Genomic DNA, 229,808 nt, shown 5'->3' with positions numbered 1-229,808 from the left:
GGAGCTCGAAGGACTGCTCGCTCAGAAGTGGCACTGTGACCATATCACATAATTCCAAAAATATTGGAGGAAGGGAGCATGCAAGGCAAGTGAAAAACCCAGAAGTGAAGAAAATGCAAGTGCAGGGACAGGTGCCACTGCAGAGTCCTGCACTTCTGGGACCCTAGTAGGTACATGGGTTCTGCAATTGAGCTTAGATGTTCAATGAAAAACCAACACTGTGAGGGGAAGACATAAGCACCAAGGACTCTGTTGAGTGTCCACGTCACACCTTTGCTGGACTAAGAAACAGAAACAGAACATCAAATTGCTATGGGAAGAAAGGTTTGGGGTCATTTCGGGACCAAACAAAGACATTACAGCAGTAGTTGACTCATTCGGCTGTTTTCTGAACACCTGCTTCATGCTGCAGACCATTCTGGAGGTGAGGACCCAAAGTCTGCCCTGAGGAGTTTACAACCTAGCCGGAAGGGAGATATAAATGGTATATATGCTATCTGGTGTTGTGTGATTTCAAGACAAAATGGTGAGGGTTAAAGCCACAACAATGTGGAGGTACCACTTCTCTCAGAAGTGTAGGAGGTGTAGGAGTCCCCTTCTCCTGCAGGAACCTGTGGGCCCTGCAGGGACTTTGGCTTTGCTCTGGGAGTTCTGATGACCTGTGGCTGCTAAGGGAGGAGGCCAGGCATGAGGCACAGCAGTGGAGGCAGAAGATAAGAGAAAGATTCAGATAGGCTGCAAGAAAAGCTCCCTAGAGCCAGGGACAGTGGCACACCCCTATAACACTAGGTAGCTAGGAGCCAGAGACAAAGAGTACCAGGGATTTGAGGTTAGCCTGAGCAACTCCACAAGATTCTGTCTCAGAAAAAAAGAAGAGAAAAAGAAGGAGCACAAAGAAGAGGAAGACAATGATGAAGAGGAAGAGCCTTCCTGGAACAACAGAGCCTGCCAGGTGTAGTTGTGCCCACCTGTAATCCCAGCACTCAGGAGGGTAAGGCAGGAGGATCACCATGAGTTCGAGGCCAGTCTGGGGTACACAGTGAGTTCAAGGCCAGCCTGAACTACATAGTGAGACCCTGTCTCAAAAAAGCAAAAAACAAAAAAAGCCAACACTGAGAAGGTTCACAGCACATTCTAGAAAATCAGTGCAGCATGATTCATATTAAGTCCTGTATTGCCTATTACTAAACTTTAAAGATTAATGGAGCCATTTTCCAGAAAAAACATTTCCCCAAAATGCAAAGTGGTGTACACCTGTAATCTAAGCACTGGAAAGCTAAGGCCAGAGGATTGCAAGTTTGAGCCCACTCTAGGCAACCTAGAAAAATCCTTTTTCAAAATTAAAAAAAATAAAAGGGCCGGGCCAGGGATTTAGCTCAGTGGTTTCACCACCTGCTGTGCAAACACATGGACCCAAGTTCAATCCCCGGTACCAAAAATAAATAAATAAATAAAATGAAAAATAAAAGGGCCTGGGATGTTGCTCAGTGTGAAGGCCTTGGATGTGATTCCCAGTACTGAAAGAAAAAAAAAATTAGCCTCCAATTTCTCAAGCAGCATTGAAAGCTTGAAGACACAGTCCACTTAGGGACAGAAAGTGTAACCCAAGAATCGTTTACTCAGCCAGGTTCTCATGCATATATATGCATGCAGGGAAATATTTTCAAACATAACATGAGGAATAGAGTTCTTTAAATATTTAAAACCTAGCCTTAAGTCTACCCAATAAAGATAAAAATCAAAACAAAGAATTTGAGTGACCCAGGTCCTGACAGCAAGCTCACAGCAAGAGAAGCTGAAAGGCTCAACATGGGATGAAAATGTCATGGACTCTTACTGGGCCTGGTGGCACAGTCTGCAAACCCAGTACACAGGAGGCTGAGGCAGGAGGATCCAGGTTCTAGGCCAGCCTGAAACACTTGGTGAGGCCTTGCTTCAAAATAAAGGTCTGGGGATGTAGCTCAGTACAGGAGTCTAGGTTCAATCAGTAGTATCACACACAAACACACACACACACACACCCATGACTGTTGCAGACATGAAACAGCAGGGCTGGCACAGGTAATGGGGGTCTCGACCTGGGCCCCACCACTCAAGGCCAGCAGTCAATCCATGCTGCCTAAATGGCATGAAGAGCAACTGACACCATCTAGTGTTTCTGTAATTTCTTTCTTTTTTTTTTGGTACTGGGGATCAAACTTGGGTCCTTGCGCTTGCGCAGGAGGCGGTAAAACCGCCGAGCTAAATGCCCAGCCCTGTTTCTGTAATTTCTACAAGGAAGCTTAGGAGAATTTTTTTTTTTGTATGACCATACTGGGGATTGAACCCAGGACCTTTACACTGGGCTACACCCCCTAGCCCTTTGTTATTTTTTGAGACAGGGTCTCACTAAGTCACTAAATTGCTCAGAATAGGTTTCAGCTTGTGGTCTTCCTACCTCAGTCATAAGCTGCTTCTTAGGAGAATCTTTTTTTTTTTTTGAGACAGTGTCTCACTATATAGTTCAGGCTGGCCTCAAACCTACAATGATCCTCCTTCCTCAGCCTCCCAAGTGCTGGGATTATAGGCATGTGCCTCCATGCCTGGCCTTAGGAGAATCTTTTAAACTTAGAGAGAACCAGGTAGGGTGGCACATGCCTGAAATCCCAGTCCTCTGGGAGGCTGAGGCAGGAGGATCAAAAGTTCAATCCCAGACTAGGCAACTGAGACCCTGGCTCAATGGAGGATGTAGTTCAGCAAAGGCCCTGGGTTTAATCCCTACTACACACAAACACACACGCACTCACACACGCACGCACGAGGGGGAAGCAGTCATCTGATTTCAGCAAGTTTTTCTAAAAACTTGTGTTTTGGGGACAAAAGCTCACTGTAATTCAGGCTAGGCTTGAACTACTCGCTATTTAGCCCAGGCTGGCAAATTCACGGTTATCCTCCTGCCTTAGCCTCCAAGTGCTGGGATTACAGGTGTGCACCACCAAGCTTGAGTGACAAAACTTGTTTCTGAAAGTGTAGGTGGTAGCTCTGACAGCCTCTGTATTTTCATGTACTCCACCTTCCCTCACACGCCTGACAAACAGCTACAATGGCCTCCACCTGCCTCAACAGCAGTCATTTCAGGGATCAGACGTGGACGAGGTTTGAAGCTGTACTCCTTGTTGTATTGTTTAGTCATAAGCAAGTATTTCTGCAAAGCCAACGGAGTCATTTCTTCTAACGGGAATAATGTGAGCATTGTGTGGCAGCACTCAGCGAGGCTGTGAACTACATCTCCCAGGTGCCCCTGCTGGTCCTGCGCACAGCAAGACCAGCGCCTACTCGCTGCCGCAGCATACGCCCCTTCTGCTTCAGGTGCCAGTGGCCTCGCCCTCAGTATGCGCTGCAGTCACCAGAGGACAGTGTTGGGACTCACAAAGCCCCACAGCTAGCACTGAGTGGGCCTGCAACAGTGCACCGCCGGGCCTCGTGCTCTCCTTGGCCGCCCCCCTGCACCCGGAGCAGGGAGTGGCAGGTGCTCCACGGGGAAGGGGCCACCTGACTGGGGATAGTCCCCTGTGATCCTGAGGAGGGACCTGGATTGACCTGGTGGCCAAGCAGGAGTGAAGGCTGTCTAGAATCCTGTGGCAGTGTCCCCTTGCAGTGGCTGGGGGCCTGTCCTAGCCACTGTCCTAGCTGGGGACTTTGGCAGGGCCGGGACCGGCCCCCAGGTTCCTTCCTACGAACAAGGGAGCTCTTCCAGCCTCCCTTTGACTTCAGTGCCCCAAGATCCTTGAAAGACCCTCCCAAGACTCTGCTGTGGACCCCTACTACCCCAAGGCAGGTCTCCCTGGGTGGGCTCCTGGCCTTCCAAGACCCTCTTCTGGTGTGGGGATTCCCTGTCGGGCTATGGACAGGAGGGCTGATCACTTGTGGTTGTGGGGAGCTATCCCATGCACTGGTGGACTTGGGCAGCCTCTAACCACTAGATGTCAGCAGCTTCCTGTGGGAGGCACGTTGCCCCCCACCCCAGAAAGCCTGTGATGTGCTAGGTGACAGGACAGAGGAGACTTAAGGTAACTACTTGACCTTAAAGCAGTCCAGGTTATTTTGGTGGGAAGTTTTGTCACAGGGTCCTTAAGCATGGGAGACAGAGGCAGAAGAGCAGGGTAGGAAGGGCAGGTACAGAGCAAGTAAGGAAGCTGGAAGATGGAGAAACCAAGGGCTGTTCCTCCCCAGAGCCCTGCCCACACCTTCGTCCTAGCCTAGTGAGACCCAGACCAGCCAGGGAATTCTATAGAATTTAGGTAATGAATCTGCATTGATGTAAAACACCAAGCATGGTGTTTGTTAGAGCAGCAACAGGAAACTAACACACATCCTCTGGATTGTGACAACCAAACTGTCTCCAGGCACTGCCACCTCTCCCAGCACGCTGTGCTACTGGAGAGGGTCATGTGTTCTGTTGGTCCCCATTGAGAGGTGGCGCTTCTCCCCTCCTATCCCAAGCCACCTGCGGCCACAGTAACTACCAGGAAGAAGCAGACTGACATGGATGGCTCTGGGCCTCAGCCTTAAGACCCCAGTGTAGCTGTCATGGGGACCATTACCTGCAGGGAGCCCTCTGGAAAGGACAGGGCTAGCAGTCCCAGCGTCCCACCTTCTGGCTGCAGCCTCAGGCGACACCCACGCCAGGCCAGGAGAACTGTAGAGGTCAGTTAGTCCCTAGTCAGGAGCAAAAATAACAATGGACATGGGCATGGTGACACATGCCTGTAATTCCAGCACCTGGGAGGCTGAAGCAGCAGGGTCACGATCACAGGGAGCTCTCCATCAGCCTGGGCTACTTAGTGAGTTCAAAGCTAGCCTGAATTACATAATGAGACCCTTTCTCAAAAAACACAACAAAAAAGGGGGGTTCCTTCAGTCACTCAGAACAGAGAACTACACAGCATGTGTCACCACAATGTGACCGTTGACACTAGTTCCTATCCGGCATTGAGATAGGACTACATGCACCTTCCTGCCTAGCAAGGGCCTGGCCTAGAGCACAGCACCCCCTTATCCTTGTCAGAGACCTCAGGAGGAGGAGGGGTCATAATGTTCCCCAGGACCCCATGGCTCCATGGCCTGCCCGCCCCCACCCTGGGGGTCTTAAAAACGCAGTTTGTCCCCTATGGTGGACAAAATTACATTCAGAACTGGGGGAGGATGCCCACCTAGGTGATGCACACAGGCTTCCTGAAGGAGGGAAACTTTCAGTCGCACAGTAAGAAGGGGAGAAAGACAGGAGCAGAAGATTTGAGTTGGCCTAGGGGCCCGGAGTCCATGGGCAGCAAGGGCCAGCACTGCCAGGTCTTCGTCTCAGCAGCAGGCTCAGGGATGGTGCTGCCAGCTGGCTGGACGTGCAAGGTAAGGTGGCTGCACAGGCTGGGCTCCTGCCGGGGGCTGGGAATGATCACCTCCTCTCACCTCAGAGCCTGCCACCCCCCCCGCCACCACCCAGGAACCCCAGGGGGCCCCAAGTCAGTCCCTTTGTCCAGAGCACTTCTCCCCTCCCTCCTTTCCTGCCTCCCACCCCAGTGCCCTCTACCTTGGTCTCCCCAAATGCAGCCAGCACTCACCCCAGCTCTGAACCCTCTGCAGGCTCCAGAATCTTGAGACGAAGGCAGTGGCAGCACAGGCCCAGGGCCTGGTGGCCACATCTACAGCCAGTGTCTCTTAGCTGCTTCAGACCCTCTGTGCCCCAAAGGCCTTCTTAGCCCTTGTGCCCTCCAACTCCAGAGGGACTTCCTGCCCCAGGTAGTCTCCTCTGTCCTCACTTGGCCTCTACCCACTGCCCCACACTCTGGGCCTTCAGGGCAGCGTCTAATCCAATGGTCAGGACAGGTGGTGGCACAGACTGATCCCAGGTCCTCATAAGTGCTTGTCACCAAGATTCTCACACGGAGAAGGTAGGCAGCCCAGGGCAGGTGGGTCACATGGCCCCCAGCTTTCCTGGGCAGGCTGAACTCTCCCTTTCCCTTCCTGTTTCCCCCAACATCCCTCAACTAGGCCCCAGGGGGTCTGTTTTCCCCTCTATGGGTGGGCCAGGGGCCCTTGTGGGACAAGAGAGCGCAGGAGATCAAGGAAAGGCGCTGGAGGACAGACTGGGCTGAGCTAGCTCTGAGGAGCAGGGTGGCCTGGTGGCCAGCGCCTGAAAAGTTGCTTTCTGCCAGAGGGCTGCACTCTGGGCCAGGAAGTCACGGAAGGCGTCTTTGGACTCGAGGATCTCGGCGGTTGGGGGCGAAGCACGTCCTTCTCCACACCATCGGACACCAATTCGGCCACGACCTGTGAGATGTCCTATGGGTGGCTGTGGCATCAGGGTCGGGTGCGGGTCACAGGGGAGGAAGGGTCCCCCGCTCTCCCCAGGGCCCCGCCAGCCCTTGCACCTTGCAGTGCGGGTCCTGCGCCCACCCCCGCCCCGCCCCGGCACAGCCAGCCACAGGCGCTCCTCCATGCTGAGGCTCCAGTGGCGGCCCAGGCACCGGTGCTCCGGGGGCTCGTACACCTGTGAGGACAGGGCAGGGTCGGGCACAGGCTGTGCCTGGGGCACAACCAGCCTAGGTGTGACCACACGTCCCGCCCCACCAAGCCCCCTGGAAAATGATCATAAACAGACTAAGGCTAAACAAGGTACACTTGTGGATTTTGGATTCGAAACAACAAAAGGGCAGGTGCACATGCCAGAGGGCCAGGGGCCAGCACTGGAGCCCTGAACTGGAACCCTGAATTGGGGCGGGAGGGAGCCAGGGCGCTTCCCAGGTGGGCTGTCTTGAGAGTCCTCCAGGCTGCCCAGCTGTGTCTGTCGGGGGTGTCCGGCTCCCTTTGGAAGGAAGGAGGGGTGCCACGCTAAAAACAGCGGACGGCACACACTGTACCTTACGTCTTCCCTTACTTAAGAAGTTCAAAACCTGAATCCCCGTGTGACCAGCAATCCCACTTCCTGAGATGTACCCAAAAGCCCTGGAAGCGAAGAAGTGGACAGATGTGTGGACACTTGGTTTCCAGCAGCACAGTTCACAGCGGCTGTGGACACAACCAAGTGTCCACTGCAGGACAAATGGGTAAGGGAGGTGCAGTCCATACACAGTGGACCGTGGATGACCAGAGGACACTGCTCAGTGAGATCAGCATTCACTAGGAGCACGAGTTACAGGTTCCCAACTGCATGAGGTCCCCTGAAATCAGACATTCACTGAGACAGAGAAGTGGTTCCCAGGGGCTGCTGAGCTAAGTGCTAATGGGGGCAGAATTTCAGACTCACAAGCTTAGAAGTTCTGGAAGTTTGTTTCACAACAATGTGGAGATATAAACACTTTACATATACACATATATACATGTGTATGTCTGTATTCCCCCCTCCCCGGCACTGATTTCTGAACCCAGGGCCTTTGTACTGAGTTAAGACTGTCTTGCTAAGTCTCTGTGTTGCCCAGGCTGTGTGCAAACTTAGAATCTTCCTGCCTCAGCCTCCCAGTGTGCTGGGGTTACAGGCATACACCACCACATCAGGCTGAGTAATGTGACTATACTGAGCACCACTGAAGATCGGGCTAGAGATGTACCTTGGTGATGAGCCATGCACTTAGCATGCACAAGACCCTGGGTCCAACCCCAAGCACCATCTGAGTGTGGAGGGAGACATGGGTGTTGTCACGTCTGTAGGGTCTTCTTTTTTATTCTTTTGTGATTCCGGTTTTTGTTTTTTATAATGAGTTCTTTCTAAACCATGTCATACATTTCCCATACTGATACTGCATGACCCATTGTGATATAGGCAGGGGATTTACTATTGGTGGGGTATGCCATGCCCTCCACCTCTTCAGCCAGATGGTTCAACCTGGAGTTTCTTGTTCCTGCGCAGCTCCACAGCATGCCTCTCCTGTTTCTGCAGATGTTCCAATAATAGCACCTAAGTTAGCTTCACAGTTATCCCTGATTTGTTCCATTTTCAGGATCAGCTTTTCCTCTGCTATCTTGCTGAAGTTGTTGTTCTCCTCTAAAGCCTTGTAAAGGACTTCTCCCTCGTGCTCCTTCTTCTCTGCCAACTGTTTCAGCACTTGGGCCTACCGAGACTTTCTTCTTTTTTTGTTTGTTTGGTTTTTTTTGGTACCAGGGATCGAAGTCAGGACCTTGCGCTTGCAAAGCAGGTGCCGGAACCACTGAGCTACATCCCCAGCCCTGAGACTTTCTTCTTTCCTCTGCAGCCTCCAGTTTTTTCTGGATTTCCTCCAGGAACAGGTCTTTCCTCTTTGGAGAAGCTAAAGTTCGAGGGGCTTCTGAGATAGGAGATGGTGGCTTTAAGATCAGCTCAAAAGCCTGGCCAGAAGCACGTTTGTTGATTTGCTTCACTTCCACGTCATCACAAGTGTAGATGTTGATGTTGCAGGGTTCCAGGCAGAAGCAACAGCAGATCAGTGACAGCATAGACAGCTCCTTCATTTTTTCCTTGTAGCCCATTGCTGTTTTAGCCATTGTAGGGGATGTGCAGATGCTGAGCGGTGGCAAAGGCAAAGGCTTTTTAGGTTTTTTTTAAACAAGGTCTCACTCTAATTCAGGCTGGCCTTGAACTTGCAGTGATCCTCCTGCCTCAGCCTCTCATATGCTGGAATTACAGGCATGTGCTACCACGCCCACCTATAAAGTCTTTAGTCTCAAAAACATTAACATCCTGTGAACTCTTTTGAATGAAGCTGCTAGATGGTATGCTCTGGGAGTAGATAGAGAAATAGAAAAACTGAAGTGCCAGGAAACAGGTGGTCCAGAGACAGGGAGGGAGAGAGGGAGTGAGAGAGTTGGCAGGAAGGCCAAGGCCTCTAGAGGGCTGCTGCCAAGGAAAGAGCAGAGTCCCAGGTAACCTAGTATGCACGGCTATCTGCGAGAGCAGAGTCCCAGATACATGGGCAAGTTTGGGAAAGATAATAGAAAACAGAAAAGGAAGTGGGGGGACGAAGAGGACCAGAACTACTGCCTCCAAGGAAAACAAAAGGCCAGACAAGAAAGGCAACATTATCCCTCTGTGGGCCTTTCTTAGCTGTGGACAACACTATAGTCATGACACAGCAAGTGCTGGGACTGGCCTCCACTGAGACCTACAATCCCAGCACCTCGGGAAGATGGGGAAACGAAGGTGTGTGGGGGAGGTGGGGTGCTGAGTCCTCAGTCTGGTGGTAGGCAGTGAGCAGAATCTAAAGTTGGGTGAGAGAGAGCAGGCTGGGCACTCGTGCGCATTCCTTCCTTTTCTTTCACAGTACTGGGGATTGAACCCAGGGGCATTCTACAACTGAGTTACACCCCACCCCTATTTTCATTATTGCTTTGAGACAGGGTCTCCGTTGCCCTGGTTGGCCTTGAACTTGTGATCCTCCTGCTTCTGCCTCCCAATAGCTGGGATCACAGGGGTAGTCACCATACCTGGCTGGCACATTAAGTGGGAACACCTATGAGAGCTGACAGTGGGAGTTTCAAGACTGCTGGTCTAGAGGCCGGAGATTTAGCTCAGTGGTTTTGCCACCTGCTGCGCAGGCACAAGGACCCGAGTTCAATCCCTGGTACCAAAAAAAAAAGATTGCCGGTCTACTTATGTACATGAGTATTTTAATAAAAGTAACAAAATGAAACATTTAATTAATAAGTGATCTAATAAACATGGGAGAACATGCTCAGTCTATAACTCAAGAGAGTCCATGCTCTTAACAGACAAATCAGAAATTCACCTAAGGAGACCATGCTGTAAGCCACAAACAAAATGGATTCTTTCATGCACAACAGATCCCCAGAGCCCATAATTAATTTTGTGACCAAAAAGTAATGTAATTAGAAATTACTACAGAGCCAGGGAATTAGCTCAGTGGTGCCACCGCCTGCCTCGAAAGTGCAAGGTCCCCAGTTTGATCCCCCGTACCAAAAAGAAAAAGAAATCACTACAAAAGTATGAAACACTCCTATTGATAAACATTCTCAAACACCTTTCTAATTCTCTCCTGAGTGAAAAATAAAATCAAGACTGAAATGCAAATTTATCTAAAAATGAACAACAGAGAGAGAAGGACACATCAAAACCCACGAGGGGTAGTCAAGGCCATCCTCCAAAGATAATAGATAGCTTTAAATGTATCATTTAGAGAAAAAAAAACCCAAAACAGCGACAAAGCAACTCATTTGAGAAGCTAGAAAAAGAACAAAAGAAATTCATGAAAGTTTAAAAATGGAATCAGGAAAGGTTAATAAATTAAAGGGAAAAAAGCAGTGGACAATGATCACAAATGAGTTCTTTGAAAAAACAAATAAAACAGAATTACTCTTTCCTGACATTTACCAATTCCATATATATTCTCTTTATCATTTTTGCCAACTGTCATGTTTGGTGACCCTTTAGTATCTTCTTTGGGACACAGACTTTATCCATTTTTCTATCCTCCCCCCATTACAATGAGATCAAAGTTGGCCTGGTGCATGGCAGGCAGACACTACCACTGAGCTGCATTGCATCCACAGCCCCTCTGCTCAGTTTTTATTTTTATTTATTTTATTCCGCCATCTGCCTTGAAAGCGCAAGGACCCGAGTTCGATCCCCGGTACCAAAAAAAAAATCTGCCAGGCTTTTCCTTCAAGGATTTTATGTTTGACCTAAAATAAGCATTTCTCACTCTGGGATTTTACACAGCTCATACACATTTTCTCAAGGCTTCTGTGGTTTGGGCTTAATGCTGTGTATTGTATAGGTAGTGTAAGGCAGGGCTCTACCCTACCATCTTGTAAATGGATAGCTAATCACCTCCAATACCATCTATTGAAAAGTCTGTTTCCTACTGTTCTGAAATCCCATGCTAAGCATAAAATCTCCAGAATAATTCACAGCTGATTTCTGGATCATTTGTCCTAGATTGTGGCTGTATCTCCACCTTCTGTCCTAATACCACATAATTTGATTTTTTTTTTTGTACCAGGGATCAAACTCGGGTCCTTGAGCTTGCGGGGCAGGCAGCGGAACCCCTGAGCGAAATCCCCGGCCCATTACCACATAATTTGAATTGCTAGAGCTTAGAGCAAACAAGGCTTTGCTCTACTTTCAAAATCATTGCACGATCTCTTTTCAAAGTAAGACTTAAAAGCATCTTTATTTTTTCCAAATTATATCTCTTTTTTTTGGTACTGGGGATCGAACTTGGGATCTTGCGCTTGCAAGGCAGGCGCTGGAACCACTGAGCTAAATCCCCAGCCCTCCAAATTATATCTTAATGAATACCTTAAAAATACATTTACTTTTGCATGTCTTTGAACTCTGAGTAAACAAAGTCACACAGCATAGGTAATTCTACAACTTGCTTTCTTCACTCAAGAATGTCTGACAGACCCTCTCTTCCTATTGAGTATAGTGAGGGTCCACACATTCCAATTCCAAAATTTCAAAGTAAATTTGCTGAGTCTGACACCAAAATACAATGTGAACAGATGTGAGGCTGTTCACAGTCCATCTTCATGGCCCTGGGTTGGGTCTGCTTCACTCCACCCACATTCACATACACATTGCTGAATTGGGCTTTTTAGTTTTTTTTTTTTTTTGGTACTGGGGATCAAACTTGGGACCTTGTGCTTTCGAGGCAGGTGGTGGCACCACAGAGCTAAATGCCCGGCCCTGAATTGGGTTTTCAATCCATTCTGATGGTGCCTATCTTTTAACTGGAACATTTAGTCCATCTTCATTTACTGAAGTAAATTATATGGGTAATTATATCTGCTGTGTATCTGGTGTTGTTTGTTTTGCTATTTTATGTTTCTCTTTCCTCTCTTGGGTTCTTCTGGCTCTACTCCTTGTTATTTTTGTTCCATCCTCCCTTCTCCTTGTTGGGACATGGCTCTTCAGTTCTCAGGTGCAAGCACACTGTGCAGGCAAACCCATCATAGCCTAACACTGACAGAGATCTCCATCCTGTTCTCATGGGATACAAGGGACTCAGACTCCTTCAGCTCCCTCACAGACCCACCTGATGTCTATCCTAATCCCATCTTGGATTTCTATGAAGGATGCCCAATGACTGCTGTGCCCATCAGTGCTAATTCCAATTTGTCCACTTTTTTTTTTCCACTGAGATACCTCCCAATCTTTTTTTCTTTTCCTTTTTGAGACAGGGTCACTAAGTTGCTCAGGATGGGCTCACACTTGTGATCCTCCTGCTTCAGCTTCCCAGAGTACTGGGATTATAAATGTGTGCCACTGGGCTCAGCTTTTTTCTTTTTGGTACTGGGATCAAACTCAGGACCTTGTACTTGCAAGGCAGGCACGGTGCCCCTGAGCTAAATTCCCAGCCCTGTCTTTTAAAAAAATATCCTAATTCTTTGTCTATTTCAGGCTAGGATCACTTTCCTGCTCTTTGATGTCTATCCTCAGAATGGAGGTGACAGTCTCCAGGGGGGAAATTCTTTTTTGCTTTTAATTTTTTTTGCCCTCTTTGTAAGAGATAATTTGGCTGGACATAACTCAAAAGCTGATTATGATTTTTCTCTTAGCAGAAGCATGCCATCCTTCTCTATAACAAGTTCCCTGACTGTCAAAAGGCAGCTTCAGTCTCTCTGTTGCCCCTCTGAAGGGTCTCTGCCTTTCTCCACTGCTTGTGAGGCCTTGTCTCTGGAGTTCTAAATTGTTGGGTTTTTTTGGTACCAGGGATTGAACTTGGGTCCTTGCATTTTCGAGTCAGGCAGCGGAACCACTGAGCTACATCCCAGGCCCTGTCTCTGGGGTTCTGCAGCTTCACTGTGACCACACTTCATCTACCCAGCTTGGGCTCTCTGCTGGCCCTCAGGACTACAGTATGATCTTCTGCCTAGGACAGCCAGCCTCCTCCCGGAAGCCTCCCTTCCTGGGAGTCATACCCTGTACCACTCCCTTCCACAGGAAGTGCCATGACCACTGTAACCAAAGGGTATGGTGGGAATGATGAAGCATAAAAGGCACTGTGGCTTCCACTTTGCTCTCTCCACTGGGGGTGGAAGGGGCTGCCAGGCTGTGACCCACATGGGGAGGGATCAGGGCCTCCCACCAGCCTTGGAGGGAGCCACACAAAAGCAGCCTCCAGCCACACTCAGGCTTTCAAATGACTGTGCCTTGGGCTGATCGTAGTGTTCTGACAGACCAAAGCAAAGGCATTTAGCTAAGCAGCTCTCAAATTCCTGGTCTACAGAAACCGAGGCAAAAATACCTTTTGTCTTAAGTGCTAAGTTTTGGGGACAATTTGGTATGTAGCAAAGACAAATAGAAACACTACATGCATTTTGAGTAAAATTTTCCATTTATGAAAAATTTTAAATATATATCGCACTGAATTATTTTTGGGAAACTTGGTAGGTTTAAAACATTAAATATAGCCAAGTGTGACCCTATAATCCCAGCACTCTGAGAGACTAGGCAGGAGGATCACAAGTTCAAGCCTAGCTTGGGCAATTTATCAACTTAGTGAGATCTTGTCTCAAAATAAAAACAAATGAAAACCTAGGAATGTAGCATAGTGCACGGTCCTGGGTGCCATCTCCAGTACCCCTCCAAAAATTAAATGCCCATCCAATAACACGGTACATATTTCTTTATTTTTAAGGGTGCTTTAAACAATTTAACTGAAATGCCATATACTGACTTCCATTTATTTTGATACATCTTGTCCCCAAGGTGATTTAGAGGATCTTCAAGCCAATATAAATATTTCATAAATATTTGGCCATTTGGGTATACATCTGCACAATACCTCACATCTTTCAGCAAGAAAAACACTGAAGAGTAAAGACCTGACACAATTAACTGGGTATAATGAGAATCTGCTCCAAATATTTGTTTCTCTGAGGTAAAGTCACCATATACCTGTTCAATTAAGAAATCCATCCTTACAACACAGGATGATTTTTTGTTTGTTTGTTTTCTGGTACCGGGGATCAAACTTGGGACCTTGCACTTGCAAGGTAGGCACCAGAACCACTGAGCTAAATCCCCACGCCAACAGGATGATATTTTATTTTTAAGTAGGGCTTAGGGGATTCAGCCACTCATTAGGTGCTGCACGGCAGAGCTCCAGCTCCAGCTTATCCCATGAATTCATAGGGAATAGGTTCCAACAACTCAGGCTCCTTCCCACTGGTTCTCACAAAGTATGCTTCTCTGGGTGGGGCAGGCTGGCACTTCAGTTGGACCCAGGTACCTTTTTTCTTTGGCTTCCTTCTTTTTCTGATCATTTTCCTTGACCTGTTTCAGGAAGCTATCTCGACTTTGAGTGTTTAATATGCTCAATACACACATTAATCCTCTTGGCAAGTATCTTGCCCTTAACTTGCTTGTTTACAACAATGCCAACAGCATGCTAGGTAACACTGTAGACTCTTCCAGTTTTGCCATGGTGACATTTGTGTGCCATTCCTTTTCGAACAGTACCCATTCCCTTGATGTCTACAATATCACTCTTTTTGTAGATTTGCATGTATGTGGCCAAAGGAACCCTGTTTTCTAAAAGGTCTAGAGAACATATACATACCGGGTTCCCCTCCTCTTTCCCTGTTTGTCATTTTGGCAAATTACTGGAAGATGGTGGTTCTGGCCAAAAGGCAACATGGTACATATTTCCATAAAGTGTCCCATATGTTATTCAGTAATACTTAGTGTTCCTTGGATAGGTACTGAAGAAGCCAGGAGTGGTGGCACACACCTATAATCCTGGCACTTGGGAGTCTGGGGCAGGAGGATTACAAGTTTAAGGCCAGCCTGGGATACACAGTGAGTTCAAAACCAGCCTGAATCACAGTGAGACCCTGTCTTAACATGCTCCCCCCACCCCCACAAACAGATTTTCCCTCCCTCTCTCCCTTCCTTCTTTTGTGGTGCTTGGGTTGAACCTAGAGCCTTATACATGCTAGACAAGTGCTCTACCACTAAGTGACATCTGGAACACTTTTTTTTATTTTGAAACAGGGTCTAAGTAGCTCAGACAGGCCTTAAACTTGCAGTCTTGCTGCTTCAGCCATCTAAGTAGCTGAGATTATAGGAGAGCACCACTTCACTGGCCCAAGAACAGATTTAATTTTAAGGATTTCATATTTCATGTTGCTACAGTAAATGGGATCCTTTTCCATTGCATTTTCTGGTTGCTTATTTTTAGTGTATTGAAACTAGTAAGCTTCAAATGGTAACCATATAATCAATCTTGTTCTTTTGTGTGCAAAAATGTTTTAACTGACTTGAGATTTTTCTAGGTAGATTATATAGTGCTGCAAACAGTGACTATTTAATCTTCCCTATCCAGATATTTATATTACCTTAGTTTCATGAATGTGGCAATCAAAGCTTTGTAACAGAAATTCTTGTCTGCTAGGTTGAAGCTATCCTAAGTATTCTTATTTTTCCATAGGTTGTTTTGTTTTGGGTTTTTTTGGTACCGGAGATCAAACTTGGGACTTTGAGCTTTCGAGGCAGGCAGCAAAACCACTGAGCTAAATTCCCGGCCTGTTATTTTTCCATAGGAACTTTGGCTGGTTTGTGGGATCAAAAGAGGAAATAAGTGTTTATAGCATTTTTATTGTGATATATAGAACTGTGTAATGTCTCCACAGAATCCTCCTATGCTGGCAAGAATTCTTCTTCATGAACGTATCTTCATTCTTCGGTCAGATCTTCTTCTGGAGGGTTTTAAAGTTTCTCTCAAACAGGCTTTGCTTATTTCCTAATGTCACTCCTACTGTCCAATGTAAGCAGGCCTTCTTCGCTAGTTAATCTCAATGGACTACTGTTCCCCTCCTTCCGAACCCTTGTATTGTGCATGGATCCCAGTCCATTCTTCCAGACTGTCCAGGACAGTCACACAGTCTTCAAGTGCTTCTTGGCTGCTTATTTACCACTTGGGAAGATGAGGCCAGCATTAGGCACTTGGGCAGACAGAGCGGTCCTGCTTCTGCTGCCTTCCTCCCCAAACTTTCCTTCCCAGTTCTCCGTGCTGTGGCTCCCATCTCCCTTCAAACCCTCTGCAGTCACATCACTGGACTGTAAGGAAGCACAAGTGCTGTGTCTGGAGCTCTGCCCCCTGCTCTGGGCTGGATACCTGGGGACTCTGCTGGGGGAAGCCTCCTTGGCCTGTGGCCTCAGTCCAAGGTCGCTGCCTTCTGTGAACACACGTCCAGCCCTGGGTGTGGAACTGGGACCCATGTCAAGCACAGAAGAGGAGGTGGCTCTGAGGGCTCAGACTTGGAAGGCAGAGGGACACAGAACTTATGTTAGGTGGGCTAGCGTGCCCTCAGGAGGTGACGCCTGAGAGGAGGCCAGCTGTGGGAAGACCCAGAAAAAGAGTATTCTGTACCTGGGGGACAGAGACGAGACACCTCGCAGGACAGAGTCAGAGATTACAGCCTGGGCATCCCTCAGGGCCACAACAAGCAGCAGGGCCAGAGAGCAGAAGAGGCCCAAGAACACTGCACAGGAGCCAACCCCAAAGGTGGGCCAGGGTGTCACAGATGCTGCAGCAACCCCTTGTCCTCAGGCAGAACCCTGGTGTCAATCCAGTGTCTCTCCACATCCCTGCCTCTTCAGCTACAGGGCCCTGTGGTTCTTCCCTTATCACCTCATCACTTGTCCAGGATGGAAGCCACACATCCCTCTTCCTCCTGGGCAGTCTTCAGCAGGTGGTTACACTGGCGCCTGGGGTCTAGGCTGCCTGTCATACAACGTTGGCCTCACAAAAGCTGAGGCATCTGCTGCCTGGTTGCTACACCGACTGTGCACCTGGCAACCTCTCTGGAACCTTGAAGGCACTGGGTCCTGGAGGACATGCCTGGGAGGGCACAACGTGGCCACATAGCTTGGAGCTAGCTTTGTCCCCCTCCACTTCTGGCCCAGTGAGCACATGTGCAGACACATCCACTGCGGAGCATGGCCTGGCAGGCTCCCCTCAGTGGCCTGGCTGCATGGTCTGGAGCCCCTTGAGCACTTGTCTGGTCACAGCCTAGACCATCTAGCTGGGCTGAGACCCTTCCCTAGATATAACCACACAGGGGGCCTGGCTTCTTCTGCTTGTGGAGTGTCCTCAGGTCTGTGCAGCTGTGTCTGACCCTCTGGCCACTACTACTGTGTACAAACCACACTCACTGCTTGCTGTTCAAGGGTGGGAGACAGGGGATTTGCTTCCAGTCTGGGGTTGTCACAAGCAGAGATGCCATGGGTGTTTTAGTGGCAGCTGACCCTGGTAGGGAGGGTACTATCCATGCCGTGGGGACCTCGGTCTCTCTGCCACTTCAGGATATCTCTCCTAGAAATGGGAGGCACTGGGTACTGACAGGCACAGTAAGGGCTGAAGCAGATGTGCCCTGCAACCTCTGCCTGGCCTCAGGTGGCTGCTCCACTGTCCCCAACAGGGGTAGACAAAAGGGGTGCAAACTATCTTGGTCCCCATATGGGCAACAGGGAGAGACAAACCCCTTGCCCCTCACACAGTACCTCTCTCTCCTGGGGCCTAAAGGCCTCTTCTCCACACCCTGAAACCACCCCAACCCCCATCCCCGCCTGGATTTCCAGAGAAGCCTCCTGCTTACCCAGTCCTGCGTCTGCAGTCCTTGCGCAGCGCTGCTCTGGGTGCTTGGCTGGCCCCAGGCCGCCGCTGGGCTGCGAGGGGAAGGGGGCTGCCTGTACTCCTCAGGGCACTGCGACTGCCACGTCCTCCCTGGGGGACACAGCTGCCTGCTGTCCATCTCTACTCCCTGCGGGTGAGTCTGCACCTTGGAGCTCTCTGGGAGGCGGAGCAGGATAGAGTGGGGCAGGGTCCCCAGCTCTCAAGGCCCCTTGGCAGCAAAGTGAGGCTCTGCTAGGGGCATCTTCCAGGCCCTGACTGGACCCTTGCCCCTCAGTGGGCCCTCTGGGTGACCTCCCACGGCTCCTGCCTCCCAGGTGTCAGCTAATGCTGCCATTCTCTGCCTCTGTCCTGCTCACTGCACGACCCGACCAGCTTTTCACAGCCTGACACCCTGTCTAGGATCCCTGGTTCCCGCTTCCGGGCGCCTGCCCTCAGCCGCCTCCCTACTGCGACCTCGCCTCCATGCCCACACCACACCTAGGACCCGGGCTCCAGCCCTCCTTCTGACCGACTCACCCGGTTTGCTCTGTGGAGGGTACAACTAGAGAACCGGGGAGTGCCCCCGGGAACGGGAACGCGTGGTGGGGTGGTGGGGCGGGGTCTGTGAGGTCCAGCGGAGAGGGGCGGAGTCGTCGGGATCGAGGACAAAGAGGGGAGGAGCCTGAGGGGGTCCGGAACAGAGAGGCGGGGCCTGTGGGGTGGGGAATAGAGGAGGGCGAAGTCTGTGGGGTCCCGTACGGCTCACCGAGAAAGCCCGGGAGACACCACAATGCCGAAAGGCCCAAGGGGCAGGGAGCCTTCCCTCTGGAACTTCCGCTCAATGCCTCGCCCCGAAGCTCCTGCTTCCGGTCCCGCAACCCCCACCCCACCCCGTGGTAGAGAGGAATCCGAGCAGCGAACGCCAGAGTGCCCTCAGTTTATTAATGTCGCGTCAGCACCTTAGAGTCGTCCACATGGGACAGATTAGCGTCTATTTACATTAATCCTGCTTCCCATTTTAAAAATCAGCAACACGTACACTGTAGACACCAAACAGTCACTTCGAGCTGCGAGCAGGCCTGGGCCCACCTTGGGACCTCGGGCCCTCTTCAGGGCAAGGCAGCCAAGGCGCCGGGAGGGACAAGGCCAGGGTCAGTGGCGGCCTGCCCAGGGGAGCCTGGGGCTGTCTGGGCGAGACTAGTGAGGCCAAGAAGCCAACTTCGAACAGGAAACCCACCCCCACGGCCACCGCCACCGCCCTGGTCACATCTGCTGTGGGACAGACGGCTTTGGCTTCTCACCCCTCCAGAGGTCAAAGTGCTTTTCCATGAATCCTTAGAACAGCTCCACGAGGTAGGGAGGGGAAATGTGACCATCCCTCCAACTGATGGGGAAACAGGCAGTGAAGGGAGCCTGGCCCAGGCCTCCACTTGCACACTTCACTGACACAGAGCCTGCTGTAGTAGGGACCGCATGGCACTTAGTGCAGGACAGATGGGGACTTGCTCTGCAGGTCCAGCCATGGGCCAGTTGCTGGATGGAGGTTCTGCCCAGGGGCTCTCCTTACCTGAGCAAGGGTGTAGCTGTGGGGCCAATCGTAGGGCAGATGGTCTCCAAGAAAGGGCTGCCCACACTGGGGAAGCTGGGCAGCTCTTGTGCCCTAGAGGCTAGATAGCCAAGCCATATCCCTTTCCTACCAAAGGTGACTTTTACACTTGATCTTAGCCAAAAGGCCGAGAAGCGATCCAAAGGTGACTTTTAGGAAGAAACTGGATGGGATGATAAAACAGGCCCTGAAGCCAGAAGGCCAGTGCCCCCAGCACTTGACACTGAGCTAGCCTGATCCTTTCCCAGCTCTTCAAAGGGCCCTGCAGAGGGGCTGTCTGCTAGGCAGTGCCTCAGGCTCCAGTCATAGGTGAAGGGGGAAACATATCACCAGGGGTTCATGGGAAGGACATTCTCAGACTATTCAAGGCCTGCACCCAGGGCACTGGGGCAGACCCCAGGCCTAGTCGCTAGCCCCATGGCTAGCACTGACAAATTCAACTTTGTTCAGCCACCTGGGAAGGGAGCAGGTAAGCAGGTTTGTCATGGCTAAGGAAATGGGCCATCCTCTCCTCAATAAGATGGGGGCCCTCTATGACTTCACCAGTCCTGAATTTGGCACTGTTTTCTGAGCAGAGTTTTATGCAGCCCTCAAGATACCAGGCCCAGAGCTTCTGGAATGGCCACTAGTGTTTGTGGCAGGGCTACCATTTCCAAGGAGGAGGGAGCCAGGTGGCTTTTCCTAGGTGATCCCAGGTGTGGATTTGGCGGGAGAAGCAGCACTGAGCTGCTCCCCCAACCCTGTCGGCCTGCTTGGGCAGGTAGTCGGGTAGACAACCTTCTCCTGATGCATGGGCAGCTGGGGGCAGGGCTTCCCTCCACAATAGGATCCTAATGTAACATGCTACTCTCAGAAGCATGGCCAGGAGGGTCCTCAGCACTGCAGGGATACCTGGGCCCTGTGACAGGCCAGCCTGCCTGACCCTTCGCTGGCTACACAGTTGCTTAAGGTCCTGCATATGCACCTGCTCACCAGTTTACCAATCCTGAATCTCACCTCAGACACCGATATGACCAGTCCTAGACACTCCCAGACAGCAGGCAGGTGAGGGTCGGTGGACAGTGTGGCAGAGCAGCCTGGACACTGGAACATTTGTGGGGAACCCCTGGGCCTGAGAGACTAAGTCTGGGCCAACTCACTCTCAGACCAATGAGGGGATGGGGGTGAGTAGGGCCTGGTGGGGACTTCAGGAGAGCAACAGCTGTTTGGGAGCTGCACAGTAACATGTATGTGAAAGCATTAGAAAGATCTGCTACTATAAAACCTCTGCCAGGAGGCTGGAGTTTATTTGGAGCCCCGTGTGGGTGGTGTTGGGATGGGGGGGATCCCTGCCAGGAAGCTGAGCGTCCCTGCAACCTTTGGCCTCTCACCACCAAGCTCTGAGCTCCCTGAGGAAGCAGTGTCCTGGCTTCTAGAAAGGGGAGGACACAGGCAGAACCCTCCTTGCTGTGGGCTCTGGGGGGCTCCTGTGGCTGGAACACATCTTCCTGGGCCCTCAGCCTTGAGTTGGCTGGGCCAGATGTCTGGTTAATAAGCAGAGCAATTACTCAGCACCCAGCAGGGAGCTGACCTTAGTTTCCGGCTGCGAGCACATTTCTACTTAAGACTGTTTGTGTTTTTAAGGATCTGTCTTTGTAGTAAACTGAAATGTTAACAGAAACCTCAGCCTCTCCACGGTTCCATGCCGGCCCCTCCGTGACAGGGGCTAGAAGGTGGCCTTGGAGTGTCCGAAGATGCAGATGGGGAAGTGCTTCACATGCGAGGACCACTGGGCGGCCAGCTGGAAGAACTTGACATCACTGCACTCCACGCCGTCGATGAGGACTGTGGGAGAGGGCTGCCTGACCACCTGCCCGCCCAGCCCGCCCAGCCCACCACCTTCCTGTGGGCCAGAAGGACAAGGGCCCAAAGCTGGAGGCATAGACCACCTGGGAGCCCTGCTCACCAGGCCTTTTCTGCTGCCTGCCCTCCAAAGCCAAAAGCCCGGCCAGCACCTCAGCCAGAAGCTACTTGTCCAACGCTCTCCTCCCCACAGGGGTCAGGTGTGAGACCTGCAAGCCCTGCTGAAAACACTTGCATCTGGAAGTTGCTGTGGCTAGACCAGGATGACTCCCACCTGGAGGCCACCAGACACAGCTCACAGAAAGGAGAACCCAGAGAGCTCCATGCTCTAGATCAGTTCTTTGGGAAGACCCTCTGTCAAACACTTTGAAATGCACAAATCAATTTTTGAAAAATACAGAAAGGATTGAAAAATTACTTGAATTCCAAAAGCTTTTGATGCACTCAAGTGCATGCTTCATCGGAATGTGTTCTGAGGGTGAACTGTGTAATGTGTTTCACCACAAAATAAGCAGTTTTTGTGCTGGATTTAAAAAGTCACCCCAAGAGCCACCCCTCCGCTCTGCTTTTATGTTTTATAGATGGAACCAAATGAGACCACGGGTCACAAACCAGACCCCTAGCTGCCCAGCTGCCATGCTCACCCCGCAGCATGTTCTGCTGGTGCTTGGCTGTGCAGATCAGGCGGCTGATGCCCTCGATGCACTGGCTCTTGGATTCCACATCTTTGTCTTTTGTTTTCTTGGGCAAAAACATCACTGGGAAGAAAAGGGCCCTGCTGTGTCCACTGCTCCCTCAGGCCTGGCTGGCCAGAGCTCCTCAAGGCAAGTAGGACAGGAGGGCTGCTCAGACCCTCCGTGTGCCCGGGCCCAAGGGGCCTACGTTGTCCAGCATGTTTTGCCAGTCCCCACTTGAGGTCAGCCCTGGGCCCCTCGAGTTTACTGAGAACTACACATGGGTGTGCTGGTGGGTGACGTCTCCCTGTCCCCAACAGTCACCAAGGGCCACCCTCTCCCACTGTCCAGCCCTGCTCAGCCCACCCCCCACCTCACCCTTCTTGTTCTTCTCCTTGGTGACCACGGTCATGGACATGGTAGGCGTGGCTGTGGCCTCGCCACTGCTGGGCAGCCTGCTGACCTGGAGGGACCGGAAAGTGCACTTGAGCGTGTTTTTGGTGGTGAGCAGGTCTTTCTTCTCGGCATCCCTCTTCCTGTCTGCAGGAGGTGCTGCTGTCCAGTAGTCCACCTGTAGCCCCATGAGTTCGGCGCCGACACCCTGGCTGTGAAAAGCAGAGGGAGGTGCTCACACTCACAGATGCCATTCTGGAGATAGCAGCACTGCTGTCACAGGCAAAAGTGTGGCTGGCACCTGTTCCAACTTGCTGGCCATGGACTACAGAACGCTCCGTAGGGCCATCTGCATGCAGGCTGGGTGGGATGCCTGTCTGTGCCTCAAGGCCTGTGTACAATGGGGGGGCCCAAACCCCCAGTGAAGCCTGGCTCTGTCTGGGTGAGCAGTGATCGAGATCCAGGTGGTCTGGCAGCTGCCCCCAGGAGGATGTCTGAGCTTATAGCTGCCCACATCCTTCAGGCCCTTTCGAAAGAACTCTCATGAGCAGAGCTGTGGGCAGGCTCTGAATAGCCCACACGCATTCGCAATGTAGTGACTTCTGTCCCATGGCACACAGTGAAAAAGCTGGGCCGACCCCATGTTCTGGTTGCAAGTGGCAAGCCAGGACCTTGGCCACAGGGCTCTGATGGGCTGGATACATGGGGGTGGGTGTCACCTCAGAACAAACAGAGTGATGATGTGCCATTTACCTGGGGGAGGATAGGCCTCCGCTCACCGATGGGGAGGACGGTGGGGTGGGTGAGGCCTCCTTGGCTGCGGGCGACGTGGATGGTGGGGTGGAGGAGAGCACACTGGGGCCCGAGGGGGTTGCATCATCTGAGTCACCTTTGGGAGGAGTCATAGGCCATCAGTGAGGCTGTGGCCAGGCCTGGGGACCAGGATCTGAGATGGCCGTCAGCTGCTCTGCTAGTAGGGCAGGGAAGAGGGACAGGCAGAGAAAGGTAGGCCAGAGATGGCAGAAGGTTCTCTTCCTTGTTCAGGAGTTCTGCATGGCCCAACTCTGAGCACAAGTGGCAAGACTGGACCTGGCCCCCTTAAGCTCAAGATACCACTAAGCTTCAGGACTACCTGTCCCAAGGACCACTTACGTGGGCCTCAGGAAGGAAGTTACCTGATGTGGCAGATGAAGGTTCCACGATCCCAACCTTCACAACCTGGAAAGCAACAGACACTGCTGGAGGCCATAGTATGTCAGCCACCCCCCGCCTCTGCCCTGCCCAGTCCCTGTCTTTGAGCTCAGCCATGCAGGTTCACATCCCTACTGCTGCCATACAACGTGCTCAGGACACAGGAGAAGCCCGTGTGACTGGCTGCCAAGACCAGGAGGCTGGTGTGAGGATCCCTACCGCCCAGCTACAGAAGTTGCCCCAGAAGCCTGTGTGACAGGGCTGAGTGAAATTGCGCTAAATCTGTACTATCCAGAGTGGTGGCCACCCACTTTGAGGCTGTGTCACTTCTGAGTGAAATGTGACAATTCAGGATCTTAGCCACATGGTGATGGGTCAAGTGCCCAAGAGCACAGGGCACACCTGTCACCACACAAAGGCCTCAGGGAAAGGCTGCTCTATGTGAATTTTGTCATTCCCATGGGTCACCTGCCACTCATATCCCTCACCTGCCTAGAGGCCATTGGCCTCACTACTGTAAGGTCTCCCAGTGGACCTGCAGCTGTAGGATGTATGATGGTAGGGCGCAGGCTATGCAGATGGGGCAGGAGGAAACAGGGTGCCCTTAGTCACCTGCAGAGGGAGGATCCATAGCCTCAGCCCAGTTAGAGAAAACTGGCTGTGCCCTCCATCTCTCTAGTTCTTCTCCTGAGCTGCAATGCTGCACCAGCACCATCTGGCCCTATGCCAGTGCTCACGACAGCGTGGAAAAATGGACGTAGGCCCTTCCTAGATGGGTCTCACCCCCTCAAATATGGGAAGAAAGCAGTGGGCCTAGCAGGGAGAATCTGAGGCAGTCCTGGGCTCACATGGAGAAGGGGCTGTGGAATATGTGGGCCAATGCAAAAGCGCTCTTAGGAAAGGGATCCTGGCCCCAGCATCTGGCAGGGACAGTAGTGGTACTTACCCCAACAAAAGGAATGAACCTCTGGGAGGACTCTTCATCAGGGCTAAGAGTAAGGAAAACCCAGTCATGCTCCCCTGGCACTGATGCCATCTTTCTCCTGGCCCTGTACTTTGGCAGCAGCCCCAGGACAGGGACCCATCCCTTAGCCCCAGCCCTGGCTCACCCTGGCCTCATCCCAGCTTGACACCTGGATACCCTGACAAGCCACATGCAGAAAGGGAGAGGGGTCTCTACAGCTGGGCAACCAGGGTGAGCCCACAGTTGGGGAGCAAGGGACACAGCACAGGGCTGACAGAGCTCCACTCTTCCATCCAGGCACCTACCACACAGGTACCAGCCAGCTCAGCCCAGGCCTGTCTGCTCATGCCACCCACCAAGCTGGTTCCCTGCTGGACCTGGAGCCACACATGCCCCACAGACCTCAGACCTTCTGGAGAGTAGTCTGAGCCTTCTCCACCAACGGTGGGGGGGGCGGGGGCGCTGCCCCAAAGTCAGGGTGTGGAAGTTTCCTCTTTGTTTTTTTTTTTTTTTGGCACCGGGGATCGAACTCAGGTCCTTGTGCTTGCGAGGCAGGCGGCGGAACCACTGAGCTAAATCCCCAGCCCTGGAAGTTTCCTCTTGATGGTCTGGGAATTTCCAACTGCTCAGGCCAGGGGTACCTGTGGTGGGTACCATCCAGCATATGGCCTTCTAAGAGAGCAGCCTCTGCAGGGAGCAGGCCTGGCAAGGCCCATGGACAGCTAGCCACCTGCCCCAAGCACCAACTCCATCTCCATCTCCTCAGAGGCTGCTGCGGGCAGAGGATTCAGACGCATGGGGTGCCCACAAGTTGGGCCAGCAGCACTGGTGTGGGCCTGGCCAGAATGCAGGCCCAGCTGCTACCAGCTGTGGCAGGTCTTTGCAGGGGGGGCTCTGTCTGTCTTCCATCTCTGCTCCCAAGACCTGGCAGAATCCTGAGACTCTACATCTACAGATTCTGTCCGTACCACTGAAGGTGACAACCAAATTCTCAGTGTTCATGCCCTCTCTAGGGAAAGCAAAATCAAGAGAACCACCTGGTCTGTACATCTCAAACAACAAATGATCTGAAAGCTGGGCCCAGCCTGCTACAACCATGGCCCTAGGCACAAAGGGTGTCTCATGGGGTGGCCATCCACATGGGTTATCTCCTGTCCCCTTGGGTAGGAGATTGGAAATCTCAGTGACACTTGAGTCATTTTGGGTCCACAAGATCAAAGTGGCAGGCAGGTGGTACTGGTCCCCAGCATGTGGGGAACTCCAACTCCCAGAGCCATCTGCCCTCTGCAGGGACCCCACAATGGTGGCAGGACAGCCTCTTGTCCATGCTCTGCTCTGAGTTACGAGGGGCACAGCATGGCTGACCAGGGCCACATGTGGCCGAGACACGGGAGACGGCACGACATGAGGAAGCGGCTGGAACTCAAAGCCAAGCTGCGTCCTGGAGCATGCAGACACCAGCATAGGCATGACAGGGGTGACACCGGATCGCCACAAGGACCCAACCCCAGATGTGGAGGGGCTCCCAAACTGTAGCACATGGGCTTCTGGTTGGGCTCCTAAGACTGGCTACAGTACAGAGGGTGATGGCCGAGGGCCCAAGAGGCCCTCTCACCCCACACCAAAGGCAGGTGGCCCTTGGCTACCTAGTCTGACCTCAACCCAGCCACCCTCACAGGATGAGCCCTGCTCTTGCCCAGCGGGCACGGTGTGTGCAGGGATAGCACAGGCAAGAGGACCTCAACAGGGCTGGGCAACATCAGGCAGGGTTCTGCTCCCTCCCCAGAATGCTGGGCCTCTCGGGCACCCATCCCCACCGCGTGCCGGTGTCACCTCTGTGAGGCAGTGGGGTGGGAAGGGTAGGGTGGGAATGCAAGGTCTCCTCAAGCCTCATTCTGCTGTCTGCAAGCCAACCCTGACAGAAGCTGCAGCCACTGGGAGGCAGGACATGCTGCAGATTCCAGGGACCACTGGCTGCACAGCCAGGGGGCCAGGACATGGGGTGGGGGCATGTGATGGCTGGTCTTTTTCTGACTTGTGAGGCTTGTTTAGCAGGACAGTTTGGGTGCTCAGAGTCCGCCCATGGCTGGAAGATGGCATGTTTGGACCCTCACACTCCCTGTGCCAGGGTGAGGGCAGCTTCCCCAGGAGAACAGATGACCTGAAGCAGGGGCAGAAGACACAGTGTGGGACCCACCTGGCCCAGGAAAGCACTAGGGGTACCTGGGATTATGCAGCCTGAAACATCCAAGTTTCCAGAGGGTGCAGCCAACCTTGGGGGTAAAAGTGCTTTACCTCATGTGGGGATTTCTGGGATGTGGCTGCCTCCCCAGGCAAACTACAGAAGATACCAAAACTTCCCTCTGACTTCTGCCGACTCTGGAGCCAGACTCAGCTGAAAAGACAGTGGCTTGAGGCGGGCCGCCTTGTACCAGCTCTGTGACCTCCCCCAATGATGTCCCTGAACAGTGGAGACCAGCACTGATGCCTCCCTCTTGGAGCTGTGTGCAGGTGGCCAAATCCACCAATGTGAAGTGCTTGGGACAAGCCTAACATGAAGTGGCTCTGATCTCAGCAGCAATGGCCAGAGGTTAGCATGGTCCTGGTGCCTGCCTCTGGTTTAGCTGGAGCAATGCTATCCTGGCCTCAGAATCACAAAGGTCTGGACCTCCCCCAGCAGGCCTTGCCCAGGCCACACAGGCCCCAGGGACAGCAGGGCCACTTGTACCTCTTGTCTCACACAAGGCTGGCAGAGGAGAGCATCTCACCCACTTCTCAGTTCACAGGGACCCTGCCTGAGGGTTCTTCCCACCACCCTGGGTATCAGAGGAGAGGGATCTGGGCAGTGACTGCTAAACAAGCCTTAAAGACCAGCCTGGGGCAGACAGAGGGGTACAGGCCAGATAGCTGTACCTTAGGGTAAAGTCAAAGTGAAAGTGCCTTTTCCTTTGCAGAAAGCCACCAAAGAGAAAACAGATATGTTAAGGGACCTCACAGTGGTGGGAGCTCCGCAGCCCAGGCAATTCTCTGGGCAACTCTCCACCTGCCTCACAGCTGAGTGAGCCAAAGGCCAGCCTCAAAGGCAGTCCCATGCAAGGACATCACTGTCCCCTCCACCAGCAGTTGGGGAGCACAGGCTCTGGCCAGGACAGGATTGGCCATCCCCATGGACCACACTGTGCCTCATAAGACCATTAACTCTTTTAGTCTAGGGCAAGCATTGAATGTTGCTTAGAAATCAGCAGCATTCTGCTGTCTGACCTTATGGACTGTAGGGTCTGCACCTCCCTGGATGAGACCCACCAAAGACTAGTCCTCTGCTTTCCTTGTCTGCAAGAGGGGCAGCTTGTCCAGAGGCCTGGCCAACAAGGGGCCTAAAACTATAAAATGCCCAGCACCTCAGGTGGGGTGGGGGGAAGCCCAGCAGGACCTCTACCCACCCCAGGCTTCTGCTCTGGGCAAGAGTACACCAAGCAGTAAGGCCAGGATCCATGAAGCCCAGGCTTGGAGCACTGTATTGGAGAAACTCCAGCATACACAAAGACAGAGGTGCTTAAAAACCAGCCCACAATCCCGGTCTGATTTGGGGTTAGCAGAGGCTCCGGCTGTCCAGCCTGGCCCACTGGGCCAGTGTGGGCAGGAGACCACAAGGAGAGACAGTGGCTGGCGGCAGCCTGTGATGTGGGGTGGGGCATCTCCTCCGTCAGGCTCCCCCCAGGCCTGGGCCCACCACATTACCTCTTCTGCTTGTAGGTCAGCATGGCCTCAGCAATGGGAAGCTGGTGGGCACAGTTGGCCCCTGCGATGTACTGGGTGATGCGTGAAACGATGTCCGGTGTGTCCTGCACTGCAAGAGGAGGTGATGCTGAGTTGGCATGGGGCGGCCAGGTGGAATTCAGATGCAGGGAGGGCAGAGTGTCACCCATGGTCCCAAGATGAGGGTTGCAAAGCCTCCTCCCCAAAGCAGCAGACCTTTTCCCTGGGGCCTGGGGCCTTCCCAGCAAGCCTGGGGCTCAGCCATGCCTGCTGTCTAAGCCTGAGAAGGGCCAGGCACTTGGGGAGCTCTCTTGGGAAGGGTCTCAGCAACAAGGGGCCTTTTTTGCAGTGCAGGGGGCTGTAGATACCAGGGGTATTCCCTCTCCAACCTGGCATGGCACCTGGCCTCACCTATACTCTGGGCCTCCAGCTTGTTGAACAGGTCTCTCCAGGCCAGGTCCTGGAAGAAGTTGTGGTAGCGGTAGTCCACGGAGCCCAGGTACCTGGCCACGGGGTGGGAACCTGCATGCCAGGGGAGCCATCACTGCACAGCTGGGCTGCCACCCCGTAACCGCATGTTCCTGGACCCTCTGTGCTGCATTGTCATGTCTGTTGGAGGAGCTGTGATGAATCCCACCTCCTGCAGCTCCACCAAGAGGCCCCAGGATGCTGGTATCTCACACTTGTCGACAGACTGGCCATGTCTGCTTTGCAGCAAGGGGCACTGCACAGACCAGAGGAACCTCAACTACCACAGGCCCAGTAACTCAAAGGGTTAACTGCTGAACTGTCCTTTGCATTTCTGATGATGGAGACCAAATCTGGCATCCCAAATCTCAGAGACTGATCAAGGGGTCAGAAGCTCAGCACAGGTACTGCAGGGGCAATGGCTTTGTCCTCTTACCCAAACAACTTTTAGGACAATCATGTCACTTTTCATTTAAATAAAATGCATAAAGAATATACTGTATCACACAAAAGTATTTAAAACAGGGGCAGGAATGTAGCTCTGGCACCACATCTGCCTGGAAAACGTAAGGTCCTGAGTTAAATCCCCGGTACCAGGAAAAAAAAAAAATAACAGAGACACATCACATTGGTGCCTCGACCCCAACCACAGCAGCTGAGCCATTTGAGCCATGTGCTCAGTGGTCAGGTGATGGCCCTCACCCAGCGGGATGATGAGAAAGCGCATATAGCCGAGCCAGTCAGGCGTCTTGTGGGACAGCTGCTCCACGAAGAGCCTCAGGATGGCGCTGAGGTAATGCTGTGCTCCGGCCACTGCAATCTTCACTGGGGTCGGGGGCTGGGAATTGCAGTTGCAGCTGCAACCCCGGGGGGCGGGTGGGGCAGAGAGGGGACAGATGCCTCAGGGAAGCTGTCTCCTGCCCAAGGACCACCCTGCTAAGCCCCAGGGAAGCCTGGATCCCCAGCCACAGCTGCTCTTGCAGTGACAACCCCTGGAAGCCACCAAACCCTGGACCCTCTACCCCTGGACCCCTAAGCTGAGATGGCGTCTGCCTGAATGTGCCCGAGGCCAGGGGACAGTGAACACTAGAAGCTGCCTCTCCAGGACACCCACCTGGAACTGAAGCAAGGGCAGGGTGTGGGGAGCCATTGCAGCCCCCAGGAGGGAACATTCCCTGTCTAGGAAGTAGGTAGGCCTGGGGTGCCCAGCACTTCGGTACCCAAGTGCTGGGCACGCTAGCCCCAGGGGGACCCCAGGGAAGTAGCCACAGACTCACTATCTCTGTATCCGTGAGACGATGGTGCTGAAGGCTGCCTGGACATCAGCAGCAGAGCATGTGCACACCACAGGGAGTGTGTGCCTTTGTAGGACATCAGAAAGGAACTAGGCGGGATGGGGAGACATAGCTTCAGCACAGCGCCTGGCGGCCCTGTCCACTCCACCTTGGGCCCCACAGGGTCCAGGGAAACCTGGCTGCCACCATCCCTGCTCCAGCACTGCAGCCAGGCAGGGATGGTGGTGGTGCTTGGCAGGGCCCTTGCTCGGCTGTGCCACGTGACCCCAACTCCAGAGGATGCTCCTACCTGCCCCTGCCAGTCAGAGGTATTGACAAGAATGATATTCTCAGGGAGCTGGTCATCGGAGATGAGGATATGGTTCAGCTGGTCATACACGGTCTTCCTGGGGATCTGTAAACACCAAGGCCATCCACACCAGGAGACTGCAAATGCCTGATCCTTTTCCCCTAGCCTGGTACCTCTGTGCCTGCTGCAGCCGCCAGCCATGGAGGCCAGGGAGCAGGCAGACAGCTGCCCACCATGCACTCAGACTGCCCTGCATGATGACCCCATCCCACCTACAGTGGGCACTTTCCACAGATGTGCTCTAGGGCCCTTGCACTACTGCACCTGCAGCTGGCTCCTTGTGTCTGGGCACCGCTCATTGTCCAGGCTGTTGGCCCGCTCATTCTGTGGCCGTGCTGGCTGCCGCTCCTTCAGGGATGTGCTCCGGCCCCGGCGGCCAGCTGGCTTTGCCTCAGACCTGTGGGAACCAGGGCAGGCTGGGGAGTGGTGGGGCAGCTGGGGCAGCGGAGCCTGGCGGGGCGATGCAGGTCAGGGCAGACCATAAGCTCTTGTGAACTTCATATTGTGCTGCACCATAAAAGAGGTTGAAGGCCTTGAGCCACACAGAGCCCCAACCCTGTGAAGGTCATGGGCAGTGGCATAGGACCAAGACTGGGCATCTGAGTGGGACCGGGTACTCAGCTCCATTTCCTCATCTGTGACCTGACAGGGGACCTTGAAGTAAGAATGCAGCTGGGTGCCACCCAGACTCATGTGGCCCCCTGATGGGTAAATGCCAGTGCTCAGACTCTACTCTTCGAAAGCCCAGACATCACTGGACCGTATACATGAGCTTGAGTGGTGGGGGTAGTACCTCTGACCCAGGGCCTTTTACAATGTCAGTGGGAACAGCTCCTATAGGGAGGTCTAGGGCCCTGGGTCTGATGCCAGGAGATGGGCTTCTGTGAATGGATCTGCACAGGGTGAGGAGGAGGCTGGTGAGCAGCAAGAAGGCTGATGTGGGGACCATGGTAAAAGAGGTAGCCTGGACCTTGGTCAGGGTAAATGGCTGCCCCAAGACCCCTCACGCATGTGCTGTAAGATCAGGTGGGCATCCCTATGCAGGACAAGGGCAGGGGCACTGAGGATACGTCTAGAGAAGCCGGAGCCTGAAGCCAGACATGGTGGTGCACTCCTGTAATCCTAGCACTAAGGAAGCTGAGGCAGGAGGATTGCCACAAGTTTGAGGCCAGCCTGGGCTACATAGGAAGACACTGTCTAAAAAAAAAAAAAAAAGCTGGAACCTGGGAGAGCGGTGGGGTACCCATGGTAGCTCTGATGACCCTCCGGGGTGGGGCACATCCCAGACAGTGGTGCCGCCGAGGGAGGCCAGGAGCTGAGGTGGAGAGCTGGACTGGGGGGACCCATGCCAAGGAGGGTCAGCAGAGGCAGGGGATGCCACCCCTCCAGAGAACAAGACCAGGGAGAGGGTCTCAGGCTCCTGGCATGTCCTAGTCTGGGCACTTGGAGATTGTGACCTTGGTCTGACCAAGGGGTACAGACAGGGCCCTGTCAGCACAGGACACTCCACCCATGGGACCCAGACTCACTCCCAACCTCCTGGACCTCCAGGCCCACAGCAGACACAGATGTGGCCTTGGGACTATCCTGCCCACAGGCTGATCAGGGCTCAGCCCCTCTCCTCCTGCCTGCTGCTGCCTCTAGCCCCACCCAGCAGATCCTTGCGAGGAACTGTCACTGCAGTCAGCCTCCTTGTGAGGCCTACACCCTTGCCTGTCCACTCCAGCACCCTGGGGACAGCAGCATGGGACTAGGTGGCTCCCCTTGGGCATACTGGACTGCAGGGGAGCAGGCTGACAGAGAAACCAGATGGAGGTAGCTGGCCAGACCAGCTGGGCGTCCAGCGTGGGCATCCTAACATGGCCCCTGCCCCAGCGGACGCACCTTGTGGATGAGATGACGAGCGACTCCGTCTTGGTGATCCTCCCACTGGGTGGCAGCTTCTCGGTAAACACATCCAGAGCGGAGGTCTCAGCCTCCGGACTGTTCTCGGGGGGCTCTGCCAGCTCCTGAGGGACCGGTATGCTCTGATGGGCAGAGAAGGGAGCTGTGTGCACATGCCTGGCCAGGAAATGCTCACTCACTGAGCCCTCTTGCGTCCCTACATGTGGCCATGCACTGCCCCAGGTGCCTCATCCTCCAGTTACAGTGGTCCAGCACTGCAGGGAGACTTGTTTGTCCTGTGCCTGGGCACTATCCCTGGGAAGACCCCTCCCAAGGGCAACAGGAGCAAACCCACTGCTCCCAAGCCATGCGTGACAGCAACACTGGGTCATCATCATCCCCCAGAGCCCTGATCAACCCTGTGGATGAGTCCAGGGGTGCCTGACTGCCTGGCCATGTGAAGGGTGACCTGCCTTGGCATAACATGTGCTCTAGGTGGTGTCATTACCAAGACCTCTTTGTGGTACCCACTGCACATCAGTCGCCTGGCATGTGTGACAGGGCAGTTGCCACCAGCAGCTGCTTACCAGGGCTACCGTGTCCGAGATGCTGTCACTTGGCTGCTTGGCTCCCAGGCACCGCGTCTTCTCAGGCATGTCTGCCTGGGGTGGAGATGGGAGTCAGGCTGTGCTGGAGCAAGCTCTGAGGCTGTTTCACTTTAGGCAGGAGGAGCCCAGGGGAGACTGAGAAGACTGAGAAACTCCTGAACTATGGGATCAGGGTTGCCCCAGGATGGTCCCCTACCCTCCAGCCTGAGCCCAGGACACACCAGAACCCAGCCAGGGGCACACCCACTGATGTTTGTCCACCACATCCCTGAGAGTCACAGACAGGAGAGTCCCCTCCACCATTCTCCTGGGACAAGGGTGGTGAACCCAAGGCACACGTGCTGAAGCTGGCTATTATTACTGAAACCTCTGAAAGGTTCTCCATCACTACCCGAGGACACTTGTCACTGCACTCACCGGGCTTGGAGGCTCCTTGTGGCTTCGGGCACTATGGATGCTCCCGATCTCTGTCTGTGAGCTGGAGTGTGACAGGCCCTCAAAGTACGGCCTGGCTTGGGGGAAAGGGTGGGCATTACTCTCTATGACACCACACAACGGAAGTGAGCCCCCACCACACATATGGTGGGGGAAGTGGCAGGGAGCCCAGTGGCAGAGCAGAGCTGTGTCCAGAGGAACTGGAGTCTTGAAGAACTGTGTGGGTGCAAGTGTACCCTGGAGGAGCTGGGCATGAGAGCACGGAATTCAGATGCAACTGGGCACCATATCAGCTCGGCTCATCAGTTTGCCATGAGATCAGTCACAGAAAATGTGTCCTAAAACGCTGTCGCTTGCAGCCTTGACCCAGGGCAGGGCTGTCAGCAACACAGGGAGCTCGAGTGACAGCTCCATCCCAACAGTCCTGCAGGAGGACGCCCACCCAAGACCTCAGGATTGGAACCAACTAGTAGGAAACAGAACATTCTCAATAGCACAAGGAAGGCACCACCAGCAGATCCAGGAGAATTCAGGCCAACCAGGCAGACCAAGCTGACCTAGACCAACCTAGATTCAAATAGACCCTTCTGGATCAATCCAGACCTACCAGACCTTTCTAGACTAATCCACACCCACCAGAACCCCCTAGACCAATCCAGATCATTCTAGACCAGTCCAGACTGACCATGCCAATCCAGACCAAAAAGGCCAAACATGTTTATCCTCAGCAGATAAAAGTATGCTGCAAATGAAAAAAGAGGAAGGAAAAGACAGACCCAAGAGATGTAAAATACACTTTAAGCTAATACTTCAAGCAGCTGGTATGCCCCGTGGATCATGAGGCTATTAAGAATCCTGGGGGTGTGGGGTGTTCCTGTGTGTGTGACCACCCAGGATCACCATGCTGAGTTGCCCACATTTTATCCCAGAATCACAGGCAGGGACTGCTGATGTAGTCAGCATCACAGAGATTGCAACCGGGGAGGACCTGCTAATGTGATCCCACAACCACTGCAAGCACAGAACTCACTCAGGATGAGGGCAGGGAGTTGAAGTGGGAGGAGCCAGACCCTACATGTGAGGACTGACCAGAGAAGGGGCAGAAGCCAAGATGTAGGAGTGGCTTCCAGCTGGCAAAGATGACAGGTAACTGCCAAGTAGCGGGGAAACTGGGCTTTTATCCTGAAGCGTCCTGGAAATGAATTCTACCATGACCTCACTGGACCTAGAGGGTACCCCTGAGACCTGTGAGGGATAGTGGCCAGCAGTTCAACCAAGACCAGTGAGATACCAGGCAGAGAAGGCTCAGAGCAGGATGCCATTCCCCAGGACAGGCAGCAATGGCCATTTCAAGTTGCCACAGTTATTACGGTGGCAGCCAGGGGAACTAACAGGCCATCATGTGGAGTGGGATCACAGAGTGAGAGGGAGCTGCAATGGTGCCAGAACCAACTGTGGCCTTGCCTCTGGTGATGCAGGAAGCCTACTTTTCTTTTTTGTTCTTTTTTTAGTTTTGCTGTGCTGGGGATGAAACCTGGGACCTCACACATGCAAGGCAAGTGCTCTATCACTGAGCTGCAGCTCCAGCCTGAAGCCCACCATTTTTGTGTGTGCTACTAGGTATTGTTCAAGTTAAAAAGTTTAAAAACAAAAAGTCCATAACCCTTCCTGACTCCTACTGAGGTCTCTCCATCCTCAGCAGAGCATCCTCACACAGAGGCCCTATGCTCTGTCCCGGGGCTTGTGCCTCCCCCACCACATAGACCAGGGCTTCCAAAGGTCCATAGTAAACCCGTGGACCTTCCACATCCACTCCTCCAGCCCAGGGTAGGCTCAGCCAGCTGCATTCCTAGCCAGAGGAAGGCACCCAGCCAGACACAGCAGAAGTCCCTTTGTAGCTCCAAGGCTCCCTGATACCCTCCTGTAATGGCGTGCCATGCTGGGGAACCCCACAGTGCTCCATGCTTGCCCATACGCCACCTGCTCCCATGCCCAAGCTCTTGCCTCCTAGACAATGTTCCAGTCCACCCCATCCACACCTGCCTCCCAACGCTCCACCTGTGTCTTGCCTAACAGACTCAAGGTCAGGTCCACGTGGTCTTGTCACGTGGCTACTTCTGTCCTGAGAACCACACTGCCTTCTGGAAATCCCCCTCCCTCGACTGGCTACCTCCCACCTGTTCTCCCATGAAGGGAAAGCTGCTTGCCTCAGTCTACCACAGCAGCCTGGGACTGACCAACAGATCCCCTTCTCCCAAGCTGCAGTCAGCAAACCTCGGAGCCCTAGGTCAGGCAGGGTCTGCTGCGGTGAGGACAGCATGGGCATTCCTGGGCAGCACAGAGGGCCCTCTGCTAAGATACAGCAGTGGTGCCTCGTCTGGGCCTGATGTGCTCACCTGAGCTTGGGCTTGGGGGTGCTAAGGACGCTGTCATCATCCTCCATGTCAGGACCGCTGTCACTGGGGTTCTCCATGTCCAGTGTGTCATACAGAAGGTCCAGGTCCTCCTCTGCCTCAGGGACGTGCTCTGCAGGGTCCTGTTCCGAGTCCAGGACCTGTAGCAATGCCAGACGTGCAAGGGGGCCCTCTGGAGGCTCATGGTACCTGCACAGGAGGCTGCTCAAGGATCACAAAGAAGGGTGCACAAGAAGAAGACAGGGCTACCCAGCACCACTAAGCACCCTGAGCTGCCAGCACATTTTGCTTTATTTACTTCCTATCCTAATTTAGGAACTGGGCACTGGGCACAGTGTGTGGGCTCTTCACGTGGTGAGCTCCTCCCCGTAACCCCTGCTGTGGGCTGTGCTGACTCTGAATAGACTTGAAAGTGCCTGGCAGCTGTAACCTTCCAGCACCAGGATGCAAAATGCTGCTCTCCCCAGAGATCCCTTGCCTGTAGTCCCTGCCTCCCCCTCCCCAGGTGGGCACTGATCTGGATCTTCCCTAGTCGTAAAAGAATGGAGGGATGCAAGCTGCAGCCTCCTGGGTCTAATTTCTCTAGCTCAGCCAGTTCCTTTCTGAACAAGACCCCACTCTGGTTTGGAAGCCACCAGCTGATGGCTCCTCCCTGGGTGAGAGAAGGTGGTACCAGCACCAGTATGTGAGCTGCTGGGGGGATCCAGCCTTGTACCATCAGGAGACAGTGGGCATGGAGCTACTGGTGTCCCTCTGAGGCACGCTCCCACCCTATACGCACTGTGAACTCTGCCTGCCACACATCTACACACAGGTTTCCTTTGGATCACAGCCATCCCACTGAAGATCATGCTGCATTGGCTTTCTCTAGTCTTGGCCCATTCTTTAAGTGGACTATTTTTTTTTTCATTACTGGAGACTGAACTCAGGGCACTCTGCCACTGAACTGCATCCCCAGCACCTTTTGTTTTTTGAGAAAGGGTCTTGCTATGTAACCCAGGCTGGCCTCAAATTCACAATCCTCCTACCTCAGCCTCCTGAGTGCTGAGATTACAGGCATGTGCTACCACCACACCTGGCTAGTTCATTGTTTTAAACAAATGATAACATATTAAAACAGTTGATTTAGGTATCTGCAGTAGTGTCTTTGACCTCCCCTCCCAGCTCAGTGTTGAGAAAGGAATATGCTGGGAAGCTGTGGGATGCCATGATTCTGAGAGGTTCACCGACACCTAACCTAGGCTTCCTTGGGGATGCTCTGTGCCTGTGGTCACGTCTGCATGCACCTCTTCTGGGGTTTGCCTTGTGGCTACTGAGGGAAACTCTAATGTGGTCAACATCCACCACTGGTTCCAAGGATGTTTCTCTACGATCCTAAAAGCCATGGCTGTGGCACAGCTTCCTGACTTGCTCCTCAGTAAGCATGTGTTGTGGTGAGCCAGGAGCAGTAGACCCAAGTTCTATAGAACTCATGACCATGTGGTCTTCAGAGATGGGCAATCCATTTTTAACTGAGTTGTCTCTTTGAGTTACATCATTCCTTATATATTCCGGACACCCCCTTTTATGAGTATATAACTGGTAAAAAATATCTTATGGGCTGTCGTTTCATTTTCTTGATATACTGTTTGAAGCACAAAAGTTTTAAATGTTGCCAATTGCAATTTATGCATTTTTATCTTGTCACCTGTGCTTTTGGTGTCGAATGTAAGAAACTGCTGCCTAGTCCAGGCTCATTAAAGTTTACCTGCTGTTTTCTAGGCATTCTATAGTTGTAGCTCAGCCATGTGGGACTTTGACCCATGGCAGCAATTTTTGAATATGGTGTGAAAAAGGAGTCAACTTCATTCTTGTGCCTATGGAAGTCCAGTTCTCCCAGCAGCATTTGTTGAAAAAACTGCTCTTTCCTCATGGAATGGTCTTGACATCCTTGCTAAAAGTCAGTTGATGTGAACAGAGATTCACTTCTAGGTGGTGAGTGTCATTCCATTATCTCCACATCTATCCTTGTTCCAGCACCGCAGTTTTGATCACTGTGGCTTTCTACTAAGTTTTGCAACTGGAAAGTGTGAATCTTCCAATTTTTTCTTTTTCAAGACTACTTTGTCTATGAGTCCCTTGCATTCACATACGTGTTTCCCAAAATATAAAAACTAATAAAAAAAATGCCAGGGCCGGGGATTTAGCTCAGTGGTTCTGCCGCCTGCTTTGCAAGCGCAAGCTCCAGAGTTCAATCCCCAGTACAAAAAAAAACAAAACAAAACCAAAAACATGCCAGCCCCAATCAGCCCATTCTTCTCTTCCCTACCATTATGGTGTAGCCACCAAGCAAGAGAATAGTGAGGTACAATCTTCTGCATGACACTGTTCATCACCATGGTAATGGCCAGCTAGAGCTGGTTCCAGTTAGGTCGCTCCAGTTAGGTCCTACTTTGGGGTAAACATAATATTAATTTTAGGACCACGTAGTGGGTTTTTGTAAAAAGGCAGCTGGAGATTGGATAGGGACTGTGTGGATCTGTAGATCAACTTGGAGGTGTACATGTACACACATGCATGTATTTATGTACAAACACATTTCCAGGCGAGTGTTCCACCACTGAGTTACATCCAAGGCCTGTTCGTATCTTCTTTAATTTCTCTCCACAATGTCTTCCAGTTTCTTTTTTTTGATACCGGGATCTAACTTAGGAGGGGCACATGGGGGCTCTGTTTTTCCTGTATGATTCTTCTGTAGACCTAAAACTCTCCCCAAAGTAAACTCTAGCTATAAAGCTGACACACAAACCCTGTGCCCATCTTCCTCTAGGTGCAGGGCAATTTGAAATTTAGCTGAGCCCCGCGAGGTCCCCTGGGAGGTGGCTCCACTGCCAGACTGGTGGGTTTGACGGGCAACGCCCAGAGAGCAAGGACAGAGCAAGAGGTGGCCAGCGCTCGAACTCAACACACTCCACTCACCTCGTCTGACACTTTGAACCTCCGCAGCAGGGCCACCACCTTCTGCTTGAAGTTCTGTTGCTGCACGACAAGGGGTCAGCGTCAGAAGTGACATGGGAGCCACAAGGTGAGTGTGGCTCAAACATGCTGTGAGATAGCTAGTGAGACGTGGTTCTCACGGGCTTAACAACACACATGTTCACGGCATCTGAGCTGGGGCCAGCTTGGGGATGCCTGGGAGGGGCTGGCAGCTCAGGCCCAGCGGAGAGGAACAGAGCACGGCTGCACTGGCTCCTCAGTCCCACCAGCAGAAAAGCTGCCATGTGCCTGTGTGGCACCTGGGTGGCCCTGCTGTTCCCTGGCTGTGGCTTCTGATCCTGCCACTGGCCACCAAGTGGGGTGGCAGCCCAGAGCCATATACACAGTGCCAACCTACGGGGACCTTCCATGCCCTGCAGGGCTGGAACCTAGCTTCCAGAGACAGGGGTGGCTTACTTGCCCATGACCTCCTGCTCACTCACTGCCAAAGGGGAGCAGCACCATAACCTTGGTCAGCATCGGGCCAGGGCTTCCCTGGCCACTCATGCAGCCATCTTTTGGGCACAGCCCAGTGTGACTCTCTGGGGGCCCAGGGGGATGGGGCTGCCCTGGCTCTCTTTCAGAGCCTCACTCTTGTGCCTGCAGGTGGTCAGCAGGCCCTAAGAGTGGAACTGCCATCCACAGGTTGTCTGGGTGTTGACCAAGGAGAGAACTATATCCCCAGGACCTCACCAGGAGGACCATGGGATGCAAGGTGGCCAACCCAGCCTTATACCAGCTCCTCAGCCCCTCGTGACCACATGGCATGGAGCCAGGACAGGTAGTGTCAGGAGAGAATAGCAGCCAGGGGGCTAGAGGCCAGGAGCTGCCACAAGGACACCCCCTGCCTAACTCATGTCCACATTCTAACAGTGGCCAGGGGCTAACTCTGGCAGCCCCATGGGGTCTGCACCCCCAGGAGGCTTCTCGCCCACAGCCTCCCCCAAGGGCTTGCAGGCCATGTGCCCATGGCACCCATCCCAGCCGAACACCCGCACCCGTCCCCAGTGCTAGTAAAACTAGCTTCCACCGACCCTGGTCATGGACGTCGTTCTTACTATCGATCTCCGCTGCTTCTCAGGTTTCCCCACATCAAAGTCGTCCTCGTCTAGATCCTGTGGAGACACAATGGCCCCTGAGTCTGTGGTCCTACCTGCCCTGGTGGCCTGCCCAGTGCTGGGGCCAAGGACATCCAGGCTCCCCTACCTCCCACCCCCTGGGGGCCCCCAGCCCCACAGCACTTGGCCGCACATACCCCACTCCTATTACCTGCCCTTGCACAGCATCATCGCTGGCCTCCTGCTCAGAGGAGAAGCTCTCATACTCCTCCTCAGAGTAGTTATCTGTGGATAGAGGACAGCAGGTGCCCGGATGTATCACTTCTGCTGCAGCTACATGGCCACCAAACACAGAGGGGGCTGTGCGGACCCAGCCCCATGTCCAGAGGGGTTGAAGGCGGAGGCCATGGGGATTGGCCTGGACACAGCCTCCCTCACTTTGGCAGGTGGGGGAGGGACACCCACACCAACAGAGATGGTAGCAGCAGCTGATGGCCACAAAGTAGTACCCTGTGCCAGGTCCAGTGCCCATGGCCTCAGAGGCAGTGAAGGATTGGCCTCATGACCCTTCTCCATAGAGGGTGTGCAGGCATTAGGCTTGGACCAAGGAGTCAGGGACCAGCCCCACAACCACACACACGACCTCATGACCTTGCTCCAGGGTTTCCAGATGAGGGAACAACTGCCAATGCTTCACACTCACCCTACTTCTCCAAGCACTTGGGTGGCTGTGCCACCTGACATGCCAGGGCAGGAGGCAGCACCCTTAGGTAGAGGCAGGAAAGGCCTTACGCACCTGTGGACTTGGCCTTGGGACCGGCCTGCATGGCACTGTCCTCATGGTCGATGGGCTGGCTGGACAGGGAGATGATCCAGATCTCTGCCACCTTGACAGAGGCCTCCTTGATGCTGCTGCAGAGGCTCAGCACCTGGCCACCCTCTGAGGGGTGCTGCATCACCTGTGGGTGCACACAGCTCTAGAAGCACCCCAGGAAGAAGGGACCCCATCCCAGAGCCTGGTCCAAGAGCGGGACACCCAGTGTGCAGGAGCCTGGCTGCAGAGGAGGCCAAGGGGAACCAGGAAGAGGCCACCAGCTGAGCAAGATCTAAAGGTTGACAGACAGTGGTTGTGGGCCACACCTGCTATCCCTACATCGAAGTGACATCAGGGATGAGGGCCAGCCAGTGCCACAACATGGCCACCAACTCTTGAGACCTGACTTCCAACAACCCTTGTCAGTGGGGACCAAAGAAGAGCAGCCACCACTGCAGTTTGAGAGATGCATCAGGCCTGGATCACAGGACCATCAAGCCCAGGGTCCTCTCTGTCTCAAGTATCTACAAACCAGAGGGCAAAGCAAGCCCAGCCAACACCTAGCAGCTACTGTGCCCAGGCACCACTCTGGCCCATGCCAGCCTCAGAAACACAGACAGGTACCTACAGACCTCTCAGATAGACCTTTGAGCTGTGTGGGTGCATACAACTGGGTCCAGAGAGCACTGAGCCACATCCTCAGCCCTTTTCAGTTTTTATTTTGAGATAGGGTCTTGCTAAGTTACCCAGGCTGGGCTTGATCTTTCAATCCTCTTGCCTCAGCCCTACCCCTCAAGTGTGCTGGGATTACAGGAGTGTGCCACCAGGCCCAACTGGCCTCTGTACTTTTCAAATTATTTCTGGAGCCATCTGATCAGATCCAGATGTTAGAATTTTATGGGCTAGAGTTTTTTTGGGGGAGGGGGCTTAATTTGGAGTGCTAACTCTAATCAGCGAGGAAAATAAAATTTTAAGAAAGTTCAAATTTGATTCATCATTATTTTAGAAACCAAATCAGAAGGTCTGTGGGCAGCTCTATGCCAACACTCCTCCCACTCCTGGTGCCTTCGTGCAGGGACCATGTGCCCGTGTGCACCCAGCCCTGCACTGTGGATGCCACCTCCCATGCCTACCTCTGTGGTAGAGCTCCAAGCAGCCATCACCTCCCTAGGGTGACCTCAGATTGGCTCAGAAATCACTGCCAGCATTAGAGCCCGACACCCTGCTGCACCCAGGGATAGACAGATGGGCGGGTGGCAGTCAGGGAATGCAGGTGGCAGGGTGTGGGCATACACCTACTCCCAAGTGGCAGGTTGGAGAGAACGTGGCCTCTACCAAATGTGTGTGGCTCTGTTCCCCTCCAGCTGGCCAGCGAGCCAAGCCCCCATCTGCGTCCCAGAGCCCCTGACCACTCTGCTCCAGCCCTTTGTTGCCCATTTCCTTTGACCTCCCAGCCCTGACTTCCCAGCTGACCAACTCATTCCAGGCTCCTGGCCTGGGTTCCTCAGGGCTGGCCTGCCCTCCCAAATAAGGACCTGAAGCCCCAAGGCTGGGAGTCCTTCTGGAGTAGTGCTGGTAGACAGGCTCTACTCCCACTCCAAGCCTGGCAGTAGCTACCTGGCACAGCACCAAGGGACCCTGGGCTCACACCCAGGCTAGCCCACCAGTCGCTGATGACACTGAGTGACCACTGCAAAGGGCTGAGCTGACTCAGCTACAGGTGCCCTTCCTTCTCTTTACTCCCATAGGCCCCTCTCTTATTTTCAAAGAATTTATAGTTCCTTAGTTCTTAGAACTGCTAGGGGACCAGGCTTGTGTGCGTAAATAACATACAAATTCTGGGGAAACAGGGGCCCTAGGTTCTGCACCAAGCAATGAAAAATAGGAAAAACAATGACAGAAGTCAACACATACACTCACAGGGACACAGGAACCTGCTGGCAGCAAGGTGCCCAGCAGCCTCACTCTGGATCTCCTGAGGTTTCCTCCACAAGCCACTCTGCCAGGTGCCTGGCTCCTGGTCTCCATGGACAGGGTGGGCAGCACAGCCCGAGTCCCATTCAGGAAGGAGAGTGAACCCTGCAACTAGCCCTGGCCCTAGCAACCCAGGATGGGCCAAAGTGCCTATGGCTTTTCCAAAGTGAAGTGTAGAGCCCACAAGCCCCCGCCTTGAACAGCACGAGACCAGCCACTCATGCCCACCTCTTCCCTTCTGCAGGTGCAGATGAGCCCCCTAGGGCCCCCCCAGGACAGATCCTCCATGTCAGCCTGCTGTACTCCTGCTGCCTGAGGACCTGGGGGGTGTCTGAGACAGTACATCTGTTGGCCAGAGGCCTGGGCTTCCTGCACTCTCAGCCAGGAGTACTCCCATCCAGGGATCTCTGAGTCGACTCACAATTCAGAACCATCTTGTAGGGCTGGGGATTTAGCTCTGCGGTGCTGCTGCCTGCCTCACAAGTGCAAGGTCCTGAGTTCGATCCCCAGTACCGGAAAAAAGCCCAAAAAACCAGAACCATCTGGTACTCCAGACCAAGGATTCCTCATTCTGCTGCCCCAGATCCCTGAATGTGGAGTATAAGCCCCATGGGCAGAGGTGCAGACTGCTATGGACCAGCCTACCTGGTGCAGGTAGCCCCCCCACAGACCCCCAGCTCAGTATCCTGGTCAGAGCACACGGTGGGTCAGGGCTGGAGGAGTACAGAGTAGGGTTCCTACTGCTCAAGCCCTGGACTCATGGGGAGGTTAGCCCTGTCCACTATTTCCCCTCCTGGCCATGGACTGGCTCAGACTTCACCCTATCCTCAGGGACCTTGCTCTTCAGCCAAGCACCACCCTGGAGAACAACTGGGTCTCCACTGACACCTGGCCCGCTACCCACCTGGCAGACCTGTTGCTGTGCCTAGGCCAGCACAGGGGCTCTCAGGCACAGCCCCCTGCTGCCCCCTACCCCCTGCCTGAAAGGTCAGGGCCCAGCCCCCACCCACCCAAATTCACCATCACTCATGGCCACCACCCAGCAAGCCCACAGTGGTCATGGGGGAACAGCCAGCCCAACCTGGATGGTTCCTGGGGGTATGTGGGGGGCTAAGCTGGGTTTGGGGGATTTAGGGGGCACAGCTAGATCTGGGGTACATGGGGGACAGGGCTGGGCCTGGGGAATATGGGGGAGCAAGCTGGGTCTGAGGAACATGGTGAGTGAGCTGGACCCACAGCAACATGGAGGGCTGAGCCACACTGGAGAACAAAGGCCATGCCTGGAGGGGCAGGAGGCAGGTGGTTGGAGACAGCAAAGGATCAGTCATGGGAACCCAGCTCTGGGGGGGGCCCTAGGTGCAGGGTGAGGGAGCCTGGAGGAGATGGCCATGGGGGGCAGGGATCCAGGGACATGTCTAGGGGCCACAGCCTTGGGGAGGCTCCATCCAGTGTGGCCCAGGGACTGAGGAAGACATGGGGCCAGGGCCAGACCCAACAGACCGAACAGGCCAGATCCAGGTGCTCAGCAGAGGGGAGGTAAGGGAAGACAGTACAGGACCCTGGGCAGCTGATATGGGGACAGTGGCACAGCCTATCTGTGGATGCTCACCAACCTTCAACATAGCCCCACAGCACAACAAGTCTGAAGCCTAAGGGACAAAAAGGCCAGGCCCTAGTCACCCCTATTCGTAGAACTGCTCCTGTGGCCTCATGATGTAGGAGGAAAGTTTGGGCTCCTCAGTGCCCAGAAGCCCTCCTTCCTCTCCACAGTTCCTGCAACCTCTGGGAGGACCTACTCCAGGACAGTGTGCTAGGCTGAGGTCCTCCTGTGATGTCCCTGCTGCCTGGCGGGGGCTAAGTGGGGCACCCAGGAGGACCCTGTTGGGGAGCCTGGAAGGAGGGTGCTTATGGGTCTGCAGCAGGGATGGAAAGCAACCCAGAGGGGCGGCGCACGGTCATCATTGTGCAGTCCTGCTAGAGGTGCCTGCTGCACTGGGATGCACATCTTGACACGTGAGGGAAATCTGTATGAGCAGGATTGCCGAGACCTAGCACTCACCTCGGCCATGTTGATGGAGCCCACGGCCAGCGTCTTATAGCCCAGGATCGTCCGGTTTTTGTACCGCTTTCTGCGCTGCAGCATGATCTGAAGCTTGTTGCCTTCTCTCTTCAAGAAGTGAGGGTACTATGGGCACAAGGAGGTGCCTGAGGCACACCTGGCACAGTGAGGAGCAACCCTGGTGCTGCTCAAGCCCTTGCAGATGCATGGGACAGGCCCACATGTGTCTGTGGCACTGTGCAACCCAACTGAGCAGCCAGACACAACTGCGCCCAGCACCTGCACCTACAGAGGCACATTCGTGGGAGTAATGATCATGGGCCTTTCTCGGGTGTGCAAACAAAGAGATTCAAGCCTGCAGGTCCAGCAGGCCTTGAGCAGCAGGGCCCATCCCTGGCTGCCCGGCTGCCTGCCACACACCTGCACATGAGTCTCAGAAGCCCAGGACCAAGCACTGAAAGAAAGCAGGTGAGCTACCTGATGGAAAACTGCACTTCAGGGAGCTGGGCTCCCAGGGCTGCAGATGCAGTGACAGGGCCGGTGTGGGGCTGGTGGGGACTCAGGAGTTCTCTGAACCACAGTGCAGTTCCACATGTTTAAAGGAGAAAAGAGGATCTTAAGGGGCTTAGGACAAATTGATCTGGAATCAATCAACTGGGTTTGGAATGAGCTGCCTGATTTGCTGTCTCAAAAGGGCAAGGCTCTGGAGAAGGTGGGGGAAGGGTCTCTACTTCGTCCGGGGTGGGGAAGTCAGGGGCCATGCAGAGCCACGAGTCCACTAAGCTCACCCTGAAATATGCATAACACACTCAATGTCAACATGTTTCTGCCCATCTTTTCTAAGTATGAGGATGAAACGGCCTCACCTTGATGTTTTTGCTTCATCATTTCATTTCCTTTATCACAGGAAAGGGATGAAGCACAACATAATAAACCAAGAAAACTTCCTAGTCATTTAAGAATAAACAGTAAGGGCTGAGGATTTAGCTCAGTGGTTCTGCCGCCTACCTCGCAAGTGCAAGGACCCGAGTTTGATCCCCAGTACCAAAAAAAAAAAGAATAAACAGTAAGAGGAGATTAAAAGTAAGAAGGATGAAGGGGCACTGAGGAGGCCATGTGCTCACCAAGGGCACTGACCACTCACCTGCAGCGAGAAGGTCAGGGCCAGGTCAGTCTCCACTTGTCCACTGGGGGGCAGCACAATCTCATGAGACCGCAGGACTCGTTTGGAGCCCTGTGAAGAGACAGCCGCCTTCCATTAAAGAAGGGCATCTTACAGTGAGACAGACCCAGGACAGGGGTCACCAGAGCTCTTCACACTGCCGGGGACATAAGCAAGCGCAATTGCAGGGGAACTGTGGGACAGTTAGCAGCCCAAGAATGTTCTTGTCCTGTGTCCACCAATCTGTGAGATCTGTGCTGGAGTGAGGGGAGCTCATGATCAGCCTGCCAGACAGACAGGAAGGAAGACACAGTGCCAACCTGCAACTGAAAGGCTGTGGAGTAGGCACCATGTAGGCCAAGGACCCTCACAGTGACTGTCCTACAAGTATGGTCACAGTACTTGAGACCTGGATGCAGATGCAGACTAGCAGGAAGTAGGTAACTCATCATTCAGAACGAACAGCAGGACCCAAACTCCATCTTTACAACAACTGGGCTCCCAGTGCTTTACAGATCTCTGTCACAGTGCTGTTTAAGGATCTTTTACAACAGGGGAGCCCTGAAGACCTGTTAGGACAGGCAGCCATGCCAGGAGCCTGACACCACGCTCCTCAGGCATCCAGAGCAACTGGGCAGAGGTGGGGTTACTAGATGGGTGTGTGGGCAGGCCGCTCCAGAGAGGGCAAGAGAGGCAGGAGGGGAAGAAAGGAGGAAGCCACCTGGGTGTGGGGTGCCCATCGTGCAGGGCTGAGCCTGCTTCATTGTCCAGCTGCTCAGCTCCAGTGCAGCCCTCCTGTGCAGCCCTCTCCCCTCCCTCCTCTCTGGGCTCCTGTGTTTCCAATACAGGGGTGGTCTTAGCTTCTGGCCTCACAGGACTAACCTGGGGGCTACGATGGGAAGCAAAGACAGGCCCCAGCAGGAGCCCAGCATTCTCCCAGGCTAGGGAGTAAGGGCGCAGGCTTGGGGCTGGCACAGCAGCCAGAGAAGTCTTGGAAAAGAGGAAGGCTATGGCTTTCCTCCAGCCCTGCCAGCCCGCTGGACACAAATAAACTGAGCTGGAGAGAGTGCTGAGGAGAAACAGGTGAGGAACAGGGTGCTGTGGGGTGGGGAGACTGGCCAGGCCACAAGGGCATGCAGGAGGGCTGGGAGCTCAGCAGTGATGAGGACTGAGGAGGACCGAGGAAAGGGCTGGCTGGGGCACAGAGGCCAAGGACAGGGTCAGCCCGGCAGAGGTCATGGTCCACAGTGCCAGACTCAGATGCCTACAGTGGGCCAACTCTCACTTTGGCAACTTTGCCATTGTTCTACAGACCTGGCAAGACCATGGCCCCTCCCCAGCCAGGGGCTCAGAGAACAACTTACATGGCTTCCTGACTCAGCCTCCTGAGTGGCTGGGATGACAGGTGTGTGCCACAACATCCGGCACTCTCCAGATCTTTATTAGAAGCACAACCTTAGCCAGGCATGGTAGCACACGCCTAAAATCCCAGCTACTCAGGAGGCTGAGGCAGGAGGACTGAGAGTTTGAGCCCACCCTGGGCAAATTAAGAGACTTAGGGAGAACCTGACTCAAAATTTAAAAATTAAAGGGCCGGGGATTTAGCTCAGTAGCACCGTGCCTGCCTCACAAGCACAAGGTTCTGAGTTCAATCCCCGGTACCAAAAAAAAAAAAAAGATTAAAAAAGACCCTGGATTCAATCCCTGGTACTGGGGAGGCAGGAGCAGCAGCACAGTATTTTCCAGGTGCGGACAACTGAGCAGAAGAATCAAGACAGGCTCCAGTCCCAAAGCCCACAAGGTGGTCCATGGCCATGCTGTGCCCCTAAATACTGCATGTCACTCCTGTAGGTCCAGGGAACATTAGGTGGCATGGGTGGTGTCAACATGGAGCCCCCAGCAGGACCCTGGGCTCCCAAGGCCAAGGTCTAGGGTCAGCAACAGTCAGCTGTCGCCACCTTGCCAGGGGCACTCACAGGGCCATGGCCCTATGCAACATCACAAGAGATGCCATCCAGGTGGCCAGGGGTTGAAAGACATGCCCTGTCCCTTGGAAGCAGACCAGAACCTTGCGGCCCCACAGGGCTGCCAGGACACCATTTAGGCCAGCCACTGGTTGCCATCCCCTGGAGGGAGGGCCAGGGCAGGAGATGGTTCTTCCCTTCATTCAAAACCTCAAGTGAAACCAAACTGAAGCTCAACACAAGGACCCACCAGGAATGGGGCTCCTATTCCTCCCACCCAGCCCCTCATCCTGTGGTACGTTTTGCAGTGACAGGTGTCAGAAGTGATTCGAGCGCAGGGTCCACCTAGCCTTGTGCTGTCACATCTGCTGGGGTGGGGGGGCGCTCACCTGCATCTTGACTGCAATCACCACAGACATCAGCTCCTTCTCCAGCTCCCTGAGAACTGCCAGCTTCTTCACGGTCAAGCTGCACAACCTGAAAAGAATGAAGAGCTCAGGCCTTGGGGGCTCCCAGGAGTACTACCCCAGTGTCACACTTGCTGGACACTGGCCATCTCACTCCCAGGAGCCCCTCTACAGGCCTGGTTTCTGCAGCATCGCCAAGGGTCCCTCCACATGGTGGCCAGGGCTTCCTCTCCTGGCTATGGAGGTGGCTCAGAGGACAGGCAGAAAAGAGGACAGACAGGAAGCCTGAGAATCCCTTAGGTAAGATCACAAAATGGAGGCCCCTGAAGTCCAGGGAGCCAATCCCCACCCAAGCCTGCCTCCAGCTTTGGGAGCATGGTCCCCCATCCCACAGTCCACTCATCCCTAGGCCCCGCCTCTCCTCACAACAGTATGAGTGCTCCCTCCCCACTACCTCCCCTCCCCTGCTGAGTTCACCTCCACATTCTGCTCTGACACCCTAAGGTAGCACAGGACACAGTGCCTACCACGGAGGCAACCTGAGGGACATGCCCAGTGTCCAGTGGCTCTGTCCCTGGGAAGAGGACACAGAGTCACCCTGTCTGCCTCTGGAGAACGTGGCACATGCAGCTGGCTCCTTAGATGGGTGCACATCTTCCTGAAGGCACCTTGCTATACATGCATATGCAGACACACACAACACATATGTGCAGATACATACACACACAGTACACAAATACACACATTTACAGCACACATGTGCACACCTGTATGTCCACACATGTATGCACAGCCCCCAGAATGTCCTGCGAGGCACCAACTGGCTCCTGAAGGTGCGGGCAAGCAGTGCCACACCACAGCTCTCCACAGACCTCCCAGCTCTCTCTGCAACTTGCTCACTTTTCTACTCAAACGCTGCAGAGTATCCTGCCCATGGGCCAGCATGGAGCAAGTGTGCAATGCTCTGAAATAAGCCACACCACCTGCCCTACAGTTCCAAGTTCCAGGAGAAATACATCCCTAGCTGAGTGTGCTGGATCTCACTGGGGAGATCTCCTGAGCTGCCAGCCCCAAAGTGTACCCAAACTGGCAGATGCCAGGCACAACCCTGCCCAGGACACAGCCCTCTACCATCGGAGCAAACACCAGCACTTCTGTTAGGGGCCCAAGGACTGTGTGCAAGGACACAGGGCCAGCAACTCATCCTTCCCATTCACCTGCAGGCTGTGGGGAGTCAGGTGAGCTCTGGCTGTGTGGTGTGGACTCCTGGGCACCTGTCAGCCCACCAGCCCCATTGCACTGAGCCCAGTGGTTCCACTGAGCTCAAGAGGCAAGGGCAGGGATGGCACTTCCTGCAGGATGTGCCCCGCCCCTTCACCAGGGACAGGTCAGTCTATGGCACCAACAAGGACCATTCTCCAGTGAGGAAGGCAGAGGAAGGCCACAGCAAGGGGGCAGAGTGTGCCTTACATCCTCGGGTAAGACAACTCGGGCACAAGCAGGTCCCAATGGACCCCCTCAAAGCCACCAGCTGGGCTGTGTGACTCCATGGGGTCCCTGGCACGCCCCAGGTGGCATCTTTCCAGCAGGACCTGGTCAGTCTAGTCCACCAAGAAAAAGCACAGACTCACTGGAAGCTGGGGGTGCCTCACACCTTGGGCAGCGCCAACCTCATACATGTGTTTGTGCTGGACAAGGGTGACCTCAGGCAGGTACAGTCTAACAGGAGCCATTTTTTCTGGAATTTTCCATTTAATATTTTTGGACTGTGATAGAACTTGGGACCCTAAAACCACGGAACGTGAAACTGAAGGTAAGGAGTGACCACAGTGATAGGAAGACAGCTAGGAAGTCCCAATGGCTTGGGAAACTGAACAACACACTCCTAAATAACCTACGGTCAGAAAGGATGTCTCAAAGGAAAGCAGAGGACACTGACTAGAATAAAAATGAAAAAGAAACATGCCAATATTTGTGGGTCACAGCGAAAGCAGTGCCAAGAGGGGAAATCATAGCACTAAATACTTGTATAAAAAAGGCTTCAGATGACAACCCAAACTTCACCTTAGAAAAATAGGAACAAAAAGCACACATTAAATTCAAAGGAATAGAAGGAAGGAGACAATGATACAAGTAGAAATAATTGACTTGAAAATAAAAAAAAAATAAAATAAAAGAAGGGTTGGGTATTTAGCTCAGTGCCCCCTCACCTGCCTCGCAAATAAGTGTTCAATCCCCAGTACCGGAAAAAAAAAAAAATCACCCAAAAATAGAGAAAATAAAACCAAATGCCAGTTTCTTGGGAGGACCAACAAAATTCACACAACCTCTAGGCAAAGAAAAAAGACAGAAGACAAAAATTTTAGTTATTAACAATAAATAAAAGAACTACAGACCTTACAAATATTTAAAAGATTAGAAAGCACTGTAAACAACTCCAGGGACATGAATTTGACAACTTAAAATGAAATGCAAAGATTCCTTGAAAGCCACCAAGGACCAAAAGTCACCGAGATAAAACAGAGATCAGGAATAGTCCTATATTAAATTGAATTAATAGTTCAAAACATTCTGAAAAAGAAAACTTCAGGGAAATTCAACCATACATTAGAAGAGGAGATGGGGGCTCAGCAGCAGAGTACGTGCCTGCTGTGCACAAAGCCCTGGGTTCCATCCTCAGCAGCATGAGATGAAGAAAAGAAGAGTGCCAACACTACACAATATCCTGCAGAAAACAGAAGAGGAAGCAACACTTCCCAAGTCATCATACCGAATCAGCATTACTCTGCTATCAACACTAGACAAAAATAGAGAACATAGCTGCAAGTTCTCCAACAAAATACTAGCAAACCAAAGCTAGCAATATTCAAAAATAATAACTAGTAATATTCCACGACTAAGTAGAAAAGGTTTATCCCAGGAAAGCAAGGCTGGTTCAACATTTGAAAATTAATGTAACTCACTGTATCAACAAGCTAAGAAACAAATATGTAACACTAGGATTTGCATGAGTGACCCTCAGGGACCATGTGCTGAGGGCTTGGTCCTCAACTGTGGTGTGGTTGGAAGGAGGTAGGACCTAGTGGGGCCATGCTCTTGAATGGGGTGGTGAGACCCCAGCTCCTTTCTTAGCCCTTTGTTTCCTGGCCATGAGGTGAGCTGGATGCTCATTTTACATGTGCTGCCTCACTCCAGGCCCAGGGCAATAGGACAACTGATCAGGTCCTAAAACCTCACTAGGAGCCAAAATCAACCTCTCATCACTGTGAGCTGGTCATCTCAGGGACTTTATCATGACACAGTGATTAGCATCCAAGATGGTACCAACAGTGAGACCATTGCTGTGACTATGACAATGTCTAGGGGCCCCTGGAACAGACTTGGGGGGGAATTTGGAAAAGCTTGAGGAGCAGGTGAGGGAAAATCTAGAATGTTATAAATAGAGGTGAACAGGAGATTCTGCTACTCATGATGAAAACTCTCAGCAAATGAGGAAGGGAAAGAAGTTCCTCCATTTGACAAGATCTACAAACTATGTGGAGCCCAAACTTGACCAGGCAGTGAGGGCCTGACCACTGCCCAGAGGACAGGCAGAGGCCACCACACCTCCTCCCTAGCTGTCAGCACTCAGGTGAGGAAAGAAACATAGGCCCAAGGACAGGAAGGGGAGGTCAACCACTCCCTGGCAGATTCCATGACCACGAGGGCAGGAAATCCAAGTACTGACGGAAATGTGAGTGTAAATGCCACTCCAAAATGGAACTTTAAAGTTAGACTTTTTCTTTAGAGACAAGTGACTTCTTTATACGTCCTTAGGCCTAGGGCATAAACCACCACCTCTCCTCCTCTCACCCAGATGAATGGGCAGACGCTGATCCAGGAGGTCAAGTCCAGTTCCATTCCCTTGGGTCCGAGGGAGGAGGGGTCCAGGTTCAGAAGGGACGGACTGAGCCTCAATAAGTCTGCTGTTTCCCTGTACCCACTCTCCCACTGTGCCTTGCTATATGTAAAACACCCCCATGCCCGAACACCAGGAGATGGCAACTCGAGGCAAATGGGCCCTTCCATCTCTCAGAGCCAGCTCCAAATAAATCCCACTTTCTTTTTACCAAAGTAAATGGCCTCCTCTGATTTGGTTAGTAGGGAGCAAGGAAACCTGAGCGTGTGAACCTAAGCAGCTGGGAACATGAGGACGCATGCACCCCTGGAACCAGGAAGCTCAGAGAGGCTGTGTGGCACCAGGCCATCTTGGGAAGCAACGACAGGCCACATGCTGGAGGTGAAACACCTGGAGGTCAGTTTGGAAAACACACACTTCCAACGACTCTGAGCAAAGGAAACGCTTAGGTCTAAAGCAAACGCAGATCTGTATGTATGCTGGAAACTCCCAAATACAAATAACAAAACCAATATTTAAACAATCGGAGAGACGGCCAAGCTCATGGCTATTATCCATGCCCCTCAAACTGACCTGCAGACTCAGTACTACTCCTATGAAATCCAGGAAGCTGACTTTAAATTTTACATAAAAAGGCAAAGGAGCAGAATGGTCCCAACTACCTGGGAGTGGAGAGCAAGGTGGACTGAGCTCTAGCTCCCAGACACCCACACTCAGCATGCCCTGCAAGGCGCTGAGACAGTGTGGTGTCCACAGGAGACAAGCAACAGGACAGGAAGCAGATGAACTGGACTCCACCCCAATTTAGGAAATCTTACTCAAAATGAACAACACTAACACCTGGTACTGGCAAGGAGGTGGACTTCCGGAGCTCATCTATCACTGGTCAGTCTCCAGGAAGGCTGGGCAGTTGCTTAGAAAGCTAACTGCACTGTTCCCCTGCAACCGAGGATCCACACAGGGAGGGCAAATGGACTTCCACACGAAGGCTCCACAGGAACACCTACTGCAGCTCTCTGCACAGCTGCAAAGGTCCCTCCCATACTGACCAAGGGTGCACACTGCTTTGCTCACTGGGACCAGCTGTGGACACGTGAGGTGTCACGCTGGGGAAAAAGCCAGTGTGGGGAGGCCTGTGTCGTGTCCTTCAGGTGAGGCGGACGGGAGCCAGGTGGAACTGTCTGGTGTTCTGGCCTGAATGGTGGGGGCCACGGATATCTGTATCTGTTAAAACTCAGAGCTGTATAAAAAAGGAGACAGAGTGAAATTTTCCTATATAACTTTAGAGTTTTTTTTTTTAAAGGCAGATCTAAGAGACATCACCAACCTCATACCAGAAACCCAATTTAGACCTTGCTTTGGATAAATTAACTGCAAATACATAAATATATACACTAATTACATATATTTACAAATTTATACACAGTTATGTAAACACACATCCATTATACTTATTTGGGGATGGAGTTTCAAGGGCTCAATTTTTTATACTCGGTGCTCAAACAAATCCTGTCTGTAGGCCCAGGGATTTAGCTCAGTGGTTCCATCGCCTGCCTCGCAAGCGCAAGGACCTGAGTTCGATCCCTGGTACCAAAAAAAAAATCCTGTCTGTAGTTTACCTTCCCTGGAATTTCTGTGCCAGTCTCGGGAGTGGAGATACCAAGCTGTGCAACACCTTGCTGCTCTGAGGACCCCAAGCTGCAGGAACAGGAGGCCCTGTGGAGACTGTCTTCGACCCCAGGGAGGCAACTCCTCCACACCAGACAGGGGCACCTGGCCCAGGCTCTGCAGGATACGAGCTCAAGCTCCAACATGCACACCCACTCCTGCTCAGAGCTTTTATTTATATATATTTGGGTATTCTAAGGTCTGTTCTATTGGCACTGTTCATGCAAACAATATTCAAGGGACAAGAAAAATCATTTGCACAGAAACTGAGCCAGGTTGGCAGAACATGTTCCTTGTCTTTAATCCAAGGTTGGTTCTGAGAAAGAAGACCTCAGAGTTGACTGGATAGCGAGGACAAGAGCTACTGTATAACATGTGACCTTGGAGGAGCCCAGGAATCCATGCACTGGACAAATGCTGCTGCCAGAGACTTTGATGCGAATCACAACTGTCACTCAGTATTCTTGCAACAGTGGGAAGCAAAATGCACTTTAAAGACAATATAAAAAGATACAATCCTACAGTCCAGTGTGCTCCGTGACCACACCCAGAGGTAGCCTGAAGAATCCCCAGGGTACTCACATCTCCTCTCACTGTCTGCTCACAATGGGGAGCAGAAGACCCAGCTCAGCACTGATCTGCATAGAACCCACTGCTGCCTGGAGCTGAGGATGCCAAGTGGCAGCTGCAATCTCAGAACAGCACCGACTCATCCACCAACTTGGGTAGGCAGAGGTTCTCTGCATGATGAGGTTTTCTCAAACCAAGGGACAGCCACAGAAGCCCATAGGCTGCCTGCAGACCCTTTCCCTTTGTGCCAGGAGGTGGCCAAGACTGCCAGCTGTCCCTAATCTCTGCCTTCCAGCTTCCTTTGGTAGCAAGCCTTATGTACTAACTGGTATCGGCTTCCTGCCTGGCCCATGGTACCTGTGTGACACAACACAGTACCAGGCGGGCTTGGTTAGTGCATTTCTGGCTCACTATGCAGACACTCTGTGCACTCAAGACAATCAGGGATAACGCGGAGCTTACTACGGCACAGCACACACACAGTGCACTATCTGCCAGGTAGCCCGGACCAATGTGGTGGAGGTCCCAGAGTGGCGCTCTGACCACCAAGGGAGGCTGTGCAGCCTGCCAGCACTCCTTAGCTGCCAGCACTTCCTTCAGACTGCCTTGTGGTCCTTTGCCTGTTGTCCACCTGGCTGCCTTTCCCTCTAGATATCTAGGAACTCTTCATTCTAGATGTTGATCACTGGCCAGTGCACACGGCAGTCATCATCACCTCCTAGCTGTGGCTGACACACAGATAGGTTCTTAATCCCTTTTTGGACAATCAAACATGCCCTTTGTGATGTATGCTTCCCAGAAATTCTATTCTTTAATCCACCCCTCCCCATTGCTCTACTTCCTCTGTTCCACAATGAGGTCAACTTGGCATTGTCTTGTGTACAGCATGAGTCAGTAACCCGATTTTATTACTTCCTACACGGACACCCAGTGTGCCCAAGCCGTGTCAACTGCAAACTGTCTCTTGTTGGGGATGAATGCCATTTCTGAAGCACACTGTGGCTGCTATTATGTCCCACCGATCAATCTATCACACTTTTGCCAATTTCATATCCTTTTTTTTTTCTTTTTTGGTACCGGGGATCAAACTCGGGACCTTGCGCTTGCGCAGCAGGCGGCAAAAAATCCCCAGTCCCCTCCATATCCTTTTAATTTGTACAGCTCCTTTAAATAAATTTGCATCTGCTAGGGAAATTACTTCCTGCTGAAGACTGAATGTCTTTGTTTTCCCCATCTTCAACCTGAAATCTGAACCCTCAAGCGATGGGATTAAGAGACAAGCCTTTGGGAGCCAATCAGGACATGAAGGTGGGGCTTTGTGATGGGAGTACTGACTTTAAGGAAGGGACCTGGAACCGACACACACCTGGTATTCTCAGCATCCTGGGAGACTAAGGCCCTAGGGTTGCAAACTCAAGCCCAGCCTGGGCAATTAGCGAAATAGGGGTGGGGTGGGGGTGTAGCTCAGGGCAAAGGCCCTGAGTTCAATCCTCAGTACTACAAAGAGGGAGGAGGAGAAGAGCAGAGGAAGGTCAGAGAAGGGAGGAGAAAAGGGACCCAGAGTTCCTGCTGCTCCTTCCACCACATGGGGACACAGTGGGAAGATGGCTATGAACAAGGAGGTAGCCTTTTCAGCACCGGCCGTGGGGCCCTGACCTTGCCTGTGGGGCCCCAGAACCCAAGGGATAAATGTCTGCTGTTTAAGCCCCAGGCTGTGGCACTCTGCTATAACCCTGAACACACTGAAACTCTTTAACCCACAGACGACTCATTTTGCTTAAAACTGTTGTCCATTTCGTAGGCCCTTTAAATTAGCTTGCCAAGACCACAAACAAACTCCACATGGAATTTATGAAGTGAAACTGCAGCCCATAGCCTGTGCTCTCATGCTCGGCTTCTATTTACTCAGCATTCAGTGTTCTTAGAGCACCGTTTCCTCAGTCAGGAATCCCTCCTATAGAAGTCTTTGGTATAACACCCTGTATCCGATATATTTCTAGCCAGCCACTAGTTAGTACGTGGTAGCATTTTATTTTCAAGGTGATGGTGCAGGTCTCTCCATGCTATCGAGCCCGGGCATGGATCTTGTAGCAGTTGCCTTCTAGAGTTGGAACTAATGGCACAGATACTCTCACTTAGAGGTCAGTGTGGACAACACAGCCATTTGCAAATGGCAATTTCTTCCTTCCTAGAAGGAAGCCGTTGCACTCTCTGTCACCTCAAGAGTAACACTGGACAGTACCTTCTTTTTCCTGATGCTAAAGGGAACGTTTCTGACCACCAAAGATAGTATGTCCAGGCAGCACTGTCCAAAACCTGCAGAGATAGGAAGGCCCTCCAGCCAGCCAGCGGGGAGCTGGTAGCTGGTACTCACAGAACTGACTGTGAATGCCAACAAAGGCCCCTTCGTGTGTTACCACACTGGACGCTCTGTAGACTTTAGTAGGACCCCTACAACAGGTTAAAGAAGTTCCGACTTATTTCTATATTCCTAAAAATACATGCACATTTCATCAAATGCCTTTTCTCAGTCTATCACATCATTTTCCTTTTGGTCTATGGCTGTGCTCTGGGAACAAATACCCTAATGTGAAATCAGTCACCTACATGTCCTTGAGGTGACCCTGGTATACTGTACTATGTGCCGCCCTCTGGGCCTTGCCAGGTTCAGTCCATCAGCACTTAGGATTTGCGTCCACACAGGTCCCTAAGATCTGCTTGCACCTCCCCTACAGGGCCCTGTGGGTTTTCATGATGCCTCGGCTGTGGAAAGCAGACAGTGTGGCCCCATTTCACACACACCATGGGACAGGGTTCATTTCTTACGAACTTGTAAAATCACTAGTAAAACTCCTGGTGCCTTTGAGGATAGAAAGGGTTTGATCCCGGCCCTGTTTTCTGAAGACAAGAGGTCTCTCTAGGTAGTGCCTGGGGACAGAAGTGACCCAATTCTCAGATCTTGAAATATTTACATACATACAGTATCTTGGGGATGGGACCCAAATTTAGGCACAAAACTCACTCAGGTCTCACACACACTTACAGGCAGAGCGCGAGGTGACTGGACACAGGATTTTTAGGGCACTCCCACTCTGACTCCGACCTGTCACCTGAGGTCGGGTATGGCATTTTCCACCTTTGGGGTCACGGCACTCAAGAAGTTTTGGATTTGGGAGAATTTTGGATTCCAGTCTAAGAATGCTCACCTGATAATTCATACTTGTTCTAGGAAATTGTTTATTCAAGTTTTCGTATTTATTGACAATGCTGTGTTTAATGTTTTTTTTTGTTTTTCAGCTTCATTTGTTTCACTTCATCCCTAAAATTATGGGAATGTTTTTCTTTTCTTCTTGGTAACTTTTGCTAAAGGTTTGCTACTTTATCAAGCTTCTCCAAATGATTGACTTCTGGGTTTTGTTAATGTTCCCTATTGTTTCCTGTTGTCACTAAGATTTTCTCTTTGTTCTCTCCAATCCTTAACTTGAAAACAACTCCCTCTGTGCTTCATATAACTTGAGCTGGACACTCCATGGTCGAGTGGTAAAATCTTATCTTTAAAGTGGTAAGTTCTGCCCTGGCCATGGTGATGGACACCTGTGGTCCCAGCTACCTGAGGGAGTCTCAGGCCAGCCTGGGCAGCACTGCAGGACCCCTCTCACAAAAACCCCAAACCAAAAATAAAACAAGAAGTTTTGGGGCCGGGGATTTAGCTCAGTGGTTTTGCCGCCTGCTGTGCAAGCGCAAGGACCCGAGTTCAATCGCCGGTACCAAAAAAAGCCCAAAAACGAGCAGTTTCAATATCCAGAATCTACATTCATGTGTGACAACATGCAGCTCTGTCTTGCAGGAGTGTATCTTCTTCCTGTTGGCGCAACCTGCTCCCCGCCAGGCGGTAGAGTTCTTGGCCTCCTGGGTCTTCTGACCCTGAACTAGAGAGGGCTGCTGTAGCCTCGGCCTGGCACTCATCCCACAAGACCCCGCGGCCTCCTTGCATCACAGCCACGCTGGGCGCCTTCCAGCTCTAGCACGGGGAGTCCACCCTTTCATCATCCAAAGGAGCCCCTCCTCCTGCTGCAGCACAGGCCGAGGACACCGCTGTCTTCACTGGAGCCTCTGGGGGTCTTTCCAGAGCAGCTGGTGGGTGTGAGGGCACGGTGGTACGACTGCCCTTCCCAGCTGCAGCAGAATTAACTCGGCTGCAGGAACACCTGTATACATCAGGGAGCAAAGCTGACAGCCACATGTGCCCAAGAAGCTGTGGTGAGCTGAGGTCAGTGTGATCAGCAGCACCCACTGCCCCTGACAGCTGGGCTGTGGCAGGCTGAGGCAGGACAGTCTGGGGAAGAAGAGGTGCCAGGCTCAGGGTTCACAGAGGGAGGCAGAAAGAGGGGAGCTCTGAGGGTCTTCAGGCTTCAGAGCTGACCTGGCTGGTGGATGCCGGGTTGGCAGTGAGGGCAGAGGGTAGCCACAGTGCTGCCTGGGGCGGGGGGCATGGCTGCTGTGGGGTGGGCACTGAGCCTGGGCCAGCACAGAGGATGGGATTGGGGCTTCCCCTCCAGGGTCCCTCTGGGGACAGGCAGCAGTTGTGGGGACCAGAGGTGACCAAGGGAGGAGGGGCTCTGTGTTACACTGGCCCCTGGCTTCTGTGCATTGTGGAACAAGTGACATTCCAGAAGGATCTCAGAAACTTCTTAAGTGCAGGCTCTGAGAGGCCTTCCACTTCCAGAGGCACCTGCAGACAACACTCTGGGCTGCGGGATGGGGAGGTGGGGACTCCTCCCCACCTTCCTCAGGGAAACCAAGCCAGTGCCCCCAGAACACAGCCCTCAATGCCCACGACAATAAGGGAGCAGGACCTGGGGCAAGGAGGCCAGAGACACAGGCTGAGTCCAGACACTCCAGGCCACGCTGTCCATGTGTCCCCATACCATCCATGTATCCCCCCGCTGTCCACACATCCCCCGTGCCATCTGCTCATATCCTAAGAGCCCAGGGCAGCAGGGTTCACTGGGTTGTCCTTGCCCAAGGCTGGCTCTCAAGGTAAGGTTCCCAGGGAGAGGGCAAATGGAGTGGACCTCGCAGGCGGCTGACCTGGGTCACACCAGAACCCAGCCAGAACCAGCCAAAGGGGTCCTTTTCTATAGAGGTAAAATACACATCACACAGGACTGACCATTCCAGCTATCAGGGCACAGGATGGGTCAGCACATTCACTCGCTGTGTAGTCACCTCTCCCAACTCACCTCACTGTGCAGCAGACCTGAAATCTTGCACCCATGGAACAGGAACTCCCCATCTACCCCACAGCCCCCACCCAACTTCCTGACCCTACGAATCTATCCAAGGACCTTATGGAAGTGGAGCCACCCAGCATCTGTCTCCTGTGGCTGGCTGTGTCCATTTGACGTGCATCCTCAGGTGGTCCACGACACAGAATGGTCCGAATGTCCACCCTCCAAGGCTGAATAATGCTCCACTGTGTGCATCCCCATCTGGCCGAGGACATGTGGCTGCCCGCCTCCTGGCCACTGTGAACCAGCTACCACACAAGTGTGCAAATCTCCTTTCTGTCCTATTCTTCAATTCTCTGGAGTGCACACCAACAGGAGACAAAACAGTATGATGAGCAGGGCTGGGGAGGGGTCCAGATTCTCAGGACAGCCACCAGTGGGAAGAACCGAGGGGATCCCTCCCCAGTTCGGGACACTGCTGGTAGAGGGACTGAGACAAGCCCAAGAGTGCTGGGCCTAAGAGCCTGTGGGCTTGAGAGCTGTGACAGTGGCCACCACCAGCCTGCTGCTGAGCTCCTGCTGTCCCTACACGTGTCTGAGCCCTCTCCTATCTTCTCCTCCCCTGCTGGACAGGAGCTGCTGCTGCTCCTGCCCAAAGTGGACAAAAAAAGAGACTGACAGATGCCCTCTGCATGGCAGTGCTTAGACACAGGGTCTCTCCATGCAGCCCAGCCCTGTGGACCTTGGAGTACTGTCCTTGTACCTCTTGGGCTGCCACTCCTGCCCAGCCCCTGCGGAGGAGCCTGTGTGTGTGCAAACTGCCATCTCTGCACTCTTTGCTCCAGGCATTTTCACTCTAAACTGAAAAATTCCAGGCCTCTCTAAAGCCTGGCCAATGTCCCCTTGGGCTGATCCCAGGCCCTCTGCTCTCCACCTAGCCTGCCCTAGGACTGGGGTCCAGGCCTTAGGTTTCTCATCATCCTTTCCAGTCAGATTCCACCTGTGGCCCTGCAGGGCACCAGCGATAGATAACAACAGACTTGGACAGGACCTGGCTCAGGGGTGTAGAGGAGGCCCTGATATACTGGGGAGGTCAGTGAGTACAGTAGTGCAGGGATCCCAGTTGCTTGGGCCGTAGCACTGGCTGGGATGAGGGAGCACCCCAACAATCCTCATGGAGGCAAGGTGAGTGGCAGGGCAGGGTGGCCCCCAGGGGCTGGTGGCCAGCACCTTGGTCCCCTGGGCTTTCACCGCACTTGCCCACAGGCTGGGATAGGTACGCTGGCCTTAGGAGAAACCAAGCTAAAGGAAAGGAAGCTGAGGAACTGGAAGAAAGGCAGGAGGGGAAGTCACTGAAAGGCTGCGAGTCAGCTCAGGGTGATGGATGGACACTGCTCCTCCAGTGGGCTCCAAATGTTCCACTAAGACCAAGAGCAGCCCGAGGCTACGCATCAGTTCCATATACAAACTTCATTGCAAAAGCCCATGTTCATGTCTGTGATTGGAAACAGGCACTTGGACTGATGGAGGAGCTGGGGCAGCCACCATGATGGCAGGCAGCAGTTCCACACCACGCCCCCATAGCAGACTCTCATGGACAGCCTGGTGACAACACCCAGAGCCTGCACACTGCTCCACAAGCCACCACCCCACCAGGTGCCCCAGTTAGCCAAACCTGGCCTTCACTCCCTCCTTCCCAAGCTTTGGTCATCGGGACCCAGTACATCCACAGGCCCCATCCTCCATGATGTAGCCCTGGACAGGGATTCCTCCCACAGAGCCACACCCAGGAAATGTTGCTGTGGAGATGTCCTCTTTGATGCACACACGTAACCACCCCTGGCAGCACTGTGGCCCTGAGCAGAACAGGAGAGCATTTTATAGATTTCCAAACCTACGCTGGCATGCTGGCTGGCCCCAGAGAACACGGATGTCCATCACTGCACTTAGACACAGGAGGCTACATGGGGAGCAGAAACACTTGGACCCAGCCCTTGTGCAACACTCAGCCTGTGGGCCCCAAACGCTGACCGTGCATTTTGTCAGGAGGGAAACCAAGGGACCTTTTGTCTCCAGGCACTGTCCCTCCACATGTCTGCTGCGTGGGAGCCAGGCCTGCAGTGGCAACCAGCCAGCTGTTCCCACGACTGTGGGAGAGGAATGCCACAGCCAGCACCCTGCCCATCCAGGCCCAGGTCCGTTCCTGCAGGCTGTCCACACAGCTAGCAGCCCCCTTGCCAGTAAGCAACTGGCAGAGGCTTCCTGCGATGTCCCAGCAATGGCCAAGGGCTCATTCTGCCTGCGTCTCAGCACTCGTCACCTGCCTGGGGCCAAAGCTGCACCTGGGTGGCCTGGGATGGCTGCCAGCTCTCACTGGCCGAGCTCAGCTTTCTCCAGTGTCCAGCCCTTGTCTGGACACTGCTAATGAGGAGAGAAGGTCAGAGGTGCCTTCTCAGTGTCACTACTGGCCAGCACTGAGGACTGAGGAAGGTGCCGTAGACAGTGAGGATTACTAGGCACTTCATACACAGCCTGAGGCCAAGCTGGGCACCCTCCAGTGACAAGGTCTCCACTTCCCCACCTTTTAGCCAGAGGCCAGCCCCACACTGATGACAGGGAGGATGGACAGAGGGGAAAGAAAGTGGCTTGGGCTGGAGTGGAAGACGCCACAGGCCCAGGTGCACCCACACTGCACGCACACACACATGGCTGGGGTGGCCAGAAGGGCCCCACCTCTCCCCACACGCTGGTTTGTGTGTAACCATGAGGGACCTAGGGTTGCTGTGGCCTTTCCAGCTGCACCCTGCACCTGCTCCCTGGGCAGGGAGGTCTGGCCTGCAGCAACCTTGTGACAGGGCAGCTTTCTTCCTTCCAGGCCCTCCTGATCAGGGTACAGGGGGGCACAGGGCTACAGGAGCCTTGGCAATCAGCTGAGCACACAGACCTTGCAACCAGAGCTTGGGGCCTTTAGTTTGGGGATGGGGTGGGAGGCGACACAGGCAAGCCATGAGTGTCCTGTACCAGGCCCAGACCCTAGCCACCCAAGGCTCCCAGTCTCACAGCAGACACAGCCCACTGTGCAGCCACGGGGCTCTGGCAGGACTAGGCCTCCCCAGACCAGGCTCTGTGCCACAGGGCAAGCTCAGCAGCAAATACATTTTGAGGTGGGGGCTGTGTTGCCACAGCCACAGCCTGGGCACAGACTCCTCCATGTGGGGCAGTTCCCTGCTGGCATCCGCGGGACCTCAGGCCTTAGACCTTGGGCTATAGGCTCATTGCACCTGGGGAGGCTGCAATGAGGTGTGGGAGCCTCATTCATGAAAAGGACTCACCCCAGAGGGCACCACTAGGCTGGGATCTACCCTGACCTCCATCCGACCTCTGGCTTCCCATCTTTCCCAATATTCTACAGGGTGAAGAGCAGTGAAGGCAAGAATGGGATACACATAGGTGGACCTGGGAAAGGCTGTAGTTCCCATCTGCTCCTGCTCAGCCCCTGATGTCGTCACCAAGCCCTCTGCCAGGTATGTTCCAGGGCTGTGTCACTGGCCCCTCCGCACCCAGGTGTACCCACATGGGTACACCACAAAGTGGTTGGAAATGTCTTGGACAACACATGCCCATCCCAGGAGCAGTGACAGCGATGGCTTCTTTCCACAGGATCCTATTGGCACCCCTCCACTGCCACAGCAGGGTCTGTGTCACCAGCGCTGCCAAGGAGACACCACATGGGAACACTCACAATGGGGCGGCCCCAGGAGAGGACAGGATCAGGCCCTGCTGCATGGGGGGCATGGCTGGAGTGGCCACCATTGTCAACAGCAAGCATGACATGCCGGGCACAGAAGGCAGGGGGAGTCCCAAGGGATACCAGGTAGGTGGGGACCAGGAAAGCTGGAGCCATGGGCCTCGGGGCTGGCCAGACAGGTCTCTCTGACGTCCTGTACCTCGCCACAGCCCAGCACCTGTCCACAGAGGTGGGAAACCAGGGTAATGCCTGCAGGAGCCAGGTCTGGGGGGTTGGAAGATAGTGGAACAGCACACACTGCTCCAGGACCCCTGGATATTTGCGGAGCAAGGTGGGTGTGAGGCTGCCCTGGATTTACTCTGTGACCTACAGGAGGAGAGGTGGTCAAGGCCGAGCTTGTTTAAGAATCAAAACCCCCGGGGACACAGGAAGGAGTGTGGAGAATTTGAACCCCAGGATCTACCCACTGTGCCCGGTTCGAGGACTACCCAAGAGCAGGTGCAGGCTATGGTGTTCTGCTGAACCCATCCCCTGCACTGTGCACAGGGGCTGTGCCCAAGGTGGGCACTCACTTTGGGGGCTATTGAGACCTCACCAGCAGGCTTAGGCGCAGCACTGACCCCACACAGCCCTAGACTCAGTTATCACCACCGAAGGACAGGATTAGCACAGCCGAGACCTTGGGCAGTGCGTGCCTAGGCTTCTGTCCAGGCAGCTTCCACTCCCGCTGCCTCTTCATCCTTGGCTGGGGCTCCACAGGTGAACCCTGGATGCAGGGCAGGGGCCCAAGACCAGGCTCGCCGCCACCCTCCCACCTCCCGGGAGGCATCCAGCCCAAAGCGTCTCAAAGACGCACCCACCTGTGCTGAGGTGGGGATTTGGCAAACAATCGCCACACTTGTACAGCTGGGGGAACGGGGACGTGGCAGCTGGAATCCAAGCACAGCAGGTGGAAGGCCTGGCAGCCCCACCACAAGGCAGCCTGGTTGGGGCTCCCATGGCAACAGGTGGTCCTGGCAGTGGCACGGCACAGAGGGAGGGGACCGGATGGCAGAAGGGAATGCTACACCCGACCAAAACGGGAAAGTGTGAAGTGCTCACATGGAGCAGAGGCCTGAGCACAACAACACAATGCTGCATGCACAGCAGTCAATGTGCTGCCCACCTGCTGTGGCCCCGTTGGGCTGGGGAGGGACAAGGGCCCAGGAATTGAGGGCTTGCCGTTTTTGGAGGCTGGGAGGGATCGTGATCTTTAAATGGTAAGTTTCACACTTTAAGCAAATCAAAAACAGGTAAATGACTAGAAAGCAGATTTCTTGGCATGGGTAATTAAAAAAAACTCAATCTTGATCAATCCTGAATTAATTTTCAAGGAGAAATGAAAAGAAATAGCAAGGGAAAACCAAATAAAGAGAACACAAGATGACAGAAACAAATGGAAGTTTACCACTCATCAGAGAAACATAGGCTGAACTTCCTGGTTCACAGCTGGTCCAGGTTTTTTAAAAAACCACTTACCAGACAGCCGAAGTTGGGTGTGGCTGACTCCTCAGGAGGCTGAGGCAGAAGGATCACAAGTTCAAGGCTAACCTGGGTAACTTAGCAAGACCCTGTTTCAGAATAAAAAAGGCTGAGCTCAGTGGTAAGCACTTGCCTAACATGCAAGAGGCCCTGGATTCCATCCGAAAGAAGGAAGGAAGGAAGGAAGGAGGGAGGGAGGGAGGGAGGAAGGAAGGAGGAAGGAGGAAGGAGGAAGGAAGGAAGGAAGGAAGGAAGGAAGGAAGGAAGGAAGGAAGGACCGTAACCAAACATTAGACTCCAGGAAGGCTGGCATCCCATAGGCAGACGCAGCGGGCACAGAGATGATGCAAAAGCAGATGTGAGGCAAAGACGATGATAGAGATGCCAGAGGGGTTCTTGCGTGGAAGCTGCACTAGGGCCACCACTTAGAAGGACAAAAGAGGCCTGGGGCTGCAGTGACCTCAGGGTTCTGAGCCTATGCTGAGCTCTAGGGCTCTCCATGCAGCAAGCACTCACTCTGGTGCTGACTCAGCAGTGGCGTCACCATGGCTATACTCCCAGATCACAGTCCTTGGTCTGGGGACCTCCCCAGGTGCCATCCGGGCTGCTCTGTGCACCCTGACCAAAGGGGCCATGTGGACCCCACTAAGCCCTTGTGAGGGACCCTCCGGTGGCTCCAGGCTCTGAAGCCTCATGACAGAGAGCACAAACCTCAGCTAACACCAAAGTGATACCCGAGATGTCCAACCCTGGCCCTCTCTACCACACCATGTGCTGGGCATCTGCGCTCAACCATCAGGCAGTCTGGTCCCCAGACAGGGGCAGCAGGTAGGAATAGTGCGCTGGCCCTAGTTCCAGGGCAGTGCCATATCTGGTACACAGGAGAGAGGCCAGGAGAGGGTGAGGATGGGGCCATACAGGGGACACAGGGCACCTGCACCCAGAACAGCCAGCCAACCAAAGGGCCCCTACACACCCAAGCTCATCCTGCCCAAGGCCCCACTCCCCATTCCTTTTGCGCGCACATGTACATAGTATCCACTGCCTCCTGGAGATGCAGTGCTGGGTGGAATCCAAGCCAGCCAGGGCCAGGGCTACTGCCACCCCACCACTCCACAGCAAGATGGGACAATCAAATGAACACCCGACTCTCTGACTCTGTTACTAAGAACTCCTCCCTGCACGGCTCTGGGTCCACATCAGGGTCAGGCCAAGATAGCTGCTTGTTTACCTGAAAGATGCTCTCTACTAGCAAAATAACTGGAAGATGCAAGAAGGAAATTAACTAGGAAGTCACTTTTTAGTAAGTCTAATAGATCAAGTTTTTCCTTTTTCCCTTTAACACAAATCGCTCCACTGCAAAGCCTAATTACACTGCTGTTCAGGGCGCTTGGGGGGCAGCTTATCTTTCCCAGGAAGCCACAGAGCTGCCAGAAGCCCTGCCGTGAAGCCTGCCAGGTACCCCACCCAGGAACCCCACTGCAAATTCCAACAGGACTCTAGCCTTGCAGAGTCCCAGGAAGGCCCTGGGAAGGCGGCAGGTGTCGTGATGAGGTCATAACTGCCCTTTCTGAGGACCTGTGTTCCTGAAAGGGCAAAATATGAAGGTGTGAAGACAGAGATGAGATTACCTCCAGGCTGCCAGTCTCAGCCAAGGAAGCCAGATGCTCAGGAAGAGCTGAGCACCTAGACCCCTCAGCTCTCCAGCCCTGGGGACTGTTGTGGACACAGGGAGGGTCTCTGTCACACTCTTCTCCACACCCCCCACCCATGCGTGTCCCATGGTCAGAGAGTCACCGTACAGCCAGGAAACTGGGGAATGGCCTGCAGAAGTGCCTCAGAGACTGGTTCCTCTGAAGGTTGGGCTCCCAGAACAAGCATTTCTGCTGCTGAAGTCCAGACCAAGAGTGGCTCCAGCACACCGAACCTTGGGCAGTGATGGCTGTGCTGCCAATCTCTGTACATCATGTCACCAATTCAAGAGACTGCAGCAAGACGCATGTGGAGACTAACCAGGTATGTGGCCCATTGACTTGACACTTCTTCCCCTACCCAGCCCACACCAGGACGGCTGGGCACAGCTGGGAACCCCAGGTAAACACAGACAGGCCTTGCCCCTGCCCTGACCCCACCTCAGCACAACCAAACAGGACAACAGCAGAGAGTAGACACCTGCCCTGGCCTCCCACCGCCTCTAGGGAAGCCTGCGAGGTCAGGAGCTGGTGGAGGAGCTGCCCACGGACTACACCTCCCCTCTGCTCTGCCACCTCCACCCTCACAGTGAGCACAGCCTTGGGCATCCATCCCTGCTCCACCCCACGGGACAGTCCCTGGCCAACACTCACCTCCCCAGCCTGCTCACCATGGATTCCACCTGTGAGGCACACATCCCCTCCCCCACCTGCTTCCCCTCAGACCAGCCCTGCGGCCCCTGGCTGTTTCTCATCCCCATCCTGCCCTGGCTGCATCTGCAAAGGCTGTATCTCAAACACTGCTACGTGTTCCTGCCAGGGCTGGAGGCTGGAAAGTGTGTGGGCTCCAGTGTCACTCCCATTTAACTTTCCAAAGCATGACAACCCTCAGGTCATGCCACGGCAAGTGCTGGGTGGCTAAGAAGGGAAGTCCAGAGCCAGGCCGGAAACCAGCAGGCTAAGGGAATGGTGGGATGGGGGCGAAAGCGCACAGGGGTCTGGGCCACAGTGACCCCAACAAGGGGTGGATGGCAGCAGCCTGGCCACAGCATGCACATACCTGGCCTCCCCAGATATGCAGGTCGAGAGTGCCTAGACCAGGGCAGGTCTTCATAGCCAAAGTTCCCCTGCCTCCCTGTCCATGGCTCCACCATGGAGAACTCCAGGACTCCAGCGGGCAACACCAGGGAGACCCTGGCTACAAGGCAGCCCAGCAGGATACCTTCCTAAGACACTCTGGGCAACCTAGAGGACATGCTCTGTCCACTCAGCCCAGGGTCATGGGTTCCAACTCCACCAGGCTGAATAACACCTGAGCCACAGCTGAGGCTCCTAGGCATCTCCCCTTCCACCCATCATGAGGAGCACTTGGGCACTGCCTCGCCCCATGGGCCACAGGGCCTGGAGGAGTCACTAAGAAGTGCAGAGCTCTGTTAGTGGGAACTCAGTTCCCAAGGACCACAGTACTCACCCTGCAGTCACATGTGGAGTCACCTTTGCCTGACAACATGCAACACATCTGCTCCAACCCACCTCCAGCCACAGGGGAATGTGTCTTCTCAATTGGCTCACATGCTATTTTTAGGGCCATTTCCCAGCACCACCATTGAACAACCCACTGTAGCCACCCGGGCAGTCACCGAGCACAGCCAGAAGCTCACTTGCACTTTCTGTGGAAACACCATGTGGCAGGGCTCCAGGGTGCCTGAGGAGACTGGCAGCCTAGGTTTGTAGTCTCCAAGGAGTAAGTCAGGTCCAGCTCGCAGGCCCAGGGCAGGATGTGCTGGGTGTCAGGGCCAACAGGGGCTACTGGCCCAGGACCCTCCCCACCCCATCACTTCTCTCTTGATCTGACATGACCCTGCACCTCCACATGCCCACTGTGGGGTCCAAAGAGACCCCACTGTCATGTGCCCCCAGTACCCTGCCCTGCAATGCCTTCTGGGCTGAGAGAAAAGAACAAACACGAGGCCTCCCCCAGGCCCACCAAGTCCTCAGGTCATCAGTGTTCAAGGGGATCCTGGCAGGGCACTGTGGGCCATGGTTGCTGCACAAAAGCCACCCAGGAAAGCAAGGATGCTCAGAGCATAGAGGTCAAGGAGAGCTGCAGCCCACTTGGCTGTGGTATACACTTGATGCTCTCAGGAAAGACAGAACAGGGTCACATGAGTTTCCCACACCTGCATCCTAACAGCAAACACCTCCCCAAAGAGTGTGTGAGGTTTGGTAGGGTGGGACAGAGTAGATGGGCCCATGTGCCACCTCTCCTCTGTGTCCTGGCCTCTCGAAGACTGGCTGGGAGATGTTAAGTCCACAGGCCATGCGTGTCTCCCTCATGCAGCACTCCTCCCCTGAGCCTGCTCTCAAGCCTGCAGCACCTCCAGCCAGCATCACTCTCCCAAGCAACCCCTCAATGGCCCAGAGGCTTCCCCATAGCTCCAAGAAAAACCCACAGGCCCTGCACAATACCTTGGTCCAATCACAGAGATGCTCACCGAGGAGTCATGCAAGACGCCCTCAGGGCTGGGGACAGCTCTAAGCAAGAAAGAGCAGCATCTCCTTCGGGCCATGCCCATGCGTGGACACACAAGAGGCACTCTCCACATCATGCTCCTCACCTGTGGGCCGAGGCACCCAACAGGAAGGGCCGCCACCTCAAGTCTACCCCATGCTCCAGGGACCACAGGAGGGATGTGAGGGCAGAGCAGTGATCAAAGGGACAATAGTCAAGGACCACCCAGACCCAAAGGAAACCACCCATCCATAATGTCGAAGGTCTAGTGACTCCAACTTGGGCATCACGGGGGACACCCACACCTGGACACATCGTCAGGCAGGCTGTCATACGGAGACATGACTGTCACACACGGAGGTGACCACACAGCCACTACACCAGACCCCTTCCAGCGAGTTCTGGCCACAGGTGGCTAACTTCTCTCCAGCAAGAGTGGAAGGCAAAAGTCAGGATGTGCACCTTACCTCACAGGGGAGAGGCCCCACGCACCACCAGCACCTGCCCTTTGGGAATGAGAGGCACAGACACACCATGGATACCAAGGGGCAGCTGGCTGTCATGGGTCTTCCCCAAGGAAAACCTAGTGAAGTTCCCAGCAAGAGGAGGAAAGAACTCCAGGTTCTGAGAGCAAGAGAGATGAAGACAAAACAGTGATTTTAAAGTTCATCAAGAGCTAACAAGGGGCAGGGCACAGCGCCTGCCTTACAAGCACAAAGTCTTGAGTTTGATTCCCGGTACCAAAGAAGTAAATAAATAAAAGCATCTTTACAAAAAAAAAAAAAAAAAAAAAAAAAGAGCTAACAGCTGAAGCAATAATGACAGTGTCTTATGGGCTTAAGAAGACAGCTGAAACACACACCATACCCCTAATACACTTATGCACATGAAAAGGCTAGGTTAGAACAAAGTGCACTCAGATCTGCTGCTCAGGTGAATAAAGACATAATTAGCTCTAAAATACAACAAGTGTGCACACTGAAGTTTTCAGGACAACCACAAACAAACCACAGTAGTAGCCAGCCACAGTAGCACCTACCTGCCATCACAGCTATTTGAGAGGCTGAGACAGAAAAATCACCAAGTTAAAGGCCACCCGGGAAACTCAGCAAGACCCTGCCTCAAAAATTTAAAAAGGGCTGGAGGTGTAGCTCAGTGGGGAGTGCTTGCCTAGCATGTGTAAGTTCCTGGATTCAATTCCCAGAACTGAAAGAAAAAAGAAAAGAAAAAGAAAAAAATAAATTGAAGTAGTGATAAATTTTACTACCAATACAGGAGAAAAATGAAATAACAAAAATCAATGCAAAATAAGGTAAGACAAAAGAAAAAAATTAAAAGTGTAGGACATCTTTTAAAAAAGGACAAAGAGAAATAGACATGAACCCAAATGGCAACAATTTAGACAAGTGTAAATGGACTGGATGGTCCAGTTTAAGTCAGACTGGATGAAAACAAAAATCTACATACATGCTGAATAACCAGATACAACTAATATGTAAGGTTATAAGAAAATTTAAAGAAAAAAAGTAAAAGAAACAGAAAAAAAAACCCACCAAATACTACCACCTCAAACAAAGTTTACACAGCTATACCACTGAAGTCAACAGTAAGACAAAAATTATCACTAGACACAGAGACACACAATAACAAAAATTTCAAAACACCTAGCAGGTACTGTAATTCTAAACATGTATATACCAAATAACGTAGCCGCCAAATGTACGAAACAGAAACTGACAGAATTATAAGGACAACAGAAAAAGCTGCCCTTAGATTTGAAGATTTTTAATGTATTTCTGAAGTAGACCAAAAGGAAACAAGTGTAAAGACCACAATAAACCAAGTTCGATCTAATGGACTGACAGCAAACCCTGTATTGTCCCACCAAACACACATTCCTTTCACCTACAAACAGAACATGTCTGGGAAACAGACCTCAGTCCAAGCCATAAAGCAAGCTCCAAAAAATTTTTTTTTTCGTACCGGCGATCGAACTCAGGACCTTGTGGTTGCGAGGCAGGTGGTGGAACCACTGAGCTAAATCCCCAGCCCGTCCAAAAAAATCTTAGGAATTTGGTGTCATATTGACCACCTTCTCTGATCACAACATAAAGTAAATTAGAAATAAATACGGAAAAAAGAGAAGAAAAGAATTGAAAAATAACTGGATGGGCTGGGGATTTAGCTCAGTGGTACCACCGCCTGCCTCACAAGCACAACGTCCCGAGTTCGATCCCCAGTACCAAAAGAAAGAAGGAAATATAACTGGAAAGGATATGCCTGGATATTAAGAAACCCTGAAATACTGTATAAGCCTAAGGAAGGAATAATGAAAAAAACTGTAAATATGCTAACCTAAAGGATACATACAAAAGCTGTGAAATGCACCTAACACGTTACTTAGAAGATAATGTGTAGCTACAAATGCTTTGTGAAAGAGGAAAAATAATAGGCTGTGTGAGCTGGGATTTAGCTCAGTGGTGCTGCCGTCTACCTCATAAGCCCAAGGTCCTGAGTTCGATCCCCGGTACCAAAAAAATAAAATAAAAAATTTTAAAAGCTGTCTATTTATCCTAAGAAATCAGAAACAAGGGGTTAGGGATGTAGTTCAGGGACACAGCATTTGCCTAGTATGTATGAGACCCTGGGTTCAATCCCCAGCACCAAAAAAGAAGGAAACAGAGAAGAAAGAAGGAAATAAAGAGAACAGCATAAATACAAGAGATGGAGAAAAGAAATGGAGAAAAAGAAAAAACGGATATTCACTGTCAAAAATTGACAGACCCAGGGTGGGCCAGAGATTTAGCTCAGTGGTTCCACTCCCTGCCTCGGAAAGCGCAAAGTCCCAAATTTGATCGCTGGTACCAAAAAAAAAAAAAAAATTGATAGACCTGGCCTGGGGATTTAGCTCAGTGGCGCCACGCCTGTTTGGCAAGCACAAGGTCCTGAGTTCAATCCCCGGTACCAAAAATCTAAAAAATAAGTAAATGATAGTCCCTTGGGTGAGGCAAATCAGGAGAGGATGTCCATGTGCACAAATAAAGTAAGAGTTAAAAGGAAGCAGCACTACAGGTCCTGCAGAGGTTTAAGAAATAAAAGAACATTATAAACAACATTGTGCCTAAAAATCTAAGTGAAATGAACAAATTCTCAGAAAAATATAATTTTCCAAAACTAAAAGGGAAAGAAAGTTCTATAACCACTGAAGGTGTTGAATCAGTAGTTATAACTCTCAGAGACTCCAAAGCTAGGCTACATTGTAGGTGAATTCTCCCTAACAATCCTGATTTTACATGAGCTACAGCGTGAGGCACAAAGGTACATAGCCCTCCGCCCTGTGTGAGGACATGTTGGCACCAAAGTCCGGGAAGGGCTGCAGGAAGGAGGTTGTAGACTCGGACACCCTAAACAGAACTCACACAGTCTGCATTCTCCAAGGCTCCAAAGCTGCCATGACCTGAGCACACTGGGATTCTTCCAAGAACAGGAAGTGAGTGATGCTAGAGTACCAATTTATACAATTTACCACACTAGCAAGTCAAGGAAAGGAATCCCTAACACTCTTAATAAAAGAAAAGCACAGGCCTGGAAGTGTGGCTCAAAGATAGAGCACTGTCCTCACATGAAGCTCGAGGCCCTGGTTCAATTCCCAGAACCCAAGAAATAAGTGGTTATGTTCAACACCCATGCACGATACTTTTTTTTTTTTCGGTACCGGGGATTGAACTCGGGTCCTTGCGCTTGCACAACAGGTGGCGAAACCACTGAGCTAAATCCCTCTCCCCCCGCCCCGCCGGGACTCTTTTTTAACCACTTAACAGCTAACCACAAGCATCACTAAGGCAGCGTTTGTTTCCAGACTGATGATCCCCAGCTTGGGCAGGTGTCATTTCAACCAGTCAACCAGTACTGAATAAATCTGATAAAACTGTTGTTTTTATATTCCATTATATTAGCTTATAAAAATTAATGAAAAACTATGCAATTTTTGGTCATCCTGTATTTAAATAATTGGACTGGTAAGTGGTTAACTTCATAAATGGTAACTATAAAAAAGTTTCAGCAGGAGCCAAGCATGGTAGCTGTAATCCCAGTACTCTGGGAGGCTGAGGCAGGAGGATTGCAAATTCAAACCCAGCCTGGGCAACTTAGCAATTCAGTGAGACCCTGTGTCAAAATAAAAAATAAAAACAAAAAGTTATAGGGCTGGGGATTTAGCTCAGTGGCACTCTGCCTGCCTCACAAGTGCAAGGTCGTGAGTTCAATTCCCCGTACCAAAAGAAAAAAAAGTTACAGCAGATATCATTTGTAGTGGTGAAACACTAAAACTTTAACCTCAGAACATAGCAGGTTATATACACAAATACTTCTACTCAATGCGGCACAGTGAAGGCCAGTGTGGTGAGACAAGAAAAGAATTAACAAAACCATTCTTGAGAAACGCCAATGAGAAAATATATCCTTCAAATTAAAGTAATCTCTGCATAAACACCCAGATTACTGACTTCCAAAATTAACCGAAGTGCTGGGCGTGGTGGCACACCCTAGAATCCCAGCACTCGAGAGGGACCGAGGCAGGAGGACCGCTGAGAGTCGGAGACCAGGCTGGGCTACATTGTGAGTTCAAGGCCTGCCTGAACTACACAGAGAAACCCTGGGTCAAAAAAACAGAAGACAAACAAACAAAATCAACTAAAGGCTTGGGTGTAGTGGTGCATTCCTATAATCCCACCTATTTGGGAGGCTGAGGCAGGAGGGGCATCTGGGCCCTGGAATTCAAGGCCACTCTGGGCAACATAGTGAGACCCCAAAAAACAAAATAAAAAATTCTAAATGGCGGTTCTAGTCCCAAAGCAGTGGTTGGCAGTGCAGCCTGGTGGCACAGGGCCCTGTGTCCCACCTTCCATACCAACAAAAAACAAAACAAACACGATTTCTAGATATCAGCGACAGACAACAAAAGTCGACTTTCACTGTGACATATAAAACACAAGCACTTAGGCATCGTCTACCAAGGCGAGTACGTCACAGAGGCTTGTCGAGCAGGTGTGTTCACGAGGAAAACGGGCCACCTTCCCACCAGCTCTGAGTCAAGAAATTCCCTTATAAACCACGCAAGGCTCTGTGGGGAGCCAGAGGAGATGCTTCCAGAAGTCACACAGGCACTGCAAACCCCACCTCATGCTCTGCTCATGATGAATCAGGATGAGTACTGCACCTACACACAAAAGCCAAAACCATGAAACTGCTGGAAAGATACCTTTGTGGCCTTAAGAGTACTTAGCTTTACAGTGGGGATTTAGCTCAGTGGTTCTGCAGCCTGCCTCACAAGCGCAAGGTCCTGAGTTGGATCCCCGGCACCGGAAAAAAAAAAAAAAGAGTACTTAGCTTTGAAGACACAGAAACAACTAACTAAAACACTAGGCCTCACCAAAATTAAAAACTTCTGCTCATCAAAACACAAGGTGAGCCAAGCACAATGGCTCACACGTAATCCCAGCTACTCAGGAGTCAGGAGGATCCCAAATTCAAGTCCAGCCTATGTTAGCCTGAAGCAACAGCAAGCCTCTGGTCTCAAAATTTAAGGGGTGGGGGTGTTGGAGATGTAGCTCAGTACTAAAATGTTTGCCTAGCATGAGAGACACCCTGAGTCAATCCCCAGTAAACAAAAAGGAAAAAAAAAAAACCACGAAAAAATGAAGAGACAAACCACACACAAGGAGAAAACGTTCACAATCTGTGTATCTGACAAAGGACTCCCTCAATCCAACCACAAAAAGACAGAGACTCCCCAATTAAAGTGCAATTCAGCCAGGCCGCACGCTTCTAATCACAGCACTGGGAGGCTAAGACAGGAGGATCAAAAGTTTAAGCATAGCCTGGACAATTCAGCGATGTAACAAATGATACTATGTTTAAAAAAAAAAAAAAAAAAAGGCGTGAGGATGTAGTTCAGCAGCTAGTACTACAAAAGAAAGATGGAGGAAAGGAGGCAGGCAGATGGGCTGGCCCTGCACTTCATACACAGGAAAGAGCAGCCAGTGGCAGGGAGATTGTGCTCCGCACCACAAGGCCCAGGCTGCGAAGCACCCAGCCCTCCACCCATAGGAGTGCATATGGCAGAACTCACTCTGACCAGGGAATAGTATGCAGTGATGAAAAGGAAAGGGTAGGTTACAGAAGTAGAATGGCCTGGTGCTGGTTGATAAGCAGGCAAGGGAACCCACACGTGGCCTCCTGGACAGATGGATGGCACTGTCTATGGAGGGTGGCAGCATCAGAGCTGACTGGGGAGGGACACAGGACCTCTCTGGGGTGACAGAAACATGCTGAGTCTCCAGCTCCTGCTGTATGGAATGAACCCGGGCTCCCTCAGTGCACTAACATCAGCCAGGAGACCAAAGGGGTAAGGATCGCACAAACGCACTGAACAGTCAGTTTAGAAAGGAACTCGAGCCTCAGTAGGAGACAAAATCAGGTGGGAGTTCTGGGTCCAAAACAGCAAAGGCTGCTGAGGATGGGGAACGAGGAGCAAAGGCAGTGTCAACCACACCTGGCAGAAGGTTCAGTGGGCCATCAGGGTGGCAGTGCTGCTGTACCCAGGCTCCCAGAGGGACACTAGGACTTGGCCTTCCCTCTGGTAGAGTGCCTGGCACAACTCCCTGGGGTCAGAGAACTCTGCTGCCAGCACCAACACCAAACCAACACCAAAGTTAGCAGAGATAAACAGGGACCACAGAGGGGGCACGAACCCCAGAGTGACCTGAAGGATCACAGAGGGTGGACAGACCCAATCTGACCTAAGGGATCACAGAAGGCTGTGAAAGAGGACAGAGACATCCACAATTGGAGGAGGGAGCTTTCAACATACATAGTTTCCCCCACAGAAGCTGCTGAGATTCAAGTAGGAAAACAAAGAAATAAAAATTGGCAGAAGAAATAAACAGGAATTTCACTGACAAGGAAGTACACATGGCCTAGATTAGTAATCAGGAAAACTCAAGTTAAAACCACAATACCACTTCATACCCACCAGACTGGCAAAAATTAAGTCATGCATGTTGGCAAGAATGTGGAGCACTGGGGACTCTCACCTCCACTGGCGGGGCCCAGGCTGGCAACAATGCTCTGGGAAGCCACTGGGTGGCCACACTGAGCTGCACACACATGCTCTGCACCCCACATCCTAACACCCGGTGATAGGAGGCCCTGCCATCACAGGGAGAGCTGTCCAGGCAGGAGATGGGGACCAGGATGTCTATACGGCAGGTTTGCAATTAGCCATGAACTGAAATCAAGTCAAACGTCCCTTGGCACCAGCAGAGATGCAGTGGTGTCGTCCCAGAGAATACTACACAGCAGTGAACACGTCACCAGCCGCCCTACAAACGCAGCTCAGAGGGCTAATTACTGGGCCACACGGGGAGAACGGTGCCGCTGACAGAAAGTCCCAGATGAGCAGCAGACTGTCACTGTCTAAGTGTGTACACCTGTGATGCAAGCACACAGCAGAGCCCCCCACACACAAGGCAGGACAGGTGAGGGGTGGCTCAGAACTGAAGCTGTGCACTCTCTGTCACCCTGGACTCGCCCTCCATACCAGACCCAGCCCACTATCCTGTTGGCCCTTCCTCCCTCCTCAGCCCAGGCAGAGCCCCGATCATCCCAATACCCAATGCCACTCTCACCCCAGGGGTCCCACCCTGCCACCTGCCCTGCTCCCGTGCCTTCCTTTCTAGACTCCTTAAGAACAGAGCCTGACAGTGCCCCTAGCCACACTCTTCCACCTCTGAGAGGTTAAAGACTTCAGTTCTAGCCTGGTGCCATGACATGCTCTGCCAGTCCCAGCCACGTGGGGCTGAGGCAGAAGGCATGCTTGAACCCAGGAGTTTGAGACCAGTCTGGGCAATACAGTGAGACCTAGTCTCAAAAGTCTTTGGTCCTCACTTGGGCACCCCAGCCAAAGGCAGCCAGGTGAATCTTCTGTGGGACCCTCACAAGCGGGGATATGCTGGCACAGGAGGTCCAGGGGCTGCAGGGGCTGGTGATGCAGAGGAAGAGACAAGAGGTGTGGGGCTTGGGAGATGCTCCTGGGTTTGGGTTCGAGGTAAGTGTTGACTCAAACAGGGACACGAGTCCTCCTGGGGGCTGCACCAGGTGTGGGAGTCCCACAGAGCATCAGTCTTGCCTTTCCTAGCCCTGTGCTGCAGGGGGGCAAACCTATTGGCTGGTGCCCTCTGCATCCCCCACAACACACTCAGAAACGGCGTGTGATGTGCCCACTTGCAGGGAAACTCAAGGCCAGAGTCCCATGCGCGCTCCTGGGCCGCACTGCCTCCTGAGGTTCCCTTGCCCACACACACCTCTGCGCCCCTCTCTCAGCCTCCTGTCTATTCCTGGGCCAGAATCCTGCGGGACGGCGTTGGTCTCCCCCTCCGCCTGGGAGCTCCTGATCAGGAACCAAGTCAAGAAAAAAACCACAAAAGTTTCAAGCTGTGTGGGAGAAACCAAGAAGCTGCCAGTCCTCTCCACCATGGCTACCCAAGGCTCGGGCCCTGCGGGTGAGCCTAGTCCAGTCCTTGCTAATGGAGGGGTGGGCGGCCACCTACCAAGTGCAGGGCGGTGAGCCTTTACAAAGGCAAAATTAGCAGCTCCAGGCAAAAAGCACTGAGGTTCAGAAGATTCCTCTACAGGGCCAGGCCAGGCCAAAGCTAAGGAGAGGACCGACCTGGCTTGGCCCGCAGGACGAAGGGGCGGCCTGAAGCCCTCCAGACAAGGGACACCGTGGTTCTTTGCTGGCTGTGGCTGTCCTCTGACACCGCGCCCGAGGGTCACTCCCAGGCCTCGAGGCTTGACAGTGCCCGGAGGAGAGGGAAACTGCGGTCCCCGGCTGGCACCTCGCGCGCGCGCCAGAGGCAGGTGTCAAGGGGGAGGCTGGGCGCGGGCCAGGCTCCCCGGGCAACCTGACCCAGAGCCCCGACCTGATCAGACCCGGGCAGCCCCGACCCGGGGCCCCCGCGGGCGGGGCTCTCGGCATGGGTGCGGGCAACGACAGGCCTGGAGGGGCAGGTGTGCGCGGACAAAGCGCGGAGCGCAGGCGCGTACCTGGGCACACAGCTGGGGCTGGAGCCGTCCACCTCCCAGGTGGCGAACAGGTTCATGGGCACCGGCGTGTTGAGCGCGCCCGGCGCGCCGGGGAGGCCGAGGCGGCCCCGCTCGGCCATGGCACCGGCCCCGCCGTCCCTCGGCGGCCTGGGGCTGCGCCGGCCGCGGGCGCGCGGCGGGCTGGCGGGCGGTGGCGGGAGGGGCCGGGCTCGAGGGAGGGCGCGGCGCGGTCACATGGCGCCGGGGCCAGGGGCGGGGGGCGGACCGGAGGGCGGTGTCAGGGAAGCACCGTCCCACCACGCCGAGCAGCGCCGCCAATTGGCCGGGCGTGCACCTCGGGCCCAATCACCTCCCGCCGGAAGTGAGGTCCCGCGCCCCCTACGGGCTGCCCCCGGCGCGGCGGCGGGAGCGCGCAAAAGCGCGCCTGCGCACAGACCCTTCCCGGCGCGCGCCCGCCCCGCCCCCTGGGACGGCCGTGAGGTCCGTGGGGACTGGGGCTGGGTCCGCCAGGTGGCACGCCCGGTGCCCTGTCTCTCGCGCCTTCTGCTCCTGGCGCCGTGTCCCTGGCCGTCCCACGTGTCCCCCACCTGACTGTGGGCCTCGGCGCATCCCCGCCCGCGTGCACCCCAGTGTCCCCCGGCGCCTCCCGTCCCCGCCGTCCCGCGCGTCCCCCTCATCCCTCTAGGCCTCTGTGACCCCTGTTTGGGCCTGGATTCCCCCCACCCCAGCCCCATCCCTTCGTCTGGGTCCTTGTGCCCGCGGCTGCTCCTGGCTCGCAGGGCGGTGGCAGGCGGCACTACCGGGACACCCAGCTCCAACTCAGGTCCTCCCCGATCCAGCTTCCTCCCCTTGCTTTTCTGGGTTTTACTGAAATCTATGAGAACAAGTCCCAGAACAAGGACCTCAGGCTGGGACTGACAGGGAAATGGAGACCCAGGCCAGCAGCAGGCCTGGGGACCTGAGTGGGCCAGGGAGGCTCTTGTGTTCTGGGCTGGGACGGTGGTGCTTTCACCTTCCCCTGCTCTTGGTGAGTCTCCGGCCAAAGTCAATAGATGTAGGAAAAGCTTTTCTCGCATGTCTTACTTCTTTGTGTTTCCAGCTTTACACAGTTACTTTCTCCTCTTCCTGCCTGTGTCTTGTCTACAAGTAGCTTTGTTTAAATAATCCCAGCCTGAGCCAGCCAGCTTTGAACCAGCTGTCTCCCTGCCCCTGGGGGTCACTATGACAGCCCCCGCCCCCACCCATGTGGCCCTCCTCCTGCTAAGGCTGGGCTGCTGGACCTTGCTCTGTCAGAGGCAGCCTCCCGCTGCAACGCGAGGATCTGAGAGGCAAACAGCTGTGCCTGCTTGAAGTCAGGGTCCCACTTGGAGAGAACAAGGGGACTTGTGTTCCCCGAACACTGCCTCCTCCTTCGAGTGGTGCAGCTAAAAGCCACGAGGGTCTGTCTGTCTGCAGCCAGCTGCCCGGGGTATTGTCTCATGCTGTGGCCCTCCCCTGCCTGCACCTAGGAGATGAAGCCTCTGTTCGGAGGGCCACAGCAGCCCTGTGGGGACAGGCAGCCTTTCATGGGGGACAGAGGAAAGGCCTCAATGACCTCAGCCACTGGTGTGCAGCGCTGAGACAGGACGGGTTGCTGTTGCAGGCCGATGAATGGGCTTCCTGATACCTCGTGTCTGTGTGTGCCAGGCAGCCAGCACAACCAACCAAGGATCAAGAAGGAGATGTAGGGTGACTGAGCCAAGCACTGGGGCTTGAAAACAGCGCCCTGCTCAGTACCAGGCACCACTGTGAGTCCTCAATGGTTGTGTTATTACTGTCCATCCCATTTGACAGAGGAGGAAACTGAGGCACACGAGTTTCTGCCCCTCCACTTCAGAGGAACCAGGGTGAGGACCCACTCAGTCTAGGCTGGCATTGCCCCAAGTGATTAGTTCCTATGGTTGCAGAGGGCACAAGCATGCCATGCACACACATGCACCAGTGGTGGTGGTGGGGGGTCTTCTCTGCATTTCCAAGGTAGGCAGAGTACACCAAATAAGGTACTTTTTTTCCCCAAAAACCTGTTGTTTGCACTCTTGTCCTCTGAGTTTCAGAATGCTGCTGTGTTGCTCCTCCTCTTGCAGACTTCGGTGCCCAAAAAGCCAAGAGGTCCCCCTTTCCAGCAGCCAAGTATGGTGTGACACCCCTAGTCTAGAGTTTGGAGCACTTCCCCACAACTTTCTTAGAAGAAAAACTTGGTTCAGAATGAATAATGCAGTTGGGGAGGAGCTCCCGGAAGAAAGTCCTTAAAGTCCTGGGGCTCAAGTCACCCTGAAACCCTCCTGAAAACTGTTATCGTGCTGCCTGTCCACTTAGGTTTTTTTTTTTTTGGTATGGGGGATCGAACTCAAGTCCTTGCGCTTGTGCAGCAGGCAGCAAAACCACTGAGCTAAATCCCCGACAGGTTTGTTTTTAATAAATCAAAGCCTTGAGGTTCCAAATGGTTTGTAGGACTTTTGCAGTGAGAAAGAGGAAAGCCCCAATCCCTAGGCAGTTGAGCACGGCATAGGCACTAGTCCCACTGGCTGTCATGGGGTCTCCTCAGCCTGTGGGTCAAGGTGTGGGCATTTCTAGCTGGGCACTTAGAGTTTGGGATTTCATCCATCCACACAGCTAAGATGACACAAACTCAGGGTGGGGATGGGATGCAGGTGAGGTAAGCTTGGCTGCTGCTTGAACAGAGCCTCTCTCCCGGTGGGGAACCTTGACTGTCTCCAAGGTACAGGGACCATGGTGACCCAGATGCCCCTAGGTGTGCCAGGTGCTCAGCAGTGACATGAGCTGGCTCAGCCCCCTACTTCCCTCCCTCAAAAAGGACCCTGACTCCCTGCCCTTCCTCTGGAGCAGCCCCAGGCCCTCAGGTGAGTGGAGGACACCACATGCTAGCGGTTCCTCTTGCTGAGAAGCAGTTCTGGAGGGGACAGGTCCCTGGCCAGCCACTCTGTGGCAGAGACAGAACTGCCAAGAGTCCTAGGTGTGGCCTGCCACACCTTCTGCCATGTGCAAGTCGTCAATGGCCCAGGCCCCTGACACTGAACAGGGGAGGAACTTGACACAGAAGGCACAGCAGTCACAAGCAGCTCTCCTAAGAGGAAGGACCATAGTGACCAGGAGCTGAGGTGGCCACAGTGTTGCAGGTCATGGCCCACAGGACTGGAGCAAGAATGTGGGCTTTCAGTACAAGAACTGCATGGAGTCACAGGACTGTACAGGGGTTGCCACCAAGAAGCAAGGGTTTGTAGACAACCACAGCATGTATCTGCTGCCCACTGAAAACATCCAGGGATAAAACACCAACCTCAAAGAGTCCCTGAGCCAAAAGGTGTAGATTTTTTTTTCAGTACCAGGGATCAAACTCAGAGCCTTGCTCATGCTAGGCAAGTGCACTATCCCTGAGTACATTCCTAGCGCTTTTTAAAATTTCATTTTGAGACAAGGCCTGTCTCCCAGGCTGGTCTCCAACTTACCATCCTCCTGCCTCGGCCTCCTGAGAAGTTGGAATTACAGGCATGCCCCACCACGTGGGACTCAGTTGTGGTTTTTGTTTGTTTGTTTTGGGGGAAGTGGTTTTTTTTGGTACTGGGGATTGAACTCAGGACCTTGTGCTTGCAGGGCAGGTGGTGGTACCACTGAGCTAAATCCTGGCCCTCATTTGTTTATTTAGTGATAGTTATCAAGCCAGTTTCAAACCCTAGGGATACAGGAAAGAAGACACTGGACATGATGCTTGCCCTCCAGAAGTGGACTTTCTCCTGGAGAGGGAACACACAGTTACCCAGCTGCCTTTCACATCACGTGTGCAGGCAGGGTGGGGACAGGTGAGGGCTGAGCCACATGGGAAAGGGTGGTGCTGGCCCAAGAGAAACCTGGCAGCCTAGCCAGGGCCTGAAGGTGAAGCATCTGTGAAGGCTGAGTTGCTGCTCAAGTCCCAGCCCCCTAGGCAAGGCCTCAGCCTAGAGCAGCCCCAGAGCCCTGGGTAGGAGGCCACGCAGGCTGCCTCAGAGAAAGACCCGAGGACAGGGACTTACTTCACAGACTCAGGGTTGACAGTGCCCCACCCCACTCACCTTTTCATCCTTTCAGAAGCAGAGCTTCCCATTCGGGGGAGGCTCTGCTTACCGACAGGCACCTGTACGTGCTGTTCTTTTGGGGTCCTATCATGGGCTCACTGCCCGACCCAAGGCTGTGGCCATGGAGGGGTGTCACAGCCTTTCTGTGGAACTTTAAGGTTTTTACGTTTAGATTGTACAATCTTTCTGTCCAATCTGGGTGCTTTGTGTCCAGTGTTTAGAGGCACTGTGTTTTGAGTTGGTGGCAGACAACACATATTGGATCCTGGGCACCATGCACAAAGGCAGGGGTGTCTGTGAAGGGGCAGATGCCTGTCATCCAGGGCATTGACATGAAAGGGACTGTATCAGTCAGTGTAATAAAGAAACAAATATAACACAAGATGTACAAATATATAAGAATTTACAAGACTGGCTCACAATGGCCACCCACAGAGTCGGGTGTGGAAGAGTACGAGGTCTGTCTGCACACTGGAGACCAAAGGATTCAGTCAGAGGCCTGGAGCTCACTGCGTGTCCTGTGTGAGTCCGTATCAGGAGGCCAGTGGGTCTGTGATGGAAGGCGGAAGAGCCTACACCCAAAGCCAGGAGATGATGTCGCGGTGAAGGCAAGACTGGAGCTCCTCCCGAGAAACAGAAGCAGATCCGTCCTTCATTTTCCCTAGAGTGTGGAAATGCCAAGCCAATTTAGTTGAGCTTGTCAAGTTGACACAATCAATCAACCATCACAGGGATGAAACAGGTGTGGTGCCCCCAACCCCCTCATCCCCAGCCCCTGCTAGCTTTGGGCATATGTCTAAGCCTTTGGCCATTCACACATGAACTTGAGTCTTTTGCTTGAGATCTGGATTGGGGTGTACATGCTGTATCTGTCACTTAACAACATGCCATGAATATTTTTCCAAGTCTTAAATGCTTACCTTTTTTTTTTGGTACCAGGGATCAAATTCAAGACCTTGTGCTTACAAGGTAGGCACGGTCCCACTGAGCTACACCCCCAGCCCCTTAAATGCTTTCTGAAATGTCATTAGTGTCCCATAATGTGGATGCCTGTAAGCTCCCTTGGACTTTCATTTCCAGGCATTTAGACCAACATCATGTGTGTGTAAAACAGTAGTGCATCCCATTAAAATTATCAACTAGTCCTTTAAAACTAGTAAGAAGGAGGTAATATCACCATTGTGAATAGAATTTGGTAATACACAAGGGAAGAGCATGAGAAAGGGTGTAGACTAGTCTGAATTAAGCCCATCCTCGGTTACAGGCTATCGAGAAAGGATCCCTCTCCCAAACCCTCACAGAAGAGAAGAGAATACAGAGCACAGCAGGTACCTGAGTTCAGGCTGCCATGGTAAGGTACCACGCACTGGAGAGCTTATAAATGAGAGGAATGTGCTTCTCACAGTTCCAGAAGCCAGAAGCCCAATCCCAAATGCTGGCAGATTTGATGTCTGATGAGGCCCCTCCCTGGTTCATAGAAGGTGCCAGCTCATTCCTTCCCTCTTGTAGACAGGCAAGGAAGCTCTCTGGGTACTTCAGTAAGGGTGCTCATTCCAGTCCTAAGGATCCCAAAGCTCACTTCCTAATCCCAGCATCTTAGGATCCAGGTTCCTTCCTTCCTTCCTTTTTTTGGAGACAGGATCTCTCTGTGTAGTTCAGGCTGCCCTTGAACTCACTATGTAGTCCAGGTTGGCCTTGAACTGGTGTTGATCCTCCTGCCTCAGCTCTCAAGTGCTCAGATTACAGGCATGTGCTGCAATGCCAGACAGGATCCAGGTTTCAATATGAAGTAGGGACACACAAATTTGGACCATGGGATCTGAGACAGCTGGTAGGCCCCAGTACCTACCTTCTTGCCTTCTCTCAGGACAGAGCTCCCAACTTGGGGCCAGACACAGGGCCCCCAGAAGAAAGGACCCATTTCCCTGGCCTCCTCTGTAGCTGGGCTGTGTAGAAAACTATTCCAATGTGTACAGAACAGTAACATGCTCTACCTGGGAAGAGTGAAATGTGCTCTCCCCAGAACACCTGCGGATCTAAACAGGCCAATGGGAGGGCTGGAGGACTAGGGTACAGCTCAGCTGAAAGAATGAATGTGCATCTCGAGTGTGGGACAGGGCCCCTGCCACACTCACCCCATACCTCTTCATGAGCTATAATAACAAGTGCTCACGACTATTGATAGATTTTGGAAGAAGGGCTGTAGGGAACAGGGAAAGGGGACATTACTAGAACCTCTGCAGTAAGTCCTAGTCTCCTGTGAGCCACAGCAGCACAAGGCGAATTACAGGAAAAGTAGAAAAATGAGAGTTTGAGAAGAAGCTGAGCTTTGGGTCTGATCAGTGCTGCTCTGGGCAACAAAACCGAAAGCCCCCAGTTTACCGCACCTTTTATTCAGTACATTGGGAGAAACAAATGTAACAGATGACTTGCAGAAAGTTTGGTAGATCTGCCTAAACAAGATGTAACAATTCAAGATCAATGAGGAACTGAATAGATGTTTGTTCCTCCCAGGATGTTTCCAGCTCCCAGGATGTTTCTTGTTCTGGAGAATCACAGCATCACCGGATCATTGAGGTCTCAGTTGTGCCTGGAGGCCAAAATGCAATTATGTCTCGGAATTCCATAGCTGGGTTGTAGGCAGGAGAACTAGGCTAACCAAATGATTTTTCCTTAAGATTATGTAGCATTGCTCCCGACAAAGGGCACCCTTCTAACAAATATGTGAGTGTCACACAGGATGTCAATAACTAAAGCCACTTAGTGTCTTCGAGAATACAGTAGCTCATAATGGCACAGACAGACAGGGAGGTATGGGTGGAGGAAGGCCCAAGGGCCCCCAAGGGGAGACAGCTTCTTCTCAAAGCTACTTTGCACAAAACACCAACCTAAAACCTAGATGAAACCCAGACGTGGTGCTGCATGCCTCTAGTCCTAGCACTCAGAGAGGCTGTGGCAGGAGGATCAGAGTTTTAAGCCCAGTTTAGGCAATTTAGCAACTAACTTACTGAGAACTTGTCTCAAATTAAAAAGGGTTGGGGATATAGCTCAGTTCCAAGGCTCTCAGTTCCATCCCAAGTATCATAGACACAAAACAGACAAAACACCCAGATGAGCGACAGACAAGAAGGGTTAAGCATGACCAAGCTGCCTCCGACTGTGAGGGGCTACCTGAGAACAGCACGTGGGAGAAGCTGCTGGTGATGGTCATAGGGCTGCCTGCTTTGAGAGGCTGAGGGTTGAGCCCACCCATGCATAAAGGACCCTGCAATGGCTTAGGACCAGGCAGAAGCAGGTAACGTCATTCCCAAAAAAGACCTGCCCATGGTGACAGGTGGGACTGGCTGGTATCAGATCTGAGGTCTCCATGTGGAGATGCCTGCCTTGCACTTCAGATCCCTAGAGCTGGAATGTTAGGTGGGAAATGGTCTGTGGTACACTGGATGGCTCTGGGTCCCCACGTGGAGGATGGCCAGAGGCTCTGGGCCTCTCAGGTCACCTTGCCCTGCAGGACATATGCAGGCAACTCCTACCTCAGGTTGAAAGCTGGAGTCACCCTCAGGGATGTAGAGGAGGGCACATCTAGGTCAGCTGTCATAGAACCCGAGAGAACATTCTATGGTGTCAGAAATAATACATTAAAAAAATAGCTGCTGGGCGTGGTGGACCAGGCCTGTAATCCCAGCATTTGGGATTCTGAAGCAGGAGGATTGTCTTGAGTTCAAGGCGAGCCTAGATATACAATGAGACCCTGTCTCAAAAAAGAAAAAAAAATTAAAAATTAAAAAAAAAGCTGAAGCTGGATATGGATACACACCTATAATCCCAGCACTCTGGAAGGCTGAGGCAGGAGGATCACAGATTTAAACCCAGCCTGGGCACTTTAGCAATGTAGTAAGACCCTGTTTGAAAAATAAAAAATAAAAGGCTGAGGATGTAGTTCAGTGTGAGGATCCTGGCTTCAACCTGCACTCACACACACACACACACACACACACACAGGTGAAAACAGAAGATGAGAAGGTAATCTCATCCTATTTGGTCGGACAAAATGGGAGTGTAAGTGCATGTACCTGTAAAATACCCATTTACATGTAAATGATTATACCTGTCAAATACCTATTTTCTTTTTTTTTTTTTTTTTTTTTTTTTTTTGGTACCGGGGATCAAACTCGGGTCCTTGCACTTGCACAGCAGGTGGCGAAACCACTGAGCTAAATTCCCGGCCCTCAAATACCTATTTTCAAAAATATTGACAGGACAGACAAGAATTAATCCAAAGTGCTAAGAAATCATCTCTGTGATGGGAATTCGCTTTTCCTTTTTTGCTTATCTGTATTTCTTGTTTCCTTTTGTAATGGAATGTATAAATTGTGTAGGGAAAATAATATGTGGGCTGCCATACGTCAGAATCAGCTGCTGCCGACCGGAGTGCTGGGCGCCCTCTGGCTGGGGCTTTCCCAGGTCCTGGAAAAATAAAATGAACCAAGAGAAACCTCTTGGTGCTGTCTTTTTAAGAATGCTGCTTCAATAGGGTACTTTTCTGGTTTGATTGTTTGTTTGTACTGGTGATTGAACCTAGGGTCTTTGCACTGAGCTACATCCTCAACTCTTTCTAAAGTATTTTTATTTTGTATTTTTTTAAATTATTAATTTTATTGGTATGTTTTAGGTATACAGTATAATGCATTCATCATTGGGAATTTAACCTTTACATAATCTCTCAGTTCTTATTTTTCCCCTTCCCCTGCCCTCCCTTCAACCCCTACACCCCTCCCTATTTACAAAGACTTTGTTTCCATTTTTTCATTTTCTCATATGAATTCCACAACATTTTAATTCTGAGACAGGGTCTCACTGTGTCACTGAGTTGTCCAGGCTGAGCTCAAATTTGTGACTCTCCCAACTCAGCCTCTCAGACTGCTGCGGTAGGGCGCCATTCTTGATATCAAAGGAAATTATACAAATCTGTGAGGCCATAAAAAAATCGCAGTGGAAAACGTTAGAGGAGTGGCAGAGATTCACAGAGGAATAAGTGAGACCATTTTCTTCAGTCTCTGCTCTGAGGAACTGAGAATTAAGACAAGATGCACATTTTGTCTGTTCCCTAGTCCCGTGGCCATCTAACACCTGGCCTCCCTCTGGTCACTCTCGCTTGTCAGGTAAGACTCAGGTGTGGGCTGTCCTCGGCCTGCACCTGTTGACACCTGGGTGGCCCTGGCAGTGGGGTGGGAACAGGCTCAGGATTTTCCTGAGTTTACGTATACCCTGTGGAATCCTTTAGGTGAAACTAGAAAGAGCCACAGGAATATGAGGACAGTGGATGCAACATTTCCATTGGTGAACCTCGGGGTAGGAATGCATACTGATGGATAAAGGACAGACTCGGCCATGACACATCTTTCTCACAAGGCACGAAGGAGCCAGCAAGATGGACCATGCACACGTGTGAACACCAGGTGTGTTACTGTGTGAAATGTCAGGCTGTAGAGCTGTCAGGCTGTAGGGCTCAGGAACAAGGCATGTAGGAATTCTCCTGGTCACTGTAGGTATCCTGTGGCCAGGGTAAGAAGCTTTGTCCTTACACTGTGATGCTTCCCTCTTTCCCACAATGAGAATGAAGTTGCGCCTGCCTGGCAAGTGCAAGGTCCTGAGTTTGGTCCCCCTTACTGAAAAGGACAGGACAATACCAAGGCCTAGGTACTGTATGGAAACCAGGCCGTGACGTTTGGATAAGTCACAAAAGCACAACAGCACTGACCAGTGCCTATGAAACAGCAACTTGCAGCCACAGTGCTGCTGGAATGCAGTTAGGAATGGTGTCTGTTTGTTCTTGGGTTGTCTTTATTTTTCTAAAATTTTATAATTAAAAAATAAATAGATAAAATAAAATTTTATAATTAGCAAAATGATCTGGCCACCTGAAAGCAGCAATATTTTTTACAGAAATAAAGTCAGTGGGCTGGGGATTTAGCTCAGTGGCACTGCACCTATCTGGCAAGCTCGAGGTCCTGAGTTTGATCCCTGGTACAAAAAAAAGAAAGAAGAGAAAGAAAGAGAGAGAGACAAAGAAAGGAAGGAAGGAAGGAAGGAAGGAAGGAAGGAAGACAGACAGGCCTATCTTAGTACACTTCTTTTTTTTTTTGGAACTGGGGATTAGCACCACTGAGCTAAATCCCTGGCCAGCCCACTTCTGCTGCTGTAACAAAACAACTTATGCTGGGTAATTTATAAATTATGGACATCTATTTCTTACAGTCCCAAAGGCTGGGATGTCCAAGATCAAGGCTCCAGCTGATCCATAGTGTGGGGAAGGCTGCTCTGCTTCCTGCCAGGGCTTTGTAACGCATCCTCCTGGGCAGGAAGGGCAGGGCGGCTCCTCCAGCCTCTTTTTATAAGGCCCAATCTCACTCTTCAGGCAGAGCCCCAAGATGCAGTCACATCCCGAGGTTCTGCCTCTCCATACCATCACACTGAGGATGAGGCTCCAACTTGTGTTTTACAGGCCCTGACCTTCCGGTCACAGCAGTCCAGGGAGAGGGGGCCTTTACTCCAGGTTTGATCCTGGACCAAGCACAGAGGAGGGTTGACTGTGAGAAGGAATTCTGGGGTGAGGGTGCTGAGCAGCACCTGGGAGCCTCACGTAAGGGACCGTACTCCCTCCAGACAACCTGGGCTGGGCTCCTCCTGGCTGGTGGTGCTGGGTGTCACATGGCTGCACTGTCCCCGGCCCCTTCCTACCATATTGCTGTGTGTACTGGGGTCACTGGGGCCAGCTGAGACCCATGTTCTGGGAGGAGGTCTGGAGGACATTGGCTTAAGATCAGCCTTGGGGTCTGTGCCAACGACGCCTTGCATTGAGGAGCAGGGTCCCCTGTGGTAGCCTCACTGGGGGTCTTCTGGGACCTTGTGTCTCTAGCTGATTGGGGTCCCCCTGGGTGGCCCCAGAGCACAGGGACTGTGCAGCACCTGGGGCCCTTCAGCACCTTCATTTGAAGAGCCAAGTCGTTAGAAAGTTGGATTGAATCAAATGCATATTGATTTAGTCTCCTTTCTGCTTCCTCCTCCCCTCCCTCCATTCTTCTTTTTCTTTCTCATCCCCTCCCTTTCTCTTGTGCTGTAAAGGACAGACTATAAACTTCTGACCTTCTGTTTCCTCTCCTGCTGCGTGAATCCCTGAGTGAGCCTCTAACCACTACACAAGAGGGAACTGAAAAGTCTCCATCCCTGCAGGCAGGAGCCCTGGCCACTCACCTGCTGGCCCAGAGGGATGTTTCTGCATCTCAAAACACTGGATGCCCTGAATTCAGGAACTTTCCAGAGGAGCAGAGTTCCTACCTGGATGGTGCTGGAGAAAGGGTTCAGGCCACCTCCTTCCCAGTACAGGGCAGGGGACCCAAGACGTTGACCAGACGGGTGACATTCAGAATGCATTGACACCTTTGTTTGCCCATCCTGAGCTTTCGTGTTAGTCGTCCTAAGAGCTTACTATCTCCTGTGTACTTGCTAGATGGGGGGTGGGGGTGGGTACAGAGACTCAGAGAGACAGAAGGGCAAAGGAGAGGAATCGAAGACGGAGAGGGTTGGCAGGCAGCATGGCTGCTCTCTGCTACCTTCCACTCACTACTCTCCAGCCTGTCTTGGTCTCTCCTCCTTTGTGCCAGTGAAGTGCCTCCTCTGTCACTCTGGCTGGACCTCGTCTCCCAGGGCTCTGCAGTCTCTTTGGTGGCCAGAGCATCTGGTGCTGCCAAGGATAAGTCCAGTGACCATGGGTGTTCACAGGGTGGATGAAGCGATGGACATGAGGCTTTCAGCTATTCTGCCGGCCTCCCCTCCCTGAGTGCTGTGCACTGTGCCCTGTGATGGTCGCATCTGATGTCCCTGGGCTCCTGTGGGGGGCTAGGGCCCCAGGGCAGCAGTATTCATAGGTGGGGCTTTGAGGAAGTGATAGGAGCACGATGGGCCTAACTTCATCAGTGGATGGTTGGATGGTTAGATGGGCGGAGCTCATAGTTCCCTGGGCCATTGGTGGGGAGGTAATAAAGCAGGTCACTGGTGATATGCCTTGGGAACCTGTATGTGTATGTATATATAAATACATATTTTTTTAATTTTGACTTTTCTTTTTGGCAGTACTGACGCTTGGACTCAGGGGAAGCACCATTGAGCTGCTTCACCAGTCCTTCGTAACTTTTTGTTTGTTTGCGGGGTGCACTGTGCTGTAGATCACTATGGCCAGGCCTAACACGCCCCCTCCCGGCCTGCATGGAGGAGCCCGCATCGTCTTCACTTCCTCCGGTGGGCGAGGCAGGGCCCGTGGGAGGAGAACAGGCGCCGAGAGGGCGTGGTGGACCAGGCCTGGCGAGGAGAGGGCCGTCTTCCTCCCCGCCCCCTCGCCAGAACACGGTCCAGCCCGACGCCCTGCAGACCTCGGCCGCTCCGCTGGCTCGGTTACAGACCCGCCTCTTTCTCCTCCCCTGCTCGGCTCTCCTCTCCACCGCGACGAATAAACCGCCGCAGTGCGTTTGCCGGGGTCTTTTTCTCCCATCCCAAGTTAGAGCCCCACCTTCGTTTCGCTTTGTTCTTTCGCATCTTTCTTTCTTTACCTTTTCTTAATTTCCCAACCTCATTTCTCACTCCACGGACCCTTCAGCCACGGGCCTGTGGCATGTTTGTTTTTGAGACAAGGTCTTACTGTGTAGTTCAGGCTGGCCTTGGACTCACAGCAGTCTTCCTGCCTCAGTTCCCCTAGTCCAGGGACCACAGGTGTGTGCCATCACACCCAGATGAAGGGTATGCTCTCTCCCTGGCCCTATCTTCTCTGGCTTGGCTTCCTGGCTGCTGTGAGTTGAGCTGCTTCTCTCCCACCATGCCACTGTGTTATGTTTCTGCTCCTCCACCAACCTAACAGAAATGGAGCTGGCTGACCATGGATTTAAGTCTCCTAAAACATGAGCCAAAATAAATGTTTCCTCCTTAAGTTGTTCTTCTTAGGGTTTTTGTTGTTGTTGTTTTTTGTTTATATATTTTTTTGGTACTGGGGATCGAACTGGGGTCCTTGCGTTTGCGAGGCAGGCAGCGGAACCATTGAGCTAAATCCCTGGCCCCTTCTTAGGTATTTTTACGCAGTGATGACAAGCTAACAAGGTGCCCTTGATGTGCTTGGCCAGAGCAACTTGCTCCTGTAGTGTAGAGTGTAGTGGAAATGGGACAGGAGAGAGCATGTAGCTCTTGCTCTGGGGCAGCCAGCACTGCATTGGGAGGACACTCCAGCAGCTGCATGGAAGGCTACACGGCATCCCCAGTGTCTTTGAGGGCCCTGCTGTAGTGAGCATCTGGAGCGTCCCCAAAGGCCACATGGTACAGGTCTGGTACCCAGCCTTTGGCACAACTGGGAGGTGGTGGCACCTTCCGGAGGGAGGTCTGGTGGAAGGAGGTGAAGTTACTAGGGTGGAGTGGGATGTCACCCCTCTTATCTCTGCTTCTGGGCTGCTGAGGCCAGCAGTTGTGTGTTGCTCCCTTGCCACCACTCTACCAGGATATGCTGCCTCGCCACAGGCTTGGGGCAACCAGCCGTGGACTGAGCCCTCTGAAACCAGGAACCAAAACAAACCCTTCTTTCCTGCAAGTTGGTTATTGTGGATATTTGTTATGAAGACAGAAAGCTGACAAACCCATACCCTAATCTAGAACTGCCCCACCAAGAGTCTCCCAGCTCCCTGGCCTTAGCAACCATCCAAGACTATTGTAAAAAAAAAAAACAACAAAAAGAAACAAAACAAAAAACCATTGTAAACATGTGAGGTCCTAGACTGTGGGGTTTTAGAGGAATTTGTTTTGCCGCAAAAGATAGCTAACATAGTAAGAGGCAGCTTAAGTGTGCAGCAGTGCAGGTCTGTGAGCTCACCAAGTGCTGGAGATGAGGGAGAAGGACCCAGAGATAAGGCGGCACCTGGCCCTACAGCAGCGCCTGAGCTCCTGAGTTTCCTCCTCAGAAGCTAGAGCCACAGGATCACATAGCCTCTTGTGCCTCTTGTGGTCAGCTCAGCAGGGGACGCTGTGCTCTGTGAGCAAAAGGGAAAGCCTCCATGTGAAGCTCAGGATCATCAGAGAGAAGGCCAGAAAGCCACCAGTAGCGGTCAGGGAAGAGGTCATTTGTCCCACGTTAGACACATAAAACAGGGTCCAGCTGGCCCCCTGTGGGCAGATGCTTTTCCTCCTGGGACTCAACTGGTTTCTATAGGGAACAGGGAAAGGGGACGTTACTAGAACCTCTGCAGTAAGTCCTAGTCTCCTGCCAGCCATGACAGTATACGACGAATTACAGGAAAGGTAGAAAAACGAGACTGAGAAGCAGCACAGATTTGAGCCTGATCAGTGCTGCTCTGGGTGGCAAAGACGAGAAGCCCCACTTTAACGCAACTTTTATTCAGTACATTGGGAGAAACAAATGTAACAAATGACTTGCAGAAAGTTCAGTACATCCTGTGTAAATAAGATGTAACAAAGGAGGAACTGAGTAGATGTTTGCTCCTCCCAGGATGTTTTCAGCTCCCAGGATGTTTCTTGTCCTGGAGAATCACAGACAGCATCACCGGATCATTGAGGTCTCAGTTGTGACTGGAGGCCAAAATGCAATTATGTCTCAGAATTCCATAGCTAGGCTGTAGGCAGGAGAACTAGGCTAACCAAATGATTTTTCCCTAAAATTATGTAGCATTGCTCCAGACAGGTTTCTACTGAAAATATTTGGGAAAATACTGCCTTTTATGAACATGCACAAGTCTATTCTCCTCATTATGCTCTAAACAATGCAGCATAACAACTATTTACACAGCTTTTATATTGTATTCAGTATGATAAACAATGTAGATGATTTAAAGTATAGGAGAGGATGGGAGCCTTGGGAGGTGTAAATTAGTGTTTGAGTATGTCCTTAGCCATGTGAGGCCCTGGATTTAATTCCCAGCACTACACACCACACACATGCACACACACATGCATACACCACAGAGCAGAGAGAGAGACAGAAGAAAAAAGAGTGGTGGTGCACACCTATACTCCTGGCACTCAGGAGGCTGAGGCAGGAGGATTGCATGAGTTCGAGGCCAGCCTGGGCTCCGTAGTGAGTTGAAGACCAACCTGGGCTACAGAGCAAGACTCTGTCTCAAAAAACAACAAACAACAACAAAAGAATAGTATATGAGAGGGTGTGCATAGGTCACACGAAAATGCCATTAATTAATTAATTAATCATGTATTTATTTTTGAAGCCGAGGCCTTTGCATTGAGCTACACCCCCAGTCCCCTGCCTCTTCCATTTTGAGATACCGTCTCGCTAAGTCATTAACTTGCCCAGGCTGGGCTTGAACTTGTGCGTCTCCTGCCTCAGTCTCCCAAGTGCTGGGATTACAGGTGTGCGCCACCACGCCTGACCCCCATGCCATTTATATAAAAGATTTGAACATCATAGGTTTGGGTGTCTGCTGGGGTCTGGGGACCCACCTCCTTGGGGACCCACCTCCTTGGGTACCAAGGGAAGACTGCACATTGCTTATGGGTAGTATAAAAAGCTGTTTTCATTGGAGACAACCCAAGGCAGGGAGAGAGGGAACTGATTCCTGGAAGAGTCACGGGTGTGTTTGGCAACTCTAAAACACCCATGAGCCAAATCAAACTAAACCAAAAGCAGAGCAACCTTCCCAAACTAAAGGGGCAGACCAAAGAGCAAATGCAAGAAAATGCTGAACTTTGATGTGGCTATGTTCCTTGGATCTTTTTCTATTGGCTCTCTACTTTTAGGTGTGCTTGCAATATTTCATTAAAAAGTAAAAACCCATCATGGTGGTGCATTCCCATGGAAGGCTGAGGTAGGAGGGTCACAAGTTTAAACCCAGCCTATCTCAAAATAAAAAGGGTTGGGCTCAATGTGAAGGCCCTGGGTTCAATCCTCAGTACTGCAAAAAAAGAAGGGAGGACAGCAAAGGAGAACAAGGAGGAGGAGCCAGCATGGTGGTACTACCAGACCTCATAGTGGACACCTATAATCCCAGCACTTGGGAGGCTGAGGCAGGAAGATCACTGTAAGTTCGAGGCCAGCTAGGGCTACATAGTAAGTTTGAGGCCCTATCTCAAACACCCCAACAAAACAAGGAAACAAATGAAAAACAATGAAACATTCTGGCCATAGACTCCAGAGTGGTTTTGCATGTTCTCCTAACCACTCACTTGCCAGTTTATCTACACTCGGGCCACTGGCTGCTGCAGCGGTAAAAGAGGTCTTGTGACCAGGGAGGGGCTCCCATGCCAGCACCACCACCCCCTGCCACAGATGTCCACTGGTCATGTATACTATTCTCTTTGATTCCAATTGTTGTGCAATTTTGTTATTGCTATTCTTTCTTTCTTCCTTTTTTTTTTTGGTACCGGGGATCGAACTCAGGAACTTGTGCTTTTGAGGCAGGTGAAGGAACCACTGAGCTAAATCCCCGGCCCCAGTCACTTGGAATTTAATTTTAGAACAGTTTGAGGTCTGAGATCCATTTGCCCTGTTCCTTTTCTACTTGGAAGTCCCAACTCTATGTTACCGGGGCATAAGACCAAATTTTGTTTAAAGGAGCATTATGGCAGGGACAGTATACAAAACCTGAATATATAGATATACATATTTTAGAAGTATTTCTATTGATGAATTATTAATTTTAGTTTTATGAGTTTTATTATATTAAGCATGTACTTCATAGGAAAATAAAATATCAGTAAAATAAAATATTAAGTTTTTAATATGCAATGAGTGTTTAGAATAAACATCAACATTTTCTTTTTTTGGTACTGGGGATTGAACTCGGGACCTTGTGCTTGCGAGGCAGGCGGCAGAACCACTGAGCTAAATCCCAGCCCAACATCAACATTTTCAACATCAACTGCTTAACTCCTTATAAAGTCTAAAAAATAACAACAGAAGTAAATTCCTTTGTGAACTACAATGAATATACAAACAAAACTCTACCACAGAAATGATCTTTGCTTTAATTACCACACCTAAGGCAGCCTTCACACATGACAATAGCATGTTCCACATACAGGTATTGCTTATATTGATAGCACGTGTGTTTGGGTTTCCTGTTTCTCTGGTATGACATGCTTGACATCTTATTCAACTTCCTGCTTTCTTTGGAGGTTCTTGTGATGTTTCACCTGCCTGTTCACTGGTCTGCTCCAGAATTCTTTTGTGGAGTTCTTTGGGCAGATACATATGATTCTTCCTTTGTGGTAATTGATCATTTATTAATTCTAGTCCTAATCCTCTAAGAAAATTTCTCTGTGATATGTTGTGCTTGTTATTTTCTTTGTAAACTATGAAACTATGCCTGATGTGTTTAGGATCGAGTAAAACACAACTCTTGGCCAATGCTTTGTGTTTTGAGTGACATCATAGTTACTCCATAATTTGTCAACAACATCTACTCTGCCTTTCACTCTGTTGTAAAATGTGACCATTTATAGCTTCATTTGGGTTAAGGGTTCATTAACAGTCTTTTTTTGTTTGTTCCTTTGCTTTGAGACAGGGTCTTGGTTTTGTAGTCCAGGTTAGCCTTGAACTCATCATGTAGCATAGGCTGACCTTGAACTCACAGGATCCTCCTGCCCCAGTTTCCCAAGTGCTGGGATTGTAGGTGAGCACCACCATGCCTAGTTTCAGTATCAAGCTTTTTTGGGGGGCAGGGTACAGGGTCTCACTGTGTAGTTTAGGCTGACCTTGAACATACTATGTGGTGTAGGCTGGTCTCAAACTCAAAGTGATCCTCCTGCCTCAGCCTCCCAAGTGCTGGGATTACAGGTGTGTGCCACCATGCTTGGTACTGTCAGTCTTATTATGAAGGTGTAATGTAGACAGTAACAATACTATTTTGTTTTTCTTCATCATATAGGAAGCCAATGTTATGTCTTTCTGAAATTCAAAGATTGTACTATACATTTCTCTATTGTGAACTTGCAACATTTTTTCCAGGAATTTCTGGTTTTGGGGGGGTTTTTTTGGTACTGGGGATCGAACTCAGGTCCTTGTGCTTGCGAGGCAGGCGCCAGAACCACTGAGCTAAATCCCCAGCTTTTCCAGGAATTTCTGCTTTGTTCTTGCAAATAGTATCTGTGCTAGTCAACTGGCGTTCTTCTAGCAAATGTAACATCAAAGGGTAACTAGTGAACCAATTGTCAAAAGTGACATTTGGGTCACTTTTTAAAAAAATTCTTTTATTGGTACATTTTAGGTGTACAATACATTTACATTTATCATTGGGTGCGTGTACCTGTACATGATGTATCTTGGTTCTTATTTTTCCCCATTACCTGTGCACTCTTCACCCCCTCCACCCTTCCCTATTTACATAGATTTCGTTTCCTTTTTTTTTTTCTTTTCTCATAGTTTTTCCTTTCCCTTCTTCCCTTTCCCCTTCCCCTCCCACCACCCCTACAGCTCTGGACCTTTTCCTATTTCAAAGTATCAATTATTCATTTTAATCATTTTCATCCTTATTTACGCTTTCAGTTTCTCACAGTGGAGAAACTATTCAGTATTTACACATGTGTGTCCTATTTATTTCACTTAAGAGTATGGCCTCAATATGCATCCATTTGCTATAAATGTCTCTATAGTTTCTCATTCTTTATGGTTGAGTAGTACTCCATTTTATAAAAAAAAAACCCACATCTTCTTTATCCAGTTTCCAGTTGATGGGCACTTGGGCTGTTTCTAAGCTTTAGCTATCACAAACTGTGCCGCTATAAACATAGGTGCACATATCACTGTGGTATGATTCTTTTAATTCTTTGGGGAAGATCCCCAGTAGGGGAATAGCTGGGTCAAATGGGACCTCTAGCCCTAGTTCTTTGAGGTGTCTCCATACTGATTTCCACAGTGGCCGCACCAGTCTACACTCCCACCAACAATGGAGAAGGGTTCCTTTCTCCCCACACCCCCGCCAGCATTTGTTATTGGTTGATTTCTTGATACCAGCCAGTCTTTCTGGGGTGAGGTGGAATCTCAGTGTTGTTTTCATCTGCATCTCTCGAATAACCAGCGATGTTGAACATATTTTCATATGTTTATTTGCTGGTTTTACTTCTTTGTCTGAGAAATGTCTGTTCATTTCAGATGCCCATTTTTGAATTGGGTCTTTGAATTTGAGGGGTCTGATTTTTTTCAATTCTTTATATATTCTACATAGTAGACCTTTGTTTGAGGTACAACTGCTAAAAATTTTTTCCCACATGGTAGGTTGTCTGTTAGCTCTATTGGTGGTTTCTCTTGCAGTGCAGAAGCTTTTTAATAAGATGAAATCCCAGTTGTTGATTCTTTCTGCTAGTTCCTGTGCTACTGAGGTTTTGTTCATAAAGTCTTTTCCTATGCCAATATCTTCAAGAGTTCTACCTAACTTATCTTCCAGCAAGTTTAGTGTTTCTGTCTTAATATTTAGATCTTTAATACACTTCAATCTTAGTTTAGTGCATGGTGATAGATATGGGTCTAGTTTTCATCTCTGGCAGGTTGAAATCCAGTTTTTCCAACACCATTTATTAAATAGGCTATCTTTCCTCCAATGAGGGTGTTTGGCTCCTTTGTCAAAGATGAGGTAGCTGAGTATGTCTGGAGTTGTTTTTGGATCTTCTAATCTATTCCAGTGATCCTCGGGTCTGTTTCTTTGCCAGTACCATGCTGTTTTTAATCACAGTAGCTTTGTAGTACAGTTTCAAGTTGGGGATTTTGATATTCCCAGCCATGTCTCTGTTGCCCAGAATTGCTTTTGCTATTCTAGGTCTCTTCTGGTTCCAAATGAATCTTTGGATTGTTTTCTCTAGTTCTGTGAAGTATATTGTTGGAATTTCAATTGACATTGCATTAAATCTATATAGTAGTTTTGGAAGTATGGCCATTTTCACTGCATTTGTTCTTCCTACCCAGGAACAAGGGATCTCTTTCCATTTTCTTATATCCTCCTCAGTCTCCTTTTTCAAAGTGCTGTAGTTTTCAGTGTAGAGGTCTTTTGCTTCCTTTGTTAGGTTGATTCCTAGATATTTCATTTTTTTGGATGCTATTCTAAAAGGAATTGTTTCCCGAGTTTCTCTCTCAATGAATCTGCTATTTGTGTATAAGAAGGGTATTGTTTTTTGAGTGTTGACCTTGTATCCAGCTACTCTACTGAATCTGTCAATTAGGTCTAGAAGATTTTTGACCGAGTTTTCTGGATCTTCTATGTAAAGTAGCATATCATCAGCAAATAACGAGAGTTTAACTTCTTCCTTTCTTATCTTTATTCTTTTTATTTCTTTCTCTTTTCTAAATGCTGTGGCTAATGTTTCCAGAACAATATTGAACAGGAGTGGTGATAGTGGGCATCCTTGTCTTGTTCCTGATTTTAGCGTGAAAGTTTTCAGTTTTTGACCATTTAGTATGATGTAGGCTGTTGGTTTTTCATAAATAGCCTTAATCAGATTATGATAAAGAGCTTCTATTCCAATTTTCTGTAGCGTTTTTATTATGAATGGGTGTTGGATTTTGTCAAATGCCTTTTCTGCATCTATTGAGATGATCATATGGTTTTTGTCCTTGACTCTGTTAATGTACTGTATTGCATTTAAGGATTTAGGAATGTTGAATCATCCTTGCATGCCTGGGATAAATCCAACTTGGTCAGGGTGTATGATCTTCTTGATGACCTTCTGTATTCTGTTTGCCAGTATCTTATTGAGGATTTTTGCAACCATGTTCATGAGGGAGATTGGCCTGTAGTTCTCTTTTTGGGGTGGGTCTTTCCCTGGTTTTGGAATCAAAGTAACACTTGTTTCCAAGAATGAATTTGGAAGCCTTGCTTCCCTTTCAATTTCCTTGATGAGTTTAAAGAGTAATGGTGATAGCTCTTCTCTAAATGTCTTGTAGAATTCAGCAGTGAAGCTGTCAGGACCTGGGCTTTTCTTTGTTGGTAAATTTTTTATTACATTTTCAATTTCACTCATTGTAATTGGGGCGTTTAGAATTTCTGTATCTTCTTCATTTAACTTTGACAATTCGTATGTATCTAGGAATCTGTCCATTTCTTCTGTGTTTTCCATTTTATTAGGGTACAGGTTCTCAAAGTAGGTATTGATGATCCTCTGGATTTCTGTTGGGTCTGTTGTGACGTCACCTTTTTTGTTCTTAATTGCATGGATTTGAGCCTTTTCTTCCCTTTTTAAAAAAAATTTATTTATTTATATATGTATTTTTTTATTTTTAAAGAGGGAAAGGTTTATTTAGCTAACAGTTTGTAAAGGTCTACCAAACAGGTATTGTAGAGGAGAAACTACATGGCATGCAAAAAGTAGCAAAAGAAACAAGGGAACCTTAATAGCATCTTTCTGGTCTTTTTATCTTATCTGGACTACTTAGGGTGGGTAACATATACCCTTAATCCTAGTGCCCTTGAGCCTAGCATTGCACCATGAGTCATTTCCAGCATCACACACTCTAGATCCAGCCATTTCCAAAAAAGCCCCACCTCAATAGCACGAGGCTTTGGGGGGACATCTAAACATAAGTCATAACATTCTGCCTCTGGCCCCCCAAAGACTCATGCCCATCCCTTTATGCACAAGGCACTCAGTCCATCTCTAAGAGTTGCCAAAGTCCTAACTGTTTCAGGTTTGCTGAAAAGTCCAAGTCCCAAGAATCCTCTGAGCTTTAAGGCAAATTCTTAGCTGGAAGTCCCTGTACAAATGAAAAGAAAGTTAAACATGTCCAACATTAAATGGCACAAGATAGACATTTCCATTCCAAAAGTTACAATCAGAAAGATACAAAGGAATGGAACAAAAGCAAGTCCAAAATCCAGCAGGGAAAACGATAAATCCCATAGTTCCACTTCCAGCATCCCCAGAAATCTGTTGCAAGTTGTGAACTCCAAAGGGATTGGGTGGCACCAGCCCTATGGTACTCCCTTGGCTGTACCTCCCACAGCTTCTTTCTGTGGCTGGCTTTGTTCACTCTTTGCACCTTTCTTTGGATGATCTACATTCCTGGCTTCTCCAACCTTCTGGGGTCTCAACTGCACCTTTGGCTTCATATTCATGGCTTCACAGATTGTCCTCTCAGGGACACACTGCCTGCCCTCCCAGGCTTTCTTCTGAAATCTGTGGATCTGTGGAGGCCTTCCTGACCCCACAACTCTTGCATTCTGCATGCACATAAAACTGACACCATGTGGATGATGCCAAAGTCTGCCACCAGCTGGAGCAGTAGCCAGGTTTCCTTCTCTCTTGGCTGTAGGGGTCCAGTGCCTATTAACCAAATCCTGAGGAACAACTTTCCTAGGCCACTGCCATTCTGGAATATGGTGTGTAGGAAACTGGGAAAGGGTACATTACCAGGACCCCTGGGTCCTGGTCTCCTGTGAGCCATGACAGCACAAGGCAAATTAAAGAATCTTCTTCCCTTTTTTTGATAAGGTTGGCTAAAGGTTTATCGATTTTATTTATTCTTTTGAAAAACTAACTCTTTGATTCATTAATTTTTTGTATCGTTCTGTTAGTCTCCATTGCATTGATTTCTGCTCTGATCTTTATAATTTCCTTTCTTGTATGAGCTTTTTTTGGGGGGGGGGGTTACCAGGGATCAAACTCAGATCTTTGTGCTTGTGCAGCAGGCAGTGAAACAACTGAGCTAAGTCCCTGGCACTCCTGTACAAGCTTTGCGTTTGTTGTGCTCTTCTTTTCCTAGGAGCTTGAGGTTCTGCATTAGGTTATTTAACTGAGTTCTCTCTATTTTCTTAATATGGGCATTCACTGCTATGAATTTTCCACATAGAACTGCTTTCATTGTGTCCCATAGATTCCTGTATGTTGTACTGGCATTTTCATTTACTTGTAGAAACTGTCTAATTACTTCTTTAATTTCCTCTGTGACCCATTGGTTGTTCAGGAGGGTGTTATTCAATTTCCACGTGTTTGTGGGAGTTTTGCAGTTTCTTATGTTATTGTATTGACCTCCAATTTTATTGCACTATGGTCTGGTAACTTCAATTCTTTTACAGTTACTGAGACATATCCTATGAGCTAGCATGTGGTCTATTTTGGAGAATGACCCATGAGCAGCTGAGAAGAATGTGTATTCTGATTTTGTGGGGTGGAACACTCTGTAAAAATCTATTGAGTCCATTTGGTCAATAGTTTGGCTCAGTTCTAGAATTTTGTTGTTAGTTTTTTCTAGATGATCTGTCTATTTGTGATAGTGGGGTATTGAGGTCCCCCACTATAATTGTATTAGTGCTTATTTGGTTTTTCATGTCCATTAATATTTGTTTTGTATAGTTGGAGGCACTCATATTTGGTGCATATATATTTAGGATTGTCATCTCTTCCTCTTGTATTGTTCCCTTCACAAGGATATAATGACCATCTTTGTCTCTCTTAATTAGTTTTGGTTTGAAATTTACTTTGTCTGCAAATAAGATTGCTACCCCTGCTTTTTTCTGGGTTCCTGTCACTTGGAGAACTGTTTTCCATTCTTTTACTTTCAGTCTATGAATTTCCTTTTGAGTTTGGTGTGTTTCTTGTATAGAGCATATTGCTGGATTTTGCTTCTTAATCCATTCTGCCAGTCTATTTCTTTTGATTGGTGAATTGGGGCCATTAACATTGATAGTTATAATTGATAGATATTGACTCATCCATGTCATGATGCTTTACTGTTGTTGGCTCTTTCATTTCTTATTTTTCCCCCTTTCCCTTTAGTTTCTAGCTTTGCCTGGTGGCTTCCCTCTGTTGGGCCTTGTGGAGTTGTGACCTTCATTGTCTTTTTCTAGGATATTACTTAGAATTGTTTGGAGTGCTGGTTTGGTTTTCACAAAATTTCTCAGGTGCTCTTCGTCATGGAAGTACCTAATTTCCCCACCGATTTTGAAAGATAATTTTTCAGGATACTATAGTCTAGGTTGGAAGTTATTTTCTTTTAGGGCTTGAAATACTTCACTCCAGGCTCTCCTTGATTTGAGGGTTTGTGTTGAGAAGTCTACTGTGATTCTGATGGGCTTTCCTTTGTAGGTGATTTGTTTCTTTTCTCTAACTGCCTGTAGGATTTTGCTCTTCTGTTGGGTTTCTGGGATCTTGACTATTATATGTCTAGGTGTAGATTTTTTTTGATCATGGTGAGTTGGAGTTCTATATGCCTCACTTTTCTGTATGTCCAATTCTCCACCTCTGTCTGAGAAGTTTTCTACTATTACTTCTGTGAACAGTTTTTTTTTTATGTCAATTGTACTTTCTCCTGTTTTTTCGTGGACTCCTATCAGTCTCATGTTGTTCTTCTTTGCATCATCTAGCAGCTGCTGGAGTGAAATCTTGTGGTTCCTTACTATTTTTAAGAAATCTCAGGGCCACTGATTTAGCTCAGTGGTTCTGCTGCTTGCCTTGCAAGCACAAGGACCCAAGTTTGATCCCCAGTACAAAAAAAATTCTCTGTTTTCATGGTCCTTCACTGCAATCCTGTCTTCTATGTCTGATATTTTATCTTCAGATTCCCTTAATCTGCTCTGCATGCTTTCAATGGAGTTTTTAATCTCCTGAATATCTGTTTGAATCTGTTTCATGGATTCCATTTCTTTCTTATGTTGGGTGATCATGGTTTCCATTTCTTTCTTATGCTGGGCATTCATGGTTTCCAGCATGTTTCTGAGCTCATCTATTTTTTTTTATCTGTTTCTGTTCTAGAGCCTCTAATCATGTCTTTCACTCTGCTCACCATCTCTGTACTTATCTGGGAAATTATTTCTGTTTTGAATTTTTCTGGAGGCTCATTCATCTGTTTTGTTACTTCCTGTGCTATCAGTTCAGGGTGTCCAAGTGTTTGATTATCGGACTTTTCCACCTCATTTCCCCCAGAATTTGCCTTTTATGGGGTGGAAGTCTGAGTTTGTGAATTGCTTAAATGTCTTCTCATTTTGTCTTTGGTACTGTCCTTGGTTTAGTTGCTGGGTTGATACTTCGAAGCTGCTTATTGTAAGTATCTTTGTTGATGTATTTCAAACTCTTATGGAATGATTGCTTCTCAGAGGTGTTTTCCAGATATAGGTGGTCTTTAGGTTTATGAGTCTCTAATGGCTCTGAGGTTATCTCATTTTCTTTATACCAGGAAGGAGAACTGATTAGATCAATCACAACACCTTAGCCCAAGTGATACAATTAGCAACATAATAGCATCAAGTACCTCTTAGAAAAAAACAGTTTGTGGTGGTTATTAACCTACCACCTTTAACTGTGTGAATTAAATCAAGATCAAGGACCAACCCAACATATGTTTATAGTGAATAAACTCTTCAATATAGCAACTTTACCCTTTGGAATGGGGAGTTAGAAGGAGTTGGGGAGGGAGGGATAGCTAGGTAGAAGGATAGCAGAAAGTTAGCAGTGAGGCCAGAGGACACAGATGAGAGAAGGAAAGAGAAGAAAAGAAAAATAAAGAAGAAATATGAATTAGGGCCAGAACAGGAACACAGAGGGAGATGAAGAACAATGTGGGACAGCAAGGGTGCGAGGGAGAGAGAGAGAGAAAGAAAAGAGAAAAGAAAGAAAAAAGAGAAAAATAAAAATTTTAAAAGAGTAGAAAAAGGAAAAAAATTAAAAATAAGAGCAAAAAAATAGTGGTCATTTTGAAAATAACAAATAAAAGATAAAAATGAAGGGCCTCTTTCAGTAAGTCTCTGCTGTCACAATAGACAACGTGGGCAGCAGTGTGCAATTATAAGTCAATCAGTCTCAGTAAGCTAGTCAAAGGCCGTGAGATTCAGGCAGATTTCTGGCTGCAAGTCCCAAGTTGAGCTCCCTGTCCCCTGTAGGGTTGAACTGTGCAAGGTTCTGTTGCAGGTTCCAGCTGACCTTCCCCTGAAGATAGTCCAGGTTCTGATGGGAGGTGATGATCCCTCTAACTTAGCAAGAATGGTGGTCTGGTGTGCCTTTACTGCAGAGATTCTCTTCACTTTTCCAGTGGGCTTCATTTAACATCAGGGAGCCTGAGAGAGGCCCTCTCTCTCTCTTGTTCACATCTGCAGCTCAGGACAATGGCCTTTATGTCCCCCTGTGCCTCTGTAGTGTGGAACCAGGTAGCTGCACAGCCGAGTCCAGAGGCGGCGGGGGTGGGGGAGGGCTCTGTTGTTGTAGGCGCCCTCATGGCTCCACTGGCAGCTGGTGGGCGTGCCCTGGGGGGGGGTTCTTATCAGCTTTTGGTCTCAAGTAGGCGTAGCCAGCCATACAGAGCTGGGCTCAGTCAGTCCTGGGCACTCTGCCTGGGTCACTTTTTGAAATAGATGCACCAAGTCTGTTTACAACATCTTATGGTTTATTACCGCATGAATAAAAGACCTGATGGGTGAGTTCCAGGATGAATTTCTAAATTCAAGGTGTAAAATGTCGTTGCATCTACCAGGGTATATATTTTTATATCATATTTTTTTTTTTTTTTTTTGGTACCGGGGATCGAACTTGGATCCCTGCGCTTGCGTAGCAGGCGGCGAAACCACTGAGCTAAATCCCCAGCCCTTTAATACCGTATTTGAAAGGGTTATTTGGCATATATGGCTGAAAGCTTCAGCAACCACAAAGTGATGCAAGTTGTTCATCAATTTGTCATGTATTCAGATGGTGTATAAATTGCTTGAGTTTGAAACAAAGCCTTCAAAAAATAAGCAAATAAAAAAAAATAATAATAAAGCAAATAGCCTAATTATTGGATTTTTTTTTTCTTCCTTGTCAGGTTTTTTTGTTGTCAAAACATAGGTAATTTTGAAGGAAACCAATTTTTTTAAGTGTCATTATTGTTCTAAAAATCTCAATGCCATATCTGTCACTTTTCCATAAATCCTTCAGATTCTGATGATTATGATAAAGTCCTACTATGAAGGCTTTTAGTTCAGATAGTGAGGTATCACGATGAATATATTTTTGAGTATTACTACTAATCCATGTAGAATGTTTTACTTGTATCTCATTATTAGTATACTTCAAAACATCTTATAGCATGTCATCCATTATAAACAATTTCCATCCAATAGGTATTGGTATTCCAGTACCTATAGGAATTCCTATAGGAATTGGCATTCCATCCAATAGGTTTCACCCTTGGCAAGAACTTAATAACATTTTTTGACCTAGTTCTAATGTTGGCTCATTCAGGTAAACATGACCATTTTGTAGCATTTTGACTAGTCAAATATTTACTTACATTACTGCTTTCTTCCTCATCTGAATTCAGGGGTCTTCATTCTGTACTTCTCTATCTACCTGCCATATCTGGCTTCATCTCACTGTCTCAACTTCTTTGGCTTACATGATCCAAGTCATCATTGGTAGCTGAATCACCTGATGACTCACTTTCAACCTCCTTTCAAAGTTGTAAAAGTGGATTTTCATGTGACATTGTACTGAATTAGCCTAATTCTAGACTCACTTTTTAAAATTAGCCTAATTCTAGAAGAAAACATTTAATAAAGCAAATTATAAATACACAAAAATGTAATACTGCATGTAACATGGGTAAAACTCAATTTTTTGGGGGGGGGGGTTGAAACTCGGGACCCAGGGATCAAACTTGGGACCTTGGGCTTGCGAGGCAGGTGGCAGAACCACTGAGCTAAATCCCCGGCCCTAAAACTCATCTTTTTACACTCTGACACACATACACACACCTTGATGTTCATTATACCAAGTGGGGAACAGAAAGATGGCTTCCTGTACCCACCCAAGTGCAGCTACTGAGACGCACAGCCTGCCACCATTATGTTAAAGGACATATTTTCATTTAAAAAGTATGGTTGGGGTACTTTTTTTACCTCCCTTTATGCCCCAAGGGTTTCCTCAGTGACTTATGGGTCCTAAGTGTCCTGTGTGCTTGTGTTTGTTTTTAGACTCTTGGGTTTATTTCACTAAACTGTCACTAATGCCACATTGCTTTAAGGACTAGTATTTGATATAGTTTTTTATATACATTAGGGGAATTCTCTGCTTCAGTTTCCTCCTTTCTCCCTTCTTCCTGCTTCTTTCCTTCTTTCTTTACTTTCTTGACTAATTTTTTTTAAGGGGGTACTGAGGATTGAACTCAGTGTCTTTGCACTGAGCTATATCCCAGCCCTTATTTACTTATTTTGAGACAGTCTTTCCAAATTACCCAGGCCATCCTCCTGCCTCAGCCCCTCTGGGTGCTGGGAATAAAAGTGTGGGTCACCAAGCCCTGTGTTCCTGACTATTCTTGAGGATTATGTGTTCCAGAGGACTAAAGATTTAGGGTCATTTTATCAATTTCTTAAAAAGTCCTGTTGTGGCCAGACGCGGTGGTGCACGCTTGTAGTCCAGAACGCAGGAGGATGAGGCAGGAAGAGATCACCGTGAGTTAGAGACCAGCCTGGGCAACATAGTGAGACTGTCTCAAAAAACGAAAAAAAAAAAAAATCCTGTTGAGCTCCTGGCATGTCCTACAGCCAAGGTCCGAGTTCTCCTGGCGCCCTCCCAGGGTTGGCCAGGCTGCCTGGCCAGGTCGCGCGGGCGTAGGTACCACCCGCTAGAAGAGGCTGTAGCTGTTAGAAAGCGGGGAGGCCCGGGGCTGGGAGTGTAGCTCAGTGGTACGGCGCTTGCTCAGCATGCGCGGACCCTGGGCTCGATTCCCCAGCCTGCAGTGATAAAAAAAAAAAGAGGAGGGCCGGGTATTTAGCTCAGTGGTTCCGCTGCCTGCCTCGCAAGCGCCAGGTCCCGAGTTCAATCCCCGGTACTCCCCACCCCAAAAAGTGGGGAGTCGGGGCACGGGTTGGAAACCCAAGTCTCCGCCCCGCTCCGCTGCCACCTACCACTCTGGCTCTCCGGCCCCGCCCACATCCCCGGGCGTCCAGGGCGGGCCCCCCACCACCCAGGCCCTGCCCTCAGCACTTGGTCGGGTCCCAGGCCCATCCAAGCCCCGCCCACGCCCGGTAGTTTCGTCTCGGGGCAGACCCGGCCCCACCAAGGCCCCGCCCCCGCCCGGCCCCCGCCCCCGGCTTCTACTCTGGCCTCTCGTCGCTTCTCTCGGCCTCGCCGCCAAGCCGGCCTTGGAGCTCGCTAGTTGAGGTTCAGCAGCTGAGCCCGGCCCTGAAGTCTCCGATTCGAGTCTGTGAATCTTCGCGTCTGCTCCGCGCCGCGGCCGTGGTGCCCGTCCCGGTCCTGCAGGCGTAACCGCTGCAGCCAGGGAGGCCCCGGGCACGCGTGGCGAATCTGCCGAGGCGAATCTGCGAGCGCGGCGCCGGCGGCCTCGCGAGAGTGTGGACGGACGGACTCGGCGCGGCGGCCCGGCGGGCTGAAGGCCGGAGCGGGAGCCGGGCGCCGGAGGCCGAGCCGGCGACGGCCCCACCATGATGGGCCGAGTGTGCCGCGCTTGCGGCGGCACCGACATCGAGCTGGACGCGGCGCGCGGCGATGCGGTGTGCACGGCCTGCGGCTCGGTGCTGGAGGACAACATCATTGTGTCCGAAGTGCAGTTCGTGGAGAACAGTGGCGGCGGCTCGTCGGCCGTGGGCCAGTTCGTGTCGCTGGACGGTGGGTCGGCACGCGGGGGCCGGGCGGGCGCGGGTCCTCTGGGTCTCTCTCGGCCCCACTCATTTCCTCCTGGTTCCCTCCCGGTCCCTCTTGGTCCCCCCAGTTCACTTTGTTCCTTTGATCCCGCAGTACCCCCTGGCCCCTCCTGGCTCTCCTGGTCCCCAGTCCTCTGGCAGGTGGGGCTGGACGCCCCCTCGCCTGCCCCGCTCCTGTCGCGCTTGGTGTCGCGTGGGTTTCCTCGCTGTCTGTGGCCCTTCTGAATCTTCCTTGCATATCTCCTAGGCTTCCTTACTGGTGAGTGCTGAGGGTGCTTTATGTATCTTACTTTGACAAGCCCGCGTGGTGTAAGTGATTCGCAGAGCAGAAGTTACTTGTTTGGGCGAAGGCTTTACATTTTGATGCCCTCCAGGTTATTCACTCTTTTCTTTCCCGGTCATACTTTTCTTGCCAGATCTAGACTTATTTGTCTAACCCTAAGTTGCCACATGTGTTTTCTAAAAGTTTATTTATGTTTTACATTTATTTTTATTTGGTTGTTTTATATTTTTGGTGCTGGGGATTGGGCCTAGGGCCATGGGCATACTCAGTACCTGCTGTGTCACTGAGCTAGGCCCCCAGCCCCTCATATTGGCATTTAGAGCTATGCCACGTGCAGTTAGTGTCTGGGAAAGGGTGTTAGCTGAGGTTTGTGCTCTGCATGTGGACATCGTGTCTAGGGCCATCTGCTGGAAGCCTGCCCTTAATTGCCCTTGCTCCTTTGGCAGAGTGCTGGGGGCAACTGGATGGGTCTCTTTCTTGGCCCCTCTGTTGTGTGCCACACTGTTGTTACTACTGCACTGTCTTGTTTATTGCTAAGTTTTATATTGTCTTGAAATCAGATATTGTGAGTCCTCCAGTTTTGTTTCTCCTCTTCAGAATTGTTGTAGCTTTTTAGTCATTTTTTTCCTTTTCCTGTAATTTTAGAGTAAGTTTGTGTATACCTACAAAACTTTCTCTTTTAACAGAGTTGCATAAAATCTCTTGACAAGCACTTGGGAGGCTGAGGCAGGAGGATCCCCATGAGTTTGAGGCCACCCTGAGCTACAAAGTGAGTTCAAGGCCAGCCTGGATTACATAGTGAAACCTTGTCTCCAAACAAACACACCTTTTTAAATTTAGAGTGATTTTATTATGCTGATTCTTCCAGTCTGTGACCACAGTATTCCATTAAGTTAGGTTTTCTTCAAAATATCCATCACTGTGTTGTGGTTTTGTAGCTCCTGTACATTTCTTAGAATTACCTACAGTCTTGTTTGGAGCTATTGTCAATGAGATCTTTCTTTGTTTCTTTTTTTTTTTTGGTATCAGGGATCGAATTCAGGGCCTTGCGCTTTCCAGGCAGGCGGCAGAACCACTAAGCTAAATCCCCGGCCCCGCTTCCCCGGCCCCGCTCCCCCCCCCCCCCCCCCCCCCCCGCCCCCAGCCCCATGTGGTTGATTTCTGTGTGCTGAGTTGTAACCTCGTTAGTTCTACGAGTTTCTTTTTCTTTTTTCCTTTTTTTTTTCGTATCAGGGCTCAAACTCAGGACCTCGAGCTTGGCAGGCAGGCACTGTGCCCCTGAGCTACATTCCCATTCTTTCTAGGAGTTCTTACAGACTCCTTGGGATGTTCAATGTAGACAATCGTGTTGTCTATAAATACAGGCTGTTTTATCTTTCTTTTTCTCTTTTTTGCCTTAGAAGAGACATTTTTCCCTTGTTCTCCATCTTAGAGGGCAGCATTCAGTCTCTTCCATTCAGTGGAATTTCTGGTACCTGTTCTCTATCAGTAAAGTTGAGGATTTCCCTTTCTACTCCTAATTTGCTGAGTTTTTATCACGAGTGGATGTTGAATTTTGTCAGATTTTTCTGCATCAACTGATGGAATCGGATGTTTTTTTCTTCAGTCTGTCAGTGTGGCTAATTTTCTTTATGTTCTTTTTCCTTTCTTCACTGCTGGGGCTCGAACCCAGTGCCTTGTGCATGCTTCAAGTGTTCTACCACAGAGCCACACACCTAGCCCTAGTGTTGCTTATGTTTGAATGCTGAGCCTGCCTCAAGTTTCCGGAGTAGACTCACCTGGTTGGAGGGTATTATTGTTTGTATGTTGCTATTGTAGATTAAGTTTACTAATACTTTTTGATAATTTTTGTCTATGTTCATGCAAGATAATGTCTGTAGTTTTAACATTATTTTTTTTTTTCAAGGATTTAGCTCAGTGGTTCCGCCGCCTGCCTCGCAAGCACAAGGACCCGAGTTCGATCCTCGGTACCAAAAAAAAAATTATTTTTTTTCTTTAACATTCTTGTTTGCTTTTGATGCTAAGGTAAAGAGCCTTGTGGAGGGCTGGGGATTTAGCTCAGTGGTTTCGCCACCTGCTGCGCAAGCGCGAGGACCCGAGTTCAATCTCCGGTACCAAAAAAAAAAAAAAAAGAGCCTTGCGGAATGAGTGAGAAAATGGTCCTTACTCTTTCATTTTCTGGCTGACCTTGAACTCACTTTGGAGCCCAGGCTGGCCTCAACTCGAGGCCATCCTCTTGCCTCAGCCTCCTGAGTGCTGGGATTACAGATGTGCGCCACCACGCCCAGCCTGGAGGGTTCATTTTCACTAGTTCTAAACTTATTTAACAATAAAGTTATAGTTGTATTCTAGGTTGTTTTGCTTTGGGTTGGTTTTGGTAGTTGGCTTTGAGGAACTGATCCATTTGATCTGGTTGTTGAATATATGCGAATTGAGTTGTTGGTGGCATTCCTGTGTCCTTGAATGCATGCAGGGTCTGTAATGACAACCTTTTTTCCTTTCTGATGTCACAGTCTGCTCTTTTTCTTTCTCTTTGTATCTCTTGATAGAAGTTTATCAGTTTTGCTGGTCTTTTCAAAGGGCTAGCATTGGGTTTGAGTTTTCCCCCCTGCTCTTCCTTCCCTTTGGTTTGTTTAACACATCGTACCAGTTCTTTTTCTTTGTGGCTGTCATCAGGACTGCTGGGCCTGTGGCTCTGTGGCACATTGCCTTCAGCCTTATCAAAATTGCCAAGATACTGATGCCTGTTGGTGTGATAACAACAGTAATAAAAACAGTTCACAGGCAGGTCTCTTTGGGAAGGCACTGTGTTAGGTGTGTCCCAGGGCCTGATAACAGAGCATTGCTCTCACCATGTCCCCTGGGTATAAGGGAAGATGGTACGGAGCAGGTATAGGTGAGCTGCTGCCCACACAAAGTGATTAATTTCCGGAAAGGGAGTTGAGCAGAAGCACAGACAGGCTCTAAGGTGGCACCAAGATACCTTTCAAGGGAGAGATAGCCCAGCAAAGGTGCTGTGGGGCTGTGGGTTCTTGGTTCTAGGGGATGGAGGTGGTGCAGGTTGTGCCTGGGTGGGAGGTATCATGGCAGCCTGTTTCCCAGGTGCCTCCCTGGCTCCCTCTTTCCTCATCAATGTAATTGCACTGATGACTTAGTTTCCTGCACTCCAAGTGGTCTTCTGTGCCCTTTGGCCAGCTCACCCTCCTCTAGCTTCATCCTGAAAGTGGAGCTTTCTCCTCGAGTGACCATTTTGCAGTTTTAGAAACACTTGTTTTCCCTGTGTTTTCTTGCTTAGTGAGAACTGGGCTGGACACTTAGCTTAGCAATCTGCTCTGGCATAATTAACTCAGACGTCAGGGTAGGGCAAACAGTGGCCCACAGCAGAGGGTCCTGGCTGTGAGAACTACCACACGTGCTCCAGTGTCTGGGGCCTTTCTGAGCAGAGCCTGTATGGAGGGAAGTGGTGAGCAGTAGAGGACTGCAGGCTCAGAGTAGCTGAATGTGGGGAGGCGAAGGCCTAAGCAAGGTATGAGGAAGGGTAAACCACTCCACAGGGGTCTGGGCTCACCCCTGCCTGTAAGTATTTTGGGGGCAAAGCAGGGCTTCCACAAACTGGCACATTCCAGTGTCTTGAGGCCCCCTGAGCCACACTGTCAGTGGGTGGTAATGCATATGCTTCTCCTGCCTTCCCAGGAGCTGTCAGTGTCATTCCGAGGATGCTTGGGAGCTTCCACTCCAGGCAGCCAGTGGTTGCTGCCTCTTTAGGGTACCTTCTCTTCCTGTGCTGGGAGCAGCAAACCTTCTCTCTTACCAAAACACATAAAGTAGGGTTGGGAGCATTTCTCGTGGTCACTGTAACCGCACCCCCCCCCCCAATTTTTTTTTCTTTTTGCCATACTAAGGATGGAACCCAGAGCCTTGCACATGCTAGGCAATTGCTCTACTACTGAGCTACACCCTTAGCCTTATAATCAGAACTTTTAATGACTACAGTCTCAGCCCTTTACGTCAAGGGTTCCCAATCCCCAGACCATGGACCAGTAGCAATAGTGGTCTCTTAGGAACTAGGCCACACCTCAGGAGGTGGGTGGCAGGTGAGGCAGTGAAGCTTCGTCTGTATTTACAGTCGCTCCCCATCACTCACATTACTTCCTGAGCTGTGTGTCCTGTCAAATCAGCAGGGCTTTAGATTTTTTTTTTTTGTACCGGGGATCGAACTTGGGACCTTGCGCTTGCGAGGCAGGCACTGGAACCACTGAGCTAAATCCCTGGCCACGGGCTTTAGATTTTTATAGCTCCACAACCCTACTGTGAACTGCACATGTGGAGGAGCTAGATTGCATGCTCCTTAGGAGAATCTAAGGATTTGAGGTGGAAATGATGCAGTGATGCTAGTGCCGGGGAGCAGCTACAAATACAGATGAATATTAGCAGAGAGGTTTGACTGCACAGAGGCCATAATAAATCAGTTGCTTGCAGAGTCAGATGAAACCCTATTAGTGGTAAGTGGTAATTAAGCTGCATTTGGAGGCTGGCTTTATGGTGGCAAGGGAGTTGATGCACTTCAAATGTACAGCTGCATCTGGTGGCAGCCTTAAGTCAGAATCTGACCCTTTTTAAAGTCTTTTTGTGGTCCACCAGTTATTTTATTTGCCACTTTTGTCGGCACCCCTTTCCTGCACTGCACAGTCTCAGTCACAGTCTTGGTAAGCCCACAAGCTAACCCTAGCCAGAATAAGTAAAAAACAAACATCACTGGAGAGCTTCTTTGAAAGGGGGAAAAGACCCAGTGATGAGACAGCAAGAGACTCTAATACTACAGGAGAATGAGAGCTGCATTTGAAAGAAAATAATCAAGATTCCTACTTAAATTATTGCAATAGGTGATTCACATTCTCCAAGCCCACTTGTATAATATGTGGCAACAGCCATCTGTCAAAGCCATAGACCTTCAAAACTGCTTTGCCACATGGAGATCATGCACACTGCATTAAAAGACAAGCCTTTGGAGTTTTTTTAAAGAAAAACAAAACAATGTGAACACAAAGAACAGAAGCAATTTTTTTTTTTTTGAGACAGGATAGTTGTGTAGTTTGCTTTGTAGTTCAGGTTGGCCTTGAGTTCACCCTGTAGCCCAGGCTTGCCTAGAACTCACAGCAGTCTTCCTGCCTCAGCCTCCTGAGTGTTGGGATCACAGGTGTGTGCTGCCATACCTTGTTATGTAGTTCAAGTTAGCCTTAAATTTACTATGTAGACTAGACAATCCTCCCACCTCAACCTCCCGAGTGCGATTGCTTAGATTACAGTTGTGTGCCACCATGCCCATCTTGAGAGCATCATTCTTATTGACTAGCTGGATTGCTAAAGTTAAGTAGCCTTTTACTATTGATGGTGAAGAGCTGATTCTGTCTGCTGCTAAGGACATTTGTCATGGTCTTTTGGGAGAGGCTACAGTTCAAAAGGTGGCATGTGTTCCCTTTTTAGCTAACACCATAACTAAATGAATTGCTGAAATAGTAGAAAATATTGAGACAGTTATTAGGTACACAATCCAGTCTGATGAATCTACTGATGCTGGCAACGATGCTTGTTTTTTTTTATTGTTGTTTCTTTGTTTTTTTTGGTACCAGGGATCAAACTCAGGTCCTTGCACTTGCAGGGCAGGTGGCGGAATCACTGAGCTAAATCCCTTGCCCGACGATGCTTGTTTCTGTCTGATGTATTTGTGTGTGTGTGTGTGTGTGTGTGTGTGTGTGTGTGTGATGTATTTTTAGGAGGTTGTACATGAGGATATGTCATGTGCACTTTTGTTGCCTTCCTACACCACAACTGCAGAACTATTCAAGTCTTTGGGTGATTACATATCATAAAAACAGAACTTGTCATTTTATATTGGTATATGCACAAGTGTGTCCCCTTAAAAGGAATGTCACAGCATCCCCAGAAACCCCTTGGTCAGGTTAAATGAACGCATAGTTTATAAAGTTGTTGTTTCCAAGTTGGAAGCAATGCTGAGAGGAGTGGGGAATGGTGCTGTGCATGGGCCTTTCGTAGGCTCTGAGGCATCTTGGTCCCCTGTTTTGTTCTGGTCCTGGGCGTAGGACTTGTCTGCACTGCATAGTAGCTGGCCCGTGATCCTTGGCACAGCCTTCACCACCTTTTGCTCCCCAAAAGACCCTTCTCTGGGAAGCCTGGAGTTGCAGGTCCTTGCCATTGTTCAGGAGGGGATGGACTTGGCCAGGCCTGTCTACATGGTACTTCTAGCCTGTGTTGTTACAAAAAGTACCAAGTGTGTTGGTTTTTTTTTTTTTTTTTGGTACCGGGGATCAAACTTGGGACCTTGTGCTTTTGAGGCAGGCAACAGAACCACTGAGCTAAATCCCTGGCCCCCAAGTGTGTTTTGAAGCAGAGCACATCTGAAGGGCAAGCATTCACAGATGGCAGTTTCAGCCAGAGGTTATACTTGGGCTTGCTTCTTTCTTTCTTTGGGGAGTCCACATGTATTGGTTAGGGTTTGCTAGAGGAACAAAATCAATAGAAAGGTGTATAACAAATTGTGAAAGGGGATTTGGCAGATAGGCTTATAGGATCACAGGCAAGAATAGTCCACAATGGCCATCTGGACCCTGGAGAGCCAGGGGATCTAGAAACTGCTCAGTCCCAGAAGCTGGAAGCTTCAGTGCCAGCCTGAGTTTGAAGCGTGGAAGCTGCCTGGGAAAGTCACTGGTGTGAGTCTGTTGAAAGGCTGAAGAAGCTGGAGTCTGACGTCCACAGGCCTTGGCTGCAGCATGACACCTGCTGGAGCAAAATGAGGCCTTTAAGCACAGTCTGACTTCCTCCTTACCCTTTGATCTATCTGGCTGCAAGCCTGTGTTTCTTTTTCTTCCCAAAAGCAGTTTTTATTTATACAGAGTCCTAACCACTTAGGTGGCAGGAGTGGAAGAGGTTCTTTCAATCCAAGGGCCTGTGTAATGTTGGTCTGTTGTTATCAACAGGCAGGTGGCTTCATGGATTTGGTAAACTAACGACAGTGTTTAGTCTCTCTCTGCTAGAGCAACAAGGTGAGCATCAATCTCTGCTTCTGAAAGAATCTTGAATTTAGGATTTTCAACTGTAACTGTTCCAACTTGTATTTCTTTTTTTTTTTCCTTAAATTCTTTTACCGGCACATTTTAGGTGTACAGTAAGTTTACATTTATCATTGGGTGCGTGTACCTGTACATGATGTATCTTGGTTCTTATTTTTCCCCATTACCTGTGCACTCTTCACCCCTCTACCCTTCCCTATTTACATAGACTTCATTTCCATTTTTTTTTCTTTTCTCATAATTTTTCCTTTCCCTTCTTCCCTTTCCCCTTCCCCTCCCACCACCCCTACACCTTTAGACCTTTTCCTATTTCAAAGTATCAGTTATTCATTTTAATCATTTTCATCCTTATTTACGCTTTCAGTTTCTCACAGTGGAGAAACTATTCAGTATTTACACATGTGTGTCCTATTTATTTCACTTAAGAGTATGGCCTCAATATGCATCCATTTGCTATAAATGTCTCTATAGTTTCTCATTCTTTATGGTTGAGTAGTACTCCATTTTATAAAAAAAACCCCACATCTTCTTTATCCAGTTTCCAGTTGATGGGCACTTGGGCTGTTTCTAAGCTTTAGCTATCACAAACTGTGCTGCTATAAACATAGGTGCACATATATCGCTGTGGTATGATTCTTTTAATTCTTTGGGGAAGATCCCCAGTAGGGGAATAGCTGGGTCAAATGGGACCTCTAGCCCTAGTTCTTTGAGGTGTCTCCATACTGATTTCCACAGTGGCTGCACCAGTCTGCACTCCCACCAACAATGGAGAAGGGTTCCTTTCTCCCCACACCCCTGCCAGCATTTGTTATTGGTTGATTTCTTGATACCAGCCAGTCTTTCTGGGGTGAGGTGGAATCTCAGTGTTGTTTTCATCTGCATCTCTCGAATAACCAGTGATGTTGAACATATTTTCATATGTTTATTTGCTGGTTTTACTTCTTTGTCTGAGAAATGTCTGTTCATTTCAGATGCCCATTTTTGAATTGGGTCTTTGAATTTGAGGGGTCTGATTTTTTTCAATTCTTTATATATTCTAGATAGTAGACCTTTGTCTGAGGTACAACTGCTAAAATTTTTTTCCCACATGGTAGGTTGTCTGTTAGCTCTGTTGGTGGTTTCTCTTGCAGTGCAGAAGCTTTTTTTTTTTGGTACCGGGGATCGAACTCGGGTCTTTGCACTTGCGCAGCAGGCAGTGAAACCACTGAGCTAAATCCCCAGCCCAGGCAGAAGCATTTTAATAAGATGAAATCCCAGTTGTTGATTCTTTCTGCTAGTTCCCGTGCTACTGAGGTTTTATTCATAAATTCTTTTCCTATGCCAATATCTTCAAGAGTTCTACCTAACTTTATCTTCCAGCAAGTTTAGTGTTTCTGTCTTAATATTTAGATCTTTAATACACTTCAATCTTAGTTTAGTGCATGGTGATAGATATGGGTCTAGTTTTCATCTCTGGCAGGTTGAAATCCAGTTTTTCCAACACCATTTATTAAATAGGCTATCTTTCCTCCAATGAGGGTGTTTGCCTCCTTTGTCAAAGATGAGATGGCTCAGTATGTCTGGAGTTGTTCCTGCATCTTCTAATCTATTCCACTGATCCTCGGGTCTGTTTCTTTGCCAGTACCATGCTGTTTTTATCACAGTAGCTTTGTAGTATAGCTTCAAGTTGGGTATTGTGATACCCCTAGCCCATGTCTCTGTTGCCCAGAATTGCTTTTGCTATTCTAGGTCTCTTCTGGTTCCAAATGAATTTTTGAATTGTTTTCTCTAGCCCAACTTCTATTTCTGAAGGTTTGAAATCAATTGAGAGAACAGAAGACAGAGATGTAATTGCAGTTTCCACTGTCTGTTCAAATGTCCAATCGAATTTCTTCTTTACTTTTTTTCAAGGAAGCTGGTTGACTTGGTTTGTTTCACACCTGCTGCAGTGGCTTTAAACCCACAGTAGTAGCCTGCAGGGCCACACTTGTACACCTGAGGGCCTTGTGCTTCATCAATACCAATTAAAGTCATACACCAACCAAGTGGCCTCATGTCAGCATTCTGTGTGTAAACTTGAGAAATATCAGCAGTTCTTTTACACAGCATGACCACGAGAATCTCATAGCCATACCTGTATTTCCCATTAGCTGCCTTATAGCATGGCCTCTGTACGCTGTCATTCTGGTCATCACACAGCCAGTGTTTTCTGTTGTCTTGAATAAGTGAGTCACTGTACTGGAATCCAGTAATTTATCAGGAGCTTTCTTCTGTGTGACAACTACTGCACAGTCTTTTCCTCGATAGCTACTGATGTAAGGCCACCCTGGTTAATGGCCTTAAAAGCATATTCTATTTGGTAGAGCCGACCCTCGGGTGAAAAAACGGTAATGTGGCAGTCAAACCCCACGCTGGAACCATGGGGCATGTTGATGTACCCACTATTTCAAGCAGTCTCCCTGAAAGCCTTTTATTGGACAGTGCCACCCACAGTCAGTGTGGCTCTCCCCTTCAGTTTGCTGGCCTACATGCTAGTCATCTCTGGAAACACCTCACAGACACAGCCAAATGTGTATTTTACTAATCTGGTAGGCATCTCTTAGTCCAAAGGGCTGGGGATGTAGCTCAGTGGTTCTGCCGTGTGCTTTGCAAGCACAAGGTCTCGAGTTCGATGCCCGGTACCAAAAAAAAAATCTTGGACTGGGGATTTAGCTCAGTGGTTCTGCCGCCTGCCTCTTAGTCCATTCAAGTTGACAGTCAAGATGAACCATTGCACTGTGACCCCTAAGTCTTAGTGTGCAGAGATTGTATAAGTGCTTTTTATATCATCCATGAGTGTTTTTTTTGTTTTTTTGGTACCGGGGATTGAACTTGGGACCTTGCTCTTTCAAGGCAGGTGGCAGAACCACTGAGCTAAATCCCCGGTCCGATGCATGTTTTCTAATGTGTGTGTGTGGTGGGGAAGTGAAAGTCAGGAGGTGACTCCTAGAGCAGGTGTAGCCAGAGCAGCTTCCGGGAGGGTAGCCAGGTGTTGGGGAGATGGGTGCAGTCAATGACTTGGACTTTTCTCTGTAGCTCCTACAGAATATGGGGTCTGGTTCTCTCAGTGCTTTATTGACTCAGTGGGTCTGAGTGAGAACAGAGTCCACCTTTCCTAATACCACAGTGCATAGACCCTCAGCACCACATGGCTGCAGTGGCCCTCATCCCGAGTCCACTTACCTTCATTTGTACCCCTCTGACACCTAGCCAATCCATCATAGTCATTGTACCAGTCACAACTGTGACCAAAGAGAAGAGACACTAGAGGGTGTCTAGCGGATTAGTGCCAGAAGCTTTATTCCTGAGAAGTTCCAATTTAATTTCTGCCACAGTTGAGACTTCCAGAGGAAGGCTTGAGGTTTTGCATCATCCATTTTTGGGTCTGTTCAGATCCAAGCCCTCTCTCTCCTTGGCAAATGAATATACTTAACTTGAAGCATTGTTTATGGGTGGGGAAAAAAACCTGGTGGAGTAAGTGATTATGTGCGTGAAATACGAATTTGGGTTGTCTGATGGTGTGGTTCTGTCTTATTCTACCTTCTATGATGATGATAAAGCTAGATACTCCTAAGGGAGAAAGAAAATGACTAGATTTAGCAGAAATAATAACTTGTATAATTAAAGTTTAATTGAGCACAAACAAACACAACCCCCAAAAATAATTGGAAGGGAGCATGTGTTGGAAACAGGCATGCTGAGCTGTGGTTTTTCTTGTCCAGCATCTATAAAGCATGTAGTCTTCAGTGAGTTTTCTTTAACTAAAAGATTTCAAGTATAAAAATTCTAGAGTTTGCTGGGGATTTAGTACAGTGGTTCTGGTGCCTGCCTCCCAAGCACAAGGACCCGAGTTTGATCCCCGGTACCAGAAAAACCAAAAAACAAAACCAAACCAAAACAAAATTCTAGAATTTAAAACAACCACCATGCACAAAACAAAGAAGATTAGGAAATGCTCACAGTGAGACCTGTGTTGGCTTCTGCAGACCCCAGAGTTTAGTATATTGGTGTTTGTATCCCCTGCATTCCTGGTCAAGGGCAACTGGGATGCACAGCTAGAGCAGTCTTCCTGGGCCTTGGTTGCCTCTAGCCTCTTGCCTGGATTCCCCTGTGTGACTCTGCCTTGCTTGCTCCAACCCCCAGAGAGCATGCTGCTGGGTCCTGTGCCAGCTTCTTGAAGGTGACTTTTTACAGCAAGAACCACATTCAGGCACTGCTACCTGTCCAGGCTCTGAGCTGTACCAGAGAAGATTGTGTTCTTGTGCTTGGTGCTGGGCTCTGCTGAGAGGTGAGGCTCCCTCCGAATAGGATAGCTCCCATATGACTTGTGGGCTGCCCTGCCTGGCCCATTTATTGCCCTTTTCAGGGTTTGCTTGGGTATTCTAATTCCTTTTTGCTTCTTGCTAATCTTGAGAGTCATTTTGTAGATCTTTAAGGAATCTTGTATTTGAGACCCAATTTTATTCACAGATAAGCCAGTGGCTGTGCTTGTTCTATGCTGACCATGCTGGAGGCTGTCCAATAACCAGTGGCAAGGTCCTGCTGGCGCAGGTGGCCAGTAGTGGGTGTTCTTGGACGCTGTCATTTCTGCACTTCCATTTCTTTCTCACTTATGTCCCTAGACCCTGCATATCCAGTGTGCATGGCTGAGGCTGTGTGCATCCCTTACTGCAGAAGCCTCGAGCTCCTGTGCCAGCTGCTGGAGGCCAGTGCCTGCAGATGGGAAGCACGTGCCAGCTGCCCCACCTGAGCTCACACCACCTGGCTTACTCATTCCACCCTGGGCCCATAAATGACCCGTGTGTACACCTGACATTTTCAAGGGTCAAGTCCCAGCCCTGAAGGCCTGCAGGGCAGAGAGTAGTGGGCCAACCCAGGCTTACTGTCCTTTGGCAGGATTCCAAACAGTACCTGATGGCTTAGCTGAGACCACACTGTGCACAGGAGTTCTCCCATCCTGCAGCCCTCTTTAGGAGGTGGGTAGAGGCTCTGGCACTTCCTGCAGACTGGCTAGCTCCTCCCCTCTGGGAGCCCATGTCCAGCAGAGAGTCCTCGTGAAGGTGTGATGTCTGTTGGCTGGCTGGCCCAAGGCTGGCAGAGGGATGTGGGGAGGAGGAGGAGAGGCCAGCCCATCCTGTGAGGCCCACCTTGCTGCAGCTGTGGTGGGAGGCAGCGCTGTGCTCTCATCCTGCAGCTGGGTGACAGCAGCCCACTAGGATTCTAGTGTGTTAGAAGCATAGTAGGAACTTGCATATAGATGTGGTCCATGTTCAGGGTTAGGCAGAGCAGAGGGGCTTTCTACCCAGCTTCCCAATCTTCCCTGAATGAGTGCTGGTTCCTATATTGTTCTGTGTGCAATGAGAGGGCTGTGGGTCTTCTTTGCTAGTCTCTGGGTAACTGTCTCTTCTGTATTTCCAGGTCCTGGCAAAACCCCAACCCTGGGCAGCGGCTTCCATGTGAACCTGGGAAAAGAGTCAAGAGCACAGACCCTGCAGAATGGTACCTAACCCACTGTGAAGGCCTCTGACCTTGGGGTGGGGCCCATAAGGTGGGGATAAAGGGTGAGAGCACACAGGCCTGAGCTGCTGCTTCTGGTCCTGCAGCACCCACCTACCCAGCCCTAGCTTTACCTTGTGGCCTGCCACATCCTGCCATCCTCCAAGCCCAGCACTAGTGCACTTCTGGGAGGAACTGCTCATTTGTCCCTTACCCCAGCATCAGAGCTATCCTGGGCATCCTGCAGACCCTGCTGGGCCATTCAGAGGGAGGGCCCTGACCCCTGCCACATCTAGACTATCTGCTCCTGGTCTCTGTCTTTTGTGTTTTTTTTTTTTTTGGTACCGGGGATCGAACTCGGGTTCTTGCACTTGCACAGGAGGCGACGAAACCACTGAGCTAAATCCCCGGCCCTCCTGGTCTCTGTCAAGATGAGAAGAGAAACAAGTTTGTAGCACATTGACATGGCAGTAGGTTTTCATTGTGTTTATTTAACTGGGTGATTTCCACTTGAGTTGGAAAAATTGTTTATATATTTTAGATACAAGTCTTTTTTTTTTGAGACAGGGTCTCACTATGCAGTCCTGGCTGGCCTGGAACTTGCAGTGATCCTCCTACCTTAGTCTCCTGAGTGCTGGGATTACAGGTGTGTGCTATCACACCTGGGTAGATACATCTTTTATCAGATATATGATTTACAGAAAATTTTCTTCCATTCCTGGGCTATCTTTTCAGTTCTTTTTTTTTTTGGTACCGGGCATCGAACTCAGGACCTTGCGCTTGCAAGGGAGGCACAGTGCCACTGAGCTAAATCACCGGCCCGTATCTTTTTAGTTCTTAATGGGTTTCTGTGAAGCACCAGGTTTTTCATTCTGGTAATGTCCAGTTTCTCCTGTTGTTGCCTGTGCTTTTGCTGTCGTACATAGGGAACATTACCAGATCGGGTCCACATCACAAGATCGATGCTCATATCTGCAGTGTCATGGTGTCAGGCCTCAAGTGTAGGTTCTGGTCCTCTGACTTAATATGAACATGTAGCTTAAGGAAAGGGCCCAGCTTCCTTCTTTGCATAGATACCTGGTGTACCTAGGATGGTTTGTGGAAATGTTCCGGAAAACGTGGAAAGAAATACACGGAGACACAGAATTTGGGTAAAATAATAAAAGTTTACTTGCCAGCAGGCGGGACTGCCAGAAACCGGTCTGGTCCATGTCCACGCTGCATTCTTTGTTAGTCTCCTTTTTTACCTTTGTTAGACATTATCTCATCCCTAGTGGTCTTTGTTAAGTAAATAAAGTCCCAATTCCTGTTTAATAGTTAGACACAGGTGGTTTCTGTCACTGATTACAGTGCTAAACACATGACAGTTAAGGCACGTATAGCACAAGTTTGCCCAAGCATTGGCAACTTTGTTCTTCAGAGCTAGGATGTCATCTATAGTGGAGCTGCAGATCAAAAGAGCTATATAACCTTCACTTTAAACAGCATAAGCAATGCGCTAAGGCAAGTTTTTAAAGGGATACACTACCTATTTTGCTTCTACAACTACTTTAACAGTTAATCTACTAAGTAGTCTAAAACTTTTTCCCCATCAGAAAAGACTCTACTTTCCCCTTTGGCACTCTCCTGGTACTCTTGTTGAGAATCACCATTTCCAGATTCTCTGTTTTTTGATGTTGTTGTTGGTTTGTTTGTTTTTTCTTCCCAGTGTGGAGGATTGAGGCTTTCACAGGACTGAGCTATGTCCTCCCTTCCTCCCTTGCTTAGTTGCCCAGGCTTGTGCTCACATTTTTGATCTCCCTGCCTCACCTCCTGAGTAGCTGGGATTGTAGCACATGCCACCACATCTAGCCAAATTCTAAGTTCTGTCCTATAGTCTGTACATCTGTGCTCATATGCTCCTTACTCTTGGTTACCGGCGTTGCAGTTGTGTTCTGCTCTGACACAACTTGCTTGGTGGGTTCAGTTGCAATCTGTGAATTTGGGTTCAGAGTGTCATTGTTGAGTAGTGATTGCCTTTCTTAAAAAACCCACAAAGATGAAAAGATATGACCTGGCCGTTCCTGCTGTCTATGAGGGCTGGGTTCCTGCCTTGCCCACCTTCCACACCGTGTGCTCTCAGGGCTCCTCTTTGGATCTGTGGGGCACATACTCATGTGTAGGATAGAGAAGGGATCTGGGAGAGACACTTTTATCTTTCTGCCTGTTTGATTTGTCTTCTCGCTGGGATGCTTATTAGAGCAGTTTTAGGTTCACAGCAGAACTGAGCCAACTCCATGCACCCGTCCAAACCCCACGGCTGCCTTTCGTTAGTGGGGCATCTGTAACCATGAATAGCCCACACTGACAATGGCACTGCTTGAGCCCACTGTGTACATCAAGGTCACTCTTTCTCTGCTGTGGGTGTGAGCAAGTGTGCACTGCCACATGTCCACCACTGTGGTATCACACGCAGTCATGTCATGGCTTGCCATTTTGGTTTGTCTGTTCGTCCCTCCGTCCTGACCCCTGCAACCACTGCTCTACAAGGTCTCCCAGAGTGTCCCAGAGACTGGTGTCACACTGTGCGGCTCCTTCTAGTTGGGAATATGTATTCAAATTTCGGCTACATCATAGTTTAATAGCTTATTTCTTGTTAGTGCAGAATAATATTCTATTGTCTTAAGATGGATCAGTTACTTTTTTTATTCCTTTTCCTTTTTTGTGTGTGTGTTGGAGCTCAAGCCTAGGACTTGTGTGTGCTAAGCAAATCTATGCTGAGCTGCATACCAGCCTACATGGTTTATTTATCCATTTATTTACTGAACAATGTCTTGGTTGCATCTAACTCTTAGCAATTTGTTTTTTGGTACTGGGGATCGAACTCGGGTCCTTGTCCTTGCGCAGCAGGCGGCAAAACCACTGAGCTAAATCCCCAGCCCCTCTTAGCAATTTTTTTAAAAAGCTGCTATAAACATCTGTATGTAGGTAAATACTGAGCATTGCGATTCTGGATCACAGGTTAAGATTGAGACCTTGCATTTGTGAGGCAGGCAGCAGGACCACTGAGTTAAATCCAGCTTCCCAGGTCATTTGTGAGGAAGGCCATCTTCCCACTATGTTGCCTTGGCCGAAGCAGGTCTGTCTGTCCTCAAATGTCTGCTACCTTGTCTGGATTACTTACTGTGCTCTTACACAGGTGTTGAAGTCTGGCAGTGAATATTTCCCACTCTTCTGCTCTTCTTTGGCATTGTCTTTGCTGTTTTGGTTCCTTTGCATTTCAATATAAATTGTAGAATCATCTGTTGATTTCATCCAGTCATATGACCTTTCCTGTTGTTTGGTGTAGGCTGGGAAAATGGGTGAGGGTTTTGGGGACAAGTAGTTTAGGCTTAAGGATTAAATAAAGGGGCTTATGTTGATCATGCTACTTGGGTCCTTCCTGAGCTTAGTTTCTTTGCCTTTTTCTTTCTTTTTTTTTTTTTTTGGTACCGGTGATCGAACTCAGGACCTTGTTCTTGGAAGGCATGCAGCAGCACCACTGAGCTAAATCCCCGGCCCTGACTTTGTCTTTCTTATTGCTTGAGCCTAATCTGCAGAGGTAGAGGCCTCCTCTAGCCATCCTTAGTAAGTCTCTCCATTAACTTCTTCTTCTTTTTTGTACTGGTGATCAAACTCGGGACCTCATACCTGCCAGGCAGGCATTGTGCTGCTGAGCTAAATCCTTGGCCCTTCTCCATTAACTTCTAACAAAGCTCAATGAAGTCTTCATCCTATCTTTTTCCTACCCATGGGGGCCCCCGTCCCTGCATATTGAATAGGAGTCCTAAGAATGGATACCCTTGTCTTGTTCCTGATTTTAGAGGAAAAGTTTTCAGTTTTTCCCCATGTAGTGTACTGTTGGCAGTGACTTTGTCTTAAATGGCTTTTATTAGTTTGAGCTAAGATTCTTCTATACCTATTTTTGTCAGGTTTTTTTTTAATCATGAATGGATGTTGGATTTTGTCAAAGCCTTTTCTGCATCTATTCAGATGACCATGTGGTTGTGATGTATGTATTATGTTCATTGATTTGTGTATGTTGAACCTTTTTTTTTTGGTACTGGGGATCGAATTTGGGTCCTTGTGCTTATGCAGCAGGCGGCGAAACCACTGAGGTAAATCCCCAGGCCCTGAACCATTTTTGAATCTACAGATAAAACCAGGTCATGATATATGATTTTTAAAAAATGTTTTTTTTGAATTCTGTTTGCTGCTATGTACATATATATATATATTTTTGGGTACCAGGAATCAAACTCAGGATCTTGTACTTGTGAGGCAGGTGGCAGCACCACTGAGCTAAATCCTCAGCCCTCCTTTTTATTTTTATTGGAACATTTTAGATATACATAATGAAAACATTCATCATAGAGATTTGTAGTTGTTCATGATATATCTCGCTTCTTTTTTCCAAATTCACCCTCTGCTCCCTTCAACCCCTCTTCCCCTCCTTTTTTACAAAAGCTTTGTTTCCATTTTTTCCTTCTCCTTTCTTTCCTTCCCCCTCCCTTGTTCTCATTGGAACATTTTTTTCTGGTTTCCCAATATCTTTTATACATTTTCATCTTAATTTACACTTTCAGTTTCTCAAATTAGAGAAACAAGGCAGTATTTAAACATCTGTGTCCAATTTCTTTCGCTTGAGAGTATGGTCTTAGGCTGGGGATTTAGCTCAGTGGCACCACTCCTGCCTTGCAAGCACAAGGTCCTGAGTTTGATCCCTGGTACAAAAAAAAGTATGGTCTTAAGATGCATCCATTTAACTAGAAAGGTCTCAAGCATATCCTTGTTTTTTGTTTTTTGTTTTCACCAGGGATTGAACTCAGGACCTTGTGCTTGTGAGCCAGGCATGGTGCCACTGAGCTAAATCCCCAGCAAGCGTAGCCTTCTTTATGGCACAGTAGTACTCCATTGTATAAGTAAATTACATCTTTATCCATTCATCAGCTGATGGACATTTGGGCTATTTCCAAGATTTAGCTATTACAAACTGCCACTATAGACATAGGTATGCGTATATCCCTGTGGTTTGATACTTTTAGTTCTTTTGGGAAGATACCAAGAAGGGGAATAGCTGGGTCAAATGGAACTTCTAATTTTATTTTTTTGAGAAATTCCACACTGATTTTCACAGTGGTTGTACCAGTCTACACTCCCACCAACAATGGAGAAGGGTTCCTTTTCTCCCACAGCCCCACCAGCATTTGTTATTGGTTGATTACCCCCCGCCAACCAGGGATTGAACTCAAGACTTGCACTTGTAAGGCAGGCACGGTGACACTTGAGCTAAGTCCCTGCTCCTGTTGGTTGGTTTCTTGGCAGCCATTCTTTCTGGAGTGAGATGGAATCTCAGCATTGTTTTAACTTGCATTTCATGAATGACCAGTGATGTTGAACATTTTTTCATATATTTATCTGCCATTTCTACTTCTTCATATGAGAAGGGTCTATTCATTTCAGATGCCCATTTTTGGATTGAGTCTTTAAATTTGGGGTGTCTGATTTTTTTGAGTTTTCTGTATATTCCAGATATTAGTCCTTTGTCTGAGGAACAGCTGGCAAAAAATTTTTTCCCATTCTGTGGGTTATCTCTTCACTCTGTTGGTAGTTTCTTTCGCTGTGTAAAAGCTTTTTGATATTATGATATCCCAGTTTTTGGTTCTTTGTAATATTCCCTGTGTGATCAGGGTTTTGTTCATAAAGTCTTTGCCTATGCTAATGTTTACCTAGTCTATCTTTGAGTAGATTTACTGTTACTGTTTTAATATTATTTTGGTTTTTTGTTGTTGTTGTTGTTGTTTTGGTACCAGTGATAGAACTTGGGTCTTTGCACCTGCAAGGCAGGTGGTGGAACCACTTCTGTTTTAATATTATAGATCTTTGATCCATTTCCATTTTAGCCTTGGCTTTGTTGCCCAGAATTGCTTTTGCTGTTCTAGGTCTCTTAGGGTTCCAAATGAAATTTAGGATTGCTTTCTCTAATTCTGTGAGATATGCTTTTGGAAATTTGATCTGGTTGCATTAAATCTATATAAGAGTTTTGGGGATGGGGATTTAGTTCAGTGGTTTCGCCACCTTCTGTGCAAGCGCAAGGACCTGAGTTCGAGCCCTGGTACCAAAAAAAAAAAGTTTTGGAAGTATGGTATTGGTTCTTCCTATCCAAGAACAAGGGATATCTTTCCATTTTCTGATATCCTCTTTGATCTCCTTTTTCAGAAAAGTTTTCAATGTAAAGGTCTTTTACTTCATTAGATTGATTCCTAGGTAATTTCATTTTTCGAATGCTATTGTGAAAGGTATGGTTTCCCTAATTTCTCTTTCAATGTGTTTGTTATTTGTGTACAGGAAGGCTATTGATTTTTGAGTGTTGACTTTGTGTACTAGCCATTAATTTCCAGTTTCAGGGCCAGGGACTTAGCTCAGTGGTATCACCGCCTGCTGTGCAAGCGCAAGGACCCGAGTTCAATCCCTGGTACCAAAAAAAAAAAAAAATTTCCAGTTTCATTGCTCTGTGTTCTGATAATATGCATGGGATAATTTCACTTCCTTTGCATTTACTTAGGATGCTCTGTGAGCTAATATGTGCTTTGTTTTGGAGAATGTCTCATGTGCAGCTGAGAAGAATGTGTATTCTGATGTTGTGAGGTGGAACACTCTGTAGACATCGACCAAGTCCCTTTGTTCAAAAGTTTGGTTCAGTTCTGATATTTCTTTTTTTTTCTTTTTTTTTTGGTATCGGGGATCGAACTCGGGACCTTGCACTTGCAAGGCAGACACTGGAACCACTGAGCTAAATCCCTGGCCCCGTTCTGATTTTTTTTTATTGATTTTTTGTCTAGTTGATGTGTTTGTGACAGTGGGCTATTGAAGTCGTCCCCCTTTACAGTTGTATTAGTGCTTATTTGATTTTTCATGTCTATTTGATTTGTTTTATATAGTTGGGAGCACTGATATTTGGTACACATATATTTATGATTGTTATTTCTTTCTCTTGGATTATTCCCTTTACAAGGATGTAGTGATCTTCTTTGTCTCTCTTAATCAGTCTTGGCTTGAAATCCACCTCACAAATAGAGTAGCTACCCCTGGGGCCCGGGATTTAACTCAGTGGTTCTGCTGTCTGCCTCGCAAGCGTAAGGTCCGGAGTTCGATCCCTGGTACCAAAAAAAAAAAAGAATAGCTACCCTTGCTTTTTTCTGAGTTCCTGTCACATGGAGTATTGTTTTCCATCCATTGACTTTCAGTCTGTGAATTTTTTTTTGGTAGTACAATCAGCAATAACAATAGCATCAAATATAGCCTAGAAAAATGATAAACCATGGTAACTACTGATTTGCTGCCTTTAACCATATGAACTATATTTGTGGTTATATAAGAAAATCTAAAACAAACCAAGAAATTGTGTACAGTAAATATGCCCTCAATATGGGAATTTTACCCTCAGGAGAGAAAATTTAAAAGTGTTAAGGGGAAAAACAGAGAAATAGAAGAAGAGATTAGAAGCAAGCCTGGAGGACGAAGGAAGATTATGTGACTTTGGGAAACTGGTAAAGATAGGAGGGAAAGGGAAAAGAATGAAAATAAGAATAAGGGCCAGGGGTTTAGCTCAGCGGTGCTGCTGCCTGCCTCGCAAGTGCAAGGTCCCGAGTTCGATCCCTGGTATCAAAAAGAAAAGAAAAAGAAAATAAGAACAGAACAACAACAACAAAAAACTAGAAAATAAAAATATCCATTTCAAAGTGTGCCTTTGCTGTCACTGGTAGACAGAGTGGGCAGACAGCCCAGATCTGTGTTGAATCCCAGCAAGCCAGCCATAGATTTGTGGCAGAGTAATGGATAATCCCAACAAACCTGCACCTTGAGTTCCATTGAAGTTCAGGCTAGTTTCTGGATGTGAGGCTGGAGCCTGATTTGTTCAGCCTGCAATAACACTCCTTGTGTGCCTCCATGTCTTGAACTTGGCCCCCTGCTGGTCTGAACTCTGCTTCTTCACGTGTAGACTTGAATTCGGTTCTGCCTCACCCTGACAACCGTGAGCTGCTAGATGGAGCTAGCCAGCAGCTGCTATAATTTTTTGGCTCAGTTGGCCCTTCTCCAAGGTGGTTACCAGCCATTTGCCCTCTCCTGGGGAACATCTGAACCTGAATAACTCAGCAGCCACTGTAGTCCGCTGCACCCACTGCTTCATTCTACTGATGCATTTCTCTGTGGCGCCCCCTGGGGTTGCCGTTGGTCACTGTGTGTCTGCAGGTAGGGGCTGCCCTTACACAGTGAATCAAGGCTTAAGGAGAAAGCACTGCTTGCCACCTCCTTCTTCGTTGAAGTTTCTCTTTGCTCTCCCAGTTAGCTTCAGTTCTTGCTTCAGATCCTTGGTGGGTCCTGGGGATCCACTTCCCTCTAAAGTTTTCTTTCTTTGTTATATCCTTGTCTGATTTTGGAACCAGGGTAATGGTAGCTTCCAAGATTAAGTTTGGCAGTGCTCCTTCCCTTTAAATTTTGTGGAAGAGTTTTAGGAATTTTTTTTTTTTTTGGTACCAGGGATTGAACTTGGGTTCTTGCGCTTGAACAGCAGGCGGCGAAACCACTGAGCTAAATCCCTGGCCCAAGTTTTAGGAATATTGATGGTAGATTTTCCCTAAAGTTCTGGTAGAATTCTGCAGTGAATCTCATCAGGTCCTGAGCTTTTCTTGGTACAGTTTTTATTACTGCTTCATTTCATTGCCTGTTACTGGTCTATTGAGGTTTTTTATATATGCTTGGTTCAATTTTGATAATTCATATGTGTCTAGAAATTTCTCCATTTTTCTTAGGTTCTCCAATTTATCAGAGTATGTTTTTGAAGTAGTTTTATTTATTTTGGGTTTTTTGAGAGAGTCTTGCTATGTAGTCAGGCTGGCCTTGAACTCACCATGGAGCCAGGCTAGCCTCAAACTCATGCCTTAGCTTCCCAAGTGGTGAAATTACAGTGTACACCACCACATGTAGCCTTGAAGTAGTTTCTTATAATCGTCTGGATTTCAGTGGTGTTCATTGTGATTTTGCCTTTTTCACTTCTAATTGCACTGATAGATTTCTCTCTCTCTCTCTCTCTCTCTCTCTCTCTCTCTCTCTCTCTGTAAGTTTGGGTAAGAGTTTACCAGTTTTGTTAATTATTTTTTCATAGAATCAACTCTTGGGGCTGGGGATTTAGCTCAGTGGTACTGCACCTGCCTCACAAGCACAAGGTCCTGAGTTCAATCCCTGGTACTGGAAAAAAAAAAACAACCAGAATCAACTCTTGATTCATTGATCCTTTGGATTGCTTTTTTAGTCTCAAGTTCATTAATTTCCACTGTGATCTTTATCATTTCTTGTACTGTTTTCAGATTTTGGTTCTTTTTTCTATGACTTGCGATGCATCACTAGGTTATTTATTTGGGGGTTATTCTATTTTAATGTATGTATTCACAGGTATAAATTTATCTCTTAGAACTGCTTTCATTGTATCTCATAAGTTTTTTTTTTTTTTTTAAATTTGAGACAGGATTTCAGTATGTAATTCAGGCTGTCCTTGAGCTCACTATGTAACCCAGGCTGGCCTCAAACAGCGACCCTCCTGCTTTAGCCTCCTGAGTGCTGGGATTACAGGTGTGTGCCACCACACCCAGCTTGTCCCATTAGTTTTGATATTGATTTGATATAAGCTGTGTTTCCATTGTTATTTGGTTCTAGAAACTTACTTATTTCTTCCCTCATTTCTTCTGTGATCTGCTGATTATTCATTAATGTATTATTTAATCTCCATGTGTTTATATAATTTCCGTGGCTTCTTTGGCTGCCGATTTCTAGCTTCATTAAGTGGAGAACTATTTAATTATTTCAATTATTTTGTCTTTATATGTGCATATTTTGTGGCCTAAGATATGGTCTGCTTTGGAAAAAAATTCTGTGTGCTGCAGAGAAAAATGTATATTCTATTGTTGGATGAAATACTCTGAAGGTATCTGTTAAGGTTAGGATTACAGGCATATGCCACCATATCTGCTTGGATGTTATTTTTTGATCCCATTCTGCCAGTTTGTATCTTTTGATTGGAAAGTTAAGACCACTGACATTAACAGTTACATTTTCAGTAAGGTATTTACTGAATCTTGACATTGCATTATTTTTATGTGCTGATTCCTCAATTATTTTCTTTTAACTACTCTCCAAGTTAGATGTTTATTTTCTTTATGGGTCTTTGGTGCTGTTGGCCTCCCTTTCTTTGTGTAGGATTCCTTAAGCATTTTATGTAATGCTAATTTAGTAGTCATATATTTCTTTAGGATTTCTTGTAGAAAGTTTTTATTTCTTTATCAATCTTGAAGACTAATTTTTCAGGATTTAGAAGTCTGGGTTGATAATTGTTTTCTTTTAGGGTTTGAAAAACTTAGCTCCAGGCTCTCCAGGCTTTTAAATTTTATGCTGATAAATATATCATTCAGATATGCTTGCCTTTATAGATTGCTTGCTCTCTTTTCTCTTGACAGTTTTTAGTGTTCTCTCCCTTTGTTGAATTTCTGGAATTTTGCTTATGATATGTTGTAGAGAGGTTCTTTTCTGGTTGTGGCTATTTGGGGTTATATATGCCTCTTGTACTTGAATACTGAATTATTTCTGTAGATTTGGAAAATTTTCTGGTATAATTTCAGTGAATAAATTTTTATACCTTTTGAATCACCTTCAAATTCTTCCTTTATTCACGTGTTTCTAGGATTGGTTGTTTCTGAGTCATCTAGTGCTCTTGGATCCAGCTTGCATGATGTCTTGTTCTTTTAGGATATCATTGAGTTTATGATCTACTACATCCACTTTGTCTTCTGACACCGTTCTCACATTGGTCAAATCTGCCACTCATGCTTTCTATTGAATTTTAAGTATCTTGTATTTCTGCTTGCTTTTTTTTTTCATAATTTCTAATTCTTTACCAAATAGTTATTCATGTCTTATATTATCTTGTTTTTCTCTGTTAGTTTATTGCTTGTTTCTTCTTTAAGCTCATTGAACATTTTATTAGTAAAATCCTTTATCTGTTTATTTAAATCCTCTTTGAGCTCACTAAACAGCTTATGGATTTGCTTATATGTTTCTTCTTTTATCTCTCCAAACATTTTGACCATTTGGTTTTAGATCTGTGCCTGTAGCTTCCTCTACTTCAGGGCCCAAGAGGTCAACTTTGAGAGAGTTCAGGGTTTTGGAGGCATCTTGTTGCCTTGCTTTCTGGCAACATGGATTGATGATCAGTTAGGGCAGGGAAGCTCTGTCACTACAGTGGAGGTCTCTTTAGTTGTATCCCGAGTCCCTGTGATGTGTCCTGGGGTCTGATTATGTTCTGGTGTTTGTATCCTCTTCAACCATCTTGGCATGATAGCATCAGTCCTATGGACTACATATTCTAGCAGGTGGCCTCCACGCCTTGTGGATGCTGCTAGCTCTAATCTGCCATCTTCCCTCATTGTCTCTTTTGCTCTTTTAATCTTTACTTTTTCATCATTGAGAGTTTTGCTTCATCCAGAAGCATACAATCTTTGCATTTGTTGATCATAGTTTCTTTGTTTTGGTTTGGTTTTTGTTTTGGTACCAGGGATCGAACTCAGGACCTTGAGCTTACAAGGTAGGCACGTTGCCACTGAGCTAAATCCCCAGCCCTAAGGATACAATCTTTTAGGTGTTTTGCCACAGAAATCAAGCCAGTTAGTCACATGCCTCTGGGCATACATGCCACAGTCAACAAGTCTTTCCAGAATACTCTGGCCCTGCCTTTCCCAAAAGCTCTCCCTTTTTAAAATTAGCTAAAATTATTTTTTATTTTGTGATAGGATCTTGCTGAGTTGCTAAGTTACCCTGGCTAGGTTTGAACTTACAGTCCTCCTGTCTCAGCGTTCCAGTGCTGGGATTACAGGTGTCCACCCCCATACCTGACTCCTTTGCTCTCTCTTAGTGCTACCTCTTGGCCTATAGCATTTTGGAAGATCTTGCTCCAGGGTGGTGTATGGACACAAATGTGAGCATCCCAGTGACCTGTGCACCTTGCAGTTCCTAGAAGGACCTAGCACCCTCAAATTCACCTGGTGTTCTTGGGGCCTTGCTGTGGCAGGTGTGAGGCTGTCCCTTTCTCTAGCCAGGCAGCTGGCTCTTAGAAAAAGGCTGGCTTGGGGTAAGCCTGTAGTGCTGGTACATGGGAAGCAGGGTTCATGGCATGTGAGAATCTTGGGAAACTCCATAAATAAAAATTGATTGCAACCATGAATTAAAAAAGTTAGGAGGTGAAGGGCAAATCAGTATTCTTAATTTTAAGTTCCTAGGGTGGTTGTGTGATGCTCTTACTTTTTAACAGAGTTGCAGCCGGGTGGCAGCATCTTGTTAAGTCCCTCTGTGCTTTGTCTTAGGAAGGCGCCATATCCACCACCTAGGGAGCCAGCTGCAGCTGAACCAGCACTGCCTTGACACCGCCTTCATCTTCTTCAAGATGGCTGCAAACAAGAGCCTTACCCGGGGCCGCAAGATGGCCCACGTGATCGCCGCCTGCCTCTACCTGGTGTGCCGCACAGAAGGCACGCCGCGTATCCTTTCTTGTCTAGTTCCCTCAAGTGTAACTCAGTAGTTGCAAGAACTTGGTATTTGTATTTGGCTGACAGATGCCTCCCTGGATGTCCAGTCCCCATTGATCCAGGGCTTTCTGAACTTGAGGTCCCTCTTCCTGTTTGAAAGATTGGGAAGTTGGGCACCCCCAATCCCAGGGTTCCACTGGACCCTGAATTTTCTTACTGCCCTTAGACTGACTTAGCCTTGCACACTGTTTTTGGCATCCTCCTCTGGTTTTGAAGACCTGAGGTGCTGCTGCCAACTTGGATGTAGCCAAGGTGAGCCTGTGTCTTTGGGAATTTGGAGGGCAGAGGAGAAAGGAGACTGCTCGCTATGTCTGCTGGCCTTTCTTCCTCTCCACACAGTCTTGCCTAGTCCTCTGTGCATGTCCAAGCATCCTGCTTTGAGCTCTGCATGTGTGCATGCACATCAGGAACTCTGCCTCTTGTCCTCCTGAGTAAACCTTCTGGCCCTTCCCAACCTCCTCAACCTTGCGGTGTCTGCCGTCTGTGCTCACCCCACAAGGGTCATTTGGAGTTCCTCTGCCCTGTTGCTCTGGGGCTCCCAGGCCCACCCCTCCTGCTGTTGTGGGATGTCTTCTCTACAAGCTTCCTGAGAACAGGGCCTGCTGTGAGCTGTAAAGAATTGTAAATGGGGCTGGGGATTTAGCTCAGTGGTTCTGCCAGCCTGCCTCGCAAGCTCAAGGACCCGAGTTCGATCCCCCGTACCAAAAAAAAAAAACAACATCACTTGGCTGGGGTCCGGTGCCTGCCTCAAAACCACAAGGTCCCGAGTTTGATCCTCGGTACCAAAAAAAAAAAAAAAAAAAAAGAGTTGTAAATGTCTGGTGGAGTGCAGGCTGCACGGCATTACCCAGAGCCTTCTTGCTCAAGCACTCTCTACCCACAATTGGTGCCCTTCTGATTCTTGGGCCTTAGTGTATGACTATTGTGTTCCCCCTGTATCTGGTGGTCCTGTGAGAGAGTTCATTCCTGGCAGATGCACAGGGCTCTGCCAGGGGACGTGGGACCTGATTCCAGCTGGGCGACCCTAGATCTCAGAGTCTTGTTTAAATGTCCCTTGAAAAGTGGGAAATATATCATGTCAGGGACATTGCAAACACCTGTGCAGCCCCAGTGTGTGTTGGGAACAGCAAAATACATGGCTAACCCACCACATCCCTGCTGCCGCCAGACATCCTTTGCCCTTTTCTGTCCTTGTGTCCTGTGCAGATGTTGCACTCCAGGCCTGGCCATGGTCAGGAGCCTTGGTAGCATGGCTGAGCACATGGACCATCCAGCTCTGCCTTGTGGGGTTTACAGGAACCCTTTAGGGGCTACCAGGAAAGAGACCCCCTGTGTCGCCAGCCTCAAACCCTTGTGGGAGGCTGGACAGTGTGGACTGTGTCGTCTGCACCTCCGTTCCCCACCCAAGGGTCAGAGTAGATGCTCTACAGCAGAAGGAGCATCCTTGGCCACTTCAGCAGCAGGAAATTCTTAGCGAGGTGATAAAATGAGGCCTGGGAGTACAACATGGCAGCACTCGCCTGCTGCTGGTGGGAGAAGAGGTGGCAAGCTCTGTGGAACACTCCCAACATCAGCTACCACCCAACCCAGCCTCCTGAGGAGCTTTGTCTACATGGGGCTTGTGCCCTGGTGTTCACAGGAGCCCCTAGATGTCCAGAGACATTATTGCAGCTTTGTGTAAAGCACACATTTGTGTGAATGTGAGGGTGGGGGCTCTTGCCTACAGCAGCTGACCCCTCCCCTATCAGGGATTGAACTCAGGACCTTGCGCTTGCAATCCAGGCAGTGGCATCACTGAGCTAAATCCCCAGTCCTACAGCAGTTTTTTTAAACCAGTGGTTTGTAGTTTATTAATTTTCATAGTTTTAATTGAGTTTAATGACCTGTTTTTTACATTCATTGTGCAGAATTGGCACCTGTACATAACATATCTCAATTCCTTTTTTCCCCCTTCTCCACTCCCATTTTTTTCTAACAGGCCAAAATCATAAAAAAATACTAAATCAAAGTTTACTTTTAGATACATTAGCTATGCCTACAGCTGTTTTTAAGTATTTGGTAGTTATTGGTTTCAGCCGAGCTGGAGCAGGCCAGCATGTGAACTCTGGTCTTGGAATGGTGAGAACAGGTGGGTGGGCTCAGGTGAGGGCCCAAGCCAGGATGCTGCGTCACAGCTGGATGCCCAAGGGGAGGGTCCCCCATGGTGCCCAGGTCATTGTCTGGAGTGCATGCCCATGGCAGACTGGCCTCCATGCACACACCTAACAGTGCTGGAGGAGGCTGTCTGGGCTGCATCCTGCAGGGTATTAAACATTCAGGCCAGTGGTCGTTCTGATGCATGGGTCATGGCAGCTTCCAGAGTCTGTATTTCTGACAGCCTCCAGGTGCCCTGAGCCCTGCTTCAACTGAGGACGACAAGGAAACCTCTCATTCTGCTGCTGCCACTCTCCAGCCCACCTCTACTCTCTACTCCTGCTACTCTCCTATTCCTCTCTACTCTCTACTCCTCTATTCCCGCTTGTTCCTCAAAGAGTGGATTCAAACATTTTTAAGTGGGCAAGAGTAGATAGCAAAGTGGCTTGCACTTTCCTTAAGAAATTGCCCTTTTGCACCTCCAGAAGGCTGATGTGGAAAGGACTGCCCATATCTAGTGTGGGCCAGGAACTCCCGAGTCAGTGTGTCCTGCCACTCACTGACTCCGTTATTTTCTGTCAGTTTTGAGCTCATGTATTTTGGGCTTTTTTTCTTTTTGGTACCGGGGCTTGACCTCAGGTCCTTGGCCTTGCGCAACATTGAGCTCATGTAAATGGTATCTTTTGTCCTGGTGTATAGAAGTATAATGGAATTTTGTGTGTTGGTATTATATCCAGTAATCTTACAGAATTTGGGTGTTAATCTTACTTCAGCTTTGGAAGGTGTTTTTAAGTATACAGTGAAAGAAATGAATTTACTCCTGGGACTTGAGAGAAAGAAATGGGACTGGAAGCAGTGAAAGCGGGGCTTTTAATTCAAACTCTAGCAAGAGTGGTGTCTGTACAGAGACAGGCACCTACAGTTGAGAAGCTCTGTGGTTTATTCCTAACCCAATGGAGTCCCTGCCTCCGCCTCCCATGGCCTAGGTCCCGAGGTTCACAGTTTACCCTGAGCAGTGTATTTCACCCCATACCTGTGGCCCCTACCCTTTCCTTGCTTAGTTCTTCCTCTCCATTTCTCTTTGTAGCTATTTTCCCAGGGATCAGGAAGGCTTGTTTAGCAGTTATCTCTTATCCAGAATCTTATCTCCAGTGTGAGTATTTGTACAACCTTCGTGTCCCTGTCCACTAATTGGCTGAGCTAAGTTTGAGAATAAAGACTTATTAGAGTGGTTAATGAAATAATGGACCGATTAAAAATATTTTTACCTTTTATAAGAGTTGCTGTTGCTGTTAATAAAGCCATTTTTAGTTCTTCCTTGCAAGTCCATGTGGCCATTATCTGTTTTTCTTGTCTTTTGATGCCTGCGACTGCCAGATGTGGTAAGGGGAGACATCTTTGGCTGCTGCCCAGTCTCCAGAGTGATGCTTCCTGCTCTCCACTGTTAGGTTCCTTGTGGTAGGATTTTTGCAGATGGCTCTTTATCAGGGCAAGGATGTTACTTTTCTCAATTTTCTAAGCATTTTTATCATGAAGGATATAGAATTTTATCACACATATTTTATGTACTTACTGATATGATGATGTAGCCCTCGCTCCCCTTAACTGTTACTTAGGCAAATTACATTGATTAATTTGTTTTTTTTTTTTGGTACCAGAGATCGAACTCGGGTCTTTGCACTTGCACAGCAGGCAGCAAAACCACTGAGCTAAATCCCCAGCCCCACATTGATTAATTTTTAAAACCTACTTTGGACATCCAGACTTGGTCATGGCATATTACCCTTTTTGTCATTGCTGGGTCTGTCTGCTACTCTCTTGTGTAGCAAGTTGCGCAGGTGGCCTGTGCTCACAGGCATGCTGGTGCCAGAGGTGATAGGAAGCACCCTCTGGGCCATCTGGGCCTGAGCAGGGCCGTTTGTTTTATGTAATTCACACACCATATTAGCATGTATGAGTCAGTGGTTTTGGTCTGTTTACTGAGTTGTGCAACCATCACCTTTAGTAACGCCTGAATATATCTTTAGCCCAACCTCTGAAGCCACTGGCCTTAACAAGTCACTGTCCTATATTTGCCTGTTGTGAACATTGCATATACATGGAACTGTGCGTGTGTTATTTGTAGCTTATGCTTATCATTAGGGGAAGCCATCAGGCTGCTGTTGGCAGAACACTTCGGTTCTGTGATCTCCCAGCAGTGTGAGGGCTCTGTGTCTCCTTCCCTGCACCAATACGGAGAGAACCAGACTTTTGCTTCATTGTACTTCTGTGTTGTATGCTCAAACTTCATTGATTTCTTTCTATTATTTCTGTCCTCCTATTATTTTCAGGTTCATTATTTTTTCATTTTGAGACAGATGCTTATGTCCTCCATTTTTGTCTGATTTTTCCTTCTTTAAAACTTTTCTGCAGGTTGTCTTTTTTTTTTGGTACCAGGGATCAAACTCGGGAACTTGCACTTGTGAGGCAGGTGGCGGAACCACTGAGCTACATCCCTGGCTAAACTTTTTTTATTAATACATATTTGTCATACATATTGATCACATTTATCCACAGGGAATTTGTACCTGTACAAAATATATCTTAGTTCTTTTTTTCCCATCCCCTTCTCCCCTTCAATCCTTTTTTCCCCTCCCCATTTACACAAGCTTTGCTTCTACTTTTTCTTTCCATTTTCTTTTTTTCCCCCTTTTCCCTTCCTCCCCCCTCCCCTCTGATTTTTCTAATGTGAACATTTGAGAGGATAAATCCCTCTAGGTTGGTTTTGGTTGCATCACAGGTTTAAAGTATCATATATATATTTTTTAAACTATCATATTTTTATTACCATTTACTTCCAAATATTTTCTAATTTCTATTACTTTTTCCCTTATATCCATAGATCATTTAGAAGTATATGGCTTGTTTTGAAAACAGTTGGGAATTTTCTAGTTCTCTTTTCATTCTCAATTTCTAGTGTAATTCCTCGTGCTTAGAGAATGTCCACTGAGGCCAGGGATTTAGCTCAGTGGTTCCACCGCCTGGCTCACAAGTGCAAGGTCCCAAGTTCGATCCCTGGTACAAAAAAAAAAAAAATTCTGAGAATGCCCACTGAATTACCCTGTATTTGCAGCCCAGCTAACTCCCTGCTTTGGCTGCTGGAGTTTGGAGGTGGGAATGCACCTCTTGGGCTTGGCTTGCTGGAGTATCCTGTGGGGGTCAGCGAGGTAAGGTCAGTCTGGCCCACCCACATCCTCCTCCCTGGCCTTTCTCTGGCATTCTGAAAGAAGAGTTGTGCTCTCCCCATGACTGTGAGTCCCTGAAATCCAAATTCTATCTCCCCTGGGGAAACTGTGAGCACAAGGCTGCCCCTTTGCCAGGGTGATGGCAGATGCTCTGAGGAGAGCAGGGATGTGGCACCTATGCTCTCCTGGCTTTCACAGTTGTTCTTGACAGAGAGGGGTGCTTTTCTGCCATCTATGAGCAGATGGTTAAACCTGGAAGTCACTGGTGTCAGAGCTCAGAAACAGCATTTGGCTTGTGCTGTGTGTCCTTCTCGGGGTGGTTGGTATGCTGGGTGACAGATGGGCTTGAAAGCCTGAGGATTTCATGTGTGAGGGCAGGTGAGTGCATGGCTAACTAGGTCACTGGCACGACTGTCTCAGAGGGTCAGGATGTGGCTATACCTGAGCTCCACCTCTCCCAGGAGTTACAGGAAGGAGGGCTGGTATTTGCCTCCCTCGGTGGGCAGGGAGTGGGAGTCAGCTCTGGGCCCATCCTGCACAGCTCCTAGGTACAGCAGAGCAGGGGCTCTGCATAGGCCCTGGGGCCACTGCACACTTCACAGATGTCACATGTGACAGCGGTGATGTGCTAGGTTACCTGAGGTGTGCTGTACACAAAGGAGAGCCTGTCTGAGTTATTGCAGTCTACCATGGTGCTCAGACTTGGTGTGCTGCATGGTGGAACGGGGATACACTGGCTCTTTGTGAGCTCTCAGCCCTTTTGTGAGCTGAAAAGTGGGCTGGAAGGGCATCAGCAGGTCCCCCATAGGTTGTTCAGACACTACTGGAGCATATCCTCTCTGCCAGTCCTTGAGGCCAGCGTGAGGATGACCCTGGGGTCGTGTCAGGGGCAGGGCTCCTTCTGACCTGGGAGCTGGATCCTCACAGGGCCTGCTTTGGGTACTGGTGCTGTCTAATCTCTGGGACGACTGATGCCACCCAAGCTGTGTCGGAGATCCACTAGAACCTGGCCCTAGGCAGGCGTGAGTCCTGGATGCCCTCTCTTCCCGCCAGGCTCCTGTTTCTGGAAGCTTGGGATGAAGCCTCTTTCTCTTCTGTCTTCTCAGACATCACCCCAGCTGTGTGCCTCTGTGAGAGCTCTGCAGTGCAAAGCTTGTCAGCGTGCTGGGAATCCTCCCCTTGGCATGGCAGGGAGGACAGTTTCTAGCGTCCTGGAGGCTGTTCTACTTCATCCTGTGCTGGGTCAAGAGCAGAAACATGAGCCAAACCCTCTAGATTCAGTTCTGGCTCTGCCGCTGAGCTTGACCTCACTTCTCAGCCTCAGTTGCCCTTGCAGGAAACTGGGGAAGGGCCAGCTACAATACCTTCCTGGCTTGTTGTCAGAGAGCAGGGGCCAGGATTGTGTAGACAGCAGGTGTCAGGGCTATGCACATAGCAGGCATCAAGGCTGTGCAGACAGCAGGCATCACGGTTCTGAGGACAGCAGGCATTAGGTTGTTGTGTACACAGTAGATGTCAGGGTTGTGTAGATGGCAGGGGTGTTATGTAGACAGCCAGCACCAGGGCTGTGTAGCCACCATGTGTTGGTGTTGGCAGGCAGTGGGTGTTCAGAGCCCCTGTGGTGCCTGCATAGCAGGTTCAAGCCAGGTTGCTGAGTGGTTGGGGCCTTTGCCTGGTTGGCACCCTGGGAGCCCTGCCTTGGATGGTGCTATGGGCTGTGCTGTAAATAACTGAGTAAGAGGAACTCAGATGGGGTTTGTGGTGGACAGTGGGTGGATGCCAGCTGGCCGGGCTTGGCAGGTGGAAGTTCCACTCCTCCATTCCCAGCCAAGTGACCATGTATTCTTTCAGACCCATGGGTGGCCTGATAGCCATTTAAGTTGGTTAATAGTTTAAGTCCAGTCTCCTTTAATAAAGTAACATACTTGTTCTCTCATGGATTTATTCTGAAAAGTTTCAGGCATCTCCGAGTTGAAGTAATTGTAGTTTTCCGTGAATGCTGTAGCCCTCACTCTGCTATGATTGCTCCCCTCTCCCCACCAGCTCTCTCATCATCTTACATATCCAAAGCAAGTTGCAGGCCTCTGCCCCCTCCCTTAGCCCTGCAGAGGCAAGTGAGTAGCTCACTTGAGTTCATTATTTATGGCTCTTTTCTTTTTTGGGGGACTGGAGATCAAATTCAGGACCTTGTGCTTGCAAGGCAGGTGGCAGAACCACTGAGCTAAATCCTTGGCCCTATGGCTCTTTTCTTTGGAGGTAAAACTGGCATAAGGTGAAATGCATAGGTCTTTCTAAAGATTTAGCCAACAGTGGTGGTGCATGCCTGTAATTCTGGCACTTGGGAGGCTGAGGAAGGAGGATTGCCGTAAGTTCAAGGCCAACCTGGGCTACACAGTGAGTTCAAAACCAGCCTGAATTGCATAGTGAGACCTTGTCTCAAAAAATAAGTGATTATTTAAAAATTCTTTATTATTTGCATTTATTTTATTTTATTTTATTTTATTTTGAGACAGGCTAGCTAAGTTGCCAAGTTGGCCGGACTGGGTTAAAACTTGCAGTTCTCAAAGGTCCAAAGGGGTAAGGGTGGTGGAAGGGGAAGGGGAAAGGAAAGAAGGGAAAGGAAAAATTATGAGAAAAGAAAAAAAATGGAAACGAAATCTATGTAAATATGGAAGGGCGCACAGGTAATGGGGAAAAAATAAGAACCAAGATACATCATGTAGGGTTACACGCACCCAATGATAAATGTAAATGTATTGTATACGTAAAATGTACCAATGAATTTAAGAAAAAAGAATCCTACTAGGAAAACTTGCAATTCTCCCTTCCTCAGCCTCTCAGAGTGATAGAATTATAAGCACACGTCACTGCACCTGGCTCTTTTTTTTTCTCTCCAGTACTGGGGACTGAACCCAGGGCCTTTGCACTGAGGTATATCCCAGCCTCTTTTTTATTTTGAGGATGGGTCTTAACTAAGTTACTAAGTTGCTAAGTTGCCCAGGCTGGGCTTGAACTTGGCATCCTCCTGTCTCACCCTCCTAGAGCGCTGGGATTACATGCACCACTGCATCCATCTCACAGGTTTTTATCATAGCATTGGATGAGTTCTGAGAAATGCATACATCTGTGCATTGAGTCGTCCATGGAGCAGCAGAGCAGAGCCAACACTTCAGGGTGTTCCTCAGGCCCTGCCCTGCCCTATAGGTGGCCACCATTGTCTTTCCACCCTAGACCAGTGTCTCATGCTAGGGCATCCTGTAAGTGATCACACACTCTGAGCTCTTTTCTGCAGATTTCAGTCACTTGGCATGGTTTGTATTTGCCCTTGTTGCTTTCTATGCTGAGTACTGTTGTGCATACCAGACAGATCATGGATCCTTCTATGGTTTGGGCCATTGACTGAAGCTGCCAAGAGCATCTTGGGCAAGTCTTTCTGTGGACTTACGTTGTTGCCTCTCTTGGGTAGACACTGGGAGTGGAATCACTGTGCCAAGGGTGGGTGCATATTTAGTTGGGTGAAAACCTCCAGGCTGTCCTGTGGCTGTGCCTTGCCAATGTGGTGGCGTATGTGGCTGTGGAATCTGTGTCCTTGTTCTTGTCAGTGTTTGGTGCTGCTGTGGGCTCCTTGGCATTTGTTTCTGTGGTAACTAACATAGCTGAGTTCATTTCATGTGTGTGGGCTGTTTTCTCATCGTGAGGTTTCTGTTCACAAGTTTTGCCCAGTGTTTTGGCCTTTGGGATGAGGGCAGGATCTCACTATGTAGCTCAGGCTGGCCTTGAACTTACTATGTAGCCCAGGCGGACCTCAAACTCCTGGCAATCCTCCTGCCTCAGCCTCCTGAGTGCTGGGATGATAGGTGTGTGCCACCACATCTGGCAACTATTTTTTTTAATCAAACTTTTAAGAGAAATTTTGGTTTTACAGAAAAGTGTGCAGGACGTAAGAGTCCCCCCCGCCCTCCATCCCACAGTTGGCTGTTGGCAGCCTCTGCATCAAGTGTGGCAGGTCTCACTGTGGGACGGCTGGTGCCGGCATACACGGCCCAGCCCTGGGGTACGTGAGGGTCCCTCTTGGGATGCACATGCTGTGGTTTGGACAGATGTGTGGCCCTTATCCACCTTGACACTGCTCAGCTGTCCTGGCCTTAAGCCCGTGCCTTTTCCCTTCTCTCCCTCCAGGCAGCGGTCACTGCTGATCCTCCTGTCTTCACAGTTGTGTCTTTCCTCCAAAGTGTCATGGAGTTCCAGTCACAGGCTGGCCCCTTTGCCTCTATTCTTGCTTCCATGTCACTGATTTCTGCCTTTCTTTCCTTTGACTTTCTCCGTTCTCACTAGTTTGTTGGTCCCTGGAACAGTGTCATCAGTCTCCCTGTTGCTTCCTCCCTGACAATGCTGGTACCTGTGGGACTGAGAAATGATGTCACTTCCTCCAAGGGGTTGACCCCCCAGGCTGTGCTGCCTGTGACTTGGGTTGGAGCCTTGCGGGCTTTGTTTCTCCCTGCATGTCTGGGTCCCGGGGCTTCCCCTCACACCTGCTCACACTGCTCAGGGCTCCAACTCAGTACCAGGTTTTCTTCTTGAGCTGGCAGCAGACCATGAATGGCATTTTTAAAGTGTGATGCTGAGGATAGATAGATCCCAGGCCTTGCGTGTGGTGCACAATTACCACTGACATCCCCAGCCAGTGGTGTTCATTTAAATGAACTGCATTGACCCAGCAGCCCTACCAGGGACCTGTTTTCTATTTTGTCTCTGTGCCATGTGAGTCTGGACTTGGTTAGCCCGTGTCCTTGACAGTTTTTGCTAATCTGTTGAGATTGAGACCAGGTTTCATCCTAGAATCTTTTAGCTGTCTCCTTGAGCAGCAGGACTATTATGCTGCCTGCTGGACACATGCACTGCCTCGCCATGCCTGGGTCCCTCTCCGGGAGTCTGTACGGTCTGCCTCAGGTTGCTGCCTGGTGCCAGGTGGGCCCTCAGCGAGAGCTCAAGGAGTAGAGCCTAAGTGTGGTCACTTGCACATTTCTGCCTCAGGGACAAAGAGCCTTGGTGTGGTGGGCACCTGGTGGGCGGGCAGGCAGGCAGTGATCTATGGAGCCCTGTGCTTTCTCAGGGGTCATGTGGAAGCCCGTTTTGGTTCCCTGGCCTGGCTCCTAACATCTCTTGCAGCCTTTGTCCTAGTTCTGTGTTCACAGAGGTGCGCGCCCCTGCCCCCCTTGTCTGGGGGACAGAAGGTCCTGGCCAGGCATTATGTCCCATCTTGGGTTCCATCAGGGCCTTTGTTTCCTGATCAGTGCCAAGTTGAGAGCGGGGGATGTGGCTCAGCTCCTAAGTATGCAGATGCTCCTTAACCCTGGCTGCAGACATGCTCCTCGACCTCAGTGACCTGCTTCAGGTAGACCACTTTCCTTCCTAGGGCTTCCCCACGCAAGGGATGGCTGGGAGGCCCCACCTTTTGGGGGGAGTAGCTAGCATGGCATGTGTCTGGGTGTACTGGGGCTCCAAAGGGCAGCTCCCAGCTGGCTCACAGTCACAGTGTTGCTCAGAGTAAAGAGCCCAGAGCCCAGCATTGGAAGCACATGAGAAACCAGTGGAACTTTGTCTTGGGTAAAGGGGAATCTTTATTGTTTGTTTTTGTTTTTTGGTACCAGGGATCGAACTCAGGACCTTGTGCTTGGAAGGCACGCAGTGGAACCACTGAGCTAAATCCCCGGCCCGATGGGGAGGCCCTTTACTTTTAAAGCCTCCCCGTTGGGCCGGGGATTTAGCTCAGTGGTGCCTCACCCACCTAGCAAGCGCAAGGTACTGAGTTCAATTCCCAGTACCAAAAAAAAAAAGTAAAAGTAAAGGGGAAAAAGTGGGCCCCTGTTAGGCATTTTAAACTGTGGAAAAGCCTTACATTTACCCTTGGTTTATAGTCATGTTTTCTGGGTTCAGAGAAAGCATCTTCTAGCGCATCTCTCATTTCTAAACAAATGAATGTTGTGAGAAAACCCAACCAGGAACATTCATGGATGGGAGAGTGGGCACTGAGACCCCGAACTGTGTCCTCATGGACAGCTTTGGGGTGATGGCTGGGCCCTGAGGCCCACAGTGATAACTCTACTGAGGACCAGGAAAGAGAAATGCCATTGAAAACAGGTGACTAGTGTGAAGATGTGCTGGATTTCACACTGAAATGAAGTCTTCTGTCCAGATCTGATAGGCCCCCAGGGTCTGGGAGCCCACAGGCCAGGGTGCCACCTCTGGTGCCTGGGCCTTGGTGTCCTCCAGTACTGTATCCACAGTTAAGAGTCCCCATGGCTCACATGTGCCCTGTATTTCTGTCTTCCCAACTGTCTTTATAAGTGGCATCGCTCAGCAGTTATTCTGAAATATTTTGTGGGGAAGCTAAAAATAACCTGTTGGAATTGTGATCATCCAGTGACTTCACATTCCAAATGTGCTGCACTCAGTTCAAGGCAAGGTCACATGACCCCATTTCCAAGCTGGTGACTTCCCAGAAAGATGGGGATGGGGGGGCAGGCAACAGGAAGTGGCTTGGCAGCACTGGGAGGCAGAATGGGATGCAGCAGTCAGCTCCAGCTTCACAGCTTTGGCAAGAGAAGCTAGCCAGGGTGTCTGGACAGGAGGTGGCTAGGAAGGGCCACATGGTCAGGGTGGACACTCTGATTTGACCTCTGGGACTGTAGCTAGTGGGGCAGAACTGAGTGTGAGGCCTTAGTGCCTGCAGGAGGCTGGGCCTTGCCAGCCTGCTGGGATCTGGAGGGGCCAGCAAGTGAGGAGCAAGTTCCTCTGTTCCCCTGAGATCTCCATGGGGGCCTAGGAGGGGCCCCACTTTCTTAGGACCTGGGTGTGGCACATGCCTTCGCCCTCTGGGACCTCACCCAGGAAGTCTACCTTCCAAAAAGTCTGACTGCTTTGAGGAAACTGTCTACACCCTGTTCCCTGGGTCCTCTGGTGAGCCCACGTGGAAGGCTACTTGATCCCTGCCTTATGGCGGACACAGGGCTGCTACCTGCCCTGGTGCATGGTGCCCCAGAGGGGAAATCAAGACCCACAAGGGCACTCTGCATGCAGAATCCAATGCCCTTCTTGGAGAAATGGGAATGCGGGCCAGCCCCACCTAGCCCTGGCCACCTGCCCTCAGGGAGCAGTGTTAGCCTCACACTGCTAGTGGGACCATTTCTGACAAACAGTACTTGTAGGCATTAAGTACCTCTGTGGTCCCCACTATCAGGAGTGTGAAGTGAGGATCCCTTCAGCCCGAGTTCAAGGTCAGCCTGGACAACACTGTGAGATCTATCTAAAAAAAAGTATCTCTGGAAAGTGTTGCATGTATTTTTATACACATAACTTTTTACAACTTTGACTTTCCATTTGAAGTCTGTTTAGAGAACCCTTTTCTGCAGTGCTGAAGGCTCATTATCTAACCTTGTGTCTAAGACTCAAGGCTAAGGTGCCAAGGAGCCTGAAGTGGCAGGCAAAGCCCAAGGATGGCCTTCCAGTGGGACCTGGTCATCCCACCAGTGACCTAAACATAGGTGGTGCCAGGAGAGCCAAGACCCAGGGGCTTGGCTGGCGTCCTGGGATGCCCATGCGCACACTGCATGCCTCTGCAGTGAAGACACACCACACACACGTGCACCCACCACAAACTTACACGCTGAACAACTACATGCTTGCACACACTATGCAAACACACTTATGTCACACATGCAGCCCATATGTCATACCTGCATGCTCACACGACATGCTTACACATACCATCCAGATTGGCGCACAGACCCTCATGAGTCCCCCTTGAGAAACCATACTGTGAGCCACCAGCCCTTAGGATAGAGCTCTTGGGGACCTCAAAGACAAAGTGCACCTGTTTGGGGTGAGGGGCCGTGACTGAACAGTTGCCTGCTGCTAGATATCGAGTCTCAGCCTTGGCCCTCCTGTCATGCTCCATGAGCACACGTCTCAAGGATTCCCCTCAGCTCCTACCTCTAACACTGTGTGTCATCCCTTAGACTCCCTGGTCCTTTCAAGTCTGCAAGGTCCAAGGATGCCACTTTCCTGCTAGGAAAAAGGACTTTGGCCAAGGGCCCACAGGCCAGGCTTGCTCAGGCAAGTTGTTCTTTGGGGAAGCCAGAGGCAAAGGGCTAGATTGGTCACACTGTGAAGCCTGGAAGTCCCAGGGGCAAGCCTGGAAAGAAACAGCAACAGGGTCCCCTGGGGCTCCTAGCCCTGCCTGCTGTCCAAGCTGCCCTGTCTAGATAGCTCATCCTATACCTGCCTGACCCCTCAGAAGCATCTTCCCCACAACCTGCAACACCTCTGGTCAGCACTGGACTCCTTTGGAAGCATAGTCCATTCAGGATTGCACCAAGGTGCTAAACTGCCTGGGGCTCTGCACACAAGCCAGAGCACTCCAACCACAGACTGACACCCCTGAGACAGCCCTAGGACTGGGCCCTACCTTTTCCACCCACCCACTGTGGCAAGGGGGAGAGGTGACTGATGGGAACAGTGGAGAAACACAAGACCTCTTGGGCCCACATGGCCAAGGGGTAGAGGAGGTGTGGCCAGGCAGGCAGGCCTTGCTTGGTTTTGAATCAAGCATTGTGGGCACAAGCATGACCATACCTGACAGGTACCCTGCAGGCTGGGTTTCTAAGCAAATGCATCACTGGCTAGGCAGTGCAGCTGAGTGCAAGCAGTGGCCTGGAAGAAAACGGGAGCCTATTCCTGTGTGACCTGGGGATCAGAGGAGACAGCCACACTGGGTGTGGGGGGGTGCGCTACATAGGCTGCAGCTGCTCTGACATTGAAGTCTTTAAAAACTAAAGAATAAAAATAGGCACTTTGTGGAGAACATAAAGGTGCTGGGGATGTAGCTTGGTAGTAGAGCACTTGCCTGGCATGTATAAATCCCTAGGTTCCATCCCCAGTTCAACAAAAATAAAAAAAGGAAACATTTCCTTAAACACCAATGCATTTCTGGCTGTGCTCTTCCCACCACAGGTGAACGTGTATGTGTTGGGGAAGACATTTCTGCTCCTAGCACGGGAGCTCTGCATCAACGCACCAGCTATAGGTATGCCGGGTGTGGGTAGGGTACCACTGGGCCTCTGGAAACCAGCATGCCAAGGTGCTGGAGAGTGGGAGGGATGGCACATCAAAGTGCAAGACTCCAAGGCAAGAAACCCTTCAAATCCCTCAGTCCACATGGGTGGGGCTTGATTGCTGGTAAAAACCAGAAGATCCATTGCTGATGCCCGCCAGGTGCAGATAGGGGAAGATGGGGATAGCACTTGGAGTTGGGAGCCTGCCTTGTTCAAAAGGGATTGAGGAACATAAATAGCCACCAGGCACCTTAAGGAAGGCAGGACTTGCTCATAGACAGGAATGAGAGGCGGCTTCTGGAGATGGGTGCTGTCCCCCCACTCCTCCTTTGAGTTTTACAACAAGACTGGTTTTTGTAGCTGGCCTAGAGAGCCTTCTTACTAGTGACTGTCGGCATCTGGAGCTGTCCTCCTGGTAGTCAAGAGGCACCACCTGGACCAGAGTGGAGCAGCTGAGACCCTATTCCTGGGTTACTACCAGTGTGGTCATCCCTCTCTCTGGAAGTCGAGGTGAGATTTTTTCCAGGACAAAGCAAAGCCATGGAGTGCACACCTGAGAAGAGGGGTACAGTGATACTTTTGGGAAGTAAACCTGGCCACAGCCCAGACAGGAAGCCATCCTAGATGCCACACAGGGACCTAGGGGACAGATGGGCTCCCCTGGGATGCAGTTTCTTTCTAACCACTCGGCACTGATCAGCAGGGAAGATGGAAAAGATGGGCTGCAGACCAGCCATAGCAACATCTCGGTTCACCCAATATAGAGCAGTGAATACTGAGATGATCCTTCAGAAATGGAACGAGATGTTGGGCCTTTTATCCTTTGACCAGTTTTTGGGTGTCAGCTGCTCCAGAAAAGGGGATGACCTTGGTCAAGACAGCTCTTTGCAGCTGAGGGAATTCCCAGAGAGGGATGTCAGTCAACAACCTTCCCGATGGGAAGATGGCAGCAAAGTGCTCATGGGATGTGACCTAGATCTTTGGGACAGAGTGCCCCAGCATAGGGTTCCTATAGCCACTTACCTATACGTGGACCGCATTTCTGCAAAACCTTTATTATGAAAATCCACTTAAATAGGTAAACTATTTTAAGTGACTTTTCAGTGATTTTTATTTGAAGGGAGGGTCTCAAGGCAAGCTTGGAACTACTTGGAATCCAAAAGGCTGGAAGGAACATCCAAGTGCCCAAAGCTTGGTTGCCACTGGGCAGGGATCTGGAGCCTGGGTTGGGTCCCAACTCTACCACCCCATCTGAGGCGTGTGCCCCATGAACAGGAGACACCAAGCCTCAGCCTCCAGGCTCTGACTGTGTGGAAAAGGTGCCTGTTCACAGATTCAAGCTGATACAAGTAGTGAAGCCTTTAACAGTGCCACAAGGTAGACAGCAGTGTCCCACACTTCCCCCGCACTTACTGGGTGGCTTCTGGGAGAAAGGGCCAGGTGGTGCACTCTCCGGGGCCCCTCAGCCTCAGGCGTAGAAGATGAGCTCTGGGATCTGCCCACCTTGGACCCCAGTCCCGTTGGTGCTATCCGAGGAGCACTGGAACTGGAAGGCCACTTTACCGCACTGCACTTCTGTCATCCCCTCCTGCCCAAAGTAGCTGAGCTCGCTGCCGTCCAGGACAGCACTGGCTGTGTAGAAGGTATCCTGCTCAACCTGGACCGGATGCTCAAACCAGACCGGGAAGGTGTTACTGGATCCATCTGACACAAACTTGGTCAGATTCTGAGCCAAGACCATCCCCAGCCGCTTGAGTTCAATCTTCACACTGTACTCGGCCTTCCCAGAGCTGGACCCATACAGGCCCAGCCCAGCAATAAACACCCTTCTGTCTACAGCAAACTGGATGCTGTCGCAGCGCCCACGGTACCGCCACTGGTTGCTTCGGTAGGCAGAAGACTGGAAGCGGTGGCACCTTTGAGGGGCAAGGCCTTTCCTCTTGGTCAGTGGGAAGTCAAGGAGGGGCTTGTTGGCAGCAGTATACCACAGGAAAATGTTGTGGGTCTCTTCCAGTGTCAGGATGTCTGACTGGGCGGCACCATTGGCAAACTCCTCCAGAGTCATGGTTGGAATTCGGACCAGATAGAGGGCTCTCCCCAAAACGTTCCTCTTATTGTGTGGAGTGACTGGCAGGCCCTGCCTTTTGCACTCCGCCTCAGCCCAGTTCAGGACAGCCTCAAAGACCACTGCCTCCTTGGTGTTGAGGGCCTCCCGAGTCACAATGATCTCCAGTGTCTGCCGGTCAATCTCACAGAAGCCTTCAGACCGCAGGGCCATCTCGGCCTGTGCATCAATGACCTCCCAGCAACGTTGGGTCAGCTCAGGCTCCTCAAACAGCCGGCTCTGGGACAGCAGGACACAGGCGTTTTTGGCTTCCAGACTTGTCTCCAGAAAATTGACGCAGGCTTTTGCCAGGGCAGGCACAATGTATTTCTTGGCAGCATACAGAGTAGCCAGCACCGTGTCAGCCTCAAGATCGATCTCGTCACTATACATGTACCTGGAAGGCGAGGACGGCTGGGTGGCCCCTCCCGGGCTGCAGGTGGCAGCAGGGAGGTAAATCCCCCCCCTTCCGACCCTCCCCGCGGAGTACTTACTTTAGCAAGACCAGGAATGCGGCAGGCTCCACGTCCGGGATGTGGATTTCAGACTTGACTTCCGCAAGGTCCCCGTAGAACATCGCGTAGAAGACGGAGCTGCCGACGGCCAGGACGTACTATGAGCGAGAGAGAGCCCGTGAGCAGGGGCGGGGCCCCGCAGGCGGGGGGGGGGGGGGCTGCGACGCTACTCACCTTGTGGGCGGGCACCCGCTGAGCCGTCCCAGGGGGCCCCACGACGAAGTGGACGTCGGCCATGAGCTCGTTGTTGAACATGAGCGCGTTTCTCTCGCGCAGCGTGGGGTGGAAGGCCTGCCAGTGCGGGCTCTCGGCGTTGTTGTTGTCGGGCGCGGGCGGCGCGGGTGCAGGCGGCGGCGGAGCGGGCGCGGGGCACGGTGGGCTGCGCGGGGTTGCCTTCCTGCTGCCTGCCGCGCCCGCCGCGTTACTGTTGGCCAGGTCGCTGGCGGCGGCGGCGGCGGCAGCGGCAGCGGCAGCAGCAGCAGCAGCAGGGTACAGCTCCGCAGCCATCTTCCCGGGCGCGGCAGCGGGGACCTCCGCGCAGGGCGGCGTCGCGCCGCGCACCCTCGTGCCGCGCCTGGGCCTGGGGAGCGGCTCTGCAAGCACCAGCAGCGAGGTCAGGCACTGTGCCACCCGCCCGTGCAGGCAGGCCAGCGGCAGCAGCATGGAGCCTGCCTGCCTGCGCGGCGGCCCTGGCCTGCAGGGGCTGCCCGCCCCCAGACGCCCGTCTCGCACTGAGCCCGACGCCCGCAGCCCGGGCCGGCCGCAGGGGGCGCCGTGCCACCCGCCCGTCCGCCCTCGCCCGTACCCGCTGCGGCGTCGGCGCGTCTCGTGACGTCAGGGCGCATTTCCCCACGCCCCGCCCCTGCGGTGGCCCCGCCCTGGCGCCCAGGTCCGGCAGGTGCAGGCCGGCGCGCTTCAGCTTCTTCGCCGGGGACCTGCCTCTTCCCGGAAGCCGTTCTCACCTTCTCAGTCGGTGCGCTTCTTACCGCGCGGAAACCAGATGTTAACAGCTCGGTTCTGGGTGGTTTTTTTGGTTTTGGGTACTGGGGATTGAAACCAGCGCCTTCTCACTGAGCTCTAGCCTTCTCCCCCACTTCTGCATTTTTTTTCAACTGCAAATTGTAGCAGAACATTGTCAGCTTTATTATCCACACATTTTCAGGGGCTTTAAACGTGCATAAATAGGGCCAGGGATGTAGCTCAGTGGTTTCGCTGCCTGCTGCGCAAGCGCAAGAACCTGAGTTCGAGCCCCGGTACCAAAAAAAAATAATAATAATAATGCATAAATAGGGAGGGCTTTTTAGGAGAAAATTTTAAAACGAATAAAACCTTTTAATTTTGCCTTTAACTTTTCCATGGCAATGGTTAAAATGATTTTCAGTCATTCATTGCAAAATATATGACAGGACCTTTTAAAAATGGCTGATCAGTTTTCTCAGTAACATTTTTTCACGTAACAGTGTGTTAAAGTTACAAATACCAATATGTACAGATAGGCGATTTTTAAGAAAAAATCTATACACTACTGCAACATAATGAATGTGGTATCGTCAATAAATAAATATTAGCCAGTTTTCATATATATAATACCGATACTTTTTTCTGCCAACTCATAGGTTAAAAGTTGTTACTGGACGGCCGAGGGTTTAGCTCAATGGCACCGCACCTGCATCCCTGGCACAAGGTCCTGAGTGCAATGCCCGGTACCAAAAAAAAAAGTTGTTACTGGAGCTCCCTGTTTTACACATACTACCTGGTGTTTAACACATAGTGCAGGGTTCTTAAAGATTACTCTTGTGTTTAAAGCTAAGGACAATGAAACTACATTGCAAGAGGCCAAGGGACATAATGTGACCACATAAAAGTGCATTCCATTGAAGTGTTTATATAAGGCTGCTTTTTTTGCTTGTTTGTTTCTTAGTTGGTTTTTTGCGGGGGGGTACCGGGGATCGAACTTGGGTCCTTGTGCTTGCGCAGCAGGCAACGAAACCACTGAGCTAAATCCCCGGCCCTGCTTGTTTGTTTCTTATTTTAAGACAGTGTCTAAGTTGCTGAGTTTACCCAGGCTGGGCTTGACCTTTCAGTCCTTCTGTCTCAGCCATCCAGAGTGCTGGGATTACAGGTGGGCACCACTGCTCCTGGCTCCACAGCTCAGGTTTGTAGAAAAACCTGACAGAGCTAATTCTCCTCCTCACCAGAAAAAATTACTCTCAGCCCCCTTGGCCACACCTTGAGCCCTGTTCCCTCTGCACAGTTGCAAGTTGGTCTCTGGGGGCCCTGTGTCCACCCACCTGGGTGAGGACTTGGGAGCACCCTGTGACCCCACCACCTCCATTGAAAGACAGTTCATCATTAGTGACATGTCCACCTCTGGCCCCTTGGGAGTATGTGAGAAGCTGAATCTTATTTCTAGTTTTTGTTAAGTTAATGCTGGAAGGGGGAGGGGAGCCTCAGTGGTCCAGTGCTTGCATAGCATGTTTGAGGCTCTGGGTTCCATCTAGTTAGTGCATGGAAATTAATTATATTCCACTGTTTTAGTTTGCATTTCTTTAATGACCAGTACAGTTGAACACAGTTTTCTGTGTTTATTGACCATTTGTATTTTGTTCATATTCTTTATTGTTTTTTATTGGACTGTTGATATTATTTTTCTGCCTTCGTTGAACATGCTTAATCATTTAGGCTGTTGCGAATACTAGGAACACCCTTTCCACTCTGCCCAAATGCTTTACATAAATCAGCCCTGAGGAGGTAGGGACTGTTGTGTTCCTTGAGAAATCATGCACGGTTCATAGTATGCTCAGGGCCACACAGTAGGGGATGGAAAGCCGCGTGGGTCCTAGGCATCCTGCCCTGGAGCCTGGGCTCTCTGTGGTGCATGCCCAGCATCTGTGGGACTGTCCAATGTGGTATAATCTTGGCCAGTTTGACTCTTCTTGGAACTTCATGTCAAGTATCTTGCCTAGTGATAGTTGATAACAACTGGCATTGCTCAAACACGACCAGGGCCAGGAGTTTGAATGTCTCCAACATTCCACAGGGCTTCTGGGCAGCTCCATGCTAATCCTGAAAGATGGGTAACATATCCCAGCCTAAAACTTGAACACAGGCTTTCAGTTTTTTCTATGGTTAGAAGTCTGTTCAAGGTTCATCCTACTCAGTTTTGATGAATATTCTCTTGGAACACATCCTTTTCAGGAGATACTTGCTACATTTCCAACAGGACTACTGGAGTAGAAGACAGGAAGGAAATGATTGATGACCCAGTTTTTTAGAGGAAATGAACAAAAGATAGCAACAGACACTATCGAAATAGCCAGCAAGCACATGAAAAGTGCCCACATTATTAGTTGGCAAACAGGGTACTTCTAGGCCATACAGGAGGCCGAACCTAAGAAGGCCGAGGATACTGGGTGCTAGGACCCAGAGCTCCCTGATGTGGAGCAGTACTCTGAGAACTGATCACTTTGGAAAGCTGGCTGTGGATATGCTCCAGCCTAGGAAGTCCCTGCTGAAGACACGTCCACAGAAGCCACGGCAGGTGGCCACTGTGACAGTGGTTCTGTCCCAGCTGTCAACTTTCAGAGAAAATGGTAAAGGGCATAAGCAGTTTTTAACAAGTAATAGAAATGGACTGAGTGGAAACAGCTGACACGTCCATGAATTGCGGTGAGCGCTTGGTGAGAAGGAACAATTAGAATCATACATAAAACCTGACTGGATGGTTGGGGGCATGGTGGGGTATTAGGGTTGCTACTGGGAGCCCCAGGGCTCCTGATCTACATTCTGGCTCAGCTCCTGGTAGCATACCCTCTATGTCCCCTCTTCCTGGCCCCCAAGCATCACTGTTCCTTGCTGTCCCTTTGAGTTTGGCAACTCTAGGGACCTCATATACAGTATTTGTCCTTTGAGGGGTGCAGGTGTCCCTTTGAGATCCTTATTTCAGTTCCTTGGATCTATGCCCAGAAGTGAGATTTATTTTTCCAGTACTGGAGATGAAACCCAGAGATGCTCTGCTCTACCATTGAGCTACATCCCAGCCATTTTATTTTATTTTATTTTTGAGATAAGAGTCTCACTAAGTTGCTGTCCTCACACTAGCAATCCTTCTACCTTAGCTTCTTTCCTGAGTAGCTAGGAATAAGGGCATGTGCCACTGTGCCTAGCAATTTTGCTTTTTTTGATTAGTATATATTTTCAATACATGATAATTGCATTCACCTTGGGGGACTGGTACATACACATATCCCGTCTTAATCATTTTCACACACATCTCACTCCATGCTAATGGGTATGAGAGGTGGTTTGATTTACATTTCTCTGACAATGATGTGAGCATCCTTCTGTACGCTTGGTAGACATTTGTACCTCTGGTAAAATTCCTTCTTTTCTCTCTCAGCACTGGGGCATGAACCTAGGGCCTTCACACTGAGCTATATCCCCACCCCCTTTTAGTTTTTATTTTGAGACAAGGTCCCATTAACTTGCCCAGGCTGGGCTTGAACTTGCCACCCTCCTGCTTCAGCTTCCCAGAGTCCTAGGATTATAGGTGTGTGCCACTGTGCCCAAGTTGGTGAAGTTTCTACTCGGGTCCTTTACTGATTTTCTAATCAGGTCATTTTCTTTGTTATTGAGTTCTTCTATGTTCTGGATTTTGACACTGATTAAATTTACGGTTTGTATTATTTTCTCCTTTGCTTTCTGTTGATCGATTACTGCAGAAACTTTTTAGTTTGAAGTAATCCTGTTTCTGCTTTAGTTGCCCTTGCTTTTGGTGTTATGTCTTCCCCAGTGATTTCTTTTAGGGGTTTTATAGTTTTCAGTTGTTTGCTTATGTCTTTAGTCTGTTTGTGTTAATTTTTTTTACATGGTGTAAGTCATTTTGGACTCTCATGAGTCCATCTTGTTCTGCATGTGAAAGTCTGATTTTCCTCACACTGATTTTGATGAGACTGTCCTCCCTCATTGTGCCATCTAGCACCTTATCAGAAGTCTGTGACACTCAATGCAAGGGCTGCTTCCTGGGCTTTCTGTTTTGTACATTGGACTGTTTGTCTATCTTTATGCCAGTTCTATGCTGTTTTTATTTATTGCTTATTTTTCTTTATTTTTAAAGGATTTATTTTGTTATTAGTTCATTATCCTAATTGTTTCTTCCTTAGCAGTAGAAGTGCTCGTCCATATAAATTTATCTAAAGGATTGTTCTTGTATTTCCCAGTAGTGTTTGGAGGTGAACAGGCTATGTTTTCTCTTTTTTGGCTATTTTTTTTTTTTTTTTTGGTACCCGGGATGAAACTCGGGCCCTTGCACTTGCGCACCAGGCAGCGAAACCACTGAGCTGAATCCCCGGCCCTTTTTGGCTAATTTTTAAAGTTCCATTACACTTGGAGTCAAAGGATCTGTCCTGGGACATTTCTGTATTGAGCAAAGGTTTCTTTGTTCTTTAATACACACCGTTCTTATGACTGTGCATTGATTTTCTTTAAAGCTTTTATTAGTCCATGTTTGCAGTACATAATGATTACACTCATGACAGGGAGCTGATACATGTACATAACACATCCTATCTTTGTACTTCCCCTCCCCTCCCTGTTCCATAGATTTTGGAAAAGAAGGATCACTCTGTAGGGTACAGACCTTAAAACCTGTTTTATTAAATTGAGTCAGTGATATGTCTGACTCTCCCTTCAGTCTTGTTTTTTCTAATCAGCCTCAAATTTGAGAGAACTATGTTAAAATTTTCCGCTATTGTTTTGAAATTTCTGTTTGTGGTACTGGGGATGGAACTCAGGGTCTTAAACATGTTAGACAGGTGTTTTACCACTGAGCTTCATCCCAGCCATTATTTGAAAGTGTTATTTTGAGACAGGACTCACTGAGCTGTCCAGCCTGTCTTCCTGCCTCAGCCTCCCAAATAGCTGAGTTTACAGCCATGGGCCACCACACCCAGTTTCTTATTTGCTATGCTTCTTGCTTCGTGTGAGTCTTTTCTATTACTGTATGCCAACAAATTTGTAACTTTTATATTCTTTGAAATTACTGATTTCTCGTTGTGGTACAGTGTTCATCTGTGTGCCCCTTTTGACACCTCCTTGGCTGTTACCCACAGGTGGGAGTGTGGCTGCCCTTTCTTGTCTGAGACGTTGGTGACTGGCCTCGCCTTGCCATTTTTCTTCTTCAGCTTTTTTGTAGTATCTTCTGTTAGCTCTCTTTCTCTTTCTCTCTCTCCCTTTCTTTCCTTCCTTTCTTTTGCAGTGCTAGGGATCAAATCCAGGGACACTGTACCACTGAGCTGCATTCCCGACCTACCTTACATTTTTATTTTGAGACAGAGTCTTGCTAAGTTACCCAAGTGGCACTCAAATGCGCCATCCTCTGCCTCAGCCTCCCTCAGTGCTAGGATTACAGATGTGTGTCACCATGCCCGCCTTTTGATGGCTCTTGTAAAGTACTTCCTGTACCTTTTTATCCAAGCTGATTAGAAAATTTAATTAATGTTAGTGATTTACATTTGGTTTTCTTCCTTCCCTAGTTGAAGACCCCATCCCCCACACTGGGGTCTCAACTTGTCGTGAAATATTCACTCGCTAATATTTGCAAAATTACAGCTTTCTATTACAGGGTTAGTGGCAGCATCCCACCCATGTAAGAATTTTTAGCACCCTCTGGTCCCTAGTTCTGATGGCTTGTGTTTTATTAAGACAGAAAGCTTACCGGCTATTTTTTTTTTTTTTTTTTTGGTACTGGGGATCAAACTGGCTATTTTTTAATGTATCGCATTTTTCTCCAAAGCATTTTCTTGCTTTTAGCAAAATAAAAGAAAAGTGGAAATTGGACATAGCTTCCCTCCGCACCCTCTGCTCACTCGGGTAGGGTTGGGGCCCACAGCTGCCTGACTTTGCCCTGGACTCCGCATAGCATCTGGGCACAGCCCAGTCCAGAGGAGCCGGCCCCCACAGCATGGTGATTTGGTAGTTTGTGCCAATGTGGCTCAGCCCACACTCTGCCTCAGCACCCAGGTGTTCTGGCCACCACTGTCTCCTCTGCCCTCTGAAACCTTTCCTGAATCTTTCTTTTCTTGACATGGAGTCTTACTATGTTGCCCAGAGTGGTGGTCTCAAACTCCCAGGCTCCAGGGACCCTCTTGCCTCCACCTCCTGTGTACTAGGACTATAGGCCCCTGTCACTGTGCCTGGCTTTCTCCTTTGGGTTGAACTAGGCATGGATCCTCCTGCAGAATCTCATGGGGCTTGCTGGGGCAGAGCGCAGCCTGGTAGAGGTCAGATGGGTCCTGGGAGGAGGCAGTGGGGACTGGTGCATGTCCCTCCTGCTGTCCTGGGAACATGGACAGAACTTACCGTCCTCCTGCCCTGCCCCATGGGTCCAAGGCTTTCCAGAACCCACCAGTGCCCTCTTCTACTGTCCCCTGTCAGTGCATACTTGCACCCTAGCTCTCTCCTGGCCTTATGCTCAGGCCTCGGCTGCGCTCTTTAGCGAGGTCTTCTGGACAACTTGCTAGATGTTCTGTTTTAGAGCCCTATGTGATTCCTTCTGTGCACTATGGCATTGCTCTGATGAGCTGGATTCTTCATATTGCTTAGTGAGCTCCGTGCCCAGCCCCAAGGAGGTGCTGACAAGGAGCAGTTGTGTGTATGTGCCCATGCATGTGCCCATCTCCCCTGAAGCATGCAAGAGCCAAGCAAGCCACTTGGTGAACTTTGAGGGTGAATTCACCCACTCTGAGAGTCCTGAAGAACACTGTGGGGGAGTGTGGTGCTCTCTGGACGGTCATGGCCAAGGCTGCTGGGCAGACCCCCTGCCATCTGCATCCTGAGAAGCCAGGCTTTGGGGAGGAGGCAGCTGCTCCTGCCTCAGGGGCAGGGACCTGGAGCACCTGTGTCAGTGTGGAGAGGGCCCCCCCCCCCAAGCCTGGAGGCTGCTGGGCTGTGTGGTCGGCACCTTCTGGTCCTTGGCCACATGTGTGCAGCACACTGAGATGGTGTGTTTATGCAGACCCGTGCCTCTACATCCCACGCTTTGCCCACCTGCTGGAGTTTGGCGAGAAGAACCATGAGGTGTCGATGACGGCCCTGAGGCTGCTGCAGCGGATGAAGAGAGACTGGATGCACACGGGCCGGCGGCCTTCGGGCCTCTGTGGAGCAGGTGCGGTGGGAGATCCGGGCCTGCCCCTGGGGGTGGCAGCTTTATTCTCACAGTCCAGCTGGGTGCACTGGCCACTATGCTGATGTTTTCTGACCTGATCTTTGTGTGTCCATGTGTTGCTGGGGATGGAACCCAGGCCTCACATGTGCCAGGCGGGTGCTGTACCACTGACTTGCACCCCAACCCATGCTCTTGCCCTTGAGCAGCCAAACCTGTTGGTGTGGATGGTATTCCAGGGTAAGGCTGGCTATAGAGCTGACTTCTGTGCCCAAGACTAACGCTGCCCACGGGGTCTTCAGCCCTGGTGGACTTTCGCCTGCTCCTGCTCAGGTAACAGACAAGATCTCAGGGACCAAAGGTCAACAGCTGCCCTGACCTTGACTTCAGGCTGTCTGTGTGTGGTGGGTTGTCTACTCAGCCTGATTAAGGGTGGTTGCTGTCGTGAGATACTAAGTCCTTGCTGCAGAAGGTGCCCCAAGCCCTAGCAGGGTAGTTATTCTGGCCACACCTACAGGGACCTGCAAGCTGCCCTGTCACACAGACAACTCTGTGCTTGGCTCTTGGTGCTGGACATGGTCTGGCTGACTATGGCTGGATCCCACCCCTGCCCAGGAGGAGCCCCAGTCTGGCAGGGCCCTGGCCTCCTCAGATGCCCAGTGTCCTCTGCTACTGGAATGCCATGTGTTAATAATCCAGGTCCTCATTTCCACCAGAGCTGAGTCTGATTTGTGCTACAGATTTCTAAGCCCTCTCTGTCCACTATGGCCTTGGTTAGTACATGACAAGATCACACCCTTGTCCTTCCTAGCTTGGGCCTCAGCTCCTGTCACAACCAATGTTTTCCGCATGAGCTGTGCTGAAGTTAATGCATGTGTTTTGAGTGATCCTGTGAAGTCTTCAGAGTTTCTGCTTTAATTCTCTGGGGCCGAGTCCTAAGTGGGGGTAGGGCATATCACTGCCCTGGAGTTGCCTACGCAGTTTGTCTGCTTGGGAAGGATGGGCTCTGCCTGCCCCCTCACTCTCCAGGTGATGCTGTCCACTGCCCTGGAGCAGACGCATCTCTCCCACGGTTGGTGCCACCTCTGGGGCTGCTGCAGACTCGGTTTCCTCAGTCCCAGCCAGGGCTGTGTTCTGAGGACTCTTACTCTTTTCTAGCCCTTCTGGTTGCAGCCAGGATGCATGATTTCCGGAGAACTGTCAAAGAAGTCATCAGTGTGGTCAAAGTGTGCGAATCCACTCTTCGGAAAAGGTGAGTGCTCCAGTTTACGGTGTTGCCTACAGGCGAGGCTGCTCTCAAAGGCCGGCCGCACCTCTCCTCTGCTCACCTTTCTGATGTGCTCCTGGCTTCAGTCGTGTGGAGCGAGGTCTGCAGAGGTGCCTGACCTGCCTGCAAAGGCCCGTTGTCCTCTGGGTGGTGTGGCTCATCCTGGACTTTGAGAGTGATCCATCTCCTCAGATGAGGGCCACCATGCATGTGAACCCAGGGCACAGCCAGGAGTGGCCATGGCTGTGCTGGCAGGTAACTTACAGCCTGTCAGGGTGACTCTGGTGACATGTGCGGAGTTTCTCATAGACCTGTGGCCATTGTTGTGCCCCTCACAAGCCTCAGGCTCTAGTGGCTGTGCTTCAGTCGAGGCATCTCTTACAGTAGTTTCCGGAGGCTGGTAGGGTTACTTCACTTTAAATATTTGATCTGTTGGCCCGGGGATTTAGCTCAGTGGTTCTGACACCTGCCTCAAAAGTGCAAGGTCTCGAGTTTGATCCCTGGGTACCAAAAAAAACAGCAACAAATACTTGATCTGTAGTTCCTGTTAAAAAACTTCTCCATTAAACATTTTGAAGATTGTACAGCAGGTCTAAGACTCAAGCACAAACGAGTCAGAAGGGTGCAGACTCCCCGCTCCTGGGCCTGTATGTGCAGCTGCTGTCATAGGGCCTGTGGAGGCCCTTATGTAGACACAGCCCCATTTCACTCTGTGTAGGCTCACAGAATTTGAAGACACCCCCACCAGCCAGCTGACCATCGACGAGTTCATGAAAATTGACCTGGAGGAGGAGTGTGACCCCCCCTCATACACAGCTGGACAGAGGAAACTGCGGATGAAGCAGGTAGGGCCTTAGGAGAGAATCCAGCCCTGGCACTCCGTGTCTTCGCTCCCTCAGCTAAGGTCCGTCTATGACCCCGTGGACTCCGTCTGCCTCATGCAGAGCACCCCCAGCACTGTCCACCCTAGGCTCGCCTCCAGCCCCCCCCTACTGGCCCAACCTTGTGTTGGGCCTGGTTTGCTCCACAAAGCTAGAGTCCAGAGTAGGCCAACTAGCGAGATACCTTGGAATGCCAAGGAGTCTGAGAAAAGACAGAATGCCCATCTCCTCACCGAGGCAGCACAGCTGCATCTCCCTTCACCATCTTGTCTTTGGTGCTGCATATCACTTGCTCGAGGAAAAGGCTGCACTTGGCAGAGGTGGCAGCGGTGGTACAGGGCTCATCCTGGCCTCAGCGTCCCATCAGGCCTGACTTGGGCTGGCAGTGCACTGTTCCTGAGGCGGTCTCTACGCACCTCCCTGGCTGGGTTTGCACTATGAGCTAAGGCCTCAGGCCTGGGACTTTTCTCCCTAAGTGTCCCCTCTTCTCTTTCAGCTTGAACAGGTCCTGTCAAAACAACTGGAGGAAGTTGAAGGTAACTGACCAGCCTTTCCACACAGATGCTTAAGTTTTGTTAGAAAGTTTGCTTTCCGCTTACTTTCTGCTTTTGACTGATTTCTCCAGGTGAAATATCCAGTTACCAGGATGCCATTGAGAATGAACTGGAGAATAGCCGACCAAAGGCCAGGGGAGCTCTTGCCAACTTTTCGAAAGATGGTGAGTCCTGTCCGGCCTCATGGGCCTTGTGCACTCCATGCCAGTGCCCCTGGGGCCTCTCCATTGACTCCACTCCTGCTACCCCTTCCGTGCCAGTCCTGCTGCAGGCTTTTGTTCACTTCCTGGTGGTGACATCCAGTATGGAGCATCTAGCTGCTCCTAGACACCCACCAGCACCCACATGACCCCCAGCTCCAGCCGTGTCCCCAGCCTCCCAGGCCAACCTCCTGTTCAAGGCCTCAGCTGGCTTCCCAGGCTCCCAGGGCCAGTGTTCTCACTCCCAGCTCAGCCACCGCTTGAAGGAGATACTCAGCCCTGGCCCGGGGTCTCATGGATGCACAGCCTGCCCCACAGTCTTCTTCCCTCCCTGCTCCCCTTCACTGTGCTCAGGCTGTGAACACTGGCTGTGGGGCTTGGCCTATACCAGGGCCTTTTGGAGGTGCTGCAGTGCTCAAGTGCTAGGCAGGGCTGTCTTCTGGGCTGTGTGAAAAGGAAGGAGCCCCTATGTTAGGGTTCTGTTGTCACTTGCAGTAGTTTTCATTTATGGTCAGGTTTTCTGAACATCCAGGATTTCTGTCTTGAGTCTGGTCACTGCCTGGCCCTGCAGAACCTCGCTGAACCTCAGGGGTGGCAGCAATCCTGTCACTAGCCCACCTCTTGGGGACCACTGCTTGTCTGTTTTGGTGAGGAAATACCCACCCGTGCGTTTCCGTTGAGTGTCCCAGGTGTCCTTGGGGTCAGTAGAGACCACAGGGCTTTCTCTGCAGTGGACAAATGCGGTCTGCGCAGTCTGTCACCTTGGCAGTCCCCGTCAGGCCTGCCCTCATTCCTGGGAGGCCCTGCTGGGCTGCAGGAGTCATCCTGGGACTCTGCACCTGGGCTTCCCATATGATGGAATCTCACAGTACTTCTGAGCGTTTGTTGTGGATATTCTTTTTTACCATTTTTTCTTTTATGTTTGTTTTCTGATTTTTTTCCCATCCAAGTTGATCATACATTCAACCGGCACTCGCATTGATCCAGTTAAGTTCTCCTGCCTTCCTGGCTGCTGTGTCAGCGGATCCTCCTCTTACCATCGGTCTTCCCCCCACTTGTAGTGTCCTGTCCACAGCTCTGCCCTCCAGGGGCTGTTGTCCCCCTCGGAAATGTGGAACTGTTTTCCAGTCTCAGGTGGCTTTTTTCACTGTGTGAGGGAGACTAACAGTCTTAGGGATGGTGACTTGGTCATTGGCCCCCCCCACCCCCTTTTTCTTTTTCTTTTTTTTTTGAGACAGAGTCTTGCTTTGTAGTGCAGGCTGGCCTTGTGCTCACTGTGTAACCCAGGCTGGCATTGAGCTCTCGGTGATTCTCCTGCCTCAGCCTCCCAAGTACTCTCAGCCATATGGTGTTAGCTTCCACTTTGGTGTGACATAACCAGGGTGTGTTGCTGCTGCGTTCTCCTCAGTGTGGTTCCAGCCACATCAGTGCCTGTGGGCACAAGGGAGGAAGCACTCTGCATCCTGGGCGGGCAGGTAAACAGGCTGGGTTTGTGTGGCTTTCGCTGTCCCTGCATATTGCTCAGGTCTGCATCAGGTTGCTATCCTTCAGGCCTCTGGTCCTTGCTTTCCTCTGCCCAGTGATATTATATACAGTGGTGGCTAGTAGATGATGCCCGATGGTAGCCGGTGCTCTTTTTTGGGACTCCTGAGGGTGTCACCCACTGCCCCTGGCTCCACCTAGGCCTGGTGGCCCACCTGTTAGGGTGGATACAGGCCCACGTTCCACTCTGTCCCTGCTGTCCCTCTCTGTCACACTGCCTCTAGGGACCTTTCTTACACGGCAGAAACCTGGCTTGGCTGTCTGCTCCACTCTGAAGAGCTTTTTGTTTTAATACCTGAAGGAAGCCCATTTACTTACTGAGAAGCATTTTTCACATGGAGTTCTGTAAACCATAGTCTCGTGTCTCTGTTAGTGGTTTCGTTTATGTAATTTTTTCATTCTGCTGTCTTTGGGGTAGTACTGTATCTCTTCACACCTGCCCCAATCGTGACAGAACAGATGTGTTTCTCCTTCCCATCTCCTGCTGCTATCAGGCTGCTCTGTCTGCTGCCAGTGTGGGGTACAGGTGGGAGCCTGACATGGCCGTGGGAGAACAGAGGCCATGAGCCCAGTGCCCTGGGGCAGGTGGGGCAGGCGGGGCAGGCTGTGGGCAGGACTGAGGTTCTTGCTTGGGGCAGTGGGAGCCACACAGGGCTTAGGAACAGAGGCAGGGTGGGGAGGGGGCTGCTGTGGGGTGGAGGACGGGGCCATGGCAGGTACTGTGCTGGCATATGGCATCCTCTCCAGGGTCCTAGGCCTGCTCATCTTGGGAGGGACTGCATGCAACAGCCTGGACCCCTGTGGGTTATGCCTGCGTTGGGCTGTCACGTGTGAGCATCTGCTTGCCCCAGGGAAGCATCTGTGCAGACTTGTGGCCCCCTGGCACACAATGTGCTGGCCCTGAGCACTCTCTAGAACACCCTTAGCAGCTAAAGCAGAGAGTGAGATGTTTTCAAATGTGTCTTTCAAGTAAGTTGACCATCAAAGATTTCTAAGGCATTTTGAGGGGTAATCACACAGCAAACCATAGTTACTTAAAATAAGCTCTTTGGTTTTTGAGTTTTGATGCATGCATGCACCTATGAAGCCATCATCACATCAGGCCGCTCATAGCCCTGTCACTACCCGAGTCTTGTGACCTTTGCAGTGCACCCCACCTGGCCCCCAGCTGTCACTGGTGCTTTCTGTCACTAAAGTAGTTGTTTTTAGACTTCTCTGTAAAAGCCTCTTATATACGTAGCATGCATTCTTTTATCCTCTGGTTCTTTCACTCATCATAATCATTTTGAGTGATATATCAACCATTTTGACTTTTATGGTGTAACAGGCTATGAATGTACTGAGGTTGCTTATCTATTCATCTGTTGAAGGACATTTGGATTACTTCTTGTTTGGGGTCATTACAAATACTTTGAACACTTGTGTGCAGTCTGTGGACATTAATTGTTTTTGTCTTGGGGAAGGAGCAGAATTGTGGGGTCTTCTGGAAAGTGGTGCTTGAGCCTCTAAGAACCCAGCAAGTTTCCAGAGCTGACACAGTGCTGCCTTCCCTCTTGAGCTCCTGAGGGTCCACATCCTCCTGTTCAGTGTGGTGTGCAGATCCTCTGGGGCCATGCGGTGGTGGTGCCTGTGGTGTGACCTGGCTAACCTGTGTCTCTCCGTGAATGCCACAGAAGCATCTTCTCATTGCTCATAGTGGTGTGTTTTTCCCTGGAGTTGGGGATTCCTCGGGTGTTCCTCATCCCCCTTTACTATACATGTGACCTGCAGAGAAGCCTATGGGTCCCATCTTGTTGTCATTGCAGTGTCATTCAGAGGACAGATGTTCTTACTTCTTCCAAAATCCATTTTATCAGTATCTTATGGATTCTGCTTCTATTGTCATATCTAAGCAATCTGTGCCAAATCCCAAATCTCAAGCACTTCTGCTTTTCCCTACAGTGTATGTGCTGTTAGCCCTCCCCCAGGCCTGAGTACATTTGGGATAGCTTCTGCATGCAGTATGCGGTTTGGCTAGGTCATTCTTACTCACAGATGCCCAGTGCCGTTGCTGGCAGGACCATGCTTTCTGTGCTGCATCAAAGACTTGCTTTTTGCTGGTGTTTTTTGGTCTTGGTTATTTTTGCAACTTGGCAAAAGTGTTTCTGTCGCAAAAGTGGCTGTCAGACTCCTGTCTATTGACAGGTGGTTTGTGAATTGTGTCCCCAGGCTTGATTGAGGATACCACATCCAGTGTCTTCGGTGAGGAGGACGCTGAGGACGAGGAGCTGGAGGCAGCTGCCAGCCACATGAACAAGGACTTTTACCGGGAGCTTCTGGGTGGAGGCAGCGGCAGCTCGGATGCAGTAGAGAGTCCCGAGGAGGGCGGCCAGCCATTGGCCCTGGAGTCCCTGCTCGGCCCCCTGCCCACGGCAGCCAGCTTGGGCATCTCGGACTCCATCCGTGAATGCATCTCGTCCCCAAGCCGGGACCCCAGTGAGTGCTCGTGGGACAGGGTATCAGAGACAGGAGGTGTTGCCAGTCTGTTTGTGGAGTGAACTGGAAGCTACCATGGTTTTCTGAAAGAGTGGTATCCTGGAAGGGTGGCCTGGGAGCCACCGTGATCTTCCTACACAGCCTGTGTGAGGGGCAGAGAGTCGGTGCACGCCTCTCTCCTGCATTGCCAGGACCCTGCACTGGAGCCTGAGCTGGAGTAGCTCCAGTAACCCAGAGGAGGTGTGAGGTCTGAAGGCTGCAAGAACTGGTCCCACTCACTTCCTCCCTTATTGGCCGTGGCCAAGAACCTGCCCTGGGTGGCCCATCCCTTCCCACTGTCAAGAGCACTGCTTATTGAGCTGGAGCACCGCAGTGATGAGCCTCTCAGCAGGGACAGTCGCCCTGCCATATGTTGCCAGGTCCCTGCTGCTGCTTGCCCGTCCCATGCCTTAGAACCACCAGGCCGGCCTTAAAGAAGGCACAGAGCAGCAGGAGCTCTGGCAGGCCTCTCCTCCTTTCTCCGTGAGGACAGGCTCTCCCTCAGGGCGTCTCTGGGTGCCCTGTGCGTTATGCCATGCAGTCACAGCCCCTGGGACACTGTGCGCCTGTCCTGGTGTCAGGGCTCCTGAGAGAGCACTGGGCAGAAGTCGCCGAGGCACAGTGACCGCAGAGCAGGAAGAGGATGCTCCAGCAGGGCTAGGAGAGCATAGGGAATGTGGCAGACACAGAGGGCCCAGGCCTTAGTGCAAAGGCTGAGGCAGGAGGGTACCCCAGGTATCCTGGACAGGGAGCCTCACAAGTGCAGCCTGACCTCTTTGGGTGCAGACTTTGCCCCTGGCCACATTGGGTCCAGAAGGCCAGGAGGCTCCCTGAGGCTGGACTCTGAAACTTACCCTCATATCTTCCCCTGCCCTGCAGGCCCGGCTACGTCTCCCTGCTGGACGGGAACTCTCGTCCCCATCTTGCCCCACAGCAGGAGTGTTGGGCTTTCTCTGCAGCCACAGCCTGCCTTCGTGCCCTCTCACTTAGCGCTCACCTTCTTGCCATCCTCTGCAGCATGGATACATTCTGCGGGTGGAATGAGGTTGCAGGCTCTGGCAGTCCCTCACCCCAGGCAGAGGCCTGGATGGCCCAGGCAATGTTTGTGCCCCTCTGACAGGGCTCCCCCTGGGTGACACTGATGTGGTGCTTCCCTCTAGAAGACACCTCGGGGGACGGTGAGCTGGACCTCAGTGGCATCGACGACCTAGAAATCGACAGAGTAAGCACTGCCTCTTGCTTTCTCAGAAGTCAGGCTCTAGGGGTGGGGGGCTCCTAGCCCAAGGCCTGTTGCTGCCTCTGGCCTCTCAGGACCCAGTGGCTGGAAAGGGCAAAGGAGTGATAGGTTTCCATGTTGAACAGAGGCCTGTCCATGTTTCTCCTTCTTTTAACAATTTAAATATATAGCCAGGCAGCTCGGAATGTAGCTAAGTGGTTCTGCCCCCTGCCTCACGAGTGCATGGTCCTGAGTTCAATCCCCAGTACCAAAAATAATAGACAGATAGATAGATAGATAGCCAGCCAGCCAGCCAGCCAGGCCCAGTGTCTCATACCTGTAATCTCAGCACTTTGGGGGGCTGAAGCAGGAAGATTGCAAGCTGGGCAACTCAGAGACTCAGTGAAACCCTGTCTCAAAAGAAAACCAAAAAACGGGCTGGAGATGTAGCTCAGTGTAAAAGCGCTGGGTTCACTCCCCAGTACCACCACCACAAGAATAAGAATAACAATATATAAAGAGAAAGCTCCTTTGTTGGTGTGGGATCTTAGTGTACACTTGGAGTGCAGAAGCTCCCAGCTGAAGCTCTTCCCTGTGCCCACACAGTATATCCTGAATGAGGCAGAAGCCCGGGTGAAGGCCGAGCTGTGGATGCGGGAGAATGCTGAGTACCTGCGAGAGCAGAGGGGTAAGTGCCCTTTGCCACTTGCCTGCCTAGGGCACAGCCCTCACTGATGCAGCCCGCTTTGTCTGACTTCTAGAGAAAGAAGCGAGGATAGCGAAGGAGAAGGAGCTGGGGATCTACAAGGAGCACAAGGTAAGCACCTCCCTGCGTGCCCGGGGTCCAGCTGCCCCTATGCAACACTTGAGCAAATGGGAGGGGACGTCTCTGTAGACTGTCCCTTCCCTGCGACCCTAGGCCAGGCTGGGCAGGCAGGGGGCGGCTGTGTGCTCTAGACCCCACACAGTGCCCTGGCTGCCAGGTTGCCCCAATTTGGCCACGTGGACAGTGCAGGCTCCATCACAGATGGACCTCACACCCACATTGGGGTGAGTCCCTGACAAGGGTGTCAGAGCCTCAGAGCTAGACAGAGATCCCTGGCCTTGAGCTCCTGTGGAGAATGTGAAGGCCCCATCTCTGTCCTTTTCTCTGATGACCTGGGAAAGTCTGTGCCCTCCCTGCCATACTGGTCATTGCAGAGCCTGACTCAGCTGCTCACTTCAGAATACCCAAAGCACAGACTATGGCAGTTGGGGCCCAAGATGGCCCCCACCCAGCAGCATGTTCCGAACCCTGAGACCACCTGGGCACCCTCCTCTTCTCTCCTCAAGGGGCAGCTGTGCTGGGGTAGTCAGCGTGTGGGAAATGAGGTGGAAGGGGGCGCAGCTGGGTGTGCCCAGTGTGGCCTGAGGAGCCCTTGCTGGCTCCCGCAGGTGCTGCAGCTGCTGTATGTGGGACCAATCACAGGGTGCAGGCGATGGCCCACAGGAGGCCTCACAGTTGTGTTTCACTAAAGCCCAAGAAGTCTTGCAAGCGCCGAGAGCCCATCCAGGCCAGCAGTGCCAGGGAGGCCATCGAGAAGATGTTGGAGCAGAAAAAAATCTCCAGCAAGATCAACTATAGTGTGCTTCGAGACCTCAACAGCAAGGGTCCAGGCAGCTCCCAGAGGGACGACAAGCAGCCAGCCGAGAAGGGCAGCACCAGGAAGCTGTCATGGAGGAGAGTGGCAGCCAGCAGGAGCGGGGCTGAGCCTGGGACCAGTGTGGGGAAGAGGTACCATCCTGCTCCTTGGGCTGGCTGTCAGGGTCGGGGTGGAGGCCCAGGAGCTGTGCTCTCATCCTTCCCCACTGTGCTGGAGCTGACAGCTGTCTAGGTGTGGTGTGTGGACCATGTCCTGACTCCCCTCACTCAGCATCAGGGTCTGCCTTGTTTTGAGGAGGCCATGGGACCCCCAGTGGGATGGCCAGCCACCAGTCCACGCCCCCTCTGGTCACCTTGCCTGCCCTGCTGTAGGGAAGGGGAGCTGTCAGGTGGGTGTGGGTAGACATGGTGAGCAGGGCCACAGCAGCACCTCCTGGCAGGGCATGAGGGTCAGTCAGCAAGCAGCCATCAGGCAGTGCTGCAGCTCTCCTAACAGTGCCCTAGGCACTGCTCAGTGCATCCCTTCTGTGCAGAAGCTGGGTGTGGCGAGGATCTCTGCCCATCTTCCTTGTGGACGCTCCCCATCCCGCTCTCACCTGGTGCTCCATTTGACTCTGTCCTCCTATTCTTCCAAAGCTGAGGCTAACATCTTTCTTTTTTTTCTTTTTGGTACCGGGGATCGAACTCGGGACCTTGCACTTGCAAGGCAGGTGACGGAACCACTGAGCTAAATCCCTGGCCCATTAACATCTTTCTATGTGTCTGTTCCTGTTGTGTTCCCTTTTGCTGTTGCTAGTGGCTTTTTTCACAATACCAAAGTAGTGGTCTGTGTCAGTTTGCTTACCAGTCTGGCCTTCATGGGGCTTCTGGGATTGGTGTCATGCTCAGAAAGGCCTTTTCTGTGTCAAGTTGTAAGGAAATCTGCCATGAGTTTTCCTTCTAATAGCATTATGGTTTTATTTTTTATCTTCTAAGTTTCTGATCCATCTGGAATTTATTTTCATGAGTGTGGGGTGAGACCACGTGACTGTTCCAGTAGCTGGGCACTGACAGAACCCTGTCTCTACAAAAGCCCATCTTGGGCTGGGGATGTAGCTCAGTGGCACTGTGCCTGCCTGGCAAGCACAAGGTCCTGAGTTTGATTCCCAGTACCAGGGGAAAAAAATCCCCATCTTGGTGCTGCCAGAGGTCCCTGTGTTCATGCATGCCGTCACTGAGCTGTTGGTTGCCCTACCATGCATGATGTGGCGATGTTTAGTGGGCCAGGCCCTTAGGAAGACATTCTTTGTGGCTTGTTCATTTTCCCTAAATGAAGGATCAGGCATCCAGGCCAGGCCTTTTCCCACTGCCACTTTGCCTTGTTCAGTGGGAGTTACCGTTATGCCCCCTACCCTGGGGACACAGTTGCTCTGGAATCTCCTAGAGTCCAGGCCCCCAAGTGTGTACTTCTGGCGCAGTCTTCACGATGCCTTTAGTTGCTTCTGTATGAGAAGTAGCATTGGCCCCTCTGTCCACTGTTTCCCTGCCACGGTTTGAGTCTTTTTCCTTGGTGTTCTGACTCCCAGGTGGCTGCTCTGTCATCTGCCTGTCTGGGCATAGAAATTTCCTCAGTGGGCTTTTACATTGTCCATTTGCTCCTGGGACTGCTGTCCTGCAATTTCTCAGTGGCCAGTCTGGACACTATGTCCCAGGGCAGCCCTTCCTTACACACGTAGCAGATGGTAGAAGTGGTGGAGCTGGAAAGGTCCCAGGGCTGGGGCCCCACAGGATCCCCGCTGTTACCTCCTGTGGCCCACAGTGCTAGCTTCATCTGTCAGCTGCAGCCCCACTCTACACCTGGCCAGCCCTGTCTGAGCCAGGAGAGTGCTACCCTGTGGCAGTTCTGAGCACCTGCTTGGCAGCCCAGGTGTACACACACGTGTGTCTTCCCTGAGTGTCCCGAGCAGCTAGGACAGTTTGTGAACATCTGATCTCCTGAAGTGGGTGCAAAGCCCTAGCCCCTGTCCATGCCCACTCAGCCTGGGCAGAGAGGACCCCACGGAGCACAGGACTCCTGTGCTTCTCCACTGGCCTCACTGCAGTGCTGGCCCGACGTCAGGTTCCCAACCAGGCTGCTGCGCTAGGTCATTTGGGCCATCAGGTCTGGCCTGCTGGGCCCCCCTGGGCAGAAGGAAGGGCTTGAAGGGGGTTGATGGGCAGGGAGGGTACAGGACTGACAGCCTGGGAGACCTCCCCAGAGGGCATCTGGGATGGCCCAGGATGCAGTGGCCTTTTCCTTAGGCACCCCCTATTCATGTCACTGCCATGGAGCAGGCAAGTCTCCACCCTTAATTCCCCATGTGCCCAGGTCCCCTCAGCCCCAGGACAGCGGGGCTCTGGGTGCCCTGGCTGTCACTGTGCAGCCACACAGGACAATGCACCCTCTGATGGCACAGGAGCCTGCGCTAGGGAGTGAGGGTGCAGGAAGGTGTCCTCCTGAGGGTGGGTGCCCAGACTGGGGGCAGTTTGGACACCCTGCCTGAGTAGGTCAGGCTGCCCTTTGCCTGTCTTGCCTTTGCTGCCTTGGGGAAGCACAGGAGCAGGTATGGGGAGTAACGCTCAGTACCTGCTGGTGGAAGGGGGACTGATGGGCCCAGCAACCCCACCCCACCCCAGTTTCAGCCCACCAGGGCAGTGCCCAGGCCCCAGTGCCTGCGGTTGTCAGATGGGAAGAGGCCTGGGAGTGGCCATCACCCTGGGTCAGGTGTGTTTGTGGGACTCCACTGCAACATTTGCTGTCAGGCCCAAGAGGTTGACATCTGGAACTGTCAGGGGTTTGGGGAATGGTGTTGATAGCTGGTGGCCCCAAGTAGGCCAGAGTGATGCTGGGCAGGACTTCATTCTCTGGGTGCATGCAGATCTCCTGTGAGGCCTACTGGCCAGACTCCACCCGTGGGTCACACGAGCAGCCAGCCTAGAAAGCCCCCTGTACTTGGGGGCTCCATAGAGTCCACATTGTCCCCAGGGCTGATCCAGCATGTCAGCAGGCAGGGCTGGGCCTCAGAGTCCCACAGCAGAGGTGAGCCCAGGCCCTCCCCTGCCCACACAGCTGTGCCCCACAAGGAAGGGCTCCGTCTTCCAGCGTCTCTCCACAGGCCTAGCATCCATTTGGCCTGCACTGTGGCCAGGGTATGGGAACAAGCCTTCCCTCCCTCAATTGGATGGCCCCTCTTCCCCTCTGAAGAGCCTTGGCCTGCTCCTGTCCACTTATGGGCACCTGTGTGAGGCTATCTCTGTGCTGGGGGTCTTGGGGACGGAGCAGCCTGGTGCAGGGTGCTGCTCTGCCCCGGGGTGGGAGGCTGGGTCTTGGTGCATGCTTCTTCTCTGCCTCCCCTTCGTCCTTGGGGGCTGGCAGTGTGGGAAGAGTTGCACGGCTGCACTGTGCGGCCCCTGCCCATGGAGTTCACATTGTGTCCAGAAGTGTGGGGTAGGACAGACTGTCCAGACTCCCAGCCATGTGGCCCCTGTGGACCCATCAAGAAGGAAGCCATTGCTGTGGCTTTTGTATCTTTGTGGCACCCACACACACTGTGAGCGAGTAGCAGATGTTGATTAACACAAGACACACAACAGAGTGGACTTAGGATAGACATAGCCATGCTCCTGGGGGCAGCAACAAGGGCGACACACCGAGAATAAGCCAAGGAGGAACAAGTGGGGGCCAGGATCGACAGGCAACCTGAGGACAGGAAGAGAGAGAGATAGGGGAGGAATCTCAACAGACACCGAGGTGGACCAGGGACCCAGCGTCAGCCAGAGAGGCGGCGAGGCCAAAGACAGTACCTGCAGCCACTGGACAGACTTGTTCTGTGCCATGCAGCACCAGACCTGGGCCTCTGAGCCCTGCCTGCCGGGCATTCAGTAGGCAGGCCAGGCTGAGGCCACATTGTGTTCTCTTTCAGGTTGAGGCCTCTGGTGTCTACACAGCCAGCTAAGAAAGCAGCCATGGGAGAGGTACGTCTCTTGGTACACAGGCAGGTCCTGGGGAGGAGCTCACCACTCCTCAGCACAGGCAATCCCTGGTGCTGAGGATTCAGGCAGTTGGGTCATGAGCCTGCTGCCGGGGGCCCAGGGAAAATAGGTCCTTGTTGCCTGGGTCCTCCCCTGCAGGTCTTACGGTGCAGCCTCTGCTGCCCAGCCCCAGGAGACCACAGGGGCCAGTGGACACAGAGCCAGCCTGACCTCTGACCAGTTCAGACATAGGGCAGGAGTGCTGAGGCCCACCCAGGGCCAGCCTGCAGGGGTCAGGAGGGCAGCCTGTGTGAGGCTCCCGTCTCAGGCCGACCCTCTCCTTCCAGGCTGCATTCCCGAGCTCCCCAGCTATGGGAGCTGAGCTGGCCAGGCCAGCAGTGGTACTGGTGGAGAGCGGCCCAGTGTCCTACCACCCCGAGGAGGTGGCCGATGAGGACGATGCAGATGAGGATGATGGGGAGCCCTGTATCAGTGCCCTGAAGATGCTCGGCAGCAACGGTGGGTATACCCCATGGTTGGTGGGCGGGCACGGGAGCTAGATGGAGGACTGGGGCTTCAGAGAGATAAACACACAGACTCTCTGCCCTTGGTGAAGCCTGAGCCCAAGCCATGAGCTAGACTTCTCTGGAAGGAGGGAATTTGAACTAAGTTGGCACTATGTTGGCCACGTTGGGTCTGTAGCCCTTGCATATGGTGGAAGTAGCTGGCCTGGCTGGAGAGTGCCAACTGTGAGAGATGCAGGCTCCAGGCTCACTGGCACATGTGCTCACTTTTCACATGGGACTCATGGATGCCGAGACCCCATACTAGGCTCCCATAAACATGCAGGGACCAGAAGACCAGCATGATGCAGCCTGGGCTGGGTCCCCAGCACGTCCATTCTCCCGTGATTGTGCTTTGCAGCTTACGGCTATGATGGTGATGATGATGATGGCTACTGAGCGTGACCTCAAGACCAGCAGCATCCTGACTGGTCCCCGAGCACATCTCATGGAAGTTGGAGGGACTCCTAGGTGTGGACACCAAGATTTGGGACCAGCCAGCACCACCTGCTTGCTTGGAAGCCCTTGTCCCACAGCCACACGTGGCCTCCGTAGCACTTAAATATTGAACCATGTTTGAGCAACATAAGCAACATTTTTAATCAGCAGGGGAAGCTGGACTAACTATGTGTCTGACAGGACATGGCCAGGAAGTGCCTGAGGCCTGGGTCCCACAGTGTGGCCCAGCTTGCTGTTCCTAGCTCAGTGGAGAACCCTCAGAGGTGGGCATGGTCATGTCCCCATTGAGAGGAAACTGTGGCACAAGAGTACCTAGCCCAGCCTGCCAGTCCTGTGCTGCAGGACTCCACTCTTATCCCACAGCCCAAGGGCTCTGTGACCCCTCTGTTGGCCTCCTGGGAAGGCAGTACAGGTCAAGGCCTTGGGAAGGCAGGCATATGAGGGCGGCCAGCTGTTCCTACACTTAATGGCCACATGAGTCTGGAGCTGATTCTCAGCCTTGAGCCTCCCTCCAAGTGGCATGACCTTCCCACTACCTCTGGGGCCCCCTCGTGGCTAGACACCGTGAGGGCAGCACAGGATATGGAGTCTGAACCTGGTACTGGCCCTGCCCTATGGCCTTGGAGCCTCAAATCTGAACCAGAGCCAGGGGCAGGCAGCAGGGCATCCTGGGGCCCAGGCCTCTTCACCTGCAGGCCTCTGAACCTCACCTCCCTGGCTGTGGCCCGAGGGTCGGGAGGGCAGGGATTCCACCTGATGTGGAGCAAGGGTTCTGGCCTCCAGGTGGGCAGCTGGGTATCCTACACTGCTCTGTGGCTGGCCAGACCCCAGCCAGTGCAGAGACAGTGTGTTGGGACCTTAAGTCCCCAAGCTGCCTCCTGCCCCCTGCAGCCAACCTAGTCCCAGAGCTGCTGGCACACCAAGTGAACTGATGCAGAAAGACCTATACCTGAGCAGAAATTGGCTGAAGTGTGTCTGATTTCATGTCTGGCTCTGTGGCTGGCCTCCAACGTGGCACATCCAACCTTGTGGTTCCCAGCATGCCTTAGGAACCCTGGTGGGACAGGTGGGTGGGCAGGTCTTCTGGACCACCCTCCCACAAGAAGTCTCCATGGGAGCAGGACCTCCAGTCTTTGAGTTCCATCTGCCTGGGCTCAGGCAGGGACCCAACTGTGTCTCAGGTCAGGAGTGGAGGCTGCTCCCTCCCAGTGTGGCCCACCTTGGCCTTAGGAATGGAGAGAAGATGCTAGAATCCCCAAGACTACCCTAGGGGAAGGAGTGTCTGGGTTGCAGGACCCTGGGCCATCCCCAGACTGGCAGTTGCCGTGTGGGCATGGTAGGGGTGAGGATGGATGAGGATGTGCCTCCAGCAGAGAGCCAGAGGGTGCCAGGGAAGCGTGTGCATGCAGGGCCATTCACCAGGGCCTGAACAGTGAGAACACCCAGATTGCCTGTGTGCCACCAGGGCCGCCAAGGCTCATGTGGGTCAGGCAGGCAGGGCTCACTGTGCCTGCCCATGGGGAACCAGGGCACTGGGGCCAGGCCAGAGATGACAGCTGGGCTGGGCTAGAGAGGGCAGTTGTGGGGTGGTTTGAGGTAAGGTTGGTCTTGGAAAACCAAAATCAGGGGTCCTCTAAGGCTTGAGCAGTGGGGCACATGGAACAGTGAGGGGCATCCCAAATTTGGCTTTGGTGGACTCTCAGGCTGGGGACCCCTGCAGGGAGGGGAGGTGGGAGGGAAGGAAATGCCATCTCCTGTTCTGCACCATGGGCAACTGAGTGCTGAAGATGGATTTTCAGGACCCAAGGAGCCATGGCTAGGAAAAGTGGGTTCCCACCCTCAGCTGGAGAGGAGGGGCTGGCCTTACGCCCCACACAGGCAAGGGTGTCTGCTGAAGGCTGCTGTGGGCGAAAGGGAGGCCAGGGAGGGAGAGGTCAGCACCCTGGGAAGAGGACAGGGTGATGGGTAGGCGTCAGGCCCTCACAGGTAAACTGAGGCTTGTTACCTTGAGGGGACAGTAACACTGGGACCTGGTGCTTGGCTGCTACTGCCCCCAGCAAGGTGCCAGTGACTGTAAGTATTGGTATCTTTACAGGTACCCGGGCATCTTGGAAGAGCTGAATGTGGCAGCAGGCCCAGAGCCTGACCCCAGGATGAGGTTGGGCAGCGCCAGGCTGTGGGGCACTGGCCAGAGGCCCTGTCCAATCTGCCGTGCGTGCTGTCTTCCTGCCCCAGCTGCTCTGCCCAGCTCTGCACCCATAGGTGCAGGGGTGAGGAGGCCCCTGGGAAGAGCAGGGGCTCCTTTCTGCACATAGGTGGAGTCCTCTGGACTCCTTGGCTGTGTCCTTTCCTCCCATTGACATCCCCCCCTTCCCCAGAGAGCACAGGGCCTCATGCCCTGACCCTGCCCTCCACCAAGTTGCCCTATTGCATGGACCAAGTGGGTAGACGTGGGCACCTGGGACCACCTGACATCACTTCCTTGCCACCTTGCCCAGGCTGGCTGTGCAGCAGGGACCATGCAGGAACTTGAGAAGCAGGGAAGTTTGGGCCCTGCCACTGCTCTGGGCACACCATCCCTGCGTGCTGGTGACACCAGTTGCAGCCTCTCCCTGATGCACCCCTGAGGAAAGGCAAGGTGGGCCGGGAGGTAAGGATGTCTGGTCAGCACTCAGTGCTGCCTGCTCCGTGGGCACCCAGGCCTGACCTGAGCTGCCCAGCTGCTTGGCCTGGACTGTAGGGGCACCAGATGACAAGCGAGTAGCAGCAGCTTGGACTGGGAGTAGGGATGACCTCGGCCTCTACTACCCCACGGAGGTGCACATGCAGCCAGACACCCCTCTTTGTTGACCAGAGCAGCTGTGGAGTCAGTACTCAGTTCAGCCGTGGCAGCCTGGAGCTTGCCAGCTGAGGGAGGGGCTGCAGCCCTGCAGCGCGGGGTCTGTGAGAGACAATGGCCCCCAGAACCCCAGTGTCTTAGCCATCTTGGTCCTGTCAGCTCTGGCCTAGTCAGGCCCTCCAGTGCTGGCTTGGGTCGTGGGGAGTGGCCTCTGGTAAACCCTGATGCATCCTACAGAGCTCCACCTTTCTGTGCTGGCCCCATGTGGGCTCTGTGGCCACTGGGCCTACATGCCTCTGAGCTCCCCTGCCACATCTGGCATCTGTGGCTCTGCTGGGATGGCGGCAGCAGTGGGTGCCTTGGCCAGGGAGGGGTTCAGGCCAAGGCTGAGCCAATATCCCTGGATGACAGGGCCTCTGATGGCAAGTGGCAGTTCCAGCACAGACTGGCCATATGTGGCAGTGGCCTGGGTCTGTGCTGGGCCCCCACCGCTCCCCTTGGGCCCTCTGTCGTACTGGGCAGGTGCCTGCTCTACATGGGTGCAGGGCACATTTATTGCTTGCTCTGGCCTAGATAAGCAGCAGTGATACTGACTCGGGGTCTCCTCCTGTCTTCTGGTCTCACAGGTGAGGCTACAGAGGTCCCCCAGCAGGAAGCAGCTGCCCAGGCACCTGTCCTGAAGCGTCTTTGGGGAAGTGGGCCCCGGGGGTATGGCCTTGGCCAGGGACAGCAGGCCTACTCCTGGGCAGAGCTCTTGCTCCCTTGGGCAGGCTGGCAGGAGTTTGCATGTGAGCATGTGCACCCACAAGCACATGCATGTGCCCCCGGCAGACAGCCGGAGCCTGAGCCTCCTGGAGGGCTGACCTCACCGCAGCAAGTCGTTGCTGGCCCCCACATGCCCCCAGGTAGGCACAGCAGGAGATCCTGCTCTTCATCCTGCTGTTCATGCACACCTATGTTCCTGTGTGCATACTCCCACTTAGCTCCCTCATGTCCTCTTGCGACTCCACCCACCCATCTCCCAGTCCATGTGTGCACTGCTCCGGACACCAGGCCTCTGCTAGGCCCTTTTGCTGCCCTCTTGGCCTGTTTCTGGGGACTCTTCTGTCCCTGGCTGGCCTGGGTCTGTGCTTGCTGCCCAGGGGAAGAGTGTTTGAGTCTGGCACCTTTCTCCTCCCAGCCTCTAGGAGGTGTGGCAAGGTACCAGGCCCTTCCAGGGGAGGGGGGCTCCTGCCCGTTTCTGTGGCAGTCCACAGAGACCAGCAGATGCTGAGCACTGGCATCTCTCAGATGGCTGGGAGAAGCAAGTGCAGTGGACTGGTGGTTGAGATGTGTGCCCCCTGGTGGGCTGGACTTAGCCTCAGTCAAGGGACACCCCTTGGTACCTGTCAGGAGGGAGGGACCTGAAGACGACCACCAGGGCTTTGTCAGGGCCCCACCTCCTCTGCTGGACCCATGACCTTGGAGCCCCCAATACTGCACCCCACTGTACAACTGGCCCCATCATGCCCCAGGCCAGCAGATGGCATCCAGGACCAGCCCGAGGACAGATGACCCTTTTAGCTTCAGGCTTTGCACACTACCCCTCCCCAAGACCAGGGGCACCCACTTGATGACCAGTGCCTTCTGCATTCCCTTAGTTTTTGCACTGCAGGGTGACCTTGCTCCTTGGACACTGAGAGGGACCCATGGTGAGCCTGGAGGGGTTTCCAGGCTCTGCATGTTTGCTGAGCTCCTGTGCTGTGGCCCACTGTCCCTGCATCCTGTACTACGTGCCTGGAGGGGCTGCTGGTCCCAGGGGAGGCCTGAGCTGGGCCAGGCTGGCAAGGGTGGGGCCAGGGGTTGGCTCCAAGGCTATAGTGGTGCCTGCAGCCTGTCCAGGCCTTCAAAGGGGCCATGGGCGGTGGCAAAGGCAAGCTCTTTATGGTTTTCCTGCGGGAGAGGAACCTGGCTCAGGAAGCCATTGTCTCCACACAATGGGCCTGGCTGAGACCCACAAGGGCCAGGGCCCTGGACTGGTGGACCCAACCCTGATCTCAGCTGTTGACCCCACCTCAGTCCTCTCGATCCTGATGCTGGCCCTTCCTGATCCTCTTTCTACAGGGCCCTCACATACTACCTGCTAGGGAGGAGTCATGGTGGAATAGGGGCCCTCCCAGGGCAGCTCCAAAGGGCCCTGGTTGATGGAGTACCTGCAACTCCCCAGTCCCACTGCTCACATGGAAGCCTGCCAGGCCCAGCTGGGCAGAGATTCAGGCAGGAGGCCTGGTCATATCTGGTGGATGAGAGGTAGTGCCTGCTCTGCCAGGTGATGTGGGGAGTCCTTTGGTAGCCATGGGGCCTTTGCAGCAGCCCAGCTGAGTAACTGCTTCTCTCAATTTGGAGTTTATGGTGAACAACAATGCCAGGCACCTGCCTTGTTGAGGCCTGGACTCTAACCTGGCCTGGCTACCTGGCCCATCCCAAAGGGACAGGTGTCATGGCCTCTGCCCACAGCTTCAGCCTGGTGGAGCCCAGCTGGCTGCTGCAGGGATGTCCCTGGGTGGGAGGATATAGGTCAGACTCTGGTAGGTGGAGGTGGGTTCAGGGCCGGAGGGTGGGCAGGGCAGTGTGCATTATTCACGGGGTGAGGCCCAGAGAAAAGTCTTGGTGTGCTCCAGGGTGGAGGGGTTAACCACCGGCACCTGTGCCGCCCAGGGGAGTGGCTGGTGGCTTCAGCTGGCAGAACTGTCAATTCCTGAACAACAGAAGGGTATGACCCCATCGTGGATTGTGCTCAGTGGTGTTCTCTCCGGCAAAGCTAATGGTACATGTTGCTTAGCTATGCCATCTCCACAAGCAATGACAACAGCAGATGCAGCTGGATGATTCGCTCAAGTTTTCCCTGAGCTATGCATGTGACACGTGTGCACTTGTGAAGTAGTGACCCTGGGGATCATGGAGACAATATTAGTTTCCATAACCTGTGGTTCCTGGACTCTGACCTGGCAGGATAGAGTGGACTGCCACCCTCCCTGGGGCACCCTGAGGCCTAGCTGCCTTCACGCTCCCTGTCCCAAAAGCCCCTGACCAGAACATCCCCTCCAGCCACACGTGTCTCTTTCATTCATTCATGAATTATTCATTGCGCAAGAGAGCATATGAACAAAACCTCAGCCAAGCGCTTTCTCTGAGTCCAGGATCGTGGAGGAGGTAGCTAGGCCCTCACCCTCCCACACACGTCTTGGAGGGGAGACAGGTTCTAAACTATGCTGCTGTACACACAGATCCATGGACACGTGGAGAATCCCAGCAGACAGGGAAGTACGTGGGAAGCATGGTGTGTTAAGTGCCCTCTGTCCCCGAAAACCCTAGCAGGTAGCTAGGGAGAAGCTGGAGGGCTGAGGGAGGTGAGGCCAGCCCTCAGAAGCAAAGGTGCTGCTCTCCCCTCTGCACTCCATGTGGGCTGGGAGCAGGGACAGGTATGGGGGCGGGGTCCAGATCCTGCAACAACTTGCTCAAGGAAGGGGGCACGGGGTGGGGAGGCATTCCCTTTAGGCAGGAGCCGACCTGCAGCCCTCTGCCATTTGGGCAGCACCTGAATGAGGCACTCCCCAGGTCAGCCCAAGGGGAGCCTTCTGGGCCTTGTCTGCCCTTCCCCAACTTCATCTCCCATTCTAGTGTCTGCACGCTTGCTGGTGTGAGGGTGGGGCCAGCTCTGCTGGTGGGCAGCATAGCCCAGGTCCCTGCTGATGGTCAATAAAGCTCAGAGACAGAATACTGACATCCACAGTGAGGAGACCCGAAAGAGCCTCAGCAGTCCTGGGCTGGAGGCGTGCTGGGTCAGCCCAGGAAGTCTTCCTGGAGGAGGAGCTGGCCAGGCAAAGATGGGGTGCCCAAAGTTGCAGGCATACAGGAGAGGGCAGGTCCCCACCTATGTGGGACCCAGGTAACAACAGGGTGAGTAAGGGCTGCACAGTGAGGCAGGCAGGACCCTACAGCATGGGCAGTGGGGCCCTCTGCGGATGGGAGGGCTGGGTCATAGAGCAGGGGAAAGCCCAGCTGGGCTGAGTGTGTGGCCACAGAGAGAGTGCTCGGCCTTGAGGGCCTCCCAGCCTTGGCCAGATATGAGAGGATGAGAGGTGGAAGTGCCTTAGCGCTGCCAGCCTGGGTTAAGGGAGGGGTGGGGTTTCCAGGGACTGCTGAGCGAAGCCCTTAAGTGGGGATGGTACTGGAGAGTGTAGCACGGAGGGGAAGGGGAAGGCTAGGAGCTGGGCCAGGTCAGCCTGCTGGCCAGGTGGAAGTGGGCTGGAGGCACGGGCAGATAGGGTATCCCTGTGCTCGAGCAGGTGAGTCACTGCTGGTCCACTGTCCCAGCACCAAGGGGCCTGGGCCAGCCACACTGGCCTCAGGAAGCAGTGAGAGGCAATAAAGGGCAGGAGTTGGAAGCTGCCAAGCCTCCCACTTCCTGCAGTTTGGGTGGTGTAGCCAGGTCCCAGCGGGCATCTGCTCATACAGGCCCAGGTGTCCACACTGCCTATTGCCTCACAATGCAGGGCACACCAGTCTGGCTGTGCCCTTGGAAGATGGGGTGGAAGGTGTCCAGTGGGCAAGAGAAGCCTAGGAGGCTGCTGGCATGTGTGTACACCTGGCCAGGCCACTCAGGCAGGTACTCACAGGAAGGCAAGGGGTGCCACACCTGGGCAGCAACTCCAGGCTTAGGGGCTGTGACTCTTCTGCACCCAGGCACCAATCCTGCAGGGTGAAATCGGTCAAGTGCCGCCCTGAGCCCTCAACAGCACAGCAACACCCAACACCATTTACCAGTCATCCTGTCACCCTAGCTCCCAGGGCACTGCCAACTAGTAGGTGGGCTCACTTCCTGTCAGGGCCGGCCTCTCCCAGGCTGCCACCTTTCCACAGCCATTGTCTGTGGTGGCCTCAATGCTGGGGCAGGACAGACGGGACAGCCCAGGCCGCCCCGTGGAACAAGTCCTCTGGCACCTCTTGCCTCAGTCTCTCCAGACTGCTAGTGCTTGCCCCTCCGCCATGGCTCTTAATCCTCCTCCAGGAATCCTCCTCACACGCCCAGATTACAGTTCTGCGTCCTGTGCTGAGCCTGCGGGTCCCATGGGACGCAGGCCCACCCTCCCGGTCCAGCGCAAGAGACGCTGGCCGCGGCCTCAGCAGGGCCGGCCTCCCAGACGGCCCCGGCGTACAGGCGAGTGGCCGCTGCACCCAGGCAGCGCGAGGGCGGCGCCGCAGGGGCTGACAGGCCCTGCACGGAGGCGGGCTGCAGCTCACGCAGGTAGGGAGAAGCAGCTAGTGTCCTGCCCTCACCAGGCGCGGGCTCCCGCCAACTCCCGAGCGGGTCGCGCGCGCAGCGGGGTCGGAGTCCGGCCGGGAGCTGTGCCAGTTCTTGCTGCGCTCCCCGGGTTGGCCCGCAACAGGGGGCGCGCCGGACCCCAATTGGTCGCCAGCCTCTGGGGCGCCACCGAGGACTCCACAGTTCGGGCCGGCGTGCGTGCGGGAGCGGGGGCGCGGGCGCGCGGGCAGGGCTTATCAGCGCGGGCAGCTGGGGCCGTGCCCGCATGAGCGCCCCGGCTAATTCAATGGCCATTGTCCACCGGCCTCTTTGTTCGAGGGCGGCCGCTTCCTGCAGACCGCGCGGGGTCGGGCACCGGAAACCCCGGCGCGGAGGCCACCCCGGCCCGGTCCTGACCTGGCTCTCTCGGCCGTGGCTGCTGGCGGGGAGATGGCCGGGATGTCCTCTCCCAGGGAGGCAACAGTGGGGCTGCGATCATGAGATCGCGAGCTGGAGGAGGGACAGGGGCGTCCCGCGGGCTCCTCTCCATCCTGACCCTGCCAGACAACACCTGCTCCCGCTGCTTACGGAGGAGCAGCCCGCGGGCTGGGGCAGAGAGGGAGGCGTCTTGTGTTCTCACCTACTGCCCGCCAAGGACAGGCCACCTCCTGGCCACACCTGGCCACGGCCACCCCAGCCCAGCACTCTGGCGGTCTCGGATGATCCTCGCCCACAGCTTGGAGGGGCCTGTAGAACCCATGGGAGAGGGGATGGCCCGAGGCATCTCACCCTGGCACCCAAGGCCACCCAGCGGCAGGGCAGGATGTCACATGCCCTGGTGCCTTCTGCCTGACAGCCCTCCCTGGTGGGAAGCAGAGTGTCACAGGGCCTCACAGGACCCTGTTCGAGGAGTTGGTCACCGAGGGTTTGCACGTGTGGGTGAAGCTGGCAGGGGACAGCCAGGCAACCCAGAAGTGACGTGTGGCTGGACTGCCAAGGCTAGCCACTACCCAGACCCACAGTTGCTGTGTACCCTATGCTGGACTGTTGAACAGGCCACGTCACTACTGCCACCGCTGCCACTGTGCCTGTCCCACTGTTGCTGCCCCTACCACTGCCAAGGACACCAGGAGCTGTACAGATGTGACCTCTTTCTCCTGCCCAGGCTCCCACAGCAGAGCCCATGAGAGGTGAGCCAGAGAGGGGCCTGGGACGGGGTTACAGGAAGGGACAGAGTGGGCCTGAGGCTTCCACTGGTTCCTCCTGACAGCCCAGTGAGGCTCAGCAAGATCTGATCCCTTCCCCTTGTCCACCGTCTTCCTGGTTCACTGTTTCAACCGGTGGGTCCTCCCTGGGGCCAAGGGATTTGTGCCACCCACAAGGCAGCCCAGTCACAACCCAGCCCACTACCTTCACCTCTCTGTCCAGCTCTGGCGGCCCACCCTCCTCCCTCACCTGCCCCAAGGCTCTGGCCACAGCTCCTCCTTTCTCCCTTCCTGGAGGGACTCCCCACCCCCATCCTGCTCACAGAGGTCAAGATCAAGAGCCGAGCTCCATGTGGCCACTGTGATGGGGCTCTGCTCAGACCCCGCGGTGCCTCCAGGGAATGCTGCTGCTCCCCCCCCTTCCTCCTCTCCTTTCCAGGCCCCTCACCCTGTGTCCTAGGCTTGCCCTGCTCCTCTGTCTCTTCTGCATAGGACTGTGATGTTCTTGAGAAAGGAGTCAGAGTTGGGCCGTGTCCTAGTACACACCGAGGGGTGGGGGACATCACTGCCACCTGTGGACACAGCTGCAGCTGGGAGCACTGAAGGTCTGTCCTGGCTGGCAACACCCTCTTCCCCGTAAGTGGGGTGTGGGTGTCAGGCTCTGTCCTCCTACTTATGGAGCCTGTGGGGCCCTCAAGACCCCTTAACGGGGAGGGACTGTCCCCTCGTGCAGGTCAGGGGTCCCTGGGACCACATCCCACAGGTGCCTATGTGGCTGGCTGCAGTCCTGTGTGGCGGTCATCGCTGTCACCTCCCTGCCTCATGTCCAGGGAAACTTAGATCCCTTCTTGTGGCCCTTTCTCTCCTGCCTTCACCAGGGTTCTGGCTGTCCAAGGAACTGTGCTACTCAGGAGAGAGGGACTTTCTGTCCCCGGGGAAGCTCTGGCCACTGCTCTGCACAAATGTCACCAGTTGGCCCTGGGCCTCCTCCTCCAGGAAGCCCCGTGCTATCAGCCGGCCCAGGACACCCATGCTCAGGCATGGGTGGGAGCTGACACCAAGGAGGGCAGGCTGCCCCAGGGATGCCAGGCTCACAGGACCAGCTCTGCAGGAGGTCTGCGTGAGTCACCCCCAGGCACAGGCACAAACGCAGGAAACTGCCATTCTGCTCTACTCTATTTTCTCCCACACAGGGAAAGTCGGTCACACGAAGGCATTGTTCCCGGCCAGTGCCTTCCTGGTGGGCTCCTCTGTGCACTGGCCTTGCACTGAACTGCTTTCCCTGGAGACCCAGGGGCGCCTGGAAGTGAGGAATGTGGGTCTGGTGCAGCTACCAGCCCTGTTGACACCAGCACAGCTACCAGCAGGTGCGCACCAGGAGCCTGGTGAGGCCAGGGTTGAGGTTCCCAGTCTTGCCCGGGCAGGGTCATACCCACTGGTGGCCCATGGCTGCCCTGGGCCCACTCCCAGCCCCAGCAAGGCCTGCAGACCCCAGGCCTGGCCTGGGGAGACGCTACCACAGCTGGGAGCAGGCCTGCCCATGTGGTGAAGGGCACACAACCCTTTCATGACCATCGTGCCCCACTGGGGATGTGGTCAGAGTGTGGAGGTCCTGCCCTGCAGTGAGTGACAAGTACCAGGCAACCTGGACAGGCCTACCAGGGGTCAGTCATACAGCTGGCACCCCAGGCCTTAGCACAATGCAGGATGGCCAAGTGGACCAGGTGGGAGTCCCCTCTCTCCCCACTCTCCAGGCTGCTGGGAGCCTGGGCATGCCACCATCTTCACCTGGGCCTGGGTGGGGAACAGTGTATCTGCTATTGGTGCCCAGGACTGGGAGGGGGGCCCAAGGGCGGAGAGCGCAGTGGCACAGGAGGGTGCAGGCAGGACTTGCCTACAGTGCAGGCGTGAGCCCACCTGAGACCTGGAAGTCTGGAGTGGGGGTGAAGAGTGAACTGCTCGACCCAACCCGGGGTCTCGGGTTCCCACAGAGCACACCAGGAAGTCCGCAACAGAGGAGCCCAGCATCCTGCTCACGCTCCCCAGAGGAGGGCAGATGCCTGGGAGAGGGAGTCTGAGGGACCCTCAGGTCAGAGGCCCAGGCCTCCCATGGGAAGGGCCCAGGGCCAGGAGATGGTGTGGGTGTGGCAAAGGCTCTGCCCTCCCAGGTGTGAGGCAGCGCATGCCTCAGGCTCCCCATCTCCCTGGGCTCTGCCTGTGGGATCCCCTAGCTTTCCTGCTCCCCTCTGCAGCCCATGGCCAGGTCTGTCCCTGTCCCTTCTCGGGCCTGTGCTTGCATCTGACTGTACAATGCGCCCTTCCATGTGCAGATACTTTCTGCCTCACATTTGCCTCAATTTTTAAATTATAGTAAAGTAGATATTACATGAAACTTACCATTTGAGCATTTTAAAAGGTTTTTAAAAAATTGAGAGTATGTATGGTGTGGTGGTACACGCCTGTGATCCCTGTACTTGGGAGGCTGAAACAGGAGGATTACAACTTTGAGGCCAGCCTGGGCTTGTAAGGAGTCCCTGTCTCAAAAACCAAAAACATGACATCAAAAGAGTAGTGTTTGCCATGGCAAAATTACAGCAGTATCAAGTGGTCCACAATGAAAAGCAAGGCTCCTCAGCCAGAGTCAACCCTGGCAAGCGTTCTTGTGTTCTTTTATTACACTGAATTATGCAAAACCATCTGCCATCAGGATCCTCTTTAAGTGAACAGTTCCATGGCACTGGTACACTCTCATCATGAAACCATCAACATCGCCCACCTCTGTGAGGTCCACCATCCCACAAGAGACTGCCCATACATAAGCCCCACTGCACACCCCTCACTGGGTTCACGCGCTCTCCGCAGACCTGACCCCAGGGACCCCCTGCGAGTGCAGGTGTCAGCCTCTGCCCTTCTGCGACAGGTTTCTTCCACTCCCTGTGACATCCTCTATCTTCATCACCTTGTAACAGGGCAAAATCCTTTTTCATTTGGTTTTTGAGACAGGGTCTTGAGATGTTGCCCAGGCCAGACGTGAACTTCAGTTCTCCTGCGTCGGCTTCTTGAGTACCTGGTGTGATAGATGTGCATGCTCAGGACGCCATACCTGGCAGTTTTCTTCCTTTTTCAGGCTGAGTACTCTCCATGGATGGGCAGATCACCTTTTTCATCCATTCACTGTCCACAGATGCTTCATTCTTTTGCTGTATGGAAGCTTTAAATCGGATGAAGTCTAGTTGGTGTCTTTTTTCTTTAGTTGTCTGTGTTTTTGGTGTCATATACAAAAAATCACTGCCAAATCCAATGTCACAAAGCTTTTGCCTATGTTTTCTTCTAAGCTTTACAGCTTAGCTCTTACGCTGGATCTTTGATGTGCTCTGAGTTAATTTTGTGTTTGGTGTCTGGCAAGATCTAACTTTACTCCTCTGGATATAGATATCCAGTGTTCCCCAAGACACCTCAGTCAGTCCCTACAAACAAGCCCATGCCTCCACCCCAACAGAAACCACCCCATCTGTCCTTGCTGAGGTGCCCCCTCCCAGTGGCTCAGGCCAGGAGCTCCGGGAGGCACCCCAGTTCTCTCGTGTCCTTCAAATTCACTCGTGTTGGATCCAGCCAGGTCTTCCTGCAGTGGTGCAGTAAGTGTCAGGACACCATGTTCCTCAGGGTGTCTGTGCTCGTGAACTCTCTGTCTCTGGAGTCTCTATCCCTTGGTGGCCAAAGCCACAGGAGTGACGGAGATGCCCCCCCCCTCCTCCAGCTCCTCAAGTCTCTTTCGAAAATCTGTTCAGAAAAAATTTCAGACATACATAAGAGTAGACAGAAGCATAAAACACTTCTCTGCACCTCGCTGCTATCCACTTGAGGCGGCTCTGCCATCTGCGCTCCCGATCCTAGATGTCACCTCCTACTTTAGCTTGCACCTCAAGCTCCTTTCTCAGAAAGAACAGTGAGGCAGCCACGACGCAGATAGCAGCAGAGAACAACCGCTTCTCAGCACACTGGACGGCACCAAGTGCCACCTGGAGCCTCAGAAGGGCTGAGTGAGTTGGGCGTGGTGGCGCATGCCTGCAACCCCAGCACTTGGGAGGCAGAGGCAGGAGGATTGAGTTTGAGGCCAGCCTGGGCTTCATAATGAGTGCAAGGCCAGCCTGGACTACATAGCGAGACCCTGACTCAAAAGGGGGTTGTGCTGAGTGGAAGCAGCCCCTGCACAGTAACCCTGCCAGTGCTGGAGGTGAGGGTTTCTCTCTCCTTCATCCAGCCTACCCAGCCCACTGCCATCCCTGTTACGGGGCCCATGTCCTCCAAACACCCCTGGACAGCCCTGGCAGATGGGCTCCAGGGCTCAAGTAGAAGCTGTGGGGTCTGCAGGGCCCTGTGGAGGGAGGAGTCCGCAGGTGGCTGCACCAGACTCAGCCATCAGGACTCCAGTGTGGCACCAGGAAGGCCCTGGGGGTGGCTGAGGATGCTGCTGTGGGGTGTCTGCCTCACACACCAGGCACACGGAGCGGGGGCTGGGCTTCTCAAAGCCAGGACTGCAGAGCAGCGCCCCGGCAGAGGCCCACATTGAGGGCACTGCGTCCCTAGAGTCACTTGGTCAACCAGCCCCTGACTTTCTGTCTCCCCAGGGTCCTCATGTTGGCAGCCCTTTGCGTACTGCTCCAGACACAGCCTGCTCTCTCCCCACTGCAAACCAGAGCCTTGGAGGAACCCAGTGTGCACCTCTGCTGTGTAGGTCACTGGACACTGCCCAAAAGCGTCCTCCAGCCCAGTGCCACCAAGGGCCTGGTTCACCAGAGCACACGAACGCCCTTCCTCCAGCCCTTGCCCCACCCCTTACAGAGAAAGGAAGCTCTTCCCTGCCCCCAGACCCTCAGGACACCGGGCCTTGTCCTGGCTGTGGTGCCACCTCCTGTTGTGTGCTTACTGGGTGTTCCCATCCTTAGTCCTGTAACCTGTGGGTCTGGGACTTCACATGGCAAAGACCCTGAGATTGGAGACAACCTAGGGCTCTCAGGGGTCCTAAGTGTATCCTAGGTGTCCTGAGGAGGCAGGACGGCAGCGGAGAAGCTGAGGGGACAGAAGCCATCAGAGAGCAGACACGGCCACTTTGAAGACAGGGAGGGGACACACCAGAAGTGGGGCACCCTAGAAGCTGAGAAGGTGAGGGCGGCCCCTCCCTGAGCTCCAGAGGGGAGCAGTCCTGCTAACACTGTGACTGGGGCCCAGGGCTGTGTTGGGGTCCTGCCCCATGGGATGGTGAGGCTTTAGCCCAGGGTCTGTGGAGAGTTGTTTTGCACCCAGCAGCTGAAGCGGACTGACAGGTTCTTCTGTCCCCGCCACGTGCTGTCTCAGTCCTTGAAGTCAACAGGGTCTCTGAAGCACCCCGCCCCAGCCAAAGCCAGAGGTGGCTTCTCAGAGTCCTCTTGGCTCAGGCCACCAGGCCCCATGGAGTCCCCTTGCCCTATCACTCCTGGGGGACCAAGGGATTCAAGTGCATAGCCACCACTCTGAACAACAGCAGAGCCTGCTCCCCACCAGGGCCCCAGCCACGGCCCCGTACCAGGGATGGAACTCAGGACCTTGTGCTTGTGAGGCAGGTTTGGTGCCACTGAGCTAAGTCCCCGGCCCCCAGAGTTGAGCTTTCCCCAGTGCCCCTTTAAGCCACAAGGAGGCCACCTGGGCTTGTCCTAGTAGGACAAGCTCCTTCCTTCAAGAGGAAGACAGGTGCAGTGGAGTGCTGACTTCTTCCAGACGCTGTTGTGGGGATGGCAGAGTCAGGTGGGCACAAGAGCGGGTGGCTGGAACAGGGGGCCCCCTCTGCCTGAGCTGCTGCTATTGTTGAAAGCTGACTTGTCCTCATGGTGCACACAGCCACAGGCAGGCAGGCAGGGACCTCAAAGGTAGCCCCAGGTACAGGAGGAAGAGGCCCGCCTGCCTGCTGGGTGGGGCGGGTGGTTTCTCTGGCCACTGGGTGGCCAGGTCAAAGCCAGGAAGCACAGTCGCCTACAGTTCCTGGGAGTGGCAGTGTCTCTGATGAAGCGGGTGTGCGAATCATGTGTCCCAACTTGTGACGTCCCCTGCCTTGATGCTGTGGTAGCTCAGGACTTACTTTCTTCTTTTTAATTTAATTTTTTTTTTAATTACTGGGGATGGAACTCAGGACCTTCTGCTTGCCAGGAGATTTGGCACCGCTGAGCTATATCCCTGCCTAGTTTCTTTTTTTTTCACTTTCGTTTTTTTGGTACAGGGGATTGAACTCAGACCTTGTGCTTGCAAGGCAGACGGCTCTTCTTTTTTTAAAACTGACTTTATTGGTACTCTTTTGATATACATAATGATCACACTCATCGTAGGGAATCTGTGCCTGTGCATAGTATATCTTGATTCTCCCCCCATTCCTCTCCCCTCCTTTTAACTCTTCTTCCCCACTTATTTACAAAAGCTTTGTTTCCACTTCTTTCTATTCTCTTGTTTGTTTTTTCCTTTCCTTTCCTTCACTCCTCCCTCCCTTGTTCCCCTTCCCATTTGAACATTTTCTTCCGACTTCCCAGTATCTGTCATCCATTTTGGCCTTTATTTATGCTTTCGGTTTCTCACACAAGAGAAACAAGCAATATTTAAACATATGTGTCTGATTTATTTCACTTAAAAAGTATGGTCTCAAGGTGCTTCCATTTATCTAAAACTGCCTTAACTTTACCCTTCTTTAGGGTGAAGTAGTGCTCCACTGTATATAAACACCATTTTTTCCTTTTCTTTTCTTTTTTTTTTTTGATACAGGGTCTCACAATGTAGTTGAGGCTGGCCTCGAACTCCTGGCAATCCTCCTGCCTCAGCCTCCTGAGTGCTGGGATTACTGGTGTGTGCCACCATGCCTGGCTAACACCATACTTTCTTGTTTTTGTTTTTGCTACTGAGGATTGAACTCGGGACCTTGTGCTTGTGAGGCAGGCCGCAGAACTAGTGAGCTAAATCTCTGGCCCTATACCATACTTTCTTTATTCATTCATCCACTGATGGAAATCTGGGCTGTTTCCAGGATTTAGCTATTACAAACCGTGCTGCTATAAACATGGGTATGCATATATCACTGTGGTGTGATGCTTTTCTAGGAAGATACCAAGAAGGGGAATAGCTGGGTCAAATGGAACCTCCAGTTTTAGTTGTTTTTTTAAAATTTTTTTGGCAGTGCCAGGGATTGAATTCAGGACCTTGCACTTGCAAGGCAGGCGCAGCACCACTGAGCTAAATCCCTGGCCCCAGTTTTAGTTTTTTGAGGAATCTCCATCCTGATTTCCATAGTGGTTGTACCATTTCATACTGCCACTGACAGTGGCGAAGGGTTTCTTTTCCCCCACAGCCCCACCAGCATTTGTTTTTGGTCGATTTCTTGGTAACAGTCATTCTTTCTGGAGTGAGATAGAATCTCAGAGTTGTTTTAATTTGCATTTCTCAAATGACCAGTGATGCTGAACATTTTTTAATGTATTTATTTGCTGTTACTTCTTCATCTGAGACATGTCTATTAATTTCAGATGCCCATTTTTGGGTTGGGTCCTTAAATTGGGGGGGGGGCGCTGATTTTTTTTTGAATTCTATATATATTCTAGATATTAGTCCTTTGAGGAACAGCTGCTAAATTTTTTTTCCCACAGTTCATTATCTCTTCACCCTGTTGGTGGTTTCTTTTGCTATGCAAAAGCTTTTTAATATGATGAGATTCCAGTTTGATTCTTTGTAATGTTTCTGTTCGATTAGGGTTTTGTTCATAGTCTTTGCCTACACCTGCATCTTCAAGAGTTTTACCTATTTTATCTTCCAGCAGATTAAGTGTTTCTGTTTTAATATTTAGATCTCTGATCCAGTTCCACTTTAGATTAGTGCATGGTGAAAATTATGGGTCTAGGTTTAATCTTTGGCATGTGGAAAGCCGGTTTTCCCAGCACCATTTATTAAAGTGGCTTTCTTCCAATGAAGTTTGTGCCCCACCCCCACCCCTTTTTTTTTTTGGTACCGGGGATCAAACTTGGAACCTTGCGCTTTCGAGTGAGGTGGCAGCACCACTGAGCTAAATCCCCAGCCCTTTTTTTCTTTGTACCAGGGATTGAACTCACAACTTTGCACTTGTGAGGCAGGCACGGCCCCCTCTTTCAAAGATGAGGTGGCTGAATGTGGTTGGAGTTGTTTCTGCATCTTCTATTCTGTTCCATTGATCCTCTGGTCTGGTTGGGTTTTTTTTTGCCAGTACCATGCTGCTTTTATCACAGTAGCTTTGCAGTATAATTTCAAGTAGGAGATTGTGCCGCCCCCTGCCTTGTCTTTGTTGCCTAGAATTGCTTTTGCTATTTTTGGTCTCTTCTGGTTCCAAATGAATTTTAGGATTGTTTTCTGTAAGTTCTGTGAGGTATGCTATTGGTATTTTGACTGAGATTGCATTACACCCATATAAAAGTTTTGGAAGTATAGTTAGTTATTTTCATTATATTGGTTCTGCCTCTCCAAAGGACTAAGCTTCTGACCTACCGGACCTGTTACGTGACATCCAGGGCTGGGCCCTAAGTCGGGCAGCACGGTTTGGCCAGGGGATGTAGGCTGGGGGGAGAACCCGTGAGCCCCCACATGGCCCAAAGTAGTTGCAAGAAGACCATGTGCAGCAAGGAGGCCAGCACCACTGCTCCAGCGTCCACCGGCAGACCAGACAGGGAGCAGAGCCGTCCTGAGTGCCCACCTGGCTTAGCCCAGCAGCCACTGTCCCAACACCGACACCCAGCGGGGCGGCCGGGCTGAGCCGGCCACCAGCAGATGAACGAGACGCTCACCACGGCCTTCCGGTCAGCAAGCTCTGGGGCGCTGTTACAGAGCAGGAAGGTCACTCCAGGTCACAGGCAGAGCAGCAGCTGTGGCGGCCGGGAGGGAGGGCGGCTTCTCCCACGCGGGTTGGTGGGCTCCTCCCCACCTGGAGGACCGAGGGCAGCAGGGCGATACCAACTGACTGGCACAGACGCCTGCACCGCACTGCGCTCCCCACCACCCTGGCCGGTAGGATCTCCGCGCAGAGGCTTTGCGAGCCCCACAGGACCCGGCCGGCTCACTTGGGCCCAACTCCCTGGAGCTCCACCTGCGCTCCGCCCCTTGAGCATCACGCATGCCCAGACCGCGGTCACGCATGCGCAGCCAGCTGCTGCTGGGCCGCCTCACGCCACCATGGAATGCTTGGAGGGCTCGGCTGTCGGCCCCTGCGCTGGTTCCGTCTACCTGCGGCCGCTCCGGCTGCACTACCGTCAGGTGAGTGGCTGGCTGACCCGCCGCCTCGTCCCCTGTTGCTGCGGAGCCCCGCCCAGTGATCTTGCCCCGCCCTTACTGGCCCCGCCCCACAAGCGCCCGCCCCGCCACTCTTGCTCTTTCGCCCTGCCCCTCGAGCTCTCCCCGCCCCTAGAGGCCACGCCCATCCGGCGCCTCCGAGCCCCGCTGAGGCCCTAGCCCGCCTCGGTAACCTGGCCGAATTCCCAGACACAGTGATGGGGGGATAGAGATTGGAGGAGGCCGCTGGTCCCTTCAGGGAGCATCGCTGGTCTTATTTTCCCAGCCCACTCCATTCCTCCTTTGCGTCTGGACTCATTGGTTGCTTTGTGGGTCAGCGAAGGCTTCCTTCTCAGAGGTGGTGGCCTTCCTTCCAAGACTTGGCGGAGACGGTTGGGTAGCGGAGGGAGGAGGGGGAGAGGGAGGCTCCCAAGGTGGGGTTCCTCCGAGGGATCCTCTCGGGAGGCATCGTCACCGCCCAGTGCCGTCCTCCCGCCTCCCACGGCTGCTGCCGGACAGCGAGGCCATGGCTCCTGTACTCAGCGCTGGGTACCCAGTAGGCTCACAGAAATACTTGTTCTTCCTGCCCTGTCCAGCCCTGGTCACGCACCTCCCTACCTGTCCCCGGCCTGGCCACCCTGTTCATGCCAGCTCGTGGCCTGCAGCTGCTTCCTGCGGGCCCGTCAGAAGAGCCTCCTTCCTGCTTCCACAGCACATCCCCCGGAACCCCAGGGAGTCCAGGCTCTGGCGCCCCTGTCTGCCCTTGCACGAACCCATCGCTGACCATCACCTCCAGACTCTCAGTGGAGAGGCCCCTCTGCCTGCCTCCCCTCCCGTGGTGCTCCTACTGCTTGCTGCGGAGGATGGGCCATCGAGGGCAGTGTGAGCCCAGGCGAATAGGCACTGAGGGCCGTGCGGGCCTGGAGGAGTGGACGGGACCAGCTGGGGGACAGCGTGGGGATGCGGGTTGCTGCCATTTTCTGTATTGCTGGGCCTGGGCCAGGGCCAGGAAGCCGGTGGCATGGGATGGCTGACTGTGGCTTCCCTGCCCACTGGTGGGCAGGTGGGCAGGTGGGCAGGTGAGCCAGGCAGAGACCTGTGGGGCTGGGACTGCTGCTCCCTCTGCCTCCCAGTTGGCTTTGCAGCTGTGGTGGGCAGCCCACTGGCACATTTCCACAGAGAGTGCTGATGACCGGAGCTATGCTGAGTGGGGCGGGTGTGGACATGGCCTGGGGGGCCCAGGACGCTGGGCTGGACAAGCTTTACCACTGGGGTGGGGGTGCAGCTGCACCCCTTGGCTGCTTGTAGTACCTGGTCTGGAGAGGCCTGGTCCCGGGCATTCGGGGTAGGTGGAGGGGACCCTGGTGGCCCTGAGCAGCATGGGGCAGGGGCACTCTGGCCTGTCCCTGCCTCCCAGGGCCTCTCCCTGAGCCTAACAAGGTTTTGATCTTGAGCTGGGAGGGTCCCTGAGTCCTACCTGAGCAGCCGTGTGACCTAGGGCAGCCCAGCCTACGTAGACTTCCCAAGGGCCTCCCCTGGAGTCGCCCAGTGGGTGGCAGCCCCCCAGGTGGTAAGTCAGCAGGCAGGCCCAGGCTCGCCTCTGCTTCTCTGAGTGGTGTTGCAACGGCCTCTCAGACAGCTGGACCTGGCAGGCCATTGCCCCCACCTTGGAAACTAGGACGCCTCTGCCTCAGGCCACGCTCAGGCCAATGTCCTCTGGGCCTCACCCCCAGGTTCCTGCTGGGAGCCCCTTCACCACTCAGCAAAGCCTCCAGGAAGTCCTCAGGGGCTGTTCCTGAGTGGCAGGTGGGCCATGTTGACTGGGTTGGGTGCGATGGCAGTGTCCAGGTCCAGTGCCATCTGCTCAGACCCCTGGGAGATGTGACCACTGCCTTCAGCCCAGGTAGAGCCTGTTCTGCTCCATGGTATCCAGCCAGCAGGGTGCTGGCTCCTCACAGTTAGAGCTTGTTGCTGTCAGCCTGGGTCCTCCATGGGCCCAAGCCCTGTCCCAGCTCATGTCACTGAGTGCTCTTGGACACTGGGAATGCAACCACAGAAAGTGTGGGGACAGCCCTGGCCATGACTGTGGATTGACCAACCCTGCGGTGTGAACCAGGCCAGCTGCCCCTGGTGCTGCTGCCACTCAGGAGGCTGGCCGATCCCTCCTGCCTGCCTGTGTCCCTCGTCCAGGGCCCATGTGTGTTCTAGTGGTGAGCACCTGAGTTGGGTTTTGCCACTTGGGACCCTCCCTAGACTGCCAGTGAGGCTGGCACTGTGCTACCCCTTCCTGTGCCCTCCATGGCCTCTCCCATACTTGGTGACACCATGCATCTCTGTGCAGCCCCCATGCTCACGGGCCCTTGCTGCCCTTGCCTAGGTTCTCTGCCTCCCCTTTGGGTCCACCTTGGCCTGCATGCCCAGCCCCTGACCTGCCCAGGCCCTGGCTCCAGCCCCTGAGGGGAGCTCCTGTTGGGCAGCGGGTCTGTGTGGCCTCCACCATGCTGGCAATACTGTGCCTTGCTGACTGCCACTCTGCCTCTTTCAGAATGGCACCCAGAAGTCCTGGGACTTCATGAAGACGCATGACAGGTGAGGGCCTGCCCTGGCTGCTGGGACCCATGGGGACCCTGGAGCCTGAGGCATGGGCCCCGCTTCTGCCCTGTTTCTGCTCCTTCATGGCCTTTGCTCTTCCCCTCTCCAGCCCAGCCTCTGGTTTTCCTGTCTCAAGAGGTCAGGCTAAGGCCTGACAGCTGCCCCGCTGTGAGGCTCAAGGGGCCGCCCTGGGGTACTTGCCCTTGGCATCAGGGTGTGGCTGTGGGCACCTGGCCATCAGGGGCAAGTGCCTGTCAGCTGCCTGCTCACCACCCACCCCCACTTTCTGGAACACAATAGCCGCGGGGCCCAGCCTGGCTTCGTCCCTCGCCAGCTCTGGCCCTGCCTGGCCCCGTCCTCCCTGTCTGAGTGAGGGCTGGACCTTCCTGGGGGGAGGTGGGGGGAGCAAGTTGGAAATAGGGCCCCTACTGAGCCCCCGCCCCACAGTGTGGCCATCCTCCTGTTCAACTCTTCGCAGAGGAGCCTGGTGTTGGTGAGGCAATTCTGGCCAGGTGAGGCCCTCAGGTGGGGTGTGGGGGGCCAAGGGTCTGAAAGTGAATGTGGAGAGGGTCCCCAGGGGAAACAGCCTGGTGAGGTATGTGGCTCTGAGCAGGTCTCGAGGAGGTGACCACCACACGGCCATGTTCCCCATCCAGCTGTGTATTCGAGCGAAGTGGAACGCTGCTTTCCAGGGTCTCTGGTGGCCGTGGCCCAGGATGGTCCCCTGGAGCTGCTACCAGCCCTACCTGGCTCTGCAGGGGTGACAGTGGAGCTGTGCGCCGGCCTCGTGGACCAGCCTGGGCTTTCCCTGGAGCAGGTAGCCTGCAAGGAGGCCTGGGAGGAGTGTGGCTATTGCCTGGCCCCCTCTGATCTGCGGCGGGTGGCCACATACAGGTGAGCGGTGGCCCAGGGTGGGACAGGTGGGGTGGGAATGAATGCCCCGTCTCTGGAGGCACAAGCAGGATGCCCCTCTCCTTGTCTTTCAACATGGCACAAGGAGGGTGAGCCTGAGCTGCCTCAGATAGCAGGCCAGGCTGGAACCCAGGTCCTGGGCTTCTCCTGGGGATACTCGCCTGTGTCCCCACCCTGCAGCTGGTCTGTGGGGCCCAGCTCGGTGGCAGCTGCTGCTGACAGATGCCTCCACTTCCTGTGGGATTAAGCACTGGGCGCTGGGGGTGGGGTGAGTCACAGTGCTGTCCTCAGGAAAGGCATGGGGACAGCCTAGCCTGGTCCCTGCCCCCACCAAGGCCCAGGTGACCCCACTTGGCCTCTGCGGGGCCCACCGACTGGGTCCACCCTCTCAGAACAGGATGCTGGGGAGAAGCCATGCCCTGACCTGGGGACATTGCAGTGGCCAGCGGAGGCCTTTCAGGGCTTCCCCTAACCAAGCTGAGCACCGGGCTGCCCAACCTTTCCAAGGCCAGAGGCACTTTTACCCTTGTTGGGCCTGGGCTGTCTTGCCCCAGCCTCCCCGGGTCCTCACTGGGAGTGCCTGGGGGCTCCCCTGAGGACAAGTTTCCAGGCCCAAGGGCTGGGCACGAGGAGGGCAAGGACAGGCCTGGCTTATTTGCAGGTTTCCTGATCACCCATCTGAGGTCCTGAACTAGGGCTTGGGCCACGGGGAGGGGTAGGCAGGGGCTCCTGGAGGAGATGAGTGGGCACCTGCACAGGCAGCCATCGCTGAGTCTCACAGGCGAGACAGGAAGCAGAGTCCACCATAGCAGCCGGGGGCTCCCTGTCGATGGCACTGGCGGGCATGTGGAGAGAGGAGCCAGGAGGCAGCAGGGGCGGCCTGGGTGCCACCCATATCTGCTCCGCTCTGTCAGGCATGACTGAGGCCTCTCACGCTGTACCCCTCAGGACAGGTCCCTTTCTGCTCCTGCTGCCTCATGCTCCCCTTTCTGTTACTATCCATTGCCAGTTTGGGCCACTGCCTGCCAAAGGAGGGACCCTTTCTCACCCTCTGCAGCTGGGGCCAGTGAGCCAGTCCTGGGGCCCAGCTGCCACTTCATGCCATGCTGCCATGCAGCTAGCCCATCCCATGGCCTGGCCCTCCTGGCATTCACAGTCCCAAGGTGACCTGCTTCCCACAGTGGGCGCCTGCATTGGGGTCCACTGGGCAGGGGCGGGTGGGGCAGTGGGCACAGGGAACAAGCTGCAGAGCAGCCTGCGTGGGAAGGGCTCAGGCAGTGCCTGCTCTGCCTTCTGGTGTCTGTGGATCTGGAGTCTGCAGCGGGCTCGGTGTTCTCCCCAGGGTCTCACCAGGCTGCAGTCAGGGCCTCCAGGATATTGGAAGCCCATCTGCCCGGGGTCCTCTTCTCAGTTCATGCAGTGGCTGTGGAACTCGGCTCTTGTGCCCATGGGACAGAGGCCTCATTTCCTCATTGGCTGTCAGCTGGGGACCATTCGCAGCTCTGAGTCTGCCTGCAGGCCCTGGCCCTGCCCTGTGGACCAATAAAGCTGCAGAGCTTAGCTGGAGGCACCGTGCTGAGCTCTGACCAGGTGCTTCATCCTCAGGCCATCAGGGCACTGTCTGATGCCCTCCATCTCTGACCTTGAAACGGCCTCCCTTGAGCACCCAGTAGATTAGGGCTGGCCCATCTGGAATGAACTCAAGTCAGCCAAGCAGGACCCTGAATCCCAGCGTGTAACAGCTAATCACAGAAGGCATGCGCAGCGCAGCGTGGGTCATTAGTCAGGGTGGGTCACACAGGGAGTGATGGGGCCACCACGTGGCTCGGGGGGCCCCGTCCCACCCTACAGGTCTGGAGTGGGATTGACAGGCTCCAGCCAGACCATGTTCTACGCGGAGGTGACAGATGCCCAGCGAGGTGGGCCAGGCGGGGGCCTGGCAGAGGAGGGTGAACTCATCGAGGTTGTGCACCTGCCCCTGGATGGCGCCCAGGCCTTTGCAGATGACCCTGACATCCCCAAGACCCTTGGTGTCATCTTTGGCATCTCGTGGTTCCTCAGCCAGGTGGCCCCCAGCCTCAGTCTGTAGTGAGACTGGGGCTCTGGGCTGGGCTCTGGACTGAGGCTGCTCCAGGCCTGGCTCTGCTCTGTGGACCAATAAAGCTGCATAGCTTAGCTGATGGCACCGTGCTGAGCTCTGACCTGGGCAGCGTGGAAGGGGAAGGGGAGGGCTGGCGATTGGGGAGGGCCCCTGACGGCCCGTGGTGGCCTGCATGGGGGCAGTGGATGGCTGATGGGGTGGGGACAGGCTGGCCTGAGGCCGTCCGGACCAGTCGGGAGGGAGGGGCAGTACAGCCTCAAGGCTCAGCCCCCTGGTAAGTGTGTGCACATGGTGGAGACAGCCCCCGAATCTGCACAGCACATACTTCTGCTCCTGGCTAGGTGGGCAATTTCACCTCCCCCCGGGCCAGGGTCTGAGTGGACCTCACTGGACCATGGGGCATGAGCAGGGAAGGCAGGCCGCTCCCTGATGGCACCAGGGCCGCAGTGTCCTTGGCACAGGCAACCCGGCCCAAGGCCCGAGCCCCAGTGCCCTGCTAGCCTTGAGTCCTAGTGTCCAGAGTTCCTGGGGTGACAGGAGGACAGCCAGCTGTGTGAGCCCTGGTTGGGGTCAGGTGTGTGGATCCAGCTTCCAGGCCAAGCCCCTGCTGGGCCTGCATTGGTGGCTTCCGCAGGGTCAAGCCTGACCCTTTCTGAGGGTAGCTACCTGGTTGGCCCTTGCCTGGGCAGGGCAGCCTGGCTCTGGGAATGCTGCCCCCACTGCATGTGGGACAGGGCCAGGGGACCAGTAGCTTGTTCCGTCAGTACTCCCTGCTCTGAAGCTCTGCAGCCCCGGTGGTGGACCGGGTGTGGGGGTGGCACTTGCCTGCCCTCCCACAGGCACTCTGTGTGTCAGAGCATTAAGAGTACCTGGCTCTGCCCTCACGCTGGCCTGGCCTGGGCAGCAGCCTGGGAACTCGGAACAATGCTCCTGGCCTCTGGGTGGCCTAGCCCAGGGAGGGACACCCCACCCTGGGCAGCACCACCTGAATGCAAATGCTGGCCATGACCTAGGCAGGGCCTTGTGGGAGCCACACCAGGCAGGGACACAGCTGTGGGGAGGGGCTCTTAGGCAGGTGTGTCTGTCCAAGGGGCTGTGCGGGGTAGTAGAGGGTGTCCTCCTTAGCCCCAGTTTCTCCCTGGCTGGACAGACTCCCAGGACAGGGGCTACCCAGCCTGCCTCCTTCCATCTGAATCCTGCCTGATGCCCACCTTGGGGGCCCTCAAGGCATTCTGGGGTGACCTGCAGGTGCTGCCTGCTGCTGCGGAGGAGCACTGACAGGCACTGGGTGGAACAGGACTCTGGGCGGTGGGTGGGGGCAGGTAAGGACAGGGCACCTGGGCTTGGTGCAGTCCAGCCCCCACTGGCTCCGCAGCCTGATGGGCGGTCAGCAGGCACCATGGCGGGGCCTAATGGAGCTGGCATTGATTTCCCGGCATGGGGGGGCTGTAACCGGAAACCCCCCTCCCTGGCTGCTATATTTAGCACCACAGGACACCAGCGGAAGCACAGCTCATTCGAGCCCAGCCAGCTCTGCCCCAATCTGGGCAGCCTGGTCCACAGGAGGGGCCTGCAGGCTGCCACCCCTGGTCAGGCTGAGTTGCCCTCCTCTGCACCTCTTCTAGCACAAGCCAAGCCCCACTCAGCACATGAGGGGCCCCAGCAGGGAATGCAAAGCTAGAAGACTGAGGGGTGCTGTGCCCAGGGTGCTTCAAGGTAAAGAAGGGGCCTTTGTGGAAGAGGCAGGATGCCCAGCCCAGCAAAGGAGGGCCTGGGGATCCCTGCACCCTGACCCCGGCTAGGCCAAACATGGAGCTGTGGGGGGAGTGGTGCCCACTGGTGTCCTGGAAAGCCCCACAGGTCCAGCCATCCCTGGCCTTTCTGGCTGTGAGAGCTACAGAGGGGACTGCAGGAGGGAGGGTCCCCTCTGATGCCTAGCTACTCCCCGTGAGCAGGGTGGCCACCTTCTGGCCTGGAGTAGGCCCTGGACAGATCTGGTCCAGACTATGGCTTCCAGGAGCCCGGCAGGGAAGGGTACGTGAGGGGCGGGTGGCCCCCTCAGCAGAGGCAGGAACTGACCCTTGTGCCACAAGGACCAAGTCTCATTCCCAAAGGCATGGGAAAGAGGCGGGAGGGGTGGTGCCCTGCCAGGCCAGCTTTCACAGGAGACAGGAGGAGGGTCCCTTACACAGGCGCATGATTTGTATGTGGTGATGGCCCTGAGCAGGACCTGTGTCAACACCCAGCTGTGTGAGCTGGCTGCGAGTGGGAGAGCTGGGGGCTGCCCTGGACTCTGTCCCACTCACACTGGAATCCCCTCCTCGGCCCTGCACACCAGGCCCTCCCCACCTGCCCTGTGCCAGTGCTTCCCTGAAACAATCGCTGTGCCTCCCTGTGCAGCTCGGCGGCCCTCTGACTTCCTGTTGGTCCTAGCAGGAAGCCTGTCTCCCCACAGGCCTGTCTCAGTCACTGTGTCCTTGGCACACAGGCTCCTTCGCTCCAGGTTCTTGGTGCATACCCCCCTCCTCACCCGGAGGCCGTGCCCACCCCTGGGGGCACATTAGGCTCCTGCTGCCTGGCTTTGTCCCCTGCCCCATCTGTAGGGTCTCTGGTCTACTTTGCTCTCCTAAGTCTCCATCCACCCTGGATAAAGAGGGCCCAAGGGCAATGACCACCTTGTTCACTGCGTGGCTGAGTTCCTGGCAGGGATACCCAGGGCCTCCCTCACCTTGGGACTCGCCCTCTCCAGGGCACATTGGAAGTGGATTTGTTTACAGGGATCCCCTCCTACAGGAAGCAGCCACTGGAACCCCTGCACACAGTCCAACTGCTTTATTGGGGGGTGTCTTGTGAAGCCTGGTATGGCTTGTCTTGCCCCACTCACACTACCCAGGGGATTGGGTAGGGTGCAGACTTTGAGCAAAGCCATCAGTTTGGGGTGCTGGGAACCTGGCCCACCCCTTCAGGGCTCCCTCTGACCCCAGGCCTGGTCCTTGGAGCAGGGAACTGGTGTGGAGCTTGCCCAGGGCATCAGTTACCTATGCAGGGTGCCAGGCAGGTTCAAGATTCAGATTCTGACTGCACTGACTACACACACTAAGCTCAGGATGGGGCAGATGGGGGGAGCCCAGCTACTGAGAGGATGGTCTGGGAGCCCTCAGCCAGTACTTCGATTTCCAACCCCCAAGGCAACACTGGCCCTCGAAGGGGCCCTGCCCAGTGGAGGACAGGTGGGTCGGAGGCAAGCAGCCCTTGGTGTTGACCTTGTTGAGAAGCAGTGAGGTCGCCAGAGAGACGGCAAGGATGTGATGGCTGAGCCTCTTGGGACAGCCCTCCAGATGTGCACATCTGGCCTTCATCTGCGTGGACCTCTGGGCTGTGCGTTCCTCGAGGGCATGGCCTGGCGAACCCTGCGCCAGCGAAGAGGTGGGCACATGGTCTGCACCAAGGAGCATTTGTTAACTGGCTGCTGGACCCGCGGCCCTCGAGGTGGGGAGGGCCGGCGTCGGAGGGCAGCAGCGCCCCCTTCAGCCGGCATGGAAGCTAAAGGAGGTCTCGGAGCCAGAGGGCCCCGGGGGGAAAAGGGGCGCGCATCGGGGGACGGACCCCTGGCTAGCTCGGCAGGCGGCATCTCCGCTGGGGCCAGGAGCAGTGAGGCGGTGGCGCACTGATGGGAGGGAACTGGGGCGGCGACCTCAGCGCTCCCCCCGCCCCCACCCCAGCCGGGACTCGGCCACCGAGGCACCCGCTTGGCCTGGAGAGGGAGAGGGCGCAACCCTGCGCCCAGCCGCCCCGCGCGCAGACCGCACCCTCGCCGCGTTTAAAACCCCGGGGAGCCCCCCAGCCCCTCCCGGCCCCACCCCGCGGCGCGGGCCCGCCCCCTCATGCATATGCAGGTGCGCGGGTGACGAATGGGCGAGCGAGCTGTCAGTCTCGTATCGAACTTGTTGGCTGCGGTGCCTGAGCGCGGGCGCGCAGAGCCGAGGCCGGGACCCGCCGCCGCCACGGCGGGTGGGAGCCGGGTGGGAGCCGGGTGGGAGCCGGGCCGGAGCCGGGCCGGCTCAGGAGCCGGCCGCCGCCCTCGCACGCTGCCCGCCGCAGCCCGCGCTCCCGGCGCCACGCGCGACCCCGCCCGCCTCCTGTGCCTCCGCCACCGCCGGGCTCGGAGGGCGGGCGGACGCGGGCGCTGGAGGCCAGAGCGGCGCCGCAGCGGGCGCGGGGGGCGGCGGCGGGCCGCGGGCGGGGTCGCGGTGGCGATGCAGGCGCGGGGCCAGGGTCGCCTGCCCCGGCGGCTGCTGCTGTTGCTGGCACTGTGCGTGCAGGTGAGCAGGGCGCGCGTGCGGCTCGGAGGGGGTCGCGGACGGGGCGCACCGGTCGCCCCCCGGGACTCCGCGGCCCGGGCCCTCGGATGAGGAGGGGCCGGCCGGCGAGGCTTCCGGACCCCGGCCCGCGCCTCCTTCGGCTCTCCCGCGCCTTATTTTTAGGCGGCGCGGCCCATGGGCTATTTCGAGCTGCGGCTGAGCGCGCTGCGGAACGCGAATGGGGAGCTGCTGAGCGGCGCCTGCTGTGACGGCGACGGCCGGACGGCGCGCGCGGGAGGCTGCGGCCGCGACGAGTGCGACACGTACGTGCGCGTGTGCCTCAAAGAATACCAGGCCAAGGTGACGCCCACGGGGCCCTGCAGCTACGGCCACGGCACCACGCCCGTGCTGGGCGGCAACTCCTTCTACCTGCCGCCGGCGGGCGCTGCGGGGGATCGAGTGCGCGCACGGGCGCGGACCAGCGCCGACCGTGACCCAGGCCTCGTCGTCATCCCCTTCCAGTTTGCCTGGCCGGTACGTGTGTCCCTCCCCCGCGGCCCCTCCGACACCTGCGCGGGCCTTGAGCCCTCCGGGGGCATGCTCTGCGGGCTGGTCCGTGCCCGGCCACGTGGGCGCGGGGCGGCCGATGCGGGCGCGGGGTCTCGGCGTGTGCCTACACCGCTCAGCGCGTGTCTGTCTGGGCGGAGAGGCGTGAGGCACCTGGGGTCGGCGGGCGGCAGAGGCATGTGCGCTGCGCGTGCTGGGGCCGGCCTGGGGCAGGCCTCAGCGGAGCCGCCCTGGGCCGGTGGCCAGCCTCGCCCGCCCCGCAGTTTCCTGGATGCCCAGGGGCACGGGCAGGCTCCTGGGACCCGGCTGTGTCGAGTGTTGGCCGAAGCTCCTGCCCTGCAGGAGAAGAGGTAGTAGCGCCGCCGTCTTGGTTTTGTTGTATTTCAGAGGCCAAGGGAGAGCTATGGGGCATCTCTTTTGGGAAGGGCTGGTCAGCCAGGAGCTGGAGGTTTGGGCCTGCTTGAGTGTATATGTGTGGGGGAGTGTGTCCAGCACCTGAGACAGGCAGGCCTCATGTGAGTGGGTCCCCTGGGCCTGGACAAGGAGCCTTGTGATGCTTAACTTTGTCCACTTTTTGGTCGTGGCACTGGAGGGTCCTTACATACGTGGACACCGAGGGTGACATGCATGGTCACCATTTGGGGGCAGGAATGAGAGGGTCTGTTGTGGAGGTCCTCAGTGTGACGCTGCAGGTTAGGGTTAGGGTTAGGGTTAGGGTGTGCCTCTGATTTGGGAGTAGATGGAGCAGGGTGCCAGACAACCCAAGAGCATTCTGACCGTGGCCCCAAGACGCAGGAATGAGTCCACCTGGTATCTTCGTCCTGGAAGAGACTGGGCACTCGGGTCAGGGCTGATCAAGGTTGGACCTGCAGGGCCTCCCTCACCCTGCCTTGGCGCCTGGCTCTAGGCTGTGCCCTCTGAGCCCCGCCAGGCCCCTCTGGTCATCCCGTCCCCCCACTGATCTCCGGGCTCAGTATCTCTTGAGCCCCAGGGCCAGGGGGTGGGAAACACGCCCTGGGATGGAGACGGCAGGGGTAGACAGGGGAGGGGCCCCGGGCAGTTAGGATCAGCCCAGCCCCTCGCCCCCACAGTGCGCAGCAGGCAGGTCTGAGCAGGGCCCACAGCCTGTCATCTGCACTTGGGCCCCAGCCAGCGCGGCTCCAAATCGCTACCTGAGGATGTGTTTTCTGCTCGAGTTGGCAGCCGTGGGTGTGGGGGCAGGGAGGCCTGGAGGAATGTGGCGGGCCAACGCGTGTCCCTGTGGCTCTCTGCCCTGCCGGCCGGCTGGCCACTGTGGAGCCTGATGAGGCAAGCCCTCGCCTTCCCCGGAACCCAGACCCCACACTTCAGCCCAGCTTGCCCTCCTTCCCCTTGTTCATGGCTGGTTCTCTCAGGCAGCCAGGCAGGAGCAGACACCTGCCCAGCGGTGGCGGGCACTCCCGTTTCCCTTCTCTTCTGCCATGTGGCCCAGCTGCCAGCCCGGAGCTGGTGCCATGATGCCAGCACCCTGGTATTTCCGCTCAGTCGATGGCAGCCGCGAGCCGTGCTGCTCCAGCTTGCCGCAAGTCCGGCTCTGTCCCATGAGCTGGAGCATGTGTGGAATCCAGGTGCCCACTGGGGCAGTGGCTCCACCTGGACAAAGAATTGAGTGTAGGCTTCTGGACACAGAGGTAGGGGCTTTTGCAGAAATGGCATAGTCCTCTCTAAGGCCAGCTAGGGCTCGGGCTCCAGAGGCTTGAGGGGGGCCTTGTGAAAGGGAAAGAAGGGCAGGTGTGGATGCAGACCAGGCACTGGCTGGGCTCTGCACATGCCCTGTGTATGCCATGGGCTCAGCCTCCCTGAGTGGGTGGGCCCAGGTCTTGAATGTGGAGGGTTGTGGCACCCAGTGTGCTCCCCACCAGTGGGGGCTGTCCTCCTCTCTTAGCTCTGCCTTACCTGTTTCCCAGGAGGTCTGTGTCACCCTGGGCTGTCACTGATGCCTGGCTATGCCTGCCAGGGTGGAGCCCACGTTTGTTCACATGTGTCAGTAGTGTGTGGGTGTGGGCAGTGGCTGATGGGCCACTTGGAAGGGACTGAAGCTTTTCCTTGGTTCAGGGCACTACTGGCTGAGTGGGGAGCAGGGTGGTTGAAATTGAGGTGTCATGGCAGCCCAAGACTCTGTCCTGTAGTGGCTGCACGGAGAAGAGCTGCCATGCCCCTTCTGAGGCTGTCCCTGCCTGGCAGCCCACCTGCTTGGCCCAGAGCCCTGCCCAGGATGAGGCTCTTAGGGGCAGACCTGTCCTGAGCATGGTATGTTGATGCCAGAGGAGCAGCTGTGCTGGGTGGTGTGATACAGGGAAGGCCCCATGGTGGGTATGGAGTGTGGAAAGAACAGAAGCGGGCAAGGCCCTGTGGATGGCCAGATGGGCCAGGCTGATCCTTCTCTGATGCTCCGTCTGTGGCCAGCAGGGTCTGCTTTCCTTGCCTGAGCTGGGCAGGGTGGAGCTTTTCCCTGGGGCCTTGTGAAGTCAGGTGGAACTGCAGGGCACCCAGTTTGGGGTCTACTGGAGCCCCCCTGGCTACCTAGCAGAAGAGGTTAGAGTCCCTGAGGGCCATGCCGTATTTAGGGGAGGGCAGGTGTAACTTACCCTGGCTGGTCAGGGACCAGGTGCAGGGTGGGGATGTGGACACAAATCCTGGCCCATTGTACCCATCTGGCACGAAGGTCTGGCCTCCTGAGACTATCCCAGCCCTGTGTCCTGCCTGGGACGGGCTGGTTTGGGTGGTGATCCCCTTCAACCCCTCGTCCATCTTCAGGGACCCTTCTGAAGCAAGGCCACTGCATCAGCACTGCTCACACCTCCTCAGATGGGACCTCTGTGGGTGGTGCTGCTTATGTGGGCTCTGCCCTGTACCTGGCTGACTGCCATAGAGGTTGGGAGTCTTGTCCGGGGCTTTGGCATCCCAAAGGGCGCAGGAGGTGAGGAGGGCTGCCCTGGGCAGTGGAGGGTTTGGAAGTGGCCGAGGGCCACATCCCTGGGCCCTGGGGTGGGGGTGGCATGGGAAGGGACTCAGGGAGGGCGTGCAGCAGGGTAGGTTGGGAAGGAACCATGGCTTCTAGGGTTCCTTGGGTGGCACACACTTCTAGCAGCTGCCAGCTGCTGTCTAGACAGAGTAGGGGCAGAGTTGGGGCCAATGAGAGGTCCTGAGGGGTGAGGCTCCAGACAGCACCCACTCCTTGGACTCCCAGACCCTCTCCCTGTCCCCAGCCCCAGCCTGAGCTGGTCCCTGTGCCCATGCATGGACTTGAGGCTGGATCTTGGCCTCCTGTGATCCGAAGTGACTGTGGGAGGGACTGGAGCCCACTGCCTCCCTTCAGAGTGGGAGACTAGGGTGGAGCAGGGCCCTCACTGGTCTCTGGGGTGGGCCGCTCCTGCCATGGCCTTGGGGCCTGGGCCACTCCCTCGCCTTCTTCCCGGGGTAAGGGTGGTGGCAGAGCCCTGGATCTCTCCAGAGCTCAGGTTTCAGGAAATATGTCTGTGCTTAGGGCTTCTGGCATCGGCATCGGCACCGGCACCAGCACTGGCCCCTGGCTCCATGGGGGCCCAGGTTAGGACGCTGAGGGTTTTCGACAGGCAGACCCTGGGCCTGGGGCGTTGGCCTGGGGTGCCCACCTCTTCCTTTCCCATGGCTTTGGTCTGGTGCCTGTTAACCTTGTTTGGGGGACAGATGGGGTCGGGGGGTCAGGGCTTATCCTTGAGGCAGAGAGAGAGGGGTGTGGTGGAGGTGGGCGGGGAGTTGTGGGCGAGGGTGGGTCTCCGATGCCCGGGCAGGCAGGCACCCTGAGTCCCCTTGCCAGCTGGAAGTCTGGGCAGGTGGCAGCTCTTTGACCATCCTCAGTCCCCTGCCCAGCCTCCATTGCTTCTGCTGGTCCCAGTCCCTGTAGTAGAATACAGCAGGACACTTTTCCTTTTGCCTAGGGTCCTTTTTGGTCTGGTAGGATTGGGGGTTGAAAAAGCCTTGTCCCAGGCTGCGGCCTGGTAGGTTGGAAGCACAGGGTCTGGGTGTCACCTGCAAAGGGTGGCCCTGGGTGCTGGCGGGTGGCCGGCACAGGAGGGCACTGCAGGGGGCGCAGGTGCTGCCCACCTGCCGGCTCAGGTTCTACCCAGGTGACTTCCTGCCATCCAGGTGTAGGGAGCCCAGCTGGCAGGCGGTGGGGCCCTCTTGGGCGGCAGGCAGGCGCATGTCCTCGCGGGAGCAGGTAACCAGAGCCCAGCTCAGTGGGGGTGACGGTAACTCTACCTGGGTGCCTGGAGTGGGTTTCCTGGGAGCCAAGAGGAGCTCCTGCGCGTCCTGAAGCCCAGGTGTGGCCAGGCGGCGATCAGGAGGCAGGCCTGTGGCCACTGACATACCCTGCAGCTCTGGTCTCGGGCTACCAGCTTGGCCTGTGCAGGGGCTCGAGTGATCGTTCGGCCCATGGGTCTCAGACCTGACTCCAGCCCCAGCAGCCCCTGTTTTGCTGAGTTCCGGGAACGCTGTCTGCTGGGGTCTGGCGCCAGCTGTACCGAGTCCTGCCCCACACCCTTGCCCTCCCAGTGGTCCTCGTCCTGAGAGCCTTGGAGAGAGCCGCTGTGGGATGCTGGTGGAAGGCTTGCGGGTCTGGGTTGGAGGGTAAGCCCCACAAGGTGGGACCGGGGGTGCTTCCAGCCCTGCTTCCAGTGAGTGTGGCTCCATGTCCACGGCTGCTCAGGAGGGGACACAGTGTCTTGTGGTTACATCTGGGGTGCTGTCCTTGAGACCAAGCTGGGTGTCCAGAGGCTGAGCATGGTTGGGCTGGGAGGCTGGGAGGGCCAGGGCCCATCCTGAGCTGGGCTGGGGAAGGAGGAGGGGGCATGGCAGGCTCGGAGCTTGGTCCGTGGGCAGGTACAGGGGCAGTGGCGATGGGCAGGTAGGGACCCTCAGCCTCGGCGAGGACATGTGGTTTCCCCAGCACAGTGGGCTGCAGGAGCCTGGGTGTTCCCCACAGGGAGTCTCCTTGGGTGGGAAGCCAGCAGGCCTGTGGAGCCAGGCCATGTTCACAGCGCTGAGCGGCATGTGTAGGGCTGCAGACCATTGTGGGCAGCTCTGCATGTGCCTGAGGACAGGCACTGGGCACTGCCATAAGCCACTCAGGTTATCCTGCATCACTGCAACTGGGGGCAGGAGGGACAGATGGTGCGGTACAGCAGTGACCATAGACCGAGGCTGTGCCAGGCAGGGCCAGGGGTTTGTGGGCCTCAGTTTCCTACCTGTGCAGCAAAGGTCTTCTGACTTGTCCTGCCCTGCCTTGGGGAGAGGTGTTGGGTTACTGTACCCTGCCGTGGGGGACCCCCCGAGCTTGACCTGGCAGGGCCTCTCAGGGGGTACCCCATGTGCCCAGGGGAGACAGTGAGGGTGACCATGGTGCTGTCCCTCTCGGGGCTATGGAGGGACCGTGGGGGCTCCTGCCATGTCAGACCCCAGTGGGGCTGGAGGTGTCCCGGCCTCCTGTGCCACTCTAGCAGGTGCCTGCTGCCCTGCCCCTGTGGCTGCCTGCCCTCCAGGCTGGCATAAGGCCCAGTCCTAGGGGATCTCTCTCCATCCTGGGCTCTGGTGGGGGAGGGTCCCAGGTGCCTGACCACCCTCCTCTGTCCACAGCGTTCCTTTACCCTCATCGTGGAGGCTTGGGACTGGGACAACGAGACCACCTTAGATGGTGAGTAGGCCCTGGCTGGCAGGGGGGCGACAGCTGTCTGTGGGGCCTTCTCAGGCCACAGAGATACCTGTGGCCAGGTTCCTCATCCTTTGTCTGGAGGAGATAAAGGCTCCTGTGGCCAAAAACTTCATGTACCTAGAGAATGTGGGTGGTTTCTCTTTTTATCGTGTCTGCTAGAAGGCTTTTCTTTTTTCTTCTTCTCCTTTTTTTTTCTTTTTTTTGGCACCGGGGATTGAACTCAGGACCTTGCTCTTGTGAGGCAGGCGGTGGGACCACTGAGCTAAATCCCCAGCCTAGGAGGCTTTTCCATGTTTGTAGTCTTGCAGACCCTGATCTCCACACAGCAGGCTCTGCTGTGTGTGTTCTTTGGACCATGTGGGCAGTGTGGAGCCCTCATGTGGCTCCGGCTGCATGGCTCCTCTCTGCCTGTCTGTCCTGGAAGGAGGGGCCTGATGGCTGCCTCCTGAGGCGGGGGGTCCTGTGAAGGTGGGGAGGCCATGCAGGCCCCAAGGAAGACGGTGGCTGGTGTCTGCAGAGCTGTAGGTGGGAGGATGGGGTGGTCAGCGAGGCTGGGCTCAGACCAAAGAGCCTTGTGGGCCTTGTGAGGACCCCGCCTCTCAGCTGCGGTATGGAAGCAGCCTGTGGGGCTGTAGGGGCCAGGGCTGAGGCTGGCTGAGGGATGGAGGATGTGGTCAGGGGCAGTGTGGCTGCAGGTGAGAGAGATACTGGGAGCACTGTGGGCAGTTGGGTGCCAAGTCTGGCTGAGCCTCCGGCCTAACCAGTGGCAGTCCTGGGGATACCATAGGGAAACCCATGGCTCAGTGTGTGGGGGGTCGAAGCCAGAGCAAGGGCAATGGGGCCTCGACAGAGATGTGGGGCCTTGCTGAGGGGGGCACCCCAGGGACCATCCATCCCAGGAGACCGCCCATGCCAGCCCTTGGCTGGAGGCAGCAGGATGCAGGGGTCTTCATGGTTCTTTGCTCTCATCCTGGAAGGCTTGGACAGAGAGCTTCTGTGCCCTTACTGCTCAGGTGTTCCCGGCCCCAGAGATGCCTGCTGGGGTTGGCTGAGCTGTGCATGTCTGGCCGATCGGGTTTTGTGCAAGAGTGAAGTGAGGGTGGCTGAGTGACATCCCCTGTGCGGGGTGGACTCAGTGCCCAGTGGGTCCATTGGTGTTGGAGTGGGGTGTCAGGAGAACTTGGGGCTTGCAGGCGGAAGTGGGCCAGGGCCAGGGCCAGGTGGGTGTTGCTGGGCCCAGCCCTTCTGTGGGGGCCTGACCAGTGACCAGGGTCCCTGCTGCCTCCCCTGCCATACTGTCCTCGAGCCCCTGAGGCCTCCTGGCTAGGTCGGTTTCCTTGGTCACCTTCTTGGGGACAGTGGGTGAGAGCGTCCGACTCTGCCCCCAGAGGAGCTGCTGATTGAGCGGGTGTCACATGCGGGCATGATCAACCCTGAGGACCGCTGGAAGAGCCTGCACTTCAGTGGCCATGTGGCACACCTGGAGCTGCAGATCCGCGTGCGCTGCGATGAGAACTACTACAGCACCACGTGCAACAAGTTCTGCCGGCCCCGTGACGACTTCTTTGGGCATTACACCTGTGACCAGTATGGCAACAAGGCCTGCCTGGACGGCTGGATGGGCCAGGAATGCAAGGATGGTGAGGGCTGCATGGGTGGGGGCGTGGTGGGGGCGGGGAAGGGGCGTGGCCGGGCCGGGGCGGGGGCCTGTGGGGGGGGCGGCCTGGGCGGCCGCCGCAGCAGGGCCTCTCTTGCCCTCTGTCCGCAGCCATGTGCAGACAAGGCTGTAACCTGCTCCACGGGGGATGTGCCGTGCCCGGGGAGTGCAGGTGAGCGCTCGGCAGCCCCTCCTCTGCTTGTTGCCATTCAGCCAGCAGTTGCTGGTGACCTGCAGGGCCTCCTGGACGTGCACCCGGGGAGGCCAGTGCAGAGAGCGGGAGGTGGCCACCCACAGCCGTTGCGGGGGAGGCGGAATACTGGCAGCCCCAAGGGGCAGGGGTGGGGGCGCTATCTGGCAGATAGCCCCGCCGAGGGTGGGGGCCCGAGGAAAGGGGAGCCCTGTGAGGATTATTGCACACTGAGGCAGAGCTGGAGGTGAGGGATGGGGAGGCCTGTGGGCCTGTGGAGCGGGGACCACACAGCCTGTGGGAATAACCCCTAGGACTGTGAAGGGCAGGCTGAGCCGGGCACAGGGCCGGGAGCCGTGGGGGTGAGCCCATCCTGCAGACATCTGGGGGGCAAGGATGCAGGGATGGGCTGAATGTGGGCTTGGGAGGAAGTGAGTAGGGTCGAGAGAGACCCCAAGCTTTCTAGCATGAGCCGGTGAACAGCGGCCCTGGTGGGGCTGAGGTAGGAGGGGAAAGGAGAAGCAGGCCCAGGAGGGGAAGGGCCTGAGGCAAGGGGTGGATGGGGTACTGGGGCCCGGGCCACAGACGGTGGGGGCCTGTGGCATACAGTGGCATAAGGCTTGGGCTCAGGGAGGGGAGAGAGAGGCCAGGAGCACCCCAGCCCCAGCAGGTAGGCTGTGGGCATGGGGAGCTGGGCTGCTCTGGGGGTGCTACGGGTTGGTTGGGGCAAGGTGGGGAGGGCCTGAGTGAGCACAGTCAGTGTGACCAGGTGGCGCTGCTGCTGTGGGACTGAGCCCCTCAGCAACCCGGGACCCATTATCCTAGGTGGGGCTGGGAGTGGCCTGGCTGGAGGGGAGGAGCCAGGTTGGTGCTCACTGCCGGGTCAGCTGCACACGCTGACCTTTGGATGAGCTGTGGGGGTCTCCAGGCCAGGCGGGAGCCCAGTGCAGGATGGGCCACTGGCTGGCTGGACCTGGAAGCCAGGTCCAGCCAGGTGCGACAGGAGAGTAGGGCCAGAGCCCTTCCCCGTGACCGTGTCCGGACGTGGGCACTGGACTCCAAGAGCATGGGAGTCACTCCACAGACGTGGTCCGTGCCACTGCGCACTACGTCCTTGTCTCGGGCACTGCACCGTCCTTGCCATAGACAGTACACTGCTTTGACTGTACAGCGTCCTCGCCTTGTGTCCTCATCTAGGATGTAGGGGTGGGAGAGGAGCCCCTCCGGCAGGACCGAGCTGGGTGGCAGTGTTGGTACAAAGGCCTGGGGAGGAGGTACGCCTCAGCACCCTCCCGGCCTCGTGGGCGAGGCCCAGCCACCTCTGCCTCGGGTTTCAGCCCCCCAGCTGGATGCTGCAGAGATGGCCAGGCCTTCCTGCCGGGGGTGCTGGGGATGGGGGCCTGGGGGCCTGCTGTGGTCACCCTGAGAGAGCTGTCAGGACCAAGAGGCCTGAGTGCTGCGCTCACCATGTGCTCCCTGGCGGGTGACCCAAGACATCACAGCCTGCCTGAGCCACCTGGAGGGGACTGTGGCTGGGACGCAAGGCCCGCTGTGCACCTGCCCTGCGCACATGGGGCTGGATCGCACAGCTGTCTGCTTCCAGACTCAATTTCCCCATCCCAAGCGTAGTGAGCTGAACTGATTCCCCTTGGGGCTGTGTGGCTCAGGCGGCTCAGGAAGGGCTGTGGTCTTTCCTCCTATAAAAATAACTCCTGCGGCGGGTGCCGTTGTGGAAGTGACACGCCTGGATGTCATTCCCGTCCCACAGGACGTGAGGGCTCTAGGAAGGGGCCTGGAGGGTGGCCCGCTGGGCCCAGGGTGACCCTTGGCCAAAGGCTGTGCCACCTGCCCACCTGCCTCTTGGGGTCTTCCTGAGGGGACATAGGGCAGAGCCAGGCCTGAGGTCCTGACCTCCAAGTCCACAGGTCCCAGGCTGTTTTCCAGAATGACCAGAGCTCTCACAAGGTGGCAGCTAATGCAGAGATGGGGGGCAGCCTGTGGCCCCTATGTCCCTCTGCTGAGAGCCAGAGTAGCTGCTGCCCCTGAACAGCAGTGAGGTCACGTGCAGTGCCCAAGGTCATGCAGCCAGGAGGGTGGGAGCCCTCTCCTGATATCTGGGACACTGCTCCTGGCCTGGCAGCACCTGGCTGGGCAGCACTGGCGTACGCCCCTGGGCCCCGCAGGGCCTTCCTTGCCTGGCGCCTGCTCTCAGGGACTGGCTCGGGTGAGGCCCAGAATAGCTCAGGGAGGAGTGACGGGACAGCTGGGGCTGACCCAGTCCGCCCGCACCCAGGAGTGCCTGTGACCGTGGGGCTGGCGGCGGGCGGGCTGTGACTCCTGCCTGGCTGGATAGCTCTCAGCCTTGCCTTTGGCCTCTCCCAGGTGCAGCTACGGCTGGCAGGGAAGGCTCTGTGACGAGTGTGTCCCCTACCCTGGCTGTGTGCACGGCAGCTGCGTGGAGCCCTGGCACTGCGACTGTGAGACTAACTGGGGCGGCCTGCTGTGTGACAAAGGTAGCGGGGTGGCCGGGCGGGTGAGCCTGGCCTGCAGCGCAGGAGGTCTCACGGGGCCTGTCCCCTGAGAGTCCCACTCCGTCTGCAGACCTGAATTACTGCGGCAGCCACCACCCCTGCATCAATGGGGGCACGTGCATCAACGCCGAGCCTGACCAGTACCGCTGTGCCTGTCCTGATGGCTACTCGGGCAAGAACTGTGAGCGGGGTGAGTGGGCAGGTCACTGCGCCCTCCTGAGCCACGTGGGCCGGGGGAGGAACCCTGGGGGGGGTGCCACTCCCGCCACCTCACTCTGGTTTTGCAGCTGAACATGCCTGTGCTTCCAACCCATGTGCCAACGGGGGCTCCTGCCATGAGGTGCCGTCTGGCTTCGAATGTCATTGCCCACCAGGCTGGAGTGGGCCTACCTGTGCACTTGGTGAGTGCCTGCCTGTCTACGGCCAGTGCAGCCTGGCGACCACGGGGCCTGGGAGAGGGCAGAGCTCTGGGGCCTGTGGCACAGTGGTGGTGCCCACTCATGGCTGTAGACACTGTGGCCAGGGGATGAGTGGCAGGAAGGCCAGGGCACATGGGGGACTTGGCCTCCTGGGGACCACATGCCATGCCCTGGCCTCTGTCCTCTCCCTGTAGACATCGACGAGTGCGCCTCGAACCCGTGTGCAGCAGGTGGCACCTGTGTGGACCAGGTGGATGGGTTCGAGTGCATCTGCCCCAAGCAGTGGGTGGGGGCCACGTGCCAGCTGGGTAAGGGCTCCAGGGTGTGGGTGCATGGTCCGGGAGCTGTGCATGTGGCTGTGGCTGTGGCTGCTGCTGGGCTGCAGGTGCTGGGTGCACAGGGCGGGCCCCAAGCCCATAGCCACCTTGTCTCGTCCACAGACGCCAATGAGTGTGACAGGAAGCCGTGCCTTAATGCTTTTTCTTGCAAAAACCTGATTGGCAGCTATTACTGTGATTGCCTCCCGGGCTGGAAGGGCGCCAACTGCCACATCAGTCAGTACGGGTGGGACGCGTAGGCGGGGGAGGAGGGGCCAGGGTAGTGCGGGAGACCCCTGCCTGACCTACCCTGTGCCCTCTCCACAGACATCAAAGACTGTCATGGGCAGTGTCAGCATGGTGGCACCTGCAAGGTAAGGCCAGCTGCCACCTGCCCGTCTGAGCCCGGGAGGAGTGTGGGATTGGGGCTGGCAGGGTGGGAGGCTCATGGCCCTGTGCCTCACAGGACCTGGTCAACGGGTACCAGTGCATGTGCCCATGGGGCTTCGGAGGCCGGCACTGCGAGCTGGCACGTGGCGAGTGTGCCAGCAGCCCCTGCCATGGGGGTGGCATCTGCGAGGACCTGGCCAATGGCTTCCGCTGCCACTGCCCCAGGGGCCTCTCAGGACCACTCTGCGAGGTGAGGCCCGCTGCTGCCATCCCACCAGAGGGGCTGCGGTGGGAGGTGTCTCTGGGGTCCACAGGGTCACCAAGGCCACACTGAGCCCCGCTGTGGTTCAGATGGACGTACAGGGCCCTGTGCAGCATGGGTGCCCGATGGCTTGAGGGGGTGGCCAGTGGGCCCACAGCAGCAGTGAGCATCGCCCCTGGGACTGTGCCCTCCCTCTTCGCACCATCCCCTGCTTCCTCCCTGCTCCCTGGCCCCCCTCACCCCGACCACCTGTGATTCCGGGCTGGGTTTTGTACAGAGTGTGGCTCCTGACCAGCCAGCTTCCTGGGGTCCCCAGCAGAGGCCCAGTCTTGGGTCCAGCGAGCATGGCTGGCTCCAGGCAGGACCCTGTCTGAGCCCTGACACAGCCTGGCAGTGTGGGTCAGAAGCTGGCCTTCCTGCCCGTGGGAGGAGCCCAGGCCGGATGCACCCGTGGGAGGCAGAGGAAACGGCCTCCATGGCGTCGAGGGGGAGCCACAGGTGCTTCCGTCCAGCTGATGGGGCCTGGACAGGCCTGGTTGGGTGGGGGCTGCGTGTCGTCATTGGCACTGTGGCCTAGGGCCGAGGGGCTCATAGTCTGGGCAGAGTGGTGACCCAGCCTCAGGGATGCCTAGGGCCCTACTTCGTGTGGACAGAGGCCACTCTGTCCCTAGCAAGGGGCTGGGCTCTCATGGACATGCCCCTGTCCCGGCCGCAGGTGGCCGCGGACTTCTGTGAGCCAAGCCCCTGCCTGAACGGTGCGCGCTGCTACAACCTGGAGGGTGACTACTACTGCGCCTGCCCCGAGGACTTCAGTGGCAAAAACTGCTCTGTGCCCCGGGCGCTGTGCCCTGGCGGAGCCTGCAGAGGTGGGGTGTGAGCCGGGGGCGGGGGCAGGCCTGGGGGCTGACAGGGCGGGCCTGACCCCTCCATCTGTCCACCACAGTGATCGACAGCTGCGGCGTTGAGGGGGGGCCCCGGGGGCCCAGCGTGATGCCCCCCGGTGTGTGCGGCCCCCATGGGGACTGTGTCAGCCAGCCCGGGGGCAACTTCTCCTGCGTCTGTGACAGTGGCTTCACGGGCACCTACTGCCACGAGAGTGAGTTGCGTTCTGCTCAGGGGCGGGGACGACGCGGCCCACTCTTTGCTCATGGACCCGCCCCTGCGCTGTCCCGCAGACATCGACGACTGCCTGGGCCAGCCCTGCCACAATGGGGGGACGTGCATTGACGCAGTGGGCGCCTTCCGCTGCTTCTGCCCCAGCGGCTGGGAGGGCGAGCTCTGCGACACTAGTGAGTGTGGGCACCCTGCCCCGAGATGGGCCTGGCCGGAGCGCACGGCCACCTCGGGGGTGGGCCCAGGCCAGGCTCTTCTGTTCCTCCCCGGGCGCCAGTGACCCCACTGACCGGCGCCCTCGCCCCCAGATTCCAACGACTGCCTCCCCGACCCCTGCCACAGCCGCGGCCACTGCCACGACCTAGTTGGCGACTTCTACTGTGCATGTGACGACGGCTGGAAGGGCAAGACCTGCCACTCACGTGAGTCCTTGGGCTCCTGTGTGCGGAAGGGCGGTCGGGTGCACCGGGTCCCCGCTGAGCGCCATGTGGCTGCAGGTGAGTTCCAGTGCGACGCCTACACCTGCAGTAACGGCGGGACCTGCTACGACAGTGGGGATACTTTCCGCTGCGCCTGCCTGCCCGGCTGGAAGGGCAGCACCTGCACCATTGGTGAGGCGCCTGTGCTGTGCCTGTTCCCTCCCCTGTCCCCTCTGAGCCGGGTTGGCTGGGTGGGTGAGCAGCCCCTTCTCCCTCCTGCAGCCGAGAACAGCAGCTGCCTCTCCAACCCCTGCATGAATGGGGGCACCTGTGTGGGCAGCGGTGACTCCTTCTCCTGCATCTGCCGGGATGGCTGGGAGGGCCGCACCTGCACACATAGTGAGCCGGGCCCTGTGTTGGGGGGTGGACACCAGCTGGACCCCAGCCCCGCCCCAGGACCACTCCCTCTAGCCCACCAGCTGGCTCACACCCTAAGACCTATGGTGCCCCTCTTTCCCCCGGGCTTCTGCTGAGTTGTAGCTCCTCCCTTCCAGTGAAGCCCCCTCACTGGAGACCCTGTCTGGGGACCCGAGCCTTCCTGCACTCCCCTGTCCACTGCCTGGACAGTGCAGTGTCTGTGCTCCCACAAGCCCGGGGCACCCCAGCCTGGCACAGAGGGTGCTATGCAGGTAGGTACTGGGCCAACTGCCCCTCTTTTCCCTCCAATCCAGACACGAACGACTGCAACCCTTTGCCCTGGTGAGTGGTGCCCTAGGAGGCTGGTGGGGTGGGGGGCATTGTGGCAGGACCCCTGATTCCCACCCTCTCCCTGCAGCTACAATGGTGGCATCTGTGTGGATGGCGTGAACTGGTTTCGCTGTGAATGTGCTCCCGGCTTTGCAGGGCCTGACTGCCGCATCAGTGAGCAGCCTGTGGCCTTGGGGACAGTGGGGTGCTATGGGGGTGGGCCCTGGGAGCCCTTGGCCACTAGGGGACCTCAGCCTGGGGGCAGGACAGTACATCCTGCTTCCCTGCACCACATACCTGTGTCCTGCAGGGCCCCTGGGGCAAGGTGGGGTTCCATGGTGGAGTGCATCAGAGGTCCTAAGAGGAGGAGGGCACCAGCAACAGGGGGTGCAGCTTGATGTCAGTCTTCCATGCTGTGAGGCTGTGGTCCACTGGTCTCAGCTCTGGAAAGGGGGCACCCTGGGAAGGGGTGGACTCCACAGACCTGCATGTACCTCCTACTACAGGGGCAGGTGGGGAGGGCAAGGCCTGCAGGGTCTGGAAGGCTTTGTGCTGGTGAGTGACAGTGTAGCACCCAGCCCAGCCCAGGCCCTGCAGGCAGGTGATTGCAGGCCCTGCGGGCTGGTGGCTGAGTGGGTGCAGCACCCAGTGACCTGAGGTATGTAAGCTCCAGCTTCCCCTCACCAGCCTGGGCCGGCCCATGCAGGGAGCTGAGCACAGGCTCTCCCTATAGACATGGATGAGTGCCAGTCTTCGCCCTGTGCCTATGGGGCCACGTGTGTGGACGAGATCGACGGTTACCGCTGCAGCTGCCCACCTGGCCTAACTGGCCCCCGCTGCCAGGATGGTAGGGCAGCAAGGATGGTGCTGGGCAAGGTGTGGGGCAGTCCTGGCCACCAGAACTGGGAACCATTCTGACCCCTCCTCTTGCCCCCACAGTTATCTGGCTCAGGAGGTCCTGCTGGGCCCGGGGGATGTCGTTCCCACATGGCAGCTCCTGGTTGGAGGACTGCAACAGCTGCCGCTGCCTAGATGGCCACCGGGACTGCAGCAAGGTAGGGCCTGAGCAAGAACCCCACTCGGCCGGTCGACTGACGCTGATCTGCACGTTCTTAATCCTGGGGCTGGCTCTGAGACATCAGGAGGCCTGTGTCAGGGTAGGGTGGGCCAGGGCCTTGGTAGTTCCCCCCAAGACGTCCTGGGAGGACGGAATGGACTGAAAGGGGCCTCAGGCACAGTCAGGCTGCCCCTCCTCTCTGGGTTGGAGAAACTGAGGCTTGGCTTGGGCACCACCAGCTCCCTCTTGTCTATAGAATGCCCTTCCCATTGTGGAGCTCAGCCCACTCCTCCTAGGCCCTGCTTGTGGGGGCAGGGCCAGGCCTTGGTTCGCTGCGTGTGCCCCTTGATGTCCTTGCCCTGTGTTGCTGACCCTCCTTGTGTTCTTGGTCCAGGTATGGTGTGGCTGGAAGCCCTGTCTGCTGTCTGGCCAGCCTACTGCCCTGAGCGCCCAGTGTCCACCAGGGCAGCAGTGCTGGGAGAAGGCCCCGGGCCAGTGCTTGCAGCCGCCCTGTGAGACCTGGGGTGAGTGTGGTGCTGAGGAGCCCCTGGTGCCCAGCACCCTCTGCCAGCCTCGCTCTGGCCACCTGGACAACAACTGCGCACGCCTCACCCTGCGCTTTGACCGTGACCAAGTACCCCAGGTGTGCATGTGGGCCTGGTGCCAGACCCTGGGTCCTGGTTGGGCATGCCGGGTGGGAGTTCGTGTCCTGCTGCCCCTGGTGTAGACACAGTGGGGTGGCCGTGGTGCCCCACTCTGGGGTGATGGCCAAGGTCCCAGCCTTGCGATCCAGGCTTGGCTTCCCTGGCCCTCACCCTCTCATCCCTTCCCCAGCTCCTTCACTGAGACAGGGCGGGGCAGATGTCATCCCTTATCTCTGCCCTGCTCCCGGCATGCATGCGGGTACGACCGCCCCAGCCTCTGGCTAGCCGTGGGAATGGAGCGGGTGGCTCAGCTGTTGGCCTCACCTGCTCATGTGCCATCCATCTGCCCAGGGCACCACTGTAGGCGCCATCTGCTCTGGGATCCGCTCCCTGCCTGCCACTAGGGCCGTGGCCCGAGAACGTCTGCTCCTGCTGCTCTGTGACCGGGTGTCCTCAGGGGCCAGCGCTGTGGAAGTGGCCATAGTGAGTGTGGGCAGGGGTCCACTGTGGACACCCGGGTGTCCTGCGATGGGCTGGAGGCCTGAGGGGGACGTGTCAGAGGGCAGGAGGATAGGGCACAGGGACTGAGGCTGGCTGGACACTGTGTCCCTAGGCGCTTGAGCAGCTAGGTGGGAACCAGAGGGCAGAGGTTGGAGGGCGTGAGGACAGAGTGCCAGGACATCTAAGGCTAGTGGGGCCAGTTGGCATTAGTAGCCATGGGGTCAGCCTCTGAGGGATGCATCTGGAGCAGAGGCCCACAGCAGGCTTGGCTGTGTGGCCTGGAGGGTGCTCGGGCTGCAGAGGTGGGGCTGGGCAACCTGATGGGCCAGGTGCTGGGTTCCAGAGGCTGTGTACAGGGCCAGCCGGGACCCCTGCTCAGCCGTGAGAACCGGGTCGGGGCCCCTGGGCAGGCGTACTGCCTTCACGTGGGGTGCCGCCTTCAGCTTCAGGTGGCCCGGGTGCTTGGCAGTGGACGGAAGGGAGAGGGCCAGTGTGAGTCAGAGCACGCGCACCCATGGGGCACACGGACGGGGAGCACCGGCAGTGTTGCTGTTTGCAGCTGTGAAGTCTGGGGTCTGGTGGGGCGGGGAGCAGACTGAGAAGGGCCAGTGAGGGGTCATTGGAAAGGGCAGGGACGGGCCACGCCACCCAGATCTACCAGTGGGTGTGTCCCAGCTGCACATTCCCGCGAGGCCCCCAGCTTTGGGCCCAGCTTTCCTAGCCCCAAGCTGGATGCTTTGTGCCCTTGTCCCTGCTTCAGAAGAGCTGGCTGGGAGCTGGGTTGGGCTGGGTTGTGGGCAGGGTGCCCTTGGACTGGGCCCACAGCCCGGGCCTCTGGTGCAGTCCTTCAGCCCTGCGAGGGACCTGCCTGACAGCAGCCTGATCCAGAGTGCAGCCCACGCCATTGTGGCTGCCGTCACCCAGCGGGGTAACAGCTCGCTGCTGCTGGCCATCACTGAGGTCAAGGTGGAGACTGTGGTCATGGGAGGCTCTTCCGAAGGTGAGTGAGGTGGCAGGGGCTCCCCGGAGTCCGGGGCTTGTGGGGACCTGCCCAGCAGTGGGGTGGGCTCAGCTCACCTGGCCTGGGACCCCTCCAGCCAGGCCCCAGAGGGATGTTGAGACTGGAGTGGCCTCCCACCCGTGTGCCCTCTACCAGGCTTGCTGGTGCCGGTGCTGTGTGGCCTGTTCAGCATGCTGTGGTTGGCCTGTGTGGTCATCTGTGTGTGGTGGACCCGGAAGCGCAGGAAAGAGCGGGAGAGGAGCCGCCTGCCCCAAGATGAGAGCACCAACAACCAGTGGGCCCCGCTCAACCCCATACGCAATCCCATCGAGCGGCTGGCCGGCGGCGGCCCAGGCGGCGGCCCAGGCGGCGGGGCCCACAAGGATGTGCTGTACCAGTGTAAGAACTTCACACCGCCACCATGCAGAGCAGGTGAGGCGCTGCCTGGGCCAGTCGGCCCTGGGGGCAGCGGAGAGGATGAGGAGGATGAGTCAGGCCGCGCAGAGGAGGACTCCCCAGAGGCAGAGAAGTTCCTCTCGCACAAATGCACCAAAGACCCAGGCTGCTCCCCAGGGAGACCAGCTCGCTGGGCCTTGGGCCCCAAGGTGGACAACCGTGCAGTCAGGAGTGTCAAGGACACACACTACGCCAGCAAGGAGTAGGGCTGCACCGCCTGCCAGACCACAGGAGGCCCAGACCATGTGCATAGTTTCTTTATTTTGTGTAAAAAAAGCACCAAAAACAAAAAACAAATGTTTATTTTCTATGTTTCTTTAGCCTTGTATAAATTATTCAGTACCTGTTAGGCAGCAAACAACAGAGTATTCTCGGATAGTTGCTATTTTTGTAAAGTTTCAGTGTGTCGCACGTGCTGTGTGCAGGCCAGAGCGGAGCGTGTTTGTGTTCTCACCAAATCGTGTGGCCTTTGTTTCCAAAGGTCGTGCACTGTTTACAGAATCTTCTTTTTTATTCCTCACTTGGTTTCTCTGTGGCTCCAGACCAAAGAGCCCATGAGACCTGTGGCTATTGGCATGGCCCGGGGCCCTCATGGGGCCCGTGGCTGTCAGTGGGACCTGCGGTTGTCAGCCTGGCCTGGCTGTCAGTGGGACCCGTGGCTGACTACAGTGTGGCCCATGGTGTCTTGGGACCCGTGGCTAGAAGTAGGATCTCAGCGGTCAGTGTGACCCTGGTTGCTGCTGTGGCCCAGGTCGCTGGTGCAGCCCAAGGTGGTGCCAGCCCAGCCTGCTGTCCGTGCTTCTGCCCAGACCTCTCCAGAGACCGCTCAGCTCTGCTTTCAAAAGTGCCCTTCCCCCACCACGTGTCCCCCCTGGGACGGTGGCAGAACCGAAGCTTGTGACAAGTGCCTTCACACAGACCCCTCGCAACTGTCAGCGTTTGCTGTGGGCACCAGGCTCCGCCCCGTGCCAGCCCTGGCTGCCCCTCGTGAAAGTGCATTTCTGTACATATGTACATATTAAATGAATCACTCTGTATATTTGATTTAATAACTTAAACATTTTGGTCTCCCTGTTCTTTGAGTGCTGTTGCTTTTTATTTGGAGTTGGGGTACAGTCAGAAAGGTGCAGGAAGGGGCCCTGGTCTGGGTGTCGGGCCTGGTGGCTGTGGGAGTGAGGTTGACCTGGTAATGTGGACCCGTTGGGATCACAGGCCTAGAGTGTTGGTGTCCCCTGGTGGTGGACTGGGCTTGGGTGCCTGGCACCCTACCCTCCAACAGCCACCAAAGAGCTTTAGGAAGCTGCTTAAAGTCGCTTCACGAAGAGCTGTCGAGGTCCTGGTGCGTTGGTTTCTAGGTTGGATCTGGGAGAAGGGAGCTAGAAGGAGCAGCCACAGCTCACTGGTGCAAACAGTTGGGCCCAGCACCATGGGCAGGGCCCAGGCTGACCCCAAGGACCTGCCGGCATGCATACGCTCACCTGTGTAGATGGCAACAGAGTGAAGCCGAGAATGGCGTCGAAGGGAGAAGAAAGCTGTTCATCCTGACCTGTGGCGGCATCTGTCCTGGAGCCACTTCCGTGTGGTCACCGAGCATGTGTCTGTGGTCTGTAAGTGGCTGGCCTGTGTCCTGCTGGCTCTTCATGGCCTAAGGTCAGTCCTACAGCAGAAGGTGGAGCTGGTGGACATCCTGCTCGCTCTTGGCTGGACTCCAAGGCTGAGCTCTGTCTTCCCTGTCCCCAGAGCTGTGCCAGGCAGCACAGTGGTGACTGGTGACTGCTGCCCCCACCACCAGCTAGGTCACCAAGACCCACACCTTCCTTTGAGATGGTGCTTACCTGACTCAGGGCCCTCCATGGTACTAGGTAGGAATATGCAGCCACCCCATCCTGGACCACTGCATGCCTGCCAGGTGAGTGACCAGGGCCAGTGAGGACAGCATAGCTGAAAGCCCAGGCCTGGCCCCACTGTCACTGTGGGAGCCCTGGGGACAACTTCAGGAGCTCTGGGGTGGCACTGGGATCCCACACTGGGCCTGGGAGGATGGTACTCATGCGGCTCACAGAAGACGTGTGGAGGAGCTTGCAGGCCACAGAGGCTGAGCATGGAGCAGGCTTGGAAGGGAACCCACTGGGGCATCCAGCTGTGCCAGCCGAACCCACGGAGGACCTTGGGCAGGTGGAAGGAAGGACTGCAAGCCCATCCGTATTTGAAAACTGCTGGTGCACCCAAGGGTGCTCACAGGACCCAGTGTGACCCTGGACCTGTCCAGTTGGGGGCTGTAGGAGGGGTGGCACCCAGAGAACCAGGTACAGTGACTGTGCAGGCAGAGCTGGGGCCTTGTGGGTACCTTCCTCACAGGGTACCTTCCATACCAGGCCCCATCCAGCAGCCCCTGAACCCTCCCGGGGCCTTCTGGTAGCTGTCTCTGCAGACTCTCAGGAAGCGGTGGTGTACAGCAGGGGAGGGCGAGCTGTCCAGGTGCCCTTCCAGGCCTGGCCATGGTCAGTCATGCTGATGGCCACATTGTGGGCCTGGTGTGTTGGAGGGGTGTCCCTGCTGGGGTCTGCTGGCCATGATGGGCTTGGCTCTGCTGCAAGTGCTGCCCACTCTCACAGTGGCTGTGAAGGCTGGCTGTAGGGATGGTGACCCAGCCCCTGCCCCTCATCCACAGCATGCTGCTCACTCCACCTTGGCCAGAGTCCTCCAGGGGGAGCCTTAGGGCCACAGCCTCACTGCCTGTTCCTCCTGGGTGGGGAGCAGTTGGCCCCCATGAGGGCAGTTTGGTCTGCAGGTCTAGCTAAGGAGAGAGTGGCTCAGGCGCCTGGCTGGCTGCCATGCTGAGGAAGGTGGGGCTGTGGGAGCAGTGGGGAGCCCCAAGCAAGGACCTCTCTGCTCCTGTTTGTCCTACAAGCCCCAGGCTTCCCCTGCTGCACCACCGGGAGTGGTCTGGGGCCCAGCCACAGTCACAGCCACCCACGTGGCCTCCCAGAGCCTCCTCTTGGCCCTGTCTCCTCCGAGGCATCTCTGTCGTCTCTGATCCTCCTGCTCAGTGGCTCTGGGTTCCTGGGCAGAAGAGGGGAGGCCCTTGCGCTGGACAGGGACCAGCTGCACAGCTACCAGCGCAGGGACATGTACCTCCCTAGTGCAGTGGGCAGGAGCCTCAGAGGCCCAAGGCAGATTTGAGCCCAGGCACCCTGACTCCTGAAGCTGACCTGGTGGCGGCTGGAGTCCATCCTGCCTGGTGGCCCTGCGTGGCCCGGCAGGGTTTGTCCCCTTGTTTGTGGCTAGGGCCCCAGTCCTGCAGTGAGAGATGTGGGCCTGGGAACAGCTGGTGGTGTACAGACGTGGGGTGCAGGCTGAGGAAGCTGAGCAGCAGGTGTCAGCCATGTGGCCCAGATGGAGAGGGCTGGGTGTCCCTGAGGTGGGCACTGAGACCCCAGGGTGGGTAGCAGGGCTCACTCTGGGCAGGTGGCCTGCCCTCAGGTCCTGAACACCTGTCTGCCCTTTCTCAGGTAAGAGCAGAGGGCGGTGATGCATTGCCCAGCCTGGGCTGAGGGACACATCCCTCCTGGTGTCCCAAACTACCTGGGAGCAGGCCCAGGTGCCCTGCACCTGCTACCACCAGGCCACTTGCCTGACTCCCTGCCTGGCTGCTTCCTTGGCACTTGACCCCGGGGACTGCGCCAGCTGGTTCTACTTGGCGACAACTCTGACTGCTGTGTCTCCGAAGAAACCAGCCCCAGGGGCAGGGAGGTGATTCCTTGTGGAGCCCGGTCCTGGGTGGCCAGGGTGTTAACCCCTGCCAGCCGGGCCGCAGGCAGCAGTGACATCCCCACAGTGGCCCCAACTGTCCCAAGTCCCAGCTAGGCTGGCCCTTCCTCATCAGACTCAGCATGGCAGGAAGCTGGGAGGTCCTGGGATGGACAGCACCTGGCACCTGGATCACACTAGTGTACAAGAAGGGAAACTGAGGCCCTGGAGGATGGGATCTGCCCTGAGACACACACCTGTAAGCCCAGATGCTTGAGAGGCCAAGGCAGGAAGGTCACAAGTTCAAGGCCAACCTGGGTAACTTAGTGAGCACTTGTTTCAAAATAAAATTTTGAAAGGACTGGAGATGTAGCTCAATAGTACAATACTTGTCTAGAATGCACGAGGCCCTGGGTTCCATCCCCCAGGACCATACACTCACAAAAATTGTTAGTTGGTTGTTTGTAACAGGATTTGTGGCCCTTTATATGCCACTCAATTCACTGCTAAAAGCAGAAAAGTGTGGGGCCAGGACCCAAGTTCAATTCCTGTTACCAAAAAAAAAAAAAGCAGAAAAGTGTGTTCACAAAATTGACCCCCAATGCCACACCTCCTGCCCTGAGGACTTCTCAGAACGGCCCCTGCTCACCAGGCCACCTGGGCTGGGCACCTCCCATCGGTGCCCTCCTCAAGACCCAGCCCTGGTGGCCCCTTGCAGTCCAGTTGTTCCCCAGAGCCCATCTGCTGGCCCCTGGGGACACTTCAGTGCCAAGCCATCCATCGTCTTGCCATCTTGGAGCCCAGCTCTGCCTTGGTCCTCAGATCTGGCTGTGTTTTCTCAGAGCTCCCTAAATATTTCCTGCTTCTTTTTTTTTTTTTTTGGTACCAGGGATTGAATTGAGGTTGTTGCACCTGCGAGGCAGACAGCAGAACCACTGAGCTAAATCCCCGGCCCATTTCCTGCTTCTTGATGCCTCTGCACACCTGTTTTGATCATTTTCCATTTCCATTTCTTTCTTGCAAGAATATGATTGATTTTAACTTATTGATCTTATATCCCACCACCTTGCCAATTCCCTTATCTGTTCTAGTTTCTGCATAATTTCCGCTGATGATGGAGGTATGGATGGTGTCATCTGACAATCTGCCGTTTCAACTCCTAGACACTAAATCGCTGAGGTGCAGGGCATGGAGCACTCTGAATGCTCTGGTTTCTACCCTGCAGGGGCTGCCCTGGCTGGTGGGATGTTTGGCAGAGCGCTGGGGAAGTCTTCGAGGCAGTCTAATCTTCATCACACCCCAGTTCTGACATGCAATGCACCCCTGCCACACTGTGCCAGGGGCCTGCGAGTCTGAGCTACAGAAGTGGCAGCGGGCGTCCCTGCCCTCACAGCACAGGCATCCCCACGGGACAGACACATCAGCTGCTGCTGTCCCGGTGGCAGTCCCTGGGCTCATCCTGAGCCACCTCCCAGGCCAGGGACGGCTGAGGCAGGCAGCGGTGGCCTCCCACTGTTTTCATGCACCGCTGACCTGTTGGTGATGCTCCTGTTCCTGCCCTGTGGGGGTTGAGTCCGTGCTCGTCGTGCTGGTCGCCAGAGCCTCTAGCTGGGCGGCCTTTGCTGCTCCTTGTCCCTATTAGGTCTAAGCCATACAAAATCGCCCCTTTATGTTGTCAAGCAGCCACATCGGAGCAGTTTTTGTGGCTCAGTGTAATCATTTCAGTACAGCTAGTGCTCACCCTGATTCAGCACAGGACTCCCCAGTCCAGGGCAGATCAGCCCCTGGGAAAGAGGGCAGGGACCTGCCACGCAGTGTCATGTTTGAGTCACTCTGGTCGCAGCAGAGGGCTGAGGATGCAGAGTGCTGGCATTCTGGCACCACTGAGGTGGCAGCTTCTCTGGGGCTCTCAGCCCCTCCTCTGGAACACCCTCCTGTGCTCTCCATCTTGTTCAAGCCCTCGAGGGCCCCAGGCCCAGGGCCACCTCTTCTCTCACCTCTCCTCTGGATCTGGTGCTCCTTCAATGGCCTGGCCTGGGGACGTCAGCCTCACAGCTTCCTGGCACCCTTGAGCCTCTCCCACTGCCCACCCTACCCTCGCACAAGCACCACAGTGCATCTCGCAGGCTGGGCCTCCATTCATTGTCCTTGCCTGGCACCAAAGCTCGAGGGCAGGGCTAGGTGGGTCCCTGGGGCTCTGTCCAGGTGGGGAGCACCTGCGGGTATCTGGCACACACTGCTTGTATGCACGGGCAAGTACAATATCCAACCGCTTCAAATAAATTTTCATTGTTTCTGTTTCACTCGTGCCCTGAAGGTGTATGTTGCATGACTACTGGCAGTCCAGGGTTCTTGTCACTTGAGGACTTAGATTTTGTTATTATTGTTAAATTTAATACCATTTTTTTCTTAAATGTGCAACTTGGCATTTTGAAAAATGTGGCATAAAAGTCTCAAATCACTGCAGCCCTTCAGCACCGAGGATGGCTGTGCAGAGGTCTGGGGTCCGCTGTGCCCTCCTCTGCTGCAGTTCGAGTCTTAAATGTGTGTTGAAGCCTTGGTTCCTGCCTGTGGGGGTCTGTGGAGGGCAGGTGGGTCACTTGGGACGACCCTTGGGGATGTTGGGAACCCGCCCTTTCCCTGACTCTCGGTGTCCTGGCCACCATGACATGAGCAGCAGGACTCCACCTGCACTCCCACCATGACGTCTGTCTCACCAGCCCTACAGTGATGGGCCTCCCTGGGCTGGGCCCTCTGAGCCCTGAGCCTTTCTTCCTCTTAAGCTGCCATCTCGGTGTTTGTCACAGGGATGGAAAGCTGCTCACACACTCTCCTCGCTGGGAGCGATTGTTCTGGGTGTACAGCACAGGCCTCATTTCTGATCTGCCTCCTCCGCACTCCACACTGGCCCTGTGCCCTGGGCTGGGGTCTGAAACTGCCTCCGACTCTCACCAACAAGAGGAAGAGCCGCCTGCTTCAGGCTGAGGCATGGAGGCAATGTGGCAACAGAGCACGCAGTTCTGGCGGTGAATGGTGAGCCCGGAGGGCGGGGGCCAGTGGACAGCTCAGCTCCTGCAGGGCCACAGCACCGCTGATCCCCTCTGCTTCCACTTCCACCTGCACCAGGTGAGCGTCCAAGGAGAAAACCCGGTGTCTGGGGCTGTGCAGCCCAACCCTGAGTGTGACAAGGGCGAAGTCCAGGAAGGCAAGTGCCTCAGTCACTTTGTGGCAGCCCCCGAGGGAGCAGGCAGCATGTCCAGCTCGGTGTGCGAGGGGCAGGCTTACTTTGGTGCTTGCTGGGGTTGGGCTGGACAGGCCAGCTCTGCAAGGGCACACACACTTGCCCATCTGCCCTCTGCCCCTTCCCCAGGGTCACAGCCTCAGGCTAGCTTCATGCAGGCACAGGCTCTGTCTGGGTGCGGCCAGCAGTCTGGTGGGATCCCCTGGGACATCACTTCCCCCGCCTTCCAGGTGCATCTGGGTCCCCTGTGCCGGCTCCCGGGGCTGTGACATCTGCTGTCCCCGTACAGAACCTCCCCCTCTTGCCCAAGCCTTTTGTCTTCATGAGAAACTCAGCGCTTCTGAGCAGAGCCCAGCTCTCCCCTGCCCAGGTACCTCCAGCAGGCGGCACTGCTTCCGTATTCCCACTGTGGCCAGCCCTCCACTGGGAGGAGGCTGCAGCTCGCAGAGCGTTCTCCAGGGCCCAGCAGTGTCTTTGGTACCCGCTGTGGGGACCCGCCTGTGCACAGGGGTCCCTGAGGCATAGCCTTACCGACGTGGCCGCCCACATCACCTGCAAACATGTGTGAAGATGCTGGTGAGCTGAGCAGGCAGGGGGCACTGCCAGCTCGGGAAGCGAGCATGCAGTTCCAGCACTAAGGGTAACAGTGGCTGTGAGGACTCTTGTGTGGCCCACCCGTACCTGAGCTGGGGGGACAGGCAGCTCTAGCTCTCCTGGTCTCTGGTGTCTTTTGCTAGGGGACATTTCTAATTTAAATCCTTCCCTTCTGTATGCTACCAGTGGTTTTGCTGACTCACGGTGCCCCTTTGCTCGTGGGTCTGCAGAGCAGCAGCGTGAAAGTTTCCTGTAGCCAAGTCAATCGCCTCTCTTTGTGGCTTCTGAAGTGAGGCGATTGTGGGAAAACCACACACAGTGCTCTTCCTGCCCTCCACCAAATGTGGACCAGATGAGGCCCACGGTCAAGCTGGTGGAGGTGAAATCAGGTTTGGAACTGACTAGCACTGGGTTGGAGGAGCCACCCTGGGGGCCTCTGGCACAACACCCTTCCTGCAAGGCTGTGCCAAGCAACACTGACTGGAGAGGGAGAGTGGGAAGGGACCATTCACTCCCTGGAAAGGTGATGAGCTTCTCTCCAGCCTTGGGCTCAGCCTGGGCTTCACATCACGAGTCAGGATGTCCCTGTGCTGTCCTGGTCTTGGCAGTGGCAGTGTGGCCCTGGGGCAGAGCTGGGGCAGCAGCATCTGGTCTCCCTGACTGAGTGGCACTGGTAGGAATGATGGCTTCCCAGGGGTGCATCACTTACCTTGGTGCTGGAAAAGAAGTCACCCCAGGGTTTGGGGACTGTGCATGTAGCTCGCAGTTCTGCGGCTTGGTAATTTAGGCCAAGATTGGCTGGGTACGGTGGGATTTGTTCATGGCTGTGGTCCACTGCTGGTTCACAGTTAGTTGGCCGGTCTGTTGGGTGTGCCTGGCTCTTCTTGGTGGCATTGCTGTCATGCCCTGCTCCCTGCTGATGCATCCTTTTTCAGAGCTGGTCACAAGGTCATCCCTGGGCCAGGGCTGGTGAAATCGATCCTCCCATTGACCAGAGGAGCTGCTAAGGACTTGTGGCCATTTACACTCAGCCACCTCTGATGTACAGCTGCACCCTGGTCATACCTGCTCCCCATGGAGCTCTTCATTCTTTCCTTCCGGACAGAGCTCAGTCCTTCTAACAGGAGAGTCTAAGGCAGCCAGAAGAGCATTTGAGACCCACAGCTGAAGCAGAATTCCTGTGTTCGATGCCAGAAGCAATCACAGCACAGACTTAGTTGGGTCTGAGGCCTTGAGTGTCTGAGGCCGGGCACCTGGAGCAGGGGGAAGCAGTTGCCTGGGTGATCACCTGGCATACCTGGCACAAAGAGCCCAGGGAAGGTATAGAGACCTGGTGATGAAGCCCAGTGTGCGGGCACCAGGAGCCTGGGACTGCAGGATGGGCTGGCTGCAGAGCAGCACCATGGAGTCTGGAAACAGAGTGATGCAATCTGAGCATTGAGACCCTGTGCTCAAGGGAAGAGAGAGAGTGAGAGGCTTCTATAATCACTGGAGAAACTACTTTGCTTAAGGCTGCCGAGTTGCTGTGGCCCAGTCGGACACAGAGACTGCGTTGGGAGTGTTTGCAGTACAGCGATGTGGATTAAGCTTCCACCTTCTGCCAGATCTGCTAAGAGACAGCACATTCACCAGGCAACTTAGACCCCAGGATGGGCCAGAAGGGAGGTGGTCCAAGTGCCACAGTCATCACGCCAAGCAGGAGCAGACCCCTCCTGTGGCACCGGGCTGCCCGGGCTTGTTTGAAGACCTTGCTCTGACCTCACCTGAGGTGGTTACTTTGCAAGCAGGTGCCGATTTTCATCACGCCTCACCACCTCCACGCCGCACTGCCTGCAAACTTACAATTAGAATCAGATCCCGGCATGTCCCGGGGGATAAGTACAAACCTAATTTGGAAAGAGAAGGCTTACACATCAAACGCTTTGCAGGCTTTGTCCTTACAGTGCTGGGAGGCTGGGGTGTGGGTTGGCTCCCACCAGCTCTGGGCTGGGGGGAGGGCCACACATGCAGAGGGACCGGGCCTGGAGAGCTGTGTGAACACACAAGATGTGCAGAGGTCAATATTTTTAGCTTAAAGAGCTGGAAGTGTTGCTTGCTTTCTTCTTGGTTGGAGGAAACCTAAACTTGACAATCACCTACTGGCTGAGGCTGAGGGACCCAGCTGCCCTGGCTCGGTGTGAGGGAGGGAAGCAAAGGAGGAAACCACTCCTTTTGGCTGGTCCCCAACAAGACCTTGACAGGACGGCTGTCACCACGGCCTTGAGAAAGCATCAGGGGAAAACACTGGCTTCACAGACAGCTGGGCACTGTCCTCTCTAGACAGAAGTGTGAGAGGGTGCTGCAGTTTGGGCATGATCACCCCGAAGGGTTCCTGTCCTTAGGGTGCAGGAGGGGTGAGCCCTGGGGAGGAATTGGCATGGTTCTCCTGGGCCCCTTGGTCACCAGCCCTGGATCTCACCCTGTGGCCTCTCCTGCCAACA

At 53.0% G+C, this 229,808-nt stretch overlaps 6 protein-coding genes and 2 pseudogenes across 42 annotated transcripts; 3 read left to right on the top strand and 5 right to left on the bottom strand.

The window, feature by feature from the left end:
* Positions 1-4,706: 4,706 nt before the first annotated feature.
* Tex22 (testis expressed 22) lies at positions 4,707-17,811 on the bottom strand. The gene is given in 5 exon segments (XM_087195710.1): positions 4,707-6,237; positions 6,240-6,318; positions 6,408-6,446; positions 6,449-6,526; positions 17,575-17,811. Coding segments are annotated over 5 exon segments (492 nt in total). The 5' UTR covers positions 17,731-17,811; the 3' UTR covers positions 4,707-6,097.
* LOC110345578 (stathmin-2-like) lies at positions 6,670-17,566 on the bottom strand (annotated as a pseudogene). Its single transcript, XR_015445218.1, has 2 exons — positions 8,199-17,566; positions 6,670-8,086 (listed from the first exon to the last, which is right to left on the bottom strand). The product of XR_015445218.1 is annotated as a stathmin-2-like (transcript).
* A 702-nt stretch (positions 17,812-18,513) lies between the features above and the next one.
* Positions 18,514-78,044, bottom strand: Pacs2 (phosphofurin acidic cluster sorting protein 2). 5 transcript variants are annotated; one of them, XM_013066080.3, is made up of 25 exons: positions 77,868-78,044; positions 47,906-47,993; positions 45,535-45,624; positions 44,391-44,516; positions 40,340-40,502; positions 39,755-39,828; positions 39,520-39,600; positions 38,429-38,488; positions 35,453-35,610; positions 33,039-33,129; positions 32,601-32,675; positions 32,014-32,156; positions 30,394-30,526; positions 30,070-30,174; positions 29,763-29,869; positions 29,188-29,342; positions 28,429-28,539; positions 28,000-28,108; positions 27,175-27,207; positions 24,244-24,286; positions 23,282-23,324; positions 22,860-22,995; positions 22,092-22,318; positions 21,684-21,797; positions 18,514-21,021 (listed from the first exon to the last, which is right to left on the bottom strand). In XM_013066080.3, the coding sequence occupies exons 1-25, from the start codon at positions 77,984-77,986 to the stop codon at positions 20,903-20,905; spliced, it is 2,703 nt and encodes a 900-aa protein (XP_012921534.1). In that variant the 5' UTR covers positions 77,987-78,044; the 3' UTR covers positions 18,514-20,902. The 5 variants fall into 5 exon arrangements, with proteins under 5 accessions (XP_012921534.1, XP_012921535.1, XP_021098972.1 ...); XM_013066081.3 differs by having other exon boundaries at positions 39,544-39,600; XM_021243313.2 differs by lacking the exon at positions 77,868-78,044 and adding an exon at positions 52,660-52,712.
* A 26,427-nt stretch (positions 78,045-104,471) lies between these two features.
* Positions 104,472-174,165, top strand: Brf1 (BRF1 general transcription factor IIIB subunit). Of its 7 annotated transcripts, none has more exons than XM_087195688.1 (19): positions 104,472-107,557; positions 119,125-119,269; positions 120,400-120,480; positions 132,906-133,079; positions 143,848-143,879; positions 147,497-147,569; positions 158,231-158,380; positions 159,536-159,629; positions 160,363-160,489; positions 161,022-161,061; positions 161,151-161,243; positions 165,030-165,296; positions 166,499-166,557; positions 167,158-167,239; positions 167,313-167,368; positions 168,069-168,325; positions 172,135-172,186; positions 172,531-172,702; positions 173,108-174,165. In XM_087195688.1, the coding sequence occupies exons 1-19, from the start codon at positions 107,438-107,440 to the stop codon at positions 173,143-173,145; spliced, it is 2,112 nt and encodes a 703-aa protein (XP_087051814.1). In that variant the 5' UTR covers positions 104,472-107,437; the 3' UTR covers positions 173,146-174,165. The 7 variants fall into 7 exon arrangements, with proteins under 7 accessions (XP_087051814.1, XP_087051813.1, XP_021099046.2 ...); XM_087195687.1 differs by having other exon boundaries at positions 166,496-166,557; XM_021243387.2 differs by lacking the exon at positions 119,125-119,269.
* Positions 112,797-119,130, bottom strand: LOC101724829 (proteasome subunit alpha type-6-like; annotated as a pseudogene).
* On the bottom strand, positions 148,691-150,985 carry Btbd6 (BTB domain containing 6). Its single transcript, XM_004836832.4, has 3 exons — positions 150,391-150,985; positions 150,196-150,314; positions 148,691-150,098 (listed from the first exon to the last, which is right to left on the bottom strand). Exons 1-3 carry the CDS (start codon positions 150,877-150,879, stop codon positions 149,066-149,068), a joined length of 1,641 nt encoding a protein of 546 aa, XP_004836889.1. The 5' UTR covers positions 150,880-150,985; the 3' UTR covers positions 148,691-149,065.
* A 5,386-nt stretch (positions 174,166-179,551) lies between the features above and the next one.
* Nudt14 (nudix hydrolase 14) lies at positions 179,552-200,669 on the top strand. Of its 24 annotated transcripts, none has more exons than XM_087195696.1 (8): positions 179,552-181,331; positions 182,384-186,573; positions 187,162-187,696; positions 188,231-191,821; positions 194,382-194,425; positions 194,876-194,940; positions 195,085-195,322; positions 197,192-197,515. In XM_087195696.1, exons 4-8 carry the CDS (start codon positions 191,339-191,341, stop codon positions 197,427-197,429), a joined length of 1,068 nt encoding a protein of 355 aa, XP_087051822.1. In that variant the 5' UTR covers positions 179,552-181,331; positions 182,384-186,573; positions 187,162-187,696; positions 188,231-191,338; the 3' UTR covers positions 197,430-197,515. The 24 variants fall into 24 exon arrangements, 6 of the variants coding, with proteins under 6 accessions (XP_087051822.1, XP_087051821.1, XP_087051817.1 ...); XR_015445198.1 differs by lacking the exons at positions 179,552-181,331; positions 197,192-197,515 and adding exons at positions 199,067-199,157; positions 200,630-200,669 and having other exon boundaries at positions 181,405-186,573; XM_087195691.1 differs by lacking the exon at positions 179,552-181,331 and having other exon boundaries at positions 181,414-182,518; positions 183,412-186,573; positions 196,683-197,515.
* Positions 200,670-201,351: 682 nt separating this feature from the next.
* Jag2 (jagged canonical Notch ligand 2) lies at positions 201,352-220,817 on the top strand. 3 transcript variants are annotated; one of them, XM_004836836.3, is made up of 26 exons: positions 201,352-201,763; positions 201,926-202,276; positions 207,965-208,022; positions 209,429-209,680; positions 209,809-209,869; positions 212,270-212,400; positions 212,489-212,608; positions 212,706-212,819; positions 213,032-213,145; positions 213,278-213,391; positions 213,482-213,528; positions 213,621-213,794; positions 214,522-214,672; positions 214,750-214,902; positions 214,982-215,095; positions 215,228-215,341; positions 215,417-215,530; positions 215,621-215,737; positions 216,070-216,097; positions 216,174-216,259; positions 216,819-216,932; positions 217,025-217,140; positions 217,537-217,785; positions 218,138-218,269; positions 219,131-219,287; positions 219,444-220,817. In XM_004836836.3, the coding sequence occupies exons 1-26, from the start codon at positions 201,353-201,355 to the stop codon at positions 219,947-219,949; spliced, it is 4,098 nt and encodes a 1,365-aa protein (XP_004836893.2). In that variant the 5' UTR covers position 201,352; the 3' UTR covers positions 219,950-220,817. The 3 variants fall into 3 exon arrangements, with proteins under 3 accessions (XP_004836893.2, XP_021099034.2, XP_004836894.2); XM_021243375.2 differs by lacking the exon at positions 213,032-213,145; XM_004836837.3 differs by lacking the exon at positions 213,278-213,391.
* Positions 220,818-229,808: the final 8,991 nt, after the last annotated feature.

Source organism: Heterocephalus glaber, unplaced genomic scaffold (genome assembly GCF_053883595.1).
Source record: "Heterocephalus glaber isolate CG9 unplaced genomic scaffold, H.glaber_assembly_v1.0 deba00001608, whole genome shotgun sequence".
NCBI lineage: Eukaryota > Metazoa > Chordata > Mammalia > Rodentia > Bathyergidae > Heterocephalus > Heterocephalus glaber.
This window is presented reverse-complemented; position numbering and strand designations above follow the sequence as displayed.

Coding starts and splice junctions, on each gene's coding strand:
- Pacs2 (XM_013066080.3), bottom strand. CDS start 77,986: ATGGCCGAGCGGGGCCGCCTCGGCCTCCCCGGCGCGCCGGGCGCGCTC. Junction 47,994..77,867: donor AGCCCCAGCTGTGTGCCCAG/GTACGCGCCTGC, acceptor CATTCTTTTCAG/GTTGTGCAGCTTGACCGTGA. Junction 23,325..24,243: donor GGTTCATTCCTTTTGTTGGG/GTAAGTACCACT, acceptor GTTGCTTTCCAG/GTTGTGAAGGTTGGGATCGT.
- Brf1 (XM_087195687.1), top strand. CDS start 107,438: ATGCGGTGTGCACGGCCTGCGGCTCGGTGCTGGAGGACAACATCATTG. Junction 161,244..165,029: donor TGCCAACTTTTCGAAAGATG/GTGAGTCCTGTC, acceptor TTGTGTCCCCAG/GCTTGATTGAGGATACCACA. Junction 167,240..167,312: donor GTACCTGCGAGAGCAGAGGG/GTAAGTGCCCTT, acceptor TCTGACTTCTAG/AGAAAGAAGCGAGGATAGCG.
- Btbd6 (XM_004836832.4), bottom strand. CDS start 150,879: ATGCTGCTGCCGCTGGCCTGCCTGCACGGGCGGGTGGCACAGTGCCTG. Junction 150,315..150,390: donor AGCGGGTGCCCGCCCACAAG/GTGAGTAGCGTC, acceptor TCTCGCTCATAG/TACGTCCTGGCCGTCGGCAG. Junction 150,099..150,195: donor GCATTCCTGGTCTTGCTAAA/GTAAGTACTCCG, acceptor CTCGCCTTCCAG/GTACATGTATAGTGACGAGA.
- Nudt14 (XM_087195691.1), top strand. CDS start 191,339: ATGAACGAGACGCTCACCACGGCCTTCCGGTCAGCAAGCTCTGGGGCG. Junction 191,822..194,381: donor TCCGGCTGCACTACCGTCAG/GTGAGTGGCTGG, acceptor TGCCTCTTTCAG/AATGGCACCCAGAAGTCCTG. Junction 195,323..196,682: donor CGGCGGGTGGCCACATACAG/GTGAGCGGTGGC, acceptor TGTTCTCCCCAG/GGTCTCACCAGGCTGCAGTC.
- Jag2 (XM_004836836.3), top strand. CDS start 201,353: ATGGGCGAGCGAGCTGTCAGTCTCGTATCGAACTTGTTGGCTGCGGTG. Junction 214,673..214,749: donor CCCTGGCGGAGCCTGCAGAG/GTGGGGTGTGAG, acceptor TGTCCACCACAG/TGATCGACAGCTGCGGCGTT. Junction 216,260..216,818: donor AGGGCCTGACTGCCGCATCA/GTGAGCAGCCTG, acceptor CTCTCCCTATAG/ACATGGATGAGTGCCAGTCT.